The sequence below is a fragment of the Chiroxiphia lanceolata genome, chromosome 2 (genome assembly GCF_009829145.1).
Source record: "Chiroxiphia lanceolata isolate bChiLan1 chromosome 2, bChiLan1.pri, whole genome shotgun sequence".
NCBI classification, from domain to species: domain Eukaryota; kingdom Metazoa; phylum Chordata; class Aves; order Passeriformes; family Pipridae; genus Chiroxiphia; species Chiroxiphia lanceolata.
Window position 1 is genome coordinate 13,739,814 of NC_045638.1, and position 263,201 is coordinate 14,003,014.

Genomic DNA, 263,201 nt, shown 5'->3' on the forward strand with positions numbered 1-263,201 from the left:
AACATACAGTTCCATAATGAGTGGTTGAGGAACATTAGGTAGATGGAGAAAATAAGGAAACAAATCAAACCATGAGCAGATTGCTGGCTACGCGGTGTGACAGCTTGTTACTGTGAGGAGTTGCCCAACGCCAGTCCGGCTGCATGATGAACTAAGATGAGGAATGAGTCAGCTTTTCCTAAAAGCATCCAGAGAGAGTAAACTAATTGGACCAAATATCCTGGAGATATCTGGGCCAGCAGACACGCCACTTTCTCAGGCAGGTATAGACAGAGGGCAGAGACACCCAACAGCACTTCTGCCATGAGGTCCGTGGGGACAGAGGGTTGGTGCTGGGTCATATCACACGCACTGTAAAGTGGGATGGCCCATGCCAGTGAACTGTTACCAAAGCAGTTCCCATGTCCCCAGTTTAATTTAACTGGGCTGAAGCATTCACAGAGCAGTGGGAGAAGCATCCATAAGCCCTCTCCATCCTTGCTGCTGGCCAGTGAAGCTGGACAGGGCAAGGAGGATGGGGAGAGGCCCAGCCCAGGCATCGTCCCTGCTGGAGCTGCATCACACTCACACATCCCAGCAGGAAGGGAAGGGAGCAGGGCTCCTGCTGGGACTCACACATCAGAAGAGGCACCAGGAAACACATTTTTTCAGCTCCAACAGCCCCTCTTTTGCCTGGAGGTCTGGTGGGGCGTTTTGGGACAGTGCAGTAACCACCTTGCTGAAAAACATGAAGGCATTATCAGACGTTTAACAAACATCAGTGCTTTAATATAAAAACAAACAGGAAAACGGATTTCGTAGACCTGCCCTCCCTTTCACTGTTGCAGACTTCAAGGTAAACGTGCCTTTCAACCACAGGAGGGACTGAGCCACCCACACCCCACACACAAAATGAGCTGAAGGCCAGGGAGCAGAAGAGAAAGTTAAAGTGCAGCAGAGCTGCAAATGACCGTGTCCCTCAGAACAAGGCTCCACCTCAGAACTGGCATCAAATAGACTAAACGTTCATTAAAAGGAAAATATTTTGAATTTTATTTTTTCACGTTATTATCAAGTACACAATTACAATAATGTCACACATCCCTATATGGTTCTATGTATTTTGTTTTTTTCTTTTGTCTTTTTTACAAAGTGTACAGAGGGAAGGACGTATACAATATTTAACAGGGTATTTTCTACAGAACAATAATTTATATTATGTCCTTGTAAAAATCTGTACCTTTTTTAAACATTAAACTGAAACATCCATTTTATAGCATTTGCTAAGCAAATTATTTAGGAATTAAAACTAGCCTGTAACTAATGTCAGTACATTAACAATAACTATAATTTCATTTTCTCTTTATACAGACAAATACATTTTACAAAATCCACTTGACCAAACCCTTAATTATTTTAAAAAAAAGTTTCAACATTGTGCTTTAAAAAAAAAAAGTGTTTATGATTCCAGGCTACGTAAGAGAAAGAAAATGCGTAAAATTGTGTTCTTTGTCTTTCAGCTTATTTAAAAAAATAAAGTTAAAATGGCTAAAATCCTCAGCAACGCTATGGGAATTTATGCAGATTTTGTACACTTTCCAGGTCTCCAGTTAGAAAATGCTTGAACATAAGAGGGGAAAAAAATAGTCACAGGCGGGTACTTTGCAAGAAGCGAATGGGAAATCTCTGCTGGGTTTTACTGCATCTGATTTGGCATCAGTAGGCAATGGACAGCTACGGCCACGTAGGAAATCCACTGGCTCCAGCGGGGATTTCAAGGAAGGCACAATGCAGCACGGCCAGGTATTACACGCTAAAGGGTCACGGCCCACTAGTAGCAATATTATACAAGAGCACAATGGGCAAGTCTGGGGACACTGTCAAGCAGGCATTGAAAGAAAAAAACATCATACGACACAGATAGTGACATGGCATTCGACTGTCCTGAACTGCACACTACAGACAAGTATTTCAGCTCACAGTGAGACAGGAGGGGCAGGGCTCGGTAACAAAACAAAACACAAAATGCTTAGAGGACACACATCCGAAAGGAAACCTTTGTCCCTCTATCACCCCAAACTTGGGATCACCGCCAAATTTTGATTTCAACTGGAAGTTCACCTGCCTAGAAACAAGAATTAACACTGGGCCAGGCTCTGAACCCTTTCCATTAGGGAATTGTTGGTTACAAATCTATCCTAATCTGGCAGGCAGCTGGGACCGAATTCTGCAATTCATCATCAAACAGTGGCTGGGGTGGGAATTTGAGCATGGGGAGCAGGGCCAGGTCCTAAAATCTGGCATGTAATGAAACAGTTTGGCTTTTTTGCTCCACAGTTGTTGTTAAGGTACATGACTTCCTGCTTGGTACGTTTATGCAGCAATTACCAAATGACATGGCGTTACTTCATAATAGTCTTCAGGTGCCAAAATTGCATATAATAATTGTAATATTCTCTCAGCTGTTTATAAACAGACTAAAAGAACTGGGTTAATTCTGGATACTGTACTAATTAATAAATAGCAGCTGAACACAGCTACTAATGGCTCAGGAAAAACATTCAATTTAGTAACAAAACTGCTTCTGTCATAAGTTACTTTTCTTATTAAGGATATCTACCTTACAACATCTCTACTCCTTATAAACACGTCTGCTCTGCTCCATTTCCCTCTTAAGCTCTCACTGTAAATATCTGCTTTCCAAAATCGAGGCACCTCTTGGTCTTAAATTTTATTCTAAAGCAACTCACAATAAAAATGTGACTTGAACCACAAACTGTTTTTTAAAGAAATACCAACACACATAAAAGCATAAAGTTTGAGGTACATTTACCGGCACATACAGACAGTTGTGATCCAGTATTAACTCTGCAAATGGAACACGAGTATTTTACGTTTCCAACACTAAGACAGAAGTAAAGCGAAAAAAAGCCCAACTCATTTGTAACACACAAAACCTTTCAAAGACAAAGAAGCACAGAACAATAAATGTACTATTTGAGCATACTTTTAAATTCGCCCAAGAAAGATAACCTCCCCAAACCACTTTTTAAATATTTTTCTCTCTGAAACCAGAATTAAAACACAAATATTTTTCTGCAACAAAGTGAGATTTGTAACTCCTCAAATAGAAAATAGTTAACCTGCCACAAAGTCTGTATAGTTAAAACAAGACAATCAGGTGGGCCCTAGTGCCTTTACTGTCAACATGACAATTCCCCATTTTTTACACACCTCTGACAATTTTATCGAAATGTCATATTTTTAAAATTCATGACAAAACTGCATTAACATGGACACTGTGAGTATCAACGAGGTCAGTAAGATAAATATATCTAAATAAACTATTACGGTTGAAAAATTCAGTAAGAGACAGGGTTTACTTTATTAAATGCAACTTTATTGTTGCCATCTTTTCTTCATTTATTAAACAAACTGAATAGAATTCAGAACACGCTATTGAACAAAAGGTATAAAAGTCAACTAGAAGCAATAATCCTATTTTTATACAGCAACAAATCAAATGCACAGTATTTTTTTTGTTGTTTTTTTTTCTTTTTTTTTGGGTGTGATCGCAGGTGATTGGCTTTAAAATAAGCTAACTGCCTGAAGGGCAAATTTCCTTTATAATTCCAGCCATAAGTCTGTGAAAAGGACTTTAAGGCAGCCCAACATCTTTATGATGTCGCATAATGTGCTGGTTCTTCTCTGAAGGCCTTCGGAAACCTTTCTTGCAATACTCACACCGGTGAGGGTAGTCTTTTGTGTGAATGGAAATAACATGCCGTTTGAAGCCTGAGGCGTCTGTAGTGCTATACTCACAGTACTCACACTGATAAACTTTCCTGCCACTGTGTGTTTTCATGTGTTTTTTCAGCTCATTTTGCTGCCTAAAGCCCTTTCTACATCTCTTGCACCTGAAAGGAAGATCCTTTGTGTGAACTGAGAGTATGTGGCGACTCAGAATGAACGGATCTGCGATCTTAAAGTCACAATGTCTGCATTGGTGCAATTTTTTACCCTTGTGAGCCGCCACGTGTTTTTTCAGTTCCGAAGGCCTGTGAAAGCCTTTATCACACATATCACACTTATGAGGATAGTCTTTTGTGTGGACTGAAATTATGTGTCGTTTCAGATCACTCGAGTTTGAGCTCTTATGGTCACAATGCAAACACTGATGTGTTTTACTTTCTGGATGCATAAGCGTATGCTGCTGTAGCTCTTTGGTATCTGAAAAAGTCTGGAAACAAATATCGCACTTGAGTGGCGTTTCCTTACTGTGTTTAGTCTTTACGTGGGTTTTCAAGTTGGAAGAGTCGGCAGATCGGTACTCGCAGTACTGGCACTGGTAGGGCTTCTCACCAGTGTGGATCCGCATGTGCTTCTTGAGCTCGGACGGATGGCGAAACCCTTTGCCACACTCCACGCAAATGTGAGGAAAGTTCTTGCTGTGGACAGCTAAAAGGTGGTGACTCAGTAACCCTTGCTCCGCTGTCTCATAATCGCAGAATTTGCACTTGTGCATTTTATTAACTCCTTTGTCCCTGTGCACCATCTTGTGAGTGAATAAAGTTCCTGCATGAGAGAAGGTTTTCCCACACTCATCGTATTCAATAAGCTTTTCTGTTTTGTTGGTCAGCTTGTGACTCTCCAAGTGGTTATGTAAACTTATTTTTTTATTCGTAGTGTAATCACAGTCTGTGCATCTGTATTTCTTCTTAGTAAGAAGGTGCTCTGGGTGGTTTTTCATGTGCCTTTTCAAGAAACCTCTAGATTTAAATTTCTTTCCACAAATCATGCAGGGGTAGACTGTCAACGGATGACCATCAGGGCCAATGATTATTGCTGAAAAACAACAAAAAACCCTTAGTCAGTATTATACAACATTACACTTCAGTAAGTGTCAGATTGCAATGTTAACAAAACAATGAATTGTTGAATGAGATTGGACACAAATGCTTCCCTATACAAATAAACAAGCTCGTTACTGGGTTAGGTAGAAGAAACTGAAGGAATTACTACTTTCATTCATTTTTATTACTAAGAGAAAGGAAATACTGTTTTTTGATGGAGACAACCAACGCATCACCCCGCTGTTCTTCAACTCAATTAATTCTATTTTCAAGAATTCTGAGTTTACACATTACATATATGCAGAAACCAACACTGGTGCAAAGAACAGTGGTCAACTTGTTAAACTGAGTATTACCTAGTAAGCAAAACACATGATCTTCTTTGACTCCTCACAAATCTGTAGATAAAAGTTTAATCTGGCAGTTTAATCACCTACTGCTGACTACAATTCGCATGTCCCCAAACTAACACCCCCTTCTTGTGCCATCTGTCACAGTTACAAACTGAAGAGGTAGCAAGCAGGACTCAACGAGAACATGTTTCACATAAAGATACCTCAGAGCTTTGGAACTTATTTGCACTCATCCATCAGCCTGATTTGTTTACCCTGAATTTGTCTAGGCATGTCAAAAAAGCTCTCTTTTCCAAAAATGTTTTATAAGGAGAGCTAAGTAGTTGAAAATAGAAAAAGCCAACTTTAATTTACCCAATTTACTGACTCAGTGCTAAACAAAACAGAACTCCTACAGTTAAGTCAGAATTTGAAAAGAAATGTATAATATTATTTAAGTCAAGGCTACTAAAAAAACAGTTGTGTGCTTTTTTCAACTTTATCAAACCTAATAAATAATTCAAATAATGACACAGTACCAGCAGAAACCAAATAATGCCAAAGAGCACTTCTGTTCTCACAGATGCAAGGAAAAATGTAGGCAAGGGCATCAAGGCAATTTACTTCATAATTAAACCAGAAAAGGGTATAGAAGTTACACTACCAAACATTAATATACAATGTTCAGACTTTCCAGTTACCTACTGAGCTGATAAAATGAAATGCATTGTTCTATAAATTTTCAATAAAGATAAAAAGGGTTTTTTAAAAGCACTATTACCCTACACAATTTCTCTAATGTCTCCCTTAAAAATGTTACATTAAACATTAAAATTGGTGTGGCAAATTAAGTGTATAGGTTTTTAACCTTTTGATACGATAATGATTTTTTCCTGTCTCAGAGATGGTTTCCTTTAAAAGGCCCATCATAATCCAAACCATGTAATTAAAATTTTTTAAAATAAAATATGTACTCATTAATAATGTAAAAGTGCTGTCAGCAAAGTAATTGCCCTAATCACTGGTTTTACGTGACACTGCACACGCTATCAACAAAGTGCATCTGTTTATGGACAAGTGCCTAGAGTACAGCCAGCCACCAGGTACTCACCTGTCTGATACTGCCTGGACTCAGGTCTCCTCTTTTTCTTTGGTTTTTGCTTGGCCAACCTCCCAAGTCCAGATGACTCATCTATGTGCAAAAGAGCACTTGCAGTGCCATTCCGACTTTCGATGCCATCGTTATTATTACCTACCAAGGTAAGTTAAAGAGTTACTTACCATCTCTACAGATAATTCCAGCACAAACTCTACAATGGCAACAACAGAAATGATAAACTATTATCTGGACATTTAATCAAACTGTAATATTGTACAACACGAGCTGCAAAGTGTCTCAGTATGTAGCTGACGAATTATGTTTGCTATTATGAGCCTGGAAATACTGGCCTTGTTAACCCAATTTTACAGGAGTACACAATTTACAGGAGTTAATAGTTTTCCATTACACAGAGACTTCTCCTTTAAATGCAGCATTTTTTGCATGTCTTTGGTTGCTAATTACACCCAAGATGTTTAACATTGGTAAATAATAGCATGTCACAATATTTACTGTGCCTGATTTTCTTCTCAGTCCTGAAATACATTTGTGTGTGAGCTCCTGTTCACTTCTGGATGTCTGAATTCACCTGACCGAAGTTTGTCACACACCAAGTTTCTGAACTGGAACTGCAATCAAAGAATCCTTCTGAACAGCCCATAAAGTGGCACACAAAGTACACTACTTACTATTTGTACACCTGATGCTTTAGCACTTACAAATTCTTTCTAGTGGGAACAAAGAACATGCTCAGTGTTGTGTAACGGAAAGAAGGAAACAATCTTTGCCTCACAGAGCTTTGTGTTTAATACACAAATGGTACCATTGTATGTAAAACAAACATGAAAATTACAAGCAAATACATCTATATATTTGAGAAGGTATTCATTGGACATCAATTTAACACTGGCGATTGAAGGACATAAGTAAATTCTAATAATAAATTTTGTCGTTAAGTATTTACTTGAATCAATAAAAGGCAACATTTCATCGTGAAAGCAAAGCCCACAAATAAGACAGGAAGACTAAAATAGAAGAAACTGCAAGATGCTCAATAGCTGTTCCTTTTGTAGAGTGCAGAGAATTAATATTCATGACTAATGTAAGAAGACTGAGCCAGGCACAGGCATGTGCAGAGCCTGAAGGTTATGATCTAGATGTCAGCTCAAGTGTTGAGCAGCAAATGTGGCACCTTAAGAATGCTGAAAGCAAAAACCCATTTCACATCTTACATGTAGAAAGTACAGTTTACAACAGGTGTCTGAAGAGTCCTTTTAGATTTAACAGAGAACAGGCCCCAAACACTGTCTAATACTGGAATAAAACTGCAAAAACTTGCTGGAATATAAAGCACAGTGAGACCAAGCTTTGTTACAATAAAGCAACATAATAAATTTAGCATTTTAAGATGCCATTGCTATCAGCTCTAAACCCTCCCTAAGTGGTGAAGAGTTCCAAGGAGTGCAGATGACAAACCTCTGCTGTTTTCCTGCCTTCAGGCTTCATTTCTCCCCATCCCCACCATCTCTCACCCTGAATGGTACTACTTACTACGAGTGTGCAACTGTTTCCCACATTCTTAAATGCTCCTTTCAATTCCATCTTTCACCATTCTTAATACACTCTGCTCAACTTTCTCCTCCTCCTCCAAAATAACGGAATGTTCCAGCTACAGATATTGCTTCAACTTCACTCAATTTCCTTTTTAATTCCCAGTCAACCTGGTATCTGACATTTCCTCTCCACTGAAGCTCTGCTCACCTATGGCCTAAGATAAGGCTTTGGGTGCACTACCATCCATGCCCCAAACAACTTTTAGCACAGGTTGCTCCATGAAATCTTGCCCTTCCTGACATATGTCCAAGATTCCAGTCCCCACTGCATTCTCAGCACTTCCCTGCCATTTAAATGTCTGCTGGCACCATCACCCCAATCCACATCACACAGACATGTATGTCAGTTTTGTCATTTACTTCACTATTTCTTTGTTCTGTTTAGAAGGAGAAAGGGGCAAAACTTTTTTAAGATTAAATTTTGGTCTTAAGCTTACTGAAGTTTTGGAAACTGGTTTGTGCACTAGATACCAACAATCAAGAAAAATGGTTCTGAATGCTGGAAATACTCTCAAAATTGTGCTATAATTTTAAGATGTCTCCCTCCAAGTTCTTTTTGTTCATCAATTATTTCCATTGGTGCAATCACATATTTATCTGATCCTTCTAGAAAGCACTTAAATCAAGCTAAGAGGTCAGTGCTGCTTTTCACTGTTACACTGAATCTTATATAATTCCATTTGCCTTCCCCCCCTCCCCCAATAAAAATATTCAGTTGTATTGCCAAGCCAGCTCTTGCTATGTCCTAAAACCATGAGGGACAGATGTACTTGAGATGCAATTTTTCAGCTGGAAGCTCATGTACTTCCCCTTTTACATCATGAAAATGTGAAGCTAAATGCCTGTTAAAACAGGAGCAAGAAGAAGCCTGCCTTATAGCCTCTGTCTTTCTCTCTTTTTAACAATTACTATGCCAAGAAACCATTCTTCAACTAAAACTTTAAAGACAAACACAAAAGCACAAATAGTCTACACTACCCTCCGAAAAACCAATCCCTGACACTTTGCTACAGACAGTGTCACCAGGAAGAATTCCTTCAGTATTACCTACCATAAGCTGCTGCCCAAGCTATGGGCATGAAAGTTTTAATTTCCGTGTCATCAATTTGCTGTTCGTGGGCTGCTGCAGCATCCTCCTCTCCTACAATGACTTCCATATAAACCTCATCAGCTATTTCTGCAACATCTAAGAGAAAAAAAAGCCAAGAAAAAATTAATAGAAACACTGCCCTGCTGAAAATGAAAATCCCTGCTCCCAAAGGAAAGCCACCTACTTACTTAAGTCTTCATCTTCGTGCTGAGAATCATTTACAGTCATGTAAACCATTTTCTCCCTTGGAATACGAATACTGCTGTTTTGATCGAGTAATCCAACTGCGTGGTCATTCTCTGGCTCACTCTCCACAATGTCTACTGTGCCCCCTAATTAGGAAGACCAGAGCAAAATATTTTAATTACAGTTTGTTCAAAATCTATGCTAAACCACAAAAAACTGAGTTTTCTCACTCTTTAATATCAGACCTACAGGTCTTTACAGACGACTTGAGAGAAACCACAGTCTCATCATGCAAAATTTCAAATGTCAGGTTGGAGTATTCTAAAACAAGTGTGTTTTACCTAAATCGTCTTCTCCAGGATCTGCTTTGAATATATAGACCTTGATGACTTCTGGACAAATGCCATCCACTTTACAAGAGCCACTTTCTGACTCTGCTTCCATGGTAATTTCAGCAGAACCTTCATGTTCTATCTTACCAGCATCATCCACTACAAAAACAAGTTATTACAATTACCCAGTCATATGCAGACATACATGAAAGATTTTATTAATTTATTACTCAAATTGGGAAGCAGTTTAAAATTAAAAAGTTGTGATAAAGAACCTACCCATAAATTTTTTTTCATATCCTTGAAAACAATGTCAGTAAACACAAAAATAAATTCAAGCTGTTATCTTTTAGTAAGGGGGAAGTGCAAGAATGCTGCAGTGATATGACTAGAAGCATGAACAACCAGGCAATGCTAATAAGGAAACTGTGATCTTCAGCAACATAATGGTAGGAAGAAAGTGCACATCAGTACTTACTCTGTGGAATAATTTCACTTATTCTCAGTTTTAATTGCTTTCTCCTTCACAACAAATATGCTACTAATTTTTCTTTTCAAAAGCATTATCTGTTGCTCAACCCTGTCTCTAATGCAAGTGGTGCTACTGCTGCCTGTCAGACCTGGTTCCCAGCAAAGCCATGTGACTAATGCTTCTTCAGTTGCCTGGAGAGGAAACCTGAATGGAAACTACAGGAAGAAAACCCTCATGAGAAAACTTTTCTCAGGCACTCAACAGCTGAGGGATGGAGCAGCAGCAAAGCACTGCCCTGGTGCTGGTGAAGCTGTTCCTGGTGCCCGTGCTGACAGGGGCTTGGACTTTCTGCTGCAGCCCCATGTAACTCTCAAACTTTGTTCTCCTGCTTTCAGGAGGGCACTGACACCACGCTCCAGCTTGAACTGCTGTAACTTGCCTGGGCCTCCCAGACAAATGAGGCTAAAGGCCAGCTTTACGAGGAACATGGCTCTGATTTGAGACATACTGTACACAGGCACAAGTGTGTGCACACACCACCCATCTCACATTACCAAGAATGCGTTTTCAAAAAAAAAATACTAAATATCCCTTCACAAAAACCAACTCCAGCATCTCAAGACCTTCAGAGAATCTCCCAATTTTGAGAAGCCCCATAAGTTTTTTGAGTGTTAAGATTATGAAAGTACTTTTAATGTGACTGCATACTTTCTTTAATTTATGACTTTATTGTTCAAAAAGTCACTCCTGACAGGGCTCCTCAGAGTCATGCATAACTTCAGTTCATGACAATAAGACATGAAATTTATACTAAAGGAAGTCTAAGAACTGTCCGATAAATGCTGTAGAATTTTTAACTACCATTCCTAGCACATATCAATTATTTATTAATAAAGTATGCTTATTTTACTAGTACTCATTAAACTATCCTCATAAATAAATCATGCCTTTACTACTCAACAACTACAACTCTTAAATTTACTTTAATACATACTTTAAAAAAAAAGGCTCAAAATGTTATTACTATTACTTTCCTGACGTGAAATTAATAAATCAGCCTTTAAATTAGACAAACTAGGATCTGTTGTCTCATGTATCAAACACAACTGTATTTAAGTACAATTTCTCAATCACCATCGTTGCTCACAAAAAATATGAATAACATTAAATTATAAAGCACTACCATAAATTAGTCTTTCTCTCTCCTTACCAAAAGAGCAGCAGAAGAAAACATTAAATACTCTAATGCCAAGCTGATGATCAATGGGCATTGTACAGAACACTTCAAGCAGTAAGGTGTTTAGAAAATGACTTTGTGTCATGGGACAACATAACATCTTGTAGCTGAAAGCCCAAAGCATTTAAAAAGTAAAAACCTTAAAATGTTCCTTTGTATCACATTAACACTGTAGCTCCACAGTACACATATTCAGTTATTAACAGATTTTCATGATTTGTTCATCATATCCAAGAAATACCAAATGTCCCTGGAACTCTGACAAAAAGAAAACTTGCCTTTGTTCCTACACTACATTTATGTAGTTGCTCTCCTCTAACTTGGCCGTTTCCAGTGTCAGGCACGTGTATTTGGAAGGCTTTCAAATCAGTGCAGACTGACTTTACACTGCTGAAGCCAAAAGGGAAGTCTGGCACCAAGATGAACTGATGCTGGAACATATTCACAAGGAAGGAAAATTATGGCTGAAGCAAACAGAGAGAAAACAAACCTATGTGCACCACGTGAAACAGGCTGGTTCCTTTTGACCACACCAGAGTTTTTTACTTCCATATATATACGAAGTATCCATCGATAAAACCTTCACACAACAAAAGAATTCTAAATCTGAAAAATATGCTCCATTTATGCTTTAAGTTCTCCAAGATTCAAACTAATCTTTTAAACAACATGATAAAAAAAATTGTTACACAATTTAGGGTTTGTTTATCCCTGAATTCCCTCTCTATTCAACAGTGTTTTAAAAATGTAACAACTGGTTTAAATATTTTTAATAGGGCCATTAAACTATAAGGAAATTGATGTGTAGGAGGTACAAGGCCAACTTTTCTCATACAAGTGGAAAAAAATTACCCCTCTTGACAGGTGGTAATACAAAACTGAAGTCCCTGAATGGTTTGAAAAGTAGTAATATTTGCAGTATAGGAGCAAACAGGTAATAGGAAGAAAAGTAGAGTGGAAAGAAAAAGGTAGGAAAAGAGATAAAAATTAAAGGAAGCGACAAACAAGGTGAAAGAGAATGGGTATCTATTACAGAAAATATAATTTCCAAGGTATATTGTCTTGTGGCTACATAAGCATTTAGCTATACTGAATCATTGATGTTCTGACAACATTTATGAAATTTGATTTCTATTTAAAACATGTTTCTGCATTCTGCACATATCTCAGCCTACAATCAGAGCAAATGATATTCATAAATACATGACTGATCAATGTTTGAAGTTGGAATTCTGATGATGTTTGAATTTTTCATTCAAATTCAGAGTCCATCAAGGGATCCCACAAATACCATGCATGGCAGATACTCTCTCACATTGCTCCTCTTTGATATTATCCCTCACCCCCCTAAAAAAAAGCCAAAAGTACTTAAAAGTATTAGTTAAGCTTCTAAGAGATGACTTCCTTTCAAGTAGAGCCACTGGGCATTACTAAACTAATCACAAGTCAAATGCTAGAAAAAAGTTCAGGCCAGCATTACTGCAATGCTGTCTTACCTTGTGCCTCCATTTTAATAGATATTATCTGAACACTAAAAACTTTAAATGTCTGATTTTTACCCCTCTAGTAGCTGGTAGCTTTACTTCAGCAAACAAGTAGATTCAGACTAATTTTCAGAGTTAAAAAAAAAGAAAAAGAAAAATTACTAGACACAACGTTATTTCATGTGAACTGCAAGAATGCAGTCTGTGGTTAGTCTGCCAACATTCATCACAGACTTCACCCATTAGAGCAGCCTGCTCTTTGCATACTATGAGCTGCAAGAAACAAATAAATATGTGCTTCTCCAATGTTGCAACCATTGCTTCCATATAAAGATAATGCTAGGATTGTTATTAAAAGCACAAAGAAATGAGAAAGGTGTCACACAACATGAAATATGTGGCGTATTTAAAGCCTGTCTAGTTACCATTTACACTACAAGGAAATCAACAAAAAGAGACCAACAGATAGAATAAGGAATAAAGTAAAGAAATAAAAGATACAGGCAACATTAACAACAAATACTTTGCTTGGTATGTATTCTATTATGATGACAGCATTTATCTCCTAGAAAATATTAAATTTAATTAAAAAATCATACAATAAACTGAAACATCCATGGAAAAATTATCTCCTATATCTTTACCCTTCTACTAAAATATGTCCAATGGTGTTTTTGGGACAAGAACAAGCTCCTATGCATTGATAATAAAAATCATATTTAAAACCCCATTGAGGCCAGTTTTCCTAAACAGAAGCACAGATGCCAGGCCGAGATGCAGCATTTGCTTAAATAATACATCTTTTGTTTAACCATGACACAACACGCTTTCCGAAGAAGTTGGGTTTAGGTTTTTTATATCGAATATTTGATGGATCAGCAGATACAGGCTTTGTACCCTTGCAGCGTTTTACTCCTAACTAAAAAATGCAAATACAACTGCCTTTATTTTTAATGGATTCCATAATAGTTTACATTTATTCTTTCCTACTATTTCTTCTCTACATGGGATTAATGAGGAAAATAAAAGGATTGTAAAAGATAAAATTCACTTAACTACAAAGAAACCTTCCATCTTTTTCAAGTACACACTGCTAATTGCTGAAAACCATACTGAAACAAGTCTTACCATCAATCTAAGACAAAGTATCTCTACACCAGTTTAACAGATCTTAAAAATGTATCAATGGAGCAATTAGACAAGAATCATCTATTTTGTTAGCATTTATGTTCCCAAGTGGTTCTCTCGGCTGCTAAAAAAATGTGTATCATGTGATACTTCCCTACTTACAAAATAAACAACCCCATTTAAACATTCTTAATGAAAAAGGCTATTACTAACTATTCTTTTCTAAAATACATTAAAAGCACTCTGTATTCCCCTGATTTTCTTCAGTTAACTGTGATAGAAACATTTTACTTCTACTTCACTTGACAGTAGACAATTCCTAGTCCACTGAAGAATTACTTCTTGAACAGCAAAGCAGGTTTCCTAATCTGTCAGGAAACAGGAATCTGCTCTATTTTGATTTTAATCCATTGCCATTACACATATGCAGCAGTATATTCTGTGTGTCTGCCCCCCCAAGGCAGTAATCTAGCAGAGGAGTAACTTCTGAGCTCCAAACTGGCATCTAACACTTGTCCTGCTCTCCCCAGCACACAAATCAGACTGAGCTCTGAGGCATCACTCAGCCCAAGGCAATTCTTACTTGCACCACCTCTCACGGTGACCTCCTGAGCACCCTGAGCTGCAACAACTGTTGGTGCCATTCTAGTGGTCAGACAGAAGCATGGAAGCAAGTTTTACCTCAGGGAAAGAAAAATGTAATTTCCTGCATCTTTAAGAACCTCCAGGGAAAACGAGGGAGGTGCTTATTTATGCTAAAAAAGTAAATAAAAAGCATTTTGTTTTCCTGACTAGAAGTCAACCGGATGGCCCTAATGAAAGTATGAACTTCATGGCTTTGTTCATCAGATGCACTGCTTTCATCTAAACCATCCAACTAGGACAAAAAAAGGTAGGTTACACCCAAACCTATGAAAAGATGCAATCATTCTCTCTCAGTGATTTACCCTGGGTTCTGACTCCCGTAATGAAAAGTGTTAATTCAGATACAACAAACAAGCCACATGTCTAACTCAGAGAAAAGTGAGGATATAGATGGATGGACCTAACATAGCTCCTGCATTTGCAAGTATCAAACTTCTTAAAACTGCAGCTTAAACTCTGTGAGGCTGCCCTACTCTTCACTCTCTCCAGGCTCCCCTTGTCAAACTTTTGTGCCTCACTAGTTTTATTGCAATATAAGCGTATCAGGGCACAATTTTTTGTCTTATGGAATACGTTAATGCCAAAGGATGTGTCTATCCCAATCTGAATAACATCAAACAAAGAAAAATCTCAATTTCCATCTTATGGCCAGGTGCAAGGAACTACTTTCCTTGGTTAGTAAATGAAGGGTGTTTGTTTTGACAAACACTAGTTATCTCAGTTACTGTTTCACTTATGGAGAAAAAATTTTCCAAGCTACCAAATAATTAGTACCAATGTGAGTCACAGCACAATTTATACTTTCCTGACCTAAGTCATGAACTGGCTTGTTATGGAACATGTAGGAGGGAAAAAAAAAAAAATTTATCAAACCTCCTTGAATCTTTTTCAAGCTACTAACCAGTAGCAGTTTGCATTCTTTGTTGAATGAATATCTGATTCTGCTCTGCTCCAAGTGCCCCAAATCTACTATGGAACAAAAATTAATCTTGAGGGCAAAGACAAAGTATCCAAAAAAAAAAAGTACATCAAAAGGTAACTGATGATATAAAGCTGTGCCAAGAAACATTATCTTGGAAATTAAAAAAAGTAAAGGCATATCAATGCCAAAGCTAAATTAAATCTGAATGGGAAAAGAAATATTAAAATTGTGAGCTTATTGAAGCAAAGTCACAGAACGAAATCCCACAGGGACTGTAATCCTTGAAAAGACAAACCAGTTTGAAACCAAGGAAGAAGCAGAAACACTACATTAAAAAAAATACCCAGTCATTTCAAAGCAGATATTTTCAGGATAAAGCTAAGCAAATTATCTTAAGAAAATATATGTAGACTCAGTTAATTAGGAACAAAATTGGAAATGCTGAAAGAGAGCCACAAGATACGAAAAAGACAGCAAAAAGATTTTGCCAACAACTTCCACTAAAGAATACAGACTGAGAAACCTACAACAGAAAGAACAGTGTGTCATCCCCTGCTTTCCATGTGCCTATCTAAAAGAAGACAGGCAAAGGCATTCGGACAAACACAGTCTAGCTCCCAGATCTGGGAAGCAGCAACATCTGGCTACTGTAATGGCAGACAAGATTACATTCCAACATCTGCCCCTGCAGTTCAGGGAGCTTTGCCAGAATCAAACATAAATTTACAGGTTAGGATGAAAAAATCCAAAACCAGGCTGTGATGTTACTACCTTTTAAAAACCACTTACTACTAAGCTCAGCTGAAGAACTGAGGCAGGGAACAGATCAATGAACACATCCACTACCGATGCAAAAAAACAAATTCAAATAATGTTTCCGATACAACAAAGAGACTATTTGGCAAGACAGCCTTTACTTGATAGAAAAGAACTAGACTCTGCCTTCACAACTAGAAGAACTTGTTATGCAGGCTTTAAACACAGTAGGTGGTAGTAGGGAACTTCCCTTTAAAATGAACTGTTAGAACATACTTTAAATTTGAAACGCAAATAGAAAGGATGTATGCTTTGTAGCATAACGATTGTCTTAAATGCTGGCTTATTCAAGGTTCTGAATCTAAACAAACTACACTGCAAGACTATCAAGAGACATTTAATAATAAATAAAACACGAAACTGCAGAAATACATGACTGAGAGTACCCCAGCACAACTGAACAATTACATTCCTGTGTTTCTTGTCAGTCACCACCTGTTGACAACTGGCACATCTAGGACTTCCCAGCTAGGCTGGGATCATCCAGTGCAGCCTCTACCACGACACACTGTCCTCGTTCAGCCACTGCCAGTGATGAACAGGACACACATCCACCCACCCCCCTCACCTGCATTTACACAGACTCGGTTTACCAAGTGCTCCCATGAGGCCTCGCTCTGCAGAGGAACCTGCACAGAAACGGAGAGCAGAGACAGGAGCAACAGCACCTTAAAGGGCTACAGTCCAGGATAAGGAACAGGTAAGAATCACCACCAGAATCAGGCCCCAATTATCCGTGGGTGGATTATCCAGTTTGTTTTCTAACTCTGCTGCAGGTGCAGAAGCATTTGAGCTGCTTTCTATCTGATCTAACTTGGGTCCAGCATCAGAAAGTTGTATCTGCAGCACACTTGGCAGAGTGCATTTATCAGTTTGGATCAGTACCATTTCAGAGAGCAGCACCACTGACCTATTTCACCTCAGTACAATCCTGCAGCTTAATTTTACAAGATTTTATGTTATCCATATTTTGCACTATCCCATTTAATTGTTTTCCAAGATAATAGAGAATTAACTGTACCTCATATAAACTCAAAACATGGCTGCACAAGGTTACTCAAGGAACTCAAGGGATGATAAATTAAGAAATGCAGTGACCCTAGGTAAGGAGAAGCAACATTAAAATCCGTAAGTAGAGAATATTAAAACAAGTTATTATACATTTCAAAAATGCCCAAAAGTAAAGAAGGAAAAAAAGGGAAAAAAAGGGAAAAAAAAGGAAAACAAAAGAAAAAAGGTAACTGAAGCAGAGCACCAAGTACACCTCATCAATGGAGTCATTTAATGCCAGACAAAATTGAAGTGCCTGATATGGCAATTAAACAAACCAGCCTAACAAGGCTCTTCTATTCCTACAATAAGTAAATGTTAGCAGTGACACCCTGATGTTCCTAGGTACTGCACTGAGTAATCACTGTAATAAGTAACAGAGTAAGCTCTAGTTCACACAGATGGATATCCTCAGTAGAAAAAGGATTGATGATATGCCCTGTTTTTCTCCACCATCTACTTAAATCTTTTGAAATACGATTCAAATGGATTGTGCCACTGTTCCTAAGGGAGATTAAGATATTCATAGTTGCTTTTGAGCCATGAGCAGCAGTAGCTACTCTTTTTGTTAGCTGCATAATTCTGTCCCTTGCTTAATCAAGAGAAGAAAACACATCCTAACAGCAAAGAAAACCATATTGTTGTCTGTATCTAACAATGAATGGGGTGCAAGGAGCAGGGACTCAGCAAAAAAACAAGATAAGGATAACAAATTGTTGTTTGCACTTCCAAAAATCAGGGTTTTTACTCTCTTTTCCATTAAATATTTTGTTTACTTAATGTCTTGGCAATCATCTTAGCAACCTGCACATACAGGTATTTTCAAATACTGTCACTTTAATTTTCTTCCAGTAGTTATTAAGTATTTGGCATTTATTTTACTGGAATTCTTACTCTTGTTCATGTGTTATAAATTGCTAGAGAGATAATTTATAATCAGACATGTATTTGCCAGTATTTCTCTCCATTAGCTTCACCAGAACTTTTAGCTGGTACATGTTCCTAAAAATGCCCCTATCTGAGTACATTTGTGAGATCTGCATTTCAATTAAAAATACAGAAAATCTGGTTTGGGAACTTGTTGTTTTAAGCCCTCAAGCACTACCCAGGCCCATATCACAAGAATTTTGATGGCTTTATCCAAACACTTACAGGAAATCATAAGGTAATCATCACAGTTGCCCTTCTCATCTTGATGTTCCACAGGGATTCCATTGGCATCGATCACTGCCTCTGATGCACAATCTGCCACCAAGACTTCCTCAGAAACAACATCTGTTCCCAGAGTATCGGTGACAATATCTGCTTCTTCAACGTTATCGTGAACTACATGTTCAACGTGTCCAACTTCAGGGACATGCATTGACTCACTTGTCAGCACATGTTCTGGTATAGACATTGTTTCTGCTGTTATGTCAGAAGCTAAAACATCATCTGGGACAGTGCAATGAGCCAAAGAAACCTCTTCGGCTACGTCTGTGTCCAGCACTTGTTCAGGAATAATGACAGTTTCAGACACATCTGGCTCCTCCATGATATCTGGGCACTGAACATCCTCGATAACAACATCCTCAATGACATCTTGGATTACTACAGAGTCTGGATCATCGGGAACAAAATTATGCACGGTTATATCTGAGTCGACTACATCTGAAACAAATACTGTTTCCTGTACTTCCACAACAATCTGATCTCCATCCATATGTGCTGCATCAGCTCCTGAAAAACATAATTAAAACAGCAGTTAAGTTGAAAAATTGTCTCAAATGAGGTGGTTAATAACTGAAATTACTTCTGTTTCACTTCAACTTTTACACTACACTGCAATTTAGTAAAACAGGCATGATAGCATGTGAGCAATTAAGATAGGCAGACACATGAGATAAGGCAAGTAAAAAGTAGATGCTAACATAACTAAGATGAACAAGGTTTTCTCTCCTGGAAAAGTTCTGCAATTTTTAGACTCTCCCCCAATACCCAAACAACTACTACTTGACTGAAAGAACAGTAGCTCATTCAGATTGCTCCGAGTAATAAAAACAACTATACAAAAGCATTGATGCAGCACAGCACTTTTAAGCAAAGACAAAATAAACAACAGTCAATTGCATCTAATTCGAACACTCTTATCTACATATTATCTCCTGACAGACCTGTTGGATCAAAAAATGCATTTGGCTCATGTGGCTGCAATTCAAGCCCATCTTCATCCATGGCCTTTAACTCTCATCAGTCAGAGTGTCTGTAGAAGGTAAAGAAAAAAGATTATTTAACTTGCATTAGGCAAAGAAAGTTGCCTCTCCCTGTGCACTGAAATGCTGAAATTCTAGGTGCATGAAAGTTAACATACAGCACCTCATGACTTTCAGATGAACTAGACTTCACTCAGGGTCCCTCTGTTTGAGATTCCAGCAATACTACTCCAAACACCCAGGGTCTGAACAAGAGGAGTGTAAGATCCAACACTCTGTGTCCATTTCTCAAAACCCCACAGCTTCACAAACACAGAAGCAGCTCATAACAAAATGTGAAAATATGATTTCCTTTTTATCTTATAAAGAAAAAAGAAATGAAGACAAAGCCTAGACAAGTTCACACTCAAATCCTCGTTGGATGCTGGGAAATACAGCACTGGCAAATCAATAAGGCTCAATAAGGTAAGCTAAACACAGAGAGCTAATAATCTGAAATGAACATTGTTTTTGATGTCTCCATGTTCACACTTGGGCAATCGGGAGGAATTCACTCTAATGTCACTTCAGGAATTGAAATCATCAATGTAAATGGCTTCCAGAGCATAACATCAGATGTTTTCAAACCCAGATCTGTGAATATTTTCAAAACTCCTGCCCAAAGATTAAGTACCTATTTGCAGTTGTATTCAAAAGTATCACCAATTCTCAAAAGTTTCTAAATATCATGTTCTACCAAGCTATTTGAATGGAATGTCAACATTTCTTCAATGTATAATAATTTATTTCACTCTTCTTAATAAAAGAACCAAACAAGACCACTAAGTTGAAATACTTACTAAAATGTGAAACTACGATTTAAATTTTGCTGCTTACTTATCTGCATTATAATTAGGATCAGGCAAACCTAGTTAGGTAAAATACAATCTAACATAAACTTGTGCTACTCCTTTGCACTGAGTCCAACCAGTTTTCTAAGTGTGGAACCAGCAAGAGCTAACAGAATGTTGCTGCACGTTTCTGCACAACTGGAAGATGTGATTTTCCTTCCTCCAAACATTTTCCACAGTGACAGGCAAAAGTCATGCCATTTTTGTGATATTATCATAAAAGACAGAGAAGACATTAAGATTCTACACGAGGTTTCCATAAGAATCATAACTTTTCCAAATTACATCAACTACATTTACATTCATTAAGTCTTTATAGGGAAACTGCTATCCAAAGGAAAAAATTACTAGTTCAAAACACAAACATAAAACCATAATCTACAGCAAGTATTTTCTAAACTTCCCCATTTCTTAACTCAAATTTTCTCAACTCTTCATCTCTGCAACTCTCCCTTGGGGTGTTGTCCAGTCTCTGGTGCAGTCACACAGGCCTTGTCTCTTACACAAACTAAGGGAGAAATATAACCAGACATTGAGCTGGAGGAAAAGCAGAGGCGGACTAAAAATATTCCAAGGGATCCCATATTTGTGTGATGCTCAGTTGGAAGGTCTCTGTATTTTAAAGACAGTTATGCTAACAAATCGTTGTAGTATCCACCTGGATGTATATCACCTCCCAATAATTCTGACTGTCAAACATTTCTGTCAGAAGTGCCCACTATTAACAGGAACAACTCCTTACATGGATAATTTTTTTCAGAATCAAGAGCAAAAGAAAAATGCTTCTTAGCCTCAGATGCAAGAAATAGCTGGACTGATGGCAATCAACCTCTGCCATGCCACAGAACCAAGAAGAGAATAACAAGGCTCCATACAGTCATTTAAGCAAGATTTATACCCTCATTGGTTTCCTTCCATCTATTCAGTATACACCCAGCCAGTCTACTATGAATGTCCTTCCTATTCATCTTGTCATATTTCCTGTGTTGCCTTCACTGTTTAGTTTCTTCTTTTCTGTTGCTTCTTTTCCAATTTCTCGTAGGCCTGCAACTATATTATGTTCATTACCTGCTCATTTCATCCCGCCAGCTTCTAACTAAAGCACACTCCCATCATGCACACAAACCTTTGCTACTCATTAATTTGTAGCCAAGATTGTATCAGCAATTGGAAGATTTTTTTTTTTTTGTAAGAGGCAGAGGGGACTAAGGGTTGGCTGAAATAAACTGCCTCTCTCCTCAGGCAACACACACATAAAAAGATGGAACCCTCTGTCCGGCTCTCTGGAAAAAGTCAAGAAACCCTTTGTGTCTGTGCTTTTCAGGACTGTATTATCACACACTTTAGCCTCTGATCAGCTGCGACCCAACCAGCCTGAGGAGTCAGTTCACCACTGGCTACTGGAAGAACTGGCATTCGTTTTCTCCACTTCCTGCTTTCACCACCCACCTGACCATTACTCCACCACAAATTCCTGCTTCTCATGATTCATGCATGTACTTTCTCTATTCCATGCTCTCCCCAGATTCCTCACTGTCTCTGTAAGAGAGACACTCCTTCACTGTCCTTCTGTCTATCCTCTTCACCCAGGAGACAAGGAAGGTTCCACCACTACTTCCCAGCTACCCAAATGTGCCCGCTGACACCATCTCTTCCCTGCTACTCCTGCTGCTGCCTGGTGGTGTTCAGGATGGTGCAGTTTCACCAGCAGTGACAGCACAGCAGACCCTTCACCTGCTTACTGTGTAACTCTGGGACCTCTTCAGTACCAGCCAGGTCTTCTCACCTACAGTGCTCAAAACAAAGGCTCTGCCTCCACACAAACTGAAGATGCCTCCTGGGTACATGGACTTTCAAGTCTGAGTCCTAAAAAGGCCACAAACGTTTGCTTTGGTGCTTTCTCCAAAGAAGAAAAAACTTCAATGCTTTCACTCAATGAGTCTCGTTAAATAAGGTTTCTCAAAATGTGCTTTTGCACCCAGACCCAGCCAACAAATTAAGGTACACAAATTCTTCCCCCTGTGCTGGACCATAAAGACTTTAAAAGTGCTCTATAAGGGCACAGGCTCCACACCCACAGAAATTTGCTGCAGGAAAAGAACCAGAAGAGGATGCAGGCACTTAAAACAAGAACTAACTAAACTATCTAAAATAATAAAGGTGTCCAAATGAAAATCTGTAGTCCAAAAGGCATAAAATAATTTGTCCATGGTTGAGGTAAAAAAAACCCACAGAAAAAAAATCCTGAAATCACTTCAGGGTTAGAGCATTCTAACCATGACATGATAAAATACTGTTTCTTCCTGCTTGCTCTCCTTCTGACCAGAGGGTGAGCACAGGGGCACAAGATGCATCCACACAAAGGAAGGAATACCAACTGCACCTCTGTGACACAAAAAATACCAGGGCTGCTTCTTGCGAGCACCACAGCAATGAACATCTTCAAATTCCTTGGCAAGCACCCTAAGCTCTGTGGTTAAGGCTAAGAAGCAATTTCAGCAGTTCATTCTCCTGAAAGATTTCAAGAAGGATGGAAACTCCTCTCAGTTCTTTCAAAACATTCTATCTGACACTTACCTCAGGAGCAGTTTCTAGCATCAAAGTCAACAGAATCAATTTTTCAGTTCAGTTTGGGAACCCAAACTGTCAGAGAAAAGCAGGTGCCCAGCCATGTCCCTACACTTAGTCCTTCTCAGCTATGTGTATCTTTCTTCAAATCTCAGTAACTCTGGAAATGCTCTTCTACCACTATAGCAAAAAAAGCCAAGGCATCCAGAATCAGGTTTTATACCTCTCCATCTTTTACTTCGCTTGGGTCCATGCCAGCTTCACATTGATCGAGAATTAATACAACTCTGAAATGCACTTAATTCTGTCCATAAAGTTATTTTGTACCAACTGATTTTTACCTGTTTACTCAAGAGACTTGGCTGGTTTTGGCATTATGGAAGTCAAGGCAACATTTTCAAGTGGAAGGGTAGATGGAAAATTACATATTAATGGCAGAAATTGTATTAATATATTAGCAATAAAATAACCTTCCAAAATAAAAATGATCATGAGAACAATCAGTCAAGAAAAGCAATGCAGACAGTGCACTAGTCTTGCCTCACTACAGATCCTTGACTCAACAAATCTAGCATGGTACTGAAGATAAAACAAAAAGAAACAGACAAGCTGTCAGGTTTTAAAGAGGGAGCAACTTTAAAAATAGAGTTCCTTAGAAGAAAGAGCTTTAATATTCCACAGAAACTGTCAGTTTCTCTTCTCTGACAGAAAAATAAAAAAAGGAAAATGGGGGGAAAGGAAAAAGAGAAAAAGGGGAAACTTCAAAAAAGCCATCCTTATAAAAAAGAAATACATAAGATAGTTCTTTGCCTAGTCCTATTTTGCAATAAGGCCACTAACCAGATATCCATGCAGCAAAACCCTGACCCTTCCCAGAGAAATCAAGGCATAAACAGCAGAATTCCCCACGTGCAAGTGCTGGCCCCTACCCACGCTGGGATGACTTAGTGTACAGCCATAACCACGCTCCCGTCGTGCCTTGCTACATCCCATTAAAAACTGCGGCACGCCTGGCATGTCCCAATTGGGTCAGAGCCCCAAGACACCCGGGGCTCCCGGGCAGCTCCGGGCTCAGTCCACGCCGCTGCTGCAGTGCCACAGCTCTCCTCAGGTGACCCACTGGTGGGCAGTGCAGGGCACACACACACACACACACACAGCCCAAAGGCGAAAAAATTACACTCCTACAGTGTCTAATTCCTGTCTCGAAAATAACCCCCGTTGTTATTATTAGGTGCATAAATGGAAGAATAAAAACCATGTTACAAATGTGACAGTGTGATCATTCGGCCGTTTATTTCTTGATGCATCCGCCTCGGTTTTGGCAGGAGGATCAGTGCTGTTTTCACTGCAATTCCGTAAAAAAAAAAAAAAAAAAAGACAACTAACTCAAATCTTTTCCCTCTTTGTTGCAGTTCAGTGGTGAGGCATTTGCCGATACCGGCTAAAGGAACGGGTTTTATCCAGGTTTCGTAGGGATGTTGTGCGTCATATTCTTAATGAATTCTAAATTAGGGAAATAATCGATCCCAGGCGCATCTCTGAACCAGCACCAAGGGGGATCTCAAGGGGAACGGGGGGCTCCTCGCGGGGCGGGAGGGGAAGCGAAGGAAGCTGCGGGCGAGCTCCCGGGGCCGCCGAGCCAGCGCTGCCCGAGTTCCCGGCCGGGAGCAGAGGAAGGAGATGGCGGGGCAGGAGGGGACCCGGCCAGCAGCCCCGGCGCAGGGACCCGCCGCGGGCCGCAACGCGCCGCGCTCCGCTGCGCCTCGCAGTGTGGCAGCGGGAGGCGGGAGGCGGGGAGGGTGTGGAGGCTGCGGGCGGTCCCTGCCGGAGCCCCGGGGCTCCCCCGCCCCGCCCGGCCCGGCCCGGCCCGCGCGGGGCCCCGGCTGTGCGAGCGATTAATTCAAGATGGCGCCGGCGCCCTCCACAACCCCCCCCCCCGCGCGCCGCCATTTTGTCTCCTCCTCCAGACACCTCCAAACCCCCCCGGCCGGGCCCGGGGCCCCTCACCGGCCCCGCTCGCCCCCTCTCGGACCCGCAGCCACCCACCTCCGCTCCGCGCTCCTCACGCTGCTCCCCCTGCCGCCCCGGGCCGCGCCGGGAGTGCGGGACCCGCCGGCGCGGAGCCCGCGGCCCGCTCCTGTGGCGGAGCCCTGGCGCGGCCTAGCTGCGGCCTCCTCGCGGCCTGCGCCGCGGCCTGCGCGGGCAGGGGGAGGCCTGGGCCGGGCGGGCGGCGGGGCCCGGCCCGTGGCTCTTACCTTGCGGGTGGCGGGCGGCGGCGCTCGCTCGGCGCGGCCTCTCTCAGCGCGACTGGGCCGAGCGCGGCGGCGGCGGCGGCGGCTGCGGCGGGGCGGGCGGGCGGGCGGGAGGGGAGGGAGGGGCCGAGCTCGGAGCTGAGTGGAAGCGGCCAAGCTCCCCGGGCCGGGCCCGCCGTCAGCACGTCACGTCACTGCCCGAGAGAGCCCAGGAGCAGGCGGAAGGGAGCGCGCCGCCGCCGCTGCCTCGGGCCGCCCGCCCGCCCGCGGGGGCCGGGGCGGCCGGGCGGGCCGGGGGCCTGTGTGCGGGGCGGGCGAGGCGGCGGTCGGGGCGACGGGGCGGGGGCGGCGCGGCGGCGCTCGGTCCCGCGGCTCCTCCTGCCGCCGCCTCCGCCGCGGCTCGGCCGCGCTGCGCCGCCCGGGGCTCGGCGTGCGCCCCCCGGAGCGCGGCGGTGCCCCGGGACCCCCGCCCCGCCCGGACCCTCCATGCCGGGCCAGTCCCCCCCGCGCTCCGCCAGGCCTGCGGCCCGGCCCGGCCCGGCCCCGCCGTGCGTTCCGGGGACTCCGCGGCCCTGCCGCGGGGTTGGACTCGGGGCTACGCGGCCGGGAGCGGGTTCTTAGGGTGCGGGCTTTTAGGGTGCAGGTTTTTAGGGTGCGGGGGCCCTGCGCTGGGGCGGACGCGAGCCGAGGGCCGCGGGTTGCGCGGCCTCGGGTCACCGTGGCGCGGGGCGCGGCCGCCGACGGGAGTTACTGGGAACAAGAAGGACAGCGGGAAGCAGCGGGGCGCGGTGCTGGACCCCCAGTCCACACGCAGAACGGGGCCCCTCCACGCATGGCGGGACGGCGCTGGCACTCACATTACAGCAGTACCGGGGCAGGGGGGGTCGCATTTTGTGGGCCGTAGAAAATTGGAAATAATGTGATGTCGAAACCCAAGCGCTTCCTAGAAGTGTTTTCTCATCCTTGTCATGAAAGTTAATCAAAATTAATTCAATTTTTTTTTTAAAGAAAGAGTTGCTGTTCATCCATGTAAGATGCATCCTAAAGTTTTTGAGGCATTAGAAATTATGTGCCATGAGTAACCTCATGGAGATGAGGAGGTACCTTCAAGTTGGTTGCTGTTCTTGTGTCGGGCTCGAGGAGGCTTTCTCGAGGGGCGTTCTTAACATTTAAGTAAACTGGGAGGAAGTTGGCTGTTGCACTTATCAAATGATGCAAATGTGACTTATCTGGCTGAGAACAGCAAATGTGTGGTGTTTATGTTGCCAATGAACCTCCGTTTCAGCTTTGACTCCACTTTCATTTTACACACTAGGCTTCTCTATCGTAACACACAGGCATAAAATGTAATTTGGGCAATGCCTGTAGTTTATTTCAGTGTAGTGTTTGATAAACATGCACCCTGCAAGCTTTACTGAGGTGGGTTTACTGTGGCTGGATGCCAGGCATCCACCAAGGCTGCTCTGTCACTCCCCTTCTCAGCTGGACAGGGGAGAGAAAGTATAACAAAGGTTCATGAGTTGAGATGAGGACCGGAAGAGATCAGTCACCAAATACCTAAGGGGAAAACAGGCTCAAATTGGGGATATTAATTGAATTTATCACTAACAAAATCAGAGCAGGATAATGAGAAGTAAAGTAAATCTTAAAAACACCTTCCCCCTCCCTCCTTCCCAAGTTCTACCTCTTCCCCCTCCAGTGGCTCAGGGAGACAGGAAATGAGAGTTACAGTCCATTCATCACAGGTTGTTTCTGCCACTGCTCAGGGAGAGGAGTCCTTCCCCTGCTCTAGCATGGTGTCCCTGCCACGGGAGACCGTTCTCCATGAACTTTTCCACAGGTTGCAGGGGAATCTCAGCTCTGGCATCTGAAGCACCTCCTTGCCCTCCTTCTCCACTGACCTTGGTGTCTGCAGAGTTGTTCACATGTTCTCACTCTACTCTTCTCTGGCTGCAATTACATCTGGGAAATAATATTTTTTTTCTTCCTAAATGTTATCCCAGAGGTGTTACTGTCATTCCTGATGAGCTCACCTTGGCCAGCAGGGGGTTCATCCTGGAGTCTCCTGGCATTGGCTCTGCTGGACGTGGGGGAAGCTCCTGGCAGCTTCTTACAGAAGCCACCTCTGTAAGCCCTCCACTACTAAAACCTGACCATGCAAACCCAATGCACCATAATACTGAGACACCATAATACTTCAAAAATTATTTTATTCAGTTCCATGAAGATTGGAGTTAAACTTTTTGTAGAATCAAGCCCAGACCTGTGTTGCATGAGGGAGTCCTAAAATATTTACCTTAAAAAGATTTTCCGAGCTTGACCTTACATGTGATACTAATGTAAAATAGTCGGAAGTAAATATTCTTGTCAGGATGGAAGAGGCTAAAGGAACAAGCAGAGAAAGATGATGGTGGATACATTAGCAACAGCAAGATAAATATAAACAGAAAAGTAAAAAATTGGGAAATTTATTTTTTTGTCCTTATGTTTAAGACTGTGAATTTATTCAAAACAGAGGAACAGATTTCCAAGAGAGATTGTGAAGGCTCTGTCTTTGGAGATACTCAAAACCCGACTAAACACAGCCTTGAGCAACTTGCTGTAGCTGACCCTGCTCTGAGCAGGAGGGTTGGATGAGACAATCTGCAGAAGGACCTTCCAACTTGAATAATTCTATGCTTTTTAAGCCAGTTTTTTCAACAAATGTAAAGTGCATAGAAAATTATAATGAACAGCAGGATGTCCTGTCAGCTCTTTGGTTCCAAGGACCTTTTATTCTATTTTTCATTCATATAGGGAATGGAAATTCAGAATACAGGGCACATTGCCCTCAAAGATTCAGCATATCTAGTTGTCATGTTGCAGGGAAGGACCTCCAGAAAACTCTAATGCCATTAAAAGGCAAATGGCTGGATGTTTTGCAATACCTGAGTCTCAACTTCTCGACTGGCTGGCTATTTACCCTGTAAATGTATAATGTTTCACTTTAACCTCCTCGTTCTTTACCACTCAGGAGCCAGATACCAGCAGATTTTGAGTCATCGGAGTCATTTGAGTAATTTTGTTCTGATGAAGCCATCACCTAAATGTTGTCCCCAGCCACTGGTTTCCAATAGGCCACAGACAACCTGGTGTGATCAGAAACAGGGTGACTCCCATGGGTGCAGCTGCCAGGAAGGAAGCTGTGTTTGCAGCTGATATTCACAGCCCTTTCTGCTCCCACAGCCCACAGAGGTGTCCAAGGGCAGAACGCACTTGGAAACTGCAGATACAGTAGGTGTGCTCGCTCAGCTTTGGAACAACACAGGTTAACTTGCAGGAATGTTTTTGTAACTTGCACCTTTTGAAGAGTTCAGTAGGCAAAGGGTAAAACTATATTGTAACCAATAAGATTTCTGGCCTTGATTAGTGGTTGGACTGTGTCAGTTTTGATACACGAGACAGAATACAGCTTGTATATAAGTTTATAGCTCAGTTGTTCACAGTCCTGTGAACAAAACTGTTGCGTTCCACCTCTGATTTTACCTGTGATCCACTGTTCCTTTATACTTTTCCCTAGAGTTTGTTTTGGTGTCACTCAGCAGTAGGTATCTCTTTCCTCACAAAGGCAAATGATGTTGGTGGCTTTTGCTGAGTATCCTCTTAAAATTATACTCGAACTTAGCAGTCATAGTTCTGGAGATACCCGCTCATAATTTCTTACTCGGACACTTAGTTATCCTATTGGCTATTACAATGTTCCCATCAGGTTCCATCTAGGTGATAGTAAAAGGAGTTGGTGTGTCTGTCAAGTCATGAAAAACTGGTACAGTTGTAAGTCAGTGAGGCTGATAATCCATCCATCTCATTGATAACGTACTTGAGAATAAATTGTAAAAGTTGGTAAAGAGCCATTTTCAGTCACAGTGCCTTCCTGTTTATCTTGTGTCTTATTTAGATCCTTTTTGAGGTATTGGCAACATCTGTAGCAAACACCAGCGTGCCGACTAACACTCTCAGATTTCTTGAGCTGAAGCTCCTGTTTTGTTAAGCCTGAGGTTACAAGAGGCTAAGTTGAGGGTTGTCAGCTTTATGGAGCCTGGTTTAAAGGCCTTTGGGTAGAGATGTGTGTGCTTCTTGAGCTACAATGAAATAGTTACTTTATCATCCAGTTACGTGATCCTGTTTTAGTGGCCACTCTTCAACCTTGATGAACCCATCAGCTGGCAATGAAGGGTCATTTTGAGTTGAGTCAAGGTTACTCCACTGTACAGTAAACATATTGAACCTGATGAAATGATCTTTTCGTATTCTTCCTATGCAGCCACAGTGATGAAGGGGAATTAGAGACTGGGTAGGAAAGACAGTGAAGGGAGATTGTTTTAATTTCTCCCAGAATAGTCCCCTGTTAATATATTCTCATGAAAATGCTCAAATAGTTTTTCTGTCTTCCAGCTTCTATTTGAAACTCATCTATAAAAAGGAAGTACTGCCATCTTATCCAAGGATCTAATGTCTTCCATAACATTCTCTTTTAGTTGTTAATAGTATTGCACATGCACCAATGTTTACCCACAGTCATTGGACTAAAAAGGAAGGAGTAAGAAGGATTACCTAACAGTAGTAAAAGTGTTTACTTCATGACTGTAGTAGCTGCTGACTTTCATGCACGGTGTATTTGGGACAGTTAGACTGAAAAGGAATCCTTGTAAAAATATGTCCCAAAGCGAAGGAAGTATGAGGGATAAGCAGTCATTCTATTGATAGTTTAATCTGCAGATCCAAATAACCCTGGAGTCTTAAAAATGAGTGTAACAAAAGAAAAGCTGTCAGACCAAAGGTCTGTTAGACCTCATAATCTGTTTCTGGACACTAATCAGTAGGAAATGCCTAGTGAGAAGTAAAGCTGTAGGGAAAATGTAGAGTGATGCACACCTCAAAGTGCACTCCTGCTGGCCTTTGTCAGTGGAGGAGGTGGCTGGTTCATTTACAACAATAAATGTAAATCTAAAAAGGCTTAAGCCATTTCAGAAAGGGTGATATCGGCCAGGTCCCATTTGTCTAAGCCAGCCCATCATGTTAAAAGTCAGTCCTAATCAAAATAATGGAAAAGAAAACGTGATTTCTTTGATAAGGAATAAAAGGGTAGTAATATAACCAGAACCAGTACATGTGGCTTAAGGAAAAATGATCTTGGGAAACACACCAAACTTCATTGCTTGAGTAGGTGAGAAGGTTCAGCACAATTGTGTAGAGGGAGCAGACTTGGGTAACGTGCTTCATACTACACACACCAAGTCTCCCTTAGTTTCAATATCATGTTAAATGGCTTAAAAGTTGATGGGCTAACAGTTCTAAAGAAATAGGTTAACATTGCAGAAATAACCAAACAGTTGGATTGTTTGCAGAGTTGGAACCTCAGTTATGGCCCAACAGTTCCATCATGGTCTAGAAGTCATAATAGTGTTGCCACTGATTTTATTTGTGGCTGTGACAAAGTTGTTGGAGTGAGTACATGAGGAAAAGACAATAATGCAGAACCATCACGCAGAGTGGATTACTTCATAAATTGAACAATTTAAATAAGTTGTGTCTTAATGTGTCCAAATGCAGAATTATGTGGCTAGGGTTAATGAATGCAAGTAATGTACCAGAAGATACTCCTGAATCTTGGAAAGCAGAGACTTCAGAGAAGAATAAGGGGATGCAATGACAAGACACCTTGAAAAGAGCCTAGTATATGCATGGAGCAAAAAGGGGTAGTGCTGGTTGGGGGTGCTCACAGTGGAGTAGATAGTAGAAATAAGGTGAGTTTTTATCTGCTGGGTCCTGTTTTTTAAAGAGATCAAAAACTGGAGAGGCCATGAAGAAGTATAGAAGGATTCCAAGGCTTGAAAAATCTTTAGCTGCTTAATAGCAACAAGAACAAAAAAATAGATGTGAATCATATAGTGCTTTACTTGTAATGGGAATTCACTTTTGTCTAGAGAAAAACATAGCTGAAGTTGATAGCTGGAGTTTAAACAAGATGGATTCTATTAAAAAACTTAAACTTGACTTTCTAAATGGTAAAAGGTGATCAACCACAAGCAAACCATAAGAGACAGGATGGGTTCTCCTCCCCTCAATGCCTTCAGCTCCAGATTGGTTGGCTTTCTGGCATTTTTGCCCAGGTCCTTTGGTTCACAAAGGAGTGAGAGAAACTTAATGGCTTACACCACAGAGAGGTTCATATTGGGTCGTCTGTGGCAATTCTCCCCTGCCCTTTAGAAGTGGAAGGAGGTAGAGGTATCTAGAAGAATATAATTTCTTGAAGTCCTATTTTTTAGAATTCTGATGTTTTCTATCTAAGAATAGTTTCAAATAATTTCTTTTGCTCTGTCAAGACATGCCCAGGTCTAGTTGCTGTGTAATAGACTGTGTAATAGATTTTCTTGTCTCATTTGTAGTCTCTGTAGGGCTGTTCAGAATTTCTCAAGAATTGTCCAGACAGTAATTTGTGTTTGTAAGTTAAACTAGTGTAATTATCTGTACAAACCTGTGGAGACACTGAATTCTGCAGAGTCCTCTACTGTCTATGCTGTGGTGCTTGCTCTTAGCCAGCAGTGCCTGTTTCTCCCCTCTTTCCGTTCTCAGATATTACAGAATTGATATTTCCAGATATTGCCAAGCCTTTTACTGGCAGATTGACAGCCTATTCCTGTTTGTTGTTGCTGACTGGTTTAGGAAGGGGTCTTTCTATGGCCACCACAAGAGTATTGCTCCCAAGTTGCCATCACTAGTCCTTCATTATCTCTTAGTAACCACTTGGTCCCTAACCAGAAATATCCCAGGCTAGATGGTCTCAAGAGTTTCCATGGAAACATCCAGTGAAGATTGGGCTGTGACCCACAGAAGGAAACTGTTGGCTTCCAGCCCCTAAAAGGGGTCTGAGAAGGAGGTTCTTTACCTCCTCTCACTTGAGGCAAAAATCATGGTGAAAAAACATGGAACCTCCCAACACAGTGCTGGTTATTGCTGTGTGACAGAGGCATGTGACCATGCCCAAAATCTCAGTGGGTGAAGCAAAACCCCTTGAAACTCCCTATGGAAAAATGATGACAAGTCATCTGGAAACAACAGGATGTTTTATCCACAGTATGAAGCATTAAATCATATTATGGGCAAGGAACCAACATCATGACATTAAGCAAAATCACAGCATAGGACAGGTGCAGTCAGACAAAAAGTACATGAGGTGCTCCAAGGTGTGAAGCAATGCCTTGGAATTCATAGTGGACAGGGGAATGAGAGGTGTATATGATTAATCCTTGTGGGTAGGAGATCACAAGTCTATAAAACTGCCCAGGTCTCACTAGGTGTATGAGGCACCAAGGGGCAAGTGCTTTATAGCCTTGCATTCTTCTCCAAAGGCATGGTTCATGGAATCACAGAATAGTTTGCATTGGAAGGCACCTTAAGAATCATCTAGTTCCAACCCCACTGCCGTGGGCAGGGACACCTTCCACTAGACCAGGTTGTTTGGCATTATTGGTGGCAGGCTGCACACAAGCAGAGGCTTCCCTGTTCTACATCCTTCTCTGTTAGTTATCTGCCTCAGTAAAGACAGGATAAAATCAGCACAGGACTCCAGGACAGTCACCTGCTGTATCCCCTTCTGCAACTAGAAGTCCTGAGTTTGCTGCAGGACCTGCTCCCACCTGGCAGTATCCTCATCACAGAGCTCAAGCACCAGCTACTGGAGCAGCTTGGTTTGCTGCCCATCACTGTCCCTTGGGAGGCTGTGGAAGGGCTTTGACCCATCCATCTGCACTTTTCCAATCACTGCTGGTCTTCAGGATGCTCCCTGAGAGACCTGAAGAGAGAACTGGCTTGGTGTTGGCAAGAAGCTTCTTACAGTTTCTGAGAAATAAGGCTTGGAAACGTGACCTGGGCTGGAAAGAGGGCCAGGCTGCCACAGTGCCTGGGTTTTGGGAGTAGCACCTGGCCTGATGTCTGTCAGAACAAATGGCTGGGCTGCTGAGACAGGCACATTACAGCCCACACTAACACATGAGCACAAAGCCACCAACTTCAGCCCCTGGAGCTTAGGGGCAAAAGTGCCATACTGCCTCATCTCCAAATCTAGGACAAATTTAAATAACCCAAGTTGTGATGCTTGTTGAACTGCTCATGGATACAAGCAGCCAAAATGCTTGGGAGCCAAAGGCCTGAGTGCAAAGGAAGATAAATGAAGCCATAAGAAATACTTTGTTTTGACAATAAAACTTGTTGCAATGAATGAAGTAATGGAACTAAGATTGGTGTGAACAATCGTGTATTAGTACACAGAATTCTTTTGTAGAAATTGCCATTAAAAATGCATATTAAATAAACCAAAGGTCTTTCAGAGAATGTTTTCATGGCATTATAAAACATAATTTTCTCAAGTCTCAACATAGACATTGCTGGGATCTGTGTAATGCCAAAAAATAACGTATCAGAGCAAAATCTGTGAAAGAAGTATGGCAACATGTTCATTTAGAGAAATTTCATCATGAAAAGGCTGGGATATTGAATAACAAAGGAGTGGGAAAGGCTAGACAATGAAACATGATCTAAGAATCTTTATTTGTTGCTTGTGTCTGAAAAATGTATTTGGATTTAGATCTTCTAATGGTCCCTACTTACAAAAAAAGGGTATTTTAAAAATATGTTCAGATATACCAGGCTGACGACTGACTTACTTGCTTTTTATTCAGATATTATCATGTATCTTTGAGAACCGCATCCAACATAAATAACCTTCTGGTTGGTGGGACCCAGAAGAGGAATGCAAAGCTCTTGTGTTTGCTCTACCTGTGCTGTGCTACACAAGATAGTTGTAGAGAAAGATCAGAAGAGGGTCCAGATATTCACAGGCTTTGCCTTTTCTCTTTCAGTTATACAAAGGCGATAGGTTTGAACTGACCTAATAGGTTTAAATCAGTGAAAATGTTGTAAGGCCATTATGAAATCTCTACAGCTCTAGGATAACCTCTCTAATTAAAAATACTAGCAATGTGCAGGGTAGTGTCACTTACTTTGAAGCTGCCTGACATTTTGTATTATACAGGTTTTTAGCTGCTCGTATAACTTTGCCAGCTTTCACAAGTTTGAAACTTTCCCTAAGGGGTATTGGCCTCAAACTGAATTTTTCTGGAAGATTCCAGACACAGTTTTTTCAGCTGCCTCAGATCAAAATGCAGATTATTTGCCCTTTTAGAGAAGAAAAGAAAAGAAAAGAAAAGAAAAGAAAAGAAAAGAAAAGAAAAGAAAAGAAAAGAAAAGAAAAGAAAAGAAAAGAAAAGAAAAGAAAAGAAAAGAAAAGAAAAGAAAAGAAAAGAAAAGAAAAGAGAAAAGAAAAAAGAAAAGAGAAGAAAAGAAAAGAAAAGAAAAAAGAAAAGAAAAGAGAAGAAAAGAAAAAAGAAAAGAAAAGAAAAGAAAAGAAAAGAAAAGAAAAGAAAAGAAAAGAAAAGAAAAGAAAAGAAAAGAAAAGAAAAGAAAAGAAAAGAAAAGAAAAGAAAAAAGAAAAGAGAAAAGAAAAGAAAAGAAAAGAAAAGAAAAGAAAAGAAAAGAAAAGAAAAGAAAAGAAAAGAAAAAAGAAAAAAGAAAAGAAAAGAGAAGAAAAGAGAAAAGAAAAGGAAAAACAAGAAAAAAGAGAAAAAGTTGGGGTTTTTAATTGAAAAGCTAAATATATAAAAAAAGATTAAAACAGATCTTACATTTAAACAGCAGGGTGGTCCTTGTGTTGGGCAGTAGTCCCTTGCATTCTGTGGAGAACTGGTAAGTTATTTGCTTTAAAACCTTGCAAATATCTTGGTTTACAAGTACTCAGTAGACTTCTTAATAGTTAGTTGTTAAAGGAAGAGTTTCATAGGCAATTTTATTTTTAATGCTTCCTTATTAAGTGCTGTGCAAGCTTAAAGGAATTTTTAATTGGGTAGGAAAGTTAATTATTTATTCTACAATTTCAAATAATATCCTCTTAGTTTAAACTCTCATTCATGAGGCAGGACATGAAAAAAAAAGTCCATGATTTACTCTATAATTCTGTAAATTGACATTTCAGTTGCCTTATTTGTCCATGAATCAAAGATAGGGCCTCCAGAGTTGTTGATGGGTACATGTAATAAAGGTAAAAGGAGTATTAATGTTCAATCTGATAACATTGTTGGAAGTCAGCACCGATGGACCTTGAAAAACAAAGGGTAGAGAAGATTCAAAGCACTAAAAGGTATTTCTATTTTCTCTTCTTGGCTAATGGAGTTGTAGATGGCCCTGAGGGTTATCTGCCTCGGTGACTATATAAGCATTGTGTTTTGAAATAGGACTGTGCCAGCCCCTCCCTGTTTCTCTGGGAGGACATTAAAAAACAATCCATTACACTAAGGAACCAACCTTATTTGAGGGAGAATTTAGTAGGACAACACTGATTTTTAGGGTTGTATTTGTCAGTTCAAAGCTCTGTTATTTGGTCTCTTTCCAACAAAACTCTTGTGTAGCTACATTAACTGTGTCCTGAGTGAGCCACAGAGATGCTTTGAAACCAACCCATAGGTGAAAGTTCCTATGTTGAACTGAAAGCTGAGTTCCCCTGGTACTGTATAAGCCAACCTCTTTTCTAATCTTTATGTACAAATAAATGTGATACAGGATTGGACTCATGGGACTTGAATTAAGAATGGAGCAAAAGTAGGAAGCAAAGCAAATTAAATTTAAATTTCTAAAACTGAAGAAGGCCCTCATCTCTCCCTGTCCTCACCTGACTTGTGGTATGGAGTCTGTACTCAAATGGATGGGTGCTGGTGATCTGCTTCTACCTGGAACAGCTTTTCAGTAGTCCATGAGCTGCCAGGTTGCACTAGTATGTACCCAGAGTCCATTTTCCTGTGACATTATGTGTCAAAACAGATACATTCCCATAAAGCTCAAAATGCTTTCAAAGACAAATGTCAAGTTTTAACTGCGAAAATTAATTCCCAGTGTGAACATACACTGTGGTGGAATAGCAACAGCGTGAAGTAGCGATTAATGTAAAGGAAGAATTAAGCTTTCAGGAAAATGGAAGTAATTTAAGATCACAGTTTCCAAAACACTTAAAGCACAAGCTCACCTTTACGTGCATAATGGCCCCACTAGTGTTAACAGGACACTATGTGCCTAAAGACACAGGTACATGGTTTGCAGGGCTGTGCCAGTGTTTGCTGGCTCAGCATGTTTAATACGTGTTAACAGACAACTAGGCAAGAGGCAAGAAGCCAAACCATATGGAGAATGTGAATACTTGTGATTGCAGTGGAAGGACTAATTACACCCCCATACCTCTTTTTGGTGAGAAGTATGGCTCCATGTTAGATTTATAAAGGATTAGGTTGTATGCAATTACTGCCAAAGCAATAAATGGGACCCAGATTAAAGAAATAAAAATACTTGTTGCTAAACTTTATGTTATCAACAGCATTTTGGCTGTAACCCAGAAAAAGTACAAAAAACTATGCTATTTCTGTATGCCCAGTGCTAGTCCTCAAGGTAAAAAAAGCTGCTTTAATGAAAACTTGCAGAAGCTTTGGCTTAATTCTGTTGTGTGGTAGCGAGGACGACATTGCAAATGAAATATTTTGAGACACATAATGGATTACATAATCAAATAGATGATTAAGCAAAACCAGGAAGAAAAATGAGTTAGAGAACCTTCAGGCGTATTTGTAGGAGAAAACACTTTTCAGATCTTCATTGAAAACTAAATAAACCAAAATAACTAAACATAGAAGGCTGTAATGTTTGGCAGGGGAAGGGGCTTTCCAAATGACATAAGGAATCCAGTCTAGTATGTTGGGTTTCTTTACAAATGCCCACACAGAGGCTCTAAACAAGAGCTGGTGCCCCAATTCATTTGAATCCTTAGGATTGTATAACACAAGACTTAATTAAGTGAATCTTAATTTTTTTTTCCCAAATGTACTGAAATACTAAAAAAATGTACTAGACTTTAGAAAGCAACTGCTTGAACTGGTGTTTTATAAATGCATATCCTGCAGTTTCTTAAAGAAATTTTCCTCAACACAAGTAAATATCATATATATTAACTTCAGCTAAAATATTTCAGCAGTTTTCATCCATTCTTGGGCATGGTGTTCTAGTTCCTTGTTTTATAAAAGTTATTGAAGAATATCTATTTATTTAAATATTTGAGGTAATTCCTTCAACAAGATGTCTGTTCCTTGGCAACAAAATTCTCTTCCTTACTCATTCTTCATTGCATACTGCCCATGTAATGAGACCTGTTTGTTTTGTTTGGGTTTTAATCCTTTCAAGGCAAGAAAGGGGAAGACTTATTTACATACTTGGATCACTTACATACAGGTTTTGACTGTCACAGCTGATATGTTATTCACCATGTACCCAAATCTCTGTAAAAACGTTTATTCTACCTGGTTTTAGTCTGGAAAGGTGTGAAACATGCACTTTTACTATGCCAGTGGGATGGACTGGAGATGTATGGAAGATAAGATGAGCATGTACAGATATAGCTTTACACAAACAAAAGCAGCAACACGAAGACAGGGCACTTCAGTAATTTTAGCATTATGGTAAGTGAACATCAGCCATTAATCCAGCTGTGCCAAAAGAATTGTGGCAATGGAAGAACTGATCAATGAAGAGTGGTGTCCACAGTGTCTGGGATGTCAGTAAAAGGCAACTGAACATGTCATGGATGCACAGGGGCCTTCGTAGGGCCAGGAGGCTGCAGGGGCTGGGAACCAGCAGTCGGTGCTCTGTGGCTGGGCGGGGGTGATGGTGTTAAGGAAGGGGTGGTGTTTGAAATTTTATAAATGTTTAGCCCCAGCCTGGCAGCAAGAACTGACCCAGAACAGCAGGGGCAGCATAGCTGGGACTTTACACTGCCAGGAGCACTGATGGGAAACCAGCCTGGGAACAAGGCCGGGGCAGCAGCTTAAACCTTTCCTGCAGGCAATCTGCAGGCTCATCAACATGACTCAGCATGGAAAACCAGCAGGAACTCTCTTTTGCAGTGAGCTAGAAGGAAGCATTTTTGAAAGTGCTATAAAACAAATGCAATTAAAACATAGCTTAAAAATTATTTTAAATTTTGTATGTACTAGAACAAAATCGACAAAGATGTTCATGTAAAGCTCATGCTTCATCCCTTCAGAACAAAATCTGAGATTTGGCTGGTAATGGTGTTTCCCAAATACACACTGAAGTCTCAGAAATAATTACTGACACAGCACTTTAACTTTGTACCATTGCACAAGATATCTACTTGTTTGTGTTAAAGCAGCAGGATGTATTCATCATGCTGCCTTCTTAAAATTGAAATAATGCATGGTAGAGCCAAGGTGGTTAAAGAAGCAGTATCTTTTTGGCTTTATAGCTGTGATTACAAAACAATTTTTCCCAAATCCTCTCTTTTGAAAGTATACAATGCAACAATTTTTGTTGAGGCTAAGCCTACACATCCTTTAGAGATTATATCTTCCTTGGTGTTCTAAAGCTGTTTCTTCAAAGTATGAACCTCAACAAGCATCATGCAGTAGAAGCTCTTACCTCTTTTCTTCATCACAGAATTGCTCTGTTTAGCTTCTGCTCAACCATTCACTGATCTCTTTCTAGTGAGGTAGTGTTGTTTATGTGCAAGTGTAAGTAATGTAAGTATGTATGTACTAATGCCTTAGAGGAAGCTTCAGTATGAAATTCAGATAGTGACTCCCCACATTTTCATGAAACCAGGGCTTTGAAGGCCTATGTTGATAAAATCAAAGAATAAACTCAAACCTGGTAGTAGCTGTTAACTTGCACTAGTCTGGCAGGTTTCTTACATACCAGAAGTCTTCTGTGAAATACTTTTTGAGGTGATATTCTTTCCTCCCCATAGTGAAGAGGTACCATATTCTGACAGATCATGGGAAGAGGTACAGTTACCTACATACAGGTGCTGGTGCCACCCCGGGTACCTGCTCTGTCCAGCTACTGCTCCATAATGGGAAAAGTGTGACAGCTGCTGATAGCTTGGCTACCCAGCCCATTTGAAGTGCAACTGCACACCTACCTCCAGGCAGCTAAATCTGACCTGTGAAGGGCAAAAAAATAAAAATAAAATCACTCTGAAACAAATAACTGGTAAAGTGAGAGAGCTCACTGTTCATCTGTTATTGTTTTCATCCTGGCCAGGAAAATTCAAATAATTTTCAGCTTCCTTAGTTGTACATGGCATCGCTTTCGTTTGTCATTCAGCTGCGTCTCAGCATCACAAATCAGTGACTGCAGAGTGGGTGGTACAGACACACCAGCTCGTAATATATTTACACTTACGCTGTTCATACCTGGCTCTCCGATGCTGCAGTCATGTGCTTCATGTGTTCATTCAAGTCCCAAAATCGCATTATTCAACCCATTACTCTTTACTCATGCCAGCAGTCAAAGCTTTCCAGTTAGAGAAAATGTAACATTTTGGTGGCAAAAAAAGAACTCCGCATGTGACCTGCTTCCAGCCCCTAAACCTGGTGTGACAGGATATGCAGCACACTGTTTATATACATCACAGCTGAGACCTCAGGTTGTACCTATCCATGCCCCTAACATCCCTCCTCCTCTTGGAAAGGATCAGGAGCAGACTTTGGGTCAGATCCTGTTCCACAGGCACCACACCACTCTTGGGCAGCGCTGTGTGGCACAGTGTGCATGCACAAATAACAGCTGTAGGTCCACCACAAGAAGGAAGCAGAGAACAGTCCAGAGTATGAGAAACTGCATTGGGAGAGGGCTGCAGCTGCTCCAAGAGCCTTGCCCAGCCTGGAAGTGCCCCTGTGAAAGCAGGCTGATGCACAACTTGGTCAGAAGCAGAATTCACTTCCCTGCTGCTATTCTCTCTCTAGTTCCCACCAGTCCCCATGCACCCCATGAGAAAAACAAAGGGAACAAGACACTGCGCTAAAGCATTTCTTAGTGTTACTGATATCAGTTTTATCAGGTAGGTACGTGTTACCAACTACAGAGGTATCAAGTCACTTTGTAGACCTAAATTAAGTAATGATCTGCGGCTGTTTAGCTGGAAGGATGAACCAGGATGATACTAGTACTTTGCATGTGTTAACTACCCAAGTGAAGGAGTACATGAAATGCTTCGGAAAGATTATGGCACTTGTATTCTTTAAATTGCAGACCAAGAGATTAAGGCCTAATCTCAGAAATACTGGAATGCCTAAAAATGTCTATTAATTCTATTTCCTAGAGTTCAGAGTTACAGAAATTAACTTCCAAAGCATGGAAGATGCAGTTCTCGAAACAGGCACATTTAAGATTGTAGACTGCTCAAGTACCAAGAGAGAGAGAGAGAGAACTACAGCTGACTCCTGCTTTTAAAATGGAGAAGGACTATACAAAAATTAATGTATTTACTCTCAGCACCATGCGAGGTAGACGTACTTTACAAATGGAGAAACCAAGTACAGGAATGTAGACGGAATAAGGGAACACGAAATACAGTGCAAAATCAGAAACAAAACTCAAGCTTTTTCACTGAAGTCCACTTTGATGAGTGAAATGGTGTTTACCTTTAGAAAGCCCTAGAAGATATTGAATACAACCGAAACCAAGCTTTGAAAACAAACACCACACTTTGTATAAAAATATGGAAAGTAGCATGACTTGCTAAACAGTCTAGTATATAAAATAGCTAGAACTATATATATTAGTACAAATGAAGACATGAAATCTAAATGGATTAAAGTATTAGCACCCTACAGTAAGTTTATTACATTGTTTTCTCCTGAGGAGTGTGATTCAGGCTAGCTGAGCAAAACTGGTTTTACACCTTTTTTCCTTATCTTATTCAGAATTCCACCACCACTACCCCACCCTCATCCCAAATCATTTCCTGCTACAGGCTGTTCCAGATATTTTGTATTTGCTCAACATAATTTTGAAGTAAGTAGTTTATTCCTACTGTATAAAGAGCTCCCAGGTCACCCACACAGAGTTCCATGATGACAAACAATTATGTTTCAAATTAATCACATTCTTTCCATAAATCCATACTAAAATAGGCCAAAACCAGTACTGCCAGTTCAGATCCAGTTTACTTATAGTTTTTCTTCGGGGGTTTAAGAAAACATGTTGTAATATCAGAAGTGACAACTTTAAGTCAGCCAACACTGCCATCCTAATTACAAAGTGTAATACTGTAGATTCCTAAAATCAGAACCATAGAAACAAAACTAGAAATTTTTTTGCTGTAAACAGCTGTCTAAGCAAAACAAGATGTTGTGCAGAAAAGGTACTAGACCTCCAAGAAGTATTTGGTTTTTTGCTTTTAATTCTTGTACTGGTTGAACAATCACTGCAGTCTTTTGTTACTCAGAAAAACTGTATGAATTAATGAAAATAAGCAATATTTTATTTCAATACCAGATTTATGGTTTGTGTGTTACACTGGGGCTGGTTTGACTGATATTAAACAGATATGTCTGAAACACAAAATAACATAAATTAGACATGCCATGAGACATGTACAATTAATTTTTACCAAAATGTGGATAATTAAACCCACTTCTACGCCAATTCTTTTACACTTTTAATGGTGATAGTGACTAGTATTTTAGTAAGAGGGTAAAATTCAATAAAATGTACAAGGACAGCCATACAACTCAAAAATACTGTTTGCACAGCTTCCAATTCCACTGTGAAAATACACCCCCTCCAAAATAGAAATAGGCACTTCATCTTTAAAAATGAAGCACTCTTTTGTTCTTCAGTCATCATCAACAGTTGGCTTGATTGTCACTCCTCTTCTGATCTGACCCCAACCAATTAAACTGCAAACAGAAAAACAGTTTATATTACTTTTAATAGTAGGCAGAAATATCCTGGATAAGTCAACATCCTTCTGTCATTCTTATGCCTTCAGTTCTTACATTTTGCATTTTCTCCACTTGTCTCCCAACCAAAACATCCTATAGGATCTCAGACTGGTTAGTGGAAACAGAATAGAAAAGGATGAGGGACAGAGGAGATTTGTAACCAGCTAAGGAGGTACCCTTGAACAATAAGATGAAAATCTGAAAATGTTATAACTTATGCTGTCCTGGTGGACTGTAAATCTATTCACAACTTGATCTCTTTCCCCTATGCCTGAAGTGCTGCATTACTTTCAAATAGAAATTAAAATGAAAATTCAGACAAGATGAGCAGTAAGAACACAAACAGCTGTAACTCTCAATCAACATGTAACCTGTGATGGTAACTCAACTCTCAGGCAAGTTCTACTATTTATACTCAGTAAAATTAAGGCCTTTTTTATAGAACACTGTTGCCTCAGAAAAATATGCTTGTAAAAAAAAAATTCAGAATATGTCCATTTCCACAGTCAGCAGGCAGTCCATATTATTAATACAACTGTCTTCAACATCTTTCCAGTTTCTGGGAAGGAGATACACATCTCAATTGCATCTCTAACTTGCTAAGCAGTAGAGCCTGTCTTGGGACACCGCCAAAGGAACTGAAGTACATTAACTCAGCATTTCCCACTTTTTTATACCGTATCCATAGGTCATAACTTGTCAACCTTTAAGTTAACTGATCCTTGGAACCACTAGTGTATCCCATTTGCTGTTTAACCTCTTTCTATGCCTCTCTCTCTATATATACTGTCTATTTTATACCTCCTTTTTGCCTCTTGCTTTCTCACTTTCTTCTGTATTTTCAGTGCTCCGTTGCCTCAGGCTGCAAGTTCCTTTTCTCAGTACCAGCTGTATATTATCTTTACTCCAACTGGATTTTATTATGCCGCTCTTCTCAGTCTGCCTTATTTCCCCTTTTCTCAACTTCTAGTTTCCTTACATTGTCTCTTTGTCTTTTTGATACAGCATAGGAGTCAACTTTTCATAACTATCTTTACGGCATGCCCATCCCATAATCCAGAGACAGGTAGGCTTTGGGACAAAATACGGTCATGTTTTTCAACTGGGAAGTAATCTACAGAAGCAGCAAAAGACATTAAAATTTGCACAGGCTATCAGTCTATAGCTCAAAAAAAAGAGGCATAATTTCCAATATAGTTTCTCTCTTCCTTTTGCTTTACTTGATTTAATTTGTGTCTTGCCTTTTTTTTTCCCCCCTCCTGTTCAAGACATTTTATCTTTTGCCTTGGTTTGGCTTGTTTTTCAGGGAAAAATCTCTTCCCTAATTAGTCATCTTGCTGAGACAGCAAGCACTAAATTCCCATCTACGCTTTCTTGTTATCTGAAAAAGAAACATGCATCCATGGATATTTAAAGCTCAGTTCCTTTTCATAGAGATTTCTTGTAAAAACAGCTATGCTCTCTTTTACTACAAGGGTTGTGCATAACCAAGAAATCTAAATATCCTTATGTTCTTATTCATGGAGGCTTATGGAACATGTAACAGGTACAGTATCGTCATCATCTAAAAAAGAGTCTGGCACTATGATTAAAATGAATCATAACCAATTCTGTTCATAATTGTCAGCCTCCAGATGCTTCTGTGTAGTCAGACATTTTATATTTGTAATTTGAATGGGTCAATCCAGTTGAGAATTTATTTCTCTGCTCATAGTACATAAAATGCCTGAACCTTAGAACATCCCTTCCCCATTCCCCTGATGCTACTTCCAGGTTGCACTGAAAATCACATCCAGTTCCACGGGTAGAACATCACGGATTGAGGTGTGTATAAAGACAGGCTTTGGCTTAGCATTATTAGAACTTTCAACTCCCTCTGCCAAGATTGCCTGCTGTGAGCTCAATTCACAGCATGGCAGTTTTGGCAACAAACCAGGACCCTGAGGTGTTTCCTTGTCTGTTAACTAGTATGTACCCACCCAATCATAACGTTTGTTTAAAAAAAAGAGGCCAGCAATGAAAGGAAGCATTCCACGACAATGGTGCCAATATGTTAGGAGAATCCAGAGGAATTTTTAAAACAGACCGGCACTTACCTATTCCAGAAGAAAACCAGATCCATGTATTTTTTTGTTAACAATATAGCAACCAGGTACTCTATCAATTTAGCACCAACTTACCGCCAGTGTTTCTCAACTCTTCGACTCAGGGCAATTTTTTCTCCCACTTCTGTGCATACAGGGTTAGTTAGCACAATCTTCCCCAAATCAGCCTTTACTGCACTGACTCTCCCTCCAGTAGATAAGGATCCTATGTTTACCATTAAAACTTCATTCTTCGATAATTTTTGCACCTGAAGACAGACACACAAAACTCTGAAACATAAGCTTTGGTACTAAAAAAAATACCACAGACAGTCTCGAGCATCTTCTGTTACCTTCTTGCCACAAAAAAAGGTATAGCTGAGAAATACTGTAAATATACACAAACAGAAGCCATGCACAGCACTGTCAGTGCATAAAGATTTATATGCAAAAGGACAAATACATAACGATGCTGTACATGTAGTTCTTTGGGTCCTTGGTATGATGTATTCTCTTGGGATTTCTCTATATTTTCTATAAAATATACTGATGATTGCACATACTGTATTAAAAGCACAAACAGTCACAGACATTGCTACAAACTGTGATGTTATACCATTCTTTTAATTAATTTGTATATTCTCACTTACCTTATGCCTACATACAAAAAAATTATCAAAAATTATTCATTTCACAGGATAAGAGAGCACTGAACCACTTCACTTACTGTGGCATGAGGCAGTTTATAGATTTAAATGCTAACAGGAGAAACTATGATCTTTTAGTTGATTTGTGTAAAACGGATCATGTAACAGAAGTCTGTGCTGTGCCTCAAGTTCAGTTTCTTTTCAACTACAGTATTTCAAAAATACTTAGCTTCAAAAAGTTCTTCAGAGAGAAAATCTACAAAAAGTATGTAAGTAGGAAGTAGATCAGTATGTGTATTGCACAAATGAATAGGATGATAGCAAATAGTAGTATATTTAGAAGAACATGTAGACACATAAATACTTCATGCTACTTTAAATTACTCTGATATGAATTCCTACTCCTCTGAAAAGCATTCTTGTAATAAAGAAGCAGATTAGTTTAGTGGCAAGCTTACATCAAAGGGGAGACAAAATTGCTATATAAGATGAAAGAAATGTATTCAGTAATGAAACTTAGCACAAGCAGCAAAATCAGGAAAAACAAAAGGAAGGGTACAGACCTTTGCAGCTTTCTTGTCTCCTTCAGTGCGCACCCCTAATAGTCGCCTCAGCAAGAAATAGGAGATTTCTAGCTCTGTAAATATTTCTGGCAGTGCCCCAACTGCACCAAGCACTTGGCCTACCATTCGGTCAGCCCGGCACAGGGTTGGGTCAATCTTAGTGCCAACACCTGCAACGCAACAAGGAAAGGCACGAGGAGTAACTGCAAGGTAGCTCTCACTTTTATGCATTAAAATATTTGAAGGAGATCTAAAACCAGCAAACTGAAAATGTACTGGGAATTCCCTACTACCTGGACAGCATTTTCAGAATGTCAGCAAGACTGTGAGCTCTGTCTAAACAGATGAAGAAATATTCTACTGTTAAAGCCAGTACAACTAACAGTGCAAATTGATCTGCATTGGCCAGTGACATTCAGGAAAATTATTTATAGTTTAAACATCCAATTTTCACACCAACACTATCTCTATATGAATTATTTAAAATTGCTCATAGTATCTTTGTTGATTACACTGAAATTCATTGCTGAATGAAACCAAGTGTTTTCAATAAGCATGAAGGAATAAGTCTTTTAATAAGATAATATTCTTACCTATAAGACCTCCTGGAGCAGCATATTGTAGATCATTGTGTTCAGCAAAGAGTGACACAATTTTGGAAAAGATTGGCTTGCACATGAGTTTCCCTTCACTGTCCTTGGACACAATGCCAGGCCGCACCTCAATTTCCTGGCCCACCTAATTACAAATGTGAAAAAGGGATTAACTGGCTGTTTCACAGGAACACAAAACTAACCAGTCACAGATAAAACTTACATATCCCAAGATCTATTTTTTATACAAGTCCTTGGCTGCGGGCTACTGCAGAACTTCTGGATTTCTGTTGCACTGTTAACTGCAAATTGAACAATACTTACAGCCAATGTAACAACTGATTTTCTTTTCAATACAATTTATAAAACTGCTTTAGGAAAGAATCTTTATCTGCAATAATTCCAACGTATAAATTTTAGTTAAATGTTTAAACACTGAATTTAATTTAGAAATATTTCAGCTCTGAGAAACATTGAGTTAATTCACCCAATGTAACTGATCAGCATCAATACACTGCAAAACAAAGAAAACACATGCTGTATAAATGTTCAAAGATGCAGTCTGCCCTCCAGCCTAGAAGAACAACTTTTAAAATTTCCATCTATTGATGGAAAGCAAGCAAAATAAAAAAATTAAAATATACAGAATACTTAAGTGGGGAAGTGAGACACATACTCCTGAGGTACTTACGAAGTTCTTTTCTGCCCTGCAATAATTGATCAAGTGAAAGTGGTACGACAGGAAAAAAATAGCTCCTTCAATTTTGTAAGTGATTAAATCAGTATAGTTATTAGCAACAGGTTAGATTACAATAACAAAAATATATTTACAAAATTAAAACGAGTGCTTCCTGTTCTGGTATCTTAAAACTTGAAAGTAAAAATGAGGTACAGACAGGAAGGATAAGTGCCACCTGACTGTGAGTTTTAAAAACCAAATTCATTATATAGATTCATTTTGTACTAAGCATGGAAAAACTCTACTCATTATTGTAATTAAAAATCTCCAGTTAAAAAAGAGAAAAGGTTACCTTTAAGACACCCTTTAGAATACTGCCACCAGCTACTCCTCCCTTAAGGTCATCAACTTCACAGCCAGGCTTGTTGACATCAAAAGATCTAATTACTGAAAAGAATAGACCATGACCAATTTATTTTTAATATCAGATTTTTAAATAGTGTCTTTCTTTAGCAACTCTGATTGCTTCTCTATTCTTATGAAAGTATACACATATTTATAAATATTACAATTGTAATGGTGAACATTTTATTCCCAATTTTTAGGTATACAGTTGATTTTGTTCTCAAAACCATTTAAGGTGCTCATATATTTTTGTTTGCCTAGCAGAAAGCAACTTAAACATCAGTATCTAAAAAAGAAAGTAATGATCAACCATATTACAAAACCCCTGCAATATTCACAATGCCAATTGTGAATACCAGAACCTTCATTCAGTGTAGTCATAGTGAATACTGTGACCTTGATTTAATGTGGTCAATTTTTAAGCATTCTAAGTATGTTTTGTAGGACTCCTATAGTTTATTTGGAAAAAAATACAAATTAATTCATTGTAGTGGAACTGAATTTCCTTCTAGGTTGGAGAAGAATCGAGACTTTGACAATTATATCCAGGGAACAAGAGACTAACACAAAAAGTCTGACCAACCTATCTATAAGATTTTCATGGAAATAATTTAATTATCAAATTAATCAGTTTTTCTGTACTTTTAAAATCAAAATTAAATTCATAACAATGAAAAGAATGTTTTTAAGATACAGATAAACTTCTCATCTCTATTGCATTCTAGTGCTGTCATATGCACAGAATACACACAACACCAACAGCAATTAAGAGAACAAACAATACAGCTTCCAGAAAATACGCAAGTTTTAAAATAAGAGCGCCCTAAATACTCTTTTAGAATCCACCTCTTTTTAGGGCACTCAGTAAGATGACATTCTAAGTGTAGAGACCTTCAGTCAGTGGTTGGCCACAAAAGCCCAGACCTGAGCATTTACATACCAATAAGCCTTGGTTCAGATGTGAAGTCTCGCAAAGGGACAGGGATTTTCTTCACTATGTACTCACAAACTACCTCAATGTTGTATTTCAGCTGTGCTGAGATTGGAATTATTGGAGCCCCTTCTGCAACTGTACCTAAAACAAAATCAAGTTCAACATCAAGCTTTAAGAGTATTTACATCAACACAACCAAGCGATTTGTGATTGTTAAAAACACCAGTGAATTTCATGGCGTGTTTTATGTGTATTTCCCAAAGCAGTATCAAAGCATTTATCCTTCCCTTCAATGTTTTAACTCAAACCAGCCACACCTACTTTTCAAGGCATTCTGAACACTGTGCAAGATAATTTTCCACTCTAGGGGAAAATTCACATTCCGCATTGTGATCAGAAATATTCTTAAGATTTCCTCAGAGAGATTTGATATCTCAGTGTTTGACACATCTGTACTAATGTTACAGTCAGATTTCATTCTGACAAACTAAGTTTCCTGTCATTTTAATGATCTATATTTTCCCAGTTTTGCAATGCAAGTATGTATATTAGAAAAATCCTAATTTTATGAAAGGATGCATTTAGTTTTCCAGGTTTGTTAAATATTACGAGGTTTAATTATATCTGTGTTTCTTGTGCTAACTCCATTTCTCAAACTCCAAATTTACACATCAACCCACTCTGACAGAGCTGTTATGAACAGTTTTTGCAAGGAAACAATTATGAATTACAAAAAAAGAAAGAGCCATTGGCTACTTCTGAAGGTGACAATCCAGTTTTGCAGCTTGTCACATACCTCAGCTAATGCAGATAAATGGAAAGCAGTGGAAGCTCCCAGGAAAGATGAAACCCAGAGCACTAAAGTTCAGCAGAACTTTACAGAGTAGGATAACACTGCCCAAACTGGATTTACAGAGACAGATGAAAGACCAACCTTTTGTGATTGGATTAAAGAAATTAACACATCTACACCTACAAGGTGTCTCTAGCAAGTATTGCTTCCTTCTTTCCTGTGCTGCAGTAAAATTACACTAAAATCTCCACCAAAGAAACAACCCAAGAAGAAACTACAAATGCAGTGAAAGCTACTAGATAAGAGCCATTGCTATCAGTTTTACATCAAGAGCTCTGACCAACAGCATTACCACTCTTGTACTTAATCAGTCTGAAACGGGTAAGAAGTACAACTCCAGTGGTCTAGTTTCCATATTAACAGATTATGTACATCAGCATTGTCTAAGAGAAGCTTTTCTATAAACACAGAAAACCCACTGTATCCATGTCTCAACAGTGAATTTCAACCACTGACTGGATTTCTGCTCTTGAAAACTTACCTTGTACAAATGCAAGGATCTGCTCATACTGTTCTTTAGCCTGGCTCTCTTTCACCAAATCAATCTTATTCTGTAGAATCAAAATGTGCTTCAGTTTCATGATTTCTATAGCAGCTAGATGTTCTGAGGTCTGAGGTTGAGGGCATGACTCGTTACCAGCTGAAAGAAGAGAAGTGACTGCAATATAGAAACTATAAAGATAGAAAAAACTTCTACAGTTAGGACATCTACTTTCTACTGCATCTTTATAAAAACAAACAAACAAACAAACAAGACAGTTGTCTCTCAGTAAGCTACATGTGAAGCAACCAAGTCAATAAGCACCTATTGTCCCCCATAACTGCTGGTTGTACCATTGGCACAATGTATGACAGGTGAGAGGTTGCCTGAGTGGTTCCCTTGTTCCACTTGCTCCCAGAAGAAACACCCATCTACAGTTTCCAAAGATATTAACAGGCTAACTTGTGTCTACTTGACTTACTCCATCCTTTGGCTCTTCAGACATCTCAGTACAGACTGCAGCATAACAGACAATTCACATTTTAAGAAAAATCTTACAACTTCCTTATCAGTAAAGCCATAAAAATGCCAAGATCCCCAAACTCTGTCATACAATAATTAGATGAAGTACGTGAATAGGGTTGCCATCAGTATGGTTTGGATTTCAGCCATCTAAGAAGCCAGCTTTGGCCTGATGTGCCATTATGGTGGTTAATCTCACTTGAAGTTTGGTCTATCACACTTTCTAGAGCTAAAGAGGCGGAAGAAATGACTAATGTTCTAAAGACATACAAAAATCAGAGCTAAAATTGTCTGAATCAACTTAAATCTCCTGTACCCTAATTTCGCCTGTATTCCTCTGGGTTTACTGTTTCTACTGTCGTTTGTGGACTCTCCTGGATAGCAAAGACTACATACATATTTAAAGGAAACTGAACCTTCAGAGAAACTCAAAATGTACTTCCAGCTAATCTATCTCCATAAAAAGATATAAATTTTACTGTACTATACTCAAGGTTTCATCTTACCTAACTAATCTTCCAATGGGGCCAGCTACCAGACTAGTTTAAAACAACAAGTACATTGTCTTTGTAGCATCACTTTATTTTCTTTAACACATCCCAACTGCATTCACTTAACTGCTCACCACATCCCAACAGATTTTAAAGCCCATATAAAGTTGCTTCATGATACTAAAAACCAGAGCTCTGCTTTTGTGTAGCAATTGTTACCTATCAACAGTAAAGCTGCATCCATTACTGCTGCACCGTTCAACATTGTAGCCATCAAAATATCATGGCCAGGACAATCCACAAAAGAGACATGCCTGTTGTAGGAGAAGGTGAAAAAGAAGTCCAAAAGCCAATTACCAACAGTTCCTCTGACTGATTTATGTGAGTGAATAGGCAGACACAGAAGTTAAAAGCATCCTTAAAATAGACAGATAAACATTTTGAGACAGATGCTGAGAAGCAATACCTTAAAAGTATTTTCAAGAAAGTCCTAAAAGTTAGAACACAAAGACTACTCAATGGCTACTGAATACTTTTTTTGAGCTTTAAGATTTAATATCATATATCCATATTAGGTACTGCTTTAATAGTTCACCAATTTACTTGTAAATTAGACTACAGTTAAATGCACCAGAGTAAAAAAACCAGAACCAACCTACCACCACCCACCCAAAACCCAACAAACACACCATATGGGATTTCCCTTATCTCTTTTAAATGACATCTCCCATTCTCCAATTTTACGAAATCATGCATCTTTAGTTACATGCTTATAACTGCACTTCACTTCGAAGATTTATCTACAGAGACAACGTTACATTTCCAACCTTACGATTTTATTGTGCATAACAGTTGATTCGCTATGTTCCTTCCTGAACCCATCCAGTGAAGAACTCTTGTTCCCTAATAACATGCCACCAAGAACAGAGGGACTAATTTGCTTCTTTGCTGACAATGTTAAATATCTACTACAAGCAGAAAATCAGTGGGATAAAGAACACAGAGCTTTTAACCAATAGTTTTGCAATGGCTGCCTGCCTGCCACAGTTAATCTTGGTAAGCACTCCGTGTATTTTATCATAAGCATGAATTAAGAATCTTGTTGTATCACCCAAGGCACCTTAGACAACACCTTAGAGCAGGGGTGCCCCCCACCTCAGAATGTGCCATAACAACCCATTTCAGCTCACAGCCCAATCCTGACTGTTCTCAGTTATGCAAAGGGAAGTAAAGACAATTTATTCCAGTCATTTACAGCTGTTACCTGACTAGCTTGAAGTTCCCTTTGGTGCCAGGAATATCTGTAGGGAACTCATCTGGGGTGCTACTTCCACAGGATCGGTAACACTCTGGTCGAGAACAGCTTGGGTCATCCAGCTTGTAAATCTGTGATGTTTTAGAATTGGAAAGATGTTTAATTCCTCAAGGGTTAGTTACCTGTAAGCTCACATCCACCTTGAAACACATCTGTAGTGTATTTGCTGCAGTAATGACTCACCTTTGCATTAGCATAACCCAGTTTGATTGTGATATTTCTTTCCAGTTCATTTTTAAATCTGACAGTATGAACTCCAGATATAGCTTTGACTACTGTCGACTTTCCATGGGCTACATGACCGATTGTACCTGTGTTTTAAAAGGAAATGTTTGTCAATAAACCATTGTTTAGTTTTGTGCAATGTTCCATTATTATCAACACACAATTACTCCAAATTCTTCACGGCAGGTAAGTCCAGAGCCCCCATCACAAGCACATACAGGGTTTGTCATCATTTTGGTTTTAAACAAACAAAAAAATTGAGCTCCCAATGGACAGACCTTGCATTTTTATGAAACTCATTTCAATGCTCAATTTCAAGGTAAAATAAACTTCGCTCTAGCAACTATTCCCCACTCCATTCAACTGTGTTCCTGAAGTAAAATCGGTGCTTTTCAAGTCAAAACAGTTTGACATGTCTCTAAAACTACTATGTAACTGTTTCAGTAAGAACCTTTAAGGTGTTGCCATATAGGCACCATCTGCTACTGCAGGAGGACCAAAAAGAGTCACATTAATGCACCCCTCTTTTTTATAAGTTTGTTTTTACCTATATTAATTGTTGCTTGTCTGCTGATGACTTCTGGTGAAAGAGGCGTCAACTTGGTCACATCCTGTATAAGGGAGATTTTAGAATTTATTCATCTTGTATATAAGTGTTTAGAAAGTATTATGTGTATTTCCTTAAAAATTATCCAATAGTTCTATTCAGCAAAATCCAAGCAAGTTCCTTGAAATAATTCTAGATATGCATTCCAGTCTTCTATGTGTGTGAAATAAGACAAAGAGTGAACCAAGTCCTGCCTGTAAATCAGCACAGGCTGCAACCCAAAGCCCTGACCGTAAATCAGTATCGGCTGCAGGGTGTTACAGATGGGGTAAACAAAACAAAAAACCTCTGAAGAACCTCCAACAAAAAACCCCAAACCCTTACATACTCCCAAACCTAAATGACACACACCAGGCAAATTCAAGTTAATTTTCAATGGGGTACATGAGGAATTGCACTGAAGTTTTAAAAACAAAGCTTTGTCAATAAACAGTTGTTTAACTGGTGTAAGGTCTCATTACAGCCAATATATAATTACAACCATCACTTTGGAGACCATAGGTCCAGAGACTTCATTATTATCATGGATTTTTAATGTCTATTTTTTCCTCAAATACTGTTATTGCAACTTGAGGTACCAGACAGAAATTCTGCTGTCCTAAATACTCTGTTGTGTGAATCTACTGGTAGCCACGGTCACAGTAAAAAACTTACAAATACATTCTGTGTAGATAAAGAGATAACTCTGGATGAGTTGGTTTGGGTTTTCTTAAAGCTGTTTGTCCAAATAATGGACAAGCGTTGAAATCTACTGAACTGTTGCTCTGTACTACTTTTGAAACTGTTAACAGCTACTTTCCATCCTGCACTGAACTCATATGGATGACGTGCTCAGTTCAAGGAACAATTCAGGATGGCAAAAGAGTCCTCAGTGCAGGACAAGACATAAATATTTTGCTAAGACACAAATAACACGCACACTAAATCACATATTGTTCACACTGTTACATGCATAATGATCAAATAAACACATCCGTGCAACAATGTAAGCTCACTCCTTTTGTTCTCAAGTATTACACGAATAAAATGTTCACGTTCAGTACAAACCAAGTCTTGAGCGCTTAAGACACACAATTAAACGCGTATTTCTTGTATACCGAACTGAAAAGCACTGCCCTGCGATGGGACCGTGACCTGTAGATGGCACCATGTGGCCGGGGGACAAGCACGTCAGCGTGATGCAATTTCTGCCACCAGGAGAACTCTTCCCGTACAATTGAGCACGCAGGGAGTTTTTTTGGCAAGACTGGTATAAGGCCACGCTCAGCAATAAGCTGCAGTCAGCTGTAAGCACTCAAGGGCCCAAAAGGGGCAGGAGAGACCATAAAGCTAATTCCTGCTGACTTCTTAGCTAGTCCTATCCGTGCCTTTTCCGACTGGGAAATGGGATGGTCAACAATGAGAGGAAGTAAAGAAACTTTCTGAGATGACCAACACGCTCACTATAGCACAAAGAGAATTCCCGTGCTCAAACCCGGAGAACATCGAACACTATTACTGTACACACAAACAGTCTGTTCTGGGCAGGCAGCAACAGGATTTTCGAGTAGTTTTGTCAGCACAGAGGTGTAATGAGTGAGACAGACCAGGAGAGACACTTAACACGCAAGATCACCGCAGGCTGGACTCAGTGATCTCAGAGGTCTTTTCCAACCTAACTGATGCTCTAATTTTTTGAACTGATTTTCTTGGTAGATCTTAATAACCAAGAAAATCTGCTTGGCAAAACAACCAAGGCAGGGTTGGCAGCCAATCCCTCGAGCCTGCTGGGGACACACGGCACCAAATTATGGTTCTACTTCGGAGAGAGAAAAGCCTTTAGTACCACAGAACAGGACAGCCCTTAGAAGGGGAAAAGCGCACCCACCACTGAGACATAAAAGCTCTGCTCGCACAGGTGGGACGCCGAGACTCTCACTCGCCTCACTCGGGTGCCCCACACCCACTGCGACCGGCCCGACCTGCTCCCAGCGCCGCCGCTCCGACCGCGCCTGCCGCCCCGGCCCGGCCTCGCCGCTCTGCCCCTCGGCCTGGCCCCGCTGTGCTGCCCCTCGGCCCAGCCTCAGAGCGCTGTCCCTCGGGCTCCCGCGCCCCCTCAGCGCGGCACGGCCGCCGCGGGGCCGGCAGGCGTCTCGGAACCTCTCGGCCCGCAACCTCCCCCCAGCCATCCGGAGCGGCCCGGCTGTCCCCGCCGAGCCCCGGCAGCCGCCCCGGCGCCCCGCGGGTCTCACCAGCGTGCCCAGGTCCTGCCGGCTGAGGTGCGGCTGCCCCAGAGTCACTCCCGCCTCGTCCCCCGCCATCTTGGCCCGAGCAGGAAGTGAGGAGTCCCGCGCGGTCGCCTGATCGCCGGCTCCGCTCGGCGCCGCCGCCGCCGCCCCGCAGCCCCCAGCGTTCTCCGGCCCGCAGCGCGGCACCGGCCGGCCCGGGGATGGGCACTGGGCTGGGGAAACGACCGCGATCGGCGCTGCGGGGACACGGCCGGAGCCGCCGCGGGGAGGCAGGGGCTCAGGCGCGCCGCTGGGCAGCCCTGGGAAAGGTCCCCGCGGCCGCCCTCGCGCCGGGTGATGCAACCGGGGCCTGCGGCGGGGGCCTGCGCCGCGTGCGGCGGCGCGCGGGGCAGGGAGCGCGCGTGCGCGAGCGGCGGGTAACGGGCGCGCGCTTGGGGGGGCGACCTGCGGCGCGGCCCCGGGAGCGCGCGCGCGGCGGGCACGCGCAGCTCGGCCTCGGCCGCCGCCGGGAGCGTGCGGGCACCGACATCCCGGGAGAGCCGCGACAGAGCGCAGGGAGCCTGCGAGACAGGAGCGCCTGCCGGCACAGCCCGGCTGGGGACCCCGTGCTGGTGCAGCGCGTACGTGAAACAGCACCGTGGGCTCGGGACGGGACCCGGTCCGGGGACAGACGCACCGGAGGCGGGAAGTTCGCCCGGGGTTTGCGGTCTGCTGTGTGTGTGTACACCGGCAGCGCGGGGTTATTTGAGTGTCGGGTGGATGCGATGCAGAAAGGCGCGTGGGGGGAGAACTGACACGGTGCTTGTGTGTATGAAATGAGTGTCGGTGTCTGATCGGCTGATCTGCCTGAACAGTGACATCTCACGTCCATGTGTTAGTAATCTCTGCTGCCCATCAGCCTCATAATATTTTTTGAATTTCAACCCTTTTTCTTGTTACTCTCTTTTATAGGCTGGGCACTTATTATCTGGGAGACCACTTGGATATGAGACTGTGCCCCAAGATACGAGCAGCCTGAATGTTTTGTATGAAACAGGTAAAAAAAATCACACGTGCTGTGTTCAGAGTTGAGTGTGACATAAATGCTTTAAAAACTGAATGAATAAAATCCCCAATGCAGTGATGAGAGCCAGTTTAGAGGTTCAGCGGAGATTAAAGGCCAAATTCCCTACTCTTCCCTGTGGGAAATTGAATTGACTTCTTCATGGGAACTTCTTTAAGGCATAGAAGATGTGGCTAATAGCATTTTCTCTGTGATCGGGGATACAGGTCTCAGTGCAAGTAACCACTTATGTCAAATATGTGTGCATTGTGCCAACAACAGGAGCTTTGTCTGCTGGAAACATGTTGGTTCTCAGACTTTGCCCGGGCAACTGCTTGTGTGAAAAAAACCCAGGTTTGGAGCAGACAACCACGTGATTGAAATGCGATGATGGAAATCCGTGTGAAACTGGTGTGCCTGGTTTAACAGTGCTGGTAACCTCCCACTTCTGTAAATACTACTATTGCCGTCCTTTCCTGGAACAAGAGTTAGGAGTGAGTTCTGCTGGATATACGCAGAGAACACATTTGCCGGTGTTCTTGTTCTGAATAAATGAATAGGAACACTTAAGAAGCCTTACAGCGTCTGTAATGGTGTTGGCAGTGACAAAATGTGTATTTGTCTTGCAACCCAATCATGTTGCACGTTGGTCTGGAATATCAATTTTCGTATCTAATCTTTCCTCAGGCCACATTGTGTTTTCAATTTTGTATAAAATATCTCACTTCTGGGAAAAACAAGATACACGAAGTGTAGTGGGAACATGATGCAATACTTGGTTGTAGTTGCCTCGACGTCCAGGCATGTATAATCACTCTTTTATGAAAATGAACTGAAAACACCAGACTCTGTACTTACTTAGCTGTTTAAATTATGCAGTAATGCAGTGCAGTGTAAAATTATGGAAACAGCTTTTGTCACATTTGCATCAGCCTTTAGAAAGGATTTAATCTTTGCCAAACACCCTGTCAGGAATATGGAAAAAAATACACAAACTGTTGCTTCTATTTTAACCGTGCGATTGCACATTTTACATATTCTGAGGTAGTCTTGTTACTTTAATTCACTTATTTAGAGATATTTGTAATATAAAGAAAACTCAGAAAAGTCTGAAGACTGCAAATGTCTAATTACTGTAGAACAACAGAATGGTTTGGGTTGGAAGGGACCTTAAAGATCATCTAGTTCCAGTCCCCCTGCCATGGGCAGGAACAGCTTCCACTAGACCAGGTTGCTCAGAACTCCATCTAACCTGGTCATCAACACTGGGGCATCCACAGCTTCTCTGGGCAACCTGTTCCAGTGCCTCACCACCCTCACAGTAAAAAATTTCTTCTTAATATCTAATCTAAACCTACCCTCTTTCAGTTTAAAGCCATTCCCCCTTGTCCTGTCACTACATCCCCTTGTGAAAAGGTCCTTTCCCAGCCTTCTTATGGGCCCCCTTTAGGCACTGGAAACTGCTATAAGGTTTCCCCAGAGCCTTCTCTTCTTCAGGCTGAACAACCCCAACTAAAGTAGGTAAGAACATTTCTAGGAGTTGATATTATGTCAATATATGTCCATTGTACCTATATGTATTAATTAAATAAAGTCTAAAATTATTCAAATTGAATGGTAACTAGTGTATTACTATAACTCAAAAACCTATGCCCAGAATTTTATTCATTGCAATAGCCAGTGGTAACTACTTAGTAAATGCCTAAATCAGAGGGGTCAGTCCAAATCTCTATGTAAATTAATATTAGCTAAGGTAATGTTGACACCACTGGTCATTGTCAGAGGCCTAAATTTAATTTTATTTAGGAGACTAGAATTGAGGTATTATTAACATATTTTGTTTTTTCATTACAAGCAAATTGTCCAATGTGAAAGAGAAGGGGACTTTTTTTTGTGCTTTTAAATGTTGAGATGTTTTAAATGTCAAAGCTATTGTGTTTTGGTTTGTTGGTGGGTTTTTTTTTGGTTTTTGTTTTTTTTTTCTTTGTGGCTAGGTTTGAGGTCCTCTTCTGTGGCAGTGTGTAGGAGAGACCTGAAGATCATCTTACGCCTCAGCTTGCCACAAACAGCAGACAGCAAAATGACAGTCAGGTAAAACCTAAACAGTCTTGGTTAGCTTTTTCCACCTTCGCTGACATATGAAGGTCAAAAGTCTGAGGAGGGCAGGATGCATTAAGTTTTGTTTGTATGATTTCTGTGTATGAGAAACTTAGTTTCTACTCCAGTTTCATTTTGTTGAAGTATTAGATACGGGTGAGTACATGTACATGCTTGGTGCAGCAGGAGACATCCTGTGAGAATGGGAGAGAATGTCTTTCTTTTAGACTTAGGTAGCAGGAACAGTTGCTGCTTTGGCAGAGTCAGTCTGTTAAGGGCACTTGTTTCACCCTAAGTGCACGAGTAACAGGTGGAGATGGGGCAAATTTACTGCATGAGTAAGTGGGTGACATGGGATAGTAAGAAGTTTACCAAGTAGAGAGAGGTCAGGCCACTAGGAAGAAGGAGTAAATGGGAGCAGGTTGATTGTAGTGAGAGGGAGCAGTGGAAGGGCAGTTGAACAGTGGAAATAGCAGTGGGAAGTCTTTTGTGAAGCACTGCATGGTATAGCTGGTTCATTGTGTGAAGCCGTGAAAGACGTTCAGCTTGGGGATGGCAGCTATAGAGAAGGTACACTCTTGTTTTATAGATCAAGAATGGGGAGGGGGTGGTAATGAGAGACTGAAAATAGGCTGTGAACGGAATGGAAGCAGCAATAAACAGGGAGAGGATGGCAGTGAGTGGCTTGCTATTTAAAGTGAGTGCCACAGAAGGTGACAAGGAGGTACGTAGAAGGTAGTGAATGGTTTGGGGCTGGCAGTGGCAAACCCAAGGACCACGTAGTTCAGTTCAGCTCTTACAGTGAAGTCAGAGTTTTCCAGGCAAAGGTAAGACACCAAGAGCAAAGGGAGTGATGTTTGTGCCAAGGCAAAGCCCTGCTAATCCATCCCGTGCAGGGCTGCGGTTCCACACGAGCTGTGAGCAGGTGTTTGCGGCTCAGGGGCTGCTCTGATGAGCGCCTGTGGCGGACGGCCCGACCCCACGGGCTCCGGTAACCCGGTTCCCAGAGCGGCTGGCAAGGCAGGCTGTGGCGAGCAGGGAGCTGGGATCATCCCGCAGCACTTGCGGCTGGCCGCTGTCCGGGAGGAGCTCAGCCAACGCCGAGCAAGGGATGCTGCTGCCGGGGGCAGCTGCCCGAGAAACCCGGGAGCTGCGACAGCCTCGGTGAAAGGGACCTGGACTGGAGGCGGAGGGGTGGAAGAGAACAGCGCAGCCCCGACCCTCCCAACGCGGACGCGTGTGGATGCGCGTCCTTACGGGCCGGACGCGGGTGATGCTGCTCCGAGCCGCTCTCCCCAGCCATGCGCAGCCCCCGCTGGGCTCCGGTGAGGGGCTCCCCTCCTCGGGGCGTGCCGGGGCTCCGGCGTCTGGCAGGCCCTGCACGGGGCAGGGCGGGGACTGGCGAGCGGTGCCGGCGGTGCCCGGTGTCGGTGCCGGCCCCGGTCGCGCCCCCCGCCCCAGGTGCGGCGGAAGTGACGGGCGGCGCGGCGCTGCCGGCGGAACATGGCGGCCGCGGCCGTGCGGGGCAGCGCGGAAGGTAAACAAGCGTGAGGGCAGCGGGGACCGCGGGGCAGAGCCCGGGCCGCGCTGCGAGCGCCGGTGGCCCGGCGCGGGGCGGCTCCCACCTCCCCCCGAGCGCGGCCCGCCGGGAGGAGGGAGCCCAGGATCCCCCCTTCCTCCGCCTCCTCCTCCTCCTCCTCCCGGCTTCGCCTCAGCCATTGCCCCTCTCCGCAGCCCCCCGGCGCCTCCCTCCGCCGCCCCCGGCTGTATGGTACGCGGAGCCAGGGCCCCTCTCCGCCGCGCCAGCGGGAGGAGCCGCGTCCTCAGCGCCGCCGCTGCCGAGAGGTGGGTGAAGGATCCGGCGGGTCCTCCTTGGGCGGCCCGGGCGCTCTCCCGGCCGTCAGGGACCACCGACCCCGGGCTTGGGGGGGCGGCCGGGTGCCCGCGGGCGGCAGGCGGGGGGCAGGTGGGCTGTGGGGGGGATCGGGCACGGCGGCACCGAGAGCTGCCGGGTCCGGGGCGTTCGCAGCCCCCGCCGGGCGCCCCGGGCAGCTGCGGCCGCGCGGCGCCGACTCCGGGCCCGCCCGCCCCGCTCGCTCGGGGGCTCGGCCTGCCAGCTCCGCTCCCTGTCTGCGAGCACACGGGCTGAAGTAGGTCATCCGAGTTCCTGCCCCCAAAATGGCCATTTCTCCTTGATCGCGAAGAAATGTGCCTCTGATCTGAGCGAGCAGGGCTACCCCAGGATTGGTACTGGCGCTTTGACCTATTTGGTAAATACTGAAATGTCACTTAAAAAATTAAAGTTCTTGGTTTTTTGTTGTTTGGGGCTTCCCCCCACTCCTTCAAAAGAAGAATAGGGGAACCATAAAGCTATTTGTGGATAAAAGGACAAAACTACTGAAGTTCTGGCTTCCCATGGACTTCTTTGTTATGTGTACTTGTCCTTAAGATGATAACCCAGCTCCAGAGGGTCACCAGTGGTGATCACCATTGCCCCAGCTCACATTCAGATCCCCTGAGCATACCACCATGCACCAACATAATTCCTGTCTTTTCCCTCCCAACACCTTGCAAATGTGTTTAATTTCTACCACATGCTCTATAAACTCTCTCACTAACACTCATCTCCTTTCACTTTCCTTAATTATACCCTGTGGCTGGTTTGAATCTACACATGTGTTGATTTGCCTTTCAGCAAGCAAAGCAGAACAGATAACCACTGAGCTCACACTGGAGACACCAGACCTTTTTCATTCATCTAGCTGTCAATTCGAGGGATATGTGCAGAAATTAAAGATGAGATTTTTGTCTTTCTGAAAAATGTGGTTGGCGTTTGGCAGTGAGGTCAAAAGATGTGCGTCTTGAACAAAGGGCACAATTAATCTCATTTTCTGAGAAGGTGCTAGGAGTATTAACTAAGTTAGCAGTAAAGATACAGATAATAACAAAAAAACAAATGTAAAGGTTAGTTCAGCAATCTTAATTTAGATTAAAAATGTTTTTACTGCTATAGTTTAAATATTACTTGTAGCTCATTACCTTATTATGCTAAAAATTTTATGTCGTAAGTCAAAAAAGATAGGATTAGATTTTTTATTACTAAGAAATACTTAACCTGCTATTTTTGTGTATAAAATACATCATGATTTCCTTGATAAGTATCTGCAATGAGAAAATCAGTCTTTATTAATATGTTTTTCTTACATTTGAAAAAATTAATCATTTTCTAAGCCACAAATATTATATATGTATATATATAAAAGAGTGTCTTAACTCGGGATAGTGCAGTCCTGTCCACTTAGAGGACAGTGGCAAAACCACAGTTTTCAACGCTACCACCATTTAACTTTTAGGTATTAGCAATCTAAGTTTTCCCAGTTAAACGCAATTCTCATTTACAAGGATGTATCAAATATTTTACACTGGGCCCCTCTTCGGGTATCAGTAAATGTAATTGGAAGAGCATTGAGCTGAACTAGCTCTGTGTCTGGGAGCAGGTTTTTCTGTGCAGGTGTAGTGATGCAATAAGCTTTTAGCCAGATGGTTTAAGCTGTCTTGGTGTCTGTGAAGTGCAGTTACAGCATCTGCATAATGAACTAATTCAAGGGGAAGCTCATGTACATCTCACTGATGCTAACTCAGGAGACAAGCTGGGTTTAGATTCGCTTAGGTGAAGTTAAACTGGTCAAGTAACAACAGCTGATGCGTTTGTCTGGCAGTCTTGAAATGCTTATCAAGCATGTGCTTTCATCAGAATCCTTTTGATAGTCATCCTAAAGCTTGATCTAGGGGCTGAGCTGGGAAGCATATCTTATTCTCTGATGGCTAGTCTTGCGAAATAGGGAGTTTCTAACATACTGGTTTTCATCTAAATTGAACACATGTGAAAACTATACTTTTCAACAGTATTTTAAAACAAAATGGTTTTGATTTTTTTTGTGTGTGTGCTTATAGCACATGGTTCACTTCTTCTGTGCAGAAAGGCTAAATTGGGTTATAACATATCTATATTATATATATATATATATATAACTTAGACATACCTGTTTTTAGGAACAGAGAGTAACATGAGCTGAGAAACTATGAATGTGAGAGCACCACCACATCTGCCTGAGTTACATGTTTCTCAAAAAGAAAATGGAACAAAGCACCCTCTCCAGTACTGTACTCCGTTTAGAATGAAGAATAACCATACTGAGCTGAGACACTGAATCCATACTGAGTTTTAGTAGGTCTGGTTGTGCCTAGTTCTGATAATGCTTCTGGCATAACCATAATGACCTCAGAGACCACTGGTGTTGTAAAGTGCCACTGCTGCTGTGAACTGGTGCAGGTGGCTCAGACTGTAAGAGGAGCTCTCAGGGTCAGGTGTGTGCTCCTAAGAAATTGAGTGTGGGCAGCTTTCAGGAGTAGCTGAGTTTTAATTTCTGGAGTTCTGGCAGAGTGGTTTCTCTGACTGTCAGTGATTCAACTCCCAACTTCTTGCTTCCAAAGTAGTCCAGTGCTTTTGGAATTCTCAAGATGGATTGGGTGAAGTCGTCAGCATGAACATACTGATGTGTTTAAGATAAATTGTTTCCTGAACTTAGAGTATTAATTAGAAAGAATTTTAGATAAAATACAGGGAAATGGGGTGGGTTTCTTCGTTCCCTACACTTGCAATTGTTGTAGCAGTGGAAAGTTTTGATATCCACTGATTATTGATCTATCCCCTTTTTACATCACTCTTTCTTTTGCTGTTAGTGGGGAATTATGATGAAAAATGGTGGTTTGGACAAGGTTTAATGGTTTTATTGCATTTGTAGTGTAGTGCACTGCATTCCAAGGCCCAGCCTTCAGCCATGTGTGCAGTTGTGAATGTTTCTTGTGCATGCAAATGCCTGTTGTGTTGTATTTTCACAAATGTGCATAATATTTGACTAGGAGAAAAATCTTATTTGTGCAGAAAAGTGTTTTAACAAAATTAGGGTCAAATAGTTCTGCTCTAAGCAGTCTTTGCTCTGCACCTCACCAAATAAAAACGTTTAATGGCTTTAAAATTTGCATTTTAATGCTTGCATTTGATGGATGGAAGGAATGGGATAGATGGAACAGATTAATGGATTTTAAGGTCTATTTTGGTGTTTTGTGTAACCAAAGCATGGTTTTGTATGGCTGGTGAAATATTTTGTGGTTTAACTCATGGATAGTAGTGATTTATTATGTGAAAATTTGTTGTGCAGCTGTGTTCACATAAGTGATTTCTCAGGAGATCTATGGGGTAGGTAGAATGAACAAATACTTCATAATCAATAAACAAAGGAACTTGCTGGTTCTGTCTCAGCATCTCAAATGAGTTAAGGAACAACAGTAAAGGAAAGCAGAAATCTGCCTCTGAGCTGCTGTGCTAGACTTGCTATTGTCAATACTTTGCTAGAACAATACATTTCTGTGCCTAGAAAGTGCATATAAGCTTTCATATTGCATGAAGACGTTTATTTAAAGGGCACTTTTTAGGAAATGCTGCTTTTGGATAGGTTTTAAATCTAAGAGGGCACGAGTCAAGAGCGGGTATTCCATAACTTCCTTCTCAGTAACCAGTGCACTTAGACTCCATTTCTTCTGCTTGTGACTAAGAGCCTCAGACGCCCTGAGGAAAGAAGGTTCTCCTTGTTTAGCAAGAAAAAGCAGTCTGGAACAGGGTTTTCAGACTTTTATTACAGCTGCAGAATAAAGATGAGAAATCAGTGTTCCAAGTAAGTGGTTTTACAGTCCCAGCACAGGAGACTCTAATGCATTATGTGCTAAAAGAGGAAGAAATGTCAGGAACAGCTAATAAGGTTAAACGTGCTTCTCTTTTGGCTTTTCAGCAGAGTCTTTACTTCCTGTGCTGCATTGCCCCGATCAGCTCTGTGTGCACAGAACAATGCCCAACGTCAATGTAGATTGCCCACCCCCAGTATTGTTTATACATTAGAATTTTTTTTGTTCCAGTTTCATACGGACCACTGTAGGCTGCATGTCTGCCTTAGGATTACGTGTGCTGCTGTGATTTGCATGAGTGAAGAAAATCCAAGTGAATTTTGCATTTTTATCGAAAGTATGAAAAAAAAAATTCGTTATGTATTGTCCTCTGGGAAATAAGCTGCAGCATTTGAATAGCGCATAGAATTACATCCAAGATTGCAAGTGTGTGTGTGGGAGGATTGGCATAGCTATGCTTTAGAAAAATTACTTCATTTGAGAGTGTTTTATATTGCTTTTTTTAATATTTGAGCTACCGTGTTGCTGTTTGCTTTTGATGGAGGATATTAGCTTTAGAAATGAAGATTTTTACCCGTTGAGCATAATATGCATTTAACTATCTAGTTTCCCAGTTTTTGTACTATTTTAACCCTCTTCTGTATTTACACTGGCCAATGCATTTTTTTGTTTTAAAGAAAAATTTATCTGCTGATATTGTCTATGACTTCATGCCAAAACAAGGGTATTTGCTCCTTTTATTTAATGCAGAAAAAGAAGCAGTCCTTTGCTTTTTCAGTCACAGAATTCTGAAGCTTCTTTAGATAGTGTAGGGAGAACTCTTACTGGTTTTGTGTCTACTTAAATAATCCATTAAATGCTGTCTCAGGTTTGGGAGGAAAAATATTTTGATGTTGAAAACTGTAGATTTACTAGGAGTAAAATGAGCAGGGATGTGAGAAGAAGGATTAAGTGACTTAAACCCCCACACTTCCAAAACATTTAGAAATAATAATTTGAGAGTGTGTATGCCTTTGTTACCATTGTTACCATTTGTGGCTGACTTAGAGTTTGAAATATCTTATGGAATAGCCAGTTTTAGGGAGGTGTAAAAATTGGAACCTTTAAAGATGTCCCCTAAATGCAGGTGGTTTTTATTTTTTAATATTTCAGTGATTCCTGCCACCTTATTTTTTGTTAGATTTAAAATTTGAAGGATAGTAGCTTATATATGATTTTTTTTTCTGGCTTATGTGAATGTGTCTCCTTTCTCTTTAATCAGAATTAGAAGGACGATGACAAAAAAAATTGGTCACCCAATTACAGACTAGTTGAGGTTATAAGTGACCTCTGGAGGCCATTGGTCCATTTGTAGGGCCACCTGGAGGCAGTTGCCCAAGACTCTATACTGGTTGTTTGGGTGGTGTTTGGTTGGTTTTGTAGAGGTTTTTTTTGTTGTTTTTGTTTAGAGTATTATTTGTTTTGATCCTTTAAAGGAACACTGGAGGTGCTCCTCTGGATTTGGTGCATCTACCATCTGTCTCTGCTTAACTTCACTTGCCAACTTTTCCCTTTTGCTTCTTTGAGGGTGATGAAAGAAGCTTTTTCTCTTACGGCCATCCTATGTAAAAGTTAATTTCTCTCCTTTTATTTGTGGAGTATCTGTAATGTAATTATCTTTCTCAAGGTAAGGGCAAAGATCCCAGTGTGTGTTTGGAGGTTGCTGGTTCTTCCATGTTGTTCAGGTACACAGTAATGCATGTACTGTTTTGAAGAAATCCCTTCCGTGAGATTGCTGTCTGCATAAGCCTGTGTGATGTTAGATCTCATTGTTTTCAGATTAATCTATGTTGCTTCAGTCACCTGAAAAATATTGCTTCATTTCTGACTCTTTTTTCCCCCCAGTATATTGTTGTGTTATTCTGTTCACATTCTCACATTTGCAAAGTCCAACTGTCCCATCACATTTTTAACACCAGTCGTGGAACTGAAGCTGAGCCAAGTCTTAGTGGATCTCCTAAAGAAATGTAACTTACACAGTTGTACTGTCTGAGAATCCTGGTAACCTTTGAAACTTGGCTGATTTCAGACAGAATTGAGAGTTGTTTCAAGTTGCTGTATGTTTTATGAAAATGAATGGCCATTTAAAGGCAAGTGATCATTAAATCTCTCAAACAGGAAAGACTGAGGTATGAGCTCAGTTATTATTAAACATCAGAGAACTGGGGATGGGGAGGGGAGGAGTTACAAGTGCTCCAGTGAAAGAAGAAAAAAAAAGGCTAATATTAGTGTTAACTTTTTTATTTGCTATCAGAAAGCAAAATCTTGTAAAGTCAGGCTTTATGCTTCCTGTTCAGTTGGTTGCTTCTTTTTGAGGTGGTAAGAGTTAGTAAAGTAGTTCTGTCCTCATATGCTTTTGTGTAAGAATTGGCAACAACTAAGAAGAATATTTGATGGTAATTTTTCTTTCTGGTATTTGCTGTTGAGGAATAAGAGGCTCACAATATGTAGCTCCAGAGCAGTTTGCATATTCTCTCTGTCTTCAGTGACATTGAGGGGAATGAGCTGTCATGGATACTGGTGAGAAAGTGATTGGATTGTCATCTTTGTTCTTTTGCTCCTGCTCTTACTTTCAGGAATTTGAATTTTGTTGTAAGGCCATAGTTGTAATGAACACTCCCAGCATTGACTTTATTGTGCACAGACTCCATCATCAGGCTTCAACAGTGTGGGAGCGGTGCTAATTCCATGAGGTGTGGCTACAAACACCCACTCACCATTTGAGTTTTGCATAGAAAAAGAGTATCTCCAAAGAGTTCTGTTTTCCAGGATGTGTGCTGATGAATGATGGAGATGATTATCCATTAATGGAGTCTAATAAAATGCATTCCAGTGAAATGGCAGCAGTCAGAATGGGGTGCTTGAGGAAGTGGGAGTAAGTGGTAACTGCTCTCTGAAGTTGTGAAACAAGGGCCACCCTAGAGTTACTTCTGGGTCCACATACTTGTGTAAAGTTTTATGACCTTGAAAATCTGCAGGTTTTTTAATGCGTTGATATTATTCAGCCGTTCGTGTGGGTTACCAGTAGCAAAACATGATTAGCTTTAATTGCAGTAGGAAATTCAGAGTTAAATGCAGAAATATCTGAGAGAATGTTGCAGTGTAGTTTAAGGTGGGATAAAGTGGAACAAGAGTAGTTGAACCAATTCTACTAGCAAATTAATGCCAGACAGGGAAGTTGTTGCTCTTTTTCTTTGTTCTTGCCCAGGTATGTGTCCTGCTCTCTGCATCAGGTTGGTTCTTGTGTCAAAGCCCCACAGTGTCAGAAATCAGATCACTGGGAAGCAGAAAGTTCTCTGATCTTGAGGTTTCGTGCGTGCTGGGGGGAGCAGGAAGGGGTGGTTGTGTTTGTGTCACATGTCTTTTTCAGGTCTGTCCCTCTCTGCTCTTGGTTTATTGGTTTGAGTTGAATTGGCTTTCTTTCAAATGAGCCCCAGAAGTGGCTCAAAGTAAGCAGCAGGAGCTCAGACCCCAGAATGAGGACAGAGTAGGGGAATGGAGTGTGCTGTTGTCCTTTGACTTTGATAAATCATTAGATTGGTTCAAGGTGCCTTGTGCAACTTCACCCTGCCTAAACCCAAGGAAGTTGGGCAAGATTTTGAGAAATTTGTGGATTTTGAATAGTTTTGGTTGTTTTGGTTTTTTTTTTAATTGAATATTTATCTTGCTTAACTTTAACAGGGTAGGATCCTGGTACTCTTTGTTTTCTTTTTGGTTTATTTACAGTTTGATTATAGCTTGCACGTAAGTAACTGTATCTGCGAATGTTCAAATACTTAATGAGCAATTCAGGTTCACTAAACCCAGTATGCAGAATATTATTTATTGTGACCTATTCTTGTCAGTGATTCTTATTGTGTTAGTATTTTGCACTTTATAAATCTCATGACCTAATATTAATCACTGTAGTAAGAAATGGGGGGGAACGTGATGGGACTTTGTTGTTACAGGAGAAGTGAAATACACAATCTTAAATGGTGTCTCTGAAAACGTTTGGTTATGTCAAGTGAATTGACATAGATTTTTAAACCTAATAAATTTTTATTTTTTTTAATTATACCATGTACAGATCTACTGGAGCTTGTTAAGGAAGTTTAGCTTCCTTTCTGAAACCTTTTGATATTCAAGAGTGGGTGTTTTATTGCTCCCCTGAGAGAAATTCTTTAGAAAGATTGAGGGGGGTAGAGGAAAAAAAACCATGACAACCTTTTCAGTTCATTATCTGACCATGAATTAACTTGAAGTGAGAAATTGTTTTGGCAATATTGGGTAGTTATTTTTGTTGATTACCCTGTCTGTAAAATGAGAATATTTTGCAGGGGGGAAATATTTAAAGTTGATGTTTTGTTTCCTAAGTTGATTTTTCAGCTGGACAGAAAACAAAAAGGATGGTGAAGACTTTTAAGTCTTAATAAAAGCAATCTCAGTTAGGATTTATCTGGTCAGGAAGGGCTTGTAATATGTTATTAGAAATTACAATTTATTTTCATTTTTATTTATTTTTTTTTTCTTCCCCCCCCCAGGTGATTCATGGCAGGGGACGTGGAAGGGTTTAGCTCCTCCATCCATGACACCAGTGTCTCTGCAGGATTCAGAGCACTGTATGAGGAGGGATTGCTTCTTGATGTCACACTTGTCATTGAAGACCACCAATTTCAGGCCCATAAAGCTCTGCTTGCCACCCAGAGTGATTACTTCAGGATTATGTTCACAGCTGACATGCGAGAACGAGATCAGGACAAAATCCATTTGAAAGGTCTGACAGCTACAGGCTTCAGTCATGTTCTCCAATTCATGTACTATGGAACTATTGAACTGAGTATGAACACTGTTCATGAAATCCTTCAGGCTGCCATGTATGTCCAGCTTATAGAGGTGGTAAAGTTTTGCTGCTCTTTTCTCTTAGCTAAAATCTGCTTAGAAAACTGTGCAGAAATTATGAGACTTCTGGATGATTTTGGTGTAAACATCGAAGGAGTCAGGGAAAAACTGGATTCCTTTCTGCTAGAGAATTTTGTGCCACTCATGTCCAGACCTGACTTCCTTTCGTATCTGAGCTTTGAGAAGCTCATGTCTTACTTGGATAATGATCATCTGAGCAGGTTTCCAGAGATAGAGCTGTATGAAGCTGTTCAGGCCTGGCTGCGCCATGATAGAAGACGCTGGAGGCATACGGACACCATCATTCAGAACATCAGGTTTTGTTTGATGACACCATCCAGTGTTTTTGAGAAGGTTGGTGCATTTGAAAAGCAATAGGCAGGATTCATCATTTAGCTAGGGCAGCATGCCATTAAATAGGTAAGATTCCCCAACCTATTAGGAGGGACAAAATTATAGCATTTATTTTCTAATAAACCCATAGAAGGCAAACAACTACAAGTATTGTCTTTTGGTTATTAGACAAGAGCACGTACAGTGGCTGGAGAACAGGTGGGTTTGCAATACATGTTTATGAGGGGCTTTATATGAAAAAGACATTTTAAAATAAGGTCACTTGTATCTGGTTTGTTTTCAAATGTTCTTACTGTTGTCCGCAAGTTGCTTCTTGCTTTAGAGCTGCACACAGTGTGTAGGGCATATGTCATGATATTGTTATCAATATAATCAAAAAATAGTGACAGTAGATCTTACATGATTTAAGTACAGGAGGTTTTTTTATTTGCAAATGACAACTAGCATCTACTCTTAAATCTGCAGCCTTTTTGTTGTTGTATCTTTGGTGGTTGTGCTGTTACACAGCAGTTGGAAGTAAGCCCTGATCCTGCAGAGTTACACATACACTTGTTTCTAAAGAAGGCACATAATCAATCAAAAATTATTTACAGTATGAAATGTAATGATTTACTTTAAATATCAGAGGAATTTTTGTAATAGTTGATCTAAAGTTCAACTGATCACTGTATGTAGTAAGAGGTTAAAATCAAACTTGCTTTTTCTACTCTTCTGTTGAAGGACAGAAAAGTTGTTTTCTAGTTCTTTAGACTCTGAACATTTGTCAACAGTAGAGGATTACTTTGTAAGCAGCTCTGTCACAGACCAGTAACAGTGTTCAGTTTAGCAATTACACTGTTAATTTTGTGTGATGAGATACAACTTTAACTTCTACTAATTCACTGAGAGGTGAAAGGTACGGGAGTTAAGACCTTGTGGTTTTGTTGTGCTTCTTATAAATTAATTTCCCATATATTTTTACTTTGGTATCTAGTGAACATACAGATAAGGTTGTGTTGGTTTTGGTGGTTTTAAGGGCTACTGGGTCATTCGAGCAGTAATTCTTATATGTATTCCTATTTGAAATTGTCAAAGCTATTAACTACTTCAGACCAGTGGGTTTCTATATTTTGGATTTTTTTCTGTGTGTGTGAATTGAGTAGAGGATGTAATAATACATAAAATATATTTATGATATTATATTAGACTACAGACATGAACAAAATAAATAGCTATGCATATTTTAGAACAGTGCTGCAATGTTTATATAGGGTTAAAACATTTTCAACTAGTAAGAGCTGAACTCTACAGGATACTGTGTATGTAGTGTCTTGTTTTTAATAACATTTTTACCTTATTACTACATCATTTAATCCCTTCCGTAGTAAAACTGATAGAATTCACAAAATATGCTTTCAAAGTTAATCTAATAGGGCAAGACTTGTTTGAGTCTGCTTCAACTCTATGAGATTTGTGGATACAAGCTCAAGCATCGAGCTGTCCTCAGTTAAATTTCTGTAAGGGCAAGTCTATGTTGGTCTTCAGTGTTACATGTAGGTATAACTTCTGGAGCCGGTTTTGGCATCAGTGGTGTAAATCCTTCATACAGTGCTTCTCATATTTTATCTTGACAGCTTCCAAATGGCCCAATAGGTACAACTTCAGGAGAGAAGTCACTGTAAAAGCTTCATCTGTGAATACCCTTTCTGTTAATTGTATGTGGGAGCTCGCTCTTGAGGAGAAAAGGCAACGCAGAAAGAATCGTACCTTGCAGAATATACCACCTAAGGAGTCTTTCTGCTGTGCCTTTTGCGACTGGACGTGCCTGTCTCGTGTTGGCCTTTTTAGCCACCAGCGTGCTTGTAACAAACGTGGGTAGAGCCTTTCCCAGATCTTCGTTTGCAAAGCCCAGCCATGATGATGTGGGAGCAGAGAGAAGCCAGTGTAGGTTATGGAGTGGGACAACTCAGCAGAGGGAAGCACAGCTAATTATGTCATTTGTTGCTGCAGCTCGGAATGCATTTGTGTTTTACCCTGGCTAGAGAGCATTGAGTTATCCAGCATAACAAGTGTCAAAGGACAGCTGCAGTTGGAGCCAACATCAGAATATAGAACACTTTTTTTTAAAATAAGAGAGCATGTCTGTTCACTGTTCTGGCAGTAACCCAGGGAGAACCTCTTTCTTCTCTGTGTAGAAGGGGGAAGATATTGGTAAAACTGCATTTTTTGGAGATCTACAGACAGAATTCAGCCTTGTCCTGAAGCCAGCACATACTAAATGTCTACATGAATGTACCAAATACAGTCTGAGGTTGACTCTTCCAGTTCAGCAAACACTGTATTTGCTATACACTGGCTGGCTTGTCGTATGTACTCTTATGTAATCTTTGTGATACACATTTCTCAGATGCCTGTCATTGTAGTATATAAATAGCTTATATGACTTTGCAAGTCATGGTAAGGATACTTTTGGCCTCTTAAGCCATTATGTTTCGTACATAATTTTTTGGGGGGAAGATGTACAGTCTGGGTGGGATGGCTTGTCCTTTCAGAAATGAAATGAGTGACTCTAGGTTAATACCTTGAGGCTGATGTGCATTTAGAGTGCACAAGTGAAGGTACAGCCCCTGTGCTTACTGCAAACTGGAAGAACGGATACTGAGGTATGAATAGATACTCCTTTTGTTCCTCAGCCCTTAAAATACATGCTGATGTACGAGGGAAAATGGGAAGATAAATGAATTAAGGATTTGGGGAATAGTTAGAAACTAAAAGCAAAGTGTATGGGGAGAAGTACAAGTTTTTCTCTTGACATTGTGTTTGCCTTTTTTTTTGAAACCTGTCCATGGCTCTATAAGTCTTGAGGAAGTTTGGAGATAGAAGTTAGAGGGCATTTCACCTACATCACTGAGTTAATCTCTGTGTTACTGGAGACAACTGTGTCATGATTTCCCTTTATGTACTGTTTAAGCTCCATTTAGTTGCTGTGTACTACTCAGATTGAAATGTTGTTTCAAAACTTTAAAATCCAAAGGGCTTTTTTTATGTCCAGTCTGTAGGGTTTGTTATGACTAGCCCATGCTGATTTATAAATTGCCAGTATAAATCAGAAACTTACTAATCACTACGTTTTGCTGTAGAGGTAGCACGAATAGCACATTATTTTTGAGTATCTCTGCCCTGTGTCTAGAAAAGAGTAACTTTTGAGAAGATATCATTGTAATTTTATGTTATTGTGACTTTACCTTTCATAAAAGAATTTAATTTCTTTTTTTTTTCTCATTTACCTCCATGTCTAGTAATGTATATGTATCTACTTCTGCAACTTGGTTTGCTGAAGCTTAGAATAAGAAGTGTTTAGTGGATGAGGTTAGTGGGCCCCTCTTATTTCAAATAGGTGCTGCGCTTGGTATTTTTGTCTCTCAGGGTTATTGCTCAGTTGGATAGGTTTGCTAGCAGTATTTATTTTGTACTGAACTTCTTAATTGTGGCATATAGATTGACTCCATTCTGATTTGAGAAATTAGATTTGAGTTAGACTTCAGCTTGACTTTGATAATTTCATTGGCCAGTTTCTAAAAAGGAACAGCCAAATAATCATTTTGAGAGCATTGTCCTTGCTGCACAGAGGCTGTGTCATCTTGTCTTTTTATGGTTAGGCTGAAAAACAGTAAGTGATTTGTAGCACATGCAGAATAGCCCTTCAGAGTCCTATGCTGGTACCAGTCAGTTCTCATACTGGCTTATAGTTGTGCTTAAAATATGGCCAGAGATAAGTAGTTGTGAAAACAATAAGGATCTGAGTTAGCAGAGTTGATGGATCTTTAGTTTGGATTCAGCTTAATCTTTAGTAAAATAACTTTTTTTTTTTGCAAATAAAAGGAAGAATTTTCTCTCTAGAAGTCTGATACAGAGGCCATCATTATTCACTGAAAAGCTGTGGTGTAACTGTTGTACTTCTGGTAGTTGAGTTTAAGTTGCATCACTTACACATTCAGAATGGACAGTTTTAGAAAACCTAAGCACAATAAGTTATAAGCTCTGAAGTAGTTCTCTGCTTACGTGGCTAGAGATGATAGAATCACATTATGAGCCACCTACATTTTTGCTATTGACTGCTTGGGGGATGAGTAGAGGGGTGGATGTTTTTAATTATGTTTTAAATTATTTTTACATCTTTTTTTTTTAATGGAATCATACATTTGATTTTTGTTTATGCTGTTCCCTGTCTGTGTAGCTGAAGGTATGACTGTGAACCACTGTAACTGGTAGATATGCATTGAGATAGTTCTCATTCTCCATCTCTGGAGATCTTGAGGGAGCTCTTACAGTAGGGCTGTGTCCTGGCAGAACCTCTGTAAGATTTTCTTCAGAAAATTGAAGAGAAAGAATTGGAAAGAATGTAAAAAAAAAATAATCACATGAGCAAAACTTGAACACTTGGATTAAATTCCTTTTTTTTACAGTAAGACTGGGGTTGGTAAGGAAGTCCAGCTTAAACTGCCTTTAAGACCCTTCAGCAGGATAACAACAGTTTTTCTTTAAACTTTGAAAATGCTATGAAGCATTTATGTATTTTTATGAATTCGGAGTTGATGATGGACTCTTTAAGAATGCACATTTGTTTTACTTTGGGGTTCATAATGGTTAGTGCACATTTCCATCTGTTTTGCAGAAACTTGTGAGTGTTCTGCTTGAGTATGTTGGTAATTAGGGGCACATTCCTTCTAGAGCTTCTCCATTTGAACTTATCAGGAGAATTGGTCTGCTTAGATATTTGTTGATCAGCTAAAAGCAGTGATATTTTTCCTCAACAGCCAAGTTTAGGAATGCTCCAGCTACCTTCTCTTACCAGAATTTAGGTGGTCAGTCACTCTTGTTTTGTGGGATTTTTTTTCTGCCTATTGTACAACTTGCTAGTTCTTGTACATTTTCGTGTTCAACTCTCCAAACTTGTGTTTGTAGAAGCTTCCCCACGAAGTCAGAGAGGGGTTATAATAACTGGGAGTTGCATTTACTTCTTTATATCTTTTTGGTTTAAAGTAAGAGGTTAAGGCTTTGCTTTGGTGTTAGTGCCTTTGTCAAGATAAGCAGTAGTAAACTTCTGCTACTGATTCCCTGGTCTTGAGATTCTGTCTCTGGAATTAAAGATACTCCTTTTTCATGCTCTCATGGGGTGAGATTTGTGCTAAGTGAAGGAGTAGAGTGGTGAGGATATATGAGGCTTTTTTAAATTCCAATCTCTGGCTGGCATTTCGATTTCTAGATCTAACGACAGAGTTGTAAATGTTGAGGGGGAAAGAAAAGCATTTTCCATTTCTGCCAGGCTTTGCTGGCATTCTTCATGTTGTAAGCTTGTTGATCCTGATGTCTTCCACAATCATCCAAAAAAACTTGAACTGCATAGAGGTGGAACAAAGATAATTTATATTTTTATTTAATTCCAAAGATGATGGCTCCAGTTTGGGAATGCTTGAAGTACTCCTACTGTTCTAGAATTTGAACATTCCTTTTAAGGATAAAGTTACCCACCCACTATTCTTTGTTATTTTAACTTCCTTTTTCATTTTTTTTAACCTTTAAGACTTTCTATATGTTATCATTTTTCTGTGCTGTGGTTCTCCCTGCCAGCATATTTTCTGTAATTTATGTTCACTCTTTTTAGTCAGGCAGGGTATGTGGTTTATTCTAACAAATGCAGCACAAGCAGATCTGTCTTTGTATGACATATTCTTTATTTGCAATAAGAAAATAGATTTTATTCCCACAAGAGTTGGACTTTCTGTGGATATTTTATAAGCACTGTGCCTGAGTAAACCTTTTTGCTCTTGTGGAAACAATAGAAAGAAGCTGGATGTTGCTGCAAGAATAATATATACATCTGCATGTGACTGTCCTCTTTTTCCAGAGATAAGTTGAACTTGTCAAAATTAAGTAGGGGAAAGAAAAAGTGTAAATAAAAACACCAAGTCACTGTAACTCTTGAGCTGTACGTTGCTTTACAGTAGTAGGTTAGTATTCAGGGTTTTTTTGAAATCTGGTGTGTAGAACTACCTCAATATCTGTGCAAAGTATGCCCAATAATAACAGTTCCAAAGATTTTTTGAAAAGATGCTTATCTGAATGTGTTAATTGTGATACAAGGAAGAGAAATTATTAATAGAAAGCTAACAAAATTTTAATAGTACATATTTATGGAACAAGCAACTACTGTATTCATAAGGTATAAAGAACATTAATTTCCAAATTGCTTTCCATATACATTGAAATTCATACCACCCCCTGAGGTAAGGGGTGGTACAGACTTTTGTTCCTTGAGACAGGGAATAGGAGATGAGGTAACATACTCAAAAATGTTAGCTTCTGGTGTTACTTTGTGGTCACTTGAAATTTCAGTGGCCTCACATTTCTTCAGAGCATTGCTTCTCGTTTTGGAGCTGGTGGGAGCTAAAGGCATTTAGACTGTTTGAAAGCAATCCAGTTTTATGTGAAAGAAACTGGAACCTTGGATCAAATCTGATCGAGGATTTGTGGATTTGGCAGTATCCAGCAGGTTTTTACTTGTTTTAGAAGTGCGATTCAGAAAGCTGTGTTAGACCAGATTGTACAGGAAGAGGGAAGCCTCTGAAGAGAATCCCACGGTGAGATGAGGAATGCTTGGAGCTAGATGAGTTAAAACATTCAGGACAGGGATGTGTTTTGGAACGGTCTCAGGACCAGCCTGAGGAACTTAAGTTGTCTTAGATAGTAGGAAGGGTCCTGAAAAGGTAAATTCTTGTCATCTTCTCCCTCACCCACAACTCCAATAAAACTGAGCAGGGATAGCTCTTCAAACTGAGGTGTCACTTCACTGTGTGCTAATTCAAAGGTTGTAACTCTCACCTGGGAAGTGGAAGTTCAAACCTACCTCTGCCATTTGTCAAAGCAATGCACAACCAAAGGATTATAGATGGAGATGTTTCCCTCTTGTGTTAAAGGCATTTGTTAACATGTGGAGACTCAGAGAGGGGAAACCATAAGGGGTAGCCATCATGATGAGTGGTTGGTGCAAGCACATGTTCTGAAGGAAGGGGGTTGGGTACCTTCCCTTCCCACCCCGCCCCGATTAAATAGCTCTGTGAGCAGAGCTTAGCATTTGGCAATAACTGCTTAGGCTTGGCTGTGAGATTTCAGAAAAAATAGACCAGAGTAAACCTTGGTAAACACAGAATGGGTGTGTAGAGTATCTTTCAAACTCAGGAAAATAGTGTATTTTTAACTAAGGTGCTTCATGGATAAAGCAGAAGAGTAACAGAGGCTTTGGGGGGGGGGAAAGAATAATGATTTTTAGACTTGGGGATTTCAGTTGTGCCTAATTCCAGCATAAATTTTGCATGTGATTATTCTGCTGAAATTGTTAGTCACTGCTGTTAGTCACTAAATTGCCTTCTGGATTTTTGGTAACAATACACTAGTTCAAGCCTTCATGCGCAAATGCTATTGCTCTCAAGAGTGCCTGAATGAAACAAAGTAAAATAATCTAATGATACATAGTCATTTAGATTTTCTGGATTGTTTCTCTTGGTCAGAATTTTAATATCTTTTAAATGTATTCATAGGTAAAAACATCAGAATTTTATCGATACTCCCGGCAGCTGCGACATGAGGTTGACCAAGCCATGAATTACTTTCATAGCGTTCACCAACAGCCTTTGATGGAAATGAAATCGAACAAAATTCGTTCTGCCAAACCCCAGACTGCAGTATTTAGAGGAATGATAGGACACAGTATGGTAAACAGTAAAATTCTTCTCTTGCACAAACCAAGGGTCTGGTGGGAACTAGAGGGTCCTCAAGTACCTTTACGACCAGACTGCCTTGCCATTGTAAATAACTTTGTGTTCTTACTAGGTGGGGAAGAACTGGGGCCAGATGGTGAGTTTCATGCTTCATCCAAAGTGTTTAGATATGACCCAAGACAGAACACTTGGTTACGAATGGCAGACATGTCTGTTCCACGCTCTGAGTTTGCTGTTGGAGTTATTGGGAGGTATGTTTATGCAGTGGCTGGGAGAACCAGGGATGAAACGTTTTACTCCACTGAACGGTACGATATTACTGAAGATAAGTGGGAATTTGTGGATCCCTATCCAGTCAATAAGTACGGACATGAAGGGACTGTGCTTGGTAACAAGTTGTATATCACTGGTGGAATTACATCATCTTCAACTTCTAAGCAAGTGTGTGTGTTTGATCCCAGTAAAGAAGGGACAGTAGAGCAGCGAACAAGGAGAACTCAAGTGGTCACTAACTGTTGGGAGAACAAATGCAAAATGAACTATGCAAGATGCTTTCACAAAATGATTTCTTATAACGGTAAGCTTTATGTCTTTGGTGGTGTCTGTGTGATCCTGAGGGCCTCCTTTGAATCTCAAGGATGTCCTTCTACAGAGGTGTATGACCCTGATACGGATCAATGGACTATATTGGCTTCTATGCCAATTGGTAGGAGCGGTCATGGTGTAGCTGTTTTGGACAAACAGATAATGGTTCTTGGAGGCCTTTGTTACAACGGTCATTACAGTGATTCAATTCTTTCCTTTGACCCAGAGGAAAACAAATGGAAAGAAGATGAATATCCAAGGATGCCGTGCAAGCTGGATGGCTTACAAGTCTGCAGCCTGCACTTCCCTGAATATGTTTTGGAGCATGTTAGACGGTGCAGCTAAAACTGAGTGAACAACCCAGTGAAATACAAAAAGCTATACCTAATTTGTTAAAAAAATACAAACCAATTAAATTCCTTCAGAGACATTTTCCTTGTGTGTAAGAACAACTGCTAAATGCTCAAGAGAAACAGGATGTACAGGGAGTGTACTTACCAAGTTTATTAGAAAAGCCAATAGTTAGTCTGACCTTGTAAAAGCTTTGTTGTTTTGGGGTTTTTTTTAACATAACTGTAAGTACAAAAAAAATAAATTTTTGAGTGTGCTTGGGTTTTTTTGTAATATTTTATGTCCATAATATTTTCTCTTTTTTTTTAATGGCCATTATGCCACTATGCTTTTGAATTAAGTTGAGTTTGACAAAATATTTGTGAAAGGCAGAGAAGAAAGACTTGATTAGCATTTTTTTGAGCATCAAAATAAACCTCATCATCTGTACTAGGGTACAGCCAGATCTAAGATAACAAAACCAAACCCTTTCTGTATTTTATGTTGTTTTTTAGATGCTTTTCCCATTAACTGCAAAGAATTCTTAAATCTACTAGGTGTTTTGGTTTTCCCTTATTTACTTCGGAGAAGAATTTTAACCCCTTTGCATGACCTTTTTCCTGGTTTTGTATAGTGGTACCAGTAAGTCTGCCAAACTGCAAATTACACATTTTCTACTGAATTGAAAACAAAGCATTTTTATATTCAAAACACTGTTTCTATGCTGCCTTCTATTGTCTGCGTTGTGTTTGTTGGTGAGTAAAAAGAGTATATATACATGTGCATACACTGTAAAAACTGTATATAAATGCATCTTTTTATTTGCAGTTACAATATTATATTTTAACTAGTGCACAGATTCAGCCATATCTGTTGAATTTAAGGTATTCTTTAATAAGCTAAATAATTCAAAGTTCTTAAGTAACCAGAGGCCTCATTTGGTATCAAAGTCTCCTATCTTTAGTATATACTGATTGATTCAGTAACTTTAAACTCTTTATATTGTTCCTACATAATGAACTGTTGATTATTTGTTATTTTATAAATTATTTTTTAAAAAGTAAATTCATCTTACCTGAGTTTCTTTTCAATTTCAATGTGCTGCCCAGTTTTCTTTTTTCATGAAAATGGAAAATATCGATAAGCAAATGCTCAGCACTGCTGTGACCCACAGTTATTTTTGGAACTGGATACTGGATATACTACAGTTTATTCTCAGTACTTTGCTTGTACTCACATTTCAATATGAGTACTCGTATTGAAGTGGTGTAATCTTTTTATTATTATTATTTTAATTATTAACTGTTAAGAACTACTGTGTTTTGAAAATGTGGGGTTAGCTGATTGGATGGTTGATGTAATTTCTGTTCTTTTTGTAAAAAAACCTACACAACTATGGCTACTGACCTCAGAGTGCCTGAAACGAGATGTGTGGTCCTAGAGGGCTTTGAATAACTCCATTGAGTTTAACTTACAGGTATAACAGACAGTAGATTGGTAAGAATTATCTACCAAGGCATAAATAATAACAGTAATTGCATTCTGATTATCTTTATGGATGTGAAATAAGCCGCTTCTAGAACCTAAAGGAGAAGTTGAAGGCTCACAGTTCAGATGCTGAAACAGGCAGCTGCATATTCTGTAAAATCTTATGCTGCTGTGCTTCACTTCAAGCAGTAGACTTTACTTTATATGCGGCAATGCAAAACCACTTTATTCAGCATCTTCCAGTCAGAAATCACTGTAGAAAAGGAATGTACAGTACTCAGGGAGTTCAAAAGAATGCACTTACAAAGGGACCAAAATTACCCTAAATTTTCTATGTTAAAAATAACACCTATTGTCTAAATGAAATTTGAAACAATAGGAGTTAAAACAACTTGTAAAACTCCTCATATTGTGTTTTGATATTTTTGTAGTAATTATGTTCTGGGTTGAAATGTGAGTATTTGGAGCTATATGGCAAGTCAGCAGATTTTTAATTTTTTTTTTAATTATTAGAAATGATTTATTGATCAAGTATTTTCTTTTCATATGTTTTAAAATAAAGAGGTAATGCATACCATCACAACTATAGTGATAAGCTATTTACATCAGAAGTGACTGGACCATATACTGATATTCAGCCTTCTGATGCAGGCTAGTTTGCAGTTAAATTTGTCTTTTTTAATAAGAATTCAGTTGACTGAATTAGAAATCTAATTTACTTTCTTGATAGCTTAAGTTAAAGCTGGTGTGGCTTACACTAAAACCTCAGTTTCACTACATTGCCCTGTGTGGGTACAGAGAGAGACTGACTCCAGTAGGTGCTGGCTCTGTGCTGACTGTACATAGTTCATGGAATATTGAGGCACAAGAGAAAAAAACAAGGGGTTTTAAAATTTTTTTTCGTTATTCTGTTTGTCACCAGCTCATTTTTCAGTAAGTTAATGGGGCAGCAAAAACTAATTCTGCCTGAGAAGGCTTTCATGGGCACGTTCTGTATAGTGCAGAGTACTTCACTTTTATCTGGGGCCAGTGTGGGGAATGAACATGGTTCTGGATATCTGGTGTTCAGGATTCAAATGTCTTAAAGAGACACGGCCGAGACTTTGTTAAAACTAACAGTAAAGATGGGGGTGTCTTAAGTTACGTTCTGGAATCTGCATTTGAGCACCTTCCAAGGTTCTGTGTACAGGGCAGCGGCCTCTGAAGTCGTTGCTGAGTACACTTGAAGAACCAGATTGTTTTTAGTGCTCTGCTTTTAAGTTTGTATCTATCTTCAGGTGCCCAGTTCTGAAAGTTGTTGTTCAGGGTTGTAATAGTAATTGTTCTGTGAATTTTTAATTGAACTGTTGGCTTTGGCTTCCTTGAAAGTTGTGTCTCCATTGAGAAGCTGGCTGCTACCTTTCCAGCATTAGGAATGATTGGAATTTGCTTGGGTTTAGAATGTGTGGGGGTATGTGAGAGTGTTTTGTCAATTTACATTTCTACCGTACTTTTACTGTTTCAGACATTAAATATAAAATGAACTCTACTTTCTCTTTTATGTTGCAATGGAACTTTTGAGGCAGTTATTTTTGTTACTTTATAAATAAGAGGGATTCTTTATTTTAATTGAGTTTGCTTTTGTTATTTAGCACCAGATTATTTAGTGTTTAAATAGAAACAAAACTAAGCTGGCTAATAAGAATTGCCTATTACTATGAAATTTTGAGCATTATGATCAGCTTAAGATGAGTTTTAAATAAAACACTTAAATGCCTCTCATTTGTCAAGGAAAAGGTAAGTTTCAGTCTTTGATTATTAAGTTTGGGGAGGTTCTCTTTCTATTCCCACCCCACCCATAATTGGAATACCAGCAAACCTAATGTCACCCACATATTTAAAATTCAATTACCTGCTTTGAAAGGAAAGTGTACTTGCCTCTTGCCTTTTTTTTTAAAAAGTGGACATAGTGAGTTACAATATAGGGTGGTGGATTTCTTTCACATCTACAGAAAAAAAATATATCAGCTTCATTTCTTAGTTTAGCAACCAGCTCCAGCAGGAAAGTTTCTTTTCAGATGAAGTAATGTACAATAAGCACAGTGCTCCTGTAGAGGGACCAGACACTGCCAGTTCCCATTTCACATGCTGCTGTGCCTGTTTTTAGGGGACAGAGTTTTTTTAAAGTACTGCATAAGGAAAAAATTGGGGTTTTTTCCCCCCACAAAATGTTGGTAGTTTCATAGTGGGAAGTATTAGGTGGCAAAAAAACTTGTGAAGTTTTTTCCCCGTGAATTCGGCTGGAGGAAGGCAATCCTTGGTTTTACAAAGGCCCTGCTGTTTCAGAAAGCACTGCTGGCAAGTGGCAGCATATGAGCTACCTGGCAACCTGCTTTTATGTTACTTCCTTTTGAAAAGTGTGGATGTCCTACTTTCTGCAGTATGATAGCAGTCCTGTTAGAATTAGATCCAAGGGTTTGACTTGAATATTTCCCTGGTTTCTGAGGTTTGCAGCCATTTTTTCTTGAGGCCCTCCTGCCTTAGAAACCCAAGTGCTGCATTTCCTCGTGCTGATAAGATGGTAATTGCTTGTGTCAGGGATGAAGTGTCACTCAACACTCAGGAAGCAAAGATAAAATTCAGGAGGTACAAATTCAAATTATTTTAAGAAAACCCCACATTGCTTAACTCATTATGTCCATTCTGTAGCAAAAGAAGGGTCAGCATTACGGGGAGATGCTAACAGTAATTTAAACTTCAAGCTTGTGTCAGCCTGTATATGATAAAGTCTTTCTAAAAAAGAGTCACATTTGTAGAGGTATTTTGCCTTTTTGATGTATTTTTCCTTAAAAAAAAAAAAAAGAGTGACTTGGGCCCCAGATTCTTTTAGCACTTCAAATGTGTACTTTGCATATGTGCATTAGTCCAGTATAAAGAAAACAGAGAACTGTAAGGTACTTAAAACATAGAAGCACAAGTGTTACTAAGCCTGTGCTTAAGTGTTTATAGGATTTGGGACATCAAAGAAAACACCCCTACTGCTCTTCTCCTGTTTATGAAAATATAGCTGGTGAAGTTACTTGAACAAGCATCTGTCACTTGTGGCAGAGCTCACTGAAGGAGAGCAGGAAAGAACATAACTGGAAAGCACGAGTCATCTGTTTAAAACAGAGTTTGCTGGTGTCCTGTAGCTCACATTCTGGGATTCTTCATGCTTGTTAAACAACTTGAAGCTGCTTGAAATAAATACTAATGACTACTTTTACATCTGTATTCTATTTTTGAAAGTTGGTGAGTAACTTGAAAATTTCCATTTGTATGGGTAAACTTCATAAAACGTAGTGGTATGTGGCAGGAAAACTGATTTGTTTTGACAACAGCTTTCCTGTATGTCCCTCTACTAAATTTTTATTCACTTCCTGAATTTCAATTAATGTTTATATAGTCTTTTAAAAATAACTTTCAAAAACCAATTTCAAATATCTTTGGATTAATATTAAGTTGGTAGCTAAGGGAAAATCACTTCTATTTCCAGATAGTAGTTTTTATTTATGGCTCTGGTAGAAAACCTTACTGTAAGTCTAGAAAATGAGGTGTTCTGTAGGACTGAAAGGTTACTTAGGGGGCTTTTATTACCTCAGTGGGACCCATTTAACTTTTATGTCAGTTCTGGAACAGGTGAAATGAAGAGTGAGCTATGTTTTTATTTTAAATATTTTCCCTATATATTGTTATTTTTGTAGATATTTTTAAAATAAATTATTATATGCTGGAGATCGCAATTCCACTATAATATCCCATGATTCCAGTGTACAATATCAGATTGTTTGTATTGCAAAGAATGTATTTGATAAGTTAACAGGAAAAGTTATTTTCAAACTGTGCTGTGTTTGTGTCTAGCAATTGGAAATACTTTTCCTATAGAAAATTAAATTAAATGTATATGACCTCATATCTACATTTGGATTAATTGTCTAATAATTACCCAGGGCTGCTATAAACTTCTCTAAATAATTTAAAAATGGCCTCTTTTTACTGTTCTAAAGCATTTTTTCTTGTCTTTTTTTGGCAGAAAGTATTTTTCCCTTGCTATGGATACAGTATACTAGACTTGCATATGTGCTCTGTTTGGGTTTCAAACTGAAAAAAAATGTATAAAATGTGTATAAAGAAAAGTGTAAATAAAATATTTTTAATCTTTAAACACTCTTGTGTAAACTGTGTAATACTCAAAAGTGTGGTGGATCTGGATCACTTTCTATGGGACTTTGGAATTTACTGAGTTAAACAGCTCTTCAAAACGTGTGTTGCAATGATTCTGTAATGTTGTGTCAAAGTTATCCCATCAAGGAAAGCTGGATGTGGTTCTGTAGACAACACCAAGCTCTTTTCTTCAGCTGTATTTTACAGTCTTCCTAATTGTAATTGCTGTAGCACATTCATCTGTTTACTCTGCACTTCAAGCTTGAAATATTGTTTGGAGTTGACTTTATTGTTACATTTGTAACCTGGTGCAATGGCATTTAACCTGGAAGACTGAACACTGAAGGCAGCCCTTGGTGTCAGTCAGCAGCCAGGAGAGACTGTTCCCTGCTCTCACGTGCGTGGAATTGAGGGCTCTGCGACAGCGTGTGTTCATTGCACACTTGGACCTTAAAGTGCCAGAAGTCCAAGTCATACTGCTTAATGTTTCCTGTAACAGGAAGGGGAAACTTCATTTCAGGATTAAAGTGTCAGATTAGAACAACATTCAATACCAGGGAGGGGTAGTGGGGTGGGAGGGCAGGTAAAACAGGAGGCTGTAATCTTATTTTCTCAAGCAGTCCGATGAAAGCCTTCCTTGTCAGTCCGTGTCCACACTTCTCCTTTTCTCTGTCACTGTGTTTTGGCAAGTCTCTCTCAGATCAAAGCCCCTAGTTCAAAAGTCTGCTGTCAAGAATGTTTGAAAATAACTGTGGTCTCTTTAATTTTTTTCAATATTGAGTTCTAAAATAGCATTTTAATTTTATTTTAGTAATTCAAATTACTTTAAACTTTATTTGCATGAAGTAACCTCCGCCCCTCCTCCTTTTTGGTAACTTGGCTTCATCCTACACTGTGACCGTTTAATGGAAGAATGCTGTGGATGAATTTGTGCTGGTCCCAGTGGGAATTTGTCATGGGAGGAAGGGCCTATATAATTGTGATGTTGTCTCCATTTTGGGTTCAAAAGGGGACCAAATGCATTAGACTGACACAGTGGAAGAGAAGATGACAGCAATCTTTTCACACTGTGTTATTTACACTTCTTTTTCTTTGCCTTTTTAATTCCCCTTCCCTGTGAACCAGGTTGTGTTTTTGGCAATACCTTTCTTCCAAGATGTTACACTGACTGATGTGACTTACTTGTTATCACCTCTGTAGTTGATAGGCATCTCCAACAAAGTTTCCATTGTTTCACTAAGGAGAGCACTGGCATTTTAGCTGGTTCATACCAAATTCTTCACTTTTTTTTTTTTTTAAAATATATGGCCTTATTTTTTAGCAGTAGTTCAGTAATCTGTGTTCACTTGTTTTGTGTGATACGAAGTTAATGTTATTTTGGCAAAGGGTTTTTTCAGTGAATTCTTTCTAGATTCTTTGGTATAATTTATCCACCCTTATTGACTTGAAATTCTTAATTTCAACAGGTGTGTTCCCCCTTTGTTATGTGTTGGGGTTTTGGGGTTCTAGGTGTGGGAGCACGTCAGGGGGTTTTTTTGGTTGGTTGGTTTTCTGGGTTTTGTTTGTTTGTTTGGGGTTTTTTTTGCCTTTTTATTTTATGACTCCATTGGCTTCTAACTGTGGAAAGGTGAAGTGTTACTTTGGGTGTTGCACAGCCTCTGTATCAGTTCTGTACCTTTTGAGTTCCTAACATGCTCATGAACACATGATCCCCCACCCAGCCTTTACCCTGTCAAATCTTGCTGACGGTTGAGTGTCATCCTTTAGTTGAAGTGCCTTCTTGTCCAAGGCAACTTTCTTAGCATGTGCAAAACTTCATTCCAGGGAGAGGATCAGGAATATATGTTAAGGCAGCTTTAATTTCTTCTTTTCATTAACACTTTCCACTTGATTCTGTACTTACACTGGCAGGTGCTTTAGGCAATGTTTCCAGGTGAAAATAAACCTCATCATGATATCTGTTTAAGCACCCAGTGACTGGTCAGTCATCTATCCATTGGAATGAATGCCAGCATTAAGCATCACATGCTGAGCACAAAGCATTCTAGATTGATGCTATGTGGCACCTAAGGAACTAAACTAAAAAAAAATACTCTTTTTGCCGTGTATCTGATGTCTGTCAAATGTATCTCCTGGTGATGTCACCCTTGCTGGCAGTTCTCCTGTATGAAGGATAAATGTTGTTCAATAAGTGGTGCTGAATAAAATATTTGTTTCCTAATGAGATAGATGGCTTTAATGGTTAATCCTTTTATTGCACTATTTAATTTTACTAGACAGATATGTCTGTCTTTGGCTTAAACTGGCAGCCTTCTTTCCCACAACCATTTCAATATGTCCTCAGGCACGTTCTAAACATTGGTTTGTTGGGAGTTTTTTTGTCATGTGGTTCAGCTCATAAGTTTGATTTACACCAACTATGTAATTATCTTTTCTGTGTGAGTGTCTTTATTTCCTGTGGTGAATTGTGCATTCTATGTATCTGTTTGTATGTACTATTGATTAGATTTTCTGACTTTACCATCCCTCCTTTGTCAGAAGAATTGCATAGTGCCAACTGAAACTAACTCTTTCTTCCTTCTTTAAATTCCATAATCTCAGGGGAAAAATACTAGGGTGGTCAGTGTATTTCTTTCACGTTTGCCTTCCCAGTTTGCTGAAGTCATACAAAATGCATGGGATTGTGCTTGTGTGCTGACACTGGTGTCGATATAAGGCATGGCCTGAGTGCCTTCCCTTATGTTGGTATAGTGATGCCCTTCATTTTCACTCCTGGAAAGCAGGGAATTGCTGTGCTATCATCTTCCACCTCTCAGAAAGCCCTCTTGGCTAATCTGTGCCCAGAAAAGAGTCCTTAGTTGGCTGGAGGATGTTTCTTAGGATTTGTGTCGTGTCACATATGCTCTCTCCATTCTTCCTCTGGCTCTTACAGGCAGTTCTGCAAGGATTTTTTTATCTGACACAGGTGGCAACTTGATACCAAGAGCTTATTTTAACTTATGAAATCCAAAATATCATAGTACAGAAGAAGACATTTTAGAGGGCAAAACCTTTTTTTTAATATGTATATTTCTTCTCCTCTTAATTTTGAGTTCATTTATTGCAATCAGGAAGTTACTGTCAATTAATAACTTTTCCTCCACTGTTTCTCCTGTCAGATTATCGAAAACACTGAAAAGAATTATGTAGTCAGAAAAAAAAGTGATTAATATAATTAACTGAACTGTAGCTTTTAATTGAAGGACTTTTCATGGTCTTAAAGTTGGGAACTGGTCCAGTTAACAATCTTCTTGGAAGTGTTTTAGCTTATTTCTGAAAGAGCTGGATTTTGGCTCAGTACTGTTCTCTGAAAACAAGGGGACTGAGACTGACCTCAGTTAACATAAGTTAAATAAACTAAATACCTCAGCCAAGGAAATCTCAGTACAAAATTGTTAACACCCAGATAATCAACCAGCTGTACTCTGCAGAAGTTAGGAACCTTACAAGTGATCACAGTTTCTCAGTTTCAGTTTTGTCCTAGCTTTGTCGTGCAGAGATTTTTATTTTTCCCATGGTAAAAATTAATTACAAGAATGTATGTTTTGCTAAACTTGTTAAACTGGTTGAGGGAAGCTGTGCTCTCGGGTCTGCTGCCTTGTTCAAAGCAGGGCAGAACACGTTAAAATGACTGGAAAGATTAGCAATTTTCCAGTGCCTTAACTTCTGATGATTTATGCATCTGCTGTGGATGGAAATCATCCAATATCCTCCAGAGATAATGTCTGGAACCAGGCATGCAATTTACCTGCTTCATATTCCCATTCTTCTATAACAATGGATTGATCCCTCCAGCTTTTCAATTCGTGAAATTGCCATCTCTTGATATTCAGTGAAGTTGCTCCTATTTGTAACATCCAGTTTCTGGGCCCATATAAAACCCTGCATTGTTACACACAGACAGGAATAAGAACCTGTTCCATCACACTTGAGAAATGTGACATTTTTTTCATCTATACAACAGCCAAAGCAAGCTAAGGCATTGTTTTTAACCTCTGCCAGCACCACATTGTACTAATTGATGAGACCAAAGACATAGTTTCAAATGCTGTGCTAGATGGAAGCTGTTAAAAGTAAAGATGTGTTGGTCTGTGCACCACTACCCTGTGCCCCTTAAGTGGCAATGATGCCAACCATAGACCTTCTCTAGAGGGAAGGGGGGCACAAACACAAAAGTCTTCTCTTTACAAGAAGTAGTAGGTGATAACACGCGTTAAACGTGTAAGAGATCACTGGGGGAAACTTATCTACCTGACAGTTTTCATGAGTGATTCTTGAGAGCCCCCTGAAATGTGTCCTAGAATTTCCTAAACACACTTCAGGATTAAGCATGTGTAAGATTGGGTGTTGCTCCTTTGTGGAAAATGCTTCCAAAATGGAAGCAGTAGTTGAAGGTACCAGACAGGGTGGGTTTTAATGAATATGAGGCAAAGGTGGAAAGTTGCCAAACCAGCCTGAACAAATGCCGTGGTACCAAAGAGCAAGGAACTGTAGGAGGACTTCCTGGCTAATGAGTGCTCTGCGCAGAAACACAGGATTATGTCCCAAAAAGGGTGTTTTGCTTCCAGTTTTGCCTCATAGCTCTCATTCTCTCTGAAACAAATATGCCCTCTTCATTTTTGTGATCGTCTGTTGAGCTTGAGAAGAGCAACATGTTGGCTGCATGGACACTGCATGGACCCACTGTAGTGGGTCAGTAAGAGTAAAATGAAGATGTGACTGGTGAATTGTTTGGAAAGGATAATCTAGAAAAACAAAAACATTTAAGGCTTTTCCCCTCAAAAAGGCTTTTACTCGAAACTGAACAAGTGAAGCCTGAAATGAAAATCTGCCTTCTAGAAATAGACTAATAAATGTTTTCCCTTCCACTCTTCTATTACATCAAATGATGATGGCAGCACCAGTGAAGAAGAAATCTGTGTGACTCTTCATGTGCAGTTCAGCTCTGTCTCTCCTCTTGTGCAGGATCTGCAGCAAACCCCTGCAGAATTTTCTGCTGTTCTTCTGGTCCCCAGGATCCTGTAAGGCTTCAAACCCCAGCCTAATGGCTTAATGGGGAAGCAAATCCAAGACTTAACCAAAAGTGTAAGTGTGGGCTTTCACTACAAATTCTCAATGCCTTGTACCATGTGAGATGTTGCACAGAAGGTAGTGGTACCTGCTGTGTTCTCCAGCTGCTCTGTGTGTCTGTGTAAGTTCTGTGGACCTCACTGTAACTCCTCTCATTCTTACAGTGTGTGTGGATTAGAAACATTAAAATGCAATTGCCTAACAGCAAAAATGAAGACACTAAAACATTCTCGGTAATAGACTGTGATAATTATGGTGTGGTATATGTGTATATATAGTAAACATATAATACATTGCACTTCTCAGTCAAGGGAGAGCTACATCATGTGCCCTTGTAGAAAGTGAAAGATAAAATAAAGCTCTTCAAAAAATGACATCCTAGAAGTCAGTTATAAGTAACAAAAGTAAGCTCAGCATGTCACTGTTGTTTATTAAGGAGGCAGCACAGTAAAAGAAGGAATGTGTGCCTTTAATTGGAAATTATTTGATAGACCTAGAAACTGTCATTTAGGTAAATAATGTACTACATTTAATATATATATTTATGAACATGGATTTATAGGCAAATGAGGTAAAGGTTTTCACATCATCTTGCTAGGAAATTAAGGATTACTGTGAAAATAATTTTTAATGTAAAAAAAATTGATGCGCTGAATATGTAAAGACTGGCAACAGATGCAAGACCTTTCACCTTTTAGCCTCAGTTGATTTCCAAGATGTATCCTGCTCAACCAAAATCTGAGCCCAACTTTAAAAGGAGTTTGTCTTTGTTGTGGTGGGTGCTTAAGGGCATCAGAAAGGTGTTTGTGTTCTCACTAATACTGGTAGCACCTGTCTGTGCTTTAGAAGGCATTGCTACACCAAGTATCTCTGTTGGTGGTATCGACAACTTGTTAACAGAAGAATTACTCACTGGAGATGGAAGGAGTAATTGCAAAATGTGGAATCAGAGCTGTTAATGGCTCCAGTGAGAAGCCAAGGATTTGAATTAGGGAAGGAATGTCTGGCTGTTTAACAGTGGTGATATCAAAAATGAATAAATATGCAGTTGTATTACACTGGGTTTTTTGCATGATATGTTTCTGTTTTCTACCTGTCCAAGAATATAGAATCTTTATTTGGAAAGCACTTTGTGTATTTTGGATGCTGCCAAAATGTGACAAACCTGGTAAGACAACAGGTGCTGAAATTCAAGTCCTGGTTTACCCCAGATGTGAATGCAGCAGTTGAAGGTAGGTCACTGGGAAAGCACAAAGAGCTCTGCAATGGCATCTGTCCTTAACATTCGATTTGCTTTCTGAATGTGTGACTTCAGACCTCGTAGCTGCCAATAGAGCACCTCTGACAAACGTTGAGAAGCGACTCACCTTGAGTATAAAAGGAGAAAGCACAAGGTAAGTTTCACTTCAAATAAAACAGAATTGTTAAATATAAAAATCTGTTCAATCCCTCCTTTTATTTTTCAAGGTAGGAAGTGAATAAAGGAGAAAGGATGAAAGAGTATTCTTATGGCTATGCCAGTTACTCCCCCTTCCCAAAGGCACTGTGAAAGGTCCATCATCACGCTCTTCTATAAACCCAGTTCAATTAGCTGCTTAACAAATAGGTGCTAAAAGTGACAGGAATATGAGAAATGGATCATGTGCTTTGGAGGCCAACCTGGAAAAGCTGTGTACCTGCCATGTCACCTCTGACTGAGCTCACAGTGTTAGGTGAAGCTGCTTAACTGATGGTTGAGTTTACTGAAGCCCTTGTGGTTATGTATTTTCTATTAACTACATATTTTCAAAAGAACTCGAGAGATCTGCCAAACAGCATTCTTTCAATTTAAAACAGTGCAGACGAAAAGCTGTAGGAGGCAGAATAGCAGTTTATTTTATAAAGACATAAAAAATACTAAACAGACTGGCAAAACTGTAGTGGCAAGTCACGGTATTTAAAAAAGTATTTTAGTGAAAAAAATGCATGGAAAAACGAGGGGGATATTGGGTTTTTTGTTTGTTTATTTTAATAGGCAAGAAGTTTTACCATGAAGGAGAATATCAAAACAAGCCAGCCTTTCAGAATTACAGTATTTTCCAATGATCAGTGTGAGTAGGTAACTGCACTGATATTTAATGGGCAAATTTTAACAGTAATGTGCAACAAATCAATTTTTTTCTATCCTTAAAAATGTATGGCAAATAACTGTAATTGCATTGCTAGTAAAGGACTGTTCTTATTTCCCTGACCAAAAAATAAACCATAAACAAGCAATCTAATACAACATTATGAAAGCTTATGGCTAAAGCAAAGCAAAGGATTAGAGATCAGGTTTCTTAAATTGTATTTTTGCCTGGGCTGACATAGTTTACGAACTGTGGCAACGCTTTCAAGCTTCTCTGAGCTGCAGCTTTCTAAAGAAAATGTGTCTTTCACGGGTGTTTAGAAAAGCCAATTACCAAAGAGGGAGAAAAATACTGGCATGCAAATAGAACTGAAATTTGATAGATGTTCTTACATTAGAAACAGCCAGGAGTCAATCATGCCAAAGCTCTTTATTCTGTGGCCTCAGCAGCAGAACCTTCAGCGCCTCTTTAAGCCTGTCTGACAGTGTTTTGGACTGTGCATAATCCATTATGGCATATATTATCCTTGTCCCAGGGAAATTTTGCAGAGACAACCTCCTCCGGCATAAGAGAACAATACACCTACGTGAAAGCTAAGATATTTGTATTGTTCTTCTCTATAAGGGTTTTCACATTCTTTTCAATCAGTCTTTTCAGTAATTTTAAAGATTAACTTCCACGTTAAAGGAAAAAATGCACTAACGATGCCAGAGCTAATAAAATTTTCTGAAACAACCATTTGTTCTTCAGTTATTTATATCTGTGTTACATAATTATGTCAATAATTGCTGTATAGCTACTGAATATGAATTAATAACAAAAATATGTATTTTTATCGTATACACCATTGTATGTACAGAAACAATTAGATTTTTCTTTACTATTCATGTACCAAACTTAGAATGTATTTGAAATATTCTTACATCTCTCCTCTGCAAAACTGGGGAACAGTCAATCCTACCCACAGCCTGGGACTTGAGAACTCACCAGAGCAGGCATTGTTATTCACCTCGATGCCATCACACCTCTTGTGGGCTCTCCTGTCATTTTGAGCTTTGAACATTTTCTTTCTGTAACTCCTCAAGAATTAATAAGATGCATCAAGAAATGCGACTGCTTTGCAAACTCCCCAGTCGCTCCTCACGTGCTCACAAAACTGCCATAAAATGCTGCAAGATTGATTTTCCACAAACAGTTGCCTCACTCTGGCTGCTTATATTCCACAAATATGACTGACTGTGCAAAGCACAGTGCAATGGAGAAAGAGGCCCATTAGTGTTTTTCACTCGCTGGTCACTTACGTACATTTTAGGTATAACTCTTCCTTGCTAAAGAAGGAATCTTTATAACCAAATCCATAATAAAATGTTGTTATTTTCTGTTATCCTGTAGTTTGGGTACTGAAGCTCATCTCATACCATTTGTTCATGATATTTCTGCTATCCCATTAACTTTGCAAGCAGCCTGTTGAGAAGCATTGCCCAGTTCTGCAACATGGTGGTTAAACATCCCCATTAGTATGGAAAATACTTGTTTCTGCTATAGCTGCTTTTATCAGGTCTATAAAGAGACTGCAGTAAAGAAATGTAGGAATTTTCTTTAAGAGCAAACAACAAAAATTATCATCACAAAGAAAAGGTAAGGTTATACAAGGATGCTTATCTCATCTACCTTTCCACAATGCTGCTCCTGATAAACTGTTTGCTACCATATTCTTCAGGTGCTTTACATTTTGCATTAATATTATTTTAATAACATTTTCCAGAATTAATAAGGTGCTGTTCTGAATATTCTAAAATCAATATTGACTGTTTTAAATTGTTACAGTATTTTTGGGACCAGAAAAAAATCATAAAGAGAAGATCCATGTTATTTTCCTGGTGTGCCTATGTGTCTCAGTTAGGAGTGTGGGCTTCTCTCCCAGTGCCAAGGAGGAGGAGGTGGTGAATGTTTGGACGCAATGATCTTAAAGGTCTTTTCCAACCTAATGACTCTATGATAGAGTGCACTTCAAAGTGGAATTCAGCTGCTGTGAACCCTCTGGTGGAGCCATGTCCAGCCCATATTGAGGCAGGAGAGGCTTCTATGAGGTTTTCAAAGTTAGGCAGCCTGAATCACCCCTTCACTTCAAGTCCTGATGGAACAGCCCCCCAACAGAACTGGGATGGCAAGTCTATGGCACAGCCTATGGAACCTCTGTTTTCCATACATAACAGTTAATCTAAACAGAGAATACAGACTAATGTTTGTAATTGTCTTTGTGTCTTAAGCTTCAAGATAGTTTTTTCACTGCTCCCTAAAAATTGACAGTAGTCAGTAAAAGGAAGGCACTTGTTTGTATTGGAATGTGGGGTTATGTGACCGAGATAAGTATGAAGGTAAATAAATATGAGGATAAATACCTTTTAAAATGTTAATAAGCATGTTGCATGAGGATCTGTGTAACTGGTCAGAAAACAATGATACGTGAACATGAAATAAGTCACCTCTGTAGATGGACTTACTATTTTCTTGGTAATGTTTGTTGCCTTGCCATTGAGTGCCGTGGAAATTCATTAAACACAACAAAAGGTGGAAATTATTGACCAGAAAATCAGAAGAAACAAAGAAGCAGTTTACTAACTGGCCATATGAGAACAGATTTCCCATGATTTAAACCAGAATAGAGTATTGCCTTGGTTTATCTTATCACAGAATCATCTAGGTTGGAAAAGACCCCTAAGATCATTGTGTCCAACCTTTGGCTGATCACCACCTTGTCAACTGGACCATGGCACTAAGGGCCATGTCCAGTTGTTTCTTGAACACCTCCAGGGTTGGTGACTCCACCACCTCCCTGGGCAGTCCATTCCAAGTCCATTATCTGATAGGAATTTAGCACTCGTTATTTCTGATCTTCATCTCCCACTGAATAAGAAGTCGGACAGTGTGGGATGTATGCAAGACCCTTCCTCAGAGCAGATGTGAGCAAAAAAACTTGCACCTGTTGCTCAAGTGAGCTGGGAGATGCTGCAGGGGATGCAGAGACCAAGGAGTGGAAAAATACAGAAAAAAAGAGGTACTTGCTTTTATTTTTCTTTTCAATTTAATGAGATTAGAAAGGCATGGAACCCTGTCCATACACTAACCCCATTGTGCTGATTTTGGCTGGGGAAGAGTTAATTTTCTTTGCAGTGGCTGGTATGGGGCTGTGTTTTGTATTTGTGCTGGAAACGGTGTTGATAATACAGAGATGTTTTTGTTATTGCTGAGCAGTGCTTAGACAGAGCCAAGGCCTTTCCTAGTTTCCTACTGGCATGCTGGGCAGGAATCTGGGGGTGCATAGGAGGTTGGGAAGAGACACGGCTGGGACAGGTGACCCCAACTGATCAAAGAGATATTCCAGACCATGTGACATTGTGCTCAGTATATAAAGGAAGAAGGAAGAAGGGCAGGGCTTTTAGAGCGTTGGTGTTTGTCTTCCCAAGTCTCTGTTATGCCTGATGGGGCCCTGCTCTCCTGGAGGTGGCTGAACACCTGCCTGGCCATGGGAAGCAGTAAATGAATTCCTTGTTTTGCTTTGCTTGTGTGTGCAGCTTTTGCTTTTCCTATTTAACTGTCTTTATCTCAACCCACGACTTTTCTCACTTTCGCCCTTGTGTACACTCTGTTCCTGCTGGTGGGGAGGTGAGCAAGTGGCTGCATGGTGCTTGCTTGCCAGCTGAACTTAAAACACTGGAGTGGTTTGTATACTGAGCATGATGTCGTATGGTCTGGAATATCCCTTTGGTCAGTTTAGGTCACCTGTCCTGGCAGTGTCTTCTCCCAAATTCTCATTCACCTCCAACTTTCTCGCCAGCGTGACAACACGAAAAGCAGAAAAGGCCTTGACTTTGTTAAGTGTAAGCACTGCTCAACAATAACAAAAACATCTCTATATTATCAACACTGTGTTCAGCACAAATCCAAAACACGGACCCATACCAACCATTGCAAAGAAAATTAACTCTTCCCCAGCCAAAACCAACACATCCATCCAAATTATACTGGCAGTGCGACAGAAGGGCAGTGAAGCTGGTGAAGGGTCTGGAGCACAAGTCTTGTGAAAAGCAGCTGAGGGAGCTGGGGGTGTTTAGCCTGGAGAAAAAGAGGCTGAGGGGAGATCTCATCACTCTCTACAACTACTTGAAAGGAGGGTGTAGACAAGTGAGGGTTGGTCCCGTCTCCCAGGCAACTCATTACAGGAGGAGAGAACATAGTCTTAAGCTGCACCAGGGTAGGTTTAGGTTAGACATTACAGTAAAATTTTTCACAGGAAGGTTAATTATACATTGGAATGGGCTGCCCAGGGAGGTGGGGGAGTTGCCATCCCTGGAGGTGTTTAAGGAAAGACTGGATGTGGCACTGAATGCCATGGTCTGGTTGACAGGGTGGTGTTCGGACATAGCCTGGACTCGATGATCTCCGAGGTCTTTTCCAGCTTAATTGATCCCGTGATTCTGTGCTGCTGATTCTGTGATCTCCGAGCATCCGAATCTCCTTCACAAGCGCTGCGAGGTGACATCCCGAGCCGTGCCAGCAGGTCTAAAGGCTGGCGTGCGTGTCCTTTCGGCCCTCGGGCACTTCACCCTTGCCCCGCACAAGTCCCAAAGGGCCGCTCCCGCACGGCGGGTACCGACAGCGCCCACACCGGGACGTTCCGCCTCACACCGAGCGGCGGCAGCACGCGCGCGCCGGGCGGGGCCGCCCCTCCCCGTGACGTCACGCCGCCATGACGTCGCCGCTCCCTCCCCGCCCGCCCGGCGCCGCCATGTTCAAGGTGAGGGAATCAGGGATCACCCCCGGTCCATCCATCCATCTATCCATCCATCCATCCATCCCCCGGCCCCGCTCCGCCGGCAGCGCCCGCGGGATCCCGCGAAGGAGCCGCGCCGGGAGCGCTCGGCCCGGGGCGGGGGCGGCCCCGGAGCGCGGCCGGAGCGAGACTCGGGGGGGGCTCCCCCGAACCGCCCGCGGGGTTTTGCCTCTTAGCCCTTCACAGGCTCTTGGTTCTGCTCTCGCTGCAGCCGCTTAATCGTCCTTTTAACGCTTCAAACCCGCGTGCCCTCCGTGTTACAAGGGAAGGAACCGCATTGCTTGTTTAAAGTTGCTTCTGGGGCACAGCGGCGCCGAGCAGCCTTACCGCAGAGTCGGGGTTCGTGCGTGCAGAGCACATTCCGTATTCGCAATTCTTATTTTAAAGTTGCGTCCAGCACCTCGGAGCTGTGTTACCGCAGAGTTTGGGTTCGCGCAGCTGTCGCGTGAAAGTCACTTGAAAGTGACAACTCGGCCGTGAAAAGTGTCCCTTTGGTGCGTGAAGGTTGTCAGTGAAACCTGCGAAAAACACGAGCCGGGACTTTTTGTCTAAAAGGTCTTTGCCTCCGATAAGAGGAGCCCCAGATCCTTTCAGGCCAGAAGCAGGCTGTGTGTTTCAGTCAGGTTGTTGCCACGGCCGCTCGAGAAGCAGGAGGGTTTTTTTTCTTTAAAAAGAAAAAAAAAAAAAGGTGATGCTTGATTCTTTGTATTCATTCTCCTAGGTACTATTTTCTGTGTCAAATCTTGATAGTATATATATCAATATACTAAATATACTAATATATACTAATGTAACTAAAACACAAGAAGTTCCACCTCCGTGTGAGGAAGAACCTTTTTCCACTGAGGGTGGCAGAGCACTGGAACAGGCTGCCCAGGGAGGTGGTGGAGTCTGTCTCTCTGGAGACGTTCAAAACCCACCTGGACATGTTCCTGTGCCACCTGTTCAGGTGACTCTGCCTTGGCAGGGATGTTGGACTGGGTGATCTCCAGAGGCCCCTTCCAATCCTAACAATTCTGTGATACTGAACTGCTGAGCAGACTACAAGTGCTCTGCTCTTGTTGCAGCTTGTTTTTTCTTGTTGTGACAGTTGCTGGAATTCTTTTGTGAGGATTTTATGTTGGAATCATTGACAATTCCATAATTGATACTGAATTGTCATTAAAGGGATTATGTGTGAACCTGCGGGTTTAAGCACTATGCATAATACTACTATTTTTATACATCAAAGGCAGATTTAGGTGCTTCAGGCCAACCTGATTTTATACCTCTAAGAGCAAAATGGGAAGGTGGCTTTTTGTCCTTGATATTTGTGCTTCAGGGACAGGAAGTGCTCAAGAGTTTGGTTTTGGTTTTGTGTTTTATAGTTGGGGTTGGGAAATAGGAGGAAGAACAGAAAAAGAAGAGAAAAATGAAGTGGCTTTGTACATTAGGACAAATATCAGCCTTCTCAGAAGTATGCTCAAGGTTTTGGTTTTTTTTTCTTTCTGTTTTTCCTTTCCCACCTGTTCTGACAAGGTGACAAAAGTCATAAATACATTGAGAATCCACAGACAAGAGGAAGAAAAGAAAAACGTTCTAGTTAATCTTTAGCCCTTTATATGCCTGTTTGAGAACTAATATGGGATTTATGCTTCCCATAGACATTTTTTAGTTAAGAACTTAGAGAAAGACACTAAAACAAGACAATAGAAAATGAAATATCATAGTCTTTCTCCCCTCCTCCTTTAGGATAGAATTTGCTTATCTTGTGTCTGAAGATAAAGTTGAATTCTTCAGCTAGAGGGAGGAGTAAACACAGTATCTTTACTTACGGTAACTGCAGAGCACTGTCAAGAGAAAAGAATGTCAGGTTTACTCTTTTGATATCAGTGGAGTAAAACAGGCAGGGAAGACACGTGTCAGTCAGTCAAAATGCTTTACTAAACCTGTTTAAATGGTTTAAGAGTACGTGGTTAGTATAGAATTAAGAAATGAGATCCTGAAGGTAACTTTGGAAACAAAAAGTGCAGCGGTTGATCTTTCATACTCCCAAATAAATATTTTCATGTGTGCGGTACTTCAGCATCAGTTCTGTCTGTCCCATAGCTCTCTGTAGCTGATGTAGAGGACCATTGCAGTATGTCCTGAACAGCACATTTAAGGAGAGATTCAACTTGCACTTTTAGTGATTAATTTCATTTTGTTAAAACACAAAACCAGTGGAAGATGTCTGCATTTCAGTATCTTGATAATATAAATGGTTGACATTTTTAGTCTGAGTAGTTCTATGGTCACTGATACCTGTTTGTGAAACCAAGGTGCTTCCATTCTTGTGCTCTTCTGATTGTGTCTTTATATAGAAATCTCAAATATTTAAAACATTTGGATTTATGATTTCTGCTGTTGACACTTAGCATCATTTACACTGTTTGAAAACATATTTCAGAATGAAAATGCATTTAGATTTTTGCCTTTTCAGTGACAGAACGATTGTGCAGTGAAAAAAGGAAAGATTGAGGAAATAATCTCTACAGTTACTAATGGTTAGTAGTGTTCATGTTTTTGTCTTGGCCAATAGAAGTATGTGAAAAGTGTTTAAACAAACACCATGAAAGATTATTCCTGTCTTTTCTTAGCTGTGAAACAGCTGATCCAGTCATTGTGGTGTTTCATTTATAGTGCTGTAGTAATGCATCCATAAATTCAAATAAGGAAAAACTTCCATTTTAAGCAAGTTTTTCCATATCTTTTGACCCAACAGATCCCTTATGTCTTCCTGAAAAGCAATCCTGTGACCTAGTTCTTGTGTACTGGTTCTCTACACATAAATGCAAAGGAAGTTTGACAAATGTATAGTCTGATTTTTAATTTGAGGAGGCTCTTGGTTACATTTAATCTTTGCTATCTGCAAAGCAGTGGAAGGAAGTTAATCTGCAAATGCTTATCTGTGTACAGTAAGCTGATGTGGTCTGGATAATTTTAAAGCTATTTTCTAACAGTTCTGCACTGGACAGGAAGTTTCAGAGCAATTGTCCTGTGGCAAAGCCAGTTATCGTCATCACAGCAAGAAGGATGTATTGGTCTGACCAAGGCTTCAGTGTCCCAAGCAGCTAGGTCAGTGTAATGGACCCTTCTACTTCTGAAAAGGTAGAGGGTTTGCTGCCTTCTCCTTTTTCATCCCCTCCTCCCTGGCCACGCCGTTCCTCGTCGGGCTGTTTTATGGATGGATTCAAGTTGCTAAGCCCGCACAAAGCTCTCCGCTTCTCTTTCAGGACTGACCTTTCCCCAAATTGCCGAGGTGAAATTGCCTCACGGTGGAAGCACCTGGCCAGCAGAGCTAGGGCAAGGTGAGCAGCAGGACTTCTGGAGCCTGTGCCAGAGCAGGGCCAGACGTTTCTAGTTTGGTGTTAGACCCTCTCACCTGTAACCTGATACAGCAAAACACTGGCTGTTGTAACTACACTTTTCCCCTGAGCAGTAACAGGAACGTGAGATATTGAAAACTTTCCCGTTTGAACTGCCATTTCTGGAGTTATACTTTGCTGTTAATAAGGATGTCCAGTTGTTGGGAAATGCTCACTGGGCATTCTGGATTTGCTACCCAGCTAAGGTTTTCATCTTCTGGGTTTTTTTTAAGTTGAAGCAGACTTTCCCATTAAGAAATACAGTTTAGTGTAGGTCCTGAGTGTCAGAAGAATTATATCCACCTTCCTCGTAGTGGTTGTGTTGTGTGACTGGATTGAATCTGAAGTATTCAAAAACAGTCAAGTAATTCATGTTTCTCACAGAAAAGTAGGAGAGATTCCTAAAATTCTTAGAAAGCAGTGATTATGCTCTGATATTTTCAGCTGTAGGTCTCAATCTTTTCTTGAATCTAGGTGCAAATACTAACTAGAAGTAAAATGCTGAGCGAAAAAATTGAAGTGTTATAGGCATTCACAAAGTTGCTTATAATATGATTATATTCTTAGTATTTATACTGAGAAAGTTAATAAAAATTTTGGTTTAAAATGAGAGAAAACAAGATGTTTTTTAGAGATGAAAACTGGTAAGATTAGCATTTATATTTACTGTCTCCTTTAGCCTTAGGCTTCTCCAAATACCATCTAATTTAGGTGTTACCATTTGTGTGCCTGAGACTGTGTACTGCTGACCCCCTTTCTCCTAATTTCTAAGCATGTTAATATGTCACTTTCTACCATACAGAGGTACTTAAACATTGTCTACATGGATGTGTTCAAACGTTGCCATTTTGTTTGCAGTTAGTGATGTCTTTGTCTCCCTACAATGTTTCCAGGTAATTCGGCTGGGGGCCACCCCTGTCAGCCTGAGCTTGCTCTCTGTCCAGGTTTATGCTGCTTCCTCAGAGAAGACTTCCAAAAAGGAGTTGCTGAAAATTGAGGAGGTAAGTGTGGTTAGAGCCTTAGTGCTCTTTTATCTAAAGAATTCTGAAAGACATTATATATTTAGGTGGATCTCTTCACCTTTTGTATTCTTGCCTTTGAATTTGCTTCTCAATTTTCCATAATAGAGAGGTCTATATAGTTCTGCTTCTTTCACCTAGGGGTTGCATTTGATGTCCTTCACTTGATAGCATCAGGCTTGTTTGTGTGTAAGATCTTTTTCCTACATTAAAGCTTTCTGTTCTTCATTCAGAAATTACATTTTCGTGTTTGTAGATTTACCTGTGGTTGTACTTCAAATACACAGGAATATTTTCTTTGCTTTTTGTCCAGATAACACTATTTATTTTTTACTGTAAGTACTGTTGGGAAATTCTAATAAAATTTCGTTTATATTCTCCACTAAAACAGCAAATCAAAATGTTTTATTTCTAAAAATATCCTCTTTATTTTATGACCAAAATTCTTGTCTGGCAATGTTTTGAATCTGCTATAGTAGCTTACAGAATTTTACCAGTTTTCCTTTCTTTACAGCATTTAGACCTAAGCAACAACAAATACAATAAGTAGTGGTAATAAATATCTGTCACCTTTTTATTTCTCTAAGATGCTACAAAAATCTTGGTTATATCACAAGTAGAGCTTTAAAACACCCTGTCAAACTATAGGCTCACCAGCATTGTTGCACAAGCTTTTAAAAGTCTCCAACATTAAAAAAAATTAAAATAAGTAGTTCATAACTAAATACAGTTTTAAATCCATGATAGTGTGTAGTTGTTTAAAAATTTCCTTGAAGTACTTCGATCCAAGTCGTTACATAAGCAGTAGAACTGAATTAAACTTACTTTTGTGTATACTTAGGCCTTTTGGAGTTGTCTGTGTGGGCAATTCACTTGTACAGTGTGAGAGGATCAATAATTGAAGTGGTCTCCTGGTTTTTCCCCAGCCCAGGCTCGGGCTCACCTCATACCTCCACTGTCATGAGTCAGTCCTGAGGCAGCAGTGAGCACTTCCATGTGTGCTGAGTAATTGCCTTGCCCATCACCTCCAGCAAAGCACCATGTGCAAGCCATGGAGTTTTGGCTGCCTTTGTTGCCATTCACAGAGTATTAGTTTGGATCTCTACTGTGTCAGCTGTCTAGTTGCATAAAATATATGGGAATTTCCCTATCTCTGAGCCTTCTGTCCTTGTGCCAGACATGGCTGTTAGATTGTCCAACAGGATCCAAGTTCAACTTGTGACTAGGGTTGCAGGGATGACTAGATTTCATAGGGAAATGAGACTGAAAATACTTGTTTTTTAAAGTATTATGGGAAATCCAGCTGCATGAGCTACCAAATTATTGGCCAAATTCTATGTTGTTGTATATTTTATTATGATTAACAGCTTTTTTGTTATGATAGAGATGCAGTTCTTTTCCAGCTCATCATGAAAAAAGGGCTAGCTACACTTGGATGCAGCAATATTTGTAAACATCAGTTTATAATGAACTACTAGGTGGAGTATAAATGTGGTATAAAATTTAAGCTCTTTATACTAAACATCAGCATAGTATTTAAACTGGTAGAAATATTAACAGATTTTGTTTTGGTCTGAACTTTGCTGTTCATCTTCAATAGTATAGACCTTGTGGGGTTTTTTTTATGGAAGACAATTTTAAATATGCTTAGATAATCTTAATAAATGTCATGCTAAACCCCAAATAGGGTGGTTTAGTATTTATTATGTGAAGATGCCCATTGCTGGTTACAGCTCCTCTTTGCTCAGCCCCAGAGTGCTGTTAATGCTGTCAGTTGCTGATGTGGTTAATGTCCACAGTGTAGGGATGTTGTACCATTTTCCTGCTCAGTAACAAACATTTGTATCAGATGATACCTTTGTTAGAAGCTGCTCAGGCTCTTTATTGATGTCTTGTGTGAATATAGAAAATGATAGATTATGATTTCTAGTACATTTACTATGTTAAGTGGGAGCCATAAGTGCTGATTAAGGCAAGAAACATTTTTCATAATTACATTTTGTGTTCTTATTAAACTAGTTTAATATGAATTTATAACTTGTGACTTGGATCATATAGCAGCTATGAAAGAATTGCATAGCAGTTAGAAGTCATCTTCATCATAATTATGTACTGTATAATTAAACTTTGCTCATAATGGTTGTCTCACAGCTGTGTGAATTTTTATTATGCATTGTTTATGTAGTAAGCACAGTGTTAGATGTTCTCTGCTTAGACTGTTCGTGCCCTCGAGACCTACTTGCACAATTACACCTTTGGTATTAACCTCTTGTTTGCTAATATTTACAGCTGTCACTCTACTCCTCTCCAGCTCGTGAGACTAAATATGTGGAGAATCCACAAACTGAATTGGAAGAGGGGGTTTCACGTTTACGACATGCTATGGAGCCATATACAGCCTGGTGTCAGGTATAATGGTTTATATCACATCTGGTAGTGGCTCAGTGATAAGGGTTGAGCTGTGTGATTTTTTTTCTTTGTTTTTCAGAGTTGGAATTAACAGGTAGCAGCAAAGTAAAAGTTGATAGCTGTAAAAGCATTTTTCAAAAATGCTGCATTATTTAATGTTTTCTGCATTACTTAAAATTTTCCACAGTTCAGGTCATAAATGTTTACCCCCTTCTCACACAAAACCAGTGGTTTCTTTCTGCTAATTTTTGGAACTAAACCCCTGTGTTTTTTTTTTCATTTTGTCTCCCTCCAAAAGAATTAAAATTAACTAAAGCGTAGAATTGTTATCTGAAATGACCTTTCTGCATAAATATATCTAGGCATGTCTGGATTTGGTACTGTCCTGTGGCTGAGGAAGACAGGAGAGCGATAATCAAATTTGCAGTTTCCATGCTCAAGGAGAAAGCCTCAAATTATCAAGAGGTGTGTGTTGGAGCAGAAATACCGAGTTACCCTCACTGCAACTGTGACAAAACAAAACTTTGAAAAAAATATATCAGTATTTGCTGAACTGGCAGTGGTAAACCTAATCCCCAGACCCTACCCCAAAACTTCCTCATACATATTTTATTAGGCAGCATGGTTGTAGTAAACAGTCATTAAATACAAAAATAGTCTCTGGAGCAGATAATGAAACCAAGATCTTTGTAATCAAGGCCTAAATTGTTGGTATTAGATTGCGAAGTCCTAGCATGGTTTTCTTGCTCTTTCCTGACACAGCAAATGTTGAGGCTTACTTTGGAAGCAAGGGCATCCTTGCCATCTGGTTGCCTTTTGGCAACTTTAGACAATTCTCTACTTTGCCCTCTGGCTGTTGTGAATCCTCATAGTCTGCAAACTGCCCAATTCTCTGTAGAAAGCCAAGCTGTTCAGATCAGGGTGTCCTTTCTGCCTGGAAGTTCTGTGTGATGGTACTCACCTCCTTTAACAGGAGTGCAACATTTTTTCAGAGGTATTCAGTGTTAGTCTAGTGATGTGTGTCTAAAGTACCACCAACAGGAGCACTGGCTGCAGTTTGGAAGCTGAAGGGGGTTTTTCCCTTCAGGACAGTTAGAGCTCTGACCTCCTGAACACATGGGTTTTGTTTGGTTGCCTGTGGTAACCTTAACCAGGGAATGAAATTTGAGAGCAGGGTAGTTGCCCACTAGGACTGAGGGCAGGTAAGCCCTGAACCTTGTTTTATGTCTCACTGGCCTGTTGTCATCCTATTTGTTTTATTTTTTTTTTGTCTGTGTGGTGATCATTTACATAAGATGTGCTCTTCTGCTCACACACAACAAGCCACTTCCTGGCAGTGGTTTACTGACTCATTTTATGAAGCGGGCATGTCAGCTTTATGTGTTTGGGGTAATTTTGTTTGCTTAACTGTAGTTAGAGGTAACTTTGTTTTATACCTCCCCCCACCTCCTGGTATGTTTAAGAAAATAATACTGAAGTGTGTCTCAAGTTGTCTTTAAAATTAAAAACATAACCTAGGATAATGAAAATAAAATTGGTTATGTTCGTACATCCATTTTACTTTTTCAAAATTACTTAACTGTAGTGGAAATTCAGTTCAAAACTCAGGTGTAGAAATGAGCCAGTTATGTTTCAGCTGTGACAGAAGATTAGACTTAATTAGTCTCTGGGGTCTTTAGACCAAGTTCTTTTTAAATTGGCTTTTAATAAGACTAACATCCATTTAGAGTCATGTCACATGTGACATGCTAACACTTTTTTATTTTCATGACAAATTGGGTTTTTTTATGTCACTCTTGCCAGTGAGGAAATGAAAGTTCTAAAAATATTATCCCCATGCAGTATTCTAAACAAATGCTTTCACTTCTGTACAAATGCATCATAGGTGGAACTGTGAGACCATTCTCTGCTTTATCTTTGGGCATGTATGTTTATGAATTTGTTACCTAATTTATAGACAGCTTTACACTGTCCCTCTGAAGGATTATTAGCATAAATAACAATTAGCAGAGTTCTTTCTATTGAGAATTTTTTTCTATTTTGGTAAAAGACAATGTGGATTCTTTTACTTACTGCGTATTTTCAGTCTGAAAAAAATCTAGAACTAGTCTGTGGTGTTGGTACAGAGTTCTTTGATTTACTTTGGACATTGTATGGATATCTCATTTTCCAAATCACTTCAAAAATACAGTTTTGTTAGCCTAAGATAGTCTCCTGGAAAGGGGGATTTGTCACCTTGCAGAGTGAATCACATATCCCTGTGAAGTGCAAGGAGGGATTTATTGCAGTGTTGGACTTCTTTTCTTTGCATCAGCTCAAGTATCTTTGCAATACCTATGTACACTTGAGAAACCTGAGCTAATTCTGAGTTTCAGCTACCTGATATTAATAAAACATTGAGATTGACTTCTGCATTTTAAAGTATTATATTTCATCTGTGTCCAAAGACTACTTTGAGACAAATCTGTAAGTTATGCCGAATGTAACATTGGGCAAGCATAGCCCTACAAGGGAAGGGTGGAAGTGGGAATACAAGGAGTTATTTTAGTGACCCAGCACTTTTTTCTTTCCTGTTACAGGGTTTTTTTCCTTTCTTTGTCAGGTCAGTTTCAGTCTATAGTTAATATTTTACTTACTTGGTATCTATTTACCGTTGTTCTCTTTTTTTTTTTTTTTTTTAGGATCTTTATGCCAAAGCTATGCCCAATTTAGAAAAAGCTGTTGAGCATGGTAGAGGTAAATCAGCTGAGTTTTCTTAACTAGCAGTTTAAAATGCAGGACTGTACTATATCTTCTGTTAAAAAGAAATTCCAGTAAGCATCATTATATGTATGAGTTCTAATGCATTTACTTTATTTGCACTGTGTATCTGTTTAAATTTCCTTTGTGGGTCACTTAGGACACTACGTTTCTAAACAATTAAAATTTGAGACCAGCATCTATGTTTATCAATGTCACCAAAAATTAGTTATGCAGGAAAATAAAGGAAAAAAGCCTCACAATTTATTCCCAGCCAATAGTATTTGCATGACTCAGCCTGGTAGCTGAAACTTCCTGTAATGATTATAACTTGTTGCAAACATTAGGTCTTTTGTTTGTAATGTTCAGCCTTTTCATTTTGGTTTACTTCCATGGATCTCCAAAGAATTTTGAATTAATCCAAAATAATTTGTATTTGTTTTTTATTTTTGTAAGCATCCTTTCATAATTAGGCTTACCAGGACTGAGCATGGATGCTATGTAGAGCTCAGTTCAGATACTGCACCTCTTTTCCTTAAATTTAGCAGTCTCAGCCTTTTGAACTTGTTTGTATGGAAGATTTTTCATGGTTTTCCATTCCCCATCGGCCTCACATCTTGGAGTGAACTTTGTTTATCCTGTGTCTTTCCATTGCTCTGTGATTTGTTTTTTGTACAGTGTTTTACTGAAACTAATTCCTGTTAACATGTAACTGTAAAATTCCACTTCGCAAAGGTTTTTATCACTAATTTGAAAAAGATATGATCGAGATGCAAAAGAGCAAAAGCTTCTATGAAAATTGGTGAATACAATACGATGTTCAGTTTCATTCATGTGTCACTAGAGAACATCTCAAAAGCTTTGAATTTTATGCCAGCAAGTCTAAAATGGGCATGATAGTTAAATGTGTTTTGATAACTCTTTGTGTTTTGTAACAATTACCAGTGTGTATTGATGATTCCTTATCACAAACACACTTTCACATTACATTAAAGCACTTTGTTCTGACTTCTTTTCAGAGGGCTATGAATTTCTCCAAAAGCCGCCTGCTGGATTTTATCCAAGACTTGGTGTGATAGGTTTTGCTGGAATTATTGGATTGTTTCTTGCTAGAGGTAAGTGGGAACCTTTTGAACTGGTTATGTTATGATTTGGGAGAAGTAGTTTATTTGTGGGTTTTAAGGTACTAATTTTTAATTGTGATGATGAGATCTGACTTAAATGTACAAGCTGTACAAATGTTTCTACAATGTTCCTCCAACTATAAGGAAACTTCATGTAAAAGGTGTGTAATAACCATCAATTACTGTTTTATGAATGCTGTATTTGTTACTGCAGTTTGTTACTTTGATATTTCCCAGTTCTAGCTTAGTATGACAAAAATGGGAAAGGATTAGTTTGGAGTTTTTTTACCTAAGAATCTTTTTAATTATTTAAGTTTTTGATCACATATGTTACTGTAGAAGACTACAGAGGAATGAACTATGGTAAAATACCGAGGCTCCTGAACTATGATGCGTGTCCAATCAGTTGTGTATTCAAGTTCCTTGTGTGTCCAGGCACAGAGCTGCTGCAGGTGGTGATATTCAGCAGATACACTTGTGAACTCTGGGTGTACTATAGATACCTGCACCTTTTGCACTATAGAAAAGTGATACAGGTAATTTCATCACACTTGTTGAAGGAACGTTTACGCTTTCATAGAAAGAAACATTAGTTTAAGAAATGTTAATTGTATTTTATGTTTGTGTTGAGATATTCTTAATACAGTGAAGTAACACAAGAAGAAAACTTGTAGGTAACAACTGTGAAATTGTAGAATTTAAATACCAGTGAGGATTTGCTTTAGATAAAAATACACCTTTGTGGGGCCTGAACATATTGAACAAACTGTGTGTGCTCGGCTCCCTAGAAATGGAAAGTATTCTGTGAATATATGCACTTCTCAAAATATTTAATTTTCCAGTGAAGATGGTGAATACAATACTGTTTTTTTCCTTGCATATTTTTTTTAAATGAAATCAAGGTCTCCAACTTTGCCCTTTGAAGTTCTTTCTCTTCAAATTCCTGCTTCTCAAGTTATGTGATGATGAATGTGATCAGCTTCCATTAGGACTGTAGCAAAATGGGGACAGAGGGATAAAGTGCAGTCTTGGGGCTGGAATTGAAATATTAGAGGATCCTAAGTTTATTAAAAATAAAGATACCTCATAATAAAAGTGATTTGTGAGGAACTATAATTTAAAAACTTTTTTCCTGGTTATGCTCTACAATACTGACTGCTATTTCTAGAAAGTATTCAAGCTGTAGAAGTGCCCCTTAATTTTGATGCCACAGAAAGCTAGAACCAAATGTCCTCTTTTTTTCATCCCTTCCCCCATGATCTTACTGGAAAAATTGTCCTCTGGAAAGATGCAGATAAAATCCTCCAGGTCTAACCATAACACTTGAAGACACAGCTGCCCACTAAGTAGAAAATATGGTATTCAAAGTTTAATCCTATGAATATTTTGCAGTCATCCAGCTTGATTTAAAATGCCACTGAAGATAATTATTTTAACCTTAATTTGCATATGGAGTGATGCGCTTCACTCGTAAGAGAGAAGCAGCAATGTCTTTATTGACATAAACCAGTGATTTAAGCAGATTTGATGGCAAGGTACACTTGGTTAGGCACTGCACAGAGGACGGGGTCGGACAGACCTATCTGGGGATGATCCTCCTCTTGAGTCACAAGATTCAGAGATGACCTCCTTGCTTTCCAGACTCCTACTCAGAGGGGTCGAGGTGCAGCTGGGTCCAGTCCTAGTCCCAGACTTGGTCAGCAGTTCATGTCCGAAGGATTATATGTGCACAATCTGTCTAAGATACAATCTTAATGAAGCTTACAAAGTTTAGCAAACTATTAGTCACTTACTGAGGATTTGTTGCAGCGAGGAATCTCTCAGTATCGAGGACTAAGGGATCTCTGCAGCAGGTGTAGCCTTGAGAGTGGTCCCTCAAAGGGAGACCCTGTCATGCAGCCAGCTACTGTGCAGGAGAGCTCAAAGGACTCTTGGGCTGCTCACTGATTACAGGGTAAGATCACAGAATCACAGTCATATTTGCATCCTGACTGCAGGTCTTAGTTTCTTTCATATTTGGCTTGAAGTGAATGTCGACCAGCACTGTGCTTGCTCAAATTAGCCTGTGGCTGATGTGTTGCTGCCTATCTCCCCTGAACCCACTTTGAGCTGGATGCAGCCACTGACCAGAGGCATCCATGTAGTTATACAGTAGTTTTCACTATGGAAAGATATTAATAAAAACATTGTCTTAAAAAGGCTAAAAGAATAATTACTAATTAGGGTAATTATGTTTTTTAAGAAAGCAGTAGGGCTGAACAGAAAATATGCCAAACTGTATTTAAGAAAATTGTTTATAAATAAAATGTTAGGGCCATTCAGTTGTCTTGGTTAATGTATACTCTAACAATATTTTTGTTTGGTTTTTTTGTTTTTTGTTATGAAACAGGCTCAAAAATCAAGAAGTTGGTGTACCCTGTGAGTCTCATGGGTATTGCTACCTCCATGTATTACCCTCAGCAAGCGGTTGCTATTGCAAAGGTCAGTGATGATACCTTTATTTGGAGAAGTGTCTTTTATTTTGATTATTGGCTCCTTGCCAATAATTAATTTGCCTTCCTTTAAACTGGTAGTCCATTTTTGAAAGTCATTTCAGTGTTCCTGGCACTTAACAAAATTACAGTTATTTTGTCAAAGCACGTACAGTCTGGGCTGAAAGACAGTCAGACATCCTGTTCCTTTTAGTGACATTTTTTTTCCTGACATCTGCAGTAGTCTCCTCTGTTTGAGGAACATAATTTCCTTTCTAAATCTCTAACCTCAAATAATATTAGCATAAATATGTTTAGTGAATACAGTTTGTGTGTTTACTTAAAATGCTAGGGAGGCCTGAAATATCTTGAAAATAGACGAAAAGAAAGAAAAAAAATTCTATGGAGAAATGATAGGAACAACATTTTGAGATAAACGTTATTGATATTTTCTGGTTTTTGTTGATTAGGGTTTTAAGAAAGATAGCATGCACATTCTGGAAGGGGGTAAGAATGCTTCTGCATAATTATGGGCTGCCTTCTCTTTTTACAGATTTGTTGTTTTAGGCACATAAGAAGCATGTTAACTTAGAGTTGCTTAAGTGGGTTTCCTGTGAAAGAAAGAACTGAAGAGACCAAATAGTAGCCCCTACTAATGTCAGATTATGTACCTTGCTGTCCACACTTATTTGTACTGGCAGATTCCTCAGTTCTCAGCACATTCTGTTTCCAATCCAGCTTTTAACCACTCATAGTGCACCTATTTTAATGTGTCAGAAATTCTTTATATTTCAGCCTTCGGTAAATTTGCCATCCAGTTATTGGCCACTTGTGAATAACTCTGAGATGTCAGAATGATAATATCACATTGTCAAGAACATATGATGTTCTTTGAAAACTGAAAGGTCATTGACTTAGGAGGAGTCAAAACTGCTGTGTTTGTACTCTGCCAGCAGGGTGATACTCTGATCTTTGATGGAATCTTTTTTTAGTGCTCCCAGGATGCTCTAAATACATATAATTCTGCTGACTTATTCTCAGAGAGTGGAAATTATGCAAGTGGCAGGAAAAAAAATCAAAATTTAAGAAGCTTAGACATTTCTGTTGAGAAGTGTGTATTAAAATTGTAGTTGCCTTCTGAACAATGAAGTGGGAAGCGACTGAACGCTGTTCAAACTGATGTTATTGTTTTGAAAGAAGCTCAGTTCAGTCTTAACTATGGATTTGCTACTAACAGCTTCACAATACCATGTTTATTTTATGAGAACTTTGAAGTGTATGGTTGCTCTTTGATTAATTCACAGTTCTTAGTTTGACTGTAATGAAAAATCTGATAGGAGATTGGAATAGGTTTAGCTTTGTTGACTTGGTCAGGACACTAGACATATGAATTTGGAAACTTCTGTGGGGAGAGTGATATCCTAGATACTGTTTTGGTTCCTCTAATCTCTCTTGTGCTTTGCTTTTCTTAAAAAAGCAAAATTTTAAGCATATCAGATCTTACCATCCATAATTTTTATGCTTTAATCTGAAATTGGAAGCACTTTCCTCTCTTATTATTTTGAAATGTTTCATAGGCCTTTCAGAGAATTTCTGTAAGCCTAGAAAGGGATGTCTGCAGTACAGGGCTCACTTGCCAATTTAATAAAACAGTGTGGGAAATATTCTGGAACATAAGTTTTATTTTTTAATCTATTTTTTTATATTATGGGATTTTTTTATTTTTCTTCCACATTTAAGTACTTCACCACTGCTTTTTTATTTCAGTCATATAATTCATTTGGTCTTGTGTTGTTTTTTATGTGGTAGATTTTTTTCCTTCCCACTTTTATTTAAGATTTTCCATTGGAGAGTTGGAAATAAATGCAGCAAAATACATTTGCAGTTGAGGTACAACACTTGGTTCATCTGGAAGTAAACCTTTTTCTTCAATTAAAGTGATGACTTACTAAATGAAGTTATAGCAATGAATTCATCATTGGTAATAGGTAATTTACAGACACTAATCATCTAACTGGAGGCTGAAGAAATGCAAAGACTATTATTTTTTTTTTCCCCTAATAAAACACAATTTCTTAAGGGATTTATTTCCTCACTGCAAGTGTTACATTAATTTTTATAGCTTTGAACAAAAGGTCAGACTGTATATGTGGTAAGGAAACTGAATTTAAGACTAAAGTTTGTTTTTTTCTTTGAAACTTTAACTAGTGCTTTGAAAATGTATATAATATATTCAAAATATTTTGTATTTACTGTGGCTTATCTTTCATCTGGAAAAAATTTTCCATTATGTAGTTACTTAAATCACTCTATCATTAGAATTAAATTTTGTTCCTTGTTGTTAGAATCTTTTAAATTTCCTAAAATACTGTTTGTTATGCTTTCCTCCTTCTTGAAAGGAAAAAAAAAGCTTCCTAATATGCAAGTTTTGTTTCTTCAGCAACAAAGCACATTATTTCTATGTCCTTTGAACCTATACCTTGCCCAGTTCAGTCCACAAGGCATAAACAGCTGTACTGGCATAGCTGGGAGCATGACATGATTCCAGGAGCTGTGGGTTGGAAAGAAGGAGTTGGGGTTGTTTGATCCGTGTTTACTGCTGAACGCTTGCATGGCACTATGACTGCTTAGGTAACAGTGTCAATATACAAAAACCAGTGCATTCCCAGTTTAGTTTCTCAGCAGGCAATGTAGAGAGAGAATGCTAATTATAATTCTGTGTGTATGTAATTCTGTATAAGATACAGCACAGTCAATACCACGTGATTATGGTCCTATGTGGAATTAAAATATGGAAGCTCGTTTCCATGCACATTGGGCCTTGGAGACCACTGGTGCTACCCCAGTAGTGCCCAGTATGGGTGTTCGTGGCCCAAAGTGACTTTCAAACTTTCAGAGTCCCTGTTGAGAACCCCTGCATCTGACTTTTGAACTTGTTTGTTCAAAATTTGGCATACAAACTTATGGTGTTGCACTGGACAGTGATGGTATTTCAGCATGTTGTAATTTAACACAAACAAGCTGGAAATCATCTTCCAGAAATTAAGGATTCCAGGAGACTGAATGGAACAACTTGTCCTTCTTTGAAAGGAACTATTTGTATAGATGTTTGAAGACTTTGAACAATTGAATGAACTGTTTGTTTTGTTATTGTTCCTGTTACTTTTCCTGGTTGGAAGTGCCACTACCAAGAATAGTGGTGGCATCTGCAGTACTCACCTGCTTCCTCTTCAGCCACTCCATGGGAGGTGCACAACACAAGCCCAATGTGTGATTCGTCTTCATGAGAGGATACATTTGGTAGTTATAAAAATGTCTTGTCAGTGTTCCTGTTGACCTTGACACTTGCACTTACAGTCTGTCTAGAACTATATTTTTCTACCCATGTGAACTGTGAAGGTGTGTGTGGGTCCTGACTCTTGGCAGGTGTGCACAGTGTTTAAACATTGGTTGTTTGGGGACAGAGTAAACTGTCTGGGTTGCTGTTCCTTGTGATGTAGCTACTTCACTCCAGCAACACGAATGGCTGGAGTTTCTCATTTTGTGCAATTCATAAGTCACGTGGTCATATGACTCCTGTAATAACAATATTTTTAAGTTTGTACTGTTAGGCATTTAGTGTGTTTTAAGTATTTTAATGAACTACTTTTAAGCAGAAACAAAAAATGGCTTATACATAGTTCTTTTTTCTCATTTGATGTTGATAGCTGTGTCCTCAGTAACAATGTAGACAAAAAAAAAAAACCAAACCCTTTTTTTTTGTGGTTATTTTTCAGTCCTGGGAGATTTGCACAAGGGATCACACTATCTTTTCAGATGAGCCAACTGTTTTGTTGAATGCTTGAGAATGAAAAATCCTGATACTGAAAAAGAAAATAACTATCTGTACCTGTAATGTTTGAATTGAGCAATTTTAGGGATTTAGCTGGTTCAGTTGATGTGCTTTTTTCTGATGATCTTTATCACCTTGAAGTTTAGAGAAAAGCCAGTGCATCCTACAGACTTGTTTCAAACCAAAGTACAGCTATAATGGTGACAGGCTACATTGTGTTTAAAAGAGGCCAGATTTTGATTTTAGTTGTGACTTGGAAATGTAGTTGCTGATTTGGGTTTGGTTTTTTTTTTTTAATTTATTAAATATTTTTTTAAAATTTATTAAATAAGTTAGAACATGGTCTCTACCCAGAATCACATCCTGTACCACTGTGGCACATAACTGGTGTAATCACTCTTGTTCAGACAAATTGCCCCACAGTAGAACCCCTTGGCACAGGGTGTTTTAGATGCTAAAAAGTTGCACTTCCCTTTGTACCCCATGCAGAAAGTTCATAGGAGAGAAATTCCTTGGGCATTGTTGCACACACAGAAATCACCTCTGGCTCAGGAAATCTCTGAGCAGTGAAATGATGGAGATTGGAAGAAACTTAAAAATGTAATTCAAAAACTTTCTCAGAGACATCAAAAAACTGTTTTAGAAACATTTGCATGTGCCCTGTTCTCATAGTTTGGGTTTTCCAGCTTTACCTGCTGTAGGAGATAGGGCAATACCTTCTTATTTATTGAGCTCGTAAGTTCTTTTTAGTTTAATAGCTGTTTATGTTGGGCAAAATGTCCATTTTGCTGTTCTTTATTTGTAAGAAAACTGATAGTGATATGAAAGGGAGTATAGACCTGAGCCTTGCAATAAAAATGTTCCATATCACATAAGGGGTGAGGGATACTTTTTATTAGACTTAGGGATTTTTCCTGTTATCAAGTACCTGACGGTGTAATATAGCACACACAGTCTTTCCTAGCTGTGTTCTGTTTTGAGAGTTGACAGCTGGTTATTTATTACAGCCATCTATCAGCAAGTTCTGAACAGCAAATAAAAGGAAATAAAGGGGTACTCCTGCTGTTTGGCCAAAGCAATAAGAACATAAAATTGCAAAATAGTGACAAACTAAGTAGGGGGGGGGGGGTTTGATCTTTAAAATGAGCATGGTCAAATTAAGAAATGATTTGCATAAGTTAATTCTGTTGAATGTCAAATACCATGAAAACCAGAATTGTTTCCATGCAGCATCATTCCACTCCTCTTTGTACAGATATATTTTCAGGTAGTCTTCAAATAGTTTTTTAGCAAGTTGGTTTTTCTTATTCCTCATGTGTCATCTTTTTTCAAGATGTTTATTAATGCTGTACACCCTGAGCTTGAACAGAAAGAGTTAAATATCTTGTGTTTTTCAACTTCTTCCACTTAAACAAGAAGCAAAGTAATGTTTTTCAGATTGTTAAGTTCATGCTTTCTAAAATCTTCTGTTTCAAAGGTTGCTGGCACACAGCTGTATGATTGGAGTCTTCAGGGATATATTGCTGTAGAATCTCTTTGGAAGGATAATCCTAAGAAAAAGAAATCTGGGGAAAAAAGTGATAAGGTAAGAAGTGTGAGGAACTTGATTTCTGAATTTACCACTACCTTTTCAGACAAAAATTTTACAAATAATAGTGGGGGTTTTTCCACTGTGACTTGGCTTTTATTTCTGGATAAAAATATTTCATTCTATCTTTCTAAGCTGTGGAAAAATATTAAGCTTATTTCAAGTAAAACTTTCAGAAATGCTGTTGGTAAGTTTTCTTTAGTCTAATCTGATACAGGTAAGCAAACAGACTTCTAGGAAATATATGTACATAGCTTAGTGAAGCAGTGTGTGAGAGACTGGAGAATGTGCAAGGTGGTTAAATGTGTGCCAGGGAAAGCCTATAAGGTTTTTAGGGATTTTTTTTTTAACTGCTGCTTAAAGAAATGAAAGTTGAAACATAAAGCTTCTGTGGTTTTAAATTCACTTCTAAACTCACTGCGACTTTAATTCCTGACTTCTAGGCAACTATGCTTGTTCTGAAGGTACAAATTGCTGCCCAAGCTGCAGGCTGCTTCTCATCTCTTGTTGTAGTTGTTTAATGTAGCCTGGCAAAACCAACAGGTGATTTGAAAACAACTTTGAACCAGAAGAAAGTCTTGGTCTCCTGCTCTGGACCCCCTGCTTGAGCCATAGCTCACAGCTGGAAACAGTTCAGGGTAACAGTGAGGTACAGCTTCTGTGTTGCTGTAAACCAGAAGTCTTATCTGACCAGAACATGGTATTTTTAGCCTTGAGGCCCAAGATGTAAGGGAAATGTCCACTGGGAGAGAGATGTTTTGGAGAGACAGTTGCACTCGAATAGACTGCAGATGTGGGACCAGTTCTCTAGGTAGGTCTAGGTGTAGGATTAGTTCCAAACAAGTTGGGTTGGAGAAATGCTCACGTGTCTTGGCAGTTGCTGAGTCTTCTGAAAGTGGAGACTTTCATCAGTGGATGCTCATCTTGTATTGGCCCAAGGCACTTCAGTAAATGCACTTTGAAAACAGAAAGGTCAGTTAATCGTACTGCACCTTTCCTAAAACCTAGGCTGTCAGAAAGAATCTCAAGAAAAAGGGCAGTGGTAAAATATTTCAGCATGGCAAACTGACAGCATTAGTAAAAAATAGCTGAGCTTTTCATTTTATTGTGTCTCAGCCTTTCAAAAGGAAACATGTGGTTGTTACTGGAAGGCAAAAACTTTTGACGCTTTCATCTTATTATAAGGCTTATTCAAGCACTTGCTACCTCAGCAGAAAAAGAAACGACATGCAAAATTGCAGAGACCACTAAGTAAACACACTTCTTTCTCTTCCTCCTTGCAGAATCTTTAAATCACACCCCTTAGTTGCTATAACATGTTACGTGCACAAAGGAGCAAAATGCCATTGCTTGGTGTCCTCCTAAAATTCATCTCATTGTTCAGATATTGTTAGTGTTAACTGTTGCCATTTAACTTGATGGATTAGACAAGATGCAGAAATCCTGTGACTCTAATGAAGAAACAGTAACAACTTGATGAAATTGCCAGTGTTTCAGATGTTCACTTACCCACTGAGCCATACAACCGTACTGCGCTTTGTCCTCTGAGGTTGTTGAAGGGAGGGTATTGTCTCCCTGGTGTGTAGAGAAGCTGAGCAGCAGTTGTAAAAAGTCATGTTTTTGACTAGAATGAGAGCTGAGATGTGTTTCTGATGGAAGAAGTCTGCTCTGAAGCTTCCTTTGGTCTGCATTGGTGAAGCCATATAAAATACGTAGTTGAGAATTTGGGTGGGTAGGGGTAGGTTTGTTTTGTTTAAGTTGTTTTGTTGTTTGTTTTTGAAGATAGCATTGTGATGTTCTGTAAGGATACGATCAGTCACAGTTAATAAAAATCTATACTATTTTTGTACATGTAAGCACTGGTATGTCCCTAATGTGAGCTGTGAGATGTGAAGTCTACCCTAGAAAAACCTTTTCAGTCTGTCTCTAGTGCTGTGTGGTTATATCAGTGCAAAATAAGTAATTTTTGTTCATGTAGATGATAAGATCCACCAAATCAATATCAACTTTTCCAGCAAAAGAATTTCTGTTGAAGTTCCATTTTTATTGGAGTTTTTACTGGTACAGAAATGTCATGGAAGAAAATACTTTTAACTGTCGTGTACTTAAGTAGTAAAAGCATTCTAGGATAAATTCTGGGACTTCTGTTGTAATTTGACAGCCCTGTGGAAGACTGGTTGCTTTTGTATACATATTTCTTATTGTCACACTAGATTCAACTATGACAATTCCTTAACTAATGAAGACAAACCTAAATGTTATTCTTGAGTTGTTATTGCAGCAGATGTAACCCATTTCATGAAACTATGCCAGAGCAAAAGATGTTATTTTTTGTTTTTGTGACATTTACTCTAGCATTTTCCTGTTGCTCCACGAAGGATTCTTGCAAATAGTCAAGCAATGGGTGGCTCTTCTTGGCTTCTATTAATTTGTTACATTGCTCATAATTTGTTTGATAAGTCATAGGTACCACAGCTGTGCATAACTTCATGTTTGTGCAGCAATATGTCATTAAAAGAAATGTGGTATGTTAATTTTCTGAAGGTTTTATGAAACAAAAACCTGTGCCAAATTGAGGTCATATCAACTGAATTCTAAGTTCTGCCAAGAAAGATGAATTCCAGGACCTCCTGTGGCTACATTTCAAAATACTGTGGCTGCAGCCTCTCCATACAGCAAGTCAGTCTGATAAGTTTTTTAATACACTGTCTTGTTGAAGGATGGAGCTCTTCAGGATGTCAGGGTGAAAGCCCTCTGCTAAAACAACACAAGTGCCATAAGTAAAAGTCAGTGTTCATACTTTTATTTCCAGAAGGATGAAACGTTTTCCCAATAAGGGACAGTGAGAGTAGTTTTTCAACATCTGTATTCTTTATCTTGATATAAAGTGGGCAGCTTTTCTACTTCTTCCCCAAGGTAGACGAGATGGCAGGAGAAATGTAACCATTAGATGGGAGGCCCAGGTGTATTTTAAGGGGGCTATCTTCTGAAAATCTTTTGCTTCCTGGAGTGATCTTTACTCACCAGAAGCAATTTGACATAAAACAGTGGAACTGGTATTAGCATTTATATTACCACTTTGGGGGAAGTGATAGTAAAATGGAAGATATGTCCCTGAAACTTTGTTCATCTTAAGCTTAGTGTGCAAAATTTATAGAAAATCGTACTAATTTATGCCTTTATGCAGTTTTTTAGAATGAAGTGTTTGAAACCATTTTGAGTAGCCTTAGGCATCAGACTTTCATTACTGGGGTTTTGAAGTTATGAAGGCTAATACCCTGCATGCCTTTAGCTAATCTTTGTGAGTAACTGGTCTCTCTGTTCTACCCAATAATATCACAATTCATGTAAGATCATCTTTTTCTACATTTCTTTTCTTCTGCACTTTTTCCCTTCCAGTGTGTACAGAACAACCTGAACTGTTAAGCCATGAATTGCAGCTTTTTTTCCCCCTTTTTTTCTCTCCCCAGCAGTCTGTATTCAATACTGGCTGAGTTTATCAGCTTTAATAGCTTAGGTCAGAGGGATGGATGAACCATAGTAGCTTGAGGATTTCGTGCAACAGCATAAATTTTTAGGACTGTGGTTTTCTATACAAATATATTCTAATTTATTTACAGAAAACTGCGTAGAGATAAATATTTCAGAGCCACAGTTCAATACATCCCACCTGTGAGTTTCTAACAATTGGGCCTTGCTTGTCAGTCAGTTAATTTTGATGTTTATTTTAATGAAATGCAGCCTTTTTGCCCTTCCTCTTCTGCCTCTGTTTCAATACTTCCATAATTTGTGCTGTTGTATTGTCCTGTAAGGTTTTGAGCTCTCATACTGTAATGACTTTGTCTTAAGTGACAAGGGCACATGTTGTGGCATCAAGTCACTTAAACCCAGGTTTTGTTCCAGTCAGTGAGAAAATATGTACTGAAGCACATACAAACCCAGTTTTCTTTGGTTAGTTCTCACTTTGTCTTGTCTGTATACCAGTCAAAGACTTTTGCTGTATTTTTAACAGTTCTGGATTCTCTTTATTCCCACAACACTGAATTGGGCACCCCTTGTTTTTACTGAAATGGCCAAATTGTTCAAAACCAGAGCACCACTAGAGCTCTAAAAACACTCTTCTTTTCATCCCTTGTTCCTTTCTTCTTGCATGTGCTCTTTTCCACTTTGGCCCAGCTAGTAGTAAGATCTCACAGAAAACTAATTTCCCTTTCAGCTTTGGAGATTGAGAGAAATTCTTAGGGCTTATTATTTGGTTTTCATTCCTGTCTGGTCTGTTGATGGACACCACCAGTGATTTAGCAACACTAATATATAATATATATAATTTTTAACCTAGATATGTTTTTATTACATGTGTAAAAGATATAAATATTAAAAATTTATCTCTGGGTATTTTTTTAAGTGCTAACTGGTTACAGAGTGCTTCCAGGTGTAAAGAGGGCTCAGCTTTGGGTGCTGGTTTCCTGCACTTACTCAGAACAAACATCAAGGAAGTTGTGGACCTGAACCTTCCTCACCTGAAAGCTCTGAGGAAAGCTGTGGTGTCAGTGCTATGGTGTGACCATAGCAAACCTTAAATTGAGTTTCAAGAGAGTTTTTAAGTTACTTGTGTTTCGACCATCTTTTCAAACACAGCATAAGAAGCTGAGAGAGCTTCTTTCTACAGAAAATGCTTGTAAGGGCTTGTCTTCAGAACAGACAAGCTTCTGAACAGACAAGCAAAAGTTTGGTCACCTGAACTAAAAGATAAACATCTACTTTGGGCAGAAAATGCTGTTTCCTGTTAGATGTCGTCCTTTTATTGTTTGGTAGTAAGAACAACAAGAGTATAAAACTTGTAAAAAATATTACTTCTTTTGGAATTGATCCTTAGTATGGGCAGAGGGGAATTTAGATGCATTAGAGGTGGGAAAGACAGAATCTACTCTACAAAAAATTGGGTTTTTTAGGGGCAGCATTTTTGCAAGTGCCTCATATTTCTGTGAGAGTTAAGTTCAAGCTTAACTTAAAGAAAAGAAGAATGAGTTATTGATTGACTGGGGGAGGATGAATAGTGATGTTCTCTTTATTCTAAGCAATACATTGCAAACAAAGGAGGACAGAAGAAAAAAATAAATCATTAATCTTTGAGCCCAGGTGAGCCTATGTTTTTCTTTTGCAGCTGCTTTTTTTTTTCTGTGGCCAGACTCTCCCTTTCAAGAGTTCTCATAAGCCTGAGAGATGTATACCTACCTTTGAAGTTATAATTTCTAAGAATAGGTGCCAGTGTAAAAAGGCCTGGCCACCTGCAAAACTTCTTCAGAGGTAGCAACAGAAACTAACTTCTGCACCTGGCTTGGCTGTGAGGGAAAAAGGCACCACACGTTTGGGGGTTTTGACATTAAGCTGGTTTGCTTTGGGGTGTTTTTCTTTGCATGGAAGGAAAATTTTCAGATAAATCATTGTGGGTTTTTTTAAAATTGTTTAAAATTAAGGTCTCAATGTATCTCTGTTAGATACTGTGAGCTAAGTCAGGGTGTCTTTTAATCACTCATGTACTGAAACCATACAAAAAGCATTGTGTAATGTGAAAATGGTAGTTGTATCATTTTCAGTTTCAAATAATGATTTTTTTTTAATCCCATGGAATCCCAATGTATTGAATATTATAATGAATGTGTTATGGAGATTTCTTGTCAGTCACTTTTCGATTAAAACCATCAGAAGCATAAGAAGGGAAAATATTTCTCCTTTTACTGTAGGATAGAGCTCTGATGTGTGAACTCCTCTGGCCACTCAGATTTGTTATGGAGTGGTTGTGTTGAGCCAGAAAGTAGAAAGACTGTCTTGAATATGTGCCTGCTTCTAATTATGAGAGGGAATCATGGCACAGAGGAGGTCTGTCTTCTAGGTCATGGATCTAAACACATTTTTTACTTCTGATTTGGTTTTGAGTGTGACTAGAGGACTTTGGCACTTTTTTGTAAAATTATGTGTGTGTATTTCCTGTGCCAGCTCAAAGGATGTCCTTTTCTGGCTAACCCATATTACTGCTTGAGCAGTCTCACTCAGGCTCATTTTGACATAGTGGGCATATGCAGTGGATGGAGTTAAAAATACTTCTTAGTTGCTAATTCAGCAAATGAATTTTTGTGAGGAATGACAGTTTAGCAGTGGATTGGCTGAATTAAATAACTCAGGCTTAATAGATCTAGTGAAGACAAGCCCTGTATTGAGATCTGTTGAGCTCACAGAAACAAAGGAACTTAGCAAGCCCCTTGTTTTCTTGTGTATGTGGGTGTGTTGCTTTGGATTTTTTTCCTCTTTCAGAACACTAAAAAAAAAAAAAAAAAAAAAAAATCTTACCTAGATGATAATTGCTTTTTACAAGTTAAAACAGGCAACCGGAAAAATACAGACCTCTGTGTGAACAACTTGTTTTTAGTTCATTTGTTCAGGATTGAGTAAACCCTAGGGTGAGGCATCGTTAGTCAGATTATTCATTATAAATTGTAATAAAACGTCATAACTTAAAAGTTCCCATACAGGAAAATTACAGAATAGACCATTATTTTGAAATGGGTGTGGTTTGTGGTTGTGATTTCCTGTACTGTGAAATATCCAGAGTAGCAATCAAAACAAAATGGGTTTTTGAAAGAATCACCTTTCAAAGGTCTTGCTAGGCATTTTTTGAATAAGAAAGTTAAGAATTATCTTCCTAATTGAATCTTGATATATTGAGTCCATATCTCCAGCACAGAATATGCAGCGTCACATAGACTTGGTGCCTTTTTGTGTTTAGTTTATAATGTATAAATTTGCCCCATCCTGTGAAATGTTTTCCAGTCTATTCTGGCTTCTTTTGTTACATTTTCCATCACATTTAGAATTACAGGATAACTGAATGGTTTGGGTTGGAAGGGACCTTAAAGATCATCTCGTTCCAACCCCACTGCCACGGGCAGGGACACCTTCCACTAAGCCAGGTTGCTCAGAGCCCCATCCAGCCTGACCTTGAACACTTTCAGGGATGGGACATCCACAACTTCCCTGGGCAACCTGTTCCAGAGCCTCACCACCCTCACAGTAAAGAATTTCTTCCTTATATCTAATCTAAACCTGCCCTCTTTCAGTTTAAAGCCATTTCCCCTGGTTCTATCACTGTCCAGGTCCCTTTCCTCCAACACATTGACTATACCACACAGCGTGGTGGTGTCAGCAGACTTCCTGGGGGTGGATTCAATCCCACTGCCCATGTTGCTGACAGAAATGTAAGACAGAGCCAGTCCCAACACTGACCCCTGAGGATGCCACTCGTCACTGGTCTCTGCTCAGACATCAAATTGTTGACGGCAACTCTTTGAGTGTGACCATCCAGCCAATTCCTTATCCACGGAGTGGATAATCTGTCATATCCATGTCTCTCCAGTTTAGAAACAAGGATATTGTGCGAGACAGTGTCAAATGCTTTGCACAAGGTAGATGGCATCAGTCACTCTTCCCTCATCCACCACCGCTGTAACTTTGTCATAGAAGGCCACCAACTTTATCAGGCACACTTTGCCATTAGTGAAGCCATGTTGGCTGTCACCAATTGTCTCCTTATTTAAGTCATATTGGTAAAAATGTCTTTCTAGAATAAAAAGAAAATGCCATTTAATTTTCATGTGTAGAATTAAAGAGCAATTGAGGCTGGGTGCCATCTTCTGATCATTTCACCCAACCACCCCCCATTCAGAGCAGAGATAGCTTCAAAGTTAGATTTGGTGGCTCAGGCCTTGTGCTGAATATTTCCAAGGGTGGAGGTTTAGAAAGTTCTCTGGAAAACCTGGTCCAGTGATCAGTGGTGTGATACATTTATAATTTTTTGCCCTTTAGATCTAAGAAAAATTTGCCATGCTCCTCTGTCCTTTTCTCCGTGTCCTTTTGGTGTGAACCTCTGAGAAGAACCTAGCTTTTCCAAATATGTAAATGCCCATTAAGGAACTGTGGATAGGAATTAGGTTCCCCCTTTGTCTGGTCTTCACCAGGTTGGACAGACCCACATCTCAGCCTGTCCTCGTATGTCGTGTGCTTCAGTCCCCAAGCCATGTGTGTGGCCTCTAAGTATTTTTTTTATTGATATCTATTTAAAACTATAATCAAATGCCTGTTTGTTGTAGCATCTTGGCAAATAGATGGACTGGACACTGTAACAAGCTTCTCTTCATTCTTTGATTTCTATCATTTATTTTGGGGAAAGTGTGAGAACACTCTCTCAAAGGATATGTGCTAAAAGAGACCTATTGTATAAATCCACACAGAATTCAAAGAATGCAAAATAACAACTACTCTGTGGGTATTCATCCTCTGTTATTAGTGCAGGCAAAATGAGTCAATTAAAGCACTTCAGTTGAACTACTGCTTCTCTCAAATCCTCTAATTGCTAACTGCAGGAAGACCAAAGTTTAGAAAGTGTTTGAGAGATCATATTTGAGTGTATTATACTGAATTGGTCTCATCAACCACCACTTGATTTGCAAGACATTTTTGTTTCAGCTTTTGAAGAGGGTTTCTGTTCCAGCAAAAACATTAATCATGGACTGCCTCAATTGACATTTTGTGCACCTTTTTCACTCCCCAAGGGTGATGCAGTTGGTGACAAGGCCCTGGAAGTCCATGCTGCTTCAAATAAAGAGCGAGCCCAGAAGTAAAATGCTACATCACCTGGCATCAGACAGGTAAAGGATAAAGACTGATAACAGTTTGTGGCTACAGTGGCAAAGTAACCTGGAAAAGCTGAACATGTGCAAGTTTGACTTGTTATGTTCTTCATACTGATGCGGAAAGGAGGGGACAGATAACTTTATTTCTTTTAACATTTGTCAAGAATATGCATGCTCCTTAACACTATTTAAGTTAAGGAATTTCAATTCTTTGTCTTCAGAGCATACAAAATAAATATATGTCTACTGGAAGGGTTCTGAGTTAATTGAGCAAGGCCTTGTGATTATATTGTTAGTTGGTTTTGGTATTTTTATTTTTTTTCTTTCCCATTTCTTCCTTGCATGCCAAAAACCTTTTTGTCTTCTATGTCACATTTGTACAAGTATGAAGGAGGGAAAAGAAACCTCTTCCCTGCTGATAAGTTTTCTCTAAAGATTTGTCAGTGCCAGGGTACAGTGTTGTCTTACAGCCTGTAACAGTCAACGATGTGCCTGACCTTTCATGTTAATGCACTTCTCAAATGAGATGTTTCATCAGTTGGGAATAAATGATGGAGAAAATGGAGGCAGCATTTCCCAGTTCTCCAAGGCAGAAACTTGAGACACCCATTCTGTTTCTGACTTGGCCTCGGGGCTGCTTTCTAAACTCAAGCAAGTCCTATGGTTACAGTTTCTAGAAAAGCAAAACAAAAACATCCTCTCAACTTTTTCAAGATGGTTCAGTTTCATAGTACAAAAATTACTCTGTATTTGAGGCTAATTATTAATAATTATAATGGACATTATCTGACATCATTTAGTACAGAATGTCAGATAATGTCTGCTCTGTTATCAGTTGATAAAGGGTATCTTTTATGAACATGTTTTTTACTTGCTTGTCTTTGCCCTGTATTATTTTTACATCATGTTAAAAACTGATTTTTCATCAGAAAATGGTCCTGGGATTGTTGAGACTCCTCATTATTTTTCTGTGCAGTGTCCCATTTAGTACAAAAATTCTATTTTTTGTCCCTTACTGCCAACTGTGTAAAGAGAGCCCAGATTTAGCACACTGCACCAGTTTTTTTCTCCCATGCTTTACCACCAGTCACATATGTTTGCAGATGTGGTGGAATGCACACATCTGCTGAGCAACAGCGTTTCACTGTTACACAGCAACCTTTAAAAGCAAAATTTTTTTTTTGATGTTTTTTCCCTTAATGTGTTTTTAATGGCTATAGCTAACTCTCACAAGGGCAAAGAGTTGTGTTGACTGGCTGATGTACTGAGCACATTAGTTTTTCCTTCAGACATTTGAATATAAAGTCCTTAAGAATACATGTTTTCTAAGTATTTTGTAAAATATTCATGTGAAATAAAAATTGAAAAATAATAGGAAGAATTTTTTTTTTTTTTTTTGCTTAAAGATACCCAGGAGAACCAAGAGGAACAAAAGCCTCTCTACAATTCACTGAAATATTATTGTGCTTATTGTCAACTAGGACAGAACAGCTAAATGATAAAAAGCCAGGAAAATTGAATTTTGTTTGAAACACTGTACAAATATCAAGGTTCACCACAAGCAGAAATCCATAAATAACTGTTATTTTCTTTTAGCATTCCTTACTATGAATATAATTTCTGTTAGGCCTTTATTCATTTTTTGAAATGTCAGCTTTTTGCTTCAGACACGTTTTCTTTGTTTGGGGAAGGTTTTAAGACAGTGAAGATGAATTGCTCAGGTGCTTGAAGTATCTGGATGGTGCTGGTTTTGAGACCTATGTGCTTCACCACATATGGCTTCTGGAGGAGATATATAAAGGAAACTGATAAATTTTTGACCTCAGGCAATAAACTGGTGAAAGTTCAATTCAGTATCAATTTCAGCTGTTCTGCGGGGGTGGTGATTTGTTACTTATATCCAGTTATTCAACTCCATACCCAGGTCCAGATGTTTTGTTGGATTCGTGTGTTCCCAAAGGTTGGAGAACATGGCTCTGGCCTTTGAAAAGACACTTTTTTTTTTTTTTTGTTCTGAATGAGATCAGTCCTGAAAGTCTCACTGTATTTTCAACTGTTGGTAATATTCCTAGTTGAATATGGTTACTAGAATAAAGACAATCTCATTTCCTCGATGATTTGCCACAGCATGGGTCTCTGAAGTGTGAACAGTCAGCCAAGGACAAAATCACTTTGGGCTGGAGACAGCAATGTATTTCTCCATTCCAAAAACCAGCACCATTGCACCTCCTTTGTTATAGTTTGTCATCAATAATTATACATAAACTTCAGCTCAAACGACATCCCATCGTGGAAGAAGCAAGCTGTAATTTTATCCAGCTGTTGTGTAGAGGAGTTGCACGGAAGTGAGGGGGATTTTGTATTTTTCCTTGAAGATAGCATATCCCATTTTCACTCTGTTCCAGTTCCATATTTGTGTGATTCCATTTCTTTGAGTTAAATTACCCTGGTCTTACACCAGAGTAAGTAAGATTAGGAAAACATGCATTTGATGAGAATTTAAAAGAATTCTTTTTGAGAAAGTTGGTTAGTTACACCAGATTCCAGTTGGTGTTTGTTTGCTATGAAGTGTTCTTTCCCTTTTGTATTTCCACATAGGTCAACTATGGGAATTGAGTTCTCTAGAACAGACATGATCATTAGTGCTCTAATGTCAGTAATATGAAGAGTTAAATATCTCTACTGCAACTGAGTTGGTATTGAGAATGTTTCTCAAAAAGATTTCGATCAAGTTGCCACATCAAAGGAAAAAAGTTTTAATGTCACTTTGACATTTGAAAGAAAAGGCCTATGTTATTTAATTCTGCTTTGTCCCTCCTTTCCTCTCCCCCATGACCTCTGTCCCCTTTCTTTGGCTATAGGTGAAGAAAAATATAGATATAAGCAACAATTTCCCAAGAAAAAGATGAAAACCCATCTGAATCCATTTTGAATGTGACTAATCTGCCTTCTGCCTCGGGACAGTCTGACTGTGTGCTGCTCAGGCTTCTGGTATGGATTCTGTGAAAGGACATTACGTGTTTTGGGTCAGTCTGGAGACCTCGTCCTCGGTTCTGCAGTGGGACTGAAGTCTGCTCATGCTTGTCCCATTGCAGGATCAACACTGCAAGTAGCGAGTCTCTGAATCCCTGAATCTCTTATTATTTATATATAAAATAAAATTCCAGATACACAAAATGGTCCAGTTTTTTCCCTCCTCCTAACTTCTTTAAAGTCGTGGATGCGATGTTTGCACAATCTGTGGAAGGTTCTAGAGAGGTTGTTGACAGTGCCTGTATTTTTTTACCAGTGAGGGGAAGCTGGAAGTAGCATGATGTTTTGGCTGACACGGGCTCATAGAATTAGGAATGGGAACAATTACAATGACTCTTGTGTTTTGTTGGAGTCTCCCCCTCCTTTCTATACGAGTCTTCTGCCTCATCAGTGCCAGCAGGAGGTATATAATGAAGCATCTGTGAGTTCCTGTCTCGTAGATGGATGGGAATGGAGCTGTTAATGTTTGTTCTTGTTTTTGTTTGAATGCACAGCACAATGGGAACCAGAATGTTGTGGTGGTGGGAACCAGCTATAGAATAACTTGACTGTTTCCTTATTCCCAGCCAGGGGAGGGGAGGAAAAAGCGAAGCGAAGAGAAATACAAAAGGATTTCCAGCATTTTGAAATCTTTGCACAATAAAACCCTTTCATCATTTGTTGCCATTTCCATGAGTCTCTCTTTTGGGGCATGATGCTTCACAAGTTACTGTAATCCAAGTAGCTCAGAGCATTTAAAGCTGTGTTGGTGAGTCTTAAATGCTCCTTAATTAAACAGTGAATATGAGGAATGGGGGAAGGATGAAATGAGATATGTGCTTGTATGATACATTAACTTTCTAAAAAGAACAGGGAGGAAAATAAAAAGTAAATCATATTCAAAATTCTTTTAAACATCTTTGTTATTGCATGGTTAGATATTCCAGCTGAGCATATTCCATAAACTTTTAGAGAAAAACAAACAGACCTTGGCAATGTGAATGCCAGTGTGTGTGGGCATTATAAAATGGGCCAACTCTTTTTTTAATAGAGGCATAAGGCATGTGGTTGCCTCAGGCAGAAAAGCAGTGTCTCCCAACATGTTCAGTGTGTGTTTTTATGATTGTTTTAGGGTGGTAAAGATGTATGTTGATATAGCAAAGGGAGCAGAGTTCTAGCAAAGGGAGTTATGTGTGTGTGGTTTTGTTTTTACTTTAAACTTGCCAACATGGTTGAAGCAGGCTTGGGAGGATCAAAGTAGTGTTTTTGTCAGTAGTGGAAAGGAAACTTGGGAAATATCAATCATAGCTGTAACTGCTCTGTTACACCACTCCTGCCATAAAAGCATAGATTTGTTTCTTCCATTAAAGGTAGTTCTTCACTTATGCATTCTCATATCATATAGAGGATGATTATTAGGAATACAGCTTGAGATGCTGTATTTTTTTCAGTAATATTTGGCATATACCACACTGGCATTTAAGAACATGATTACTTGGTAATTCAAGTATTTTCACCCCGAGACTCCACCAAGAAGTGGTTCTCTCATTCTTGTTTTTGATACAGTTGTGTAATGGTTTGAGAGCTATTCTGTTTCTTTTTACTGCCTCACAGTCCAGTTTGTTTCATTCAAATGAAACAGCTTTAATTCTTTATTTGTTTACATATGTGTGTGTGTGCATGTTTAAAAAATACTGGGCTAAATAAACATCACTTAAATGCTTTTCATTTGATCACCTCTTCATACTGCATATTTACACTATTGCTTAAAAATGTCCCAAGTAATTCACATCAAACCAGAATGCTTTTATCTAGCAGGAAATGACTGCCTTCAAGCACCTGCATACACACAGGACAAGGAAATAGTTCCAAAATGTGAGCAAGACAGCCTTAGCTGAAATCCTTTCCTTACATCTTCTGTTTTTTTCAGCTGCAGGAAATAAAAAAAAGTTTCGTGCTGGTAAGAGCCCAAGAGATTGTGAACATTCAGCTCTCTTGGCACAGACTTTCCTAATGAGGAACAGGAGAGCAGTCAACCACTGTTGATATATATATATATAAATATATTTGTATGTATGCACACATGCTCAGCTACGTGGAACTAAATTGTGCATGCATGTGTTATCTCTTGCCAGACTTTGCCTGTGGGTATTACAATGTAAGCTAAAAATGGTGTATTCCCCAGCCAAGCTTCATGTCAACAGTTTGGTCACCCTTCCAGCTGAAGGCTTTTTGGCTTGATAACCAGAGTCTGTGCAGCTTAAATAGTGTTGTCATCTCAGCATCCTCTGCTGCAGTGGCTGCTGGCAGATACGTTGGGGCCAGGTTGCAGTGCTCTCTCAAAAAAAACATCTTTAATCTGCAGCTTGTGGAAGTTGTAGAACTGGACGTCGTTGGTTTTGCCCTATGTTGAGATCACAGTTTGTGTAGGCAGCATGTTAGTTGAGTGAAAGTGCACAGTGTAGCCTCTCCTTTTGCTAGAAGGAACATAACCAACCTGGAGTAATCCTGTTAGCGGGATTACCTATTAGGTAAATAGGCACAATCTTCCAACCTTGAATAAAAACACAGGATTTTGCCACAAGTGTTCATTGCAAGATCCTGTTTTAGACTCTGTGCTCTAGCTGCAGGAGGCCCCAGATACAGACTTATTATTGGGGGTTGTAACTAAAATGTGCTGGAGCGTTTGTCATTGCATCTGTCACCTTCAAGGAGACCTATTGCTGCACTGCAATAAAGAGCAGGATTGATGAGGAGGGAATTCTGTTTTACCCCTATAGAAAACAGTGGCCTGGGAGATAAAGGGAATTGCTATTGCTCTGTTTATTAGCCCTAGCAGAAAAACCTCCGTGTGAGCATATTTACTTCAGGATGAATATAAACTCCTGCTGCATGTGTTTCTTTTTTTGTTTTGTTATTTCTGTGCCTTCCTATAAATTCTGAGTTACTTCTAAAGCCAGTTTCATCGTAATAAACTGCTGTTGACAAAGAGCATTTTGGCTCTTCAGGCTTGCTGGGGAGACCGGTGTGGCTTCCTGCTGGACCTTCCTGGATGCGGCATCTCAAAGCAGCATTGGCTATTGCACCTGGATGGCCTGGCAGCTGGCTGGGTCAGCCCCACTGTGGAGTGGTTTTGACAGGTACAAAAGCTTCTTGTTTACAGGGAAAACCTGTGATAACAACATCATAACTACAAAGCAGAAGTTGTTTTGGCAGAAAAAAATGTGTTTCTAATTGTGCAACAACCACCTGTCCTCTTAAGTCTGTACCATTAGCTGATTCTTGTGTTTTCTGACTGTGGATGGTTCTTAAATTGACCAGAGCTGGCAGCTTTCTCAGGGTCCCTCTGGAAGAAATGTTGGTATATTGATGCAATTGTGGTGTTTTCTCCTATTTCATGTCAGTGAAGTTCATCCCTAGCCATCTCTGGTTAAAGACCAAAATCTGATCTGGACTTTCATCTTGTCTTGAAGTTCATGGGTTCCTCCAGTTTCTTTTGCCACGTTTTCAAGCTGGTTTTACTGGTAGCCATTGCATTGGTGTTGAAAGCTGGTGAATTCAAAGGTGGGCTGAGGGTGTCTCACAGCTGATTGCCAATCTTCTTTCTCTAAAAGTGCCTTTCTGCATGGGAAATGGGGCTACAATGCCTGCACCAAACTAAGCTGTCAGGCTCTAAATCTGCCAGCTAACACACAAAGCACGTCAGTGTCCGTCTGGGCTGTGTCCAGCTGTGGCAGGTGAACGGGTTGCAATGCTTATCACCATGCCCAGTTATGGAGGCATGATCCTCTTATGGGTAAGCTTTGCTGGATCTTCTGGAGAGAGGAAGACAGATCCCAGTTGACTTGCTTCTGTGTGCTTGGGAGTAGCCTTGCTGCAGCCTGAGCTGTGCTCAGTCGTGATGCCAAAATCTTTGTACCCACCATGAAAGCAGAGCAGTTGGGGCAATGGGACAGCCTGGTCAGGGAACTTCTCTTTTTTTTGTAGTGTGAATAGAAACCCTCACAAGACTCTAGAATTTAATTGGACTAAAGCTAAAGGATTACTTTATATGAAGCCTGAGTGTCTGAATCTTGCTCAGAAATGCTAACCTGAAGCTCGTGAGGCAGCCCATGAAGTAACAAGATGGGTCATGAGCTACCCGCTTTCTGGCTGAGGGGACAGATGCTGTGTCAGGAAGGCTGTTGCTGCTGTTCTTTCTCAACCTGGGTCCATCAGTCCTACCCGAGGAAGGTGGCCCACAGGGCTGTGCAGACGAGCACTGGAGGGCTGCGTGACAGCCCCTCATCTTGCTTCAGGGGCTTGCTTAGTGTGCATTTTAAGGTAGAAGTGAGTTCAGCCACTGCATGCCTCACACGTAGAACCGAATTTCTGCCTGCCTTGGTCGTTACGGTGTGAAGGCCACAGGACCATATCACATCCCGTACCAAACCCTTCCAAAATCAGCTGTTCCGTGTCCCACTCCACCTGAATCTTCCATGTCTTCACCTGAAGTACCTTCGCTCAACTGCAGGGCGCAGCACCCGTGCCCTCGAGGAGTAATCAGTGCCTTTGAACTGAAAGTGAGTCGCATCCAGCACTTGGCAGGGAGTGCTGAGGAGCCCTGCCGTGCCCCCGTTCCGCGGGCAGCTGGCTCTCCAGGGGGAAGGGGAGGGATGCCTCGAGCAGAGGTGTGCGATGATGCTCCCTTCATGCCAACTCACAACTTTACCTCAGGGATGTAGGAAAACTCTCACTGTCCCAGCGGTGGGGGAAACACTGAAGCATGAAGCCAGAAGAGTCTTCGTGGCTGTATGCACGTACCAGCTAAGGATCATAGGCAGGCAGCTGTGGAGAGAGCCCTCACCACCGCAGTTTCAGCCCCTTTAATTTCTTTTTTGTTGTTTTAAAATTGTGTACAGAAAATGGGATTCTTCCCTTCCCCCCATCCCCTGCCCCAGATTAAGTTCACCGACGTCCTCTTTGTAAATTTAGCAAGCTTCAGACTCACTTCCTTTTGTCAGGAGACCTGAAAGAGCCATTTCCTGATTCGTACAGGGCTCTTGTATGCGCACACTAAGCGCTCATTCATGCCGTGAATCATAAAGGTAACCTCCGTTCAAAGCGCTGCGCTGATACTTCGGCGTCGGACAAAAAAAAAAAAAAAAAGAGTTTTGTAATTTAACAGTTTTGTAATTCAGCCCAGCGCTCTGCAAGTCATCTTTGCATTTTTTGAGGAGCCGCACCAGTGGGGTTTTGATCCTCTGTCTTAACAGCATCATTTACAAACTGCCTAAACTAAAACGGGCTGGTGAAAGCACCAGAGCCAGCCCAAAGGAATATGTTTACTATCGTGTGCCAGGCTTGACACATTTTCCATATCCTGCCAGAGATGAGGAATGGCATCGGGATCTGGGAGTGAGTCAGCCTGGGCCCCCGGCGCGGTGCCGCGCGGAGCGGAGGAGCAGCCTCGCCGGGACAGGCTCGGGGTCAGCACTGCCCGTCGTGCGCTGAACTGAGTGGAGATGCTGGAGAAAACTCAGCTTCCAACAGGAGCAAAGGGCTTACTCTCCTGTCTGTGGTTCAGGGGGAGATCAGTGAGGCACGGTCTGCTGTGTTTATCCCTCCTGTACTCGGGTTTATCTGACAGTAAAAGGGATGAGCTGTTACTGGCTGAAGGAAGAAAGAAGGAAATGTGCACTGCTCGCCTCCCCCCCATCCCTGCCAAGTGGGAGAGCAAGCCAATTCGTACATAATATTGGAGTCCTCTGCCATTTAGCAGCTTTTGCACAGCATCCAACTGTACAAGCACACGTCCCTGGGGTCAAATAACCTTTGGCTGTACTTTTGCCTCGATGGAGTAAGATCAGGATGATCTCTCCTTGTACAGGAGAGCAAGATACACAGCTGCTAAAATCAGCAACTGTGTTTTGACCAAGAAGAAAACAGTAAAGGGGAAGAAGGCTTAGCTTGTGGAAAAAAAGAGGTAATATAAATGTGAGTGCATCCTCTTTTACTACCGTGACCCTTCTCAAACTCTTTAAAAAGCCAGATATTTACCAGTTGCTTTTCAGCATTATTGTTTGTACACCATTGCCCTATTTGCAGATGAGGGTAGCCTGCTAAAGGGAATCTCTTCTTGAGGAATGGTAGAGGAGTAGTGGTGTAAAAGCACCCTCAGCCTCAGCCTGGGCTAGTCAGCCCAGAATGACTCACGCCCAAAAGTAACTGAACTATGTGTGCAAAAAAGCCAGATGATTTTAGGCTCCCAGTAGGTAAGGGTGAAGTGCAACACAGATGTGCAGAACTCATTACATATCTCAGGCCACAAGTCTCTTAGCTAAGAATATGCTGTGCTGTGCTTGAAGCACGATTTTTATCCTGAAAGGGCACTACCATGAATAAACTCATAGCCATCAGTTGCAAGTAAACTGCCACAAATAAAATCATAACTCCTAAGGAGGTGTGAAGTGGTAATTTTAATTAGTAGTCCTGCAGGACTTCCTGTATGTTTGTGTTTTCCTTGTGGAGTGAAAGGTATAAGGGGATAGGTTTTATCTGCACACGAGTTCTCCCCTCTTTGCCTGCAGCTGAAAAACAGCTCTGCCTGCAGCAAGGCTGAGAAGCATCATCTGGCTCACCTGCCAGCCCCAGAGGGATGCTTCTGAAGCATGGGAGAGCTCAGCACCACCTCTCCCAACTGGAAAAGTGGGACTCTTTCTGCTCATGTCTGCAGCAACTGAGCGCTGGGGTCCCAAGGCAGAAGATCCTGTGATGTTTTCATACTTGATCGTTGACTTAATTCTCTGCACCAACTGGCTTCCTCTCAGCTTTCTCCTTTCACTGCGTGATCCCTCTCTCTGGTGGACTTTCCTGGCTTTGCCCAGAGCACCTCCCTGGCCTGGGGATCCTGCTGAGGTCTTCCCTACATTTTTCTCTCACCTCAGTAATTTTCTTAAGGAATTCTGACACCTCATCATTCCTGCTTGCAAGGTTTCTCATATAGATTCCTCAAGCTCTTTCTCATGTAAGGTAGCAGCTTTCATCACTGATTTTGGGACAGTATTTCCACTTTTCAAAGCTGGAGAACAATAAGCTCAGTCTTTTTTAAAATGTAATTTGTTTTAAACATCAGTGTTTTGAGCTGGGTTAATTTCTAGCGGTGGTGGCTGTGCTGGCCACATGGCCTCACCTGAGGTGAGGGGGACCTGAGGTACAGGGGACCTCAGCTCTGCACCAGCACGTCTGGAGGACTCCTGGTGCTCCCAGAGCCCTTATTCCTACAGACATGGTGTGTGGGGCCATGGGACATCATGCAGTGCCGACATGGGTACACACAGGTTGTCTCCCCAGCAGCGGCCTCTCTTGCCTTGTGGGAGAGGCTGCAGATCCAGGTGGCTGTCCCTAAAAGCCTGGCAACAGCAGCTTTGCAGCACTTCTGGCGATCAGCAGCCCTGAAAGGGTGTTACAGCATGCCTTGCATAACAGGGACTTATTGGAAGGTTATGAGTGTTTATTTATGAAGAGGTTGGCGTTGCGTTTGTTTTTCTAGGGTTCAGTTTCCTGCTCACGTGAGGGCAGTTTCAGGAGACAGCTGTCCTGACTAGCAGGACGTACATACTGGTACCCTTGGCCAGGTAAGATCTTCAGACCTGACCTTCCCTCTGTGGTGAGTGTGGGGATGAGGACAAAAGGAAAAAAGAAACATCAAAGCAAGAGAGAGCAAAAGTGTTCACTGTGGTTTGAAAAGGGCACAGTGAAATCCTGCAAAGAAACTATAGTAGATATTTTTATGCATGCTCTCCACTGTTGATTTTCTCCTCCCACTAGTAAGGATTGGTTTCTCATCTAATCCCTTTCTCCTTTCTCCCCTTTTCTACTACCAGCAATAATGTTGGAGGGGGTCACATGCTCCTCCCCAGGTTAAAGCTTAAGGGATATTTTTGTGGGTGACTTCAGCTGTGTAAGAGGAAAACTTGTTTCTCCAGGATGCACAAGGCTGAAGATGGGCAAACACCCAGGGACACAGCCTTTCCAACTCTGATTTCACTCAAGGTGGCTACAGTAGCCCCAAAGTCTTGTTATTATATTTCATAATGAGTTTCTTTTGATTGCTCTAGGTGATATACTCTTTAAACATTTTGATGTTTAAACATTTAGACTTTAGGAAAAGGAAATTACTATGAGATTTTTTAAAAAATTTCATAGAGAACAATTTATTGTAGCAAGGCAATCAGAAGATCTTGTTTCTCCTGGGATGGAGATTTAGGCACTGATTTATTAATCTGATCTATTTCATTTGTCCTAAAAAAGAAAGAAAGGGAAAAGACAAGCAAAAGTGTGTTTATAACAAAGAAGCTAAATGGGCCTCTCCAAGTGTGCGTGTGCCATTATAGTGCCCTAAATCTCTTTATAGATTAATATAGATTAAGCCTGTTAATCTTTATAGATTAACAACCCACTGTTATTTTACTGAAAACATAACTAGACACCCTGAAGTAATATGTAATATGATAATCCCAGTCCAGTGGTGGTTTTGGATTGATAAATGTTATCAACAGTTTGTTGGAAAACTGCACCAGATGTTTTTTCTGGTGCATTCTTGAAGGTTGCCTTTGATCAGCCACAACAGAGAGGAGGGTTTCCTGCTGAGTGCCAAGTTACTTGGGCATTATGTACCTTCAGATGAGTCAGTGGAATGAGGGATTGTCACAGGGCAGGAAAGAACAGATGAAACCGAGTGTCGTGGGGCCTCTGACTAAAAAGAAACTGGCAGGTGTTGGGTGCCCGACCGGTATTTTTAGGGCTCCCTTGCAGGAAGCTGGAATTCCTGGCAGTGCTGGTGTGAGCTCATGGTGTCAGGCTGCACTGAGGCCTCTCCTGAGGTGATGGCCCAAGGAAGGTGATCCTGAAATGATGCTGAGACCCCCACATATCAGGCAACACAGCCCAGAGGCTTACCACAGGACCTCCTGCCTTTTTCACAAAGCAAAAGGCATGAAAAGAAGCCCAAATGCTACCCAGCCACTGCCCTCCAGGAAAAGAAGGGAGACTGGTTCACTGTAAGCAAACAGGATTGCACTGGAGATGTGGCTTGGCCATTAGTCAGCCCTGCCACAGGGCTCAATGGGATGTGGGCTCTCCTCCCCTGCAGGAAAACCCCGTAACACTTCTGGGGAGGCAGCTGGCAGGGGTCAGCTGGTGCTGGGGCACTCTGGGGCTACTGGTTCTTGCTGTGGGGACCAGGTCCTTGCCCTGCTGGCACACTGGATTTGCTGTGGCTGCTGGTTGGAGCATGTCTTTCTTGGCTGGGCAAAGGACACAAAACATGGCTCTTGGTTGCAAGGCACAGCAATTCCTAAAACAGAGGGTATAGTACACACTTCTTACTGGTGGTTGTGATAGTCTCTTATTTAATTCTCTAAATATACAGTTGTGTGTCTCAAGAATAAAGTACTTAGGACAAATTACTTTATACATAAATTCAGTGTTTAATATCTTCAACACTTTCTGTAGATTTCCTTGTAATACAGAGTAGAACAGATTAGACCTATCTCAGTTGGGAAGGACCTACAAGGAAGATCTAGTCCAATGGCTTGACCACTTCAGGGGGACCAAAAGTCAAAGCACATTGTTAAGGGCACTGTCCAAATGCCTCTTGAATGCTCACAGTCCTAAGAAATCAGCCACCTCTCCAAAGCCTGTTCCAGGGTTTGACCACCCTCTTGGTAAAGAAATGCTTCCTAATGTCCAGTCTAGACCTCCCCTGGTGATGCAGCTTTGAACTGTTCCCATGTATCCCATCATTGGGTCCCAGGAAGAAGAGATTAGCACCTCCCTCTCCACTTCCCTCTCAGGAAGCTGTAGAGAGCAATGAGGTTGCCCCTCAGCCTCCTTTTCTCCAAACTAGACCAGCCCCAACAGTTCTGTCCATTGAACGGGACTGGCCCTAGAAATGAGCCCTGAGGAGCACCACTGCTGACCAGCACCAGACAGATGTAGCCCCATTCGCTGCAACCCTTTGAGCCCTGCCCTTCAGCCAGTTCTTCACCCAGTGCACTGTAAATCCACTCATCCCACAGTTTGATATGGGCATTAGCAGTTCACTGTTATTCCTTTAATGGAAACTACACAAAAAAGTGTATCATAATCAGGTGCAACTTATGTACTATTTATGCACATTTTCACTCAGGTACTGAGTGTATTTGCTGTGAATGAAGTAAAATTCCACTATATCTCTGTGGGGAAAATCTTTTAGCTGTAGCTTTAATGGGGAAAAAGAAGAGGCACTCACATGTGTGTGCTCACTCACACATGATACGAGTCACACGTGAGACCATGGGACTAAATAAACTGCACTGAAGAAAAGGAGGATTCAGTTAATGGTGGCAGCTCTGCCAGATGTCCATGGGGGTTGTTCCCAGGTTGAGGGCTGATTTGAGGTCAGCCCTGGACATCATCCTGGCTGTACTTGCCCGGCCTGGGGTGGTGGCTGAGTTTGCAGAGTTTTGGTAAAAGAGATTCTCTGGAAAAAATATTGGTGTTTCATGCCAGCTGTGTTGCAGAAAGCTGTTTTTGGGAACACTTGTTTCACTGCAGAGAACTGTATTTCTTCACTTATAAAACTCAGTGTCTGTTTCACCCAGTGTGCCGGGAAGCAGCCTGTGAGACAGGCAGCCAAGTGTTCACCCACAGAACCATAACACGCCCTTTGCCTGTCACGTTCAAGTCTGAAAGCCTCTTCAGACAAGACATTTCCTATCTGAAGAAGTGTGAGCTTCCTCTTCCCGTGATGTAAAATAGCTGCTGAGGGAGGCCTGGCAGCAGCGCAAACCCACTGTCAGCCCTCCCCTGCCCTCAGCATGCCCAAAAGCCTGAGGAGGGATGAACTCACACCCGCTCCCCACATCTGCCCATGTTTACCTCAGTGGGTTTCTCCTCCATCACGCTCCCGCCACAGAGACTACAGTGAGCCCATGTACGTCACTCTAGCTGTGGTGCCCTGGCAGGCACTAAACCTCAACTGCCACAGCTCACCCACTGCAGAGAAGTTGTCTCAGACAAACCCAGGCTCTTCTCAAATACTGTTTGCCATGTCATGAGGCTCAGCCTCACTGGAAAAGGATGCTGTTTCAGCTCCAACTGGCATGGTGTGCATCCGTGTGGTATGTTGGCAGGTGCTGATCCTGCAGATGTTCCCCATGCTGCAGCCAGGCAGGTTTTGCTGGCTGCAGTGTCACTAGAGGTGACTCTATGAGAATTTGACACTTGGAGTTGTTTGTGGGGAACGTCTTCTGCAGGCCAGCTGAGGGACTGGGGCTGCACCCTGGCAAGTGGTGAGGGCTGGCCCAGCACAGCCCACAGCGCACTTGTGTTTCTAACCTCTTATTGCAAGCTGCACATGCTTGAGGTGGATTTACATCTGGTTTACATCCTTTACTTCTGCAAACAGGAGCACCTGATGCTTTATATCTTAAATCAAAAGACCATCAGTTCTTGGATCCAAAAGGCTCAACAGCTTCTCTAGGATCAAACAGGAGATAATGTCACATCCTCCTCTACACCTTTTCTTGATTTTAGACCTGTGTTAAAAGGACTTTTCACTTTTGCAGTGCTGTGTTTATTTCAGAAAATACCCTAGCTGAGAAACCAGGTGCGTGTGCAAGCAAAACCCCAGCTGCCCAAACTGTGCTGGAGAGGCACATGGCTATGAGGATCTAGAGGCAAATGTGGTCCTGCCTGGGAGTGAAGCAGGGATGTCTGACTATGCTGAGCTGTAGGAGTGAAAAGTGCTTTGGCTTTTAACAGCAGAAAATAATAGCTTGCTGACACCAAGCCCAAATGGCAAGAAAAGGAGCTCTGGGGTTCTGGGTCCCTGCAGGACTTCTGTAATCAAATTTCAGTCAAATCATGGTTATGGCAAACCCAGCATGGAAATACAAAATAACTTTATTACTTCTCTGTGCAGAGAAGGTAGTCAACTCATGCCTATAAATCCCAAGTATTTGCTTACATAAATTATTTTTGTTTTCCTTTGGGATTCTTTAACCTTGTCCTCACTTCACCGTCATTTGTACCAGCTGTACTTTGTAATGCAGTGGACTTTGGTTTATCACCCTTTTTTACAGTCTGACAGCTTTACAGCTTTCAGAGATATGTAGTTACATAAAATGGGTGTGCTTCCTTGCCTGGCTAAGGAACAGCATACACTGATGGCCACTATCCCTTGAATTTTCAGCTGGCTTTGGTTTTGTTTAAAACTGGATTAATAAGGTGTTATTTCTTTGATACTAGCACTTGCTGCTGCCTCTCTCTGCCAGTTCTGCCAGTTGCTCTTCAGCAATAATTCCTGCTCCTACACCATGAAATCCAGTGCTTGCTAATGCATTGAGTTGTGGCTAATGAGATCAATGGGCAGTAAAAGTAATGCAGAAATTATTAATGTATACCAGAAATTTACCTCTGAGACTTCTGAATTTGTGAAATAAGAGTCTTCTAGTTTCTTTTGACTACATTATCTGGAAGGAGTAAACCCTATACTGTTTCCCTTGATGCCTCCTCTATCGGATGCGTGGCTTCCTGTGGCAGGTTGTGGTCAGCCCCTGCACCTGGCCTCCTTCAGCACTGCAAACCTCTCCTCCTGCCTCCTTTGTAATTTACATTTTCTACCCCAATGGCAAAGCTACAGCTCTATACAGGGGTTATTACCTCTAGGAGCAGTGAATGCAGATTTTGATCCATCCGTCTATGTTAACTCTGAAAAAAAAAAAAAGACCCCTGTGCCTGTGACTGTAGCTAAAACACATTCAGGCTGTGGTGGGAAATCCTCCTGTACATTTTTGCTACTCCATGGTAGGAAGTTGGCTAGGGAAGAAACCCAAATTCTGTCATGTGAACTGATTGCAAAAGGCACGGGACTATGAGTCTTTTGTTTGCTCCTGTGCAAGCTGTGGGGTGATGTTTGTATGTCAGTGTCTCAGAAAGTTCAGGGAGGTCATGGAGAGCCCAGACTGGAGTTTGCTCCTCGTAAGAGCAATAAAGAAGGACTGTTCAACGGTACCTTCGCTGTGGTATCTGGGTGCCTAATTATAGTAACCAGCTTTGAAAAATCTCAGCCTGCACTTTTATCAGTGCATTTTGAAAACAACACTGCAATATTCAGTTACTTGGAAACACTGATGGGCTTTCATGTGGAAATCTACCGTCTCTCTCATGTTTTTTTCTCATGTGGAGGAAGGTTTCTAGTAGGAATTTCAGGGGTTCATGTCCCATCGCTGCTCAGTGGGTTCCCAGGAGGTGATGTGAAGATGTTAAGCCACCTCATCATGCTGTAAAGCAAACTTTCAGGAGAGGATGGGCACCTGGTTTCATCTTACCAAAGTACGTTCTTTTTAATCTGTTTTGATGGAGAAGGGAAACAGAGTTCAAGAAAATGGAGGTTCCTTTTCCCTTTGAGTGGATGTGACCAGCTGACATCTGCTATATGAACAATCAAAATATGCAAAGTTCAAAACACAAATAAACAAAACTATTTACCTGAGAGCAGTTTATGTATGAACAGGGTGTTTGTTTTCCACCCTCATGAGCTATTTATCTCCTGGGGCTTTTTATCTCCTGCTTTGGCCTGGAGAAAATCTGTGAAATAAAACCAAAACAGGTTTGAAGATGGAATTGCTCCCCATCCCTCCCTATTTTCAGTTAATGTGTGTACCTGTGGTTTATTCTGTTATCAACCATGGGGAGTGTTTCTGATTGCAGAAAAAATCAGAGCATGGTAGGGAGAGGCCTGAGGGTCAGGAGATGAACATCCCACAGGGCTGCAGTGGTGGTGGGCTGTGCTCCTACCCCAGAGCCCACATCACCGTCCTCAGCCTTACACTCTCTCCTCCACGTGCTCCCTATTGAGACTAGTCTGAGCTACTAATGGATTCTGAAGCCCTCCATCAAGAGTGCATTTACCAAAAACCTGGACAGCAAAAACAGTCAGGTTGGGGGGGGGGGGGGGAGCAGGGGAAGGAAGAGCCTTGGGAGGGAGTCGCGCCTGGATGGTGAAGTTAGAGCCTGCTTTGAGTTTGCAGTGAGATTAAACATTAGCAGCTGGCATGCTGCTGCTGTGCTGCTTTGTTTCAGACAGCAGCCGATGCATTTATTTAAATAGCGACCACTTCTCTGAAACATGAGTTCCTAAAAAGAAAAAAAAAAAAAGAAAAAAAGGGGTTTAAGCAATCCTGCCCAAGCAAGGAAAACAACTGGGCAAAGCCGAGTCTGTTACGTGAAGTGAATTATTTAAACCCAGGCGGGTTTCCTCGGCGCTGCCATCAGTCAGCCTGTTCCCAGTGCCTGTGTGTGTGTGTGCGCATTCCAGCTGCTCAGCTTTTGCTCCCGCGAGGGATGTAAGGGGGGGAGCCCAAGGGAGCGAGCGCTGTGAGGAGGAATCTTGTGCAAAGTGAAGGAAATAAACCTTCTGGTCAACTCAAAGGGAGGGAGGTGTGACGCACACCTCTGGGCTGGCCTCCAGCCCGAGGTAGCGCCGTGTGGCGGGGAATTATGCAGAGCTTTCCTGAATCCCTCTCCATACGTAGCTGGTGTTTTCCCTGCAGCTGAGACTTTCGCATTCAGCGGGCCAGGCTCCAGGATGGCGAGTCTCTCAAGACAAAACACCGCGTGCAGGAATGCACTAAAGCCCCCCTATGCTCTTTGGAGGAAAAGTTTGCATTGGCTTTTTGAATTATGTTGACAGCAAAGGCTCTTTACAAGAAGAGGGGAGGGGGAAGGGTTGTTTTTCTCGCATATATTCTGTTTTAACTTAAATTATGTAGACAAAAAAAGCCTCCTTCCATGCTGTCGCTATGGCTACGGCTCAGATCATTATGCAGAAGCCTGTGAACAGGAAAAGGCCAAGTGGAGGGGGGGCAGCGAGCCCGGCGCTCCTTCTGCTTGCTGTCGGGTATGGTCCTCTGACGCATCCTCCGGCCGCAAGTTTGTCCAAGGCCACCTTTCTGACCCCACCCGACGGGAGCGTGGAAACACTGCAATTGCGAAATCTTCTGCTGGCTTGCTCAGCGTTAGGAGAACTTACCGGGTCATGAGTTTGAGAGCGAGAGCTAGGAGGAGCTTCGCACCTCACCACCCTGGAGATGTTATCAGCGCGGTCATTAACACCGCCTCTCTAACTTTTCCCTTGAGGCAGGCAAGGGAATAGGGTGACGCTGACACACCTGCAGGCCACCCGCAAGCCCTGTGCCCCTGCTGTGATAGGATCCCACTGGTGTGATACCAGTGAATAGCTCAAAGCCATTGCTTAGCCCCCATCATATGCTCGCAGTGCAGCTCAGTGGTGTGATCGTGCGCACTAGGTGAGGTTTCTCCAACGCCTAAAGCCACAGAAAACACTCTGCTGCGTGTCTCAGTTGTAGTACCAGAGTCACTTTGGTGTCCCGGTAGCTTGAGAAAGTTATTGAGGGAATTTAAAATTGGTCTTGACCCACGGCATTACCATGTCACTGTTGGAGACTGTTACCAAAACTGTGAGAATACTTCTGCTGGTTCTAAAAACCCTACTGCTTAATAGGATCTCAACAAAAGTCACATCTGAAAGGTTAGTGTCAGTCTTTCCTTTCATATATGAATGTTTAAAATAATCACCAGTGGCTAGAAAAGGTCTTCTCATTTAGAACTGCCTCACTTGTTTTCTGTGACTCCCAGAGAATCTATTTCATCAAAATCTGTTTAGAAAATGCGATGATAGAAGATGAACAAAATACGATAAACAATTCTGAATTGATTGAAAATCTGACTAAGCTGCTTACTTTCCTAATTATAATGCCTAATTAGTTGGCTCGTTCCATTCAGTCATGCAGCTTTGATAGCTTTATTGTGCTCTAGAAGTCTGGAGCCTGAGATTGAAGCATGTCTGGCCTAGATATCTAATGAACTGTTAATTTCAAAATAAAAACATTCTTAAACTGCTCTACTAGCAATCACCTTCTGGTCTGATACACGGAGCCAGAAGCACAGCTTAAAATAACCAAAACAGATTGCATTTAGGACTGAGATGCACAAGTAGGTTAATGTAGCTGACAGAGTAACCAGTGAAGTTACTGCAGCTTCGCCAAGGAGAAGAGACAACACCCTGGTGCTCAGCAAGAGCTGCTGGAGACCATCTCATCCTTCCCATTCCACCTCCATCACCAGCTACTGGGCTGTTCACTGGGTGGACTTACTCACACTTCCTTTGGCTTGCTGAATTGCAGAAGACTACAGGCTGAGCAAGAGCAAGTAGGGAGGTTTTTAGCCTGGCATTTAATCTTCGGCCAAGCGAGAAACAGATTTCTGTTCCCCTTGGGTAGGAGAGGGATTTGAATCTCAGGCTCCCGTGCGTGGTATGAGTACTCTCACAGCAGCTGAGGTGCTGCACAGCCATGGGCAGTGTCTGGAAATGATTGTTTCTTATGCAGAAACTGACCTGCTCAATCAGGGTAATTTTGTGACAGATTCTGTGATGACAACTGGAGTTTGTCCAGACAACCATTTGGATATATCACAGAATCATAGAAGGGTTTGGGTTGGAAGGGACCTTACAGACCATCTAGTTCCTACCCTGGTCAGGGATGCCACCCACTAGACCAGGTTGCTCAGCCCCCCATCCAGCCTGGCTTTGAACACTTACAGGGATGAGACATCCACAGGGCAACCTGTTCCAGTGCCTCAGCACCCTCACACTGAAGTATTTCTTAACAGCCAATCTAAACGTGCCCTCCTACAGCTTAAAGCCATTTCTCCTTGTCCTGTCAATACATGCTCTTGTGAAAAGTCCCTTTCCAGCTTTCCTGTAGCCCCCTTAGGTACTGGAAGGCTGCTAGGTGGCCTCCCAGAGCCTTCTTCAGGCTGAGCAGCCCCAACTCTCTCAGCTTGACTTCATAGGTAAAGTGCTCCAGCCCTCTGATCATCTTTGTGGCCTCCACTGGACTCGCTCCAGTAGGTGTGTGCCCTTCTTGTGGTAGGGACCCCAGAACTGGACATGGTACTGCAGGTGGGGTCTCACAAGAGCAGAGTAGAAGGGCAGAATCCCTTCCCTCCACCTGCTGGCCACACTGCTTTTGATGCAGCCCAGGACATGGTTGGTTTTCTGGGGTGAGCACATGTTGCCAAGACAATGTCGAGCTTCTCATCCACTGATGCCCCCAAGGAAGAGCTACCTTCTGCTCTCTTTCAAGAGCTCATATATTTTTTATTAGTCTTCTTATTCTTGAAGGCAACAATTGACAGCCACACCTCACACCTGGGCAGAACTGGCACACTGCTGATTACACCTCAGCTAAAACCAGAAACAAAACAGAAAATAAGGATAGTTTCATGCTAAATGCCCTGCACAGCTTGCTGTTGGCCCCAGGCAATGATACCTTATTCTTAAAATTAGTTCAGGATAACCTGTAGTTGAAGCAGTCACTGCCCTCTACTCTCTAGGATGAGGAAATATCTTCCAAGTGATATGTGATTTATGCAGTGACCAAAAGGTTTAAAACTTTGTTTTATTTAAACCAGTTAATGTTATAAGGCATATAAGTCTCTTCCCTTCCTTTGAAGCAAAAGCAGTGCTGGCCAAAAGAAACTTTTTATTGCAAGGTTACCACAGAGCAAGAGGGGAGCAGTGTAAATCTTGCATGCACCCGCTTTCACCATCAATTTAAGAGAAGGGCCAACACAGTACTGCAAAGTTAACTTGTTTCAAAGGCAACTAAAAAATTGCTGAGCAGTATTGTTTTCACCTACTGCTGTGCAAAGGCTTAAATACACAGTATCTGTTTTCTGTTAAGTGCTTAATACAGCATTTAATTTCAGGCAGCTCAGCACCACCTCAGCACAGAGGCACAGGCAGAAAGGCTGAACCTTATCTGAAATCATGTACAGAAGCCCAGGTCACCCGAAGCATTCAAGTTTGGTGTTTTAAAGTCACATAACGGAGCTTTTTTTGTGGTTTGTAAAAATACTTTCTCCTACATGTGACCAGTCAAAACCTTCTTTTGTTACTTAGGCTTTAAAACCGCACCTGGATGCATCTTCCCCTTAAAGGTAATCCCCTTCCAACTGAGGTGATCTGCAGGTAACGGGAAGGCTCAAGCTCCAGATTTTCTGGAGCTGCTTTCCAGAGAGAAGCAGCCTGATTTAGGGACCCCAGCTGTACCTTAAAATTTAGTTCACAAGAGAGGATGCTGTGCACTACTGAGACCATGGTAAATTGTTTCACTCATCGTGAAAATGTTTGGGTGAATCAGGAAGTCTTTTATTAATTCGCATGTTATTTAACTGAAAACTGTGAGAATTAAAGTCAAAACTACTGCCATAAAGTGAAAACACTATTTATTTTTATAAAAGGCAATAATTAAAACAAACCCTACCAGTGTGTACATTGTACACATTTGAATGACACTTACAAGAATGAAGTTTCCATATACAAGGATTACAAGCCCACACTGGTAAAGGATGCACACAAGCACATGCTGAACTTCACAGATGCCAACTCCAGATCACAGTACCAATTACTCCATGACCACACCTGCATAGCGTTCTCATTATTAGATCCACACTACTTTATTCCACTACAACATGTACATAACACAGAAAGCAAGAAGGAGTTTATTCAGAGAGCATATATATTCGCAGAAAGAATTTATTTGCTGGAATAATCTCTCACTCTTCTGTTGCCATCTTCAAGAGATACTCTTTGTCAATCTTGAAGAGCCTCCACCCCTCCTCAGTGGACAGATCGGAGGCGCCCCTCCTCTTGTAGAACCTGATGGACGGTTCGTTCCACTCGGCGACGAGGAAGTGCATGCTGCTGCAGCGGCACTTCACAGCCACCTGCAAGGCAGGACACAGCACACGGCTCACACAGCAGCCCCGGGTCACGAGCACAGCAAGAACCGGTGAGATCACTCAGCAACTCTGCATCACCAGTCAGCGAGTTCATTCTGTCAGTCACTTCTCACTGTTCACCAGACTCTAGACAATGCTTTAAGCTGCCTAGTGTCCTGTGACCTCCTTAAAGTCAGCGTAGTGCTGAAGGAGAAGCTCCACACAGTTAACAGAAAAGCAAGAACACTGCTTTGTGTTCAGTTCTGCTTGTTTAGACTTATCATTAAGACATACCTGGCTTAAGTTCTTCAGAATTTCTGACCCGATACCAAGTCCTAAAGAAACAAAAAGAAACAAGAAACTTAAGTTTCAAATTTAAAAAAGTCCTACAAGCAACTAATTTCATTCTGTAATATATACCTCTATACTCAGCCATCACATAAAAATCTTCAAGATACAGCAGTTTTCCAATCCATGGATCGTAAGTGAAGTAATACATGGCAAAGCCCACAACACATGTTTCTGAAACAAAGGGTGTAACTTCAGCTCGTCTGAATTTAGAAGGCAAAAATATTAAGTCTTACATGCATGTTTAAATATATGTATTCTCTGTAACGTGCATACATTTGATATTAGAATTAAAAATGAAGTTTACAAGTAAGTACACAACTGAAAATATGATTTCTGACAAACTTGTATCAGCCTAACAGAACAAAGTTTGCCCTAGCCATACCTTGAAATCCTCAAAAGCACTATCACAGTAAGTGCTAACACAGGGCTTTTTTCTACAAAGTAAAGCACACCCTACTGACTTATCAGTATTTCCACTCATGAATACAAGTAAGAACTTTACACAGCAGCTCACAATCTAGATGACTGCCCCAGCTCTGCTTCCTTAGCAACCAGAACAGTCTGTCAAACTCTGAAGAACACTGATCTTTCTGTGTACATTTGTCAGTAACTACACTGTGTGAGAAGGCCTAATCCCAGGCCACCTTTACAGCAGCATTTCAAGCACTTCAACTTAAGCTTCCATGAGAGCATCACGCTGCTTTATTTACCTTCAGTCCCATAAAGTCAAGGTAAATAAAGCTGCAGCTTCAATTTTAATTGTGTGTCTCAACAAAGAAGAGAAACAACTCTTCCAACAACAGCCCACTCAAACATAAACCCTGAGTATTTTAACTATTTCTGCACATACTGTAAGAGAAGCGTGCAAACAGGTTTCTGATCTACTGTGTCTTTGGTAAAGGTTTGGGAACAGCACTTGTCCCTGTAGACCTTACCTCATATTATGATCATCTACTTTATTGTGTAACGGATCTTTTAGTTACCTCCCCGCCCATCCATGTACACGGAAGGGCCATGTACATGGCGAAGCTAGAGACTGTAACCTGAAGATTGGGGACAAATTAAAGAAAAAAATGTGATTCAACAGAATTACATAAAGGTAAGTCAGGGTCAAACAAGAAAAAACAAGAAAAACTGGAGTAAAGTACATTATGTTATACCTGATCTTCCCACGCTTCCAGGATTAGCAACCACTTCAGCAGAGCATCACTATACATTACTGCATTTACCACTTAACCTACTCCTCCTACCCCAGTTCGCTGGTGAAACCTTATGTACAATCGATAACACTAAGCACATGATGCCTCTGTATTTTTAGCATCCAAAAATAAGCATCGGGAAGCCTCACCTTCAGACGACCACTGGTCTTTCGGCACTTCTGCAACCAGACAGTGGTAGAAAGGGTGCTCGCCAAAACCATCCTCAAGCAGTTCTGGAAGATCAGAACACACGGGCACCTGAGCCACAGACACCGTCACTCGGCCGCCCACCCGGCGAGCTGACGCCGCCTCGTACCTTTCTCAGTTAGCACCACTTGGTCCTCCATGTCCTCGTACTTGGCTAGTTCCTGGAAGAGAAGGAGCCGTGAGCGGCCTCTCCCCGCCCCCCCGCCCTTGCGCAACACCTTGTTTTGCTCGGGCCCCGTCAGCGCTGACCCCCCCGCACCGCCGGGACTGAGGGATCCCCCGGTCCGCGCCCCGCCCGCACCTTGATCAGTCGCAGCAGCTCAGGGCAGTCCTCGGGACGCGCGGCGCGGATGCTGAACGATGCCATTTTCGGCGGCGCTTCCCCCTGCGGCCCCCTCGGCTGACGAGTCCCCGGTGTGTGAACAGGAGGAGCAGCTGTTTCTTCATTCGTGTCCCGGGCGCGGCGGCCACCTGCGGTCAGTCAGGCTGCGAGCATGTCCCGGCGGCGTTCGGCTGCTGCGACCCCTTCGCGGTCCCTGCTTCCCCGGCTCGGAGAGTGATACCCTCCGCCCCTGCCGCCGCATTTATAGACGCCTGCGCCCCGCCTCCCGCCGTGCGCGGACCAATGGGCACGCCCTCTGCTCTCCCCCTCAGCCAATGGGCGCGCCCCACCCGGACCCTGCCCTGGCCCCGCCGGCAACAGCCGCGGCGTCTCGTGACTCGCCCCCCCTGCCGCGCGGGGGCGCCCCCTGGCGGAGCCGCGGGGCGAGACCCCCCTGTTCTCCCCGGGACGGGACCGGCCCTCAGGGCACCCCGGGACCGCCGGGACCCTCGGCCCCGCCTCTCCCGGCACCGGCTGCCACGGACAGCCCGAAAAGCGAGCCCTGCGCTGCCCCTGTCTCGGGGCTCTCCCTGGAGGAGCACCTTGTAAAAGGGCCGCGGCGCCGCCCTGGCCGCGGGGCGGTGATGTCGGGCGCTGTGCACCGCGGACGAGAGAGAGGGGGAAAAAGGCCTCGGTATTTGCTTGGAATACGGAGTAATGATCCATATCCAAGCCTGCTGCGCGGGAGAGGGTGTCTAGCGCCAAGGTGCGCCCCCGGGCGGGAGCGTTCTGGTGGAAAAGAGTTCAAAACACCGAAGTTTACCCTTGGGATCGGGACGTTTTCCAGTCTGGCACAGGCACCGTGACGCCCCTGACCGGAGGGGAAGGGGCAGTGCTGGGAGAAGCACGAAGGACAGGAGTGGTTTCAAAACAGGGGGGAACTGCCAATAGTCTGCCCTAAGGGAGGCTGAGACTCCATCCCGATGGAGGTATGGATGTCCCTGAGGATAGCGGTGGGTAAGATGAGGAAATTTCATCTGCATAAGACTCCCCAAAATGACTTCGGAGTATGAAAGGATGGAGGAATTATTCCCAGCCCTGCTCTCCCTCTGGACATGACCTAGAGATGTTGACCTGGTGACCGTGTGGTCTATGGACCCAGCTGGGCCACCCAGAGGAGAAGTGCAATTCCTCGGCATACATATGGTTTTCTTTTCACCCTCTTCTATTGCTGTGCAACTATCACGTCCATCCTTAGATACTGTAAATGAGCTCTTGATCTTAGATTTAGGTTAATCTGACTTAAGCGTGGTTTGGGATATGGGAAGGCACTGTCATGCTGCTGACTCTCACAACACTCATACCCTATTTTTCAGTGTATCCAACAACCAACAAGATTCTCCTTTATTTAGACAGAGGGGCAGCACAAAACATGAAACTACAAGAGAATTGCATAAAGAAGTGTGTATTCTGGTGGCTCGTGTTAGCCAAGAAAACCCTTTGGCACACAGTGGGAAGTACCTGGAGCCCTAGAAGAATAATTTAGGATTTATGCAAACACCCTAACTGGCTCTGTTTATCCTCTATTGGTGCAAAAAGGGAGATGCCCAAAGAACAGAAGCATTTCCAAATCACAAAGCAACAGTCAATGGCTAGTAGCAGAAGAGCTAAGATTTATTTCATGGGTTGTGGATCCCTCAGGACAGGGCTTTTGGTAGGGGGACTAAATCTGAATAAACTAGCAAAGAATGGACTGAACCTAACTACATACATCTAATGAATATACTGTGGTCAAAAATGGGCAATACTGTCTCTGTGAAAGACAGCAGTGTTTGTGTTGTCTCAAGTCACTTTGTTTTGCATTTCACAATGAGGAAGTCACGGTATCAGGAAACCTACTGTTGTATAAGAACAGAAAGTGCCTGGCTTCTTTCTTCTCAAGTCAGAAAAGTCACATGATTTTAGAAGCTGAAGTTTCAGCAAAAAAAAAACCCCAAACATTTTCCACCTTGACTGTTTTTGAAAGTCCTGCTTTAACTTGCTCAGAAATATGCTGATACTGTGTTACCCCAGTTAATACAGTTCACTGGATTTAGCTTTCAAAGTCACAAGGCAAAAGGAAAAAATAATAAAAAAATTCTTAAAATATAAAAAATAATTTCCTAAACAATAGGAAATTCAGAGAATTAAAAAAAGAAAGAAACAAAGAAAGAAAAAGAAAGAAAGAAAAAGAAAGATAATTAAGATATCTAGATCTCAGAGACTATGGTACAATTATTTAGTTACATATTACTAGAGGTATTTTTCCAGAATAAGTAAGATTAATAAGAATGGTAAGAATACTTTACAAAGAGGTTCTAAAGAAACTCAATTTTGTGAATTAATCGGATTGATGGGGCTTGTATTTTACAACTTCTTCCTTTCGTCTCAGGTCTGTTTGTCTTTGAGCAGGTTTTGTGTCATCTTGACGTAGTTACAGCCAGTGATGAAATCTCTAATGACCTGCACAGAGCTCAGATTTTATCCTTGAGTGGTCACAACCTGTTCGTCCACCCTTCTCTCCAAGGGAATGAGTAGTGGCAAGTCTCCTGAAAAGGACCAAGGTTTTCTCAAATTATGCAAGTATGTATGCTGGCAGGTGGTTAGAAAATGTGTTTAAGGTAAACCAGTGTTGAAATAACCTGTTATAATGAAATATGCACTGAAGTCTGGATTAGCTCACTTTTCTGTATCAGCCAGCAGCTTCTTCCATGCAGAACCTGCCAACTGTGAATCCATCAGCATTTGCACCAGGAGGGTTGGACTTTGGTCTTTGAGAGATAGAATGGTTAGAATTATGTGAAATGAGCATGCATATAATTCCCATTATTCTCGCTGCATCTTCTCCCTAAATGTTACTTGTAAGAGGAGAAACAGAACATTTTGTGCAATATATCAAGCAGCACTTTATTTTTCAGCGTGCAACAGGAACTGCTGCTAATAAAAGCACACAAAGTGTTATGCGGTGACTGAGACATGTTTTCCCCACATCCTCTCCAGAGATGGAGGTCATGTCTAGTCTGAAGCTACCTGAAATAGCCAAGCCAGTTCCTCCAGATCCTTCCACGGATGAACAATTTATGCAGAGTTATGGGACCTCATCCGTACTTACACCAAAAGCATATTTTTATTTGTATCTAATTTTCTAATGTCCTCTTTTCTCAGAGGCTGGACAGAAAGGCTTAAAGTGGGCACCAGTTTTCTTTCTTTACTGTCCAATTAATCAAACTCCCTTTACTTCTCATATTTTAATTTCTGATTTCCTCCTTCGCTAGGAAGATTCCTTGAATTCCTGTATGAACGCCTCTCTCATGCCTCGAAGGTTCTCTGTAATAAATAGAATGCAGTGAGTTAATAATTTTTGATTGCACGATTAAATATTTTCAAGTATTTCAATCCAAATTGTATCTCCTGTCAAATCTCTGGAGCAAAATACAGAAAATTCAATTAATATTCTGTATTGACCTGTAATTTTTCCAGATTAGTCTTTAGATGACATTCAGGATTCTCTTAGCATTTTCAACTGAATATTTTCTTCCTCATACTTAGACCTTGCATTGATATTTATGAGTTCATAGTTGCTTCCAGATATTTTTTAAAGTAACTTTAAATTACAGTTTCTCAACACCAGGCTGTACGTAGAAAAAATATTAATCTCTGTCAGAATAGTAGAGAATACTAAATAAATACTGCAGGAGCATTGCTCAGAATTCAGGGCAAATGCAGAATTAACAATTTCACATAATAAAGCTACACAGATTTCCATAAGCTGGAAATAAAAGGACCATAATTCTCCATTATTATCTTTGAAGACATATTTTAGGTCATTAGAACCCTATTCCCATAAGATAATACATCTCATCTGTCATTTGTAATTATGCCCTTTAATGATTTTGGGATTTAGACATAACTAATTATCTGCCTGCATCCACAAATCATCTATCTCATGTGCAAATAATTTGGGGTATAAAAGTTATGGAAATAAATGTTGGGAAAAAATCAAGCCAGGCCTCAGTTTTATAACTTTATGTTTTGTAGACAGTAGAAGTCCCTTTGGCTCTGATCTTGAGTACACTTAAATCAGGGGTACGGTTCTCAGGCTCCTAAAAGAAACCTACAGAATATAAAGTTTTCCTTAATACTAATGGAGGTTCTCACAATGAGCACGTGGTTTTCTTATGTGTCACAACGAGGGTTTTGTCTTTGGCACAGTCTTCTGCACTGCCCAGAGGTGATTCTTTTAGTGGCATCTTGATTTTTGGACCTTCAGCACGCATCCATAACAGGTTTCCACATTTTTTCCCATGACAGATGAATGAAAAGTTTTGCAATAGCACTATCAGCTTTTTCTTAGAATCACAGAATGGCTTGGGTTGGAAGGGACCTTAAAGATCATCCAGTTTCAACCCCCTGCCATGGATAGGGACACCTTTCACTAGACCACACAGGTGCCCCTCTCCTGTGTGTCTGGTTTTGCAGTCATGACACAGGAGGGAACTGTTGGCATCACATCCACCACAGAAAAGCTGTGCTAGTAGCAAGGGTCGGTTCCTCAGTGTCCAAGGCACATCAGTCACTTGGTCTTTCAAAACACTAATCAATTCAAAACTGCAATCAATCACAAGTCTCATATAAAAAAAGACACCAACTCTATTTTTTCAATTAGTTTTGTTTGTTTAGAAGCAATTTATCAAAAAGAAGGTGACAGTGAAAAGAGTGATCAGGTGTTACACTTGCAAGTAATGCATAATTCGGTTAATGTACTTTCACTGTTTGCTAGAACATGTTTTCTTGTGCCCTCATACAACCTCGCTGGTGTCTTTGATAAGTCTTTAGCAAGGTGTGCTTAGCAACTTCATCGCTAACTCCTAACACCCGTATAGATCCAAGTACCCGGGAGGTGCGGACACGGTTTCGGCAAGTGCTCCCAGGTCTGCTCCTCACGGTCTCTGTGCAGAGCCGGGGCTGCCCCTCTGCCCACGCACCCTGGCGTAGGCCCGATGCCCTCTCTGCTCCAAGGTTCTTCAGCTCCCAGGAAAAAAAACAGTTCTGACGAATTAAATTTGTTGATTATTCGCCTGTGCAAAGCGCTCAGCTCATTTAACGCAGCTGTGTTTTCCTAAATCGTCTTCTGCCCAGGAAATTCCGAAGCTCTCGATTACCTCCCTAGCAGTGCCCCCCAGTGACGGGCCGGGGCAGGAGGCCGCGTCCCCCCCGCGGCCGTGTGACAGGAGCCCGCCCGGCCCCGGGCCTCGGGGAGGGAGCCGCCCAGCCCGCCCTCCTACGGCACAGGGAAAAAATGAGCATTAAAACAAAAAAAATCACGGTGTTTATCGAACACAACCCCTACGCAGGGCCCGCCCGCTCTGCCGGGCCCGCCCGCTGACTAACGGTGTCCGGCCCCAACCTCCGCCCCCGGGAGCGGCCACGCTGTGCGGGCACCGGGACAGAGGGAGGCCGGGCCGGGGCCGGGCGGTCCGGGAGCAAGCAGGGCGAGAACTCGCGGCTGCGAGCGGCAGGAGCACGCTCGGCTCTGTGCCCGGCGAGCCGCTGGCGCTGGAGGACCGCGTGCCTGGGGCAGGCGTGGCCCCGCCGTGACGGCCCCGGCGAGCACCATGCTGCCCTCCCGGTAAGGCGGCCCCCGAGCCCTCTGCCCCTGGCCCGGGTGGGGCATGGCGGCCGGGGGGGAGCCGGCCCTGAGGGGCGGAGGCGGCGGTGCTCCGGCGGGGCCGGTGGGCCCTGGGCAGCCGCCGCCGTGAGGGCCCCGGGGCGCGGCCGGGGCGGGGCACCCGAAACTCCCCCGGCGCCTGGGCCGGTCCGGGGCACTGGGGGGGTGGGGGGTCCTGTGGGACTGCGGGCGGAGCGGGAGGGCATTTGCGGGCCGTGCGGGACACACGAGTCTAGAGGCTCCAGCAGTTACGGAGGCGTTTCAGAATTGCCATTCACGTCATCTCTGGTGCATACATCTCTGTGTGCGTTCCCTTTCAGTCTCCTAAGTACTTCTGGTATATATGCAGATAGATATGGCCCTGCTTTTCTGCTGGTGCCTGAGGACCTGCCACCTTTGCTTTTTTGAGGTGAAACCCCAGTCCCAGCTGAAGAAAATTAAGGGACCAGTAATCCATGTTCCCTGACAGGATGATGCTGTGAACTGTCACGAGGGGTTTTACACTTGCCGACCCTCTGTGTGTTTTTGTGTTACCACAATTTTGCTTACTGGAGGAGTAGTGGTGGCCACTACCTGGTAGAACACTTACTGAATTGTGAGTGGATTACATTCTCTGAAGGGTTTCAGGGTTGTCCCTTCTTGCTTAATAGCTAAGAGGATTATATCCTGCAATTTAGGCTTGTCCTGAGTTGCTGCAGTACTAACCCATGGAGGAGAAAACCAGGCTTAGCTCAATGGGACTACTTGGGAGACCTTGAGAAATCCTTCTTGGGATATTCCTCCTTCCACTGCTATGCATGCTAGAGAAGTGTATGAGTGGGGTCATGGATTATTTCCTAGATGCACATGGACCCTGTCTGTATTAAGATGCTACAGGGTAGAAGCTAGTATTGGGCCTAAGTTGATTGTCCCAGGGCATCTGAATAGTCAGTGAAGAGATCGATTACTGCCAGTGAATCATCCTTCCTTCCCGTTTTCAGACAAGTACAGGTATCAGCTGGAATTTCAACTGTCTTGGAACTGTTGTACTGATTGTATCTAGTTCTAAAAATCAAGCTGAAAGTAAGGAGTGATGTTTCTGAAGTAATCAGCATAATTCCAAAATTAAATCCTAAATTATTTTCATGGCATTATTTTTAATGACACTAAATTCTTCTGCTCTGCCTGTAGGTTGTGCATCATGAGGAAGCTTCCTTCTGTTCTGGCTAGGACACTCACTTCTGGGACCACTGGCTCCCCAGTGCTTCTAGACATGTTTGAAGGTAAAGTAATTGACTGTACTCCAGAAGATTTAATGATGTTTCTAAGGAATTTATTCTTTCAGGTAGTGTCCCTGCATGTATTAATATTGTTTGGATAATGAGCATGATTTTGGCTGTTAGCTCATGGTATAAGGGTTTAGGAAGCAGCAGAAAGTGACTGTATTTATTTGGGGGTTAATGGCACAAGTATAATCACTGAAGTTGCCATTTAGGGGCTTGTCTGGTTCTCTAGTCTTTGAAGAGCACGGGTTCTTTTCTGGCAGGATAAATGCTGCTCAGGTTGGATCTAGATAGAAAGTCAGCATAGTACAGACAGGTACAATGGGACTAGAGAGAATGGCCAAGAAGTGGGGGAACTGAGTAGAAATAATGTCTTACAGAACTTTAATGTGTCAATATGGTTAATTTTGTAAACTTGGAGAAATCTTTTAATCGGATCAGCAACATTGCCTCGTGAAATTGCTCTTGTCAATAGATCTTTGTGTGGAAAGATTGTTGCAGCACTCTAAAAGAATAAACCATAAATTCCTGTTTCAGAAGCTTTAAAACTTTTTTCTTGCATTCTAATCCCTTGAACTGAGAAAAGAGCAGGAGGAAAAAGGCTGGAGCCAGGTACAAATAATTCTTTCCTGGAGTTTTGCTTGTGTCTGAGATCTTCTTTTCCCCTTTGTTCTCTAAACAGAAGTTATCAAGTAAAAAAGAAAATGAGGGTCATTCATTACTAGAGAACTTATTTTCATTGTTGTTAATAAATGGTAATTTAGGATATTAAGGGAGAGAAGCAAGGATACAGAATATTGAATATTTGCAAATATTATCCTAATTGTTTAGTTAGATATTTAAAAGGCCTGTAAAAACAGTGAAGCACTGAGGCCATCCTGGCCTTGCCTCTGATTAGTACTCCAATATTAGTACTTCAAGAGGTACTAATATTTTGAGGGTTATAATAACTGTAGACATTTGAGATTCTGTTTCAAAATTGTAGCATTTAAATGTTACACAAATCTTTGCTGATACATAAACTACTTTCCTTTAATTATGTATCCATGCATTCACAAAAACTAAATACTTTTTCTTAACTAGCTTCTCACATGCTTCCTCCCAGCTTTGGGTCCTGGTTGTGAGTGCCCTTTCTTCTTCCATGGTTCTCCCAAAGGCTACATGAAGCAGGACTTTGGAAGTTTCCTCTGAGATAACTCTCATCCCACTTCCTGAAAAATGCTGCAGTTATTCTTTCCAAAGTTAATAGTGTTTGTCAGCAGCATATGGTAGCACCAGTTTGAAAAACTGTTTAGGATTATGCAGCAAGCAGATACCACAGAGTCAGTAGACAAGGAACTGCAAAGCTGACTTCTAAGGAAAGGACAAACTGAGTTGAAAACACCAACATACTGACCGTAAATCAGGCAAGGACAGGTTGCTTGCAGTTACTAACATTAAGGAACATGTGCCTGAATGGAACTGAAGCAGGTAGAATAACCAGGTAACTCCTTACTGGATTAAATTAGATGTAAATTGCATTGTTTCTTTTGATTGGTAATCTAACCTGTGTTTTCTACTCCACAGGACATTCACCTATTCATGTGAATAATGGTGTGTTGTGGTAATCTGTACATATTAAAGTATTTGCTATAGCACTAAACTTACTCAGCTACCGTTTTTCCTTACTTTAGTATTCATGAAAAATGAAATGCTATTATTCTTCTCTGTCCACTTGCTTACAGCCACTTTGCCTTGGGTGAATGGCTCTGATCTTATTTGTGGCAGTATTGTTGGACCAGATCTCTGTCAGCACACTGTGTTTGTGGTGCTGTGCTGGATAACACATGTCTAAGAGGCTTGTGGGATACAAAATCTCTCACAGCAGCAGCTCCTGCAGTACTTGGCTTCATTTTAGACATTGGAATATGCATCTTTCACCTGCGTCCGGACCAAGCTCTGTACAAAACTGGTGGTCAAATACATTGCAGTGGTCTGCCTGAACCTGGACACAGCCTGGGAAGGCACCAGGACAAAAGATATGGATCTCACTGGCAAAGATGAATGTGGTGATCTTGCCCAGCTATCCTTGTGTCCTTTGCCACAGCACAGTGCAAATAAACTCAGACCCTTCTGCTCTGGCATTAATGATCCACTGCTCAGAGTTTAGAAGATGCTGTGAAATATGCAACATGCTAATGATGGATAAGTCCCATTTGCACATCTAAGACATTTGCCAAATAATAAAAGAGAAATAGTTTATGGATTTTTGTGCTTAATTACTTAAATTTCTGTTGTAAGATACATAATATCTAGAAGGGCAGTATAGTCTTTCCAAGAAGGAGGAAAAAAAAAAGAGCAAAACTGTGTGCTTATGAGCTATAAAATGGACTAGATTTAGCTTGACAACATTTGCATGTAGTCCCTTTTATTGTTAAGACAAAAATGTGTTCTCAGCCTGGCAAATGTTTGTACGTCTAAAACTGAAATCAGAAGTATTAAATGGGAGTAACAGCTTATATACATTTTTGCAGGTTTGAACTTGAGATTTTTCAGAGCTTTTAAAAAGAAGATGAACTTAGTTTAAACAAGGAGAAAGTGCTGTTTATTCCTTCTCCATCCCAGGACAGTCTGCACTGTTGAAAAATTGAGGTTTTGTGTTCTAGAAGCTGTAACAGTGTTTCTGCTAACACTGTATTTACCAAGTGCATGCTATGGCAGCTTCACAGATGGAGTATGAGTAACAGGAAAGTAGTACCTATTCTATAAATAAGCCTGCTGCTTCTTAAATAAAAAGGAATCAGACCTTCTTCCCTTGAAAAAAAAAATCAACTCATGAGATTTTTAATCACTTTCTTTCACTGGAATTTTTTTTTTGTTCTTAGAATTAGTAGTGGAAATCTTCTAATTTCAAAACATTTTTTGGCCTAATTTAATAAATAAATGAGGCCTAAGCAATCTATTTTGTTTTGTCTTTGTTTGCCTATCTTCCTGTCCCCCTCTTCTTCCAGAACCTTTTGTTGCTTGATATCAGCTAAAATAGATGAGCCGCCAATCTCAAAGGGAAACATGTTTACACAGGCTTTGTGAAAATTGGCTTCTAAATCAGAGGCTTGTTAGAGTGCCAGACCTAGTGCTGGGGTCACCCACAGACCATGGTGTTTGCTGGCTGTTCGAGAGTGACTGGGATCCATGTGCTGGCTGGCAGTCAGCCCTTTGCCTGCCTCTGGCTCGGGCAGACAGAGCAAAAACAGGCTGGGAGTGTAGGGGCAGGGGTTGAGGGTGCTGCAAGGGAAGGAACAAGAAAGGGAAGGTTTGGGGTATTGCTGTGGTGGTGCTGTGGGGGGACTTGGGCAGAAACTGTGTGAGCAGGAGGAGGGCTGAGCTGAGTGGGTCTGACTGAGAGAGGGGAATTTAAATCCTAGGGAATCATACTAGACTCACTCTAGGGTTCACAGGATAGTTTGCTGATCACTATGAACACTCTGTCAGGGCATTTAGCTTGAAAAATGCCAAGCCCGATAAAGGATCAGCTTGTGACTCACCAGCAGCCCTCTTTCTATTTCACCATGAAATTTTGGATGTTTTTTTGGTAGCCCTTGCTTGATATGTCTCTATTTTGTCCTAATACTTGAACCTCCTTGTATAAAAAATATTTGCAAATAAGCAAGGAATCCCTACTATACAATTCTCAGCTTCTGTTTGGAGCGTGGGAATTGTTGCTGCTTGTTTTCAGGTGTTTCCAAATAGCCAACATTTACCTGCCTGACAGCAGTAGGGTAGTTTAATGGATTTGATGGGACCTTGGCACACAACCTCATCTGAGCAAGAGTAGAAAACCTGCTTGTGCAGATTATTCTTGAAATTTAAGAAAGATTTGTGCAGAACTTGTATTAACTCTTATCATAGAATCATGGAATCAGCTGGATTGGAAGGGACCTCTGAGATCATCAAGTCCAACCCTTGATCCACTACCACTGTGGTTACAAGACCATGGCACTAAGTGCCACATCCAGTCTCATCTTAAAAACCTCTAGGATGGAGAATCCACCACTTTGATAGTACAAACAAGGCCAGAATAAACTTTTTAGTCCTGTCTTCAGTATCATAACATGGAGACTGCTAAAAATTTGGGCTCTAAAACCCTGCTGGTGAGAGCCAGGCTGCTGCTGTTACTTGCCTTTGTGGGTGGGATTGTTGAATTGGTATTCTTCTCATTCCCTTTCTCACAGCTGCACTTTTCCCTTTTATGTTCTTTTATGACTTTCTGATTTATCTCCACAGTTTGTTTTTAGGCTGTAATATTTTCATACTATAATTCCTCAGTCTGATGTCGATCCACTCTCTGTTTCAGCTCTTAATTAGTGCTGGCGATGACTGCACTAACAAACACCTTCTTGGCTCTACACAATAAGCTACGGCATCATGTTACTCAACCCACTACTGTGATATGCCTACTAACAGCATCAGTGAATTTGGCCAAACTTTTGTTTCTGGGCTGCTATTTGCATGAATTTGTTTAATTTTCTTGTTCTGGGATGAGGATTATGCCTTCTAACACCAGGCAACCTCACGTTCATCACTTGCAGAACTAAGCTTGATTTGCTTTGATTTTTTTTTTTTTCCAGTGCGGAACAAGTTGAGGGATATAGTGGGAGCATCTACCAACTGGAGGTACAGTGTGCATTAAATGTATTTTACTTTATTTGTGAAACCGAGGTAGTTGAAACAAGGCTTCTGAATTGGTACTTTGTGGATCACAAACTTCTGAGATTTCTCTGGCAGAAGATCTTTAGCACTAAAGGAACAAAATATGTGATGTTGATGTGTAAAAGATTGTCCCGTTAGCTTTGAATCCAATGGAAGTTTAAGAGCTGTAGAGTCAGTCTGGCTGGCAATGTCATGTTGCTGTTACCTTTGAGTTACCTCTAAGTGGATTGCCCACGTGGTGAATTTATCCTGCACTGGATTCAGAGGCTGGTTCACTGTGAAGCAGGCTGCATGTCACTTTGGAAAATTGTCAGCTCAGTATCAGGGTCTCCTTAATCACAAGCATCTTTAGCATTTCCTTTGTCTCCTCTAACTTAATTTTTGACTAATTTACATATAATTTAAACAATTGACGTTTTGACCTTATTCAGGTTACCTTCCTCCCTCTCCATTACGTTCACTAAGCCAGAGTTGTCTGTAATCCTCTACTGTTACAATTCTGAAAAATTCAGTATAGCAGTCTAGGGGAATTCTGTATTGCAGCTTGATTGGTCCCATGTGTATTGTTAATTTTCTTATGGCTGTGTTTGCTCTTCTTACACACTCTGTGCACTGATAGGGGAATGAAGAGAGGTTCACTTGGGTGGAATGTCTGATGAAGACCTTCTGATTCAGTTTATCTAGGCAGAATTGTAGGCATGCTAACAAAAGTGCCTGAATCCAGGAAGCTGATTTTTGCTTAGTAAGAGTAGGATCTAAGCATGAAGGGGCTTGAAATTTACAGTGGGTCAGCTAGAAAGGGCTCTAGAAATTGTTTTATGAAAAAGCTTTTCCCATAGCCCAGAATGGCTGGGGAGAAATGACTCCATGTGGAAATACCATCGGAGGATTGAGATTTTAGAGGGCTCTGGTCAAATCTGACCCGCTGCCCCCATCCTGGAAGGAGAGCATACTGAAGCCAGGATCAGCACAGCAGTGTTTTTCCTAGGTAGGTAGGTCTTTTGTGCTGTGCAAGATGCAGCAGAAATGGTTTACAGAGTACTGAATGCTTCAGCTGCCATGGAGAAGTAAAGCTGGGGAGACCATAGCTGGGAGTGCTTGAGAATGACAGGTTTAATTGGGGAGGTTGGGAGGGCATGGATCATGTAGCCTTTGAGATCCCACTTTTAAAACGCAGCGACAAAGAGTTGATACATGTGGAGACTGAACATCTGGGGATGAAATTGAGGCCACAGAATGACTGAAGAGAACAAGTCTGAGGGAACAGGATGATAGGGGTCCTGAAATTGGAGCTAGAGAAGGACTGATGTACATGCATCTGGATTGTTGGGAGAGAGGAGAGATGCACGTTGGAGGAACACCTTCAGCCATCAATTTTGTGAAAAGTAAACTTCAGTTTGTGATTTCTCTTGTAAAGACCAGTGACATTTTGTATTAATTTGTTATTAAAAAGAAATATCTTGCTTATATGTTTATTCTGGTTTTGTACTTAAATTGTAATTAAAATTATTAATCTGTTCCTTGTTAAATATAGTCTAGATGGAGTTGTGGATATTTCAGAAATAGATAAACATTTCTCAGAATGTTTAGGGCAGGTGTTAGTTAATAATTAGGTGAATTATTGTTACTGTATGACTAATACTGCAGTGTGTAACAGTATTTGTTTGTCGAAAAATGTTACTGCATTGAGCCCCATACTTCTGTATATTGAAGTGCAAATTCTGAAGTGGAAGTCAAGAAGAGTTCTGCTGCTGACCTCAGAGGAGCCAGGATGGGACTGGTGAAAACAGAATATAATTGAATTTTTATTGTTTGGTTTCTTTGTGTTTGTAGACAAATTTCTGATTTACTCTTTGATTAATTTCTCTTAAACCTTTCACTGAGAGACCTTGGAAAAAAGTTTTTTAAAAAGCCTGAAGGTGAATCATCTTGAATGTTACATCTTTCCTTAATCATCTCGTATATTCTATTTCTGTGCCATGGCATAACTTCAAACATTAACCCTCTGGAGGAGGTTGTTATCTTTCTGTTTCCTCTGAACTCTGGTAGTCATGTTGCCGAGATGAGGTAAACCATATCTCCTGTTTAAAACAAACAAACAAATAAAACTAACTGAAGTTTTCTGCTAGACTTTTACTCTCTTTGATCATGGATTATTCATATTTCCCAAAAACTTATTAAACAGAAAAGAGAGAATATAAATATGGTGAAGCTTGACTTTCTGAAATAAAACTCAAGCCAAGTAAGCCTGAATCTTAAATGGCTAATACCCAGAATTCATCCAAAGTCAAAACTTAAGACAAATTTTCTTTTTGGTGAAAAGGTTCTCTCTTTCTCCCTTTCTTCCTTTCCCCCCCCTCTCTTCCCTCTCTCTTTCCCTCTCTGGTTTTGTTAAGCACAATGTCACTGATCTCAGCAATGCAGCGTGCACTAACTGAAGGAATGATGCATATCCAGAAGTTTAACGTTGGTTGCTTGGTGTTTTAGGCCTTCACTTGCTCTTTGAAATGGATCCATAGTTTTGCATACTCCTTGGAGCATTTTTAACCCTTAGGTTTTTAATAGATTCTAGGGATGCTATGAAATATTTGCTTTATTTGGTTAGGTTGCACTTTTAAGAGGAGGGAACTTTGGTGGAACAGGTAAGAGAGAACATTGGGCAAGACTGTTACATCTTGTAGATACCTGTGCAAGGAACCAACTTGATAGATTGCAGAGAAGTGACAGTAAGTTGGCCCTTATTCGACTGTGAGAGTTGCAGCCCCTCTGAGTTGGTGGTGCTGGAAAAGCAGCTCTGAAGGAGCAGTGCTCCCTTCTCTGTATTGTTTCTTTCTGTGACTTTTTTGTATAGTCGTAAGATATCTGGGTAGGAAGAGAGAAAGAAATAGGTTAGTTTTCCCTGTCTTTTAGCTTGCTGTATGAAGTGATGCTGTAAAGGGGCAACTCACCTGTGGATGATAGCAAATCTTAGCAGGTTAGTTCTCTTGTTCTTAGTACTAGCCAACACTGTACAGCTGCTTTACTTCTTGGGAGAGATTATAAATTGATGTTCAGTTCTTTAAAATTGTCACTGTGGCAAGAGTTGTGATACTGTAGCTATGGAAGACATGAGTATGCACAAAAACTCATAGGTTAAATTGTATCTGATTTGTTCTTTTCAAGGGGAACCATTTTGGTTACATTCAGAATTAGATTAATTTTGTTCATAAGTGTGAAGTATGTGCTTGCCACTTGTACACAAAGATATTTCAAAGCTTTCTGCAGTAGTCTTGCTTAGCATCTGTCATTATACGCATCTCACTTTCTTTTCAAGGCTCACTTACTGTGTCTTGCTATTTTGACTACATTTTGGTTTTCATTTTGATAATCATCAGCGTGACATCTTTTAGCTAGGGTTGCAGTTGTATTGTCATACTCTAGACAGATTGTTTTTTTTTTTCTTACCAGTGATCATGTGCAAGCAATGCAAGAAAGAAAAGCTCTTCATACTTTACTGGCAAAACGTCAGGAAGATCTCCCTCCCAGAAGAATGAAGGACAGCTACTTGGAAGTTATTCTACCTCTAGGAAGTCAGCCTGAAATAAGAGAAAAGTACCTGAACGTACACAACAGTGTAAGGTAACAAAGCAACCATGTTACACATACAGGAAACTGTTAACTACCATTTGCTATGTAAGTAGGTATTTAATTGTCAAAACCCCTGTCTTACAGATTTGGAAGGATCCTTGAAGATCTCGACAGTTTAGGAGGTATGTATCTGTACCCTTTTAAACACTCCACAAAGTGATTTTGAGTACTGCTGAGCACTGTTTGGTGTGATACAGTATGACCTCAGGCAGAGAATCCCATAATTGTGCTATCTCAAAGGGGAAGGAAAAAAAGAAGACACTGATGCTGGAAAGAAAGGATGGATGATAAAGAACAGACAGAAACAAAATTGTTTCACTTCAGCTTCTTGCCTCTGTCAAATTTTTAATGGACCAGTTACAAGAATAATTTACTGAAAAGTGATTCTAGATTATGAATCTGCATTGAGTGTTAACTCAGAGATAATTTGCACAGTGTGTATTGAAAATTAAAACTTAAGATTGTTTTTTCTTAAAAAAAACTCAACAAAAACTGACACAAAACCCAACAGAGGGTGGAAATATTTTAATCTTCCCTTTGGGGTGAAGAGTGTATAATCTGGAAAGAACAGAGAGTAACCACTGAGAACAAATTAAAAACAATTGATGTATATTCTTGGGTTCTGTCTCCAAATTGATATTAAGGGTAAAACCAGCTCAGTTATTTCATGAGTTAGCATCCTTACTTTTTTTTCTTCTTTTCATTTATTTGTGGTCTTGAAAAGTTCAAGATCTTTGACTTTTGTATTGCAGTTAAAATAAGTACTAGGTTGTTTGAGATACTTTTATCTTAAAAAGTCACCAGGTGACTTCCTTCTTCATCAAAGTTCTGTAGCTGGTTGGGAGCTTTTCAATGGAGGTTTTTGACAAAGAATAAGTGCTTATTGAGGGAAAGCTGTGAATGGAACAGTTTTTTTCTGTTCCTTCTGAGGGTCCAGATACACAAAATTGAGGAAGGCAGAGAAACAAGTGAATGAGTGTCTATCTAGGATAGACACAATAGCTGGATGATTTATATTTCCTTCTGGGAGGTGGAAGATACTGGCTTCAGCACCTGTCCTGAATTAGAAAAGGAGACTTCAAACTGTTGGCTACCCTCCATTGTTAGATGAGATGAGCCTGTTTTTCATTTTGTGCCTTGTTTATTTTCCCTGAAAATCTGTGAAGACTTTTTTTTTCCTGTGATGGCACAGAATGTCTTTGCCTTGTTTGCAGTCATGCTGTGCTCCAGTCAGTTCCACTGGGGATGTATTGTTTTGGGTTAATCAAGATTCTGTCCCAATTATACAATATTCAGAATGGCCATATTGATGTAACGAGTTGATAGGCATAACAGGTTTTAGAATTGCATCTCCAGTACTTTTAGGGGAAAACATAGATTACCTGGAAGGACAGAGATCTTTCTTCTCTTATCTTGTTAAGTCCAAACAGATACTTTTGATTATGGGAATCTGTGTTGAGTGAAAGTCACATGAGCACTAGGACAAACCCTATTTTTGCAGCCTTGAATTACTCTAAGGAGTCTGTTTACTTGGATGTGCTCTTAAGAACAAAGCTAATTAGTTTAAATAGTGGTTTGGCTTTTAGTGACTGCAGTGTGATAAATATCTCTGACTGTGCTTTCATGCCTGTAAGGCACATCTTATTTGATCTTCACCTCTTTAAAGGAATCGGTATTTTAAAAGTCCTCAAATAGCATGTATCCTTGGACAACCTGCATGAAATCAAAACAGAAGATAGGCTTCAGGGGTAGAGGAAAGAGATTATGTGGGATTTGGAGTAGAGTGATGAGTTGATTTAAAGTGCTTAGCTAAATTTCTCTTTGTAGTGAGTCAATATGCATAAAACTGAGCTGCTGCATCACTGTTTTCTTTATAGCAATCCCATATGTTAAATGCATGAAAATGTGGAAGTTGTGCTTTCCTACAGTAGGATATTTTAGTTTGTGTTTTGCAGGTACTTCTCATGCTTTGCAAAGATGGCTTTGATCTGCTCCACTAATGTTTTTGTTAAAGAGCTGACTCAGTTTTTGTTCTCTCCGCAGTTCTTATTTGCTACACTCACACCAAGCAGGAAATGCAGCCAAAGTCTCCCTTATCCATAGTCACAGCTCTGGTGGATAAAATCAGTAAGTGGCAATTTGGTCAGTAGAAATGGCTTCATCTGTTTTTCTTACTCTTTCAGCAGCCTCTGCCTTCCCACTGTTGTTATCGAGGATGCCTTCTTCACACTCCTGTTTAGTTCACTTCATCTTGTTTTGGCCTTGAACTCTCAAGTATTGTGGCTTTTGTTGAAGGAAGGAGAGAAGAGGATTTTGTAGTGCTTTCTAGCATTTCATATGCCACTTCAAAATACAACTTTCATGCTTTCTACACTTCTATGTTTAGTTTTCTCTTGGCACCTGGGTTTCTTAGCTTCATTATGGAACAGTGTTTGTTCTGGTGGAGTTGGGACCTTGCTTGTGTCACATGTTCTGCTGAACACCTCCGGAGGTCTGCTGTCCACCTGTGTGACTGCTTCCTACTCTAGTTCTGGCTTGAGAAGTCTGGAAAGGCAGAAACTGCAGACTAGCAGTTTGGTCCTTTGCAACAACCAGCTTTTCTGGGTTGTCTTTGCGTGTGTTGCCACCTTCAGAACACAGAAAGGCCTTAGAGAATCTGGCCTTTCTAGTATTAGATATGAGTGATCTGTCTCCAGTAACCCCTAATGTTTGTCTTGTAGATTTGTGCAAGAAGATTATATATCCAGACTGTGACATCAAATTCACAGGCAATGTTTCTTGGGTTGGGAAGACCTCAATGGAAGTGACGATGCACATGCTGCAGGTTAGTTCCTGTGACTTCTCTCCATCTTATGACAGGCATGAGGTGCTTCAGGGGAAATTCTGGACGATGGCATGAGCAGTCTTAATTATATATTCTAGAATAACTTTCTGAAGTGCTTGAGGCAGCCCTAATGTTCTGAAGACCAAGGCAACTTCCAGTAGTCTCGATGCAGCAAGGCAGTCTTGCTAATCTTTCAAGACGTGTTTTTCTTAACCAGTATTTTGTATTTAAAGTGCAGCACAGTACTCCTACTGAAAAAAATAGGTGTCTGTGCTCTGCATGATCTCAAATAAGCTTCTCCCTGCTTTTGAAAAACTTTATTTTCCTTATGCCTTAGCATTTTATAGATTTATGAATTTTAATGTTGGTATTCAGATTTGGTGTTAAATTGTATCTCATGGGCTCATCTTATCTGCTGTGTAGCATAATTTTTTTAATGAGTTATTAAATAATAATGGGATATAAATGAAGGCTGTAACTAGGCTACACTATGCAGGAAGCAAAAGGAACATTAATAATTAAATTTAAAAAATCTTAACATTTCTAATAAATATTTACTGTGAATTCATTAGTTAACTGAAACATTAACTCAGTTATTTAATTATTTAGAGTAAAAAAGATATGCTATAAACACTTAAATGATATTAGTGATTCCTTTGGAGTGAGTCCAGAGGAGGGCCACTAAAATAGTCAGAGGGGTAATAGTCAGAGCACCTCCCCTGTGAGGAAAGGCCGAGAGAATTGAGACTGATTATCCTGGAAAAGAGAAGGCTTTGTGGTGACCTGATTGTGGCCTTCCAGTACCTGAAGGGAGCCTACAAGAAAGATGGAGAGGGACTTTTTAGAAGAGCCTGTAGTGACAGAACAAGAGGCAGTGGCTTTAAACTGAAAGAGAGTAGGTTTAGATTAGATATTATGAAGAAATTATTTACTGTGAGGGTGGTGAGGTTCTGGAACAGGTGGCCCAGAGAAGTTGTGGATGTCCCATCTCTGGAAGTGTTCAAGGCTAGTCTGGACAGGGCTTTGAGCAACTTGGTCTAATGGAAAGTGTCCCCACCCATGGCAGGGGGGTTGGAACTAGATGGTCTTTAAGGTCCCTTCAAACTCAAATCATTTTGTGATTCTATGATTCTGTGATAATTCAGAAAATCAGATAAATATTTTTTTATTCGCTTGGTCTCCTTAAATAAAATCTCTTATGTAGAAGATAGTTACACCTTTATTGTCAGAGTTCCTTGCAGTGCTGGCATTAGTGGCAGTTTGGTATTAACAGAAAAGTATTTTTCGGCATTTTTCAGAATAAATGTTAAGTGGGTACGTTTACAATGCCTGTGTTGATTTTCTCCTCTCCCAGCTGAAAGCAGTTAATAAGCATTCCCTTATAAATGTTTCACTGCGGAATTCCTGAAACTAAAGTTTTAATTTGCGTTATTTCCTTTGACCTATTGTGAGAGATGTTGGAAGGGATGACAGAATGTGAAAGTAAGCAAAATTAACGGTGTGGTCACGTAGTTGATGTCAGCTAAAGAACTTGCTAAGCATGTTTACAATTTTAGAGTTTAATAATACATTTTTTTTCTGTCTCTCTTAGCTACATGATGGTGATTACAGCCCTGTGTTAGATGCAACCTTTGTCATGGTGGCCCGGGACCCAGAGAATAAACGGTAATTTGTAGGACAGGAAAACAGTTTTCTGACTCTTGCTGTGCTGAAAATGGCAAATGTGGCAGCTTGCTCTGTATGTGTGGAAGCCCTATAATGTAGGTGTTAAATAAATCACATAGTCAATGTTTTCTGCTGGTAAGTGTTAACTTTTCTGTGACAAGCTTCAGAGTATTGATTTCAGCAGTCAAATGATACCAGGATTTACTGGTAATCTTGGGATCTGACCCTTTTCTTTAACAGATTTTCCCTTCGTTTGAGTGACTGGGCTGAATAAACACAAGAAGTGAATAAATCTGCCAGAAACCCACTTGCATTCTAGTGGTTGTTAGAGCTAAAGATAGAGTTTCAGTAGTTAAATAGTCTTTGAGTGAACAATACCATTAATTCCCTAATAGACACTTGATAAGTGTCACCAGAATAATTCAGGCTGCAACTTGCATGTGTAACTAACATGGAACTGATAAGTATTCCCACAGAACTTTAAAAACCCCTAAACACTAATTTTGTTATTTTTCTGGTTTTACTTTATCTATAGTTTCTTAGTCATTAAACTAACAGGCTGCTCAGTTGCAGTTTTGCTTTATAACTCCAGCATCAGATAAATGGTTGTATTTCTTAACCTCTTTCCTGTACAGCCCGCCAAAGCAATAAACTATTTCCTGCTTCCAACTAGTTTAAATAATTGCTTGTATTTAATGAAGAAGGGTGTGTTTAATGAAGGTGTTTAACTTTATTTAATTATGTAGTCCTGATAGCATTAGAAGTAGTTTTTAGTTTGGTTTCCTTCAGATTTTTCTTAGAACCAATGAACATACTGTACATTCAGAAAACCACTTATATTTATGATTCCCATTCTAAGGACTAATTTTGCAATATAATTACATCAAATCTGATGTCATTATGCACTAGCAGATTGACTGAGGACAAGCCTACATGGACTTGTGCAGATACATGCAAACTTTAGTGTCTGTTGTACAGGCTAGCTGGCCACAAGCCAGCTGTGTTTCTGTCCATATAAGGAGGGTGTTTATGTGAGGTAAAAACCCTTCATAGAGGTACAGGGTACAATAGCTTGGCTGTAGTGCCACAGAAACGTGGCTGTGTGCCTTTTGGACTATAGCAAACTTGCATCTCAGCAGCTCGGGGCTTGGGCAGGAAAGCTGAGGTAGATGTGTCCTGAGCTGAGGAGAGGGGAAATAAACTCTGCAGTGGAGAAGGAGCTGCTTTGTCTTCAAAATCCAGAGGTTTAGCAAACCAGGAAAGAGCAGTTTGTTACAGGAGAAAAGATCCTCTCTCTGTGTGCCTCTTGTCGCCAGCACAAGTAAAGACTTGAGGTAGAGGTGGATTGTTCAGCACATACTTTGTGTGTATGTATATGTTGTTTGGAGCATTTGTATAAATGTTGAAAATAGAAAAATAATAATTAGGAATTACAGGAAAGAATGGTTCTTGAAAATAACCATTTGCCTTTACTTTTGAAAATAATTAAATGTCATATAATTAGGTTAAAGTAAACTTACTTGTGCAGTAAAATAAACATAAAAATTTGTGCTCAAGGCATGTCATAATCTTCTTTGATAAGTAGTACACGTGGTAAACAGCTTTTGGCTGTTGATAAGGCTGTCATGGGAGCATGTAGATTATAAAAATACTTGCTAGCTATGCCACCGTGCTCTTTCTATTCCAGGAGGAATGGTACCATTCAGTTTTTGGTTTAGTCTATCCTAGATCATCATGGCTTCATTTGCTGAGTTTCTAAGCAGCTTTCTGCTTGAATAATCTTAATGGTAATTTATAGGTACAATTTTATCTTCTTAAGAGGGAGAGACGCATCTCTTGCTTAATTACACTAGGTAGTGTTTGGATCACTTAACTGCCTCTTCAGAGTTAAAGCTAATGGGATATTCTTTTGGCAGCTCCACATTATGAAATAATGCAATTATTTCTATGATATAACCTGAAGTATGTCTTTTCATCTTGTAGTGTGTATGTAACCAAAAATGGAAGACTGTTATAATGTATTTATAGAACAAATTCTTGTGAAGTTTGTAACTTAAAAAAAATTCCTGTCCATAGGCCAGCATTTGTTAATCCACTCGTTCCTGAGAGTCCTGAGGAGGAAGAAATCTTCAAGCAAGGGGAATGTATGTCATATTTCCTGGTAGTATGTACATCTGCCTCCGGTTCAACTTAATAGCTGGAAGGAAGTAAACTTCAGCAGTTCTGCTACTTAGAAATGCTCCTAATTTATTTATAATCAAATTTTTTTTCTGGCTCATGTGTGTCAGTAGTGTAAGAGAGTTTCAAAGCCTGCTATCACATACTTGGAAACTATTTGACTAAACTGACAGATAAGGGCACTCCTGATGTGCTCTGCACACCCCCTGGACTCCTGTGTTTGCAGGATGCTCCCTCTGCTTTGGGTCTGAGTGCAGCACAGGCTCTCCTAATGCTCTGGCTGATGGATTACCCCATGGTGGACCTGCTAAGTGCATCACAGCTCCTTACTGTCTGGGTGCCCATGTTCTCTTTGGAAAGAAACTGAGAAAAAGAAAAGGGGGAGAGCAGGGGAAGGAGTGTGTAGCTCCATCTTCTTTTGTTCCAAGATGAAGTTTTAAAGCAGAGAATTAGAGAAACATTGAAGACTGAATAAACTGGACAGAAGATCTTTTAAGCTAAAGTTTCAATCATTGCAGCCTATGGTAATGAGTTCTGTCATAAATTTCCATTCTTGTACCATTGGCAAAACCCAAAGGTGGTTGTTCTGTAGGGTTTCTTGTTAGATATGTTTTTCTGTACTTTGAGGGTAGTACTGAAGTTTTCTGTATAAGCAGTGGGTATCATAATACACGTATTGAAGTTCTTCATCAAAGTGGTGAGGTAGCAGTAAACTTCTGCTTTATTTTTTCTTTGATGCAGTCAATTCTAAAAGCCAACTTTGTGTTTGAATTGATTGGACCATGGAATTACAGCTTTTAACTTACGAGGGAAAAAATAAAAAAGGAAAGACAGTTAATTCCAAGTTAAAATTGTCAGAGCCATTATTTGTTTTTTTTCTCTGAACTCTAATGCTATGAGTTTTTTTTTAATATTTAGTGAACAAGCTGAGGAGAATTGAATTCAGCACTGCTTCCTTACTGAAAATGGCTCCCACTGCAGAAGAAAGAAACATTGTGCATGACATATTCCTTCATACTTTGGACACAAAGTAAGAAGGGGAGTGGTGGAGGAGAACTGATGTATTATGAAAGAGAAAGGTGCCTTTTGAGTGGGTGCTCGTAAGAGGGTAGTCTGGAATAAATGAACACATTTAAATTCTGTGGCATTTTATTTGGAATGTAGGTACAAACTTTAATGTGACATCTGCAGCTCTCAAAAGAGTCTTCAGTTGTTACATAGTGTTAGCTGTGCCAAGATGGTGAAAGGGACACTGTAAGCACAAAGACCTGAGCAAGCTGTTAGGAATGATCTTGAGGAAAAAGGTTAATGATGTTTAACCAAATAAGGGAATGGATTAGTTTTGCAACCATGACTTCTACAGTCTCAGAGTTTTCTGCCACGATACCTAGTTAAAAAACCTGTGAGGGCAGGAACTGGCCATATTATGGCCAAATAACTTTGTAGTGTGTTTTTAAATATAATACCTGACAACATTATTTGAGAGAGACTGTTGTTGGCATACTTCTCTTATATTTGAGATTGATGTGAAGTCATCTGATGCCAATGGTGATAGAACAGTGTCTAATGACAGTAGTGCAGTGTTATATTTGTGATAATTTATAATTTTTTAAACATTATACAGTTGTTATTTTTAAAGCTGTTTACTAAAGGGAGACATGCTTTCCCTTAAAATTAGCAGATGTATTTTGTACGCATTCTGTCTGGATTTGAAAACCTCAGACTGTCTCTGTGTTTGATGTTGAATTATTCTGCTAGCTCATTGTGTGCTTTTAATTCCTATTATGACTTAAAAAAACAGAATAAGGTTTTTCTGACAAAGTGTGTGCTTTGTGGTTGTGATTCATCTTTTCTTTCATGTGCTTTTCTTGAGCCTCATCAGTCACATAAACTTGAACAGTAGTAGAAGTTTTCAAAGGATCAGGAGCGTAGGTTTATTGCAGTAACAAATCAAAGTACTGCCTTAGATAAGGCTTCAAGGTCAGTTGGAACAGTGTTTAGTGACACCCTTTCTGTTTTGGGGTTATTTTGGTGTTCCATATTTTTGTGGGATTTTTTAAATATGTGTCTGCATTTGCTATTTATGCATTTTTGGCTGCTGAATTCTGCTAATTCTGTAGACTATGAAGTTTTTTGTCTCTTCCAAAGGACAGTAAGTTTCCGGAGTCGTAAATTACCACCCAATTCAGTGTGGATGGAAGATGCAAAGCTAAAAGGCCTACAGATTTGCCATCCTCAGGTATTTTGAAAAATATTAATGAATTACAGAAAGGTACTTAAGAAGTAACTTTAAAAGGGAATTTTTACAAGGGCATGTATTGACAGGAAAAAGGGTCATGGCTTTGCACTGAAAGAGGGGGGGCTTAGATTAGATTGTAGGAAGAAATTTTTTACTATGACTGTTGTGAGGCACTGGAACAAGTTGCCCAGAGAATTTGTGGATGCTCCATCCCTGGAAATGTTCAGGGCCAGGCTGGATGGGCTTTTGAGCTCTGGTCTAGTGGGAGAGGTTGAATTTTTGTGTAAGATTTGTCAAACCATTATTTTGTTTCACTTCTACAGTCCTTGCAATGTATTTAGATCATAGTTTCTTTTGCCGTTTTTTTGTTATTTGTATGGGTTACCACTGCAAAATGGAAGATTTTTAATGACCTTGTTTTCTTACTAGACTATTCATTCTGTGTAAAGAAATTCCTTTGTAAAGTGTTTGCAAAAAGTTTGGCCTTTGATTGCTGACACAATTTTGAGTTGTTGTCTTGTGTTTTTAAATGAGTCAGATGAGCTCCTAATAAGTAAAGTTGCCTTGGGCATTTTGAATTTTGCATGTATATTTCAGTAGTGCTTTTTATATATTCAGGTATTGGGACTTCTGTTAAATACTGTAAACTGAAGTGCAAACTTCAACACAATCCTTTGAAAAGAGTTTTGATTTTTGTTTCTACATACAGGAACGGAACATCTTCAATAGAATCTTTGGGGGTTTTCTCATGAGAAAGGCATTTGAACTGGGATGGGCAACTGCTTGCAGCTATGGGTGAGTTGTAGGCCTGGAATATTTATGTAATCCAGATCACTGTGCACATATACATAGGTCAGGAAGGCCAAGCTAACCAACCTAATGACTATCTGAGCTGAGAAAACCTAGGTGTCTAGTAGAATCTTGAACTATTAGTGCACAGTGCTGTTTTACTTAGGGCACCTGTTGTATTTACAGAGAGATTTGCATCTTGCTCCTTGGAGCTTGGTTTTTAAGCATCACTTGTCAAGATAGAAAATACATCCATTTTCTGTTTTCTTTTAACTTACCAAGGTATTCAGATGAACTTTTGAAGATTCATTTTCTTTGTAACCATATGAAATAGGCATTCTAGCAAATAAATATTACATCCTTTCATTCCAAACACAAAAGGAATGGTTTCTGAACTTCTAGTAACTGCTTGAGTATGACTGAAGTCATCACCCAGCAAAGCTCTATGTGTCAGTTAAATGAAGTATGCATTGCCTGATACAAAGTTAAGTGGTTTGTGTCAGTGCTTGGAAAATTGAGGCCTGAGCAATGGTGGCATGAAGATCGTCTAGCAAGTGTAAGTCATAGGATAGAATAATGATGCAATAACATGTCCTTAGAGACCGTGTACTTTTATTGGTGTGAAAGATTCCCTCCAGTTGCTTTTGTCTTTGGTGATGACATAACTCATTAGCACTTCCTGTGGCCTCTTGTTTAAGGAAGAGATTTGTTCTCTAGCAACCCTTCATTAAAATGCTGCCGATAAAATATTTTAAATTTCTCCAAACATCCTTTTTATTCTTGAGACAAAATTTCTCTTTTGCTTCCTCAGGGGTTCCAGACCCTTTATTGTATCTGTTGATGATATCATGTTTCAGAAGCCAGTTGAGATTGGATCCTTATTACTGCTTTCTGCACAGGTAGGAGTTGATTTCTTTTCGAAAAGGAGCAAACCTTATCTTTGCTGTGATCACTGCTAGTCACTGATAATAAACAGTGCACTATGAGAGCATGTGACTTTTCTTGTTAAATGGTGTAATGAAGTCTGTTGCAGTTTTCAGCACCAATGGTAAATTTCAAGCTATAATTCTTGTTTTAACTGTGTAGGTCTCTTACACAGAAAAAAACTACATCCAGATTCGAGTGCACAGTGAAGTTTATGATGCAAATACCAGGGAGCACCATACTACCAATATCTTCCATTTTACATTTATATCAGAAAATGAGGTCCCACGGGTTGTACCTAATACATATGGAGGCAAGTATCCAATGAATATGTTGTCATCATAACTCTGTAGAAAAGATGACTTTCTCTTGAAACACCGGTCATTTTAGTAGATGAACTATTGGGATTTGAATAATTTAACAGGATTTCATGGCAAACCACATTTATTTTATGCTTTGATGACAGTGTGGATTGCTTCTTGCTTTTGCCAGTCTATATAGTTGTAGTTGCTCAGTATTGATACTAAGTTCTAATGTGGTTCTCTCTTTTCTCCACTTTATTTCAGAGTCCATGTTGTATTTAGATGGGAAGCGACACTTTGATGCAGTCATGAAAGAAATCTGACAGGCACTGGGTGCTGCATCAGCAGTGTAGCAGCACTGTCTTGGAAAGAGATGGCTAAAGGACAGGTGCTTGCAATACTCAAAAAACCCCCCAACAACCACCCAAAACCAAACCAAACCATAACAAACCCAAACTCCGCAACAAAACCTGCCTTTTTAGTGCTCTTTATGTATTTGCATATATTGGGATTTTTTACTGTTTGCTACTAGAAGTTGTTGAAATCTACTTTTGCATACTAATGCTACGAAAAAAGGCTGAAAAATACAGTTTTGGCTTTAGATAGCTTCTCTTTTTCTACTTTGAGAGATCTCATTACAACCTTTGCTGTCTTGTCACCATCTGCCTTTGTTCCCTTAGTAGCTCTCCTTTGTGTTTCCCTGATAATGGATAGAAGTTCTGTCAGAAAAATGTGTGCAATAAGTAGATGCACACAGGTGGAGCAATTTGACCTACATTCTTGTGTGAATTAGCTTTAAGGTCATCATTTTTTTTTAACAGGGACACATGTATCTAGGCAGCAGCATAGGCTCAGAAGTTACTACTGTGTACACAATGTAAAGCAGGTGTTTCCCATCAGTGGGGATTTTACAAGGTTATTGCAGCTTCTGTTTTGGATGGATTCACATTCCCTTAGGAGGAAACTGATTTTTGCAATGAAATGAGGTGGCCAGGTGGTATCTTCTGGCATTCTGTTCATGTGCAGCCAGTCCTTGCCAGCCTCTTCTAACTTTTGTTTGTTTTAATATATAATAGTAAGTCACTTCCTTAGTGATTTATTTCTCATGTCCTGGAGACTAGACATCTGATTGGTAGGATTGGGTGGGACTGAGAAATGGCATTGTAGAACAGAACATTTTGGTTTATTAAGGATCGGGAACAAAAAAGGTAAAATGCTGCTCAAATGATAATGGCAATGTTTGATGCTGGAGTTAGGGGTCTAAAGAATCTTTGTTGAGCAGCTCCCAAGTCAGCTGCTGAATGGTGGGAGGATCTTTAACCCACTGAGGGGTGGTACAGCTAGAGGACAGCCTCCCTCTCAGCTGGATTATTTACCTGCTTCCTTGGCAGACTGAAATGCAGTATGAGTATTGCATAGGTTGGCAAGTTTACCTGTGAAGGACAGAGTACTTTCCTACCACAGAGGGGACTCTATGGTGGACATAACTATGGCAACAGGAAGTAATAGGAAGAAAGTAATGGATACTGAAGTGCTTCTGATGTAATGTAGAAAGTTTTAATAATCTTGAGTATCTGGCAGATACAGCTCAACATCTTGAAATCAGGAAGGTGAGGGGATGGGAGGCATCAACTTTTAGCAGTGAATATAATTATCACAAGCACAAAACTAGACCTCTGATACCTTCACATCAAGACTGATATCCTGTCTGATCAAGACACACAAAGAGGAGTTTGGCTCAGTGGTAGTTAAATGGATGACATGTGATGCCTTATGATACATAAGAACAGACTCTGACTTTAGATAACAGGTTGATAAAATAAAGCAGCATGTTATACTTTTGTTTCTGAGTAAGAAAATCTGAGAAATTCATAATTAGGACCAGTTTCCTTTGGTGCTAGGATGGCATGAAATTCATGGCTCCTGACAGCTGATTGCTGTTCCTGTCAGGGTGGGCATTGTAATACATCAGTCTTTTCTTTCTAAGACTCGGCTGCTGTTACTGAGGAGTGGGATCAACAGCTTTCCAGTGGAGGCACAGGGGTGTTGCCCGCTCAGATCAATGCATTGCCATGATAGTAACTTCTTGGTTCCTTCTGTAGGGTTTCTCTCTTCAGCCATACTCCAGTGCTGACTCAGCTGTATGATTTTATAATCTTTTTCTTTAATCGTTTTGATGCTGTGGAGGTATGTTGTATTTTATGGGCTTCTCCCTTTTAAAACTCTTTGGAAACTCAATATACTTGACTGACTACACAAATAAAAAACTGAAATTCTGTCTCAGCTTCTTCCCCCCTCACTGCAGGGATCAATGTTCACTGTTAAAAAATAAATAGGAAGGCGGGACGTGGAGGGATCTATTTCAGAACTATGTATTACTCCTGACTAGCTGCAGGTGTTTATTATTGACCCAGTGGTCCTATTTGGATTGCTTTTTTATAACACTTGTAAGTTAAGGGGATACAAAGTTCTTCCTCTACTGCCTTTTCAGCTGCATTTAAAAAAAAATGATTATCATGATTTCTAAATTCAGCCTTTGGGAAGGGATGGAGAGGAGAAAAGGTAATAGAGTAGGGAGGAAGGCATGACATCAGAACCTCTGGACAGAGTGAAGAAGATGAATCCTTCAAATTAAGATGCTTAGAAAAAGTGTGTTCTCAAACTTCATGATAACTTAATTACATACCACAATGACAGCATTTACAGAAATGTACGTACAGACATACTGAATGTGTGTGTATATATATACACATATGTAAAAGATACTATATGTCTTTCTGTTTATTACTATATATATGAGCTCATGCATTTTTTACTCTGAGAAGGTAACTCCAAGTTGTCACCCTCTCTGGTGATAGGCTACATGTGTCTTTGTTCAAGGGTATGCATGCTGCTTTATACCTTTGTGTGTGAGAGAAAATTGTTCTCAGATCTCAGAATTAAAATATTTTAACATAGTAATTAATGTTGGGTTTATGTTGCAACTTAATGTCCAACCCGTCACTGCTGTAGGTGACTAACCGTTACCACAGAAGCCTAAAGGAACTGGTAGATAATCTTTGTATTTATAGTAAGCCTATCTATATAACTGACTGTGGCTCTGTAGTGGGAAGTTAATGTTTCTGTGGCCATCATGTCTTGGAATACCATCAGGAGGGGGAGCAGGATTGCCTCCCCTTACCCCCTCGCTTAATGGTGATATAAAAGGAGATTTCTGTGGGACTGGCTGAACTCAGTGCCCAAGAAAGCACTTTCTTTTAAATGTTATTTTTCTGTGGCTAAAAAAAAAATATTAAAATTATTACTCAAACTTACAGCTTCTGGTACCCCTCTTTCCAATATGCATCATTCCTTTGCAGGCATGTCGTGGTGTTCAGCACTCTGGGAAGAAGCTTGGACGAGCAGGTGCAGCAGGGGCTGCTGAGAGAGGGTTTTAGTTCAGAAACCTACTCTAAACTTACTGGATGCTCAGTTGGTTTTACTGCACATTCAGTCCAGCCTTTGTCTGGTGACAGACTGGTTTGATTGCTGATCCTCCTCTGAATGCATTTTTAACTAGGTGTGGGAGAGGATGCACAGGCTAGGCACTAGTTAACAGGAAAATTAAAGGGTAAATATTCAGCTTTAAAGAAAGAGAAACTGGGGACTCCTTTTGTGGAAGTTGTAATTGGATGATGATATTGGAGCACTTGTCCTGACAGCAGAGATCCTTATCTCTGCAGGGCTCCTGTCCGTGAGGCTTAGGCACTGCTGGGAATTGGCTGCTCCTTATCTTCTCTTACACAGCACAAATGGAAGGTTGCTGGAAGAAGGGAATGCAGCTCTGGGGACTGGTCAAAGGAGAATGCTACAGGTTCTGGTCCTTGCTCACAGTGTCACTTCTTTACTTTATCTGGTAACTGTTCAGTTCTTTGCTTTTTGTGTTGAGAAGACAGCTTCAGAGTGCTGTTATTTTTATCTGAAATTCATGCTTCTTCAATACTTCTGGAAGTGACATCCAGGTCTCAGCTAGACCCATCCTGCCTGGGGAGGTGGCTTTCACCTGCAGACCTCACCACTACATATATTTTAACAGCTGAGAGAGCAGTGAGAGCAGTTGAGGGATGTGAGAGGCTTACCCAAAATAGCAGTGAAATTTGAAGACTGTGTCTCTTTATTAATTAGTTGCTTTGCAGGAGCATTTTTGCTTTTTCTGTTGAGAAGACAGGTTCACAATGGCATCTGCATTTCATGCACTTCCAAGAGAGGCCCCTGAATACATCCCAGGGTTTGGGAAAGCGAAGGTGTGTGACATCTAATTCTTCCACTATTTCAGACCTCAGGTGAAGAGTACTGGAAGAACAGACTGCTTTGTCATTTCATTTCAAATATGTGTGGTCACATGGCAACTCAGGTCTTTGCCTAAGGACTATTTCCCTGAGACCTTTTATGCCTATTGAACTGCATTTAGAAAAAAAATATAATTCCTTAGCCATTTCCTTACTGCATGCATTGAAAATACCAACGTGAATTTAAAAAAGGCTTCAAAGCTGATGCAGCTACACTGCTGTGAGCCTAAATTTACAGTGGTCAAAGTCTGCAGATGGCCCCCGTTTTCTTCAGTCACTAAGTGTTCTCAGTCCTGTTTTCTGTTCTTGGCTCAGAGTTTGTACAGCTTTTGACATCTGCTTTAGTTTGATGCTTTTGCTGCTGTATGAGCTACCACAATACATCCTGTGGTTTGGTTGCTGTAACTCTCTACTTTCCTGGCTCCACAAAGAACTGTGGCCTGGGTGGAGCATGTTCAACACATGGGTGATAACTCATCTCTGCCTTCAGCATGTCTCATTGGCTGGCTCAGTGACCTCTCCCGGCTGGAGAAGTGGGCAAAGCCTCTGGGGAGCAGGGCACAGACACCATTTCTAGTGGAGGCACAAGTGTTGGCCTTATGCTGTGCCTTGAGCTACCGTGAATACCCATGTAACAGCTGGGCCTGCATTCATCACGCTGCAGTGGCTTGGAGTTATTTGAATGTTCTCTGCGTTGATGTTTTTGCTGTTTCAGGGTTGATAAGGCTGTAAAAAAAATCCCAAGTAAAATTCAAGCAGCTGGTTTTCAGCCTAGTAATGTGAGGAACCGCCTCTCTACGTGCTGCCCTCCAGGCTTTGTGATCACATGGACTGGAGCAGCATTTACCAGCCTGTGGGGTTTGGCGCTGATCCTGCTCTGCCTCTGTTACACTCTGGGTGGGATGAGGGACTCCTTTCCCCAGGCCTCGCAGGGGAGGCTGGGGCTTGGTGGAGCTCTGTGCTCTGGCCGTAGCTCCCTCTGCAGTAGGCACATGCTTAGGGGTTATTTGTCAAGCAGCCACTTCTGCTCTGTGTCTGCAGTGAATAACCCCAAGAACTGCACAGTACTCACCTGAGTCTAAACAATCACGTAACTTCACAGTGAAAATGCAACTGCTGGTCTAGTTCTGCAGAACTGAAGTGTCTATGTATAGGGAAGGGAATTGTATGGTTGGGTGGAGGAAGGGGAATTGAGTTCTCAGGTGTGTGGGATCCAACCAAGAGTAATGATGTAGTGGTGTAGACTGGAGCAGGGAGGAAGGCGCCTTTTGCCTTTCCAAGGATGACCCTGGTGAAAAGCTGACACACATTTCAGTTTCTGTTTTTCCAGTTGCACAGACTCTAGAATACCATATCAAAAAGAGGGAGAGGTGGGAAGGAGCAAGACAAGACATTGGGGTATTCCAGTGCACACAAGTGTTATCTTACATGGAGATGTTCTATTCCCTTGAAAGAAGAAATTCATGCATATGAGCCACAAGAGTCCAATGTGATCATTGCACATGTCAGTACTAATCCTGGGAAAGACTACAATTACTCCCTTAAAACTGGGAGCCGCTAACCACAACGTTCATCTGTTGACAGTGTAGGGACAGGGAAAAAATTCAGACCATGTGAAAACAGATCAATCTTATCAGCAAATACACTACAAATTCAAGCGTGGAAAATTCACTGGTTCAGCTCTTGAATCACATGAACTGGCATAGCTGTATTTTCTTCAGAGCAGTTGTACTGATTTATGTAGCATAGGGGATGTTCTTAGTAGTTTAAAAATGTTTTCCAGCTTCAGATGGACTGGAAATTTAATTCAGCAACTGTCACTTATTTCTGGCTTTTTGGTTAGTTCCTATTGCCTCTGGACTACAGACTAATGTACCATAACCAAATGGCTCTTTTCTAGCTGTAGCTCCTAGAATGTGACCAAACAAAAGAGTTTTGTGGAAGTAATCTAGTAATACCAAAAAGCCATGAACCTAAGCCCAAGCTGCTAAGATAAGAAAATCTGGGGAAGACTGAGCATCTAAACAAGACTTAAAGGAAAAACATGTAGTTCATAAGAATATTCTCTGATAACTAATGAGGTACCTGTGCTTTACAAAGGTTAGACTTCTGTTTAAACAATGAGGTCTGTAATGTTTTACTGCAGTTACATATTAGACAAACTCACAAAAGTACCAAAACTAATGAAATTTTATTGGCAAAAATCAAGTTGAATGTGACCTATGTAGTTCAACAGAAGCAAGCCTCAGTTTAGTTTATCGAAATACTTCAGTTTTCCAGCTGGATCTGGAATTATCTGTGCAAGAAAGAAAATGACAATGTTAGTCAAAAGCCATGAAAACACAGCAAACCATAAAGCCAAAACAGCACAGTATTTCATAGTAAGATACTATGGCCAACTCACTAGCAGCACTGAATAATTTATCAGTTGACTTGGTACTAGATTACTGTTGATCTCTAAGGGTACTTCACGGCAGTAGCAGAGAGATTTAACTAATTGAGGCATGAGAGAGAGTGCAGCCTACCAAAGGAAGAATTTTGACAGCTTGCCCCAAAAGCAAGATATTTTAATAAACTAATGTCTGTAATCCGGAGTCTTACAATTTACTTACAGGTCTTCCCTTGGCCACCACACTCTCATGGCTTCCTCTGGTTTAATCTAATTAAATCAAACACATTTAGAAAGCATGACTACATCTTTGAGAAAGGCTTTTTGAACTACTCTGCTATTTAAATTATCTGCAACTTTTGCACAGAGGAGATGAAGAATGCTTACATATTGTTTTAGATTTTTAAACTGGCAGTATTGGAGCTGTTAATCTCAGCACTGTAAGACTGTTTTTTAGAAAACATGTTAATGTCATATTATTTAGATGATTCTAGTTATGGAGGGCAGAAGTTTTTGGTGCCAAAATATGAATGTTAGGCCAGCCAGCTCTCTTTTCATTTTACAGTCTTAATATCCAGCTTCCCCCACTACAACACTCCTCTGCTAGCTTGAAAAAATTGACTCCTAGCCTCCAGTCATCCTGGGAAGTTTTCACATCCAGTGAAGAAACATGGTTTAACATTCCACTGTTTTTTACTTTCAAGTACAATGCTCACTAACTCTGCTTAGAGGCTGCTGGGACCTGCTTTTTGCTGAGACAGCTCTTGAACAATGCTCTGTCATCAGCATTTGGTTCAGAAGGAAGCCACATGCTCAAATACATGACAGTGATCTCATCCCAGCTAGGCAGCTCAGACCTCTAGTGAAAGTTTCATTATTCTGCTGAGGCTGCTCCAGGCCAGAGAACACAAACAAGTTCAATGGGTGTTTATCTGAACACTGGCTCCTGTGCTTGCAGTCACATGGAGGTGAGGAAAAACAGAGGAAGACCAACTGCACAGCAAAGCAGTGCTCTCTGCTGGAGCACTGGCAGTGGCATGCTGGCTCTGGCAGATACTACAGCAGCCTGGGAACTTGTATCTTTCTTTTTTTGGGTAGTGCCTAGGATCTGCAATAAGAACCAACAGCACCAGGAATTTATATCAATAAAATATAATCAAGAAGATAGAAAAAACTCAAGAGTTTCCAACTTCCCCTCATCACATTGTTAACAGGAAAAAAAGTTCTTGATCACAAACTCTTTCCTGATCAAGAGAATTTTGCTCACACACTGGGAATTTGAAACAACTGGAACATGTCTAGTGTGAGGGAAATGAGATCCCCATGAAATCAATAGTAATCCAAAAGCTGTCGCTGTAATAATGTGAGATTACTCATACCTTCTCATTGAAGGTTGCAAGGATTTTGGATTTGGCTCTATGGGAAATAATAACTGAGTGTTTGTTAGCAGTAAATGCATGTAAATATAACCAGTGACTTACTGTTTCACTGCCAGGTTTCCAACCAGCAGGGCAAACTGGAAAAAAAAAAACAAAGTTAGCCGCAGTATTTTTGCTCACGCTGACTTTTGTGCACTTAATATTTTCTTTCTGACCTTGAAGTAAAACATCACACAAGTGTCCACACGTAAATATCTGAAACTATTAAATGTGCAATGACACCACCCCCCCACCTGAGAACTGCGGATCTCTGGATGGATAACTATGCCTTGGTTTAATTCTTCTGGCCTTCTAGACAAAGTACTGGCAAAGCAGTGCCTGAGAATGAACACCTATTCTAGTAGAAATAAGTTTCTTAATAAAATTCACATGACTACAGAGGCCTACATTTCTTTCTTTAAAACCAAAACTAGGGAAATTTTTTAAGCAAAGAGATCAGCTCAAAGATTCCACAAGACATCTTGTTTGGAGCCTTGCTTAGGCCTAAAGGGCTTGTAGCACAAGTTTACCACACTGTGGCTGGGGGCCCCGTGACCTGACCACCTGTACAGCTGCACGTTCTGGAGTCAAGCTCTCACCTGTTCAGAGCTCTCCCCCTGAGGCTTCAGCCCAATGAGTTATGCCATTTTACACTGTTTTAAGGCATTCTGACAGACAAAATGCCACCAATGCAATTAGGAATTGTGGAGCACTGTTTTTCCCATTCTGTGCAAAGAAGCCAATAAGGCATCTAGAGAGTCTCCTCCCAGCATTCATGCAAAAGCTGGAAAAAATGTGGTACTCTGGAAACATGCTGCAGATCAATATTCTGTAAGATGGCTTTGTAGCTAAATGAGGGTAAACTTCCTTAGTCAAATGTGTGTAGCCTAAGTACCAGCATTTATCTTTTCAGATCTGTACAGCAAACCATAATAATGATTTGCACCTTCACATAAAGGTACTTTCAAATGCTCAGTTAAATTGAGTTGAATTAGAAGTTAAGCTGCTGAACATGTGTATTCATATTTAAACAAATCTTCAAATAAATGAATGTGTTTATTTAAACACATTATTTAAAGAAATGTGAAAAGTTCACGTTGTGCTTGAACTGGAGGAATATGAAGTCTTGAGACAAAGTAATGATTTGAAGCCAGTGAAAGCTTCTTTGTTGGGGGAAGATGGTCACATAGCCCTTGTAAAGAAAACACAAGTAATGCACTGTAACTTCCACAGTATCCCCATGTATCGTGACATGAAACACGTTCAGTTACTCGTCACAGGTCCTCAGTGAATGGCACAGCACAAGGATGGCCTGCATCTCAACTATTTTAGTATGCAAAAATGTACTGGAATATTGGGCCTGATTCTTCACAGCCTCACATTTTGTACAAATTTTTGCTTTTGACACATGGTACATAATGCCTTAATTCAGACTAAGGAATGCTTTATGCTCTGCATTCTCATGGATGTGAAGCAAAACATGAATTACTATTCCAGAAACAACCTAAGGAGGTACTGGAATCCCAGGACCTTGTAGGAGGGCAATCAAAGCACTTCAGTCACGGCATGACACCAGTCACTTTCCTCCAAAAAGCTACAAACACAACTTCCAGTCTAAGTAAAGCTATCTTCAATGTGACAACATTTAAAAGAGCACCTTCTCCATGTTTGTCTGTGTACTGGAATGCTTGTACCAAACGAAGTGTTTCATCCACTGATCTTCCAACAGGAAGGTCATTCATTGTGATCTGCCGAAGGATTCTCTTATTGTCAATAATGAAAAGGCCTCTGTGAAAAAAAAATTTGTGTGTGTTAGGAATCAATTATAGGGTTGGGTTTACGCACTATTTTATGTCTGCTGGATGGGAGGAATTTGATCTTTGCAAACACCATACAATACCCACTGCTTCAGAATACTGGTAACATACTATTCTTTACCTGGATATCAGATGACCTGAGCTGAGGGTAAGTTAAAAACAGAAAAGGATACTTCTCTGCAGAACATAAAATAAGCTTTGACAGGCCCTGCCAGGGGATGCAGCAGATGCTATGGAATTACAGGGATCCCAAAAGCAACTATTCCGTTTTATGAAAGATGTATCTCTTGAGGCTGTGAGGTAACCTTAGTCTTGACTCCACTTGGACATGGGAGGTCCTTGAGCAACTGCAGTTCTGTGGAATCCTGCATATTTGCCCTGCCCTAGGTATCTGCTGATGACTGCTGTTAAACAGGACATTAACCTTGACCCGTGTTCTGACTCATTATGACTTTTTTGTGTTCTTCTACATTTATTTTGTCTCTTGGCATGAATCTCCAAGTAAAGTCTGATCTCAAAAAAAAATTTTCAAATAAATTTCAAATTTCAAAATAAAGCAGTAAGTACTACCCCAGCAAAAACCCAAGAGAACTGTAACCAAGTCAAATACCTAAGTGTATGTCCTTGATCTTCCAGATACACTCCGTAATCCTTTGAAATCTGATGTGTCAAATCTGAAAGAAGGGGAATCTTCATCGGTCCGAGTCCTCCTTGTTTTCGAGGAGTATTAATCCTTTGAAAGAAATGAGATACAGATGTATTTCTCGTAAAGGTTTACATTCCCTACACAAAGCCAGAAGTCACAAACCAGAACAGTGCAGACAGAAGGATTTAGTGCAGGCGACATTTTTTTGTTCTGCATACAAAAGAGATGAACACTATTTACAGTTTGAGCAAAATGTTCAGTAGATCTTTTGCAGGTTTTGGCCACATCTTTCTTGTCAGTTGCATTTGCTTTGTGCCACTGTGCTCACAAACTGGGACAGTGTGAAACATTTACAGATACTTGCATTCTCTTTTTTTTTTTGTATTTGTATTATTTTTTGACCTGAGACATCACGTATTTCAAGCAATACGAATTAAACAACTTCAAAGATAAAGGCAGTTTCACACACTAGGGTGAAAAATTTTTATTTTAAACATTTGTGTCAACAGCATCACACTTTCATACATTATGATACACCCACACAGGCTAAAAATCTGGGGACCATTGTTGCATAAGATGGATCCATGAATAATTTTTAGTGAAAGGCAAAAGTAAGGTACATACCATGCTAAGTGAGTGAACTTTGAATCCACAGAACATGCTACTACTTCGGTATTTATTGCTCTGAATTCTTCAATTCTGTCGCTGAAGGCGATTATCTCAGTTGGACAGACAAATGTACTAGAAAATTTAAGACAAGATAAAGTCAAAATTTCATAAAACATCCAGTAAGTTCTTTGCTTAACTTAAAACGGTGGATTTATCATAAATTACTTCAGCTTTTGCTTAATTTCCTTGCTTCTTCAAGTGTTTAACTAAAATGCTGCCTGACAAATCTTCCCTCAGACTCTGGCTTAGTTACAAATGGTTTATTACTGAAGATTATAAATCTACAGTTATCTTACAATCTGAATTCAGAGTTTTTTAGTTACTTTCTTTTAGACTTTATGAATATTAAGTGGCTGAATTTAAGTACAATAAGCCAATTTTTCAGAGGGTGATACTATAATTTGTTGTTACCGCGCACATCTGCAAATTTTAATTAATTTGTCTTCAACTTTTTCGACTACAGAAGAAATAAAGTGGTAAATATTACAATTTATAGGGCTTTGAAGCTAATGATATTATAATATTAAAGTAGTTATGTATCTCTGTCCCCTTCATTTTGTGGAAAAGAATGGGATTGTCTCTCAGAAAGCAGAGATGTTTTCACTCAATCAGTAAATTTACTGCATTCTAATAAAGGAGGTTAATAGTTGTTATGGGATGAACTTAAAGGAAAAATGCCACCATTACATACACTCTAGAAAATATTGATGGGATGCTGCCTTCTATTTGCAGCAGTGATTTACAACATCAAACAGAACACAGAAGTTGCCTGAATGGGTTATACAAAGTTGGCTTTTTTTTGTGGAGAAACAAATTAGTGGACATGCTTATTAGGACAAAGATTGTGTTACAATTTTACCAATGCATGATGAAAACACAAATGCAAAGAATATATTTTCTTCTGTCACTCCTTTCTTCTCTCCCAAATCCTTACCAAACAAAAATACAAGACCTCAAAAAAAGAGAAAAATTAATGAATTATGAATCAAGTGTAGCTGCACTCAGTCTTGGTATGTCTATTGTGGTCTTACTTACAAGTCAAGAGGATAGAAGAAGAAGACAAGGTATTTTCCTTCATAATCTGTTAATTTCAGCTCTTTAAACTCTCCATTGATGACTGCTGTTCCCTCCCAGTACGGTGCTGGCTTGGAGACTGAAATGCAAAGAACATTGAATTAAAAGTCGGAATATGAAGCCCATGTTCAAACCAAGCTGTCCAAGGACAGCTGTTCTTCCTTTTGCTTGAAAAACAACCTCCTGCACAAGTTACAAAGTGAAGCCGCTTTGCTGCTCTAATCAGCGATACAAAATCATGAAGAAATGTAGGTTTTAATACACATGGAAAGTAAATAATTTGACCAACTTGTGCTTATACATGAGCCCTGTGAATCACTGATAATCAAGGCCACACAAACCTTATCTGGGCACACTGAACAAACCATGTGTGCACCACCAGCTCAAGGCAGAACAGCTGCTGGACTGAAGGGGAAGCCGATTAATATTTTGGGTATCCCCACTATTTTGTTATGAATGGCTGTTGTGAACCAGAAGCATAAGATGGTTCAAATCCATACTGTTAGTTTTCAGCCATGGAAAACTATTTGAAATTCAAGTCCACAAAAAATGCTACAACGTGTCTGGAGACAAATGCCTAAAAATGTGGCGTATATTTATTAAATTACAAATCCTAAGCGAATTGTAACTTGAAGATAGCTGTGTTTAAAAAAAATCCAATTAAAATGCATGACATATATTTACTATTCCTATCAAAAGGGACTAACCTCGAATTTAAAATATTAAAAATTAATCTGCCAGGTACTATTTTCATAGCCATGTGAATTCCAAGGATAGGGTATGCTGGAGGTACAAGGTCATCTGAATACACTTGTGATATCACGGACACTGACACGCAGCTCCATGAAATTAGGAAAATGCTTCTGAGAAAAACATATGGAATCTTAATTATTACCTGGATGGCTCTCCTTTTAGGACAACCAATCCACATTGTAAAATATGGTCAGTGAGGATGTATAACAAAGACCTCCAGATTAGGAGGGAGAAGGAAAAGAAATTTAATACTTTTTATCTTTATCTCTTCCTATATTAAGGTGATTGTTTTTGTGGTTATAAATGCCTGTCTGTAATAATTTATATTGCAAAGGGAGGAAAACCCACACAGCATTAATTATGAGTATCTTGGCCGATTTCCTTTTTTTTTTTTTTGTAGCATCTGCTTGCAAACATTTAAAACAGAACTTATAGCCTGGCTCAGAAAAGTATTTTCAAGCTGTAAGTTCTCACAGTGAAGATAATTTCTGTGTGATTTCTCTATTCTCTGTTCTGCAGAACGGGATTTTTGGAAAGCAGGTGCCCCCTGAACATCTCACTGCGACGCGATTTAAGGTGTTTGCACCCAAGTCTGCCACAAAGGCTTTAAATCACAAGAGAGCGAGCGCAGGCACGAGGCGCCCGTTCAGCGTTTCCCATCGCACCGAGAGCACAAAACACTTCTGTGCGCTGCTCAAAGCGCTTCCCTTAACCCGTTCGCCATTCCGGGGAGCACGGGCCTCGCCGGACGCCCGTGAAACGCCAAACTCGCAGCCAAGTGCCCACGATGGAAATGCAGGCCTGGAAGGGGCTGGGGCAGAGACGGGAGCTCACCTTCCTCCCTCCCTCCCTCGCTCCCCTCCCGGAGGCCGCAGCGGGGCCGCGGGGAAGGAAGGGCCGGGCAGCGCTCGGGGCTCCGCCTGACGTGGCGCTGCCGCCGCCGCTCCCGCAGCGCACTGCGGGCACATCCCCCGCCTGGCCCCGCCGCACCCGCGCCCCCGGCGGCCCCGTCCCCGCCCGGCACCTACTCTTGGCCTGGCTGAGGTGCAGCGAGTGGTCGGACACGGGCAGCCGAGCCGCCTCCCCGGGGTACACCTGCCCTCCCGCGTAGTAATGGCACTGCTCGTCCCCGCGCTGCCGCGCCGGGCGCGGCTTCTCCGCCCCCGCTTCGCCTCCCAGCGCCGCCGCCGCCGCCGCCAGCAGCAGCAGAAGCCGCGCACGGCTCCGAGCCCCGGCCCCGCCACCCGCTTCCATGTCCCGCCGAACGACTGCACGTCCGCGAGGGGCGGCGAGGGGCGGTGGCGCCGCCGGGGAGGGGCTTGGCCGGCCCGCCCGCACTCGGGCCCGCAGCACCGCAGGGCCCCCGCGCTGAGGGACCGCGGGCGGGGGGGACGAGGGGCCGGGGCAGCGCCACCTCCTGATCGGGCACGGCCTCCCCCTGACCCGGCACAGCCACTCCCGGGCTCGGCTCAGCCAGCCCCTCCTGGCACAGCCACCCCCTGACACGGCACAGCCACCCCCGGGCTCGGCTCAGCCGCTCCCGGGCCTGGGTGTGCAGAGAAAGAGAGGAAACAACACCACACGTGTGTGTGGAGAGCGCGCACACATGGTCCGGTGCGTGGGATTGCAGAAGGAAACTATCGATATCAGAGGCTTCCTGACTGGTATCATCTCTCTTATCTGTGGCACCGTGGGTTCTGTGGGCACGGCATCACTCGTGGTCGTACCCATCTATGCCAAATACGGCTTGTACGTTGTGGCCTCACGAACACACAAAATGTGAAAAGGGTACTGCCCTGGGCCCGGAATCTTGAATTGCTGTGAGTTGAACTGCTGCCAGCTGGGCAGCAACTCACCCATGAACTCCACGTGGCGCACGCGGTGGCTGTGTTAGGAGTGTGGTTACACAGAAATGAAATACTGAGTGCCTCAATTCAGAGTCATGAAATGGTTTGGGTTGGAAGGGACCTTTAAAGGTAATCTTCCAACAGCCTTGCAATGGCAGGGTCATTTTCAACTAGATCAGGTTGGTATGGTATGTATGTAGGTATGTATGTGTGGTATGGTGCCTGTACCAGAATGGGCAGTACAATTTCTCTCTCTCTCTCTCTTTTTTTTTTTTTTTTTTTTAATGATACAGAACAAGCACATAAAGAGCAGAGGCAAAAGGAAATGCTCTGGGCCATTTTTGATGAATACAAGCTCTATAAAAGAAGAAAGGGATTAGTGAGGCACCTGTCATTATATGTTGTGTCTTGAACAAATCCTACTATTTTTCTGGTTTCCTGCAGAAGAATCCACTCTTATCTGAAAAGAGGGATATAAAAATATCTAAGAAGATTTTTCACAAAATTAAATTTACAGAAGTGGGAGAAACATGATCTTGTGGGCATGCTTGCACTTCTTAACCTGTGATTTTATTGTTCCTTGCTCCCAAAGCTCTGACTTCTATCCAGAAGGTGCTCCTTTTCTTTCCCATCTCTTGTAATATTTTCCTTTAAGTTCCGGTCTAGGAACTTAAGTTCTGACAAGTTAGGGATCATGCCATTCATATTCTTACTGTCACAATAATAATCTTCCTTGGGCATATTTGCCCACCTGAAGGGATTCAAGATTACTGAGCAGGAGAAAGGTAAGGCTCTGGAACAACCCTCTGACAATTTTGGGAGCAAAATACCTGCATAGTTATCAGGCTTGATCAGCATGTGTGAAATTGCAAAAAAAAAAAAAAAATTAAATGTCTGCCTACAGACACAATCGACTTGATGGCACATGAGATCCCCTTGTCTTGTTTTTTTCACACAGAGTTGATGGTGGCCATTCTCTGATTACACCTCCCAAAATGTTGGAAGCAGGATAAAACCTATTCTTTTCTGTGCTGCTGTTTGACTCCCCCTTCTTCCCTACCCCCCAACCAAGGGCATGTCATTAAAAGGAGGATGAACAAAAAACATTTGCTTGTGTTGAGCACTCTGGCTGTGGTGGGAAACAGCACTTCAACAATCTTTGTACTCCCACTGATTTCAGATTGAGACAAGCTTTACATTTAAGCTTGCTAAAATGTGTTGATAGATGACTGTCTTACATGATCCAACTCTAGTAGCGCTGAATTTAATATCAAGCTTTTCTCAATCTCACTGCTTGTAAGAAAAGTGACAGTCATGGCCTCTGAGTTCACAGAGGAAGTTAAATTGGTTGTCCCTGCTCTTCGTGCTGCTGTTTTGAGCCATAGGAAATGGCAGTGATTTAAAAAGTAGTCACACAGTGAAGCTGAAAAAAATGAGCAGTTCTGAAGTGGGCACTTTGCATAATGTTAACATCCCTCATTCAAAAGATATTCAGAAATACCTATAAATGAGAAAGAAAACCAGTAAAATCAATGCAGTAAAAATAGAAAAAAGCAGTCCTCTTGTGAGCAGAGAAAATCCTGAAGGACAAAAATGGGTTTTATCTGCAGAATGTAATGTTAGTTTAATAGCTCTAATTTGAAGTTCATATGGAATTAAGTATATATAGACATGGAACAGAGTTCAAAAGAGCAACAAGAAAGACTTTCTGGCTGCTGCTGCACTCTCAAGACTTCTGCAAGTGATTAAAAAAGGAAAAATTTCATAAATGAAATCCAAGATGAAATCCAAATATATATCACTCTTCAGTGTCTAAATGGAGAAGACAGGCAGCCTTCTTTCTTTACCCAGTGATGAAATACTTGAACTGAATGCTGATTTTGGTGTTTAAATTGACAAAATTAAGTGATGCTGTTAAAGTGTGATAAGAGGGACACTGGGCTACCTTCATCCTACTGTACAGCTCGTCTGAAGTCAGTAGGGCTTACCATGAACAAAGGGAAATTTCTTAAATCTTTCCTTTCCTCCCCTGTGCTACAGGCTCTGTTCCTCCATGTCATGCCATATCCAGGCCCACAAGGATGGGTCAGTTTTGGCAAAGGGCTTGATGGTGGCAGGGTGTCATTGCTGCAGTGGCAATGTAAGCAGACAGTGATTTAGGCCACTAAAACAGTTTAGAAATGGTTATGGAGGTTTTGTCTGTTTTTGCTTGTAGTAATAAAACACCTCATTGTAATTTAAATGACCTAATATAACAATATCTTGGAAAAATTAGTGTAGTATATTGTGACAAGATATCCGTCACTGTTTCCTGGAACAGATGTTCAAGATTGTGCTGGTGAAACTAGCAGTTGGTTTTATCCTCATGGTTTACAGGGACATTTTAACAAATGTATTGCATTGCTTGTCATGCATGACAGAAAATCTATAGCATAAGAAACTTTGCTGGAGAAAGCATCTGTTTTGTAAGCAGAATTGGATCAGAATGACCGTAATAAAAATTACTGGTTATGGAAGTCTTCTCTTTGGCTTTTGCTAAGGCAAGACTGGTGGGGTCAGCTGTGTGTGCACCGACTGCAAAGGCTGAGAGTGCTGAGTGGTGCCATTTGCTTTGACAAGAACCTCATCCTGACTTCTGATTGCTGCTAATGTCAGCTGGTGGAAGCAGTAAGGCTGAGTAAAGATAAATACAGACTTTGTAAAATCTGCCACTTTGTAGAGTAGAGGTAGCGTAGATATAATTATTCCTGTAACCTACCTTTGGGGAATGTGCTAGTGTTTGGAGATGAATTCATGTTTTTCCTCTACAAACACACCTGCCATAGAAAAGTTCTGTTTCATTTCTTCCCTTCCTCCTCCAGCTGGCTCTGTTTCTTGTGGCATTGGTGTCAGAAACAATGCAGGGCCTGTGTGATAGGAACAGAACAGAGCACATTACTGATGTGTTTGACTGAGCACGGTAAAAAAGGGTGGTTGACACTGCTAGCCACTGGGTGATGCGGGAGTGTGGTTTCTAAAGCACCTCCTGTTCCAAGCTTTCTTCTGCTTCTGTAAATGCTGACAGAATCTGTGAGTTTGTGAATATAAACAAACATTGTGAAACCACTTTCTTGACTTGATAAATCACGTAGTCCTTGCAAGGCCCCATCAGTTTTCCTTTGCCTATCACCTGGGGCGGGGGGTGTGTGTGTTCAAGTGTGGTTATGCTTTGTCCCATTTTTTAATTCCTTTAACAGGCATGTATTTAAAGAAAATGTCCAAAATGTCTCTGTGCATTTGTACATTTTTTGGGCAGTTGTGAGGACAGAGAAAGTCAGCTCTGAACACCACCTGTTAGACATATGCTGTCCTCTACAAGTCAGTGAACTGTGAAGGACAGTTGAGGTATTGCACCAGAAAACCAATGCTGGACATCTGGACCTACCCTTGGCAGCAGGCTGATGATGTGCCCTCAGACCATCACAGCTAGGAGCCTGCTATCCAAAATAACCCATCTAGCTTTGTCTGGTGTTGCTGACCAAGAGAGACCTTTACCCACAGAGTAGTAACCCCACTGTGCCAAGTGTCGTGATCTCCATCAGTGACATTCAAAGGGATTCACAGGCTCCTGCCCTTTGGGTCCCACCTGTGGTTCTGCCTTCTCAGGTCTGAACTTAGACTAGCAAACTCTGGTCCAAGTCTTGAGCTCAGTCAGCCTTTGGGAAAAGGTGGAACATTTGTCACCTCTGCTCAGACAAAAAGCAGAGCTGTGTCCTTCCCTTGCAGGTGCCTGAACCTCATGGATAGAAAGAAGCCCTGTGGCAACCCAATTTCATATTCTCTCAAACCAGAACACAGACAGATGGTGCTGATGTTTATTGGTGATGCCTGGGTATGCCTCTTCTGTGGGTAGTCACTAAAGCCTTGCTCAAGCTCACAGGTGTGCTACCTGCCTTGCATTTGGGCAGCAACCAAAAATGGAATATATAGCTGTTGTCAAGTAAATATACCCTACTGTCTGAAGAGTGGGTGATCCCATCAAGATCTGTGGAGGAGAGAAGGCTGCATTCCCAGGACAGTGGGATGATGTGATCTTAAAAAATTTCCAACTTGCCTCTTTGTGCTGGACTGCCTTCCCCTCTTCAGTATTATCTTGCAAAGCTTTTTATAGTATCTATTTTCTAGAAGTGTTGCATACCTAAATTTGCCTTTGTTTTCTGTTTGGACTTATGAAAGAAAAAAATGGCTTTTGATGAAAAATATTCATGCACTTTGATATGTTAGTTGCTTTTACATTGCTCACTAGATGGCAGTAAGGTGCTTGTTATACTAATTTAAAAAATTGAAGTAATGTATTCTCCAAGTGTCTGAAATTTCCTAAAATCTGAGGATATGGCATTTTCTTCTCTAAAATACAAGGCCCATAGGTGTAGGAAATGTAAGTAGAAATCTATATTCAATCCTCATAAACAACCCCTGTTCATGTGAACACATTATGACAATCATGCTCACACAATTTTTCAGTAAAATGTTTACTCTATTGTGCCTTTCAGAGTGAATATGATGGAGATACTACAGTAGTCTCTTAAAAAGGAGGAAAAAATAAGAAAAAACATCCATAAAATTTGTGATGAAAGAGGTGGAAATTTGTAGCAGAAAATAAGTTTTAACCTGGTCATTATGGAGTACTGAAATCAATATTGGATTTTTGTTTCTGCTTCCTATTTTACTGGTTACACACAGTTTTCTGGGAGTTTAAGTAGCAGTCCAGAAAGCTATTATCTCTACTTTGACTAAGTTGAGTGGAGTGCACAGACCTTTTTTCGTCTCTGCTGCTTTAGAAATCTTCATGCTCCACTTAGAATTGCTGAAAATAAATGAAGTCTTTACCTTTTTTATGGTAACATCCTCACCCCTTCCAATTCAGTTTTGCAAATGTTTCAGAGATTCAATTATTTCAGCTTGTCTGATTGGTCTAATGCAAGGTTGTGGAGGTTTTCTTGCAAATCAAAGTTTTTTATTCATTGGAAGTGAAATAGATCCAACATTCGTGTTCCCCAGACCATAGGTATATGTCTTAAGTTTCCTTCAGTTAACTCCAATAGTCTAATTTAGCATGTAAGTTGAGCAGTAAACTGTTCATTAATTTAGGTCAATACTAAAATAACCCCTGTTTAAGTCAAAGCTCGCTCTCTGCTTTGGTTTGTCAACTTTCCAAGTGGCCTTGAGAAGCCATACCTCCGTGCAAGAGTCAATATTTTATCTACCACAACTAAACTTGAAATGGAGTGCTGTTGTTTTCTCACAATTAAAGGAAAGAAAAAACCCCATAGTATATAGCTAGGAATTTTATTTATTACTGCATGCTTACTTTTCCCCAAGAAAAGCATAATTCTTAGAAGTTTGGAAAAGTTTGCAAGTTTACAAATTCCTAAGTTAAACCATAGGATTTCAAGATACTATGTATGTTAAAGGTAGTACACTTGAAGTATACTGCCTGTGTGCAAAGCATTTATATATTTTACCCTACAATCTCATTCACCATTACAAAAAATGGATGAAAATATTGAGAAGATACTGATACTTGCTACAGTTTGGTGCAGCTTTCTTGTATCTGCTGCTCTTGAAGCCTAAAAGAGAGCATGGTGTGCAACTTACTCACTTAAATCACAATTCAAGAGTGAAAACCAGAATACTGTCCTGTTTTCTTCAGTATGGAGTCTAAAGTGATGAGAAAGGGAATGGGTTGGTTCACACCATTGTGTAATCTGAAAATAAAATAGCAGTTATACATGAGCACAGTTCCCATTGATGCTGAGGGCTGCTCCCCATTCAGTTTGAGTCATGACCCAAAGCCTGTCCCCAGGCATGGGAGTGGGTATTTCCAGAATGCTCCAGAACTGCAACTGTCTTGTCAAAATTTGTATCATCTCTCTCACTCACTGTGTGGGAGATGCTGCCAAATAATTCCTCTTATGTTAAAAAAGAATTTAAAACTTTCCAAGATTTTGAAGATGGTAAGTATTGCTGAGATATATAAAATAATGTGTTGACCTTCTGCACAGCTAGCTGTTACAAGGAATTATTCCTCAGGCCTACGCTTTGAAATAGTTGGCTGAAGTTGCCAGTTAAGAAAGCTGATAACACAGAATGGGTCGTGGGACAGAGTTCCTCTCTTAGACCTGCATGTTGATTTCTGAGATAAGATTTCTGCCAGATGGTATTTTTGATGGAAGTGAAACAAACAGCATTTAAAAAACCCCAAACAAACAGAAAAGTCAGATTCCATATCTCCTGATCATCCTGTAGGAAAGCAGACTTCAAGGTTGTTTGCTGCCATTTTGCAGAGGGCTGACATGATGCTTTTTCTCCTGGTAAGTCTGCAGCCACGTTGCCAACAGACTGGAACCTCTTAGGTTTTAACAAGAAATGATTAGTTTTAAAAATACCTCATTAAAAATACTTGACATAATCTCTGTGGTTATTTCATTTTTATTACCCATATTTATTTTATTTTTATTACACTTCATGTCAGTTTTCTCACCAGAAAACCATGGATAGAGCAAGAAACTGTTATGGCAAGTTGGCATTGATATTGAAAGGCTTGGCTGTGGCACGAGCTCGGCTCCTCCCCAGGCAGTGGCAGCATACCTTGAGAATAGGTCACCATAGGTAACTGCTGTTTACATTGACCAAATTATTTGTTAAGGGTCAGTAGTCAATTATAAACCGCTTCATGCTTCAATGCATTCACGTTCCCATCTCAGTGCTCCTGGGCTCTTTTGATAATTGTGGGAGAGCCACTGCTGGGTTGTTACTGTGGGAGGGAGGGAAAAGACTGTCATCAGTATGTGCTTCCTCAGCAAGGGGTTTCTTTGAAATATTGCAAAAAGAGCAAGCAGAAGGCTCCAGATGACAGAACATGTAGCCTGGTCAGTAAACGCACTAAATCCTTCTGCCCCCATTCAAAGGAAGCCTTGAGTTTTGCCTGTCTGTAGTTACAAAGGCTGGCAGTTTTTTGGAAGCTGTGAAGATTTTGCTTTTAGCCTGAACATTTCAGGTGTGAAACCTGCTCTTGGTGACAGCAGTGCTCCCACAGCGGAGCAGCGTGAGCTTTGCTGGGCAGCAGCGATTGCTTCTCAGCAGACCAGCCGAGGTGTCTCCCTTTCCTCACTCCTGCTGCCAGGTAGCGGTCCCGAGCCCAGAAGAAAGAAATGACGAGCCCTATGCCTTGAGCTTTTGTGCAGTGTTGCTAAACCCAGATGCTAAAAGGTTGGAAGATGGGAAGAAGTAATGGTAATAGGCTTGGAGATCTTTGAACCTGTCAGATTCCTTATGTGCATGTAGGGTTCCCATGTCTGGGTTTCCATGGAGGCCCCAAAATGTTGTTTGTTTTAAATGAAAGATGAGTTTCCTTGTAATTGTGAGACATTTGAAGAGGAGGCTTTGGGGAAACAAGCAAATATTGTAATGTTCCTGAGGAACTGTGCTCACCCACACTGTTCCTGAGGAACTGTGTGGCTGAATGCAGAAGAGCGTGGAGGACCCTTTTGCTGTGGGCCAGATTTGGTCTTGGTTCTTACACAAGGTGTGTGTAAGGGCAGAGTGTACAGTGTCCATGCAGCCACTCAGCCTCTGCTGTGCCTGCAGGCTTGTCCTGCCATGGGCTGACTGAGGGAGAGGCCAGCAGCTCCTTCCACCCTCCCTTCCCCAGCAGGCAGCTGAGAGATGGAGCAGGGTCAGGGCCTTTTTCAGAATCCAGTTGGAGAAAAGGCAATTAAAGATGTCACCAGGAGGAGTCTGACATTAATCTGCTTCCACTCTGCCCAGTAGACTCTTCTGCCCTTGTTAAATACCTCAAAACAGCTGGACCAGGCTTGTGTTTGGAGGAATATCATGTTTGAAATGTTGACTCAGGCACCTGAGAAAAATAGCATGGAATAAAGACTTGGGGAAGCTGAACTGAGTCTGGGCATCAGCAATGCATCAAGAGACACAAATATTGCTAAAATATTATATGAAATGAATGCTAATGGAAAAAATGAAACATTTAGTGAAGCATGCAGAGCTGGAAATATTGCTGTGGTTATTAGGTTTGAATTAGTTGGAAAGCGTTCATTCAAACTGTTTCTGTGCACGGATTGTCCTAATGGGGTTGCATTTGGGACCTAACACTTTCTTTTGGAGTGCTAAGTACTGAAATATTCATTATATGTGTCCTTCTGGCTTCTGGACTGCTGTGTAGGGAGATTTTTTTGTACACTAAATTTTGCAGTAAATGATACCAGTTACTGCCTAGTGGTACTTATTGTAACCCCAGTGACATAAATGGTCCTGCTCAAAAGACTTTTCATATGATATGAAAAATCTGAGGGTATTTCACAATAGGAAAGTAGTGCCATCTTACCTGTTTCACCTTTAAAAAGACTGAGAAGGTCAAGACAAGCATTTTTAAAATGCTCTGTGAACACATATGGCCTCTGTATGTACATGTACACACACAGACACATAAGTGTGTCAGTGAAAAAAATTAAATGAATTATTTTTCATCCACTGAGAGGTTTTACCTCTTCAGTTGAGAATACTCCATTACTATACATTCTTCATAATATCTGTTTTCAGAGACAGGAACATTTTTAATCCACTGTCTCTCTTCACATGAGTGAACACAGATCTACCTGTTAACTAGAGCACTGGCATCTGGAATTATAATGGCATATTTTTGGGCATCACTGTGTGGTCTGTTTTCCAATTTCTTGTTTGGAAGTCTTTATCTTTGCTATCTTATCTGATGCCTTCTGGAAACAATTTTCTCTTTACACCACTTCATAAACTTCAGCATACACTAGACAGAAGGTTCTGGGCCATTTCTCACATTTTGTAATGAATTTTCTGATTGAATTCTTTTACAGATAGCACCTCATACATGCAAAGCAGTGCCCAAGATACTGGTGGATATTTTACTGATCGTATGTGTATAGCTCTAAGAACTTGTGACATATTCTGAAAAGGTAGGTTGCTGCTGAAATGTGCACATTTTTTGAGGCATTGAATGAAAAAATCTGAAAAGAATGAGATACGAATAAGCCCATTAACATGAAAATAGGTAAAATTAGAAAGAACCAAGTGTGTTTGCATAGTTAAATTTTAGCTGGAATAACTACAATAATTTGAAACAACTAGCAGATCTCTTGACAAATAGCTGGATGTTATCAGAAGAACTCTGTCACTGTCATTAATTTAATTGATGTCTCAGGCTTTAGATGAGTAGCCATAACACTAAGATGATTCATCTGTGATCATGAGAGGAAGCAGCAGTGTAGTTGTGTGGGTTCAAAATTTTCCTCACTGGGCAGCCCACATGAAATTTAAATTAGAGTTTTGTTAAACCTTCTTAAAAGACAGTTCTATCATGCAATGTTCATCAGGGATGGCTGAAGGTGGGAGACAAAGGCAGGGGCCTCACCCTGTGAGAACAGATCCCTCCCTTCCCTCCAGAAGGGCCTGAGTTCACAAGGAAGGTACAGTGTGGCTGCAGGAAGGGTCTGGCTACTGAGAGGAAGGTTATTCTGTGGGCATGTTTAGGGCATTAAATGAGTGGAAGCAATCCAGAGAACCAAGCAGCTTCAGGGAAAAAAAATAGGAGTTTTAGAGGAGAAAGTGTCACGATGGGGAGGGAGACTGCTGCTGCAAGCAGCACAAGTGACTGCTTGTTGAAGCCACTGAACAGGGAATCCCTGGGAGAAAAAGAAGTGTTTGGCATCATTCACAAGGGCAAGTGGGGTCTTGTTTGCATGGTTAGGACTGGAGGGACTTTGGTCATTGCAACCACAGCATACACTGATTCAGCCAACTTCCAGTAGCAGAACAGGAACTCCTGCATCTCTTCCCCCCAGATCTACTGTATCACAGAAAGGGAAAATAGCAATTCGATGCCAGTATTTAAAAAGGACTTTGGAAACGTGTCAATGTGGCTTTTGTCAAGAGAAATTGTGTCTGAGAGAAATCCGCTGCTGTTTGTCTGAAGCGCTGACATGTGTGTGGATTAGGCTGATTTGGTTGGTATGGAGTGCTCAGATTTTCCTAAAGCTTTTGATAAGCTCCTCAGTCAGAAGATCCTAAAGAAGCAAAACAGGAGCAGGATGAAAGGAAAGATCCCTGCTGGAACTGATGTGAGGAGTAGAAATAAACAGTCAGGTATTTCAGCGGGAGATAACAAGTGGAATCCCACAGGGATCTGCACTGAGTTCCGTGATGTCTGGCATATTCATAAGTGGTCTGGAAAATATCCTAAATGGTGCTGGATATTTCTTTAACTGAATTACTCGGGGTAGGAAAAAAAAAATCTGCTTTTAAAAACGTGGCTGAATCTCATGATATCGAGTGGCGTTGCAGCAAAGTAACAGCCTGCGTTTGGGCCAAGATAATGCACACGGGAAAAAATAGACCTGACTGTACGATGCTGAAGATGGGCTTTAAACAACCTATTATGACTCAGGGAAGAGAGCTCAGATTAGCTGTCAGTAATTCTAAGAAATGTTGGCTGAGGGCAGAGCAATGATCAAAAGAAAATGGATTGTCAGAAATTGCTAGGGAAGACATAGAAAACAAAATAATTATTTTGCTGTGCATTCACCTCTTGATTACTGGGCGCTGTTCTGGTCTCCATGTCTAAGAAAAGGTATAACAGTGCTTGAAAGGGACAGAGAAACCTGACAAATGTTTTCACAAACAGAACGGCTTCTGAATTGAGATTGATTAAATAGACTCTTTAGATTGGAAAAGAGAAGGTGGAAAGGCATGTGATAGCGGTGTTTAAAATCATGAGTGGCATGGAGAAAATAAGTAGCGAATGATTATTTGCATTTCTCCCAGAACAAGAACAAGGGACATCATGTGGAATTACCGGGTGGTGGCTTAAGCAAGCAACAGCAAACAACTTGGTCTTTGTGGTGTGCAATTGAACTGGAATCAGTCTTACAGTATCTGCTGGGTGTCAAGAGGTTAGACCTGCTCAAAACCAGTCAGAGGAATTAATGGAAAAAGAAAATCTGTTAGGGACTATTAGGAAGCAAGATGACATTCCTGCCTGAGGAGATGCCTGCATGGCAGCTGCTGGATGCAGGGAGGGGAGAGTGGAGAATATGACTACATGGTTACCCCTTTTTAAAATTGTCTCCTTTGGTATTTGCTGCTGGCTTCTATCAGTCGTGGGATACTGGACAAACTGGACCTTTGATCTGATCCAATATAATTCTTCTGCATAATGTTTTTATGAGGAATCAGTCAGGGTCCCAAGGTTTGATCACTGCTTCAATAATTTAGACCTAGCCTGGATGTCCACTCAGAGTCTTGAAAGAGAATATATCCAGAAGGTTGCATTGATCCAACCACCTGAGAAAGTGAGAGCCCTGAGGACTACATTAATGAACCAAAGTGACACCCATACAATTGGTACTCAATTTCATTCCTTGTGGAATGAGTAAGTAAAATGAATACCAGTGCTACACTGGGCTTTCCTGTAATTCAGTGATTTGTAGTTCTCTGAAAAGTACCTTTTGCATTGTTCAGTTTATTGTTCTGCTTTTTGAGCTTGTGTACAACATGGATGTGCAAGAGAGAGCCAACATATTGCCACTGGTTAGAGAATGCCACTTTAAAACAGTGACAAAATTACTCTCAAGCTAGAAGTGCAGCCATGAGAACTGTATTTTGGTAAAAGGAGAATGTTGATCTGGAGTTAAATTGAATGTCTGTTTCTTCAGGGAGGGTAAATTTAATCAGGTGCTCAAAATCAAATTAAGGGGGAAATCAGTTTGGAAAAACAAAAGAATTACAATACAGCTAATGACCTGAGGTAATACTGGCACAAAATTTCCTTTCACATTGTAAAATGAAAAATCGTTTCTCTAAGAGGGAGCTGCTTGTAGATCATGATTGACCAGGGCAGTTCAGAGCCTGGTGTTTCCTTGAGAGAACAATTGCAATGTGCCGCCCTTCCACCATTTACTTCCCCTCTATTATAGTAATACCAACAGTTATTATACTGTGATCAAGCCTGTCAGTGTTTCTATCATAGTATTATTTTCTAACTTGGATGTTAAGCTGGAAATATTTTCCCTGCCCAGCCTGAAACAGCGTCTGCAGATGGTGGCCCATGAGTGATCCAGAGGTGTCATTTCTTCTGCAGAAACACAGGCTTTCCTACAGCATCAGTCCTTGTAAGAAACATCTCTACATCTGGGAGAAAAGCGAGTTAATCCTGCATTTGGCTGCAACCTTGCTGCAGAGAGGGATTTGGATTTTAATGTACACATTTTTCTGATTAATGTAGGTGAGTAGAGGGGCTTTTTTCAGTTTGATTGAAAGGGGTAAGGTCTTCCCCTGATGATTTCCTTCTTGTATAAAGGGAAGATATTGAAGGAGCTGTGGCTCAAAGGTACTGCTGCTGTTTTCATCCCTGAAGGTGATCCCTTCTGGCATAAATTTCTCTCTCATGTTGATGGAGAATTTGGAAATGGGGCCCAGAAGCTGCAGCCATGATTCAGTAAGAAGGGGAAAAGTGCTCCTCTGATATTACCTGGAATTGCATTTAACTTAAACCAGCATGGTGCCTTGCTCTTCTGTGACCTTTACCCATCAGGAGTTATTAGCTAATTGAATTCAGAAGGTAACTCCCTAACTGTTTTCAAACTAAATTAACTTGCTTCAAGGGACCAACTTATGTTTGTATTTCCACAGAGATAATGACTTTAGGCTTCAACTGAAACCTTGCCAGATAATGAGGAAAAAATAAATCAATGACCTCACTCTTATCTGGTCTTAACAGGCAGGCTTTCCTTTGCTAAAAGTGACCCTGAAATGGTCTGGATTGATTCAGACAAATACCAAGCCCTGTGCCCTGCTAAGCAGTGCTGTCCTGGGGAACGCTTTGCTCCATAAGGAGATCTAATCTAAACATCAGCAAAGCTGCAAGTGTTTGAATCATAGTGTTTCTTAGAGTCAAAATGAATGCTTCTGAGAAATTCAAATAAGCAGTAAGAGTTAAGGAGGAATTTAGCTTCAATACTAATTAGAAGAAAAAAACCACATTCTCACACTTGTGCCTGGGACTGAACAGTCTTCATAGGCATCTACTTCTCTGATTCTCCATAGACATATGCTTCTCTGATTATTTAATTAGCTGGAATTGTTAAATAAGAAATGCTTTACAGACGTTAAAGGGAGATTGTTGCCTGTTGAGAACTGGTGTAGCTGTACTGGTGGAGATTTTTCCTTTGGTGCCTTGATTAATGGAAGAAGTAGACAGCTCAGAAATGTGCCTCTCTAAAAGCAGCTCCTTACTCTCTATATGGATCTCTCAAATGAAGGCTTAAATCTTCAGGCAATAAATGTGATTAGTAATAGTTTTACAGAACATACGAGGCAATCTATTCAAGTAGGCAGAGGTAAGAGGCAGGGGGGTTTAGCTACTGGTAAAGAAACTGTAAAACCTACTTTTAAAGCCTAAATAAGAAAATTGAAATTTTATAGTAGCAATAGCAGTAGTACTAGTAATGACCATTCTGGTCTATTAAGAGGTGTGATGTTTTAGATAGGGATGGTAGCTTTTATTAAGTTTGTTGATACAGGTTGTATAGTAGCATCTCTTCTTTTACTGTTGAACTTCATAGAAAAAAGTGCCCCTAGGCAAAATTCATGTCTTTCTCCTAAAAGGTAGGTAGATACCAATATTTTACCAAAGAGCTATTTTTCGGTGCTTTCAGGTGGTTGACTGATAAAATTGGAACTGCTTCAAGAAGTGGTCACCTGTGTCCAAGTGTAGCCAGTTTGCGGTCTGTACAAAATTTGAAGTGATAGTTGATGCACTGGATGGTTGTGCTGCCGTTCAGAGGGACCTCAATGGGTTGGAGACATGAGCTGACAGGAATCTCATGAAATTCATTGAAGGGAAAGGTCAAGTCCTGCCCCTGGGGAAGAATAACCACAGACACCAGTACATGCTGGCTGAAAAGCAGTTTTGCAGTAAAGGACTTGGGGATCACGGTGGACACCAAGTTGAACATGAGCCAGCAATGAGTCCTTGAGGCAAAGAAGGTGAATGTTGCCCTAGGCATCATTAGGCAAAGTATTGCCAGCAGGAAGAGGAAGCTGATCCTTCCCCTCTACTCAACAATGTTGGGACACATCTGGAGTGCTGTGTCCAGCTCTGGGCTCCCTAGTGCAAGAGAGACATGGGCATACTGGAGAGAGTCCAGTGAAGGGCCATGAAGATGATTAAGGGGCTGGAACAACTGACATATGAGACTGACAGGCTAAGAGAGCTGGGTGTGCTCAGTCTGGAGAAGAGAAGGCTCGTGGTAGACCTCATCAGTGTGTTTAAATACCTAATGAAGGACATAAAAAAGATGGAGCTAGACTCTTAGAATTGATGCCCAGTGATAGGATGAGATGCACAAACTGAAATACAGGAAATTCTATTTAAACATGACTGATTTTTTTTTTTCCTATACTGTGAGGGTGATCCAACACTAACAAAAGTTTCTCAGTTTGGCTGTGGAGCCTCCATCCTTGGACATATTCAAAACATGACTGGACAGAGCCCTGAGCAACTGTCTCTGAGTTGTTGCTGAGGTTGTTGACCCTGCTCTGAGCACAGGGTAGGACTGGATGATCTGCCTTCCAATCTCAACCAATCTATGATTTTGTGAATCCAGAATACATTTTTACTCAATGGCTAAGACCTTCTCATGGGAACTGGTGCAGAGAACAGGGCCCAGGTCTCCTGTAGGGATGACTGAAGAAGGCTCCGGGAAGGGTTTCTCTCTTATGAATCAAACTGGGCTCCTTGAGATCCTTTGCTTTTTGTCCTTCTGAAAAACCAATGTCCCATGCAGCTTTCAGACAACTTTCCTCCTGGGGATTGGCTGTGGTTCCAAATTTATCAACCTGTCACCCCTGCAAACTGTGAAAATTGGCCTTTGGCCATAAGTGAGTTCCACTCAGAGCAATCGTCATTCGTGACTGGCTTGGATGTGCTGACTCAGCAGTTTTGGTGCTGTGCTTTGGAGCACCAGCACTGTGGCCAAAAGGATAAACAAACCTATTAGGGAGGTGGTTTTAGCTGAGCATAAAGGTAATTCTTTCTAACAACGTAATGGAATAAAGCAAAATGGACAAAACACTCCCATAAAATAAATCAGATATGGAAATTGAACACTGTGACTCTAAGACAGAAGTTGAGATTGTTCTATGCAATGCAATTTATTTTTCAAGTATTTGCAGTGGAAATTTTTCTTTTGAATTTCCACATTTTGGAAAATCTTGTGATTAAAGAAATTAAAATATCCTCTGCCTTATTTAAAATATTTTAATCTTTTTATATGTTGTTTCTGGGATTATTAAGATTAAAAGAATGTAAGATAAAAAAATGTAGATGTTTGAAAATCTGCTTTGGGTCATTGTCTTCAAGCAGTTGCCATAGTTCTTAGTGACAATCAGAAGACTATTATATAGTCAGAGTTCTGTAGGAGCGAGAACTGAGGCTTGAACGTTAGGGAAATTGTAGGATATTTTCTGCCAAGAAAAGTGAAGGACTGAGTCCTTGCATCTGGGGGAGATCCTGTCAGAGATCACACAGAATGCAACATGTTAACATATATAAAAAACTTGCCATCAATCATTTATAAAAACCCAAACCCCCATATTAACACTGAAGAAGTTGGCTGCTATTTGATTCTAAATTTGATTAAATAGATACTTTTATCAGGGAGTCAAAACCAATCTATTCAGCTGGATACATCTCCACACAGAAGCAGAATATTTATCTAATATGTGAACCACAACCACAACTCTGCTTATAAAGCTTTCATCCTAGTTTTAAGTTGTTTTGTGGTAAACAAACACTTCCTTCCCTTTGCTGTCAGGTGTTGCCCTACCTGTATTATATGATCCACTTGACAGCCAGAACTCCACCAATTTTTTCAATGGTCATCAGTTATCAGCAATTACAGATGGCAATTCCCCAGTCTCAGGGCAGTTAAAAATACTTGATAACTTCATGTGTTATTTGAGGAGTGTTTCTTTCCTGCATTAAGCTTATGTGGGCTCACAGATGTGCACGCTTAGACTCCAAGCACAAACACATCTGGTCCCCTTCTCATTTCAGGTCCTGAAACTAAAATAGATTGGATTACCCCAGGTGGTGAGGCTGAATGTCAAAACATATGAAGAAGGAAAGTTTGTGTTTCTGTCCTTTTGAGCTTTCTGTCTGGGTCCTCTGCAGACCTCTAAGGTGTAAGTTCTCAGTCAAGCTTTCCCCACACTCAGGATATTCATAACCACTTGCTTTCTCTCTCGTGTGCAATCTGTTTTCTAAAGAGGTGGGAGTTTGTTCATCAGCCTTTCCCTCACAGGCAGCATTAATGAGGTCTTTCTCTTCCACCCACATCCTATTTTCAGGATATGTGTAGGAACTTAATGACTTTAAGACTTCTTGCTTGTCTTATTAGATCAAAATTGTCCAGTGGGCTCACAAAAGGTTAGGAAAGAGACACAAACAAAAGATAAATAGACATGGATGCAGACACCAAGAGCCTTTTTTCTTTAAGAAGTGCTAGCATTCTAGCTTTCACTTGTAAAGTGGGAACCAGAGCTGACTAAAGGAACATCTGGAAAGAAACAGTGCTTTTCCGCTCATGTGGTTCTTCAGACTTGGGGATCTTCAGGACAGGTCAGTGGCTGAAGGAGTCTGGCTGTTGGTGTCAAGATTTCCTCTCCCATGCTTGATCAGCCTGGGCAAGTCTGAATATCCCTGTCCCTGGTTTCCTCTCACATGAGCAACCTTTGCTGACTCTCCATTGCTCTGCATTTCCTGGTGGTCTTGGTTTTAATGTCTGCCAGGGTATCCACTCCAAGCTAGGGGAGGACATCATAATGTGTTGGTGTGAAAAACTGTTCTACTAATTTAGCCCTTTAATAAATTATTTAGAGGTTTGCTTTCCTCAGTGTCTTGCTTGCAGTGATCCTTTTTTCTCTGCCTTCCCACTCCCAAGTGTCAAAAGCCTGGATAGATGAAACCACTTGTGAAAGATTTGGTGCCTAAATAGTTGATGAAAAAGACTTCCAAAACTGCTGCTGGAATCAACCTTCTTCCCTTGGAGGCTTTAAACTGGGCCATCCATTTTTCTTCTTCTTCCAGCTACCGAGTTTCCAAGTCATCTGTGCCAGCAACCACTCATTGCCTGCAGTCACATCCCAGCACTGGAATCACTGCTTGTCTTGGTGGGTTCTGGATACTCTTGCAGTCACAGCAGTGTCTTATTTCTTGGTCCTGGTGAGTTCTTTCCAGGTACTCTCAACACCCTGACCTAAAATTCTTGCCAGCAAACCTCATCTCCCTCTTGTCCTTACCCCAGAGCCTTGCCCAGCTGCTCTAGGAGGAAAAGGTCCAGGATACCTCCCAGCCACCAGCCAATGTGTCAGCCCCAAAGTCAAAGCAGTCATGTGTCCCAACAAGGGTTCTTCTTTCATATAACCACATGCATAAAATAACAATAGCTTGAATTTTATCATAGAATGTAGAGGGATGTGTGTTCTGGAAAGAGATGAGCTCATGCAGGTTACTGCAGTGTAGAAAGTCTCAGATCTTGTGCTCCAAGGTTTCATTTTGCTTAAAAATAATCAAATTGAAATGAAACAGTAATACTTAAAATATTTTCTCTCTCCTCTTGTGGGGGGAATTAAAAAGTGTATTTTAAATTCCAATCCAGAAAGGATGTCTCTTTTTAGAATTACCTGAAGATGCAATTTTAGATCCATTTGGTCCCAAAGTCATGAATTCTTGTCTGGCAATTACTACCTGCTCCTTGCACTATGTAAAGCAGGGTCTGTTAGCTTGAAGGCAGCAGGTGGTTACAGATTCTGTAATATTTAACTTTCAGTGATACTGTTAAAGAAAAGCAGACATAATCTTACAGGTTTTTAGACTTTAGGTAGTTTAGTTTACCATCAAAAAGACATCACAGCAGCTACCTACAACTTACTAGAGGTGGAAAACACCAATTTAATGTGGAGTTGGTACTTATAATTATGAGTACCATATTCAAATTCTGCGTTAATAATGTCCATATTTGCAATACTGTAAATGTGAAAATGAATTTCTTTCTGAAAGAGTGCCAGTATGAAGCAGCATATAATTTTGTTTTTGTTTGTGCTCTGCATAATTACTGTAATTATGCACATTAGGCTGTTCTGTATAATGGCACCAGAAGGTAGATAATTTTGTCAATAACTGGCTGTAGCAGCTTATATACATTTTGTACCATCCACAGAAGTACTTTGAAGATCACTTAATACTGCTGATTTGCCCATAATAGGTCAGAAATTATTGCTGCTGCTTCCACAGTGCCTATTTGGAAGAGACACCTTCCATAAAAAGCAGGTGCCACTAAAAAAATCAGAACTTTGTTTCTGAGAAAACAGAGCAAAAAAAAGGACTCACCTTTTCAAAGAGGGTAAAATCTTTAATTAGCTGATAGGGTCACTATAAGCATGATATGACAAGGAGCTGCAGCAGAGTTCAGATTATACTCTGCAGAAGAAATTGCAGAAGTCACAGAATCGTGAAATGACCTGGGTTGGAAGGGACCTGCTCAATGCCATTTCCTTCTTTTTAAGAGAATAAATTTAGATCAAGATACTTACTAAAGAACTGACATGAAAACTTAATTTTATAATGAATCTAACCAGGAGCACATTAATAATAGAGAAAATAAATGGGAGAGGGAATGTAGGTAGGAAAAATGGAATCAGGCAGGAGGTAGGCATGGAATGAGATGCTACCTGGATAAACTCTGAAGTTCAAAAGAAAGGTGGTGTTTAGGAGATGGATCCTACAAATGTTCAGGAAAAATGTCTTTTCCATTGCATGAGATAGTTGTTAGTAGTGGTATTATGTTAACTGGAGCCCTCAGCCACTTTGTGAGAGTATTTTGTGTGCAGAAATGGGGACTGTGGTTCCGAGATCAGCTCTCCTGCAGATCTGGCTCCATCTGCCCACTCAGTTGCAATGGCCGAGTTTCCTCAGCGTGGAAAAACCTGATGTGGAGGATCCTGGGGAGCCAGCCCTGTCCCTGGTGGGGGTTTCTGGGTGGTGGTCTGCAGACACTGTGACCTGGGGGAGGCCGGTGTGTGGATCTGTACGCTGCTCTCTGTGAGCAGCGATCTGCTGGCAACAGCCATTTTCACTGTTGTGTCGCTGTCCCTCAGTGTGATGGATATTGCACAAGGCTTTTTTTTTTCTGCCAGAAGAAACATGGGTGGATGGGTAGTGACTCATTTGTCAGAAAAGTTTGGAAACTAGTCACTGAAAGCAGAAGTGGAGATGTCTGGGGAGATGAAGAGGGCACAGGGTATAAAGCTGTCGTGATTCGCTTCTCTGTGTGTTATGCTCTGCATACTTGTCAAATTAGGGCTGAGCTCCGTGGGAAGGGACACCTGAGTGACAGTGCTGGTGAGATGCATTAGAAGTGTCCTCATCCCTGGTGAAGCAGGAATGCTGCTGTTAGATCAGAGCAGATTCTCTGAGAGGATCCCCTCCTGCTTTATGTCTCCTCAGGCTGAATGGATTCATTCTGAAGTACAAGCCGCATGAAAAATTTCAGTGTCATTTTTAGTTCTGCTTCAGCAGGCATAGTTGGGCAGCACTGATTTGAGATACACAGCCTGTGTGGGGTACGCTGTTATTTATCATGTATTGATCTGGTGATCTTAACCTGTGCTTTCCTGAGATGTAATGTTCGTGGCTCCCTTCTTGTTTTGAAAAACTGACCTGCCACTTGCAATTCTCTTGAAATGCAGCAGCACACCTTAGCACGGATTTGAGCTGGCACATTTATCCTGCACTGTTTTCTTTTTTCACCCAAATTGGAGTAGGTGTGAATACATCCAGCTCTGAAAGGGGCTGGCTTTGGCCATATGCAATATCATCTCCTTGATCTCTGTTTGATGGGACTCTGCACTCACATGCCATGTGAGATTCTGGGTTTTGCCATCATGCTAGAAGTCCGAAAGTAATAATAATTTTGCTATGGTGGCTCTGGCAAAAAGCCACTTATTCCTCTCAGAAAATTGACTAAATTAATTTCCACTCTTAAAAGCAGCCACAGATAACTGTATTTTTCCCTGAGTGATCTGAAATGATGATTGTTGCTTTATTGACTGATGTGGTTTTCAGTCAACCCACTCTTATTCTGTTGATGACTTTGTCGAGTATTTAAGTTAATAAAATGCTTTTTTGTCTTTATTGGTCAACTCAAATGTATTTGTACTCTTCAGATAAAATTGTTAATGCTTTGGTTAGTATCTGAAAGAAAAAATGGTTACAGAAGTTGCAGAACATTGTTTATCAGCACATAGTCTCAAGGAAAGGTCCTGTCATAATTTAAAACTCAAGTCCAACTCTCTCCTTAATAAGTAGGGTGAGAAGACCCAGTCAAATGACAGAACATTGGTGAGAAAATAAAATTAATCTGAAAACTTAGAATTAAATCAGATGGTGAGATTTAACTGTAGACTAGTTAGCTAAGTGAGCCCTACAGTTTGGTACTGGCATGGAAGCTGTAGTTCTCCATGGCCTTCTGGAGTCACTGACATAGCTGGGGTCAGTTTTGCTCAGATGTGCTCAAGGTCTGAACAAATTCTTCAGCCACTGCCCACCTTATTTCCCTGGGAAGTTTACTAGGTGAAGAGCCTCTGTGCTGCTTTTTTTGATGGCACAGTTCGTAAACTTTGTTAACTGCTGCTCTGCTACTGACACACTTGTTCTGGGAATATCTCGGACCTGGTTTTTAATCTGTATCATTCATATAGAAAGGTATGGCAAAGAGGAGACCACACAGGTGGAAGTGTAGCCTCACTTTATGCTGCACTTCCCTGGGTGATATAAGTAGCTCTGCTATGCTGCACTTCCCTGGGTGATATAAGTAGCTCTGCTACAAGGTCAAGCAATCTAGGTGTACTCGACTAGTTTAGACAGTTTCACTCTGTTTTTCAGGAGATCGCAAGTGAAAGTCTGTCTAGTTTTGATGCATGAGACTTTAGCAGTACTGTTTGCCTAAACTAAATTCTCCAGCATAAAATCAATCAGATATTCAAACTTGTACAGTGGAAAGTCTAAATGTCATTCATTTACTTGCAGGGACATGACAGCTTTCATCGATTTCTTAAAAACCGCGGGTTATTTGCACTCCTTGGAATATCAAAAAGAGAAGGAAAAAAGAGATCAAAGGAAACTGATGTTGCATTATTCTCCCTCTGAATTCTGGATATCAAATTTTGGCCAGTAATCCTATCCAACATAAGCAAAGAAATACCATTAAGGTCCACTTAAGCAGTTATCCTTCCTTTTGTCCAGCTGCAGATACTCAAGTGAGAGAGTAAAGTCACAGAAAGCACACAGTGATACTTCCCAGAACACTCTCCCAAATGCTTGGGATCTGTGGCTTGGAGTATTCCTCACTGCAAGTCTACTGAAATCTGTGAGCAGGTTTGGTACTCTCAAGCTAAAAGTTTCTCTGGACTTGCTGCAGAAAGAGCCCTAACTGTTGAACTTGATGATCTTAGAGGGCTTTTCCAACCTAAATGATTCTGTGACTCTAAGATGAGAGGAAGGCTTGAGCCTCTCGTGTGTTGCAGGCGATCCCGGAGACTTCTCCTGCCCGTGGGAGGGAAGGTCACCTCCAGCTATGTAAGAAATGGCCTGGTTGGAGGAGCAGTTGGAGCTGTGAGGTAGAGAGGCCAAAGGTCAAATGTCACAAGTCACACTACAGATGAGTGGTCGGTCTGGTCACTGTCACTGTCCCTGTGAAGTGTGTGGTCTGCACTGGCACTGACCTGACCCAGCTCAGCTGTATCATTTCAGGTGCAAATCCTTACTGCATCTATTCCAGCATGCAGTGGGCCTTCTCTCCCTGTTTCATGCCCAGTTGATTATTACTGAAACTATGACAATTATTGTAGAATCACCTGTATAAATAAATGAGTGCCAGTTTTAAAAACTAATAGTTCCTTCATGTTAATAATGCTAAAGGATTATAGCTAAGTTTTCCTTTCTTTGAGGAGTACTAGGCAGACTTGCACAAGTTTTTAGAAAGATTTGTGACTCTCAAACCAAGTTAGGAGTTTTTGAGTACAAGCCTTTTGAGTACAAGCCTTTTGAGTACAAGAGCTCAGTAGGTAAAGACTTGATTATTGGCAATGCTTAAATTGATTTACTTCAAGTAAATAATAATATATGGAATCAATCATACGCTGAGTAGATCTCATGGACAAATATGTTTCTTAGTTAAATTTTCCAGTATGTTGCCAAAGATGGATATTTTAATTTTTGATAGAAAAGCAGTTTGGTCCATTTTTGAATGAGTCACTCAATTTTTTTGGTTACTACAGCTTTGCTTGGAGTGGATGGTAATCAGTTGATAATTGGACAAAGTACCATGAATTGTTTTATTGTCAGTCTTATGGATTATAACTCTGGCTTAGTGAAGAAAATCAATGTTTCCACATTATCAATATGTGAGAACAATTGGCCTTCAAACCCAGTATGTTCCCAAGTAGGACTTACCAGGAGAAATTTGGACAATTTTTCAAGGTCTCCTCCACGTGTTCTTCTTACTAATGTGATTTTTCTTGTATGTTGCGTCTATGTATAGCAGTAATGTATTGTGAGTTGCTTAATTATTCTTTACCTTCTTTTGTCTTCAGCTATTACATCAGCATATTGTGGGTGACATCTAAGTAACTTCAAATGTAAAATTAGTGATTGGATTCTGCTACTTGTTTGTGGTCATAGTGGTAGAAACTGAAAGCTAAGAAGTTACTACTTCTTCCCCCCTTTTTTCCCTTTAATTAGTTATTTTCATTTTGCAATGTTTATTTAAACTTAAGTTAATTTTAGACTGACAGAGATCTCCAGATAGATGTAGTACAACTTTGCCATGTATACACGACTATATCAAGCACTTACTGGACCAGTTCAGTAACCACACATCTATAATTCATTAAAATATTTAATATTTCCATAAAATTTTTTCAGATCAGATGCTTTAGTGCTGTGAGTCTTCACATGGCTTGAAGGCTTTACCTATGTTTTTGTGTAAAGAGCTGGTGCAGCTATAGGTAGAGATTTGCCATGGAAACCTACCATGGGCTGTATTGTCAGTAAATCTCCACACGAAGACTGAGTGGTCCATAGCAATTGTCCACTCCACTTGTCCAATTCCAACAACTTTGGAACAATGTTGTTGCAATGACAACATCTCTTGGAAGATTTCTTAGAGACATCAACTACCAGAATAGGCAATAGTATTATAGCTTTGAGTCATTAATAATGTATTTTTACACAGACATATATAAATATAATCACACGCATATAAAAAATTTAAAATGTCATATGCACAAGGGGCAACTTTTTATGTCTATGCACATCATTATAAACAGAACTTCCTCACTTCTATTTAATGAATGTCCAAGTGACAGGCTAAATTTCTTTCTGAAAAGGCACTCAGAGGTGATGTTTAAATGGGAAGGCATGTAACTCTGCTCACACTGAGATACAGGACATGTTGAGTGAACAGGCCTTTGGAGGCATAAATCTTGTTCCATAATGTTTTAAACTTTTTTCATTTTAAAAGAAATCATTGCTGTACCTTCCTAGGTACCTTCCTTCTGCCATATAAAAATTGAAATTATATTTAGGAACAATATAAAAGAGTACATACAGTAAAAGAAGGTTTTACTTTCTAGGCCTTTTTTTCTTTAGGTGGTTACATTCAAGGTTGAAAATAGCAACATGTACTGATGTAAATGATTTACCAGTCCCCTAAGAGGTTGTGTTGAGAAACAACCAACAAATCCAAGAAGGGAGTAGGTGCAAATGTTTATAGGCTTATGAGTGAACACAGGTACAGATAATTCATGTTATGCTCTGTCTTAGGAGAATTCATATCAAAAAAGTTCGGGCAATAAGGAAATACAGGTGCTTTTGAACACTGTAAAGTGTTCAAACCCTCTTCTGAGGCCCTGTTGAAAGGAAATTAAGCCTAAAGTAAGAGTACCATATTATCATTAAAATAACTTCATGAAGTAATGTCATTTACATTGCAGAGAACAAAAGTTGTAGGGAGGGACCTACAGATTTACTGAGGTCCATTTCATCATGTACGGTGGAGATAACAGCAACTTGAGTTCCTGTTTTTAAAGCAGCACAGATGGTCAGATAAAGGAACAGAGAAAGAAATAAAAAGTCTAGACATTTAAATGGACATTACTTCATTTTTGCTTCTTACTTAATTCTAAAATTTCTAGAATAAATGTGTGGGATGGCCTGCCACTAACAGGGCAAGTCCAGAGAGGCCCAATGCCAGTGCCATTCACATTGGTGATAATTTTGATCCCTCTGACTGCTTCTCAACACACATGATCCATTGTGGATCCTTTTTGCATTTTCTTTACTATACACCTGGAGTCCACTGTAGTTTGCTGGGGCGCTTCACGGCTTGTGCTGAATGTAAGGGAGCAGTGCTCTTCCATTGTACCTGTGGTAGCTGGGGGCTGGACTTGAAGAGATCCACACTTAGATTATGTCTCTCCCTGAATTTGCCAACTCCATTCTCTTGCCTCGTGTCATCTAAATTCCTCAGTGGCTTTTCTGTACACTACCTAGAAACAAATCTTAGAGTTTGTAAATGCACCAGAACTGGTTTTAAGGATGAGACCCAGGCCCAGGAGGGAGTAGGACCCAGGAAAGCAGTAGGCAAAGGCTTGTCTCAACTGTTGTATGTGTCAGCTACAGGTTTGGCTCTGCTGAGAAGTTGGATACTCTCCTGCTCCTGTCCTGTTTTGGCTCCAGATGGAAGAAGAGTGGCTGTCCCTGAAAACTTGATCCCTTGGTCCCTCACTGCAGCCTCTAGGCAAGACTCAAATGCCATGGAGAGTGCTTGTATGTCTCTTCCTTTTGTGTTTTATGTGAACTATTGTCAGGTGAAGAGAAGTCTGAAGTTTTGGCCTGATCAGAGGCATGAGTCACGAATGTCCCACATGGAGTCAAACCTCCCGCTCCAAGGCATGCATGAGATGAATGGAAATCAAAGCAAAATTTCAGCTCTCAGACTGTGTCTTCCTCAGGCTTGAAAAGTAGGGCAACATTTTTGACTTTGATAAGTTTTTTCTGTGAAGATGATGGGATGAAATGCATTGAAATTATGGATGAGCTGGGGCTAGAGACAGTCTTTGCTGCAACAGGAGGCAGTGCCAGTACAATCATCACTGGTGCCAGCGCAGGCTCCAAGCTGACAAATGCTGACTTCTAAGGGGAACTCTGAAGACTGCAGAGAGAATTGAAGTTATACACCACCATAAATATTTAATTCCTATTATTGCATGTTGAGAATTACAGGACTGTCTTCGAAACACTATAAAACATAGCAGCATAAAACGTATCAGCAATGAAAGTATGCTGTAAATATTGGAGGCAAAACAGAAGCATAAAATTAACTCTTAAGCTTATTTATAACTTTAGACCTCAGGATGCTCTTGTGCATTGTGGTGATATTTTGTAATTATACCAGCAGTAAAAAATGACCAATTCTCTCCTGGCATAAAATATGTTGTGATTTAATTAAAGCAGAAAGCTAATTTGGGTGGACTTGAGGAAGACCAAATCAATTATGAAGAATGCTATTATTAGATTTGAAAGTCTAGCAAAATTAGTCAAGTACTATAGCACCGCATTTTCTCCTTTTTAATGTAACAAGAAAGATTAGTCCATCATTACCTCCAATGGTTCAAGGAGGGTAGTTCACAAATTTTAAGAAGGTAACATTTTCAATCAATTAAGATGTAATGAAATAATCACTTGAACTTCAATAGCATTTTGGCAGAAACAGGTGCTTTTCATTGAAAACAGAGTTGGTACAGCCAAAACCTGTGCCTTTGGTTTTGGAAGTGCTATGCCAAATCCTTAGGAAAGCTGTCATTTGTTCTCCCCACGCCCCCATTCTGCCCTGTAAGCCAGGTTTCCCAGAAGCAATGATTTTCATGAGTGAGGGGGAATGATATCTTCAGGCATGATGGGCCATACAGCTGGACCACAGAGCTTGGCCTACATCAGGGGCAATGTTAATCAATCAAATTCCTGTTACTATTCCTGTTTGACAGTGGTTTTGATGCAAATATGTTCTTATTTATTTATTTTTTATTTGAGATTTTGCTTTTCTATAGCAAAAGTCAGAAATAGTAACCTGCTTTTCAACTCTCTCTATTTTTAATCAAATTTCCTGGCCCTCACAAGCTGTGTATCTGGACTGGTCACTACTTTTCAAGAACATCAGTATGTTAAGTCTTTGTTAAAGGTTGATCAGGTAGCTAGTGAAAATGCTAGAGGTCCAATTATTATTCCTGAATGTTACGATGTGCCAGTCTTCCTACAGTGCCGAACATTGTGTTTTCTCAATACAGATCCTTTCTTGTGCTCTTCCCTGCCCACTCAATGGCTTGCTTACAGAAAGCTGATGAATGCTCAACTGAAATAAGGACATTACTGACTTTTCAAGGTGAGGAAGACTCCCCAGGGGATAGTTTAAGAGGCTGGAGCTGCTTACAGAAGTTGTACCAGTGTGGCTTCAAAGAAGCCCTGCAGCCAGGGAGGTGAGGTCTGGAAGAGTCAGAGGGGCAGGATCAAATATTTGCTATGATTTGGGGGCTGATATTTCTGCCTGTTCATAAGAGGATGGAGAAGTGACTGTAAATCATGACAGAACAAGGCAAGTGGAGCTGTAGGCTGTATCTTCTCAGGTCATGGCCATAGGCTACTCTAGAAGATGTCTAGTGTAGTGGAAAATTTTACTGCTTAGCCCTCCTATGATATCATCAGGCACATGCAAAATACTGAGTTGAAATGGCTCAAAAGGTTTTCAGTGCTGAAGCTGTGATGGCTTAGCTTGCTCTCAGACTAAAAGTTGACTGTTAAAGCTGTTCAGGATGTGGGTGCAGTGATTTCTACCTTGCTAGCAGTGCTCTCTCAAACTAAGTTGAAATAATTCAAGCCACTGTACTTTGTACCAAACTGAATTGAGGATATGTGCAAACCCATTCACTACATCTCAGATAACCTCTAGTTGAGCAGTAGTTTCATTGCTTACAGTCGTGTAATATAGGTGGAGTATTTATAAGCTTCTAACAGCAAAAAAGTTACACTTGGCATTGTTATTTATACCAGGTATATGAATAAAACAAATGAGGTTAGCTAAAGTGATTTTCCAACAGAAATACATCTAAGCTGTCAAGTCTAAAAATATCATATGATCTCATTTCTCTTCTCTCTTGTTTCCTCCCTCTCTCCCCTCCTCACTCCCTCCTTCCCCATATGTACACAGGAAATGATTATACTGGCAAATATTCCAAGGGAGGATCTTGCCTGAGATGAGGTGACAGTAAAACCTCACTGCGGGGAAAGAAAACTCCAATAGGTATTCCCACTAGGCAGCTTAACTCAAATATTTGTATGCTTTTTTTGCAGTAAATCTGTGTCAGTCTGACTGAACCCTTCAATTCTGAATGTTCTTGCTTCTAATGGATGGTCTTACCTACCAGCACTATTCACCAGCTTCACCATTCAAGAGTGAGTTTCTTTTATAATAACAACAACAAAAAATATCCTAGAAGTTTCTAAAATGCTGCATAATTATTAGCAATATGAATTCATAAGTTAATTTTAAAAAACTTGTGCTTGGAAGCTGGTAGAACTTCAATGGCCATTTAATAGTCCAAGCTTAAGAGGGTTAAGTTCTCAGTGTCTTTTATTAGAAAAAACTTTTCAGTATACAGAAAAACTGCTTTGCAGCACTCAAGAAAAAAGCCAGCCACACTGAAATGAAGTCTTACAATGCTTTAGGAATGAATTTTAGAAATAGTAGTGGCAATAATAAATCTTCTCACTAGAAATAAAAACCTCATAACTTTATGTATCTTGCTGAGAAGTTACTTTTTCTAGCCTTGCATGAAATCAACTAATGGAGTGCTGTCACGGCCCTGATTTCACTTCAGCAATGTTTTATATTAATATTTTAAAAAATTACTATGAACTGTCTTAACCTAAACTGAGAGAAAATGCTCTTGATTTAAATATTACTGTCTACAGATGATTGCAGTAGTGCGATATTGGCTACGAAGTTGATTTAATTGGTACAGCCAGTCCTTCGGGTCCCTCGTTACAGGAGACAGCGATATGCATTTTTTTTCCACACAGCACCCTCTACTTCCATTCCCCAAGACTCATTTGCTGCATTTATTTGGCAGGAGAAACAAATTTCTCAGTTCAACTCCTGCTCTCCGGCCACTAATCCTTCTAGATTTGTCTGCAATTTCAACCGCAAAACACCATCATAGTACCTGAGCCAAACAAGCTGATTTGTCACAGGAGACAGCTTGGCCCTCACAGTATCCAGCCTCAGGTGGAGCTGTTCATGCAGCTGAGAAGCAGGTTTAGCATGATGGAGGGCAGCACACTTATGTTGTGACCCCTGTTCCTACCTGGCCTAAGCTGCTATGGTACTTTGGTACACGAGTGCTTTGTAAAAGTGTCCCACTACAAGTAGGTGTGTGAATGCATAATGAAGCCTTAGCTGGTCTTTAGTCTCTTTTGTTTACTATAAAAAAGCCTGCAGTGTGCAGCATACTTCTAAAGCCTTGAGATTCCTGTTAAATATTAATTGCCAGCAGGTTATGAGTCTACACTCCAGGTAAAAACTTGTACGTTTGACATAACAGTTTTAACTGGTGCTTGTTTCAAATTACTCAGAGATGGTGGACTTTTCTCTGTCTTCAGTTTATTTTCCCACATGAAAAACAGTGAAGTTCTGGCCAGTGCTAAAGACAGGGGATATTTTTATGTGATTTTAGAAGTCCCCGCCCAGGCTCTCCAAGGTTGCCTCTTAGGAGAGTCCTTGTGGTGGTGATGACAAAATTATATTACGTAGTTAGTCTTAAAAATGAGGGGAATATATCTACTGTCTACTCAGAGCTGGGCCTGCTTCAGGCTCTGCCAGGGTAAGAGCTATAGGTTCTTTTGAACCTATGTGAAATCATTCGTAACAGAATTTGTAAGAATGAAAATGAACTATTCTGATTTTTTTATGGTTGGTCCATTCGTTAATGCCAAGAGTTCTTCAGGCTGTGGCTGGTTCACAGTCTTCCTGCCAGGATGCTGCCTTGTGCTGGTGCCACTTGGCTGAACTGGTATCAGTCCAGTTGCCGGTTTGTGCATCCAGCTTAGGACATGGTATTGCACTCTTGCTTTTCCTTCACCCTGAAGTACGTGGGGAGGCACCATTTTCTGCTTGTGTTCTGCTGGATCCTTCTTCTCCCTGGGAATGTGTGGCTGGGTTTCAGGTCCTTACAAACTGGAATGTACCTGGAATGCATGTCTGGAGCTGAGGAAGAGGGTTGTGTTCTGGTTTGTAGAAGAGGCGTCCCTGCTCAGATCTTCTAGTCTTCATGTTTTTTACCCTTTTGCTTCTTTGAACTCTCTTCCTGCTGGTAGCAAGAAGAGGCTCCTGACAGCCTTAGATGATCTTGTTTTTCTGTACATATGCACGGTTGTCATCCTTTAGTACCTTTGCCAACATCCTCCCAGTAAAATATGGAAGTAGCTTGTGTTAAATTTCCTCCCTTAAAAGCATTTCCTCCTCCTTTGTTTTGAAATTTTATATTTCAAATGTTTTTCAGGGAGGAAACTTAACCTAATCTACTTAACGGCCACGTAGCCCCTAAGTGTTTTCAGGACTAACTGAATGGTTTCAGGATTGCTCTTTTTCCAGGAGACGATCCAGTACTCAAATCCTAATCTGAGGGCTGATATCTAAATTAGGAATGCTGGCCTCTCTCAATTTGCTGATATTAATGTTTTCAGGGAGTTTCCCTACAGCACCCAGTCTTTACTCAGCAACCAGACATGGATATTTATTCAAGGCCTTCCCTTTTGGGGTTTATTCTGCTTCTACTTTTTACTGCTGTTGTTTCTCTGACTTTTTTTTCTATTGCTTTTCACTACTTGTTTCTCTTCTCTTTTCCATCTACTTCTCTTTAAATTTCCCCTTCTCAAAGGGTTTCACTGACCACTTGTACCCTTTTCTCCCACTGTGTTCAACTCCCAGTTGCTGATGCTGACACTACAGTGTTATAACTAAACCTGGTTTTTCTAAAAACTAAATTAGCAAAATGAAATGCACATTAGCTCACCACTTCAGGCTGCCTGTGGACTGCAGTTAACAGCTCCAAATCCATTAGTGCTCAGCCAGCAGTAAAACACTTTTCACCATAGCCTGAGAGTGAGAAATGCATATTAAAAACTATGTGGCTGAGGCTCCTGGTAATCCAAATGCCTCCTCCAAGCCTTGTAAATACGTACAGTTGTCACATATCTCATGCTCATAATTTGTCATGGATGTGAACTACCAGTTTTTTCTTACGTAACTTTATTTCAAAGTCTTTGTCTGGTAAGAGGATGGAAAGAATGGGAAAAACACCAAGTGAATGACGATTTATGCTTTTTCAGCTAACCCAGGTGGCATTTATCAGCTATTAAGCTGTCTACTTACTTTTATCAGCTGCACTGCCATAGCTAAATACCTCCTCAAGCCAGGGCAGTGACAGTTGTTGCGTGATGTCTGCTGTGTTTTGGGGTGCCCTGGGGACCCAGCTGAACAATCTCAGTGCTTACAAAGGATCTGCCATTGCTTGAGGTGGAACACACAGAGCTCATATAGAAACCAGGAGGCAAACTGTAATATAAGCTCACCTGGGGGTTACACTTGACCTAATGTTTCATCCAGTTCTGTTTAGTGAAATTGAGCGAGTGGTGCTTGATAACACTAATTAGGAACTGTGTATTAAACCCGATATCGCTAAGCAGCAAATACAGTTGCTACAGAGAGGATTAAAGGAACAGGCACAGTTCAGAACTGAAATAATCGTCTCATTATTTCCAATTCCAGTTATGCCCAATGCATGAACTGAGTGTTCAGCAGCACCTGGTGTGTCTGTTACCCACTGAGCTCTCAGCAGCAATAGTTTTCACTTATTTGAGAGACTTTTTTTTTAGGAGATCCTAAACCCTATGGTGAAGCTACCTGTGCAGGGAGAGGGACAGAACCCAGGGGCAGAAGAAAAGCCCCAAAGTGTCAAACAATTTCCATGATATCTGTATCAGATGGAACCCTACAATTTCTAGCTTAACATTAAAAATCACAAAACCAAACCTGAAACTTCTGTGTACAGGTACTAACCAAAACACAGTGTCAGCAAAATAATGATGTTCTTAATAAAGATTCATTTGAAAAATACAGAGAAATACTGCATCTTCCTGGAAGCTGAACTAGTGCAAAAATGGAAAACAAGTCCATTTTTTACATTTCTACTGGGGTTTTATGCAATTCAACTTTGAAAACTCATGTGCACATGAACCATTTTAAGAATTTTATGTTTTGCACTACAGGTTTTATGTATCTTTTGAATGAACATACACTTGTACTTTGTATAATACTCTCCAAAGTTGATGTAGAGGATCCAGGATACAAAGAATAAAATATGAAAGATAGAAAGAATTTAATTATGTGAATAATAAAAAAAGTGATGGCCCAAGCATTATATAAATGTTGATCTTAGACATTTGCACATGATTAAGCAAGATTAAAATGTTCTGCAGAAGAGCAGTGTTTTATTGAACCATAATTTTAAAAATTAATTTGTGTTTTTTCTTTTTTCTTTCTTTCTTTTTTTTTTTTTTTAAACCGGGATCAGTGTTAACTAATGAAAACGAAATTGCTATAGGCATGATTCATCCTTACAGAAAGGATATAGATAAGGGAATGGATGTTTTGATTCCTTCAGAACTGAGTAGATGCATGTGCTTCATATTGTCCATCTAGTGTGTCACTGACTTTCATAAAAACTGTCCTGTATGCTTTGCTGGAGCACCACCTCATTCCCAGAAAATGCTGAATAACAGGATCACACAGAATGGGTGAGGCTGGAAGGGAGCACTGGAGGGCATCTTGTCCAACCTTCCTACTCAAGCAGGATCCCCTAAAACACATCACTCAGGATTGTGTCTAGATGACTCTTGAGTTATCTCTGGAGAACAAGACTCCACAACCTCTCAGGGCAGCCTGTTCTAGTGCTCAGAATGAACTGCAAGCTTCACTCTCCAGACTTCTGGATTCTTTACAGCTTTTGTGATTGCAGAAGTGAAAATGTTTGTTACAGAAGTTTTTGCTTTCTGTTTTTTTGTTATCTTTTTAGTATCCCTGAGTCAGCCAGTGTGCTGGATACAACATGGATACAAACTTCGTGCTGTTCAAGGCAAGATTAGGTTGGCAACTGGGGCTTGCAAAGCCAGTTTGCCCAATGTGTTTGCCCTCCATGCTCGAAGTGGCCGAGGTGGCACTCGGTTGGTCGTGCACTCCTGCAGGCACTGGAGCTGCACGGTGGCCTCGTGGTGTGCGTCACACTCAGGATGGCACCTTCCAGTTGCCCTGGTTGGCAGAGATTGCTTAGCCTGATTCATATTGTTAAAGACCCTGAGAGGTCAGATGAAGAACAGTCCAGGAGAGTGGAATATGCCCAAGGGATCTGCTTTGTTTTGTTTTGCTTAATACAAAGCAAAGTACAACAAGGTTGCAGAAGCCCATGGGAGCAACATTCATCTCATCTGGGTTTGCTGTTTGAGACCAGATTAACCAAGAAGAGTTATTGCAAGAGTAGCCCCTTGCTTGTGGAAACACGGTCTCTACTGACATGCTTCACTGTTCCAGTTTGTATGTTAGAGAATTGAACGGGGGTGGAAAATGTCTAGAGGCAGTGCCTGCCTAATGCTTTTTTAAATTCAGTCATGCCCCTGGTCCCCAGAGTGTGCTGTGACAGTGGGTGGCACAACCCATTTATCCATTATTAATGTTGAAATCCAGTCTAAAAAGAGAACAGGTTGAAATCTTATGCTTCCCTATGCCAATGAAAACACTCTCAGTAAGTTCAAATAGACTAGTATTTATTCTCCCCCTCATGCTCCAAAATTTAAAAAGAAACGATCCCATTTTTTTTTTTAAATTGTATCTTGCAATATCATTTCCATATTCTGTAGCCGAGATGTAACTGTGATGGATGTGATGGAATTACTAAGTTGACTAATAAGAGCACATTAAGCAGTCATAATGCAACTTGGATTAATTGCTTGTGTATACTTGTTCTGTCTAATATTTTTTTTACTTATGATCCTTCCTAAGCATAATCTGTGTACTTCACTGTTCTTATTCTTCCTTACCTCTATGGAGAACCTCTCTCCCTAACCCATAGGTTAGTCATAGTGCTCAGTCATAGATGCAATTGGACATGTTCTATGAAGGCTGTTGCTCATACAGTGAGCAAAGGGAATGGGAGAAAATAACCTGCAAACCAGAAGTGTGTTGAAGACAGAAACACCAATTATGTCTAATTATGTCTATTTGAGGGAAATGTCTGTTCTGAGAAATAAAGGTAACCAAGTTGAAGACGTTTCTATGCTGTGTTATTTCAGCCCATATTCAGAAGATGAACTAACAGCTCATCTTGAGGACTCGTTTCCTATGCTGATTCGGGTTCAACCCATTTATCCAAATGCTGGGGAAACTGCAAGTGTGTGGAAACAGGGGATGCTGATACCTGAGGCTGGACCCAGAGATAGATATGAGTGGTTGTGAACACACAGAATTGCAGATTTACTGTGTGTAATATTTTTGCAAAGGTACAAAATTATGTGATATGGAAACAAATGGAATTAATAATTCTAATGAGAAAAGTGATAAAGATTACTGATTTTATTGTGTTCTTATAGGAGAGGCTGAAGGCTTTGATTCCACTATTTTTTTTACACATCTTTTAGAGAACAGGCTGCTGCTTTGCACACACATGTAGCATACTAATAAGGTATTATTTTCCAGCTCTCAGATCTCTTTTGCATTCAAATATATCTATTAGTACTTTTACAACACAGCTTATACATATCCCAAGCCTATGTGATTAGCTATTTCTACTGTACCATTTGGTGGGTGGCATTGCAAATTACTGAATAACACAGGGAAACAGAGTTTTTTTGCTGTGGGACTTAACACTGTGTATGGAAAATGCAGAGAGGAAAAAAATAGAGAGATTTAAAGTCATTTGGATCTACATTATTTGAGCTGGCAGGATTCCAGGGTTTGTCATTTTAAGTCTGTATGAATATGGGTCAGAATGGTGACTGGTGAAGGGAAGCCTTGATAAGGATTTTGAAGGTTGTAGAGGTCAGTACCAGTATGAGTCTGGTGGAGGAAATGTGTATTGCTGAGAACTGTTACCCAAAGAAAGATGTAAAGTAAGAGCTGGCTCAAGACAGTCAGCAGGGTGGGCATTACATTTTTCTGACTCTGGGCTATGGTTTTTGGCTGTTCCTTCTATGGCAAGATTATGACAGAAGATGAAGGCAGACCTTGCACAGGGGACTGAGGGAGGAAGAACGAGGGAAAGCTGGGAAAAAAGACCTTGTTTTGATGCCACTGTTAAATGTGTCAGTGGTGAGGCACCCCATGCTAGACATCTGCCTGCACGCCGCAGTGCCACCTTCAGGAGCACCCACCTGTGGGTGGCTTTTGAGGGCTTTTGATGTGGGTGAAAAAGGCAGAGAACTCACTTTTCTGCTCCTGGTATTTGCTGTTTCTCCACAAACTTTGTGAAGGTCTGTGGCTGTCCTCACCTGGCTTCTGGGGGCACCTTTAATATCTGAATGGTCTTGTTATGTTTTGTTTCCAGACAACTCTGAAGGTGGCACTCCACTCCTGGGGGCACATCAAGAGTCTTTCTGTTGAAGACAGTAAAGGCTGAATCAGGTCCACAGGCTGTGTCAGTCTGGTGTGTTTCTTTCCTATTATGTGCAATTTTTTTCTAGCAGATAAAAATGAAGTGTTGGCTTTCTGAAAAATAAGGTTGTGATGTGATGATCCAGCTCTGGCAGTAGACCTGGGGTATGGCAATATTGAATATCAACTGCTGCATTGCTCTCAGAATCCTGGTGACTCTACTGCTAGTGTTATCTAGAGTAGGTAGCTTAAAACTGAGCTGTCTTGATATTTTCTGGTTCAGAAATTTTGGCATTGTGGTTGAAGAAGAAAAGTCTGCCAGGTGGTGCTCCCTGTTACATGATGGGGTATGGGCCTGCACCACTTACTGCAAGGGTATAAAACTGGATTTTTTCATTACCTCTCTTTGAATTTAGCACCAGGTCTACACGGTCATCTGAAATGGTGACCTGCTCTGCTTCTCATTTCTGAGGGCTGGCTTCCACAAGCATCTTTCTGATCCTGATCTCCGAGTGTTGCTTTTCATTACAATCCAGATGGGGCAGGGACCATGTGCTCTTCTATGCTTTCTTCCAAAGGACTCTCCAGAAACTTCAAAGCAGTGTTGACTGTGGTTTCTAGCTACGTGCATTGGACAGATATTGTAAACCTTTTTCTTTTTTTTGTCCTTAAAGTCTTTGCTGCTAATCAAGCCACTTGTCTGGGACCTTCTGTAATCTTGTCTTTTCTGCCGTAACATGCTGACTAGCTGTCATCATGAGCCATTGCTGCAGGAAAATGTCTGCCGTAGTGATGCTTAATGGATTTGACAATCGACTGGAGTTGCAACATGGACAACTTTTAAAAGTTAGATAAGCTTGAGAGACTAATTGTTATCCTAAACTTCATCAGCTGAGTTTAACTTGGATGCTCTTTAGTCACCTTCTGGTGTGAGACTCTGAAGCCAGCGTCAACATTTTAAAGTAAATCCAGTTCTTGACTTGTCAGATTATAAGAATAGCCCCATTATGCTCAACCAAAGGTCCATGGAGCTCAGTATCCTGTTTCTGACAGTGGCTGATAATTAAGGAAAGGGTGTAACAGCAGGGAAAGTATTATGTGATATTTTCCCAATGCATTCTCCCACCCCTCAGCAGTTTAAGGCTTAAAGATTTTCTGATCTTTGTCTTTAATAACTCTTTGTGGCCTTATCTCCTGTTGATTTGTCAAATTCTACTTATGCTTTCAGCATCTACAGTATTTTTGGCAATGAGTTTAGCAATTTAATGACTTGCTCTGTCAGAAAGTCCTCGCTTTTGTTTGCTTTAAAGCCCCGGCTGATGATTTCATGTGATACCCTCTCCTAGTTCTTGTATTTTGAGAAACAAAATTCCTTATTCATCTCCTTCATACCACTCACGATTTTACAGAGCTCTAATGAGAACCTAAACTGAATGAGTTTCAGTGTATGATTTAAGGCTCTGTATTATGGCTTATACTTTCTGGCTGTTTATATTCCATTTGCTTTTGCTTTATGTTTATTTCATCTTTATTTCACAAATTTAATCACTTTGAGAAGATTATTTTGTCTAATTAAGGTAGAATTAATCCAGGGACAGTGATAATTTGAGAGCCAGGATTTGAAGGGAGTTTATTTAATCTATGTGTCTTCGAATCCTTTGGATTCAATTTGCCCAGCTTTCATACTGATGGATGCTGTATTAAATTATTTAAATAGATGAATTAAATTTGGAGCAAACAGAGGCTAATGCATTTCACCCTCAAATAACACGCCTCTGTAGCCAAGCAGCTTTTCTAGAAGAACTGAGGAGACAGTCGTGAGCTGGAAGCACTGTATGCAAAACAGGGGGCAAGAGCCACACGAAAACCCCTTTGATTTATCCTCTATGACTAATTTGTCAATTCCTTGTGGTCAGATTAGCAGAATGGAGCCAAGAAAGAAACCTCACAGAGATCGACAGTGTGAGATGAAATAATAAGCAGCTGTTGCTCAAGAGAAAGCTCAGACCAGAAATGTAATTAGCAGCATGCTGGCTGAGCTGTTTGCATGCCCAGAGCCTGCACAATGCCTGTCTCAAGAGCAGTGGTAATTTTTACTCTGTCTTTGGGGAGAAGAAAAATCCACCAACTTCCTTCTCACTAAAAATCAGGATGACCAGAAAGGGATAGAATAGATGGAAAATAGCAGAATATGCTCCGTAGCTCTCAGGGACACTAGGTGGGGATATTTGCTCACTTTGTGGCTCTTAGTACCCCACACAGCTTTGGCAAGGTGGTGATGCTACCGAGACACAAGGAGGGCTGGTGACATCCCAAGGAAGGGATTGATCACAGGAGGTTACCTGGGACTTGTGGGGCAACCTACACCTTTATTGCCATTTCTCACTCTATGGTTTCTGTCTCAAACAGAGCTGATTTGTACAGCTCAGGACACGATGAGGTTTCTCTTCTGACACTGAAATGCAGCTCAGCATCATGGGTGATGGGATGACCATGGTTTCTCCTCTGCTCCTGGAGGAAGAAGGGAGAAATCTTGCCTATGAAAGAGGGAGAACCAAAACCGTGGCATGTTACTTTTGTGGACCTGAATCATTGCTGCTGCAGGTGCCATTGATGTATTTCTGGGGACAGCAAAGGGACCTGAAGCTACTCTTAGTATTCCCTTCCTTTCCACATATTTGGCTTGCCAAGTGAACTTCATTTAAAGCAGGAGACTCCTTCCCTGACTCTGAAGTCTTGGCTGCCATGATGCGTGACTCAGGGTGAAGATGGGTTGCTGAGATGACTGTCTCACAAGGACGTGACTGCTACCTTTGTGGGCCCTGGGAGCCCCCAGAGCCACTGGGTTAGGGTGGGCTTTGGGCAGTGCACAGTCATGAGAACAGGGGATTCACATGTCAGTAGTACCGGGGGCAGATTTCAGAGGTGACTGTGGGATATATGATAGACCTGGCATGTTCTAGCTCTGGAATGCTGGTGGCAGTGTTCATTAATGCTGCTGTGACTGTTTTGTGCATGGTCAGGCTGCAAAAAGGGCTCTAAAGCAAATAAGAAAGCCTTGAATTATCTTGTTAGGCTGAGTGGAAAATGAGAAAAAAAGGCATATTGTTGTTGCTGGTCTTCAAAATCCATGAAGGATAGACCATGTCTTGGTAACACCTGGTAACACCAACACCTGTTGGACAGATGTAATAGAAACAACTTGGTTGGATCAAAGGTTTACATTTAGTGAATTATGAAGCTCTTTTGAATTTTGTTTGTTTGTTTTTGTTTTTGTTTGTGCCCATAACACTGGTGAGCAGAGGCTCTGGGTAATGACCATCTGTCAATATCTGTTGATAACAGAATTTGTTTCACCTTTGGAAATACTATTGAGTGGTTGGTGAAGCCAAGAGATAGAGAGGAAGTTGCTGAGTCAAACTAGGTCCCCATGTCTGACGTTAAACACTCCCAGTGTGCTGTTTCACCATCACTGACTGCCATCCTGTGCCCAGCAAGGAAGTTGTTAAGTCATAGATACGAGATGATCTTTAAGGTCCCTTCCATCCCAAAATGTTCTATGATTCTACAACCCTCAGTTTGTTTGTGATAAAACTAAGATCTTCTCCAAGTTTCTGTTTGTATTCTAGAAACTGTAGAAAGTTTAGGCTTTGGTGTAGTAAAAGGTATAGTTGATTTTCAAAAGCAACAAATATCCTTTTTTCTCCCCACATGGGTTATAGCTTCATTCTACTTCTTTTAAAGCTTGCCTGTTGCAGGTTTTGTCTAGAAGGTCAGCATAAAAACACCTTTTGTGTAAAATTAACAGGTGATGGAAAATATTTGGCTGAGCTGGTGGAGATTTTTACATTTTCCTTTTCTCAGCATCAGGAGGCTGCCTGAGCTAGATTATTTTCTTGATTTAGTTTCTGACTGTCTTATTTTGTGCTCTTTTGCTTTGACAGTAGATGTTTCGATGAAAAAAAAGGGGTGGAGGAGGTTTGTGAGTGGCTCATTTGACGAGGATTTGTGATGTGAAACATTAATTGGTATCTACACGTGCAGAGGTAGCAAAACTGCTGTTCTTGAAATAGGATCTCTACCCTTTTTGTGTAAGTCTTATATTTTGGAAAGGGATGAATTTCTTAAGCCTGTTAGCTTTGTATCTTTTTTCAAGTGGAAGCAGAGTTTTCTCTTAACAAACTCCAGTCTCCAATCCCTGACTTTGGGTTTGCCTACATTTGGAAATATACCAAAATAGCTATTCCAGAATAAGCTCCCAGGAGGATACTTTAGAACTAGATTAAATTAAATTGGAAATAGGAACTCTTATTTTGGAATAAGAGTGTCCGCTTTGGGATTTATATTGAAATAAACTGTCTTGGAATAATTGTAGGTATTTTGGTATATTTCCAGGAGCAGACAAGAGCTGAGCAATGTTCTGAAATAATTATATTAAAATCTCATGGATGTGATGGATAATGGAGAAAAATGTCAATACTGAGTTGGAACAAATTGGAGTGAGTGTTTCTGATGGTGTCATACACTTGTTCAGTGGGCTTTTTTCAGTTTAAGCAAAAGGTCCCGTTCTTTGGGCTGTGTTTATAATGTTTTATTAATATCATACTAGCAACACCACTGTGCTAGGAACTATCTTACAGACATGGTCCCACTTCTGTACAACTTGCAGTCTAGAAATAATCCATTTGCTTTGTAATGCTATAGATGTCTGCGAGTCTGTTTTGCAGAATTGTGGATTCTTAACTCTTTATAACACTCCTTCTTTATAACACTTGTTTATAGCACTTATTTATAGCATTCCTTGTTCAGGCAAAACTGCTACTTATGTTTGGTTTTTTTTCTTGAAGGAGAGCAGAAGAGGATATTTACAGGAAGATAGAAATTATAAAAAAACTCACATTTGTTCTGTATTTGTAGTTGTTGTGCCACCCCTCTCTTCTTAGTTTACTGTAGATAGCACATGAGTCATTACTTGCAAGGCAAAATCAATGTGCTTCATTACAACATGCGGTAAGGAACTAGTGTGGATGTGAAATGGATATGTCACCTCTATTTGTATGCACATAATATATATGGTGAGATAGTTTAAAGTAATGCTTTCTCATTCAATAAGGAATGTTCATGGCTGAGAATGCTTTGCTGTCTTTCTGGATAAGTTTTTTTCTTCTCCCTTTAGGCACTTTCATTTGTGCCTTGACTCCCAATGAGTGGAGGTCACAGGGGGTTTATCTGCAGCAATAAAAGGTCACACTCTGTATTTACTCCCATTCCATGTACTTTCAACACTATTTTGGTTCCATACTGGATATCTAAAAAAAGATATGGGAATTCAGTGGCATAATTTCAAGGTTATCCCACAGACTAGCAAATCCATAATGTGATTCCCCCCCCCCCTCCTTTATGGTACATCATTATAAAAGAAGTTTATATAATATGAAAGGGAAAGGCAGTTTCTTCTTATCAAATGATCATATCTAGCATCAAGCTCTTGCTTGAAGGTAATTTTAACTAATCCTTCGTAGCAATAAATATCTATTACATTTATCACATTGAATTTGTTTCCCCTTCATTTCATCCAATTACCTTTTCTATGACTGGAAAATATATCAGAGCTGTCTCCACACTTTTTTTATGGATGTTAACTCACTATTCTCTTCTTGATCTTTTGTCAAGATGTGCTTTAATTAAAATGTCCACATAACTTGTTCAGGTTTATCCTTCAGTATCCAGATAATTGTTAGGTTTGCATTTAAAAGTGGAATATAGCAGTCCCAAGAACTGGTCTAGGACTGAAATTCTGTGAGTGTAGAAACTTCTATGCAGGTTGCTATAATGCCACAGTTTACGATTTTATAGTCAGCATTCTGTCAGCATGACTATTGTAAATATCTTTATCTAGTGATATGCTGCTTGGCTATTAAAATTCCCATAGGAAACACAGGTATAAATGGCCTCAATCAGGCAACCTTTTTTAAAATTAAAAAGACATATGATTTCATAGCGTAAAAATGCTGCTCACTCAATAGGTCACTGCCACTCAATAGCTCCATATGTCAGTGACACCGTATCAGCTTCTTGAAGAGAACAGGTTTTCCCACTGTTTTCTTACGGAGCCTGAGCCGCACGTTCCCCACACGATGGCATCTCAGGGATTCCTCTTCCGAAGGGAGTGCATTTGTGTGCACGGTGCAGGGATGGTGCTGCTGTCTTATCAATTGCATCTCATGTTTCTTTCAGCTCCTTATCCCCATGTGCGAATTATGGTATTATAGTAAGATGTGGGGGTTGCTTATATGTGTTGTTCATATCCAATACAGGCTTTTTTAGCTGGAGTGATGTGGAGCCAGAAGATGGATTAAGACAGAATGAACCGAGTGATTCAGAAATCTCTGATTGTCATTAAATGGGAGAGTTTTAACTGAACTCTGCAGCCTTGGCTTCTTTCCTCCAAGCTACTCACCAATCCTGACAGTAACAAATAAGGCAAAAATCTTCATGATAGATATCTCGCAGACATCATGGTGACTTCCCCACGCTAGTGATGAACTGGGGGCTGCTGGGTGAGCTATCCAAATTGCCTGGTTGTACACATTATTTTGTCAGGTGTACACAAATCTGTTGTGAAAGCACATTGGAATAAGGAATTGGAATACTGGGGGACTATTTCAGCCGAGGCACCTTGAAAGAAACATCTGCAACATCTGACACAAGTACCCAAAACCTAGCTCTTCCTTAAGAGAGAGAAAAGAGTAGGTGCCCAGAGGCTCAACCATAGGAAGGTTGCCAGCTCTCAGGGTGAAATTTCTCTCTTCCTTAGGGCCAGCTTGAGGAAACAAGAAAATGCATAGGAAAAAGGACTAATTTCTTTGATCTTCTTTATTGCCTCCTTCTCAGTGTATGTCCTTTAAAGGGGGTGATACAGGAGACTAATTACTGAGGTTAATGTTCTGAAATTCTTCCTCACTCAAGGCTATTTTATGTGGTTGAGGAGATGTTAATATCGGCAATCAGACACATACTCACAGGAGAAGATGCTGACCTTTTGAAGACTAAGGGGCTTAGGCCCCGAATTCAACAGTCATGTGTTGCCTGAAATCCTCTCTTTTTATTTCAACCATCACAGGAATCTCAAAGGGATTGATTGCAACAAAACATTTGCAATATGAATGCAAGAAAATGTAAGTCTGCCTTAAAAACGGATGCATCTCCCTGTCTGTTCTGATGTCTATTCAGAAACTTTCAGGGTTTAGGCAGATATTGGCAGCTTCTTTCAGCTGGGAGGACTCCAGGTGGTTACTGCTCTGCCCTGGGTTCTTTCAGAACACTGCACCGTGGAGGAGCTCTGCTGCTCTGGGTGATGTGCTGCTGGAAAAGAGGCAAAACTGCTCTAGGCAGGCTCACAATGCAACAGCCTAAAGGAATATCTGGCACGTACCTGAAATGTCTATTCCCTTCTGCCCTCCTGATGCTTCATCAATCATGTCACCTGTGTATCATGATTGTCAGCATGGAGAAAAAATATTTGGAGTTTTCTGGTTTCCTCTTACACTGACAGAGTGGTTCGTTACTGGGAAGAAAAAAAGGCTCTTTCATGGATTTCTTAACTCAGGAACATCCAGCTGGAAGGGGGCCTACAAAAATAAGCCCACTACAGTAAAAGTCTGTGAAGCTCTGCAATTTATACTGATATATTTTACAGGAAGATAAATATGGAAATGTTAATCCACATTATTGTGGTTGCATCAGTTAGACAAAAAGGTGAAACACATTCAGAATAACCTATTTTTCATTCATGCAGACACTCAGACCTGCTCTGGGTGCTCAGTGACAGTCTTCTCCAGGGCTGTGAAAGCTCCTGACTCCAGGAGAGTCAGTGGAACTCTTATGGCCCTGTTTACTGAAGACTACCCCTCATACAAGAAACAAAACCTGCATTCTTGATAGAAAAAGGCAGCCAAACCCAAATAAGACAGACTCCCAGCTCTTGAAGAGATCTTTAACACACCAAGAAGCAGCAGAATAAGGGCACAAGCATCCTCTCTTTCCCTCCTGACAGGCCACATCCAAACATTTAGAGGCACCGTTAAAGTGCTTAAAGTGGTCAAGAGCAAGCTGGGGAAACTGAGCCTGTACTTTGTCTTCTTACCTCTTGCCTTACCTCTGGAGCATCACATCAGTGCAGCCTGAAGTGTGTGAGTCAAAAGTGAAGCTACTTCAGCATCAGCATCCTTCACATTAAAACTACTGAACTGAGAACCTTCACATAAAAATCTATTTTTCTTCCTCTGAGAGGCCTATGCCACACACTTACTTTGATGTTAAAATACTTGACCATTTTTTCTGCTACACAGGTAGACAGATTTTAGTTGAAATATATGGGAAATACTACTTTAATATTTTCAAAGTTTTCACAAACATAATGTAAGATAAGCCTTCGCTTGGACTGAGGCCAAATATAGCATATTAATAATTTTTGAACATTTCAAATATCAGAAATGTGTGAGATGAAGATTGAATTCAAAGTTTTTTTCCACTGTTTTGCCCACCCTCAAAGCCATGAGCAAGGGAATAAGTTTAACTTCAAATGGGAACTTTAGTAGAATTCAATTTTAAATTCAGCAGTCACTAATGTTATTATATCCTTTCTGTGGTAAAGCTCAAATGGCTGGTGCTCTCTCCGTGATTCCCTGGCTGTAGGTAGCATTGACCATGTACTTTTCCAGAGATTAGAGATACAGGTACTTTCATAATACTGATCTGGTGGTGCATCTTCTTTTTCTCTTTCTTCCTTGATGGCAAAACCAGATTATCTTGTTCTGAGGATATCTGACAGTGGCTATTCCATGTCTGGCAGTCACTACAATCTAATTCTGCTGGACTTAATCACCATAATTTATGCCCTGTAGACGGTTTCCGAAAATAGAAGAAGGTATGATCCTTGCCCTACAAGGCTCACACAACAGACAGAGAATTAAGAAAACTGGCAGATAGGGGAGAAAAAGTAAAAGCAGCACCGTCTACAGCAAGTACACAGAGAGAGATAAATTAGACCCAAATTAGTCCTTTGGTGTGATAGTGAGACTGAATAAGCAAGTTTATTAAAGGGGAAAAATATGATTCAACTAAAAGATAGAGATGCATGAATAGCTCTCAGAACAACATGCGGAACGGCAGCATCCTAATGGAATAAACTCCACACCACAATTGAAAAAACCTCTTCTGCAGTTCAAATCACTTACCTCTGGTGTTACCCTGTCTGTGTGATCCAGCATGTAACTGTCCTTGCTTAAGCACCACATCTTTAGTCAGCATCACTGTAGCTGACTTTCAAATGCATCATTATTTAATTTCCTTGTCATATCCCGAATTATTTTTAGAGACTGGGCTCTCCACAAGTGATGAGGAAGCTGTGAGCTCATACCTTGATGTTCAAACCCCTCATCAGGGCTTGGATCGCACTTCACCCTCCAGCCTGATTCTGTTGTTGCTTGAGGATTTCCTGACAGTAAGGCAGACCTTTTGTAAGGCAGCGATAGGGATGCTGCAAACCCCAGACCTGCTGCTTCTCTCAAGGCTTTCCATGTTGCTTAGTACCTCCTGCCGCAGGCTTGTGTGTGCTCCTGCATATTTGTCTTCACCCTGCCCCTGTGATGCGTGGGCCCACTGCTGTTCCTCTCTGACAGATGACTGAAAAACTGGCTTGAGGTTTACAGAGGAAAACTGCATGGAGCAGGCTTGAGCCTGGCTCTTCTGGGGTCTCGTATGGAGGGAGATCATGCCTGGCTGAAGTAGCTGTGTAGAAGAATTGAGTGTCACAGGTGTGAAGGTACTCCAGTGGTCACCCAGAAGTCTTATCCCTTTAAACTCTGGGTGCCATGCCCTAGGCTTTGCTGGTTGCTCTTGTGTTCTGCATTTCTACATCCTGAGTGTTTTCTGCTACTTAGGGGATTTCAGGCCTTACTCATTGTGTTATTTCCCGTGAATCTTTGCAGATATACCCTAGGTGGTGGTACAGCCACTTCCCATGGTCATGCATAGTACTTTTCACCTCATGGGACTCCTGGTGTCACCAGCTCAGGGAGTCTTACTGCCTTCCTTGGCCTTTGGAACAGGCTGCTTTGGGGGAAAAGTCTATATCATAAGAAGGCCTTCATGGACAGGGAAAAGATATCAGTAAAGTAATTGATTAATTAGTTAATTGATAAAAGATATTAATAAAATAATTTATTGCTCCAGTTCTGAAATCCCCCTGCATCCTTTACCCTAATTCATCATTTCCTTGCAAGTATATCAGTGCTTGACTCATCACATAAAGCCATGGAGTTTTCTCCTTTCCTTCGTGTGCAGGAATTTCTGGATAATCTGGGGACAGGAAAAGGGACAGTGCTGATTTTGCTGTTACATCAAATCACTTGATTTATTTAGCACTGTCTTTTGTGCATTGATTTTGGGAACAGTCTCCAGGCCTCCATATTAAAAAGCTGCTCCTCATGCTGTCTTTGTTCTTTGTTGCTTCATGGCTTTCAAGTCAGTGAAACATCTGGTCCAAAGGTACAAGCTGCTATTCCACAGTGAGCATACCAATGACGGCCAGATGGAAATGTGCCACCTTGTCTCATTCCCTGCGTCCCCACTGCACACGTAGGTAATGCCACGTGAATTGCAGCTACAGAGTAATTTGTACCCTGTAGCAGTGGGGTGAGAGCTGCTGTGTTTGAGAAGCGAGCTGAGGGCACAGCATCCCGTGGGCAGCTACTTCGAGGAGCAATGGGAATTAAGGCATTCAGCAAATGCGTGCTTTCCCTCGTCGTTGACTTAGTGTGTGGGGGGGTGTGTATGCTGTAGGTGTCTCAGACTTGTTAATAAAGCTAAGAATATGAATAATACTTAATTGCTATTGCATGATGCTTCTGCCACTGCAGTTCATTTGTAGCAGTGGTTGGGTGAGAGGGGGGGTGCTATGGATGCACAAAACCTTCATCCTCCTGCCATCTTTACTTTTGGCTTCCATTCACTGGGAATCAAACAATTTACAGAGTTTTAACTGGAGGATATTTTGACCAAAGTATTTATTTAGAAAGACAAAGATATCTGTATGACTAAGTAGACACAAAAAAGGAATTAAAAATTAAAATGTTTGCTTATGGGGCATGTTCCACTGATGGTAGTGCTGCTCAATATCAGTTTAAGGTTATGTCTTTCTTAATATGGCATATATTTTTGTACAGCTTTTTTTATACAAGAAGAATGTTCTTTTATTTATCATTTAGATAAATAGATAAATATTTAAATAAATTTTAAAAAAGGTAATATTTACATTTGCAGTTTCTTCCGTGATAGAAGGCTATAAAACACTTCTCTGGTGAAGAGTGTGACCAAAAAAAATAGCTTTCCAGGAAAAACAAATGGCAAGGAGAAAGGACACTAAGCTAAGACTTTACCAAAAGCACAAAGCACCATGGACATGTGTCTGGCTACAAGCACAAAGCACAAACACAAGGCACTCTGATTAGTCAACTAATCTGCTTCCTAGATTTATTAATCATGACAAGAAAATTTAATAGAGAACAAAATCAAGGTATTTGTAAAACACTAAAGGTGAAACTGCCTGCTGTTTACAACCAGTGATTTTTATGTTGGTTTCATAAGGATTGCCTGTCTCTGTCCAAAGCAGAATCAAAAAAAAAAGAAAAAAAATAAATAAGAAATGGTGCATTGTGATCACAATCCTAGGCTGTTTATATGTATGCTTCAAATTAAGGGTTTGGTGTCATGGAAACAGCTTCTTCATTTGGAAAGCTCTGCAGCAGTGTGAGAAGGAAAGGACTGGAGAGGGGGAGAGGAAGAGGGAGTCACAGGAGTGCCACTTTGCAGCCTTCCCAACATCACCGGCTCCCTCCTTTCCCCAGAGACGATGGAGAGAACAGGAGTGCAGGGCTCCCGTGCTGCTTGCCTTACTTTGTTCTGGAATAATGCAAATCATTCCCCCTTTGCTGGCTGTCATCTGCAAGCGTGCATGTGGCTTATTTTGTAGTTAATGCGAAGTGTAGTTCTAAATACTTTTTAAGGGAATTTCCTGTACTGAAGGAATGTGTATATATTTATGTGGATGTGTCATGTATTTTTTTATATGGACTTTACCTAAACCCACTATTTATCCACTAAAGCAAATTAAACAGAATCTCTATTAGTAGTGTTTTTTCAGTTCTGCTTGTGTACATACATGCATAGTATGTTTTGTATAATTTTAGTGCTAAAAAGACATATCTTATTCCTCTACATCAAAGGAAAGCGGTCATTTGTGTAAAGAGCTTCTAAAATATACCAGAAGAGAAATCTCTCCAATGAATACAGGATTACAATAGATGGTTGGGAATTAACACCAGCACTTGCATTGTCCTGGCTTCGATGCCAATTTATGCTCATTTTGTGGGCACAGTTCAGATTACTCGGTAATTGATTATATTAAGCAGTAGCAAGAGAGCTTTAGAGAGACTGAATGAAAGGCATGTACTATATTTCTGCTGTGTTGCTGTCATGCACATCATGAAGGAGCAGAAACAGACCAATCCTATATAATGGATTTATTTTTAAAGCATGGTAAAGCTGGATCTAGGATCCTGAGTTGGGATCATGTGAAGCCAGTGTAGTTAGCCAGTTACCTGCTCCTTCACAAAGCTCAGGTTGGCATTATGGAAATGCCTGGTCATGAGGCAGTGTGAATCCTTCTCTCCTTTCACAGTGAGGCTAAATGTGTACTTTCCTTGAGGTGCTTGATGAAAGTGCTGCTCTGCTCTCCACCTAACTCTCTAATGTAGCTGGATGTAAAAATTATGGTGATGTAGCCAGGGCATTTTGTGATGGTGCCTAGATCCTGGGAGACCTGTTAGACAAGTGGTTTAATATCAAAACCAGAACTGAGCTGTTTCCCCAGCCCAGGAAGAAAGAGCCAGCCATACCAAAGCAGGGGTTGAGACTGGGGCCACAGTATCTTTGAAAAGGGAAGTCTGACTGGGGAGTTGCTTGCTGCCTACTCAAGTGGGCAGTTCCAGAGGGAATGGGGGTGGTTGCAGGGCACCCTCCTGGTATGGACATGGTTTATAACCAGCTTGCACTGCACTTGTTCCCCTCCCTGTGCTCACCCCTGGACGGTGGCTGGCCAGGTTGGAGGTGATGCTTGTGGTTTGCCTTCCTGGCAGAGAGGAGTTTCTGTACCCACTTCCTGATCTCACTCCACCAATCTGGGCATGCGGAAGAGGAAGAAAGAAGTTTCAGGAAAAAAAGCAAATGTATTTGTGTGAAACAGATCACTTTGGTTTAATGTTGTCATTTACATTCCCTATACCTGAAAGAAATGATGTTTCTGTGAGCATCAGGACCGACAAAAGAGTAGTCAGGTTTTTTGTGTGTGGTTTTCTTTTCTTTTTAATAATACCCAGTTTAAGAAAGATGCTAAATGAAGCACCTGCCCTCTCAACCAATCTGGAAGATAGAGAGGCTGCAGTTCTGCCCACCCTCGCTACAGTTCCTGCACCAGCACAGATGTCTTCCTGTTAATGCTGCAGGAAGGATGTTTTGGGAGCATGAATTCTGGTGCAGCAAAATCAACTCGCAACTTTGGCAATGAAATTCCAGAAAAAAGAGTTTGATGTTGCTGTGAGAGGTGCTCAGCACTGCCATGGCACCATCTATTGGGAAGACACTACCTAACAAAAAGCAGCTCATTCTTGTCTGCCGTGGAGAAATAGGTGTGTTAAAGAAACTGGAGGTGGAATGGTAATCTTGAGAAAAGTGCTAAATTCTCAGAGAAAAAAGTCTTATAAATGCAGAGGAAAACAAAACAAACAAAAAAAAGGACCCTTTAAAATTATAGAAATTTTACTGTGTTAGAATAGCTTAATAGGTAAGGTAGAAAAGCTTGAAATTTCTTTATTCGGAACCAGGCAATGGAGTGTAGTTTAGTTGAATAGTTATGCTTCAGACTTTCATTCTCTTTGTTATCAAAGCAACATGAAAGACATAGATGCTTGGGCAAAAGAGAAATGACTGTGCAACCTTTCTTCTCCTTGAGTTGTGCCTTTGTGCATGACTTATTACAGTGTTTTCAAAGGTATTGAGGAACAGGATGAAGAAGTGTGCATTTACATTAGTGGTTTTGTTCAGATCGGGAATGCATTTTGAAACAACTCATGCAGTTGTCTGGACTAATGTCATTTGATTTGCATTACTGAGTGGTCTCAGGGCTCATGAACTCAGCTCCTGCTGGATGAAATGGAGACCAGCCTCCCACCGCTAATCCACCTTATTAGATCAGACCGGAGCATGCCTGAAGTAAATCCCCCCTCTCCACCCTCCTGTTTTTTTAAATAACATGGCATTAGGTCCTCAGCACTCACTGTTTGTCTCCACATATTTCTTCTAATGGCAGTGTAGGCACAGCCTTAAGCTACAGAAATGGCTTCATTGCTACCCAGAGCTCCCTATCTACATCATTGGAAGATCTGCGGCTTCCACTTGTTCAGAGGAGTGATAGTAGGTGCCTGGTAAGTTTTTTTTTGCAGGAGAAAAGAGCTGTTTAAATAGCAATTATTATTGGTAAGTGGGCATGGTACAACCTATTGCTGTCTTTCTCCTGAATATGCAATGCACAAAATTCCCCTGAGAGGCAGGGTCATTAAGGAGCTACCTAGATACATATGCTTTTGCAAGTCTTTCATCTAACTCAGAGGTGGGAATGCAAATTTTGAAACTTGGGGACATCCTGTGGCTTTGTAACATTCTCCAGGAGAGATGTGCTCATTGAGATGAATAGCTCTCACTCATTCATATTCCTCGTTTACTCATGTAACATTTATAATATGGGTAATGTTCCTCCTTTTATAATAGCTCAGTGTGAGTTACAGGAAGAACTTAAAACTATACTTCATTGTACTTATCTGTTTCAGATGAGGCTTGCAGACCTGTGCAAGGGGCAGAGCAATGCAGCTCCATTGCAGTGGGAGCCCGGGGAATACTGAGCTGAAGGCAGACATGAACACTGGATTTCCTCAGCATGCACAGAGGGATAATAGAGAAGGTGGGGGACTCAGGCCTACCTGGTCTCCTGTTCCTGATCTCCCCAGATGCTTTGGTTTGCTCTGACAGCCAATTAAAACCCTTGAGGTTCTGCCTCCCATCTCTTCTCTCCCTTTCTTGGCTCCTGGGAGCCAGCAGAAGCTGGCTCTGGTGATGCAGGGAGATCACGGCATCACTTGTGCTGTGAGCTTCTTGCTCCTACTTCATAGGAGTCTGGCTCCCCATTATTTTTGACATGTAGGGGTACATGGTTTGCAAACTCATAGCACGTGACAGGGCGGTTGCTAAGAATGTAACATTTTTCATGCAAGAGGGCACAAACAGCTGTTGTATCTCAAAGGACACTGCTCTTGTGCCATACAGTGGGATGGTTGGACTTGATGATCTTAGAGGTCTTTTCCAACCTTAATGATTCTATAATGATTCTATGTTTAAAACTACCATCCTTCATCTCACTGAAGATGTGCATTTTTACGTCAATACCAACAACAAATATCCTAGTAGATGTCATGCAGTCCTTGAGTTTCTTCTTTATTGGGATGTGAACTCTGCTTCAGAGTAGTGTTTTCTGTATTATGACTTTTTTTTTATTTTTCTCAAAGTGGATTTTTTTTATCTGTCTGATTTTGGAGGCAGATGATGGCTGCTTCATGGTATCAAAGCCTGTGAAGAGATTTCTTAGCAAGTCTTTTTAGACATAAAATTTTTAATAAGTACTTTTCACACTTTAATAAGTACTTTTAATAGGTACTTTTTTGAGACTCCTGCTTGCTTCAATAGCTATAGCACAAAGACTTGAAGAAGATATATGTGAATTAGTGGCAGTCATTAAAATAGTTTTTTAAACTATAGAACAAGAGCTTTCTTAAATTACAGTGGGATGTCAGGAGTGAAAATGCTTGGTACTGGTGACAGAAACAGCAAGAGAGGAGAGAGAAAGGAAAAATAAAGCACCAGTGATAAAACCAAGCAAGTTTGTTGAAGAACTGCTGCTTAATCCTTACAGCAGAATTTTAAGTTCATCTCTAGGACGATAAACATTGAGCACAAAAAAATAATTTACAAAAAAATATCCACCTTGTTCTTCTCAAGACAAGAAGGAATGACTTGGCCAGCTTCATTGCCAGGCCTGTATACACTGGCAAGTCAATATAAGGAAAGTAAATAGAAAAAAATGTAGACAAGACTTTGAGCAATTGACCTGGGTCAGGAAGAAGTGAGGAGGAGCATGGAATGGGACTGGCATGGTGCTGCTGCTTGGAAAGAAGGCTTTTGTTTTCATCTGTGTACCAGTTATTAAGACACGCATGAGGAATACTTCTGACATGACTGAATGTGGTGGCTTGACATACTGGCACTGGCCTCTGTCTTAGCAAAAATACAGGAACATTTTCTATTCTGAAATAAAGAAATAACATACATCTTTCTTTCCATCTACTTGAATAGGAGTTAGATTGGACCCTAAATATTTTAAATAGCTTTGTGCTGAATTTCAGCACGAGCTTGCTCAAAATTAAAATGTTTAACTTGGAAATGGAAAGGAAGGCATGGGTGAGGGCATAAATGACAACTGGGGGAAAAAGACCAGTCAACAAGTTATTATTCTCATCTTCCCTTTCAGTTTTTATTACACATCACCCAATACCTAGGAGGGATCAGTTTGCTGTTGAGGACAGTAGGGATCACCTCAAAGCAAAGAACAATAACTGAAATGCAGAAACCCTCTAGCACATGAATTCAAGATCTTGCCATAGCCGCAGTGTTTATTTTTCTGTAAGTGGCTTGAACGATGGCACTGCTATCAAGTGCAGAATCTCAAGATCTGTAAACAACAGTGAATAATGAAGGATGATGCAGACAACTGTAGATGCTTAGATAATCTATATTTTACCAACTTTGGTAAAAAAAATATTCAAGGAAGATATTTCAGCAAAAGAAATCCAGCAAAATGCAATGTGATGCAATGAAACACATGGTTCAAAGAACATAACTGAATATTTTAAAAGATGAGATGTTTTCTAAACTAAAGAAGTACTGATTAGCCTGCCATGCAGGGAAATTACTAGACCTGATCTGAGTTAGTAAGGCTAGCTCACATTTTTCCCCCAAATAATTGAAGCATATCTGGAAAGTGCTAAGAATTTGCTGATTTAAGAAAATTAAATGTTTTGCTCAATTCCGATTTTAGTTGCTCCAATTCAAATGCAAAAAGCAACTTAAGCCAGTGTATGCCTTTGGAAAATGAAGGAAGTAGCTCAGAATAGTTATGTAGGAAAAACTCAGATTTGACTTGATTATAAAAAACTTATTGAGAGAAATGTGTACATTTATCAGACTAAATTGAAAAGGTGGGAAAATAATGAAGGAATTTTACTGTGCCATAGTGGGTTTTTCTATAAATTTACACTGTGTGTGTTTTTTTTTTAATCAATATTTTAATTTTGGGGGTGCTTTGTCAGACTGTGTGTGTGCATACAAATGACAGGGAGAAGAAAATTCAAGTGCCTAGAATTGGCAAGCTTAATTTAATTTTTTTAAAACAATCAGTGCTGGTGGTGATGGTAGTAGTTCTCTTTCTGTGTACTCTTTCTAACATGACTCATTTGTTTGTGATTAAAAATTTAAAAAGCCACTTCAGGCATCCTGTGAGGATTTTCTGCAAATCCCTGTATGTGTGTCAATGGGCTCATATGCAATTTTAGCTCAAAAAATGCCTTTGTAAATCTGCCTTCTGGCATCTAGGATGTTAATAAAAGGCGAGGTCATGGCCAAAATTTGCCTTTTCTATCATTGCTGCTGTAAATGGGAGATGAGTTTGTACTTTCAGAGCAGAATTTGTCCTTTAATTGGTGTTGGCTCATCCTGTGTGACCATGAAATATTACAGTAACACATGGGGTTTTTATTGTAATTCCTTTGCAATGGACATTCTTGCTTTTTATTCCTTCCTCATAGATTGTTGTTTATCAACTCTGCGCAAAGGAGAATACCATTTACTCTGTAATGATAATTCTTTCTCTACCCTGATGAGTGAATATATCAAGATTTGCTAGTTCATGTTTATCTCAGCTACTTGGAAACAGTGGAAACACTTCTGCTAAACCCAGCTTCTCCATCCATGTTTTTCTTTGGCTTCATTCATAGGGCAATCTGAGATATTTTTTCTGCGCATTAGAAAGGTTTTCATTAAACCTTTTCCTCATCTTGTGATTTAAATCTGAAAGTTCTCAGCCAAACCAACCATTTTTGTTCAGGACCTTGCTCTTGTCTTTCAAAGGGTGAGGAGATATGAAAAGGTGACTTTAGTCAGCTGCTTTTTTTCCCCCCACAGGTCCCTTGTTGGACTCCACAGAGGGTTTTTTGGGTATGTATTTCAGACTACTGAGAAGGTTGAAAGGGGACTAGTGCATCTGCAGTATGGAGGAGGAGAAATTGATACTTTAGGAAGGCTGAAGGCAAGACTGGGAAGTCAAGGGGGATAAGCAGATATTTTGATAGATGCTGCTGTCTGCTTCTCATCTGTGGTTATGTGGGCCATCTTGTACTTAATTTCACATCTGGTTCTGTTTTTGGAGCCTGAGGTAAAAAGGCTGTTCTATACTGGAAGTGTTTAGAATTGATTACTCCATTTTTGTATTTTATTTTTTTTCATTGTACAATGATGTGTGTTAATTTAGGATGAAGACTGTGCTAGCATGACTATGCTGAATTTTCTCAGGGCCAAACTGCTGCATATAGCTGAAGCCACACTGAAAATCAACGTGGAAATCAAAGTCAGGACAAGGCAATTTGCTTTATGAGCAGGGTGATTCACCAGAAGCAAATGAAAGATCCAGGAGAATCAGTCTAATGTCAGCAGAAGATTAGTAACACATGAGGATTTCTCATAAAAATCCAGTTCTGACTAAATGTTTTTGTTGTAAACAACTGCTGCTGAAATGATACATGAGAAGAAACACCCTACTTCATTACAATGCTTGGAGTCTTTCTCTTTTCACAATATAAATGCACCAATTTTCTTTGGCTTTTATAGCTCTGGCAGATAAAGTGTAGAGGGTACCTTGAAGGATCACCTAGTTTAACCTTTATTAGCACATGAATGCATGAAACAGTATTAAATAGAAAATAGAAATGCCTCAAGATCATATCAAGTGCTCAGTTTGTATTTACAGTTTGGGCTGTAATTTGTGAAGATACTGGATGACAGGTCTTTGTCTCCTTGGCTGTTAAAAAGAAGAGGTTGGAATTCTAGAGGTAATAAAGCAAAGAAGAACCTCTATTTCATTGCTTTGATTTTTTTACTTTTTTTCCCCCCTTTAAATATATTTAACACTTTCACTCTCTCCTGGAATAAAAAATTGTAAATTCTAAGTGTGTCATTTGGCTTTCATGACATTTTATTCAGTGTCAGAATGTCAGAATGTGACAACGCTCATTTGTTTCTACCCATCGACATGATAAATATGGAAGTATGAGGTATAAATCTTTTTCTGGAGATGCTGCTGAATTAAAACCCTATTATAATTTTCCTTAAAATGGAAAGTTGTGAGTTGAACACTGTGAAAACATGCAGTAAATACCCAGATTTTTTCCATTTGTTCTTGTATACTGGGCTTTTGAAATGAACCTGTGGGGTTGAATAAGTATTCTTTATACTGAGATTTGGCTGGTGTGAGTAGGTTCTAGTGAGGACATTCACATACACAAATTCCAGTTATTTTGTAAAATTCACTGGTAAGCTTTTTCCTTCCTCTAAGAACCCAAAAAGACAGATGTAAAAGAGTAGAAAGGGCTCCCCTATCAGCCAAAGCACATCAGTTTGCAACTCACACACAAACCAGAGGTGCTGAATAGAAGATTCCTGCAGCAGACACCAGAAACTCATTTTCCACGGGATATAAGGAGACATTTTCCCTTTCAGTTCAAATTCCATTTGCTGCAAATAATTTAGCTTTCTGCACTTTCTAATTGTGCATGAACAAAAATGAAAGGGTGGCCTATAAATAAACGTTACCAGAAGCTACAAGCAGATTGGCCAAATGTAGCTTTGTAGAGGCAATAGATGTCGAAGAGTTTGTGTGCAAACCAGGTTCAACTGCTTCTAATCCATATTCTGCTGCAATTTAACATCCGCATTCCCCTGCTCCACCTAAGTCTCTATATTCTTCATCCCTGCTTTTCTTCCTCATGTTCCAGGCTGCAGGGGCTGAGGGCAGTGAGCTGTGAAGCTTCCTGCTGTTGCTGTTTCCATTGCAAAGTGCAGGAACTCTCTGTGTTGGAGTAGGGAGATGAGTGGGGGCTCCCAATGTGGGAAGGGGTAAAAGAGGCACACACAACAGAACTAGGAGAAGGGTGGGGTCAACTGGAGTGCCTGAGGGGTCCCTGCTGGGACCACCAGTATTTTTGGAAGGATTGTGGTACCAGGTCCTTGCCACATTTCCCAAGCGAGTGCATCTAATCACAACTGTCACTTACTCCGATAGATGGAAACGATTTGGGATTTTTTGTTGCCCAACATCCAATTTCCCTCATAGAGCCACATAGCTCATAGCAGAACTTCCTGTTTTGTGTTAAAAAAAAGGGTATTTTGCCTTGTTAGAGGTTCTCTAAGAAAGCTCTGTGCTCTCCTGCTCATTGAGGCTTCTGGCAGGGTGACTCAAGCAAGGTTGGTTTTGGTGGGTTTGCTCTGCACTGTGGCAGGAAGGGAAGCAGTTGGGGGATGGTGGCTCTGGATACCAGGGCCAGAGGGAGGGGGCTGGATACTGATGGCAGCCAGTGCTCAGGTTGACGTGGTCACCTCTGGGGCTTCACATTCAACATGCTGAGCTCTCCCTCCTCTCAAAATTGCTCAGATGAAAAATGCTCTAGTGGGAACTTGACCTTTTCCTTCCTGGTCACCAGAAGTGTGAGAAAAACAATAAACTTCTATCAAAATTGTCATTTTCTTGAGAAAAGGTCACAATTGTTTAAAAAAAGAGGATTTTTTTTTGTTTGTTTTTACTGGCTGGTTTTGTTGTTAAATTATTTCAGGAGGGGAGTGCAAAAACCCAGCTTGTTTAAGTCATGGACAGTATACTGTAAATAGAAGGGATATGGAAGTGGGCTGGGCACTCCATGGGAATTGTAAGCTTTGATTAAAAACCAGATTTCTTTGTTTCTACTAAATCAGTTATTAGCCAGTTCAGAACTTCCACCTTGTCTTCAACAAACGGTTAGTGAATGTCCCCTCCTTGCCCCCCCATTTTTTTTTATATTAAAGAAAAAAGCCCAGGAGAGGTTGTATCCATGTCCTTGGCTTTGCAGGCTGGGAGCCTCAGAGAGGGTCCTGTGTAAACAGGTCCTATCATACTTCTCTCTTGACCTGGTTAAGAAGGCTTTTCATACAGCATTGAAGAATGGGAGAAACTGTCAGAAATTTTGTTTAATGGTTGACTGCTGAAAGTCTGAATTTTGAGAGTAAAATAAACCCAGAGCCACTGAGAAGCCACAAAATGTTCATTTTTTGCATGTTTTCACTTTCTCTGTTTTGACCTTGTCAATGTAGAAGGTCTTAAATAAAGCAGAGAACTCAAAACATAGGCTTTTTTGGGAGTAATTTTTAATTACTTAGCACTTAGAGCCTAAATTACTCTTTTTGTTGAAAAACCTCACAAATGTCAGGTTTTAAAAAGAGAGTATGTGGTAAACGTTTGAGGGTGATACCACGTTTCGCATGTTAAACAACACAATAAAACATAATGCAGTTTAACTATGGCATAGCAACAGGTCTTCCAAAATTAACTGTGCTAGTTGCAAATGAATATCACCGATTTCTTTCGAATTAGGCAGGAGCACAAAAGTGTTTTAACCAAGGTTCAGAGAGGAAAACAACCCTTAGATGAATTGTAAATATACAAGAAAAATGTAGGGTGATAGGAGGGTTTCTCAAAGTCTTTTTTAAAAATTTTTTTTCGAATTTTTCTTCTCTCAAGTTGTCTATTAACAATGATGTGGCTCATATGAGGATTCAATGATCTTACAGGTCTTTTCCAACTCAAAGGATTCTACGATTCTATGAGCATCTCGTCTTGTCAGAGGGATCTTCACCATCACAAATGCCATTCCAGGAGTGCCAAACAGCTGCAGAGCACTGTCATTATTCAAACATTGGCAAAAACATCCTGGTTTTATGAGTGAATATTGTGAATCCTGTAGATGAAAAATGAATTGAAGGGTGACTAAGCAAAATCAAAGTCAGATGGATCTTCTCAGTGCAGAACCATCTTATATTGCTCATGACTCTTATTTAGATAAACTCTTCTATGCTTACGCACTAATGCTGTGTGGTAGTAGGGCTGCAATGACAAGTGCTTCTGTGGGAATGAGCAGCACAGGCAGCCCAAAGCATTTAATGGCATCAGTGTTTCCTATAAATTAAGCGTGCTGCAAAATATTTTATTGACAGGAAATAGCTAATTTGTCTCAAGGCATCTGGCTCTTGATTTTATTAACCTGCAGGATGCCTAAACAAAGAAGCTCATATATAACTTTATATATATAAGGATAATTATTTCTGGAAAGGTATTGCTTACATATGAGACACTCTAGTGTCTCGTATAACAAGCAGTGGAATAATTGTCAAGGCTGTACCTAATCATAAAATAACTATCTCAGAAGGAGATAAAAGCCAATAATTTTTCATTGGCTTCTTGAGAAAAATTATGCACACTTGCCTACATACCTATATAGACATGTGTGTATATATGTACACTTCATCCTCTCTTTAGCTGTTTTCAGGCATTTAATAATAACATTTCATATTCTGTCAAAGTCCATCCAAGGAGTTAACAGACATTAATTGAGATCCATGGTCTCACACCTGTCACTTTGATGAGAGATGGTGGAATGGAAATGGAAGAAAAGCAAAGGGCCTGACAGCCAGAGAGGCCCTTGGTAAGCACTGTGCTGAGGGTCTGGATGTGATGCCTTCACAGTGCTCCTGGCTCTGGGAGTTTTATTGCTGGAGTTGCAGCTTTCAGAGTTTTCCTTGGAGGTCCTCTATCTGAACTCATGTCACTATATTGCATTATGAGGAGGTTTTCATAGTCAAAGAGACCAGCCTGGACAAGGGCACTCCGAAGACCCAGAAATCAGAGTGTAAAAGAGGATGTATACTTTCTATTTAAAATATCCTGAAGGATATTTCACAGATTTCATAGAATCATAGAAAGGCTTGGGCTGGGAAGGACATTAGAGGTAACCTAATTCCAATCCCCAGTGACTTCTGCAAGTGCAGGGCTGTCAGGAAGTTTCCCTGGGCACTCATGAATCTCAGGAGAGCACCAGCAGCTCCAGTCACCAGCTCTTGACCCTCTGCTGTGGTCAGAGCTGGGAGAGGTTGCCTGCACCAAAACCTCATGTGCCCAGCCAGGGTACATGGGACACCCTCTCACAGCCACAGCTCGTCCTGGGCTCTGCTACTGTAATTGTGACAAAGTCCTCCTCCCTACCATCCTCAGAAAGTGGCAGAGCCAGGGCTGGCCAGCCTTAAGGGGCACGTATTTGTTGCATACAGTTAGCACAGACGAGGTGTCATTATTCTTATTATTGATTAGCTCTGTGAGTGCTCCATTAATCATTCAGGGAAATATATACTGCAAGTTTGCCCTGAATCCAGGAGCAGGCGCCAGACCCCACATTTATTTTCCTGAGACTGCCAGCCCAGAACTGTGGGTCTTGGCTGGGTGGTGAAGTCTTCAAGCTCCTGCTGGATCAGTTTTGCTGGCGACACACAGGGAGTTTGAATACTGTGCTTGTGGTGCTGGGAAACTAACTGCCAGCGTGAATGAACCCAGGGAACCGGCACTGGCATTTGAAAGAGCCTGTAGTTTTTTAACAAGTTTGAGCTGTTTCAGTGATGGTTGTGGCCTCCAGCTGAGTGAGAGGGAGCTCCCTGCTGAGACAGCACCTCCTTAACTTCTTGTATCTTATTTTGCAGATGAATATCTGCAAAGCTTGAACCATTTTCCAAAGCTTCCCTTTTCCTACTGGAAGCAACCTGAAGCTACAGGTGCATGGGATCCAGTCAGAGCACCATCTGATCTTAAGCTGGGTGGCTGTTAATGAGTTTGGCCATCACAGCAGTGAGGCAGCTTGGGAGCTTCACCAGACTGGCTGCTGGTCCCAGACCTCAGGCTTGGGCCTAAATGGCATGCTGGATATTCTGCAGAAAGCTAGGTCTGTCTGTGTTTGAAAAGTGGCAGTATGGCCCAACATTTTATATCTAGCTGCAGTAAAGGTGTCACTTGAAATCACTATAACATCCTTTCTTCATTTGATGGAGTAGAGGAAACTCCTTCTAAAAATACATGGACCATGCTCATATTAACCTCCTCCCCTTCCCAAGGCTACCCACGATATCTGTAGCCAGTAACTATGGCAGATAATACCAGATAACCCATAGTTGTCCCATACTTCCATCTACACCTAGAGGTGTAGTTAGGCTAACAGATTATAAACTGATTACATAAATAAATAAATAAATAAAACAACTATATAATTTATCATTACATTATATTATTCTAATACATTATTTATTATTAGTAACTAAATAAACACATAGCCATAAAGCAGATTATATAAATAAATAGCGTACAGCTTGGCTAATGTTACAAAAGTAATGCTTGTCAGTCAGCCATAACCACTTTTAGGTGTGGATAGCAGGTGTGATGTTTACAGGGCAGATGCTGCTTGTGTTGAGTGAAGCTGTCTGCAAGTGCCTCTACAGTACAGACGGGCACAATCATCTGATTCAGCTGAGATTAGGACTCTGTAATTTAGTACTGTAGAGAGAGATGAAAAGATTTTGGAAAGGATGCTGCCTGTTAGTGGAAAGGATAAATTGGAAGGGCTGCTAAAAAACTTTGGGTTTTACTTTCAGATACAGAGAAAGGACACTATAGAGAGAATTCACCCCTCAATCTTTGACTAGCAGAGGACTGGCCACCTGGCAGAGAAAATTGCACTGAATACTGTAGTCATTTAGTTACTGTTTTGTTAGCTGAGGTTGTCTGGTTATCCAGAGATCACATGCATATTCTTTCTATTTCCTTAAGTAATGGAGCCAGGAATCAAGCCTCACTCTAGGATACAGCAATATTTATATAATTGTTGTTCTATGTTTCATAACTTTGCCAGATTTAAGAATTTAAATTTAAAACTCTCACTGCCAAAACATGCAAAATTTCTGCTCTCTGAAAAAAATTGGCTGTTCATAAGAAAGAGATGACAGCCTTTCTCAAGTGAAAAAGCTCTAACACTTTAGTACAGGTAGAGGTTTAGGGCAGGGCTGGAAAGCTGGAAAGCTGGATGAGGACCTGGGTTGTTGTCAGGATCTGTCCCTTACTTTCCCAGTGAAAATATCCCTGAAAGACTGAGATTTCCGCTGTCTTATTACATTTTGTTTTCGGGGGCTGTCATGCTCACTGTGTCTGTGTCTGTGGTGAAGAGAGACATGGGAATGGGTAAGGGAAGAATGGGGATGAGGAGGCAGGAGCAGGAGGCAGGACTGAACCCTACAGGCTGAAGACAGGGCTCAGGCAGGACTGAACTGAAGGCATCAGGTGTCACAAGCTCCCTGGAAGGTTGAATCTGGCCTGAGGAATAGAATAGGTCAGAGTGCCAGGGTTCACTTACTCCTTTTGCTAAGAAACCAGAGGCTGTTTCCCATTGGTATCTTTGTGACACCTAAGCAGGGGATTTTCTGCCCCATGGGCACTTTGAGGCTGCAAGCATGAAACCTGGGAACATTCTGGCCCCTCCTTCACTTGTCCTAAGGGGTTTCTTACAGCACCAGAGGGGTAGTGGGACAAGAAAAAAATCAGATTTCAAGTTGCTGTGCACACATTGATTTTACTATCCTGAATGGTAATAAGTGCAGTCTTGGGTTACACAGGGTTTTCCATGGACTTGCAAATAGTTCAGGATACATGGGCTGGGGAATGTATCACAGCTATGAAGAGAAACAGGTTGTTGCCTCCAGGACCTCTGCATTATTTGCTGCAGGAACTGGGAATGTGTGCAGTGAATAAGATGGAAGAAGAGGAAGTCTCCTGGGATGGGCTGTTAAAATACTGCCCTGGAGAACTTGATTTTCTTTCTGATGTGCTCAATTCCATGGGGATTTAAATCACCCTACTTCACAGACATTTCTCATAGGTGATGCCTGTGTGTTCTTCAATTTCTGGATTCTTATCTGACCCCCTTCAGTCTGACTTGTTGAAAGGAAATGAAGAATGCTTGGAGTTTCCAATGGAGACCAGGAAACTCTGCTTTGCTTTGGAGAAATATAGTGCAATAAATGGCTGGTTCTCTAAGAAAAGTCAAAACTGTAACGTTTCAAGTGAGTTAGCCCTGTTGACATTAATACCTCTGTGCCTCAAGCATCTATTTGTGAAATGGATGTAAGGAAGTCTCTTCATCTCACAGGACATCTGGGAGAACAAAGTCATTGCTCATATGCTGAGGAGTGGTAGGGAGATGGATAACGCTCTCTCTACGATGGAATTTCAGTAACGCTGGTGGAGCACCAAACAAAGATGTTAAACAATTAACAATGTATTTCATCATTCTCCCAGTGAGGAATATCAGGTGAGCAGTTATGCCCCATCTATTCTGTGTAAAAAGAGGAAGGACAAGAGCGTGGCAGAGAGGATAGTTTATGACCATGCAAATTAGAGGATTACACAACACACTGTGATGGAGCTAAGCCAGGTTTGCAAGAGCATCCCTGCCCTCAGGAGCTCTGTGCTTGGCACTGCAGCTGTCCTGGGCTATGGGTGTCCTGCACTGTGCAGTGCTGAGTTAAAAGCACCAAAAGAAAGCTCAGGGAGGGTGACGATAAAACATTGTGCAGCAAAGCCAGGTGTCCTCACCTTGTGTGCTCTCTGCGCTGAAATGCACTTGCCCAAAGGGCTCGTGCACCTTAGGGCTAGCAGTCAGCGAGAGCCCAGGTACCAGTAGGTACATATGTGGCAGGGCTGAGTTGGAGAATTAATTTGCAATTCAAATGTAGTTACTGAGGTAGATAAATTTAATTATTTAGAGACATTCAAGCCAGATTTCTGAGTGCTACACTCATGTGTATTTGTCAAAAACGATCATTTGCTTCATTTACTCTGCAATGTTTTCATATTTGAATTGTCACCTCAGCTCTTAAAGTTGTGATGTATGGCTGGCACTGAAATATCCGAGGAACTCCAGACAAAGAGTAAATGCTTGGGAATGTGGCCGAGGCTGTTCTTGCTCCAGTGTTACAACAAGCAGGCTGTATTGCTCAGTGCTCACTGTCAGAGCTGATACACACCCACCAATCTGGCAGGTGTACATGGAGAGAAAGTCAGGTTATCATTGTGCCTAGGTGCGTAACTGTGTGGAGGACGGCCCAGGAACAAAAGCCATGCATTACAGAAAATGAAGCCTCAGCAGATGAATTCCCCATGAGGTAATGGGAAATCTGCTTGCCTTATTTACTTCAGTGATTTCATTGAGGTGAGCTTGCATGAGAAAGGCAGGCAGGACCTGTGTAGCTCTGATGAAAGATACAGAAGGAGCATGCTTAAGACAGAGATGGAAATTACAACCCTATGGTAGGGCAGAAATGGAAAGAAATTGGGAGTAGATGTGCAGCAAATTTTCTGAGAGCATACATCTAATTTTACTCTTTTCAGATACACCATTGTGAACAGTACACGATTTTCAGCCCAGGCAGATCTGGCACAAGCATATTTTAGGGGCTTTTCAAGTGGAGTGGCACAGTGCAGCTCCAGGCCCTCTGTTCCTCATGATTAATGCATCCTGCTTTCTGTGTACAAGAAACCTTGGGCTGTGCAGGTACATCATGGGCACATAAATGGGAAGAATTCAGAAAGGTTTTTTTTTCACAAAAATCTGGTGACTGAAAAATGCAGAAATTTTCCCTTTTACTTTTCACCTGACCTCTTAGCTTGGTGAACTCTGTCTATCTCTAACTAAGAAACCTGCTTGTTCTGCATCTCTGATGGATGATTCTGCTTTACAGTGTGACATTTACAACTAATAGAGTATTTCTGGAAAGGTCCATATCATGCAAATCAAAGATATACTTTTGCATCATAACCAAAATATTATGGGACAGTGTCCTTAAAAATAATACTTATTAAATCTTTTTATTTTATCAAATTAGTTTTCTACCTGCTGTACATCATTGTGACACATTCTTTTGTTAAAAGACTTCCAGAGGGAAAAAGTAAGTTTTGTTTCTTTCAATATTATGTGCTTGGACACTTTGACTTCTAAAAGGGAGACAAATCCTCTCCCTGTTTTAGGGCCTAGATATAGATATTTTTGACTATATATGCCACTCGGGAGTTTATTTGAATTTGTTCTGTTATTTAGGTGTATAGAGTACACAGTGCATGAAAATATAAGTCACTCCTTCTAGCTAATCAACATGATTGTATATTATCTGTCTTCCCGTCCCAAATGAGACATATAGAGAAGCCTGCAAGCCTGATGGCTCCCTACAGATTATCGTGGCTCTGGTATCTACACTGATGTAAAAATGAAGAATCATTAGGCTTTTGCACAGACAAGATTGTCTTGAAGACCCAAGTCCACTACATATTAGGATGTGCTTTCCAACATTAGTGTTTCTAATGCACGGGGACAATGTGCTGACCTTCCTGTGTGCCAGCAGACAGGCAGGGCCACTGGGCAGCCTGCAGTGCCCCTGCCTGTCCCCTCTTCGGTGTGTAGCACCTGAGCTGATCTGGGAAGGAGTGGGGCCCCCCTCTGGTAGTTGTGCCATTGCAGTGGGACAGTGCAAGGACAACCTGGCAGCCTGACCACCTCCACTGGAAGGCATGGATTGGGGTCCCTGAGGGAGCAGGGCTGGGGGGCTGGTGCTGTGCCCTGCCCCTGTTATAGACCAGAGCCCCACTAGAGACACAAAATAAGCTGGAGATTGTGCATCTGCACCTGTGAGGTCAATGGAAAGGTAGGAAACAGGCACCCCCACAAACTCCAGAAACCCTCTGGCCATCTGCCGCCCCATCCAGATTGCCACAGACATCATCGGCTTCCCACCCATCCCTGTGTCCCCCTGTGCTTACCCATAGCCCTCCACCACCACCACGATCACCTGAGTTTCACCACTGTCTGAAAGGAGACCTTCTCACTCATTTGCTCTTGTGATGTCGATATTCAGGTTTTGTCTAAACTGCCAAAAAATCTTTGAACTGGTGCCACTTGTGAAGCATTTCTCTAACTCTTATGTGAATTATTACTTCCTTACCTGGCCCCTCTTTGCAGGTTGTCTCATCAGAGCCATTGGGTGAATGGATGGAAACATCATTGGTCTAAGAAATGTGTTCTCAGTGTGATGATTTCAAGCATTTGAGTATTCACTTTATGCGATGTGTTGTAAGTCTGAGATAATGAAATGACAGTAAGTTTTGGCTGCTCATAAATTTTTTAGCATCCTTTGCAAAGGAGGTGGGAAAGGCTAGGCAGGCCTGGCTTGCAATTAAAAGAAACATCAGAAAACCCCTATTGATGGGTAGTGGAGACATGTCGTTTTACTCATTTATTTGATTTTCCTGTACCAGTAGTTTGCATTAGGCCTGATGTGGATTCATGAAATTTGAATGAGTTTACAATATTTTTCAGATAAGAGCAGTCCTTGCACAATAAAAAAAGAAAGGTAAGATGTAGTATTCAATTATGCAAGAATAGGGAGACAGTACAGAGCAGCTGACTCAAGACATACAGACTGAGTGTTGGACAACGCTGTGGTGCTGCAAATCTATCCTTTAATGATTATTTATTAAGAACAGTGAGCTCTCAATATGTGAGCTCTCTCTCTCTGGCTTCTCTTTAGCTGGATGCCATCAATAGAGGAAGGCTAACAACAGTGGTTTTGGGATAGATATATATTAGAAAATGTGTTAGAGGCTACAAAATAATGGAAAAATGGTGCAGGTGTGGAAAGAGTATTGTTTTTACCCTTTCTGCGATGAAAACAGCATGGATTTGAATGCTGCTGTTGCTATTGATTCTTGTTGACTTCATTGAGAGATACATGCTGTCAGAGAAGTGGAGTTTGATTCTATGTGGCTAAACATTTAAGCAAAGTTGTCACTGGCTTTTCAAGGCAAAAATTCAATTACCAGGATTTTGACATCACTATCTATTTTCTCAGAATTATTTTAAGATCTGGTATCATCCTTGCATTTTCCCAATATTCTTGGGTTTTTTCACTGTTTCTTCCTTTCTACTGAGGGCATCACTCTATTTTGCCTTATTTTTCTGCTTTTTTCTCCCATTCCACTTATTTCTTTGACTCTTCCCCTCTTATGTTAATCTCTTTTCTCTCCCTGCATACTTTCTGTTCTTTCATTTGCCCCTTTTTATCTCCCCCATGCAAGCTCTCTCACTTTTACATTAATAGGCCAGCCAAAAGCAGCCAGCAGTTTAAGCTGGCTTTTTATAGCAGTTAAGAAAATGAGCCTTTCCATTTCTGAATAAAAATATTCTTGGTAACTTTGAATGACTCTTTCTAGCAGTTTGAAATGGTAAAAGAGGAAGTCTGAGGTAGATGATTCTGCAAAGGCAAATGCTGTGGTGGATATTACATTCTGCTTTCTGAAAATGTTAAAAAAGACATTTGATGGAGCTGGACACACTAAACATCTAATACAGTGTGTCTTGCTATCAAGTGCTGATAGCAACACAAGTATTCCATCGTGTTCCATTAGTGAACCCCTTAATTGTCTCCATTGACTCTGTATAATGTGATTATCAAAAGATTTGACTGGAAAAACAACTGTAGTCCTGTTCAAGCTTTCCTTCCTATTCCAAATTTGCTTGCTGAAGGACCTTGCCAGTTCTCTGTCATCATTTGGCATTCTCAGTGTGTTACATGACAGAAACAATGCCTGTTATATTAGCTGGTCTGTCTGGCATTCCTAAACTTCAGGACAGAGGTGAATTGAAAGTTCTCCACACAAGCATTTAATTCTTGGCTCCAAGGAGCAGAAGGAGGGTTCCTCCTGTTGATCCATATACTGTACCTGAAATGGGGGAGACTTCCAGTACAGTGGTAATGTCCTTCAGGTAGGAACTGTTAAAACAAGATTTGAAACTAAGGTCATAATCCTTTTCCTACCACTTGTGTACAAGCCAAGTGTAAGCATATACATAATACACAGTTGGACTTAATGGTCTTAAAGGTATTTTCCAACCTAAATGATTCCATGATTCTATGACAATGTTGACTAAGAACAGCTCAGCCAATGGAAGATAAAGACGACATCAGTGTCAGAAATGGGATGCCTGGAGGAGTGCTTCTTCTGTTTCCCTGGTTGATCTTGCTTCACTTCAGCCAGTTAATTTAGAAAGTGGGAACTCAAGAGGGTCCTTAGTTAAGCTCTGGTGGTAATTCCCACCTGCCAGCCTAATCCAGGTGCCCATATCGGATTCAGATGCTCAAATCAGGAGGTTAGCCCCTTCCACGGCAACAGTGGAGAGAGAGATCCTGCCGAGCTTGTTGAAAGCGGGACCTTAATTCAGCTTGAAGGAATCTTTGCCCCAAGGATAAAAGGAATTCAGTGGGACACTTGCTGCATGTAGGGATATGAAAACTGAATTGTGGAGCAAAGCAACTGCAGCGAAAACACACTCACCTAAGGCTGTGCTAATATAATTTTGAATAATGAATATGTGAGAGGAAACCAATTTACTTTTAGATATCCCACAAACAGAAAAAATATCAGATAAATTATTCATTGTGAATTATTTGCATAGGCCGATAGGAACTCATTGAACACCGAAAGACTGATTTGCAAGAAAGAAATGGAGAAAGTATTTAATCTGGCATTTCTTGTCTCCTAAGCTTCCAATAATTGTCTATCCAGCAAATTAATTTGTCTCTTTCTTCTGTTGTTATTCTGTACTTCATGGACCCTCCTTATTGAATGTTTTATTGTAGAGATTTTCTGTGAGCCAAAGAGCTTGAATTTCACAGCTATATATCAAAGTGCATCAGAAAACAGTAGAAGACATTTTCTCCACTTACTTGTGGCTCAATTGCTACAAATTTTTAAATTACCATACTTAAAAGTATTAGCAACAGATACATAAATCTCCCGTTTTTTTTGAACACATCCCAGCCTCTACAGGCCAAGAATCCAGCTTTTACATTAAATAACACAACAAGAAATTCAGATGCCTCTGTTTCTGAATATACAATCTGAGCCAATTTAAAAGGACATAGCTTGTGGCAACTTAAACTGCTATATCATACTCAAGTTGGAAAACATTGGATTCTTGTAGAAAAAGGGCTGAATCAGTATCTAGGTTGTTTCAAGCAATTTTTTGTGTAACCTGTTCTTTAAACCCTGCTAAAGATGGTTCCACAGCCAGCCTAGGCAGCATATTCCCAGTGCATGCCTATTCTTGGAATTAGGATATTCAAACTGAATTATATTTGCTGTAAATTAAGCTGATTGTGTCTTGTCCCACCTTCAGGGGACAAAAGAAACATTTTATACCTGTTCTTCTTACATATTCTTTTCATATAGAAGAAGTGTTACTGTAGTTCTTCTCAAATTCATCCCTCCTAAACTAAGTAGGCTTTCCTGCAGAAAGTGCATTTTCCTGACTCCTCATTCTCATTCAATTCCGTACTCTTTCCAAGGGTCATGCCTACAGCGTTCAGTTGAAGATTCATCACCTCCAAGGAGAACAGAAAAAAAAAATGTCTTCCATGTCTTCTGTATGTGATTCTTTTAATAAACTGGGTAAGGATTAGATGTGTTGGCTTTGTAGCTTTGCCATTCTTTTTATTCACTGTGAAGGAGTGACCAAGTGCAACCTCTGATACTCTTCCGCAAAAGTGCTGTTTAATCAGTTTTTCCATATTTTATGTTTGCACCACTGATTTCTCTTTCCCTTGTGGACTTGTCTTTTTTGAATTTCTTACAGTTGATTTCACATCATACTTTCAAGGATCTGAGTACGTTTTGACTCTGTTGTCAGGCTTCAAAATTGTGCAGTCCTTCCAAACTTAGACAGACAATGCTTTATTAATATACTCTCCCGTCCACTATCCATGCTGGTAGTAGTGAAAACATTGAATAGAGCTGGCCCTGAACAGTCCACGTGGGATATGTCTGCTAAGGGTACCAGTGAGTGCACAAAATGTGAGCATACACACACCTACAGTGCAGATGTAGAGATGGAGTTGAAATTTGACATGATAATTCCTATTGTACCACAATTGCTCTGGGATTTGAACACAATTAAATTTCATAGTCACTTCTCTTTTGCAAAATAGTGCCATTTGACACTGTAATTGCTTTGTATTCAAAGCACAGACCAAAACTGCCACCACAAAAAACACTGTGATTCTGTAACCATTGGAAAAACTAATGATATGGCCTCTCCACCCATTGTACTTTCATTAAACTCAAAGTACATCTTTTGTAAAAATTAGTAGCATGCTTGGCTTTTGCTCCCTCAGCAGTATTTTGGACATAAGTCATTAGATCATCTTTCTCTATTTCCTGTGGTGTATTGAGGAAAGGAGAAAAATTATCATTTTGCCAGAATTATGGTTTGCTTTCTTTTGCCAATGGAAGTTCTGTTGGCTTAGGCTGTAGGGGAATGGACTGAGATCACCCTTTTGCATTGGAATCTTTTATATGCGTATGTGTGAGATAAATGAGGATGAGAACAAGCAAGGAGAAAGGAGGGTGGCATTGCAGGAGGGCAGGGTGCCAGGAAAATCTTTCTCTCAAGAAAGACCAAAATGTCTAGAAATGTGCGTTGTCACTCCTAGAGGAGAGGGGGACAGTCCTGCTGGAGGTCTACAAAGCAGAGCTTTTGCATGTTATGGAGACTTGGTGGAATAACCCATGATTGCTTGGGCAAACTGGAAGGAGCCCAACTCTCTGCAGAGCTGTGCATCATCTCCCTGCTTTGAGGGCATGCCAGAGATGTATCCATTCTCCAACCATTAAGTGGAAGACCTGTTTCCCCTTTCCTTGGCTTTATGGCCAAGGGGAGATCCCACACATTAGAAACCCTCTGGTGTTTCATTACTGGCACATTGCTGGAAAAACGCAGTCCTTTAGGCAGTGACCTAGTTAAGGCTCCTACTTCTGCAGAAATTTGGTGTTCCCACCTAGGCAGCTCCTAGCAAATCCCCAGTAAGCTGTTCCTTTTCTCTCCCACACTCTCTGGAAGGTTGTATCTCTCTTTTTGCAGGTGTAATTCAATCAAACAAGAATTGCATATTCCTCGCTAGTCATTGCCTCGTTCCCCAGGCACTGACCGAGTCATTGCCTACCCGTCGGCCTCCTCGGGAAGTTGCATAATGCTGCAGAGACAAAAAGGAGAAAGGGATATTTTTAAATGTGTGCTTTATTTTTATTTTTTTTTTATTTTAAACTTGTATAAATAAATACAAAATGGCAAAGAGGTTCATGTTTACTAAACATTGCATTTGATTGTATGACATTACACAGTGTGTGTCACAATAGTTCACCTTGTAATTGTGTCCTTTTAGCTGTTGGTGCATAATTCTATAACTCATAGGATACAATTAGTCCTGAAGCTGCATCCAGCCACCCTTTTAGTGGAACCCCTGAGTGCTTACAATTGTAAGAATGTATTAGGGGAGCCTTGAGTAAATTGGTCAAAATTGGGGAATTTCATAAGAGAAACCTGGCATAGCAAAAGGAGAAGGTAATGAGAGGTGCAGGATTCTTGAGAAAATAAAAAGTAATAAAGGTTTGGAGCATTTTTATTTCTGATTTTCTTCCCCTTAGCAGTTAACAGAAATATATTGGAATTAACAAAAGTCAGCAGAGACCACAGGTTCATTTAAAACGATTTTTTTTTCATGCTCACTGAGAGCAGGCAAATGGACAAACCTTGCATGATCGGTTTTTACCTGATGAGCTGGTTCATATTTTGAAAAGGGTAAAAATATACTCAACCACTTGATGAAATGCTGATTCTCCAGACCCACTTACCATCCTCACCCAGTGAAGGTCAACTGCCAAGGTTTTATAGACATTCTCTGGTCATGATTCGCTTGCTTGCTTCTTTAAATTGCACTCCATGTGCTTTTTCACATTCACTCTCTCATTCATTCTCTTCAAAAAGCTTGAATAGAACTACTTTCCCTTCACATTTAGAGCTTATTTGCCGGAAACAATTTTTCAATTCTGTTTGACCTGTTTAAAGCAAATTGTTTTCAGGTAGATCAGAATTTTGTATAGATTTTTCTGATTATTCTGTGAAATACATATATTTTATATGTATTTTAGGAATGGGGTAGCTGTAAAGGATGACCCTTGACTACTTGAGATCTATGAATGGCCACCTGAGTATGGTTTATATTTGCTCACTGGCTGAATTTATATTAATGTCTATGTCTAAACTATGTCTAAAACAATAAAAGATTTGAATGGTGTGTGAGCACCAGGGATCTGGTGACATTACACATAAGCCATAACAAGAAGTTAAAAAATGTAGAGAGGTTTTGGACTTTCACAATCTTTCCCGACTTTATTTTCCCTGGATCAGCCAATTCTGCATTCAAAACTGTGTTTCTATACAAGTGCAATGTTTGCTATTGTTTGCATTTGCTACTGCCTTGCTGGGAAGCCCTATCTTCTCCAGTCACTGGAATTGGAGCTCAATACCTTCCTTCCCTTCATCAGTATTTTGAAAGAAGCCTGATGGGTACATGTCTTACCAGCTAACTATTTATCACTTTATTTTTCCATAACACAATTTTATAAACAGTTACCCCACTGCTTTGATAGTGGCCATACTGCTGTTCCCTGGATCTGTGATAAAGCAGACATTATAGAAGAAAGCCAGAAGAGATATATCTTTTCTCAGCTCACCTTCCACCTCTCCCCTCATGCAGTTTTTGTAAATGATTTTATATGCTTCAAGTTTATCAGACTCAATAAGACTTTCCTATCAGAACAAAGGTAAAAATGTGATTTTTTTTTTTTTTTAAAAAGAAAACCCTATCTTTTCAGCTGAAAATTTCAAATGACCAACTCCATCCACCTCTTCTCCCCTTCCCAATGCTTTATTTCCACTGGGCAACATGATTTCAATCCAGCTGCTATACTCTGCTTGGAGTATACTGAAAACCCATAGTTATTCCTGGCTTAGGAGTGGAATATTGAGCACCTTTTCAAAATTTTGTAGTGGAAAATATGAAGCTCACAAAATCACTGGTAATTCAGCCTCACAAAATTAGCTGCCACTTAACTGAAATAATGGGACTTTAACTTGCTTTCCAATTCTCTCCTTTCCACTGTTGCCATCTTCATTTCCAAGTGTACTAAGAGAGGATAGAGATGTCAGGTGTGGAAGTCTTCTGGGGTGAATAAAAGAGCTCATATTTAAGAAGATCAGTTTGATCTAAACAAAAGCTCTTTCACCAAACAAGTATCTCAATAAAACTTACAATATGAATCTCAGAGGGACTGCGTGGCACGAAGCCAAAGGCTGAGGGCTACCTAGCTTTGGAAAAGCATAAGCATGCCTGGGTAGCATCCATAGCACATCTACATCTTAATGCATCCACAGTGTACTACAGAAGCAAATTTTTCCTAAAAGTTTTTAAAGTACATTAAAAATTTGAATGCCCTCTTTTGCACAGCTCTCTGATGAAGGAGTAATAAAGCTTTGCCCTGCCATGGCTCATGTATGGGCTGTTTCCTGTGCTGGTCTGTGCTCACCCCTGTGTATCAGGTCCTTTGTCAGTCAGGCAGAGTCAGAGGGATGATCTGCCTTGAAAGCAGACTAACAAAATGAAACTCAGCCTTTGCCTTCAAGGGGAAGAGGAAAACAGTTGCCTGGAATGTGGAATGTGCTGGCCCATGCTTTAAACAAGTTTTATTAGCTATAACTCCCAAGAAGCTGGTGGAGAGGTGTTGATGCACACAAAGAGTAAGTATGTCATTAAAGTATTTTTCCCATCATTTTTTTTCCATTTCTCCCTCACCCAGGTTCCACAGTTTAAAGCTCTGTTGGTTGTAGCTGTCAATAATTTAAAACTCTTACCTTATTTCTGGCCTGGTGCTGGAACAGACCACCTGAAGAGCTCTCTAGGGCTGTGAGTACATTTGGGAGCTTTTCTGTGTAGGTTTTTATGGAGTTCTCTACAATAAACTTAGGCATTTCTCATCTGAGTTGATTTTTTGTCTGCCTTGACTTTACAGTTTTCAATATGTATTTGTCATTTCTACCTGTGAAATGTTCTCCATGAATTTATTATTTGCTTCTCACTTCAAACATTTTGTATTCTGAGATTTTGGCTTTTGAAGCACATGCTGGGCAAAAACCCCCACAAACAACTCACTAAAGTTAGCAATCCTTTCCATAATTCTGAAGTCACATCTCTCAGCTCCACATTTGCCCTTTCTAAGCCAAATTCTTTTAACCTTTTCCTGCAAATTAGATTCTTCAGGCTTGGTGTCACCCCTGACTGTGAGGCAGGAACTCTTCCTTTGATGGAGAGGTTTGGAAAGTGCTGAATGAGCAGCTTAAATGGTATTCTCTCTCTCTCTCTTTACTCTTCCTATTTCTGCAATTTCCATATTATAAATCTGCTGTGTATAACATCTACAGAGATGGTGATATTAACTAGAATATGATGTCCTGACACTGAGCTTTGAATGCTTCTTCCTGCTACATCTAATAAAGTTATGTCATTCATATATATCAGAGGCATGTCAGATCAGCAAAATGCTGTTGGCATTCCTGTAAAAGTTGTTGTAGCTACTCTTCCAGTAAGATCCAAGAAACTGAAAGAAATGGCTCTCATGAGAGGGGCTAATGAGCAGGAATAATTCAAAAATTATAACGTGGCCACTGCCCCTGGAGCTAACACCAAGAGAGGCTTGACAGAATTCCACCTCTCTTGCAAAGAGGGGTACGATATACCAGTTGGTAAAACTTTCAATAGACAAGTCTGGAACAGCTTGCAATAGCATGCTGAGAGGAAAGAAAAGAGAGAAATTCAATTGAAGAGGGATGTTCTTGACTCAGGAATCACCTTAAGAGAGCTGGCATTTCCCACTTCTCGCTGCAGGTAATCTGCCTGAGGGCTCACTTTGTCCAGAAAGAAAATTGATTGCATTTTCAAAAGAAAAGAAAAGAAATCCTTCCAATACATGAGTATTTTATCAGGAAGGTATGGTTATTTCAGAACCAGTAAAGTCAGCTGCTCTTCTCTAAGTAATAGTTGCAGTAAAATGAAGAGTGAGGCTCAATTTGCCATTTCTCAGTAAGTTATGAGCCAGAATCCATCTGACCGATCTCTTTTTCTGTATGATATTGTTTATATATCATGTTAAAGTCTCCAGCTCTGGGCTCCAGATTAGATTACAGATGATATCCTCCTTTTATTCCAAAGCAATGAAGTACTCAATCTACATTTGAAATCACATAATTAGGCAGCTGTGAATTTTTATTTTCCTTATACGGACAGACTCTGTCTTTTATTAGACAGCCTTAATATACCTTACAGCTGCCAATCTTACAAACGCTTATATAATTTCTCTCACTCTTCATCTTGCCTTAGACCTTCCTTCCCTTTGCAACACAGAAGTTTTTTACACGATCTTTCCCATCCTCCTGACAATAAAACCTGAGTATTCTCCTTTCTCAACAGCATTTCTGCAGGAAGCTTCTTTGTTCCTAAACCCCTTACCAACTTCTCTGTTGCTCCTCCCCTGCTGATTCATTACTAATTTCAGGAGAGCTAAACTATTCTTCCTACCAGCTTTCAAGTATGTTTCTAGGTTGGCTTTTCCTCCTCTTTATACAGAACCAACTTGAGCTGGGCGTATAAGAAATACATAATTGGCATGGGGGTGTATGCACTATATATACATTAGTGGGGCATCTCATTTTTCTGATTATAGCTGACAAATATAAAATCATTTTTCACTTGTAGCATCAAGGAACAGATTGCTTATTATGAAATATAATCAGTATGTGAAGGCATGTTTTTTACAACTTGTGTTTTCTGGCATCAGTTTGTTTGTATACATTTAAAATTTTGTTTCCAGCAAACTTCACCTGTGCAACTCAGTAATTTCTAGAAAGATAAATGTCAGTCTTGCTCAAAAGTATGCCTCCTCACAGAACAGAGCATATTTCAGAGGATTCAATGTGGTCAGAAAGAATCAGAATGGAATATTCAGCATTCATTTCTAACACGCTATTCTACATAGTCTGGACACCCAGCTAAGGCCTTGAATGTTGTTCTTAGATTTCTCATATGTATAAATTTTCAAGTGGACTTTTTTTTTCTGCTGATGGACTGTTAGATTTCTTATTCCCTGGTTCTTTTTAGCTAGGTGCTCGGCATACATTTCAGTTATTCTCTGCCAGTAAACTGAAGTCAGAAAAAAAAATCCTGTTCTTCTCAACGGTATTACCATTAACCTTCACATATTTAAGTGATATTTACAGGATGAATATAAACATTAGCACACTTCACTGTTTTGGGTCTGCAATTCTGCTTAGTTTCTGTGTGCAAATTAGCTGTACAAATAAGGAAATGTGGTATTTTGGGATGAAAATATTCTGATTTGTATGTAGCAGTGTAAGAATTGCACGCGGAATTCAGAGATGCTGCTCACGAATGTTCGTTGGGCTGAACTGTATTCCTTGATAACCTAAAAATCAGATTTAACATGCCTCAACTTTGAAGGTATACATACAGATGAATTTTCAGAATAAAAAGTGCTGATTACACATTTGGAAAGCCTGAATTTTGCAAGTTAGATCTATGGAGAATTGCATGAAGGAGCTCTTGCTAACACCAATGAGGTACACCAGCCTAGTACAGCAGTTTTGCTCTTTGGGTTCCATGCTTAGATGTAGCCTCTCTTACATTATATTAGTCATAAGAAAAATTGATACAATTTGAGTTTCAATTTCAGACAAAATTTTTGTCAACAGTGCTTGTGGATTCTGAATTTAAGGCAATGTGAGAAAGAACAACTGAAAGGGACAAGGCCAGGAGCTGTAACAGGTGACAGGAGTAACCTTTAAATTGCAGACCCAAACTTCCCCTTAAAATAAAGTGGTCAAAAGCCCTTGGCAGCCCAAACCCACCTGCTCTCAGGCCTGCTATTGTTTTCAGTGACTTGGGCTTGGATTTGGCTCACCTGCTTTTTACAATAAAGTGAATAATATCTCATTGCTACAGCCAGATGTGACAGAGCATCTGTGATGGTCACCCGTGTCCCTTGGTGCATTGGTTTGGTTCTGCATCAAACAGTTGGTCCAGGTGGGCCTACAGGGGTGCTGCTCCCCTTCTCCAAAACATTAGGGAAAAACTGTAAATGGGTGATCTGCCTGGGTATGGGAAGATGGTGGAGCACAGTCATCAGAAGATCCTGGGCCAGCAGCTGTGGTTCTGCTGGTGGGAAAGGTGGGTCTCTCAGTGATGATGGGGCTTCCTAAGTTTGTGGATGCTAAGGTCTTGATAAGAAAACTTTTAATAATAGTAGTTCTGTTCAACAGTAATACTTCAGGTTTACCTACCTACCAGATTTCAGTAGGTCTAGTTGTTGTCTGAGGAGATAACTCCAAGTTTTTGATCAAATCAATTGGAGATTTTTACCTTAGCTG

General features: G+C 40.7%; 7 protein-coding genes across 25 annotated transcripts; 3 read left to right on the plus strand and 4 right to left on the minus strand.

Moving 5' to 3' along the window:
• Positions 1 to 1,004: 1,004 nt before the first annotated feature.
• On the minus strand, positions 1,005 to 25,235 carry ZFX (zinc finger protein X-linked). Of its 2 annotated transcripts, XM_032679126.1 has the most exons (8): positions 25,147 to 25,234; positions 19,392 to 19,480; positions 18,391 to 18,957; positions 9,494 to 9,643; positions 9,155 to 9,298; positions 8,928 to 9,062; positions 6,276 to 6,416; positions 1,005 to 4,824 (listed from the first exon to the last, which is right to left on the minus strand). In XM_032679126.1, the coding sequence occupies exons 2-8, from the start codon at positions 19,450 to 19,452 to the stop codon at positions 3,638 to 3,640; spliced, it is 2,385 nt and encodes a 794-aa protein (XP_032535017.1). In that variant the 5' UTR covers positions 19,453 to 19,480; positions 25,147 to 25,234; the 3' UTR covers positions 1,005 to 3,637. The 2 variants fall into 2 exon arrangements, with proteins under 2 accessions (XP_032535017.1, XP_032535018.1); XM_032679127.1 differs by lacking the exon at positions 9,494 to 9,643 and having other exon boundaries at positions 25,147 to 25,235.
• Positions 25,236 to 41,081: 15,846 nt separating this feature from the next.
• EIF2S3 (eukaryotic translation initiation factor 2 subunit gamma) lies at positions 41,082 to 54,773 on the minus strand. Its single transcript, XM_032678443.1, has 12 exons — positions 54,654 to 54,773; positions 52,363 to 52,426; positions 51,774 to 51,901; positions 51,540 to 51,661; positions 50,495 to 50,589; positions 49,263 to 49,421; positions 47,935 to 48,069; positions 46,942 to 47,036; positions 45,911 to 46,055; positions 45,318 to 45,487; positions 44,204 to 44,376; positions 41,082 to 41,978 (listed from the first exon to the last, which is right to left on the minus strand). Exons 1-12 carry the CDS (start codon positions 54,720 to 54,722, stop codon positions 41,915 to 41,917), a joined length of 1,419 nt encoding a protein of 472 aa, XP_032534334.1. The 5' UTR covers positions 54,723 to 54,773; the 3' UTR covers positions 41,082 to 41,914.
• A 340-nt stretch (positions 54,774 to 55,113) lies between these two features.
• On the plus strand, positions 55,114 to 83,148 carry KLHL15 (kelch like family member 15). Of its 9 annotated transcripts, none has more exons than XM_032679056.1 (4): positions 55,124 to 55,270; positions 55,602 to 55,686; positions 68,094 to 68,805; positions 76,383 to 83,148. In XM_032679056.1, exons 3-4 carry the CDS (start codon positions 68,101 to 68,103, stop codon positions 77,490 to 77,492), a joined length of 1,815 nt encoding a protein of 604 aa, XP_032534947.1. In that variant the 5' UTR covers positions 55,124 to 55,270; positions 55,602 to 55,686; positions 68,094 to 68,100; the 3' UTR covers positions 77,493 to 83,148. The 9 variants fall into 9 exon arrangements, 6 of the variants coding, with proteins under 6 accessions (XP_032534947.1, XP_032534949.1, XP_032534950.1 ...); XM_032679058.1 differs by lacking the exon at positions 55,124 to 55,270 and adding an exon at positions 55,277 to 55,363; XM_032679059.1 differs by lacking the exon at positions 55,124 to 55,270 and adding an exon at positions 55,391 to 55,405.
• Positions 83,149 to 95,094: 11,946 nt separating this feature from the next.
• APOO (apolipoprotein O) lies at positions 95,095 to 125,816 on the plus strand. Of its 2 annotated transcripts, none has more exons than XM_032679495.1 (9): positions 95,095 to 95,162; positions 99,478 to 99,585; positions 101,893 to 102,012; positions 104,694 to 104,748; positions 105,771 to 105,866; positions 108,265 to 108,356; positions 113,656 to 113,763; positions 122,373 to 122,468; positions 125,315 to 125,816. In XM_032679495.1, exons 1-8 carry the CDS (start codon positions 95,115 to 95,117, stop codon positions 122,439 to 122,441), a joined length of 696 nt encoding a protein of 231 aa, XP_032535386.1. In that variant the 5' UTR covers positions 95,095 to 95,114; the 3' UTR covers positions 122,442 to 122,468; positions 125,315 to 125,816. The 2 variants fall into 2 exon arrangements, with proteins under 2 accessions (XP_032535386.1, XP_032535387.1); XM_032679496.1 differs by lacking the exon at positions 125,315 to 125,816 and adding an exon at positions 125,052 to 125,298 and having other exon boundaries at positions 95,103 to 95,162.
• A 17,973-nt stretch (positions 125,817 to 143,789) lies between these two features.
• SAT1 (spermidine/spermine N1-acetyltransferase 1) lies at positions 143,790 to 146,620 on the minus strand. 2 transcript variants are annotated; one of them, XR_004355303.1, is made up of 7 exons: positions 146,358 to 146,620; positions 146,166 to 146,217; positions 145,999 to 146,082; positions 145,586 to 145,693; positions 144,720 to 144,821; positions 144,594 to 144,634; positions 143,790 to 144,305 (listed from the first exon to the last, which is right to left on the minus strand). XR_004355303.1 is itself a non-coding variant. In XM_032679497.1 (6 exons), the coding sequence occupies exons 1-6, from the start codon at positions 146,421 to 146,423 to the stop codon at positions 144,135 to 144,137; spliced, it is 516 nt and encodes a 171-aa protein (XP_032535388.1). In that variant the 5' UTR covers positions 146,424 to 146,617; the 3' UTR covers positions 143,790 to 144,134. The 2 variants fall into 2 exon arrangements, 1 of the variants encoding a protein (XP_032535388.1); XM_032679497.1 differs by lacking the exon at positions 145,586 to 145,693 and having other exon boundaries at positions 146,358 to 146,617.
• Positions 146,621 to 148,828: 2,208 nt separating this feature from the next.
• Positions 148,829 to 175,894, plus strand: ACOT9 (acyl-CoA thioesterase 9). 6 transcript variants are annotated; one of them, XM_032679644.1, is made up of 16 exons: positions 151,787 to 152,046; positions 153,256 to 153,347; positions 154,914 to 154,940; positions 157,955 to 158,000; positions 161,484 to 161,654; positions 161,748 to 161,785; positions 163,707 to 163,790; positions 164,384 to 164,487; positions 166,079 to 166,152; positions 168,229 to 168,296; positions 169,249 to 169,360; positions 170,479 to 170,569; positions 171,279 to 171,364; positions 172,170 to 172,257; positions 172,445 to 172,595; positions 172,849 to 173,957. In XM_032679644.1, the coding sequence occupies exons 1-16, from the start codon at positions 152,033 to 152,035 to the stop codon at positions 172,905 to 172,907; spliced, it is 1,305 nt and encodes a 434-aa protein (XP_032535535.1). In that variant the 5' UTR covers positions 151,787 to 152,032; the 3' UTR covers positions 172,908 to 173,957. The 6 variants fall into 6 exon arrangements, with proteins under 6 accessions (XP_032535538.1, XP_032535535.1, XP_032535537.1 ...); XM_032679645.1 differs by lacking the exon at positions 151,787 to 152,046 and adding an exon at positions 152,916 to 153,063 and having other exon boundaries at positions 153,254 to 153,347; positions 172,849 to 175,894; XM_032679647.1 differs by lacking the exons at positions 151,787 to 152,046; positions 154,914 to 154,940 and adding an exon at positions 148,829 to 148,834 and having other exon boundaries at positions 172,849 to 175,894.
• Positions 175,895 to 179,084: 3,190 nt separating this feature from the next.
• PRDX4 (peroxiredoxin 4) lies at positions 179,085 to 186,954 on the minus strand. 3 transcript variants are annotated; one of them, XM_032680449.1, is made up of 8 exons: positions 186,707 to 186,954; positions 184,887 to 185,004; positions 183,807 to 183,923; positions 183,147 to 183,269; positions 182,377 to 182,507; positions 180,783 to 180,817; positions 179,525 to 179,571; positions 179,094 to 179,208 (listed from the first exon to the last, which is right to left on the minus strand). In XM_032680449.1, exons 1-8 carry the CDS (start codon positions 186,930 to 186,932, stop codon positions 179,205 to 179,207), a joined length of 801 nt encoding a protein of 266 aa, XP_032536340.1. In that variant the 5' UTR covers positions 186,933 to 186,954; the 3' UTR covers positions 179,094 to 179,204. The 3 variants fall into 3 exon arrangements, with proteins under 3 accessions (XP_032536339.1, XP_032536340.1, XP_032536341.1); XM_032680450.1 differs by having other exon boundaries at positions 179,125 to 179,208; positions 179,514 to 179,571; XM_032680448.1 differs by lacking the exon at positions 179,525 to 179,571 and having other exon boundaries at positions 179,085 to 179,208.
• Positions 186,955 to 263,201: the final 76,247 nt, after the last annotated feature.

Bases quoted from the DNA above. Each gene is read 5' to 3' on its own strand.
- ZFX (XM_032679126.1), bottom strand. From the start codon at position 19,452: ATGGATGAAGATGGGCTTGAATTGCAGCCACATGAGCCAAATGCATTT. The intron at 9,299-9,493 runs GTAAAACACACT...CTTCCTAATTAG, and splicing joins TCCTGGAGAAGACGATTTAG to GGGGCACAGTAGACATTGTG. The intron at 9,063-9,154 runs GTAAGTAGGTGG...TTTTTCTCTTAG, and splicing joins GCACGAAGATGAAGACTTAA to ATGTTGCAGAAATAGCTGAT.
- EIF2S3 (XM_032678443.1), bottom strand. From the start codon at position 54,722: ATGGCGGGGGACGAGGCGGGAGTGACTCTGGGGCAGCCGCACCTCAGC. The intron at 51,902-52,362 runs GTAAAAACAAAC...TTTAAAACACAG, and splicing joins ACAAGCAACAATTAATATAG to GTACAATCGGTCATGTAGCC. The intron at 49,422-50,494 runs GTAACAATTGCT...CTCTTCTTTCAG, and splicing joins TGCAGCTTTACTGTTGATAG to CTGGTAACGAGTCATGCCCT.
- KLHL15 (XM_032679056.1), top strand. From the start codon at position 68,101: ATGGCAGGGGACGTGGAAGGGTTTAGCTCCTCCATCCATGACACCAGT. The intron at 68,806-76,382 runs GTTGGTGCATTT...ATGTATTCATAG, and splicing joins CATCCAGTGTTTTTGAGAAG to GTAAAAACATCAGAATTTTA.
- APOO (XM_032679495.1), top strand. From the start codon at position 95,115: ATGACGTCGCCGCTCCCTCCCCGCCCGCCCGGCGCCGCCATGTTCAAG. The intron at 95,163-99,477 runs GTGAGGGAATCA...CAATGTTTCCAG, and splicing joins CCGGCGCCGCCATGTTCAAG to GTAATTCGGCTGGGGGCCAC. The intron at 113,764-122,372 runs GTAAGAAGTGTG...TCACTCCCCAAG, and splicing joins CTGGGGAAAAAAGTGATAAG to GGTGATGCAGTTGGTGACAA.
- SAT1 (XM_032679497.1), bottom strand. From the start codon at position 146,423: ATGGCATCGTTCAGCATCCGCGCCGCGCGTCCCGAGGACTGCCCTGAG. The intron at 146,218-146,357 runs GTGCGGGCGGGG...CTTCTCTTCCAG, and splicing joins AGCTGCTGCGACTGATCAAG to GAACTAGCCAAGTACGAGGA. The intron at 144,306-144,593 runs GTATGTCTTAAT...CCTGCCTTGCAG, and splicing joins TTCTGAAGAACTTAAGCCAG to GTGGCTGTGAAGTGCCGCTG.
- ACOT9 (XM_032679644.1), top strand. The intron at 171,365-172,169 runs GTGAGTTGTAGG...TTGCTTCCTCAG, and splicing joins GCAACTGCTTGCAGCTATGG to GGGTTCCAGACCCTTTATTG. The intron at 172,258-172,444 runs GTAGGAGTTGAT...TTAACTGTGTAG, and splicing joins TATTACTGCTTTCTGCACAG to GTCTCTTACACAGAAAAAAA.
- PRDX4 (XM_032680448.1), bottom strand. From the start codon at position 186,932: ATGGAAGCGGGTGGCGGGGCCGGGGCTCGGAGCCGTGCGCGGCTTCTG. The intron at 183,270-183,806 runs GTATGTACCTTA...TTTCTTTCAAAG, and splicing joins AAGTTCACTCACTTAGCATG to GATTAATACTCCTCGAAAAC. The intron at 182,508-183,146 runs GTATTTGACTTG...TTTTTTTCACAG, and splicing joins GATCAAGGACATACACTTAG to AGGCCTTTTCATTATTGACA.